General features: G+C 36.4%; 4 protein-coding genes, 1 long non-coding RNA gene and 1 other non-coding gene across 10 annotated transcripts; 4 read left to right on the forward strand and 2 right to left on the reverse strand.

The window, feature by feature from the left end:
* Positions 1-494: 494 nt before the first annotated feature.
* On the reverse strand, positions 495-108,304 carry IFT74 (intraflagellar transport 74). Of its 4 annotated transcripts, none has more exons than XR_005988827.1 (22): positions 108,183-108,304; positions 103,680-103,818; positions 99,128-99,263; positions 96,666-96,714; positions 95,070-95,168; positions 94,852-94,912; positions 90,380-90,439; positions 88,778-88,839; positions 76,242-76,380; positions 74,638-74,700; positions 70,639-70,782; positions 68,947-68,987; positions 59,333-59,412; positions 36,700-36,753; positions 34,866-34,963; positions 33,968-34,094; positions 24,695-24,858; positions 24,002-24,127; positions 20,490-20,550; positions 16,851-18,879; positions 4,597-4,677; positions 495-2,653 (listed from the first exon to the last, which is right to left on the reverse strand). XR_005988827.1 is itself a non-coding variant. In XM_041761193.1 (20 exons), the coding sequence occupies exons 2-20, from the start codon at positions 103,797-103,799 to the stop codon at positions 18,761-18,763; spliced, it is 1,803 nt and encodes a 600-aa protein (XP_041617127.1). In that variant the 5' UTR covers positions 103,800-103,818; positions 106,182-106,351; the 3' UTR covers positions 16,469-18,760. The 4 variants fall into 4 exon arrangements, 1 of the variants encoding a protein (XP_041617127.1); XR_005988826.1 differs by lacking the exon at positions 108,183-108,304 and adding an exon at positions 106,182-106,351 and having other exon boundaries at positions 496-2,653; XM_041761193.1 differs by lacking the exons at positions 495-2,653; positions 4,597-4,677; positions 108,183-108,304 and adding an exon at positions 106,182-106,351 and having other exon boundaries at positions 16,469-18,879.
* Positions 78,895-86,018, forward strand: LRRC19 (leucine rich repeat containing 19). The gene is made up of 5 exons (XM_041761194.1): positions 78,895-79,005; positions 79,909-79,998; positions 81,612-82,125; positions 82,767-82,952; positions 83,528-86,018. The coding sequence occupies exons 1-5, from the start codon at positions 78,913-78,915 to the stop codon at positions 83,854-83,856; spliced, it is 1,212 nt and encodes a 403-aa protein (XP_041617128.1). The 5' UTR covers positions 78,895-78,912; the 3' UTR covers positions 83,857-86,018.
* Positions 108,295-144,783, forward strand: PLAA (phospholipase A2 activating protein). 2 transcript variants are annotated; one of them, XM_041761191.1, is made up of 14 exons: positions 108,297-108,612; positions 115,151-115,344; positions 124,080-124,180; positions 124,271-124,391; positions 126,687-126,854; positions 127,303-127,438; positions 129,120-129,289; positions 131,052-131,209; positions 131,870-132,089; positions 134,250-134,321; positions 137,935-138,003; positions 141,102-141,203; positions 142,509-142,673; positions 144,059-144,783. In XM_041761191.1, exons 1-14 carry the CDS (start codon positions 108,464-108,466, stop codon positions 144,622-144,624), a joined length of 2,391 nt encoding a protein of 796 aa, XP_041617125.1. In that variant the 5' UTR covers positions 108,297-108,463; the 3' UTR covers positions 144,625-144,783. The 2 variants fall into 2 exon arrangements, with proteins under 2 accessions (XP_041617126.1, XP_041617125.1); XM_041761192.1 differs by lacking the exon at positions 134,250-134,321 and having other exon boundaries at positions 108,295-108,612.
* An 11,385-nt stretch (positions 144,784-156,168) lies between these two features.
* CAAP1 (caspase activity and apoptosis inhibitor 1) lies at positions 156,169-205,660 on the forward strand. Its single transcript, XM_041764116.1, has 6 exons — positions 156,169-156,584; positions 161,556-161,756; positions 162,511-162,595; positions 163,645-163,720; positions 182,909-182,982; positions 201,691-205,660. The coding sequence occupies exons 1-6, from the start codon at positions 156,279-156,281 to the stop codon at positions 202,035-202,037; spliced, it is 1,089 nt and encodes a 362-aa protein (XP_041620050.1). The 5' UTR covers positions 156,169-156,278; the 3' UTR covers positions 202,038-205,660.
* Positions 205,661-226,633: 20,973 nt separating this feature from the next.
* Positions 226,634-226,706, reverse strand: TRNAK-CUU. The gene has a single exon. It is a non-coding gene; the product is annotated as a tRNA-Lys (tRNA).
* Positions 226,707-237,997: 11,291 nt separating this feature from the next.
* Positions 237,998-242,738, forward strand: LOC121495698. The gene is made up of 3 exons (XR_005989035.1): positions 237,998-238,116; positions 238,923-239,049; positions 241,852-242,738. It is a non-coding gene; the product is annotated as an uncharacterized LOC121495698 (long non-coding RNA).
* Positions 242,739-288,358: the final 45,620 nt, after the last annotated feature.

A 288,358-nucleotide genomic window follows, 5' to 3' on the forward strand; every position in this document is an offset into this window, starting at 1 on the left:
TTGTGAATCATACCTTTGACAGTTAGGAATTAAGTGTGTGCATTTCTTTGGCTTGATAGTTTAAATTGCCCTTTAATCATTACTCTCTTTGAAGATATAGACTTAAAAGAAGAGATACAGTACACTGGAAGATATGCCTGGTCTGTAGCTTCACCCCCTTCTTTCAGTTCAGTGAAAACCTAATAAGGACCAGGCCTCGAGCTTGTCCAAACCTAGAGCTGATGAAGAAAAACAATTCCAATGTTATTGTAAAAGAATGTTATATATTCTACCCCTTTTTCTAGGAATTGAGGAAGAATCTTTTTTGGAACATATTACCCACTTAATTTAAAGTTTAAAAAAGCAATAAAATTGAGCCTGTTTAATCTTTTAAAAAGATGACAAATTCTCAGTGAAAAAATTATACATACATACTATATATGTACATATATGTTTTCCAGAATGTTCTCATCTGAAGCACAGAATGTGTGATGCAAAGAGCAAGAAAATGAAATATTAAGGAAGTACTACCATCACCTAGATTTCTTGATATTTTGTTTAATTAAATATATTTGTAGAAGAGTTTGATTTATTCTTGAAATAATGTAATATTTTATATCTACTTTGTTTCAAATGTCATCTTCCTGTTGTCTTCTTTAAGTAGTTCACTTGGCCATGAATAAATCAGGCTCTTTTCCTGTTGGTTTGCAGGAGAAAGGTCTTACAAGATTTTTACCATTTTGAACAGTTTCCTTTTAGCCAATTTTCATCTATCATATTTTTAAATGTGCAAATTCAGTATGTCAAACCTTATTATATAACACAAAACTCCTATTTCCTAATAGAAATTACTAATGGAGAAATATTTAAAATGCTCACTAGCCTCTATTAGTATTCTATTAATAGGAATAGACTGATAACTTTGTTTTATGAAGATTTTTTTCATTCCAACTTGCAAATCATGTATTTTATTCTGCTCCCTACAAAGATACACTGTAAACTTGAACTGAGCAATTAACTCTGCTAAGACTTCACTTGCATTTGCTGAAGGACTTGATAACATGTCTGTACTTTCTTTCACAAGGCAACCTTTGTTCTTGGAACTGTCTCTTTTCTCCACTCCTTACTACAGAAAATTAATGAAAAATGTTCAAGTAGTAAAAATTAGTATGCTGGACACCACAAAACATGTAGCCAAAAGAATATGCCAATGAACTTGCAAAAAAAAAGTGTGTAACAGCCACATGATTGTGTATTACCAGGATGCTCAGACATCCTGTTTTAGAACAGCACACTTATGGAGGGGAAAGTCACCTATTGATGAAAGTAAACTTGGAAAGATTTCTATTTCAGTATCCTTTCTTTTTAAAGTCTCCTCTCCCCTGCCCCCATCTCCTACTCAAATCCACTTCCCAATTACAGTAATTAAAAAGGAGAACATATCCCAATGGAATGCATCTTTGTTTTAAACTTCCTTACCAGAAGTTTATTGTTTTTTCAAAAGTATTGCACATTTATTGTTACATAACTGTTATATATAAGTGGCATTTTTGGTAAAAGTGACATAAAATGTTTCTACATTTCTTGCTTCTAGTGGAAAACACTTATCAATATATATTAAAATTTAAAACGCACATTTCCTTCAACCTAGCAATCCTACTCCTGGGAATATATCCCAATGAAATAATCACATCAGTAGATAAAGACACTTAAGGATGTTAATTGTAGCATAATTTGTAGCGACAAGAAATGAAAACAAAATGATCGCTCAATAATTGGGGAAATGCTAGATAGATATTGTTATATCTGAACTGTGGAATATTGTGCTGCTATTAAAGTATGAATTCATGTTATACCCCAATGAATTGAAGGTATTTATATAAATCAAGAGAAAAAATGGATGGGTACATATTAGGCTGTTAACATGCACTACCATGGAAGTGGGGAATAAACGGCTGAAGTGGGGGAAGAGAGAGATTTTTAAAAACTATCACTAAAGATACGTATGTATTCACATTTATGTATTATCTAAAATTTTATACATATATGTATTAATAAAGAAATGAACATTTTTTATACAAAGGCTTAGGCAATATATTTGAAATTTGCACAAATCTGTAATGATTCATCAATGGAAACCAGAAGTAAAGATAGGAAGTAAATCACCTGAAGCAATTTGTTCTCATAATGAAAAAGTATTCCTTAGCATATTATAACTACTATAATCTTAAAATGCCATTACAACTTAAAATCTCTGTATTTTTATGTATCTGGAAATACAGAATAACTTCAATTTGATGATATTAACTGCTACCATTTATTGAACAATTTGGTGGCAGGCACTGTGCAGATGCTTTCCCTTATTAATTCATTTCATCTATATGCTAGATGGGAGACATTATATTCCTTATTTTGTGGTTGCTAAAAATGAGAATTAGAAAAGGCAGGTGATACAGGATTACCCAGCTAGCAAGTGGCAGACAGGATTAAAACTCTTATTTGTCTGGCTCCAGAACCCATACTCTTAACCACTATTCTATATTAGTTCCCCATTGTTCTGAAACCAGATTTCCTCTGTATTGTTAACCCTTTCTTCTCTTGGAAGGGTTGTTGTAGTGATATTCCCAATCTTCTTAGCTGATGTAAGTCTGAGCTTCTTTGATATGTGGTGTATCTATAAAGAAGAAAAGCCTATCAAGAAAAAAATTCTATGATGAGTGCTACTTATCTGGTTTTGTTGACTATCCAACATTTTTTTGGCCATCCAATACTATGTATAAGTTTCTCAATACAGGATTTTATGGCAATGATAAAAATAATCATTAATTTGTTTTAAAATATTTGTTGAGTATCTACCAGATACCTAACTACCAAGCATTATTCCAGGCATTACTGAAAATGAATGGGTCCACATTCTATTATATACTGATATATACTACAAATAACACAGGATTTATATAGTAAGGTCATTGTTTCATTTTTTGTTAACAACAACAACAAAAAACACAAGCCTACTAAAATTGCTCGAGGCACTGCTGGATACTATAGTAAAAAGGACAGTCTCTTCTGTTATGGAGCTCAATTTCTAGGCTGGTTGGAGGGTGGATGCAACATTAATCAAACACTTAAGAATATACCAGAAAGAGATAGAAATATAAGTACGAAGAAGAGCAATAGAGGGGGACAAAGTCAGATTGCGTGGTCAGAACAGCCTTCCCCAAGATCATAAAGAACACGTTGCAAAGTATTTAGCAGTGAGAAGTCATTTGAGATTTTAAGCTGGGGAGGATTATGATCTAATTAGTGTTTTTAAAACATCACTTAGAGAGCAGCCCGGGTGGCTCAGCGGTTTAGCGCCACCTTTGGCCCTCCATGATCCTGGAGATCCAGGATTAAGTGCCATGTCAGGCTCCCTGCATGGAGCCTGCTTCTCCCTCTGCCTGTGTCTCTGCCTCTCTCTCTCTATGTGTCTCTCATGAATAAATAAATAAAATCTTAAAAAAAAAATCACTTTGACTAAAAATTTTGAATGACAAATAACATCCAATACAAAGTGAAAGATAAGGTATATAAAACATAATTAGGCTCCAAAACAGTAATAGGCAACAGATATAAACAGGTAATTCGTAAAAGAAAAATTAATATCCAACAGGATATTTACATCATGGAAATTCCATTAAATCATGGAAATTCCATTAAAACAACAATCAAAATTTCAACTTTAAAAATACCACGTTTAAGAGATCAGGAGAGGGATCCCTGGGTGGCGCAGCGGTTTGGCGCCTGCCTTTGGCCCAGGGCGCGATCCTGGAGACCCGGGATCGAATCCCACGTCGGGCTCCCAGTGCATGGAGCCTGCTTGTGTCTCTGCCTCCCTCTCTCTCTCTCTCTTTCTCTTTCTCTCTCTCTCTCTCTGTGACTATCATAAATAAATTAAAAAAAAAAAAAAAAAGAGATCAGGAGAACCACTTTGGGGAAGTAATTGAAAATGTGCATACCCTATGATCTAGCAATTTTACAAAAATCCAGGTAATGAAAGTCATTTACATTCATACAAAGAGTCACATATCAGGATGTTCACTAGGGCATTGTAATAGAGAAAACTGTAGAGCAACCTAAATGTAAATCAGTAAGAAATGAAAATCAGTAAGAAAAAAGCCAACTGTAGTATATTTATAGAGTAGAATAAAATACACAGCAATTCAAATAAACAAACAAAATTTGTAAGAATCAACAGGGATAGCTTTCAACGAAGTAATTAGCAGAAAAAAGAAGGTCCAGAATGATTCTTTTGTGTAAAATTTTTAATCATATGAAACTATCCTATTTATTTGTTCATAAACATAAATATGGGATAAAAATGTAAAAACTGCCCCAAAATATAAACAACAAATTTAACAGGGTGATTCATTCTGGGCTACAGAACTGACAAAATGAATGAGAAAGACATCACTATTCTTAAAGCATCTATTTCTATCATATTTCAAATGCCATTCATATCTGTAATGACAACATATTAACTTGCTAATTCTGGGTGTTGAGTATACAGACATTTGTTATAAAACTCTTTGTATTTACTCAACTTATAATATTTTTCAAAAAAATATAAAGTATTACCATAGCTGCTCTTAAAGAATGGATTGTAGAGAAGTAAGAGATCAGTTAAGGTTCAAGAAAAAAATCCAATGGCGACTTGACCTAGCATTATAATAAAAGAAATGGAAAAAAAATAGATTAATCAAGTAATATTTTAGAAGCTGTTGCTGAATTGAAGTGTAAGGGAAAGAAAGGAATTAAGGCTGTCTCTTAAATCTGTTTTTGCACGTAGACTATCTACTTGGAGTTTTATCTTATTGGGCAAAAACAGGATAGGATGAAATTCCCTGTGCAGTTCCACTAAATGTCACTTACAGTCATTTAGAACAATTACTGCTTAATGACTTCAGGCATAAAGGTAAGAATATTACACATTCACATGTTGTAGGAGGTGCTCTACTTCCATGTAACACAAAGGCAGAACATTAACAGAGATTGGTTGGTGCCTACTATATTCCTAGTTAACGGTGCTTTTAGTTAATGGTTCCCTTGATCCCAACTTTCTCATTTGATTCAGACCTTCTCTCAAGTTGCCCGTGGAGTAACTAGATCTTCTTTAACTGACTGCCCATCTTACAGTGGCAGTAGCAATGCATGGCTTAGGGGAAGCTTTTGAATTCCACCCCCAAACCTACATTACTATTCCCCAAATAAATGGTCTGCTTTCTATTCAAACAGAACTTTAAGACCTCAATGTTTCCTAGCCACACTCTCAATGAAATTACTATCCCTAAAATACTCTTATACAAAGATTTTGGAGCCAACTTGAGACTCACAGTCCTGGGTTATTCTGGGATTTGGCCAGAACATGGCATTAAGGCTAGAGGTGGATTATCAGGACAGAGGCTGTAATATTCATTTATGTCTTCTTTAGAAAGTGATTATCCCATAAAATTTGAGAAAATTGGTATGAAACAGATGGGATGCTATGTCTAGAGGAACTAACTCCTAGAGGTTTTACTTGAATGCTTCAGGAAAAACATCTTATGGTAGTAAAGGATTCATGGCAGTTGGGTTTACAAAGAGACACTTGGTTTACTTTTCCAAAACCAGTCAGTATTTGCATTTACAAAGAGAAGTTATCATATGAAATAGCACTGTTATTACCTGTCTCTTGCATTAGAATGTAGGTTCTATCTGGGCAGGAATTTTGTTGATCTTAGGTCACTTTTTTATTCAGTATCTGTTAGTTGAATGAGTTTGATAAATGTAAATAGGCACCCTTATTTGCTAGTATGGTTCCCTTTATATGTACAGGTATGATTTGGTTTCACCATGATGGATTTTACACCATTAGTAGTTCCTGTTATTGGCAGTGAAATTGTGACAATTAAATGCGAAGACAGAAACTATAGTTGATAAAAATTGCAAAGGGTTGAGGCTTATGTTGCACATACTGCTGCTATAATAAATCACCATAAACTTGGTGGCTTAAAGCAACATAAATTTTTTATCCTTACAGTTTTGTAGGTCACAAGTCTGAGAGGTCTGAGGCTAAAATCTTCTTGAAGGCTCTAGGGGAGATTCTGTTTCTTTTCCCAGCTTTTAGAAGCTGCCCTGCTTTTAGAAGGGCTCATATCCCTTCCTCCATTTTCAAATTACATCATTCCAATTTTTGCTTCTATTCTTCACATTTTATCTCCCTGACTTTGACCCTCTTGCTTCCTTTTTAAAGGGATGTTTGTGATGACACTGAGCACACACAGTTAATCCAGAATAATCCTCCCATCCCAAGATCCTTAATTTAATCACAATTATAATGTCTCTTTTAACATGTAAGGTACATATTCACAGGTTGTGGGATTTAGGATGTGAACATCTTTGGGAAGTAATATTCTGTACACCACAGCTATTAAAAAATCTTACTTGCATTGAAATTTTCACTTTGTTCATTCGCCATGTTGCTTTAATGTAAAAAATTTGAAAAATTTAGAGGCACACAGCAGTTTTACTCTGAATCAACAGAACTGGAAACTTATTTCTATCTCAACCAAGAAGTCCTGATTATTTTTAAAAACAGATGGGAACAGGAGGAACACTACTTCTTTTGTCAATTCTTTCAAAAGATTGTACTGCATTTATAAATAATGGTTTTCAAGTAGTAAAACCGACTTCACCTCACTCCCATTCCTCATCTTCCAAATACTAAAATCTGCTTTTCAGTTACATTCAAAAGTGTGATAAACTTCATTGTAGCAAACTTGGTAGGGCAGGCTCTTAGCCCAAGGATGTTGTCTTTATTCTAAACATTTTTATAGCTTCTTTTTTGGAATTGTCTTTAGAGACAGTTTACCAGACACACAGGAAAACACAGCTCGTTATTTTAAGGTCACAAGATACTTTGCCTACTCTGTCTTCTTCCCTTCCCCATTGTTTTAATCCACTTGCCTTCATCCCCACTCCTTCCTCTGCAGATACTAGTGCCAGAGATCTGTGAGGTTGAGAGGAAGGCCTGGGGAGAGGGAGTGTGGCTGAAAAGGGGGCAGGGAGAGTTTCATGCAGAGCTCAAGAGGGAGGAGAATGCAATTTATTTCTGTGACCCAGCCTTCTTTAAACATTGTAAAATAACAATATTTGATCATTCACTAAGTGTCAAAAGTCATGTTAAAATAAATCTCTATTGAGAACTGTCTGTAGCTGCATCTAAACTTCTATTAGTTCCCATTGTAAGTTTTGTTCCCCTACCCTCTTTCTCCTCCCTTTCCCTTTCAAGTAGGCCCCACGCCCAACATGGAATATAATGAATGCGGGGCTTGAACTCACAACCCTGAGATCAAAACCTGAGGTGAGATCAAGAAGTGGATGCTCAACTGAATGAGCTATCCAGGTGCCCCCCCCCCCTAGTGTAAGTATTATTTTAAATAAAAGGTATAGTATACTTAATCAAATAGACTTTTCAATATGCAATTTTTGACAGGGAAAATGGGGGCACAGGAGGAGAGACTAGAAAAAACTCTTTCCCGTATTGATTTTCTTCCAAAGGTTGTCTCAGATGAGAGGCTTTCTTAGAGCAGCTCTGTAACTCAAAGCTTTTCAATTCAGGCAATAGAAGTTTGCTATTTAGATACACAGATATATGAGGAAAATATTATTGATAATGGCATTACATAAAATAATATAAAATACTATATAGTTATATATTATTAATATATTATATAAATAATGTATTGTACTAATTATTAATTATACTAATTAACATATTATATATAATATAGGCTATACAATGTTTTTAAATTTTGGAGTTATTAAATGTAAGCACAAGTCACAAATCCTCTGATACTTTCAATTCCTGAAGTTAAGAAGATCTGGCCAGTCAGATTCCTTCAGAGGTCCCATTCAGAAGAAAGTATCTAAAATTTTCCTAACTTCTAAATAATTTTTTTTCTTCATTGGACCTGATTAAGATTACTTTTCAAATAGGCCTGTAAAAGTATTAAGACTAATCAAAAAGAATGCAGAAAGTCCTACTTTAGATTGTAAACTCACATAGGAAAAGTTTTTTCCCCCTTATGAAACAGTTTTCCATTATTTAACAAAACTGTCATTTGGCTTCCTCCCATGGCTCATCCCTTTGCTATACTCAGAATAAAAATTTATAAATTCTAAATCTATGCCGTCCAATTTGTAGCCACTATCAATATGTTGTTATTGAGCACTTGAAATGTGGCCTGTCGAAAATGAGACCAGCTATAAGGTGTAAAATACGTAATAAAAACTCAAAAATTGGGATCCCTGGGTGGCTCAGCAGTTTAGTGCCTGCCTTCGGCCCAGGGCGTGATCCTGGAATCCCAGGATCGAGTCCCACGTCGGGCTCCCTGCATGGAGCCTGCTTCTCTCTCTGTCTGTCTCTGACTCTCTCTCTCTCTCTCTCTGTGTCTCTCAAGAATAAATAAATAACGGTAGCCTGGGTGGCTCAGCGGTTTAGCGCTGCCTTGGGCCCAGGGTGTGATCCTGGAGACCCGGGATCAAGTCCCATGTTAGGCTCCCCACATGGGGCCTGCTTCTCCCTCTGCCTGTGTCTCTGCCCCTCTCTCTCTCTCATGAATAAATAAAATCTTAAAAAAAAAAAAAGAATAAATAAAATCTTAAAAAAAAAAACTCACAAATTTAGAACAGAAAAAAACCCATAAAATATCTCAATAATTGTTTTGTTGATTACATGTTGACATGGTACTTTGAATATATTGAATTAAATATATTAAAATGAATTTCATTTTTTTAAAAGATTTTATTTATTCATGAGAAACAGAGAGAAAGGCAGAGACAGAGGCAGAGGGAAAAGCAGGCTCCATGCAGGGAGCCTGATGCGGAACTTGATCCCAGGACCCCGGGATCACACCCTGAGCCAAAGGCAGATGCTCAACCACTGAGCTACCCAGGCATCCCTCACTTGTTTCCTTTTCCCTTTAAATGTAGGTACTAGAAAATTAAACACATATCTAGAACACATTTGTACTTCATATTATATTTCTACTGGACAGCACTGTTCTAAATCAGCAGAGAAGTATTTCCTCCTACAAGATTAGAGAGCTTCACCTCTGAATAGACGTGTGAATGAATTATAGTATATGAATGTATTAAAATACCTTTAATTCAAAATATTTTTAAAGCATTATCTATTTAATCATTAGCGCTTTCTCAAAAAGTAGACAGATTTGTGCTTCATTTTCCAAATGCAGCTCCACAGACATAAAATGACTAACATGATGATAAAATGTACAAATTGTACAGGGGCTCTAAGTCTGCACCCAGACTAAGTTACAGTGCCTTCACGTTTACTTTTCTTTGTATACATTCTTAGAGAAAAAAACAGTCGAACCATTGAAATAAAAGTCCTGCTTAAAAATAACCAAATCATTGACCTTCAAAATACGGCTAGGGAACAAATGGGAGCTTAAATGATGAATTTCAACAGATGGTGCCTCAACAACAGAAAAAACAAGGGAAAACTGAAACAATTTCTGCAAATGTCAAAAATATTATAGTAGAAAAGCTATCAAAATTCTCACCCATCCCAATACTCCACAAAAAAGAACTCTTCCTGAATTATATTTACAAAAGGGCAAGTTTGAACTTGTTTTTTCTCCAACAAGTATAATCACCTCTCCATGTATGTATGTATGTATGTATCTATCTATCTATCTATCTTTCTAAACATCCTTAGAGGAATAGAAAACTGGCCTATCTTTGAATAAGCTTCAAAAAGTTCCCTTTGGATTACAGTAGTGATGCTAGGGAAGAAAAATAGAGTTTTAGACACTTCTGTTTCTGAGCAGAATCCAAGAGAATGTTGAAAGGGCTCTTAAGTAACTGTATCCCTTAACCTCTATGCCCTTTCCTTTTTTAAAAAAAATAATGAATAATTTTATGAAAAGTCTCTTCCACAATAACCAAAGTGTAGATTTATTATTTATATGTAGTTCCCTTAACTTTTTTTAGTGTTCTTATTTATTTTTAAAAATTTATTTGAGAGACAGCAAGTGAGTACGAGTGAGGGAAGGGGCAGAGGAAGAGAGAGAGAGAGACAAGCAGACTCCCCACTGCGCAGGGAGCCTGATGCAGGGCTCTATCCCACAACCCAAGATTATGACTTGAGCCCAAGTCAGATGCTTAACCAACTGAGCCACCCAGGTACCCCCTTAGTATTCTTTTTAAAAAGTGAGATGTAATTCACATGTCATAAAATCCCTTATCATAAAGTATATACTTAAAAATTTTTTAAATATCCAGAGTTGTACAAGCATCACTTCAATCAATTTTAGAACATTTTCAATACCCTCAAATAAACATTGCAACTTCATTATCATCCCCTCAACTCTTATCTCTAAGCAATCACTGACCTACTTTCTATTAATCTGTCTATTCTGGATATTTCATATAAACAAAACAATACAATATTTTGTAGGCTTTTATGATTAGCTTTACTTAGCATGTTTTAAAGCTTATAATGTTCTAGCATATATTGGTACTTCACTCCTTTTTATGGCTGAATGATGTTCCTTCCAGTGTGTGTCTATGTGTATGTGTATGTGTATGTGTATACACATACCACATTTTATTTATCCACTCGTTGATGGACATTTGGACTGTTTCTATTTTTAGGTTACTATAAATAATGCTGCTGTGAACATTTACATTTAAGTTTTGGTGTGAATATGTTTCATTTCTCTGGTACGTATTTATAAGTAGAATTTTTAAGTCATATAGTAATCTAGGTTTAACTTTTTAAGGAACTTCCAAACTGCTTTCCAAAGCATCTCCCATGCCATTTTTTTTTTTTTTTTTTTTTATGATAGTCACAGAGAGATAGAGAGAGAGGCAGAGACACAGGCAGAGGGAGAAGCAGGCTCCATGCACCGGGAGCCCGACGTGGGATTCGATCCCGGGTCTCCAGGATCGCGCCCTGGGCCAAAGGCAGGCGCCAAACCGCTGCGCCACCCAGGGATCCCTCCCATGCCATTTTAATTTGGTTTAGTCTATCACAACCAAACTAATTCACTTCAATAAGCATTCGCTGTGAACTTAACATGTCAAGTGGTCTGCTTGGCAGAAAGGACACAGATGACTAAGACATCATCCCTGTCCTCAGGAGCCCACACTGATGAAATACCTCATAGTTTAGTAGAAACAAGGAATTCTTTTTACTAACCTGTCTTAAAGAGGAAGGAGAAAATACCTGCAGTCTAGTAGTACCAGATAAGGACAAGATGCTCAAATGACCCTGGTACTTGATAATTATAAAACTAGCATTCAAGAAATGTTTAATAATGGAGTCTTTTTTTTTTAAAGATTTTGTTTATTCATTTGAGAGCAAGCTAGAGAGCATGAGCTGGGGGGAGGGGCAAAAGGAGAAGGAGCAGGAGATTCCCTGCTGAGCAGGGAGCCCAATGTGGGCTCCATCCCAGGACCTGGGAATCATAACCTAACCCGAAGGTGGACATTTAACTGACTGAGCCACATAGGCACCATTTATGTAGTTTTTATTGTTTATATTTCTGCTACTGTAGCTTTACATATCTTTAGATGAGGCTTAAACTGAATTCTTGTTAGTTGTTACTAAAAATTATCTACATCTAGTGACACTTTAGAGGTCTCTGGAAAATAAGCAGTCATGACCCAGTTTTCATTATATAGTTATCCCAACCACAAACTCACTATCACAGTATGAAATTAGCCTAACACATAGGGATCTTTGAAATGATTCCAATAGCCAAGGGGAAAGAATTTATTTAATTTGGCAAGCTAAAATTCCCTAAGCCTCTTACAGGAGCAGAAAAGAAGAGATGCCTAGGAAAACTGAACAGTGGACAAAAAGGTAGAAGAATTATGATGTCATAAAGTGCAAGTAAAGACAAAGTTTCAAGGAGGGAGTGGTTAATCATTTTAAAACCTACACAGAAATTTTACTGGAATACAACCCAAAGGAGTCCATTGACTTTGGTAATTAAAATACCATTGGTTAACAAAGTAGTCTAATGCAATAGACAGCAGTTTTTGGAAGACTTTGGAGTATAATAGACAAGTCTTTTACAATGAATGTGAAAGTAATGGGAAGAAGATGAATGTATTTCTATACTGAAAGTATAAAATCAATGGAGCGAAGGCTAAAGCCACAGGGAAAAAGGGGGTGGTAAGGGATTAAGAAAGATTTGTAAGGAATCTGCAGTGGTATGATACACACCAGGGTAAGAAACAGCCTTGGACAGAGAGGGGTCTTCTTGTAGAAGGACTTAGAAACCATGCTTCTATGACATTTGCTTCTGAGATGGGACATGTATGTTCTGAGAGAGAAGAATGGGTACCGATGAAGATGTTTGTATGCAGGCAGTGGGGATGGGAACAAATTAAAGAAATATAGCAACTACTACTTTATTTACATGTTACTTTATACATTAAAGCAATTCCACATATGCCTTAACTGCAAAGGAAACTTATTAATAACCCTACAAATAGGCTCGAGGAGACTGGAATGAGTTGCCCAAAGGCCTTTAGCTGGTAAGTTGCACAGAAGAACTTCTTCAAACTCAAAAGGTCCTATGCCTTTTCAGTTGTTTCAATAATTATGTACAAGCAGAGGAGCAAGATGGTGAAGGAAAGAGCCATGGGCAGTATGTGACTAGTTTGGGTCTTATGAAGTGATGTATCTTTTCTGTTAAGTGAGGGAATCTTGGCAGTGATTAGATAGAAGATAGCTCTTTCAATGAAGAAAGTTTAAAGAAATGTCTAATCATATTTATGTCATCAATGCTTTCATCACAATGAATTAAACAGAAATAAAGTCTGATTCTTACAAGACATGGCAAAGGATCTAACCCATGTGGTAGGTGAAATCCAGGGACTTTTCCTTAGTGGGGTGTAATGTGTTAGGGCCAAGTCTCCTCTCACCATCATCTGGATATGTCCTTTTTGTTTACATTAAAATTTCTGAGACTGTGATCACAATGTCAAAGCATTAGCTTGGTAAGGAATTTCAGACAATCAAGCCAATAAACTCTTTTAAAAACTATTTTCATCAGACCATACCCGAAGTCTTACTAAGAAGATAATTAAGCAAATATACCATCAATACCTGCCATGCTTATTGAGGTTACTGTTGAGGGAAGGATGGGAGTACACAGGAGTATCGTGAAGTAATTCAAGAATCACAAGTCTGGACAAATCAGAGAGGTTGTGGTAAGGAAATCCAATCTATGCTTAATGAAAATATAGAACCTCTGAATGTTTATTTTGTGGGGGTCTTTTTTTTCTGGCTGAGGTGGGGGCACCTTGAGAGATAATACAGTTGTGAGTGGTTCTGCAAGAAGAGCCTTGCTTAGCTCTTACTACTTGATACTTCTTTCAATCAGCTGCCTCTTAAGGTCTCCTACGAATACCTCTTAAGGTCTAAACAGATATCTCAAGCATGCCCTTGGAAAAGGAAACAAGACAACCAGACTTTTACAGCTTTACCAGACCCTTTTTACTGCTTTGATATTTCTGGCAGGAAAAGGAACTGAGCCAAGGAACATCTTCAAAGGTAGTGACTCCCAGGAGGGTAGCACCAATTGGTAGTAAACGTTCATTTGGCCTTCTGATAATCACAAGCAAGGGACATTATAAAGGCAAGAGTTCTAGTACACTGTAGGGACGCAGGTTTCATCCATCCATCTACTGTTTAGCACTTTTGTTATTTCCTCCCAAGGGATATCTGCTTTTCTCTGGTTACACGGGAAGTTAAAGAAGCTGGAAAAGCAATTTTCTTTTCCTCTCCTTCTTAACCATTTCCCCTAATCTTGAGATACGGGTCTCTGCTTTGTCCTTGGCAGGGGGGATAAGGTCGGGCTGGTCAATCCCTAAGGCAGCCCTTCCCATCTCCAGTAAACTAAGGGAAAGTTCACTTTAACAAGAAGCAAATTAAAGATAGAGGCTTTTAAAAAATGAACTATAGTATCCTTTGATAAAAAAAATTCAGGTTGAACTTATGGACTATATCAAATTTTTTCACTTTCATGTCAGTCTGGACTTCCTCTAATAGGGTGAGTTTATCTGCTGAAAATGAAAACACAGAAAATGAGATAATATTTCAGTTTGGTTAACAGTAGTTCTTCCCTGACTTTGTGCCAAACAGAATTTTAATTGATTAAAAGTCTGCCTTTCATCCATGGTATCCCATGTTGTTATCATGGTAAGAATTATGGTTTTCCAGAAAGATGTGGATATAAAACAAAAGTTAACTTTGAAAACCTCATTTTTATATTTCTCTTGTGAAAGACCTACCTAGTGTGTGTCTAAGCCTTTATTAGCAGACCATAAATTCTTTGGACTCATGCTTCCTCCAAACTCTCTTGTATACCAAAACTCTCTAATAGATATTACTGTCCTTCCTCTAACACAGCTTGTTTTTATGTGTAATCGCTCTGACTTGGAGGAAGACCAAACAGAACACCTCTGGTTATTATCAGATAAATTAATTCTACACAGATTGTTCCTATTTCCCTTAGGGTTATACAGTCAGTTAACTTTTTCAGAGCAATTATTCATTACAATGTATTATGAGAGAAGATACTGAGGCAGCAAAGTATAATCTACTATCTTTTAAAAGTAACTTTTTTTTAAAAGATTTTATTTATTTATTCATGAAAGTGTGTACACAGAGAGAAAGACAGGAAGAGACACAGGCAGAGGGAGAAGCAAGCTCCTCACAGGGTGCCCAATGTGGGACTAGATCCTGGGTCTCCAGGGTCACGCCCTGGGCTGAAGGCAGCACTAAACCTTGGAGCTACCCGGGCTGCCCTAAAAGTAACTATTAAGCATTAAACTTTCATTATTATAAAGTTATAACGAATAAATATTTTTAAAATTCTATTTTTATTAATAGATTTTAAAAAATATTTTATTTATTTATTCGTGAGAGACAGAGAGGCAGAGACATAGGCAGAGGGAAAAGCAGGCTCCGTGCAGGGAGCCAGATGTGGGACTCGATCCTGGGACTCTGGCATCACGCCTTGAGCCAAAAGCAGATACTCAACCTCTGAGCCACCCAGGCGTCCCAATAGATTTATTTTTTAGTATGAAACAGCATATCCTGCATAACACAATAAAGTTTCTAATTAAACTAATGGAGGCAATTTGATTTAAAAAAACTAAAACAAATGAAGTAGTGCCCTATCAACCTGGATTAACACCTGTGTTGGTCAGAGTACAGGGAAACAAGCACTCTTTTTTTCTTTTTTTTTTTTAACAAGCACTCTTATACACTGCTAATATCATGCTACCTTTCTAAAGCCATTTGGATTCTGCATACTCTGACCCAAACTTATGAGCTAGGCCCTATTATTTTATTTTATAGATGAAGAAACTAAAATTCAGAGACTAAGTAACTTCCCAAGGTCATATAATAAGTTAGTAGGGCAGTTGTGATTCCAACTCAATTACCTAATCCAAAACTTATGCTTAATTGCTACACCATAAACCTCATTCAGTAATATGGGATTTGTTTTTAGAGAATATCTGTAGAACAGAATAATATGCATCAATTTAACATGTTGTACAAGAATATATGATGACATGGACAAATGTTTGCAAAACTATAAAGCAAAAGTAAATTTAAGAATATGATCTTAGGGATCCCTGGGTGGCGCAGCGGTTTAGCGCCTGCCTTTGGCCCAGGGCGCGATCCTGGAGACCCGGGATCGAATCCCACGTCGGGCTCCCAGTGCATGGAGCCTGCTTCTCCCTCTGCCTGTGTCTCTGCCTCTCTCTCTCTCTCTCTCTCTGTATGACTATCATAAATAAATAAAAATTAAAAAAAAAGAATATGATCTTAATTTCAATAAAAAATATATTTACATAAATAAGAAATATGTATTACAGATATACAGAGGAGCAATCTAAAGAGACTGGGGACATGACAAATCTATTTTCTTCATTTTGTTATCAGTTTCCTAAATTTTCTACCTTTGCAATAAAAATTATCTTTTTGGGGGGATCCCTGGGTGGCGCAGTGGTTTGGCGCCTGCCTTTGGCCCAGGGCGCGATCCTGGAGACCCGGGATCGAATCCCACGTCGGGCTCCCAGTGCATGGAGCCTGCTTCTCCCTCTGCCTGTGTCTCTGCCTCTCTCTCTCTCTCTCTCTGTGACTATCATAAATTTAAAAAAAAAAAAAATTATCTTTGTGGGGCACCTGGCTGGCTCAGTTGGTGGAACATGTGAATCCTGACGTCGGACATTGCAGTCATGAATTTGAGTCCCATTTTGGGCAGAGAACTTAATTTTAAAAATTAAACTGTCCTTTTAAAGATGCTTAATATCTGTTCTCAAATGGTGAATCTGCAATTTCAAGACATAACCTACTTTTATTTAGAGAGGTGTATGAAAATGAAAGATACATCAATATTAAAATACATGGCAATAGTGCTCCAGTGGTCCATCTTTATTTCTTCTTACTTTAAGTCTGTTCGAATTTCTGGCAGGGAGATAGCAAGAACCCTGGGAGCTTCTATTAATTCGTCTTTTATCTCTAGTGTGAATGGCATTACTCCATGCTCTAATCCTCTAACCCTGCACTGAATTTCACAGGTTTAAATGTGGTCCAAATCAAGGACTCCCCAGTTAGTGAAAATGAGATTCAAGAACTCATGTTTATTTATTGATAAAAGATAAGGATGGGAAAAACAAGGAGTTGCTAATTTTCCCATGCTGACTTTCATTAGTAAAACTACTCAGCATGTTTGTTCAGTCTGCAGCTTCTTTCCCTATGACTTACAAGATGTTGTTTTAACAGGAATGGAACTCACTGAGCAATGTGACGGACTGAGGAAGAGCCGGTTCATGCAGATAGTAGCCTCCAGTCCTATCCTAGCAGAGAAATATTCTTGTTGGATTTGTTGAAAAGCTCTGAGAGGAAGGAAGAGACATTAGTGAGAATTTCCCTCAGATAACACGTTTTAGTTTAAAGAAATCCTGCTCTATTATTGTTCCACAAATATCATATATGAGTAATTTAAAACAGAGGTTGGAAACTTTGCTTTTTTAAAGAAATTTTCTTTCTTTTTTCTGCCAAGCTTCTCATTCTTATAATGCAAACACATATGTTTATTAGATAGGTCACTCTTCCTCCTACCTTCTTTCTTGGTGAAGACTGGGTCAGATTTAGTTCAATAACAGCAGAGTTGTCTATCACACTTCCTTCCCACAGGTTAGAAGTACTAACTGTATACAGAAGTGTATTTGAATTTTTGTTGTACTTCTACATATTTTATGTACATGATAAATGATTTTGAACCCTAAAAATTTCAGACCAAAAAGTCTGAAGAAGATTTAAACAACTGCAATCCCACCACTCAGGGGGAAAAAATCCCCAAAACCTTAAACATATATACTCCTCCTGATCTTATTGCACATTAGCATATTAAAGGCTCCTAGCAATCAAGAAGAAAGAAAATTATTTACCTTTGTTTAAAACCATGTTTCCCAAACTTCTTTGATCATGAATCCTTTGGTGGCATAACACCTATTAATAACCTGAAGAACTCAAGATCTGAGGAGCCCATTTTCAGAATGCCACCTTAATGACTCTATCACTTTCCAGGATCTTTAGCCATATTAGTAATCCAGAGTTAACCAAAATCAACAATGTTCACCCTTTCTCCCAATCTCACACACACTAAAGTTGAAGAGTTAATGATAAATGTTTACTTCAGGAAAGCAACATGTATGGGTAATTTACAGTATGTAAATTATATCTCAGTAAAGCCCTCCACTTTTCAAAGAAATATGCTTGTCTTTCAGGATTACTGAGATGTGGAGTTACTTGATGAACATGAAATCAGAGCAAAAGGAGTATAGTTTTAAGAAATATTTTATGCTGGCCAAGATGACTCATTCCTGCCCAAAGACATCTTTAGTTATTACAACATCTCCTAGATTTACACAATATAATTCTACCTCTTCTAGTTTTTCTTTTCAAATGTTCTGGCAATGCTCACAAATTAACCTACTTACAGTCCATAAGAGTGAATATATACTCCAGAGTGACAATGAACAGCAACAGCCATTGTCTAAAACAGACTACCATAGGTGCAGCATTTCTTTTAAACTTCATGTTTTTCCTAGCACATACACGTAAGAAAATATTTGTAAAATACAAAGGTCAAAGTTTTTAATTCTGAATCTTTAGGGATAACTGATATGCAAAGAATATGAGTTAATATACTTACCTGCAACTTTATATTCCTTAGAATACATCAAATATACCCTATTTGAGAAATAAACCTCAAAACTAAACATCTGCCTTCCATTCTTTTTCTAGAAGCAAAACTTGACAAGATTGATGTAAGTGCTAAGTCAGAATCTCACTCCGTATATCCCTTCTAGAGTTGACACATTTAAAAAATGATCTCATTTGCTGCCATAGGTGGATTATACCAACTAAATCAATCTCAACGGCCACTTTTAGTTTATCTCTTGGTGGTCTGAGACATTTTTATCACTCACACAAAAAAAATACAAAAGGTGCTTTTCTGTATGCAAACTTTTTATTGAACTATTATGCTGTTTAAAGTAGTATACCTCTTCAAAGAGGTCACAAAAATTATAGTAGTTAAAAATTTTAGGTAAAACTCTTCAAGGGTATGAGATTCTTTTTCAGTCAACATACAGTTTAGCAGAAAGCATACTATTATAGAGACTTGCAGTTGGTTCAGACTCAGTTTCTGCTCATGCTATGTAGAGCGTCCACAATGCTTTTATTGTACTCTGCAATCTGCTTGGTCACATTCTTCATAATTGACTGGTAATCACTCTCTTGACTCTTGGTTGCTATGACTAATTACATGAGTTAAGGGGGAACAGTGATCAACAAAAACAGTAATCCACTTTGGCTTAGGAAGGGACCAAATCATACTGGCATTTTTCTTATGGAAAACTGAAAATGGCCAGAAAAAGAACAATTAGAATATATTTAAAAATATATATTAACAGATTAAGATTAACTGAAATCTAAAAGGCTAAGGAAAATGTGTTTCAAAAAAAGTTCACCTACAGTATGACCTGAGCCAAAACAGAGTTAGACACTTAACTGACTGAGCTACCAACGCACCCATAAGAGCTTTTTATACTTAATGTTGTACATTTCAATCTAATTCTGGTCTGAGAACAACGGAATGTTCAGAAGAACCATGTTCTCTAGAGTACTGCACTGAGTTACAGAAGTCTCTAGAATTCACTCTATTTCAAAATCCCCTACTTTGTGTTGCATAAACTAGACTGCTGGACTAAAGCATACTGAGTGAGAGTCTTTTGCTTTTAAAATGAGTAGCAACAACTGCTAGGAATAGAGCACCTGATGCATTTGATCTGGAAGTAAGCTGGGATCCATGCTGCCCTGAGCTGAAGTTCAGCAGTTTCCTGGAGGAGAATCTAAACTACCAATGAGTCAGGAACTACTTCTCCAAGCAGAGATGTCCTTAAAGGGTCAAAGAAAGGAACAGAAAATAACTTTCAAAGAAGTGTTTCTTACAATTTCAAAACATATGTCCTCAAATAGGTGCTTCCTCCTATATAATCACACAAAAAGATAAAGCAAGAAGGTGGGATATAAGTGCCATCTTGGTAAAAATGTGAAGTTGAATTGGCTGAAACAGATGAGCTTGAAGGTCAAATTTCTCAGGATACTAATGTGTTTACTTCCCTTTGCTGCCCAGATATCCAAGGTACAGCACTATAAGCAACAGCAAACAATTATGCACATACATATTTCTGTAGGTATACATAATTCTCCCAGTAACTCTATGAGAAAGAAATATTAAGTATATTTGAGATGATAAAGTTAAGGCTTAAACAAACTTTAACAATAATAAATTGTCCAACGTCCATAAACTACAAGTAGTAGAGTCAACACTGAAAATTAGATCTCCTTGCTCCAAAAACTGTGCACTCAGTCACTATGCCACACTAACTTTGTATAGTCTGCTTTCTATTGTTACTTTGGTTGTGAGTGTGCATGTACACACACACATGCGCGCACGTGCACACACACACACACACACCCTAATTATTGTAGATTGGAAACAAAGTCTCATTCATTTATTCCCCACATAGTTTAGATTGAGGCTTTATACATATTAGGTATTTGATAAGTGTATATTAAATTTCATTTCATTTCCGTCTTTAAAACATTCTTAGGAAAAAAATCACTCTGGGTGCCTGTGTGGCTCAGTCAGTTGGGTGTCAGACTCTTAGTTTGGGCTCAGGCTGTGATCTCTGGGTTGCGAGATCAAGCCTTGCATCAGGCTCCCCACTCAGCGGGGAGTCTGCTTGAGATGCTCTCTCCCTCCCCTGCCCCCTGACAGATCTCTCTCTCTCTCTCTCAAATAAGTGAATACATTTTTAAAAAACAAAAATCACTCAGTCATTTGTTTCTTTTTAAAGGATACATTCTTTCATCACAAAATTATTTTGCTCATGGTGTTGCCACTTCCTCTCCAAATTTGTAAGCTAAAATCACAAAATAGAAATGTTAAACAGTACCCATATTCAAAACAATTATACATGCTTTTAAAGGATAAGAAAAAAAACATTCAAAATTTTAAATCTTATCAATTCACTGCATTTTAGTTGAGATAAAGCCATGGCAGACAAAAAGGAAAATTAGAAAGGATTAAACAATAGTAAATACATTAATAAATACAATGTTGAATTTGACAACAAGTTTTACTCTATGTGTTTATCTTAATTGGAAAATACTTAACAATATTTATTATGCCGATGAACAAGCCAACTGAAAGACACTTTATGATTTTTCCCTTTCTTAAAAGAATTTGAAAGAAAAGAACGGGACATGATGGGAATCTCTCCTTGAAATCTGGAAGTCTAATGCCACAAACGTGATATATATTCTAACACTGTCAAAGGTTCAACTATATAGGAGTAACTTCCTTATTTCCAGGGCTAAATTTCCTGTCTAATTCCACAAGCTGTGATAAGAGCAGAGCTGCAGTGTGAAGATTATAAGAGGGCTGGTAAAAAGCTGGCAGTGTTACAATAATTTCTGCATCAACAGGAAGCTAATGTGGATATTATATTGATGGTTGCTTCCTCAGAAGACAATTTTACTGTTATAGAATTAAATTGTTTTTCTGATTTAATTAACCTTGTAACTCTGGGTTATGGTCTTTCTTTTTTAAGATGCACATAGAATTTTTCCTAGGGAAAGGACTGTCTGAAAAACGAAACATTAAAATAATGTTCTGTGTGGACATTTCTAAGAGGTAATGATCATTTTTAAGAATTTGATAACTGAAGTAGCATTAATAATATTTCTTTCTACTCTTATGTTAAAATTATTTTCAGGGCATACATTCAGTATTAATGTAGCAACCAGCCCATTGTTTCCTCTAAAGAGATATATCTAGATATTAGGATAAATCCTAACTAATTAATTATGTAAACTGTATGTGCTGTGAGTTAACACTAGTAAATCAGATCTGGCTCCCTAGATAGGAACTCAAAGTTAAGATGGACTTAAGGAAGCAGTCAGCACTTTTTGGCAATAAATCTCTAATAACCTTTTGCAAAGTCAAGTACCAAACTTTTCCCCTTTGTTTCATACACAGAGAGAGGAGGCCTTCTTAGAATGCAGACCTCTTAAGTACTAAATGAATAATGCTATAAAAGCAACACTGTGTTAGATGGTCAACTTCCTTCCATATTATACATCTATATTAGTGACCTGCCTTTAAACCTCCAAGAATATCTTGAAGCATGAATCTGTTTTTTCCCTACAACTTAGTCTGTTGTGTGTTCTTTATATATTAATCCCTTACCAGATAATGATTTGAAAATATTTTCTCCCATTCAGTTTTCATTCTGTTGATTATTTCTTTTGCTGTGCAGAAGCTTTCTAGTTTGATGTAGGCATACTTGTTTATTTTTGCCTTGTTGCTCATGCAATTGTGTCATAAGCAAAAAACTGTTGCCACGTTGATGTCAAGGAACTTTATTCCTTGTTTTCTTCTAGGAGCTTTATAGTTTGTTCCAATATAAATATGTTTAAATGATATCAAATAAATAACAGCCATTCATCAAAAAGTCTGTTATGAAAATTATTCGTAGATGTCAAAAAACAGTTTTCAAGAAAATAGTTGCAAAAACGAAAGAGACTAGATTTTATTTGATCAGTGGGGATTCCCAAAAAGCAACAAATAATACAGAGAAGGACTGTAGATTGTGAGTTATGTTATGAGTTCCTCTTACCTGTGTACGGTGTTAAGTATATGATTAGCACTTGATGTATGGTGTTAAGTATATGATTAGCACTTGATGTGTGAATAAACAAGGTAACCATTACCTGGCTCTAAGAAATTGTGTTTGTCAAGTGTTTTCCTCCTTAAGTAATCTATTCAGTGAAAGAAGAGGGGTGATATTCCATAAGCAATATCAGCATTTTTTCCTAAGAACCACTTAAGACAATGGCCTCATAAACTTTTTCTTAGATTTCTTCTCCAGCATCCATCCCAACTCTCAACAGCATAGGATAATTTTGTCACTCCCAAATCTAGACCTGTATATTATGAAGTATAGATAGAATAAATGATAAATTTGGAACTGTAAATTAATGATTTCTAAGCTTTTAGTAGCTTTGACAAACTCTGATGAAACTCTACCTCTTTCAAAAAGAATATAAGGTATATCTCTGCCATGGTATGGTATGGTAAATCCATACAATAAAATAGCAGTCATAAAATATCAAAAAAGGAGTTTGCAAATACTTAAGTGACAAAATGAATCTTTAAAGACTATATGCATAGAATTTCAGTTTTTATAAAATAATATAACTAATATGGGTGTATAACGGCAAAGGAAAAAAGTTTACAAGGATATTATACCAAAATATTAACAGTGATTGTCTATCATGATCATATTACCATATAAAGAAAAGGAAGAATGCATTAATTATAAGTTGCAAATAGTTAACATATATACTAATTAGATGAGAATGATCAATTTTATCAGACCCTAATTACTGATTTTATACATGTCACACATGCTCATTTAATCCTCCAACAAATACTTATTGAACAGCTATTATATCCCAACCATTGGCACAGGGTGGGGAGAAAATGAATAAGACAGATATCAACGCTATCCTCTTAGAGTACTCAATCTAGATCTCCAACACTGTTTAGGTAATTCTATCAGATAAATGATATGAAAAGGGGGCTTGTCTGTGCATCCTGTATAAAATAATCAGAAATGTAAGTCAAGAAGTTCAAGGACAAGTCTGCTTTTGACAGCATTAAACAGCTTTAAAACTAAAAGTAACCTAAATGTCCAATAATATGAAATTGGTTCAGTAAATTATACTAAATCCAAATATTATACATAATCATATTTTTAACAAATTTACTGACAAAGTAGTTATTAGGTATCATTAATAATGAAAAGCAAGCTTCCAAATATGTACAATATGATACCATTTCTATAAATACATAGAAACAATGTATACATACATATATATAAAGTATGTGTACATATAACATATACATACAGACTAGAAGGACCCACACAAAAATGACAAGAATTATGTCTTCTATGGGATATTAGTCATTAAGGTTTATTCTATTTGTGGTTTTTGTGAGTTAGCAAAGTTTCTCAATCAAAAATGCTTTATTTTTGAAATATTTAAAAGCTATTATTTTAACAGCTGTGCCCAGAACAAGGCCTAGCACAGAGTAGTCCTTCAATATAGGTTCATAAAAGAAGAGCAAAAGTAAATTCATTCTGAGTGGAGATTGTATATAATCTGGCTACCTTCAAATCCAGAAAGTCTGGAAGGATAAATAAAGCAAGTTAAAAAAATTGTTTTGGGATAGAAATATACATTAAGAACACAAGACAGATAGTCTAAAAACAGAAATAAATTTCAGTCTTTGTTTTTTCTTTTTACCTGAGAATGTGTCTCATTTTCTTGCAACTGTGTTTTTAATGTCTCATATTCTATGTTTAGCTTCTCTGTTATTTTCTTAAAGGCATTTCTGCGGGTTGTTAATACTGTTCTCTCCTGATGTAATTTCTAGATAGGTCCAAATAGAAGTAAATAACAGAGCTTAGCAAATATCTAGTTAGCCAATATAAATCATTTTTAACTTAAATAATTTCAACATTATTCTGGTAAAATTCTACCAAGACTATACTCCAAAGCCTGTTTGTAAAAATTATCTTTTGAGTTATAATAAGATAAATTAGCATTAGCTGAATTAATAACACTATTCAGGCTAAATTAGTATTAATTGTGTTAATAATTCTATTAAGGTGCTATATATGTGTTCCTGTCCAAACAGATTTACTTTAAATTAATCTAAATGGCAATGAAAAACCACTGATGAATAAGTATTAAGGAGGGAAATTTCATAATCAAACCTGCATTTAAGTTCAGATTTGTTGAAATGCTCTTGCTTTTCCTTTCTTTTTACCTTTTGTTTAAAACTTACATCTCTCTAAATTCCTCCTACATACATAAACATCTTAGCTTATATATAAAATAATCAACTGAAAATAAATTCTATGAACTACATATATATTAAATTTGAACAAGAAAATACAATTCGAATTATAATTCTGTAAGACTGTTATCATTTACCTTTTTCTTTTCTTCACCTGCTGATTTTAAAGCTGGCAAATCATTGTATGTCTCCAGGTCAGTTGTCATTTGTTTAATTTTGTTTTTCAGAGAATGCTGTTCCTCAGTCATCTTACTTTCCAGAAGTTCCATTTTCTGTAGATCCAACTGTAGACGTTGACTATCTGAAACACAAGAAAATTCAAGAAGTCAAAACTTTATTCCTTTCACAAATAGAAACGTGATGCAACCATTAAAAATCATGTTTTATAAGAGTACCTGCAAAAGAAACAAGTTTCATTGAAACCAGCGAGACAATACAAAGATAAATTAAGAAAAAAAAAATTCATCCTCTAGGTAATCAATATAACCTGATATATATCAGCCAAATTTGTCTCCATGCTCATACAAACATTTAAGAACACACAGGTATATTTTTCTTACTTAATAATATGTATTATGAGATAAAGAGCCACTATTTTTAATAGGGGTATGAAAGCAAATTATGAAACATATATATATTTTTTGAGCAAAACCGTATAACTATATATGTAGTCAAATCTCATTATTCACAGTAGTTATATTCTATAAAGTCACTGTAAATACTGAGTTAGCAAATACTAAATTAAACTATTGCTACTAGAGGAGATATGGGGTTAGGTTCCTAAAAGCCTCTGGTCACAATATTTTCATCAATCAACTAACACATAATCTTGTTTTATGTGGGTTTCTGTTTAAACACACCATATTTAATATATATTTTTCAGTCATTAACCCTGAACTCAAGGCCAACTTATGCCTGAATGAAACTAATCTAACACACATTTTCTCTGCAAGGAACACTGCAGCCTTCTTGGGCCTAGGAACACAAGCCAACACTTCAATATGCTTGGGAGCCTTTTTTTTTTAAGATTTTATTTATTCACTCATGAGAGACACTGAAAGAGAAGCAGAGACATAGGAGAGGGAGAAGCAGGCTCCCCGTAGCGAGCATGATGCAGAACCCGATCCCAGGACCCCGGGGATCATGACCTGAGCCAAAGGCAGATGCTCAACAACTAAGCCACCCAGGTGCCTCTGTTTGGGAGCCATTTTATACAGCAAAATCACCAAAAAAAGTACAAAAATGTGGGAAAAACTAGCATTAAATATGCCACAGAAAGGATACTTGTTAATAGTATGAGGACTAAAACAAGAAGACAGAGTTGCCTTATGTGATCTCTGCTGCAAATGCATGTCAGGCAATTCACCTTTTTGACTCTGCACATATCCACAAATGACTGTGAAAGTGCTACAAATACTGATTTTGGGATTACAAATTAATTATGGTGAGTAGGCAAATTTACAAATAGTAATCCATGAATAGGGCAGCCCCGGTGGCGCAGAGGTTTAGTGCCGCCTGCAGCCCAGGGCGTGATCCTGGAGACCTGGGATCGAGTCCCACGTCGGGCTCTCTGCATGGTGCCTGCTTCTCCCTCTGCCTGTGTCTCTGCCTCTCTCTCTAGCTGTGTTCCTATGAATAAATAAATAAAATCTTTAAAAAGAAAAAAAGAATCCATGAATAACAAGGACTAACTACATATATGTGTGTGTATGTGTAGGAGGGAGTGTGCGCGTCTCATACTTTGTTTTAAAAGTGTTGAGCATTTACTATGTGCTAAGTGCCTAGAATATAATGGAAATCAACAGAGACATTGTTTTTGCTCAAGTAGCTATATTCTAGAGGTAGAACCAGAAAATTAAATATGCATTTACAATAAATTGGATAACTACTATGAAAATAGTGATAAAGGGTGCTATGAGAACATGTGGTACTGGTCAAGAGAGCTCCCTAAAGACATGCCTTTTAACTGAGTAAGGCCTTAATTAAAGATTAGGAATCAACCAAACCAAGGAGAAAGTAATTGTGTTCCAGAGAACACAATCAACATGTGCAAAGTCTAGAGGTAAGAAAGCATGATACATCTGTGCAAATAACAGAAGTTCAGTATGACTAGAACCCAAAGGTCAATGTAGGGAGAATTTCAGTTTATGGAGGGCTTTTGTAATGAAAATGGGGAGTTGGAACTTTATCCTAAGGGCTATATTAAGTAATTGATGTAAAATCCATTAGTGTGGCATAATTAAATTTTAGAAAGTTCACCCTGGTTTCAATGAGGGCAACTAATTGGAAAAGCATTACTACATGCAGGAAGACCAGTTAAATGTTGATTCAGCGATCTACATAAGAAATTGTAGACTGGTACATAAAAAAATTTGGGTTTTTTTTTTTCATTAACATTATTTATTAAGTGCTTTCCATGTGCTAGGCATAGGGGATACAGCAATGAACAAAGCATATGAGATCCCTATCATTACAGAACCTATACTCCAATGGAAGACAACTATATATATGAAATCTAAAGTTATATCACACAGAAATAAATGAGGGAAAAAATGCAGGAGATGTGGAGGGACTCAGGAGATATCAGGGATTTGGGGTTAACTAAATAGGCAATTGACCAGATACAGTAGTTGAGCAGAAAGAGTCAATGCAGAGTCCCATTTCCAACTTGAGTAAAAGAGTAGATGACGCGGAGGCAGAGGGAGGTACCAACTTTTGTTTGTAGGAGGGAATGATATGAAGGGTTCAAGTCAACTTAGGATATGTTCTCTGAATTACCTCAGAAGCACCCAAATAGTAAACAGGCCCATGTATAGATATATGGGTCTGAAGTCCTGAGAGAAATTTGAAGATACAGATTTTGAAATCATCAACATAGAGACAGAACGTGAAACTATGGGGGTGGCTGAAATCATCAAGAGAAAAGAATTAATGATAGAACCTATAAGAATAACAAAAATTTAAAGAATAAACTGACATGGAGGATCCCATAAAGGAGAATAAGAAATGACTACAGAAATAAAAGAAAAATCAGAAACGATGGTGAAAAGTCATTTTAAGAACAAAGGAGTGATGTGTAAAGCAGACTACTACTTAGGGATTTAAAAAAAAGTATTGCAAAATACAAGTTGGACCTACTGTCCAGAAAAACCTTGATATATTTCTTAAGAACAGATTTCATAGGGAAAAAAATGAGAGCAAGAGTGAGAGGAAGGCTTATGAAAATTTGGATGTGAAACCCCTGAAAAGGAGGGATGATAGCTGGGAAGACAATACTTGGAAGAGGCTTTTAGGATTTTTTTTTTTAAAGATTGATTGATTGATTGATTCATGAAAGACAGAGAGAGAGGCAGAGGCAGAGACACAGGCAGAGGGAGAAGCAGGCTCCATGCAGGGAGCCTGACATGGGACTCGATCCCAGGTCTCTAGGATCACGCCCTGGGCTGAAAGCGGTGCTAAACCGCTGAGCCACCCAGGCTGCCCTAGGATTTTTTTTCCAAGATGACATATAAAAAAAAGATTGGTGAAGATATTGGCAAATGAATGTATCTGCTAAAGGGTTAGTATCCAAAATAAATAAACAACTGATACAACTCAACACCAAAACCCCTCAAATAATCCAATAAAAATGGCCAGAAGACATGAACAGACATTTCTTGAAAGAAGACATATGATAATCAACAGACACATGAAAAGATGTTCAACATCACTCACCATCAGAGAAATGCAAAAACTACAATGACAGAATGGCTAAAATAAAAAACATAAGAAACAAGTGTTGGTGGGGATGTGGAGGAAAAAGAACCCTTGTGCACTATGTGTGGGAATGCAAACTGGTGCAGCCACCGTAGAAAACAGTATGAAAGTTCCTCAGAAAGTTAAAAATAGGACTATCCTATAATCCATTAATCGCACTACTGTGTACTTATAAAAAAAATACCAAACAAACCAGTAATCCAAAGAGATACATGCATTCTTATGGATAGATACTAAAATTGAACTGAAATATATGTATCATGCACATCCAGGTGAAGATATCTGAATTTAAACCTGCCTAAGCTAGTTTCCTATGTTCCCAGGGCTAGGTATGGTGATAATCCTAAACATCCTGTAGTTACTTATTTATAGACAGAAGCATGTAGTGATACATTTTCATCTTTGAACATGTTGCCTTCACTTTACTTCTATTTTAAAGTAGGGATATGAATAGCCTCAGAAAAATGTGGTGTTTCATTAAAAGACAAACAATGAAGATTTTCCTTTTATAACTTAGAGATTTAGGGGTAACATAAAAAAATTTAATCTTATAGTAGGATATATTATTCCCTGTATATATATTTTTTCTCTGGTATTTTTCATTGTTTATTCTTTATGTTGCATTTTAGCAATTTAACTAGGATTTGCTTAGGTAAGGGATTTTTATATCAATCCTGTTTGGAGTTCAAGAGCTTCTTATATCTGTCAAATCTGGTTTTTCATCAACTTTGGGAAATTTTCAGCCATTATTATTTCATCAACTATCTTTTCTCCCTCATTCTATGTGCCTCCACTCCTTCTGGGACTCCAATTATATGTATGTCAGATTGCCTGAAACTGTCCCACAGAACATTTAGGTTCTGTTCATTTTTATTTATTCTCCAGATTATATCATTTTTATTGATCTTCAAGTTCATGGACCCTTTATCTGCTGTCTTCAATCTTCTATTAAGGTTATTCTGTGAATTTTTCATTTTAGGTATATTTTCAATGCTAGGATTTCTACCTGATTCTCTTTTGTAATTTTTATTTTTCTGTGAGATTCTCCATCTGTTCATTTGTTATTTTATTTTCCTTTAATCTCTTAAATATGTTTTTATATATTTAAAGTCTTCTGTTCATTTCAACTTCTGGATTATCTCAGGTCAATGTTTATTGACTGCTTTTCAGCTTGACTCACATTTTCCTATTTCCTCACATGGCTAATGAATTTTTATATTATAATTAACACTTTAAATGATATGCTGTAGAGATTCTGGATAATATTGTATTCCTTTAAAAACTGTTGATTTATATTAAGTAAGCAATAAACTTTACTGAACTAAAACTCTAAAACTTTTCTCCTTTGGAGTAGGCAGTATGCAAAATCTCTGTACTCAGCTTTTTCAATTTTTAATTGCTGCTTTTTCCTAGGTTCCCTAAAGTTACCTAATGCTTACATAGTTCACTGGTCAGATTAGGATCTAAATAGAGTTTATGCATGGATTTTGGCATTTAGTTGCCCTCTTACCAGGAATGTCTCCCTCTATGTGGGCAGGCAATAACTTGGCTGCTGCTTATAAAATTTAGCAAAATTTACTTGGAATTGAGTTTTATTATTTATACAGATTCTCTACAGGAAAAATCAAATATAAAGCTATTAAATGCTTCCATCTATGAAACCAGAATTATGGATTAAAATATAGGTAGAAGGTGAGATATAGTAAAAATAAAACGTTCAAAAACTGAATGACTTCTTAGGTATAACAATTATCATAAAGATTAAAATATCAAAGTTTTTTTTAAGGATTCAAAGGATAGTGATTTAAGAAAGAAAGTTTTTACCAACCAAATTGAAATTGGTATGATTAAACTTGAACATTTCCTTTTGTCCCTTTAAGAGTATTAAAATCCAACCATATTGACATATATGTTCTAAAGAATATTATGGATATCTGGATTTAAATGTTGTTGAGTGGGTTTTGTTTTGTTGGATTCATATCTCAACTAGGGTTGGAAACCATTAAAATGAAAATCAAAGTGCTAAATCAAAGTCACTGAGGCTTATGGTGTTTCAATGCTCCAAAAAGGAAATGTACATAGCTTGTATAAATTTTGACCGTTCTGTGAAAATGCTACTGAACTCTAAGTTTAATTTGAAGATATATTTGGGACATACATTTAGGAGTCATACAAAATGTTTTTCCTAGAGAAAGGGAGAAAACGGTTGGTTGGTATAGGGTAAAGTTTATCTTCCTTTAACAGCAGGTCCCCTTGAAAAGCTAAAAACTTCTCCAAGGGAAGAGACAGGAAGAGGATGCAGACAAGTTCCTTCTGATATGCTATGAAGTTGCAAAGTTTACTAAGCAGTGTGTACATAGTAGCAAAATCTCAGAAGGAACCACTTTGACATGGGGAAATGTTTCTGAAATATTCTGCCATCAGTGCATTTGTTTATTCCCTGGAGTTTCCTTTCCAAAAATATAAATAAAAACTATTGCTGACAGATTCCTTGCCTCTTTACTCATGCAGTACACTAGTGTTTCACAATCTTTTTTCCCCCATTACTGTCGCCCTAAGGAGCCTTTTGTAGACTATGTTTTTCCTAATCACCACCCTCCTATGAAACTTTTATATTACAGATATAATATATATCTATGTATAGTGATCATTGGGGGGCGCCACAAACCATTATAATCAAGATATTTTTACTCTCCGCCCAAGAAATAATTTTGTTCCATTAAGAAACAGAGTACACTAAGAAAAGCAGGTGATTTACAATTAGAACCCCAAAAGCCAAAAGGGAGGCAAAATTCACAAGTGGAAATGTAAAATTCATTGTCCCTGAAAGGTGAACAAGAATATTATAGACTTCTTATGGTGATTTCTAGATACAAGAAATTTTTGATGGTGGATGGTGTTAAGAAAGAGAGAAAAAATAATTTATATGCTTAGTTTAAATTAAAATTTAAAAATAATTGAGAAAATGAAATTAATTGTAGGGGCCAGAAAATTCAGACCTTAATAAGGAATATTTTCAGTAAAATCTTTATCATAGTAATAAACTTGAATAAAATTAAGTCAGTTCTCAGTCTTTTTCAACCCTACGTCACTGTAGAAATATAATGAGTAGCTTTTAAAATGAAACATTAAACACAAAATATAAAAATATGAAAGGAATTCAAAGTCCTTATAATTGAATTCATTTCCTGGTATTGATATTTACCTCTTAAAAAAATATGTTTTTCAACAGCCATTATATAAAGACAGCTTAGAGGAGGCAAAAACATTCTAAATTAAAATTGACTTTAGATAAATGAAAACCTTAAAACTATCTAAAACACAAAACAGAGATTTCCTAGATGGAATAATTAAAGATAAAATGCTTTAGCTTTATAGAAAGAAGAAAATAAAGATGTAAAAATACTCATATTTGAAGAGGTCTCAAAGAAATATTTGCACACCCATTTCATTCCAGTGTGAATCACAATAACGGAGAAGTAAAAACATCCTAAATGTCCATCAACAAATGAATTAAAAAATGTAGTACATATATACTATAGAATATTATAAATATAGAATATAGAATATTATATAATATAGAATATTATATAATATAGAATATTATAAATATAGAATATTATATATTCTAGAATATTATAAATTCTAAATTTATACTTCTATATTATATTATATTAAATTATATTATATTAAAAAAAATAAAATAAATTATTATGTCAAAATTCTATATTTATATATTTACACTTAAGAAAAAAAAATACTGTCACATATTACACCACTGATGAACCTCAAGGACATTATGGTAAATAAAATATCCATTCACAAGAAGACAGATATTGCATGATTCCACTTATGAAGTATTTAGAGTAGTCAAACTCATAGAAACAGAAAGTAGAATGTGGTTAGCAGAAGAGAGAAGTGAGAGGGAAATGGATAGTTCTTCAATAGTATAAGTTTCAGTTTTGCAAGATGAAAAAGTTCTAGACATCTGCTGCCCAACATTGTGTGTATAGTTAATGGCTAAGATGATAAATTTTGTTATGTGTTTTTTATCACAATTTAAAAAATTCTGATAGTCAAATCAGTAGTAGATATAAAACAAATTTAGAATGTACTTTTTCTAGTTGTTTAGCAGAGAACTCAGATATATATATAAAACTACAGCAAACTCTAAATAAATCTGGGCAGATAAAATATACTTAAATGTATAAAATAACCATTAGCCACTTGTACCATCAACCTGAATTCAACTGTATATCAATAACATTTAGCATGGATTTATAGGTCTACAAATGTATAAATATAAAATGCCTAGGTAATTGTTTTAGAATGCAGAATTCTTCAGATTTTACAAAAGTAATATAGCACATATATTGATTATAATATAACTCCCACAGCAGGGTCTAAGGAAGCATCCTGTCATCAAGTAAATGACTATTTCTTCAGCAAAAATTAGGAACAGTCACATTAGGAAAGATAATTAAAACATCATGTCAGTTCAGGTCAGGTTTTGGGATTTCAGATAAATGAATATTATTGGACCCATTATTCTATTTCAAGAATCTCAACATTTTTAAGTTAGCAAGTATTCTTATTCCTCATAATTTCACTAATTGCCAGTTTAATTCCAAGTAGACAAAACAACAACAACAAAAAAAAACAGCTGATTTGATACCACCATACACAAGCATTAAAAAAAGACCGAAAGGTAGAAACCATCAGTTCAAGAACCAAAGCTTCTATACAAATTTTGACTTTATCCTAAACTTTTTTCCTCTTGAGTCTAGCTTTTTAAGCTCTATTTTGTGTATTTGTTTTTAATCTCTATTTATACTGTCCAAATGGCAGCCATTAGCCACTTAAGGCTTTTGAACACCTAACTAGGTCTAGATCCAAGCTGAGATGGACTGTAACTGCAAAATCTCATCGATCATTTTTGTACTGATTACATGTTTAAATAATAATCTTTTGGATAAACTGGGTTAAGTAAAATATATTATTAAAATTCACCTGTTTGTTTACTTTTATAACACACCATGAGAAAATTAAAAATTATGTGTGGGGCTGTCATTACATTTCTATTGAAGAGTGTTGCTCTAGTATCATGTAGTCATAACAGCTCAAACTAATTATAATTAAAATATTTCTTTCTCAAGGATATCTCTCCTAACTACTCAAGACTGGGGTGGATATAAACTCAGTGTAATTCTGTTGCTCTTAATGCTTCTATCCTAGTACTGTTTGATTATATTTTAATTGTTTGTCATTATTCCACCAAGTTGAAAGTTCCTTGAGGAAAGAGACTATTTTTCTTTTATCTCTGTGTACCAATGTTATAGTACAGGCACAAAGCAAGCATCCAGTAAGTATTAAAAATGAATCAGAATGTCCAATGAAATAGTATTAAGTTAAAAAAATACTATTAAGTTGATGTGAAAGGTCACACAAAATTCTGAGGCTATTAATGACTGGACTAATAAGCAATCCTAAATTATATTCTTAGCCTTTCAAAAAAAATCAAATAAAATGACATTAAAATTTTAAACTTTCAATTTGTTACAGAAAAAAAAAAGGATATTAAAATCTGTTTTCTAAAAAAATATAAATAAATAAATAAATAAATAAATAAATAAATAAAAAATCTGTATTCTCACCTGAAGTCAAATTCCTAGCCGTACTTTGTGATTTCTGCATTTCAGTAGATTTAAAATTGAGATCATCCTGCATCATCTTCAGCTCTTGATTGGTGATAGAAGAGATCTGTTTCATACGATTTATATTCTGTATTTGTAAAGAAATAAAAATGGAAAAAATTCCACTGATTTAACTCTCCAAAATAACTCTTGGAAAACACTGCTAAGAACTAGAAGTTTTAAATTGGTATTCTTTTTTGAAATACATCATTTATTATATAGGTTTTATGTATGTTTAGAAGAGTATAGTGAGACTCAATGAAAGTCAGATTTTCTCAAAGGGGGACTAAATTAAAGCTAATGTAAAAGAAATAATTCTGAATTTTATCTCACTGTAGAAAAAATTCAAATACATTACATTAAGAACTGCTTGGGAATCTTAAGACACTTAGAATATTTAAAAGAGACTGCACATTTTTCCTTCAATGTACCACTCATTAGTAGCTGCTCAATAAGCATTTGTCAATGAATCAAAAGATACTCCTTGATAACTTATTTTTTTGTAGGTTCTTACTAGGAAAGAATACCTTGTGTTTATATGCAAATGACTGTGTAAAAATGTATCAACATTTTCCATTATAACATCTAGATTTTTAAGTTAGCTGGGCAAATGTTACTTCTCCAAATTCAGATACATTAACATGGAAGAAAATCCTAATAAAAACTCTGAGTTAGTCTTACTTATTGCTAAATATTGACATTATACATATTTCATCCTTTCCTTCTATTGTCCTTAGCTGAATTTTGCTAGAAATACACAAATTAATAGCTTAAAGAAATAAAATAATAAGTAAGGGAATTTAAAGGAAACATTAAATGAGCAGATGCAATAGTGGACCACTGCATTTTCTGTACTTACTCTACTACAGTGTTCCAAAAGTGCAACTATGTTGGCTTCTATCTGTGCCTTTCTTTCCAGTTCCTGATTCTTAGTTTCCTCAAAGGTCTCAATAAAAGCTGCAGATTCAAAATATGATGAGAAGCTACTGTTAATATAGTTAACAGTAGATAAATACTAATTTGCAGGTCTTAACAGTACTTTTTAGAAATTCAAAGCAAATGTGAAATTATCATTATTTAATCTTTTATTAACCCAAGGGTAATTAAATTAATAAGAACATTTCTACATACTCTCAAGCTTTTAAAGCTTAATGGTTATGATTTTAAGACAAATAAACTAAAGATTATAAATATGGACTCAGAAGTAACAAATGATAAAAAGGAGAAAAGAAAAAAAAATCTGTTTTTACATAGGATCGTCTTGATACATCTATAATTATTCCTATTTATAACTAGCCACTAATTTTAATACTGAAAAGTTATTACCAGTTTTATCTGAAAATGAATATTCTCTTTAAAATGTTGCATTAATCTCAACTAAATAAATTTAATAATTCATATTATATTCTAAGAAATTCTCCTTTCTCCTAATACAGAATCAGTACATAATTTACTTTTTTATATTCTTAAGGCATTTCTAGGACTCTTCCAAAAATAAAAACTTACAGTTAAAAATCACTTTACTGTTAGCATGAAACAACAAATTAATTCTGAGGTAATTTTTGGTACTTGCTGAGATTTTAAAGAAATCTTGGGATATTGTTGTATCAGTTGGCAATTAAACTTTATGGCCTGCTTCTATAAAGGTAACAATTGACACCACACCCACAGATTCTGGCAAAATGATTATTAAAACAGGAAACCAGGGGATCCCTGGGTGGCGCTGCGGTTTGGCGCCTGCCTTTGGCCCAGGGCGCGATCCTGGAGACCCGGGATCGAATCCCGCGTCAGGCTCCCGGTGCATGGAGCCTGCTTCTCCCTCTGCCTGTGTCTCTGCCTCTCTCTCACTGTGTTCCTATCATAAATAAATAAAAAAGTTTAAAAAAAAAAAAAAAAAAAAAAAAACAGGAAACCAGTAACAGGTAATATAGCTCAATTTTGAAAAATTTCTGAATGTACAATCCAATTAAGTTTAAGTGAAGACCTAGTTACAAAGTTAAGACTTTTAAAAAGTAAATGAGAAGCTGCAACAGAAAGCTACTAAAGCTACAGTCAGTGATAGAACCAAGTAACAAGGTCTGAGGAGAAAGCTGATAAATAATAAGAGGAAGTACTATGAAAAGCTAAAAAAAAAAAAAAGGCAAAAGATACTAAAGATGAATACAGTGAAGCATGTAAAACAGAACACTCAATATTCAATCAGTAAGTCATCTCTATACAGACAGTAAATAGAAGTACTAGCTTTACAATCTATCTTTACCACAAAAGTACTAATACACAAACACAAAACCTTTTTCAATTTTTCTACCCATCCCTAAGTCATACTACATATTTATTAATTTTTCAAGGGATGCCTGGGTGGCTCAGTGGTTGAGCATCTGCCTTTGGCCCAGGGCATGATTCTGGGATCCAGGATCGAGTCCCATATCCGGCTCCTTGCAGGGAGCCTGCTTCTCCCTCTGCCTGTGTCTCTGCCTCTCTCTGTGTGTCTCTCATGAGTAAATAAATAAAACCTTTAAAAAAAAAAAAAAAAAAAGAAAGAAAAGAAAATAATTTTTCAAGGCAAATGCTTGTAATGTCTACACTTCTACATTTATTACAAGCCATTGTATCTTCCCAAGATAAGATCTCTGATTTGGTATATATGAATAGACATCTGAGAATATTTTCGTATCAATAAGATAATCACTTACTGTCCATATTTTCCTCTCGTTTTTTAAGTTCCTTATACTTCTGATTCATTTCACCTGTAAGAGATACAAAATATAACATTGATTTAAAAAACTTCAAACAGTGCTCTAAATGTAAAATATGTCTTAGGTTTTCTACATACCATTATATTAATATGTTTGATATATATATGTTTGATAACTTGGAAAAAACAACATATATATATGTATATATATGTTTGATAACTTGGAAAAAACAATCTCCTGACTGGAAAGGACTTAAAGGCTTTCCAGTGGTTCTCCGTTTCAGTCCCAACTTGGACCTATTTAACCCGTACATGAACACTACTGGTGATGGATTTTGGTGGAAGCACAAATTTATTCTGCTTTCTCTACCTGGGTCTTTGAGAATACAGGGCTGCAGCGGTCTCATTAGTCCAGGAAAATACTGGAATGCTGAAAAACTGCATGACTCAGATAAAGAAATTATAGATTGATTGATGCAAGTGCAAATTTATTCTGCTTTCTCTATCTGGCCCTGAGAACACAGGCTGCAGCTGTTTCACTAGTTAAGGGAAATAGTGGTGTCCTTCCAAAACTCAGTTTTTGTTACTCTGAAAATCCTTTTATTATAACATAATCATGATCCATCTTTTTTAAAAGATTTTATTTATTTATTCATGAGAGACACAAACAGAGAGAGAGGCAAAGACACAGGCAGAGGGAGAAGCAGGCTCCCCACAGGGAGCCCGATGTGGAACTCCATACCCGGACTTGGGATCACGCCCTGAGCCAAAGGCAGACACTCAACTGCTAAGCCACTCAGGCGTCCCTTGATCCGCCTCTGTTAATGGCCCCTTTATATCACTAAAGTGTCCAGTTTCATCCATTTGTCAGGGTCTTAGATTTTTACTCTTTTAAACATGTCTTTCACATGTATTAAGTGTAACATGTCCAAAGCTATTGTGAGCAACCTCTTCCTAAACTTGCTTCTCTTTTCAGTTAATAACACCACCAACTCTTCACAGTTGCCGAAGTCAGAAGCCTAGAGTCATATAAAATCCATTTTACTCTGGCTCTTAAGTATCTGGATAAAAAATCTACTTTCCATCCTAATTGCCTACTGCTCTACTCCAAGAAACCTTCATCTTTTACCTGGATTACTGTGACTACCTCCTAACTGGTCATATTGCCTCTAATATTACTTGCCTTTTCATTAACCAGAAATATTTTTCAAAAATGCAAATTGTTTTCTCCTTAAAATTCTTCAATACTTTTACCATCGTCCCCAGGTGGAAGACCAAACCTTTATGTGTTTTATAAGGTCTCTCATGATTGCCTCCCCTTTGTGCCATTTTTTTACTTCACATTCCCTGCCTCTGCCATACCACTCTTCCAGTTCCTTGAGTTACTATATTAATCCTCACTTTATTTATTTATTTATTTATTTTTATTTATTTTTTTATTTTTTCATCCTTACTTTCAAGGTTCTCTACTTGCAGTGCTTTGAACTTCTTCACTGTTCCGACCAGGTACATTTATTTATTCTTTATAATGCAGCTTAAATATTATTCTTTAGAGAAAATTTCTGGAAATCTCTTTTTTTTAAATTAATTTATTTATTCATGAGCAATAGAGACAGAGACACAGGCAGAGGGAGAAGCAGGCTCCATGCAGGGAGTCCGACGTGGGACTCGATCCTGGGTCTCCAGGATCACACCCTGTGCTGCAGGCTGTGCTAAACCGCTGGGCTACCGGGGCTGCCCTGGAAATCTCTTAACTAGATAAGTTGTCTTTCGCTCTGTGCTCTTATGTACCCCTTTTCATACGGTAGCATTGGGTATATTCTAATTGCTTGTTCAGATTTTAAGGTCTGTGAGGGAGGTTACTTTGCTATTTTGCCTGCTGTTGTGAGTTATTCAAAGATGGAATGAAATTTTTTGGGAGCAGCATAAAGGGGCCATTAACAGAGGTGGATGGTGATTATTTTATAACAAAAGGATTTTCAGTGTAACAAAAACTGAGTTTTGGAAAAACACCACTATTTCCCTGGACTAGTGAGATAGCTGCAGCCTGTGTTCTCTGGGCCAAGTAGAGAAAGCAGAGTAAATCTGCACTTGCATCAATCTACAATTTCTTTATCTGAGTCAGTTTTTAGCATTCTAGAAAAGCTAAGGAAACTTAATAAGATGATGCCCAGTAAGGATGGAGAGAATAATAGACTAGACATTCTTAAGGGCATTCCTGATAAGAAGCTTGTATTCTGAAGAACATTAACAGTTCAAAGAAAATGGAAGCCAAAAGTTACAGTGCAGAGGTTAAAATGCAATGGTCAGCCTGTGTTCTGTATAAACTCCTATGCAGTTTTTCAAGTAGTGGCTAGAGTAAAGGTAGGAAGTAGAGGATGTCAGTTGGGGTAAAGTCTCAAATTAAAGAGGCATGAACTTCTACTTGTATATGTATTTACTTGGGTAAGAAGTGAGCTACAAGTACATAAAGGTGATGGCACGGAAACTTGGGCCCCCAGTTTTATTGCTTTCTGGTCTAAATATTTTCCCTAAACTCACTGAGAAGGGCACTGATACATAGAAAATCTTGTCATGGGCCCCAAAACAGTACTGGCAGTAAAAACTTGAGTGTGAAATCTACTGCTTAAGAAGAGTAAATACCCAGTGGTCATGAATTCCCAGCCAGCAAATACCCAAAACCGATGGGAAACATTGGGTTCATTCTGAATGGATGCATTAAGGGGAAGGGAAGAGATAGTTTGTTATTAATAATAAATTTGTATGATTAAGTTTTTTAAAAAATAGATTATAGACAAATTAAAATTATAATGTCACCCCTCACTCACCTTATGGCAAAAGTTTTTGAATGGGAAACAAAGAATTAGAGCTGAAATACCATGGGAGAGAAATATGCAAGGAACTCTTATACAACATATGTGAAGTAGCAGAAAACCTAGTGTCTGCTGAACCTGCCATAGCCCAGGTTTCTAAGAAAGTTCTGGTTGTCTGAGAAGTCCCATTCTTCAGAGACTGGTCAGACATTTAGGAGGAAGGCCTGCATCTTAGGCTTTACAAAAATTAAACTACCATCTTATCTTTCTTCTTATAAACCTAAAAGAATCTCCTATTCATGCTGTTTCTTGTTCTTCATCTTGCTATGAGACCTCAAGACATGGTAATGAGGCTTCTCTTTCTGCCATTCCAATGAAATTTCTCTCAATAAGATTATGTGACTCTTTAATTATCAAATCCAAAGAGCAGTTTCCAATTCTTATTTTACTCTGCAATATCTGACAGTTTTGATACATTCTTTCTTCAAATTTTTTTATGTTTTTGTCATTGGGGTGGGAACTTCTATGGTTTTTCTTCCTCTCAGATCATTCCTTCTGTCCTCTCTTCATGGCTTTCCCTTTCTTCTACGTTTAAATTCTACTCTCTGCCTTTAGATGACTTCTAATGCTACATTACATCCAAGAAAATCCCATTCATTCTTGTGGTTTAAGAACTCTCAAATTTGACCTTTTCCTTACTTCTCTGATTGTTTTATCCAACTCCTTACTAGATACATTCATGTGGGTATCTTTTAGAACATCCTAATAGTATATTAATAATTAAACTCATCATTCTTCCCTCTCAAAGTCCGCACCTCTTGTACTCCCTATTATGTTTGGAAGTCTTTCGCCACACATTATCCAAGTCAGAAACCTAAGGGAATATTTCTTTCTTCTCTTCTTAAACCCATGTTCTTAACTGTCATCAAATTGAGCTAGAAGACATATCTGGTCAATGTCTCCAGCTACACAGCTGGCCAGCAGGATTAGATAGAACAGAGCTCTCATATATCTTAGATTCCCAAGTTTCACAAAACCTTCTCTCTTATCACTGATGCTAAGAAGAAAAGAAATAAGGGTGCTAGTGAACTCCTCTATTTTACGATTTCTCAGTTGGAAGATTCATATCTGAGCTGCCCATGAGAGTCAATGTAGATGAGGACAGTCCTAAGATAAGGTAAAATACAAGAGTTATTACCAAATCTATTCTTAGACTATCGTAGGAGAGGAGATCATATATTGGAGAAGCTAAGTAATATGTCACAAGGTGCAAAAGCAGGCAAGCAAAAGGTCTAAAGATTAAGGAAACCAAAAGAGAAGGAAAACGGCACAATGATAAAAGCTATTTTAGAGCTGTCCTCAAATTCTTAACATTTAATGTAATTATAGTTCTACATAATTTAGTTATTCCAAATTTACTGAATGTCTGCTATGTGCCAGATACTGTTAGCAGGTGCTGGGGAAATCAAAATGAACTACAGTTACAACTCTCCTAGAAGGGAGACCAAAAGTTATAATCAAACAAGAGTGCTCTAACTGAGGTACATATGAAGTCCTGTAGATAGATGAAAGGGTTCAGAAGCTTCTTACATAGTATCGTTATCAGCCAGGCACTCGAACAGGTAATGTAGAATTATAGCGATGATGAGGACTTTTGCCTTTAAAACATTTATACTCTACCAATACAAGTACCCCAAAATTATAAATTCAGGTTTTTCCCTTGCATGGAGGAAAAAAGAAATGGGTATGAACTATTACAAAAGACTTGGGGGGCAGCCCAGGTGGCTCAGCACTGCCTTCAGCCCAGGGTGTGATCCTGGAGACCCAGGATCGAGTCCTACGTCAGACTCCCTGCATGGAGCCTGCTCCTCCTCTGCCTTTGTCTCTGCTTCTCTCTCTCTCTCTCTCTCTCTCTCTCTCTCTCTGTGTGTGTGTGTGGCTCTCATGAATAAATAAATAAAATCTTAAAAAAAAAAAAAAGACCTGGGATACTGTAGAGGATATCATTGTTTTTTGATGCTGCCTGCCATAGAAAGCTAGTGGAGGAAGGGAAATATGCTCTTATTGTGCTATAAAGGGGCTGAATAGCACCACAGTCTCCTTTGTCCTTATTGCCAGTACATCTGACTCTTCTCCACCAACAAATGTTCTACTGACTCTACGCTTACAGAGCTATCTTGACTTTTATATTCTGAGAAGTAGTTCTGCCCCTGGAGAAGGTGTGAGTACCACTCCCCCCCATTGCATCTTTTCTCTTGATCAATATATAACAAGGCATATGCTAATGACTCTTTTGGCCTCAAGCCCCGCAAATAGGCAGGCCTAATGATTTTGGAGGTGAAAGAGCAGCAAGAAGAAAATAAAATTAGAGAAGTGGGCCAAGAATAAAACCTCAAAAGACTTTTGCATATCCAAATTCTTTCCTATCCAGCACTTGCGGTACTTCTGAGGCAAGGTAAGTCTCCCCAGTGTCTTTGAGTATTCAATACCTTTGAATGTTCCTTATGTGGCATGGCTTTAGTTTCTACCATTCTGCTCATTCTACTTTTAGTGAGTTCCAGGTCTTTTTTGTCCCTTTTAAAGTATAATGCCATGGGGCGCCTGGGTGGTTAGTCGGTTAAGTGTCCAACTCTTGATTTTGGCTTAGATCAAGATGGCAAGGTCCTTAGATCTGGCTCTGCAGTAGGTGTGGATCCTGCTTAAGATTCTCTCTCTCCCTCTGCCCTCCCCACACCTTAAATCAATCAATCAATCAATCAATCAATCAATCCAGCCAGTCAGCCAGCTAGCCAGCCAAGAAATAGGATTCAAAGCTATCACTTCCCATAGTTTATATACTCATCTTTTTGTTAATGATCCCTAGGATTTCAGCTGTGCATTAATGTATACTGAGTTTTTTTTTTAAATTAATTTATTTATTTATGATAGTCACACACAGAGAGAGAGAGGCAGAGACACAGGCAGAGGGAGAAACAGACACTCCATGCACGGGGAGCCCCACGTGGGATTCGATCCCGGGTCTCCAGGATCACGCCCTGGGCCAAAGGCAGGCGCTAAACCGCTGCGCCACCCAGGGATTCCCTGTATACTGAGTTGTTTAGTTGTTGTTTAAGTCTCTGCTAACATTTTCACATATTTTGTAAGCCAAGATACTTTCTCCTCCCCTTTCCTACTTTGATTTTAATTAGTTTGGGGGTCCTGTCAAATTGCACCTTTTTATATTCAGTCTCTCTCTCCCGTCTACTTTTCACCTATCATTATAGAAGTAATAAACTAGCATATCAAAACTACCAAACTAGTATGTTAATGAGTCCATATAAGTTTATTTTTTTTTAATTAACTTTTAGCTTCAGGCTTCATCCAACTTACCAATCATACATTCTCTGCAAAATGTTTTAAATTTAGGCAGGCAAGTTTCTTTACAGCCATGCAGACCAAGTCTGATAATTCTATTTCTACACCCTCGAGGGACTTTAAAAGTAAATAATAAAAATTCTCTAAATATGTAAGAGTTAAATTAGTACTAAAAGCTTCACCATATAAAGAAAAGGAGGAGGACCATGAAGATAGTCTGTTTTAACAGAGTAATGTCAATTAAACCGGAATGGTAATAATGAGTGGTTCTTTTTATGTACTAAACACAACATGACTTCTTAATTATTTCCTAAAGCAGTAGTTATAAACTTTACCATGCATCATAATCATCAGGAGGGGTTGGTGAAACACAAACTGCTAAACCCTACCCCCAGCATTCACACTGAGTAGGTCTGAGGTAGAGCTCAAGAATTTGTTTCAGATGGTACTCATGCACCTGATCTGGAAATAATACAATAATAATCATTCTAGCAAAAAGTATAAAATGTTGTTTAACCAATCTCCAAATTGAACAATAAGCAAAGATCCATTTTTCTTCATTGAATCTATATTAAGTCTCTATAGATGGCAATGTATAAATACCATTTGATAGCTCAGAAATCAGAAAATAAACCACTCTGAAACTATTATTTCAGAATCAATTATTTTATATATCCTGGGGAAAATATGTTTTGGGAAAATATCTAGGAAAGTTATTCAAGTTTCAGTTTATAAATTAAGAGCATTAATAATAACAGCCAATAACTAACCCTATATGCACTTTTGTAATTGTATGCTATTCTCAGTCTCCCTCTCACACACACACACAAACAACCCCATTCATCTAATCTGCACAGTGACCTAAGTAGTTGGAAGGTACTGTTATCACCTTCATTTTAAAAAATGAAGAAACTAGGGATGTCTGGATGGCTTAGTAGGTTGAGCACTTGGCTCTTGATTTTGGCTCAGATTATGATCTTTGGATCTTGAAACTGAGCCCCAAGTCAGGCTCTGTGCTGAGCATGGAGCCTATTTGAGATTCTTTCTCTCCTTCTCCCCTGCTCGCACATATTCTCTTTCTCTCTCTCTCTCAAATAAATAAATAAATCTTTAAAAAATAACAATAAAAAATAAAAATGAAGAAAATAAAAAAATAATAGAAAATTTAAAAATAAAAATGAGTAAACTAAGGTATAAAAAAAAGTCAAAAAGTATTCCAAGATCAGCCAGTAATATAGAACAGCTCAGATTTGAATCTAGTCATCCTGGTTGCAGACATGTGCTCTTAAATAAAATTATCCTGTCCTTAAAAATTCCGTATTACCTGACATAAGCAAAGAATAAAAACTTCTAAACTAGACCCTGGAACCCAGAGTATGAAAAAGTATCCTATAAACAAACCAAAGAAAAATGTTTTATATTTTTATTACTCTTTAAAGAAGCATATAATTATGGAGTAAACTGACAAAAGTTGGGATGGTAATCCAATGATTCTATTGCACTCTACATATATTTCTATCATAATACGTATTTATCACATTCTAGTGGTTAGATATTTAGATGTCTGTGACCGGCTGTATCAATAACCACATATTTAGTTTTACAACTTAAGCCATCTTTGGAAAGATACTGTACTCTAAAAATGAAGGAATAATTTGTAGTAATGATGCCCCAAAATCCTTCCTGTAGAGATAAGTGCTTAAAAAAAAGATACTTTTTAAAAAATGTGACTGTATTTTTTCAACTGTATTCCTCAAGCCTGGTATTTTAAGTACACATCCAGAAAATTAGCCCCACCTTGTGGATCATGGTAGTACTACAAATTCAGGCCTTTACGAACTGTGAACTGTCAAAGTGTGTATTCTTTTGACAGACAAAACTAAGAAATTTATAAATAATTAACATTGGTGAGGAAGCACTTTCACATACTGTTGTTGGTTGTATAAAATGACATTACCTTTCCTGGAGAAATTTGCAAAAACAATAAAAATTGTAAACATAGGTAATATTATATTCATTAATTTCACTTCTAGAAGTTTATCCTATAGAAATATGCAAGTTAGTAAACGTATGCAACAAGGTTATCTACTACAGCATTATTCTTGGTAGTGAAAAATTAGAAGCCACCTAAATGTCAATGTGGATACAGTAAACACTAACCATAATAACAAAGATGATGATGGCAGCTGACAGCTGTTGGGAGTAATAAATAAGTGCCAGGCCCCATTCTTGGTCTGGCTTTAAAACCCTGACAGTGACCTCTATGCTATGTTTCTTAGAATAAAGAATACATCCTCATATGGAAGAATATACATTAAATGTAGTTAAATAAAAAACTCAATCTCAGAGGAACTATATAATATTACTCCATCTTAAAATACATATGCTTATAAATGTACCCAAAAAAGTACAAAAGGCTAGAAACACATCAAGTTGTAAATAATGATTACCTCTAAAGACTGGGAGGACTATGAGGAGAAAGGAGATGACTTTTTATACATTTTGTATTGCTTGAATTTTTCACATTAAGTACATACTAGATTTACATATTAAAAATGTACAATTTTTAAAAACAAATTAACTGGAGTCTTTAAGATAACTAGTTTAAGGAACAATTTTTTTAAAAAACAGGAAGGATAACCTTATACATGCTAAGGTTAACTGCACAGTTAATGGAAGCATGAGAATGGGCATTTGAGGGAACACACAAACACACACACACTCATAAAATGAAGTACATTCGGGTGATTAAAACTCTAGAAATTCTAAGTGAGGTTTATATCTGGTAATTTCTTGATAAAGATGGCAAGTTGAATATGCACAGCTAACTCTAATCCTCCTTGAAACTCAACTAAAAATATAGTAAAAAGAATTTTTAAAGGTAAAACTCCCAGCAATAAGGAATATTAAAAAGGAAATAATATAAATAAAATTTTGGAAGCTGTAAATAGATGGACAAGTGGTAACTGAGCAAAAGCCTAAACCTAAGCCAGCATTGGGTAAAGCTGAGAACCAACCCAACTTCAAAAGGTTTTGGAATTTTGCATAGAAGACTGATCACTTGTTCTGTGTTCCTACTTCATGAAAAGTTTTGTCACATCTGAAAATATTAACACTCTTCTTTCTAGAATTTAATGTAATATAGTGAAGAATAAAGTAAGGAGATCTGATTTAAGTGGACCAAGAAACATTATTTACTTTGGGGAAACTTCAATATGAGATATATAAACTTTTAAGTATTAATTTGAGAGAGAGATGAGAATAAAAAATTTCTCAGTCAACAATTACAAAAACAAATTACTCAGCTATATGTTAGAAGTAAACCCTGAGGTAAATGGATGCTTATTTGAAAGGGTATTCTGTGTTAAGTGAGAATATAGGCTACTATTACCTATTTTTTGTTCTTTTCTTTATCCAGAACAGTCCTTTTTCCATTACCTTCTCATTCAGAAGGAATATTTTTAAGAGTTTTTATTTAAATTCCAGTTAGCATACAGTGTAATATCAGATTCAGGGATACAATTTAATGATTCATCACTTACATAAAACACCCAGTGCTCATCTTAACAAGTTATCTCCTTAATACCCATCACCCATTTAACAAATCCCCCCACCCACTTTGCCTCCAGCAAACCTTAGTTTACTCGCTACAGTAAAGAATCTGTTTTGTGGTTTGCCTCTCTTTTTTCCCCTATGTTCACCTGTTGTTTCTTAAATTCCACATGAGTGAAATCATATGGTGTTTGTCTTTCTCCAACTTATTTCATTTTGCATAACACTCTCTAGTTCCATCCACATTGTTGCAAATGGAAGATTTCATTTCATTTTTATGGCTGAGTGGTATTTCACTGCATATAAATATATCACATCTTTTTTTACTCATTCATCAGTTGACGGACATTTGGGCTCTTTCTCGTTCTGAAGGTTGACTTTTAGTTATGTTGATTGCTTCCTTTGTTATGCATAATCTTTTTATCTTGATGAAGTCCCAAGAGTTAATTTTTGCTTTTGCTTCCCTTGCCTCAGGAGATACATCCATCCAGTAAGAACTTGCTACAGCTCATGTCCAAAAGGTTACTGCCTGTGTTCTCTAGAATTTTGACGGTTTCCTGTCTCATATTTAGGTCTTTCATCCATTTTGAATTTACTTTTTGTGTATGATGTAAGAAGTGGTACAGTGTCATTCTTCTGCATACTGCTTTTTTTCCCCAACACCACTGAAAAGACTGTCGTCTTTCCTGCTATGTCAAAGATTAGTTGACCATATAGTTGTGGGTCCATTTCTGGGTTCTCTGTTGTGTTCCACTGATCTATGTGTCTGTTTTTGTGACAAAACCATACTGTCTTCATCACTACAGCTTTGTAATATCGCTTGAAGTCCAGAACTATGATGCCTCCAACTTTGCTTTTCTTTTTCAGGCATGGCCCTGCACAAAGATGACACATAAATTCCGTGATGCTTTTATTTTTCTAGATTGCTTCAGCTATTTGAGGTCTTTTCTGATTCCACAGAAATTTTAGGATTGTTTATTCTAGCTCTGTGAAAAACAGTGGTGGTATTTTGATAGGGATTGCATTAAATGTGTAGATTGCTTTGGGTAGTGTAGGCATTTTAAAAGTATTTTTCTTCCAATTCTTGAGCATGGAATGTTTTTTGATTTCTTTGTGTCATCGTCAATTTATTTTATATATAAGTCTGTTATAGTTTTCAGAGAACAGATCTCCTACCTCTTTGGTTAGGTTTATTCCTAGACATCTTATGGTTTCTGGTGCAATTGTAAATGGGAGTGATTCCTTGATTTATTGTTTCTGCTGCTTCATTATTTCTGTACATTGATTTCGTATCTTGTGACTTTACTGAATTCATGTATCAATTCTAGCATTTTTTTGGTGTAGTCTTTTTTTTTTTCCCCTAAGATTTTATTTAAGTAATATCAACATCCAACATAGGGCTCAAACTCACAACCCCAAGATCAAGGGTCCTATGCTCTTCAGACTGAGCCAGCCAGGCATCCCTTCTGAGTTTTCTACATAGAGTGTTAGGTCTTCTTTCTTGCCAATTTGGATGACTTTTATTTCTTTCTGTTGTCTGATGGCTGAGGCTAGAACTTCCAGTACTATGTTAAATAACAATGGTAAGAGTAGACGTCCCTGTCTTGTTCCTAACTAAGGAGGAAAAGCTCTCAGTTTTTCCCCATTGAGGATGATATTACTTTTCAGTCTTTCATACATGGCTTTTAGGATGTTGAGATATGTTCCATCTATCTTTACTTTGTTGAGGGGTTTTTATTAAAAAGGATGCTATACTTTGTCAAATGCTTTTCTGTGTGTACTGAAAGGATCATATAGTTCTTATCCTTTCTTTTATTAATGTGGTATATCATGTTGATTGATTTGCAAATATTGAACCACCCTTGCAAACCAGGTATAAATCCCACTTAATCGTGATGAATGATTCTTTTAATGTACTGTTGGATATGATTTGTTAGTATTTTGTTGAGAATTTTTGCATCTATGTTCATTAGAGATAATGGCCTGTAGTACTCTTTTTTTTTTTAAGTGGAGTCTTCATCTGGTTTTAGAATCAGGGTAATTCTGGCCTTATAAGATGAGTTTCAAAGTTTTCCATCTATTTCTATTTTTTGGAATAGTCTGAGAAGAATAGGTATTAACTCTTTAAATGTTTGGTAGAACTCCCTAGGAAACCGTCTGGTCCTAGACTTCTGTTTGTTGGGAGATTTTTGATTACTGATTCAATTTCTTTGTTAGTTGTTGGTCTGTTCAATTTTTCTATTTTTCTACTTTTTTCAGTTTTGGTACTTTATGTTTCTAGGAACTTAATCATTTCTTCCAGATTGCCCAATTGGTTAGCATATAATTTTTTGTAATATTCTCTTATGATTGTTTGTATTTTCTATAGTGTTGGTTACTTTTCTTCTTTCATTTGTGATTTGGATAATTTTTCTTTTCTTTTTGATAAGTCTGGCTAGAGGTTTATCAATTGTATTGATATTTTCAAAGAACCAGTTCCTGGTTTCAATGATCTGCTCTACTGCTCTATTGTTTTGTTGTTATTGTTGTTTCTATATAATTTATTTCTGCTCTAATCTTTATTATTTCCCTGCTTCGGCTGGCTTTAGGCAGAAACAGTATTTTAAAAAGCAACAATTAAGCAAATTTTTAATGGCTGGCATTTAGCTGAGAAAGGAGAAATCTGGATGGACTCTGCCTCTTCTGAAAAATAGCACAACATCTGATGATAATGCTCTGCTTTAGCAATGATGCAGTTTATACCCAAATTCCGACCATTTTAGTAACTTTCAGTAGAACTGTTTCTCATTACTTCTAGTTTGCATAAATAATAACAAGTTACTCACAGGACAGTATACATATTTCAACCTAAAGCCTTTTAGAACCCATGTAACAAAATTACCTCATCAATCAATAAGGTAAAACTATTATCTGACTGAGGGAGGTCTAACAAGTACTTAAGATGATAAAATTAAATCCTCAGCAGTTTGAAAAGAGTAATGCTATCTTATTATATTGAAATCTTTGAAAGGAGATTTTTTTTTTTAGTTACTTACGAAGCCAATGTAAATATCTGAGAGCAAAGAAGTCCATCCAGAATTGGTCAAAAGTACAAGTGTATTATGAGCATTGTTCAGCATCTGAACAATGAAGATTTTCATAGAATAGTCACTTAACTGTTAATTGGATTTACTTAGTTAGCTTTGGGAAATAGTTCTTCAATGTAACTTTTGGCAAATTATAACATTAGGGACTTACCGAAATGAGTAAATATAATGCACTTTAGGAAGATAATTGGACTATACAGCCACCATTAATACCTAGCACAGAACACAACTGTACCTAACCCAGTATCCAGGGATGCCTTTGAGTTTAAACTGAATTATGCAAAACTGAAAGGATGAAGCAACTACTAACAAAGTGAGACATAAAAATCATTTACAGTTTATATAACCAAGCAAAAGGTGGCATTAGTTGGATTATACATAAACAACAGAAGCTAAGGTAGCATGTATAAAATTAGTAAAATGGGCCAGTGGGAATAAAGCCTGGGGCAGGAAGAAGTATGAATTAGAAAGCTAAAATAACTTGATTATCCTCCACATCTTAAGGAGCAGGTTTTTTACAACCTTGTGTCAAGAGACTGCTGAGAATCCAGATATAGGAGAGAACACACACTTTACTGGAAATCATGTATCAGGGTAGGAATCCTCTAGAAAATAATGAAACCTTTGCTGGCAATCAAGCTGTCTCTGAAAAAGTGCATATGTACATCCTAGGAACTAGAGGGCCCAAAGAAGTGATAGAGCCTGTCACCTTCTGTTCATTCTAAAAATCCTTCCTTGCTAAAATATAGCAACTGTTTCATTCATTCCACAAACATTTATTGAGTATTTATTTTCCCAGACACAGTGTTGCTGAAAGAGGTTACCAGAGTGAACAGACACAGTCCAGGACCTTTGAGGATGTATGGTCTCAGAGGAAAGACGAACATCCAAGCAGATACTGGTAATATAGTGTGGCCAATACAGTATTGAGCGCGAAACCAACACAGGCCAATACAGGGCCAATATACAATACAATATATTTATGCACAATCTACTCTGATAACGGAGGAGGTCACTCACTTAGCTCAGCCCAGAAAGAGGTCAGGGAAGGAAGTCAGGGTTACTATGCTGGATTAAAGCATAGCTGAAGTAGATTTTAAAAGATAAGAAACTAGTAAAATAAATAACAAGGAAAAGAACATTCAAGACAAGGGAATAAACAGTAGGAGCAGAGGACTGAGAATGAAACAGATTTAGAGTAAAGGGGGTGAGGTGTGGGGCACCACAAGGAGATTATTAGAATGGTAGGATAGGGGAGCCCAGGTGGCTCAGCGGTTTAGCACCACCTTCAGCCCAGGGCCTGATCCTGGACACCCAGGATTGAGTCCCGTGTCAGGCTCCCTGCATGGAGCCTGCTTCTCCCTCTGCCTGTGTCTCTGCCTCCCTCTCTCTCTCTCTGTGTGTCTCTCATGAATAAATAAAATCTTTAAAAAAAAACACAAAACGCTAGGATAGAGATAATGATGAGTAGGAGATTGACAACATTCAGGCCAGATTGCAGAGGGACTATGAAGCCATGCAAAGATTCTTAAACTTTATCTCCTAGGTCAGGGGGAGCCACTGTTAAACAGGAGAATCACACAGAATCAATTTCACATTAAGTCACTCTAGCAACATTGTGGTGGATGAATCTGAGAGGGGGCAAGACTGGAGGTGGGATAACCGTTAGAAGCCTACTTCAATAGGTCAGGCAGGAAATAATGAAGTCTTGAGCTAACACATAACCTTCTAACAAAACCCCCTGTGCTGTTATATCCATAATTCAGGATGTTCACACTATAGCGAAAGAACAAAAAATGAATGTATTTATACATACATACAGAAGTGTACATATATATATATGAACATATATATAAACATAATAGCTACATACCATATGTATTTCATATATATTTATATATATAAACACTTTCTCACTACTACTATATTATAGATGGTCTTTTCCCACATTAATCAAAAAGTCCAAAGAAGGTTAGAAAACGAAAAGGAAAACAGAGGCTAAAATTCAAAACATTCTATTTATTTTAGAACTAGCAAATTAATAATAATTTATAACCCTCAAAATGAGTTACTTTACTGGAAAAATAAATCAAATGTCATTAGAAATTTAAATTTATGAAGAAGAAAACTTTAGAAAGTTTCATATTAATATAAAGCATCTAAAATTAAGAACATGTACAGGAGGAGGGGCAAGAAGGCGGAAGAGTAGGGTTTCCAAATCACCTGTCCCCACCATATCACCTAGATAACCTTCAAATCATCCTGAAAATCTACGAATTAGGCCTGAGATTTAAAGAGAGACCAGCTGGAATGCTACAGTGAGAAGAGTTCGCGCTTCTATCAAGGTAGTTAGACGGGGGAAAAAGAAATAAAGAAACAAAAGGCCTCCAAGGGGGAGGGGCCCCCGGGGAGCCGGGCTGAAGCCAGGGCGAGTGTCCCCAGGACAGGAGAGCCCCATCCCGGAGAAGCAGGAGCTGCACCAGCCTTCCCAGGAGGAAAGGGGCCCGCAGGGAGTTAGAGCAGGACCCAGGAGGGCGGGGATGCCCTCGGGCTCCCTGGGACACTAACAGACACCTGCGGCACGTGCAGGAGAGTGAGCCGAGCTCCCTAAGGGCTGCAGCGCACATGGCGGGACCCGGAGCAGCTTGGAGAGGATCGGGCGGCGGCTCCGCAGAGGGGGCTGCACGGCTCCGGGAGCAGCTCAGAGGGGCTCCGGCGGCGGCTCCGCGGAGGGGGCTGCAGGGCGGGAGCGCGAATCCAACAGCACAGGCTCCGGAGCACAGGGCGCCGGGACACAGCCCAGGATCCGGCCTCTCCCCGGGACAGGCAGAGGCCAGGAGGGCCCAGGACAGCAAGGACGGTCCTGCCTGGAGCTGAGCAGATCAGCGGCCCCGCCCCGGAGCCCCCAGGCCCTGCAGACGGAGAGCCCCGGAGTTACTGCGGGAGCTGAATCCAGGTTTCCAGAGTCCCCCCCGCCCCGCCACTGTGGCTTCCTCCTGGGGCTTCACGGGGTAAACAACCCCCACTGAGCCCTGCACCAGGCAGGGGGCGGAGCAGCTCCCCCAAGTGCTAACACCTGAAAATCAGCACAGCAGGCCCCTCCCCCAGAAGACCACCTAGACGGACCAGTTCCACGGGAAGTCAAGGGACTTAAAGTATACAGAATCAGAAGATACCCCCAAGTGTTTTTTGTTTTGTTTTGTTTTGTGTTTTTTTTTCTTTCTTTCTTTTTGATTTCTGATTGCTTCCCCCACCCCCCCTTTTTCTCACCTTTCTTTCTTTTTTCTTTCTCTTTTTCTTCTCTTTTTCCCCTTTTTTCTTCTTTCTCTTTTTTCTTTTTCTCTTTTCTTTCCTTCTCTCTCTTTTTCTCCTTTTCCCAATACAACTTGTTTTTGGCCACTCTGCACTGAGCAAAATGACTAGAAGGAAAACCTCACCTCAAAAAAAAGAATCAGAAACAGTCCTCTCTCCCACAGAGTTACAAAATCTGGATTACAATTCAATGTCAGAAAGCCAATTCAGAAGCACTATTATACAGCTACTGGTGGCTCTAGAAAAAACCATAAAGGACTCAAGAGACTTCATGACTGCAGAATTTAGATCCAATCAGGCAGAAATTAAAAATCAATTAAATGAGATGCAATCCAAGCTAGAAGTCCTAACGACGAGGCTTAACGAGGTGGAAGAACAAGTGACATAGAAGACAAGTTGATGGCAAAGAGGGAAACTGAGGAAAAAAGAGACAGACAATTAAAAGACCATGAAGACAGATTAAGGGAAATAAACGACAGCTTGAGGAAGAAAAACCTACGTTTAATTGGGATTCCCGAGGGCACCGAAAGGGCCAGAGGGCCAGAATATGTATTTGAACAAATCATAGCTGAAAACTTTCTGAATCTGGGAAGGGAAACAGGCATTCAGATCCAGGAAATAGAGAGATCCCCCCCCTAAAATCAACAAAAACCATTCAACACCTAGACATTTAATAGTGAAGCTTGCAAATTCCAAAGACAAGGAGAAGATCCTTAAAGCAGCAAGAGAAAAGAAGTCCCTGACTTTTATGGGGCAGAATATTAGGGTAACAGCAGACCTCTCCACAGAGACCTGGCAGGCCAGAAAGGGCTGGCAGGATATATTCAGGATCCTAAATGAGAAGAACATGCAACCAAGAATACTTTATCCAGCAAGGCTCTCATTCAAAATGGAAGGAGAGATAAAGAGCTTCCAAGACAGACAGGAACTGAAAGAATATGTGACCTCCAAACCAGCTCTGCAAGAAATTTTAAGGGGGACTCTTAAAATTCCCCTTTAAGAAGAAGTTCAGGGGAACAATCCACAAAAACAAGGACTGAATAGATACCATGATGACACTAAACTCATATCTGTCAATAGTAACTCTGAACGTGAACGGGCTTAATGACCCCATCAAAAGGCGCAGGGTTTCAGACTGGATAAAAAAGCAGGACCCATCTATTTGCTGTCTACAAGAGACTCATTATAGACAGAAGGACACCTACAACCTGAAAATAAAAGGTTGGAGAACCATTTACCATTCAAATGGTCCTCAAAAGAAAGCAGGGGTAGCCATCCTCATATCAGATAAACTAAAATTTACCCCAAAGACTATAGTCAGAGATGAAGAGGGACACTATCTCATACTCAAAGGATCTATCCAACAAGAGGACTTAACAATCCTCAATATATATGCCCGAATGTGGGAGCTGCCAAATATTTAAACGAATTAATAACCAAACTCAAGAAATACTTTGATAATAATACACTTATACTTGGTGACTTCAATCTAGCTTTCTACCCTCGATAGGTCTTCTAAGCACAACATCTCCAAAGAAACGAGAGCTTTAAATGATACACTGGACCAGATGGATTTCACAGATATCTACAGAACTTTACATCCAAACTCAACTGAATACACATTCTTCTCAAGTGCACATGGAACTTTCTACAGAATAGACCACATACTGGGTCACAACTCGGGTCTGAACCGATACCAAAAGATCAGGATAGTCCCCTGTATATTCTCAGACCATAATGCCTTGAAATTAGAACTTAATCACAAGAAGAAGTTTGGAAGGACTACAAACACGTGGAGGTTAAGGACCATCCTGCTAAAAGATGAAACGGTCAACCAGGAAATTAAGGAAGAATTAAAAAGATTCATGGAAACTAATGAAAATGAAGATACAACCGTTCAAAATCTTTGGGATGCAGCAAAAGCAGTCCTAAGGGGGAAATACATCACAATACAAGCATCCATTCAAAAACTGGAAAGAACTCAAGTACAAAAGCTCACCTTACACATAAAGGAGCTAGAGAAAAAGCAGCAAATAGACCCCACCCCCAGCAGAAGAAGAGAGTTAATTAAAATTCGAGGAGTTGGTTCTTTGAAAGAATTAATAAGATAGATAAACCATTAGCCAACCTTATTAAAAAGAAGAGAGAGAAGACTCAAATTAATAAAATCATGAATGAGAAAGGAGAGATCACTACCAACACCAAGGAAATACAAACGATTTTAAAAACATAGTATGAACAGCTCTACGCCAAAAAATTAGGCAGTCTAGAAGAAATGGACACATTCCTGGAAAGCCACAAACTACCAAAACTGGAGCAGGAAGAAATAGAAAACCTGAATAGGCCAATAACCAGGGAGGAAATACACAAGAGTCCAGGGCCAGATGGCTTCCCAGGGGAATTCTATCAAACGTTTAAAGAAGAAACCATACCTATTCTACTAAAGCTGTTTGGAAAGATAGAAAGAGATGGAGTACTTCCAAATTCGTTCTATGAGGCCAGCATCACCTTAATTCCGAAACCAGACAAAGACCCCACCAAAAAGGAGAATTACAGACCAATATATCCCTGATGAACATGGATGCAAAAATTCTCAACAAGATACTAGCCAATAGGATCCAACAACACATTAAGAAAATTATTCACCATGACCAAGTAGGATTTATCCCCGGGACACAAGGCTGGTTCAACACTTGTAAAACAATCGATGTGATTCATCATATCAGCAAGAGAAAAACCAAGAACCATATGATCCTCTCATTAGATGCAGAGAAAGCATTTGACAAAATACAGCATCCATTCCTGATCAAAACACTTCAGAGTGTTGGGATAGAGGGAACTTTCCTTGACATCTTAAAAGCCATCTACGAAAAGCCCACAGCAACTATCATTCTCAATGGGGAAGCACTGGAAGCCTTTCCCCTAAGATCAGGAACAAGACAGGGATGTCCACTCTCACCACTGCTGTTCAACATAGTACTGGAAGTCCTCGCCTCAGCAATCAGGCAACAAAAATACATTAAAGGCATTCAAATTGGCAAAGAAGAAGTCAAACTCTCCCTCTTCGCAGATGACATGATACTCTACATAGAAAACCCAAAAGCCTCCACCCCAAGATTGCTAGAACTCATACAGCAATTTGGTAGCGTGGCAGGACACAAAATCAATGCCCAGAAATCAGTGGCATTTCTATACACTAACAATGAGACTGAAGAAAGAGAAATTTAAGGAGTCAATCCCATTTACAACTGCACCCAAAAGCATAAGATACCTAGGAATAAACCTAACCAAAGAGGTAAAGGATCTATACCCTAAAAACTATAGAACACTTCTGAAAGAAATTGAGGAAGACACAAAGAGATGGAAAAATATTCCATGCTCATGGATTGGCAGAATTAATATTGTGAAAATGTCAATGTTACCCAGGGCAATTTACACGTTTAATGCAATCCCTATCAAAATACCATGGACTTTCTTCAGAGAGTTAGAACAAATTATTTTAAGATTTGTGTGGAATCAAAAAAGACCCCAAATAGCCAGGGGAATTTTAAAAAAGAAAACCATAGCTGGGGGCATCACAATGCCAGATTTCAGGTTGTACTACAAAGCTGTGGTCATCAAGACAGTGTGGTACTGGCACAAAAACAGACACATAGATCAATGGAACAGAATAGAGAACCCAGAAGTGGACCCTGAACTTTATGGTCAACTAATATTCGATAGAGGAGGAAAGACTATCCATTGGAAGAAAGACAGTCTCTTCAATAAATGGTGCTGGGAAAATTGGACATCCACATGCAGAAGAATGAAACTGGACCACTCTCTTTCACCATACACAAAGATAAACTCAAAATGGATGAGAGATCTAAATGTGAGACAAGAGTCCATCAAAATCATAGAAGAGAACACAGGCAACACCCTCTTTGAACTCGGCCACAGTAACTTCTTGCAAGATACATCCACAAAGGCAAAAGAAACAAAAGCAAAAATGAACTATTGGGACTTCTCCAAGATAAGAAGCTTTTGCACAGCAAAGGATACAGTCAACAAAACTAAAAGACAACCTACAGAATGGGAGAAGATATTTGCAAACGACATATCAGATAAAGGGCTAGTTTCCAAAATCTATAAAGAACTTATTAAACTCAACACCAAAGAAACAAACAATCCAATCATGAAATGGGCAAAAGACATGAAGAGAAATCTCACAGAGGAAGACATGGACATGGCCAACATGCACATGAGAAAATGCTCTGCATCACTTGCCATCAGGGAAATACAAATCAAAACCACAATGAGATACCACCTCACACCAGTGAGAATGGGGAAAATTAACAAGGCAGGAAACCACAAATGTTGGAGAGGATGCGGAGAAAAGGGAACCCTCTTACACTGTTGGTGGGAATGTGAACTGGTGCAGCCACTCTGGAAAACTGTGTGGAGGTTCCTCAAAGAGTTAAAAATAGACCTGCCCTACGACCCAGCAATTGCACTGTTGGGGATTTACCCCAAAGATTCAGATGCAATGAAACGTCGGGACACCTGCACCCCGATGTTTCTATCAGCAATGGCCACAATAGCCAAACTGTGGAAGGAGCCTCGGTGTCCATCGAAAGATGAATGGATAAAGAAGATGTGGTTTATGTATACAATGGAATATTACTCAGCCATTAGAAACGACAAATACCCACCATTTGCTTCAACGTGGATGGAACTGGAGGGTATTATGCAGTAAGTCAATTGGAGAAGGACAAACAGTGTATGTTCTCATTCATTTGGGGAATATAAATAATAGTGAAAGGGAATATAAAGGAAGGGAGAAGAAATGTGTGGGAAATATCAGGAAGGGAGACAGAACATAAAGACTCCTAACTCTGGGAACCGAACTAGGGGTGGTGGAAGGGGAGGAGGGCGGGGGGTGGGGGGGGAATGGGTGACGGGCACTGAGGGGGACACTTGACGGGATGAGCACTGGGTGTTTTTTTGTATGTTGGTAAATTGAACACCAATAAAAATTAATTTATTAAAAAAAAAGAACATGATCAGATTTCTCAGAATACTTTAAGCTATTAATAAAATCTAGAATACTAGATCTATATAAAGTAATAAAATAATTTAATGAAGAAATAATATGACCTTAGTCTTAAAAATTCATTTTGAGCCTACCCTGCCATATATATATATCACTTAATATTCATAAACTGTAATGAGGAAGGATCATTATATTCATTTTGCAGATGAGAAAATGAACGCTCAGGTAAGTTTATTTACCTAATAAACAGGACTTAAAGTTTGCCTGCCTTATATGCCTAATATACCTAAATATGTCTTACCTAAAGCCATTACAAGCTACATATAAATAAAACTATATAAATATTTCATAAGAATATTTTTATTTCACAAATGTAGCACTTCATATCAGAAAGCCAACATTAGGCTTGGAAATAGAATAAAACTCTGGGATCAAAGAGAACTTGGTCTAAATAGAGACTTTATCTCTTACTAGCTGTGGAAATTGAGTAACTTCTCTGAGCTTCATGTATAAAAGAGCTTACAAGACTTCAAAAAAGTTCTTGCAAAGAACACACAGTGCTCAGTCCAGTAATTAAATAATTAATCAATAGTAGCTAATGTTATACATCAAGAAAAAAATATAAATAAAACTAATATACTACCTTAAAAACTGGAATAAAAAAATAATTTAGGAATAGACCACCCCTCTTCCCTGCTATGAATGTTTCTTTAGCCATAATAGATATACACATGTATGTATACTGTTTACAATACCATGCATAACTCCTAAGAATATAGTCAATTCTTACTAATCCAAAAGCACATAAATACTGGTTTTCAGTTAATTTGTGATTACAGTGCCATGAGGAACACATCTCGCTCTTCTTCATTAGAAAGAAACTAGTAAGCAAACGATAATGCCCCATCTCACCCTCCAACCACACATACACTATAGCTCTCAAATCACCACCACAAACATTTCCATTTCACACCTCAGGTTCCCATATAAGTGTTCTAGTCCCTTTGGCTCTTCAAATCCCACAAGTGAGGAAAGTTGGGAAAGAATCAGAATAATCAGTAACTGCTACCTCATTACTGGACCCCTACATAATTAATTCTTTCTGTTTGTGACTTGATCCTCTCTCAATTCTTACCCCAGCTGATCGATAGTTGGGAGGTATTAAGGAGATATAAATTAGAAAATCATAATAACTTTCGACCTTTTTACATCAGTTTTTAAAAAACTGCTTTACAAACAAAAATAAATTATTATTAAACCATTTTAAGTCATTTCAAGTTTTTAGTCAGCTTAAATACTTTAACATTAATTATAGTATTTACTATTATAGTACAGTTATGCATTTTTGTAATTAAAGCCCGGGATATCAGTAAGAATTAAATAATAAATCCCAGTTAAATAGTCCCTGAGGCCCAAGTTAATACTAAATCAATACTGCTATGTATCTGTTACTATACATTATAAAAATACCAGAAAAGTTACCTTGGTGTTCTTCTAAATCCATGTCTAGTTGTCTAATTTCTTCACTAAATTGATTTATTTTTTCTTTTATATCTGTTAACCTGTTGAAAAAATTATTTAATACATTTATGACAGATAATTTATATATTCTCAGTAAAAACTTTTTTTTCAGTAAAAACATTAAATGATGATGTTATGAAATCTTTTCTAAGTTGCAAAAATAGTATCTATGTGTAATATGCCCCATTCTGAAGACAATACAATAAATTTAGAGAGAAAACTCTTTTCTAGATTCTTTTCCTTAGGATAAAAATTTAAAGTATATATTCAGAAAATGTTAGGTTGCCTGATTTCAAAAGCAGACCTTTCCCCCATGCCTCTTTTGAGCTTAACTTGTGATATTAAAGTAAAAAATCTATAGCAACATTCTTTTTTGTTGGTTTGTACAAATTGAACTAAGCTGGCAAATTAGTCTCAAAAATTAGAAAATAAGAGAAAATTTATCATTGACTGAGGTATAAAATTTTAACAAACAGGGCAGCCCAGGTGGCTCAGCGGTTTAGTGCCACCTTCAGCCTAGGGCGTGATTGTGGAGACCCACGATCGAGTCCCGTGTCAGGCTTCCTGCATGGAGCCTGTTTCTCCCTCTGCCTGTCTCTCTGTCTCTCTCTTTCTCTCTCTGTGTCTCTCATGAATAAATAAATAAAATCTTTTTTCTTATTTATTTATTTATTTATTTATAAAGGTTTTATTTATTCATGACAGAGAGAGAGAGAGAGAGAGAGGCAGGCAGAGACAAGGCAGAGGGAGAAACAGGCTCCATGCAGGGAACCTGACATGGGACTTGATCCTGGGTCTCCAGGAGCAGGCCCTGGGCTGAAGGCGGCGCTAAACCGCTGAGCAACCGGGCTGCCCAAATAAATAAAATCTTAAAAAAAATTTAACAAATAGCATTTGTACTTATAAAGCTACAGTAATTAAGATAGTGTGGTACTGGAATATACATATATAAAATATATATATATATAGCAATGAAATAAAATTGAGAATCTAGAAATGAAACCCTTTACCTATATATAACTGATTTTTGACAAAGGTGTCAAAATAATTAAGTGAGGAAAGAATACTAAATAATGTTTGTTGAAAGAATATTTCTACAAACGTTGCTGGGACAATTAGATATGCAAAAACAAAAGAATAAAACTGGACTCCTATCTCACACCATATACAAAAGTTTATTTAAAATGGATCATAGATCTACACTTAAGAGCAAAACTATAAAATTCTAAGGTAAATCATAGGCATAAATCTTCCCAACTTTGGATTAGGCACTGGTTTCAAAACCATAATCAACAAAAGAGAAAATAAACTATCAAAATTTAAAACTTTTGTGCTTCAAAAAACACCACTAAGAAAATGAAAAGACAACCCACAGGAGAGAAACTTTGGAAATCATTTATCTGTTAAGAGACATGTCTCTGAAACATAAAAATATTTCTTATAATAGTAAGAGATAAATAGCCCAATTAAAAAATGGGCAAAGTGGGCAGCCTTGGGTGGCTCACAGGTTTAATGCCACCTTCAGCCCAGGGTGTGATCCTGGAGACCCAGGATCAAGTCCCACATCAGGCTCCCCACATGGAGCCTGCTTCTCCGTCTGCCTGTGTCTCTGCCTCTCTATCTTTCTGTGTCTCAAATAAATAAATAAATAAATAAATAAATAAATAAATAAATAAATAAAATCTTTAAAAAAAAAATGGGCAAAGGAGGGGTGCCTGGGTGGCTCAGTCAGTTAAATGTCTGACTCTTGATTTCAGCTCACGTCATGATCCCAGGGTGGTGAGACTGAGCCCCATATTGGCTCCCAGCTGCTCAGCATGGAGGCTGCCTGAGATTCTTTCTCTGGCTCTGCTCCTGCCTCCGCTCACATGCACACACTTGCTTTCTCTCTTCCTTTCTCAATCTCTCTCTCCCAAATAAATATATAAATTGGGAAGAGTTAACATGGCAGAGGAGTAAGGGGCCCTAAGTTCGTCTGGTTCCTGGAATTCAGCTACGTAGTTATCAAATCAATCTGAACATCTGAGAAATCAATCAGAGATGTAAGAAAAGAAATGTTGCCATTTTAGCAATAGAAAAGCACTACTTTTTGGAAGGTAGGAGGTGTGAATCTGGGGCAATATATATTGGAGGATATTGTGAGGGGAGGGAGCCTTCTTAAGGAGGCTACTGCAAAGTATTAAAGCAATGGAGCAGAAAATTGGAACTTAGAGAAGTCAGCTATGGTGGGGGAAGTCAGCTATGGTGGGGGCAGTCAGGTGACAAAATGGGGCAAAAATCTCAGGTGGGACAGCAAGTCTCAGGATCCCTGGGGTCACCAAAAGAACGAGAGTGCCTGAGTACAACAGAGTTCCCAGGCATCAGAAAGGGGAAACTGGCCGAAAACAATGAGTCTAGGTGCCAGCTTTCAGCTCAGTGTTGCCATAAACAGAACCGCTGCATAGTCTCACAACTGCTCTCTGGACAGGGACCCAGCAATAGAAAGAAGCACGGCCAGAACCCCCTCCCTCCCCTGGGAGGAATGGCACATTCCTGGGAGGAATCCTCCCCTGTGGATCCATGCCACAGGAGTTAGAAAAGTTTGGAGACTCAAAACTGGGTCATGTGCCTGAGATAAAAGCATTCAGGTATAGACTGGGTGAACACACAGTTCAGACCGAAATCAGAAAGACAAGAGTGAATGACTGCCTTTCAGTGAGGGCTCTCTGAAGAGTGAAGGGGGCAAACTTCAGCTTCAGGATTAGAGATTGCAGTGCTGTCATCTCCCCCACCCCGCCCCCATTAGTCTTTAGGGAGCAAAACAGCACCACATAGTGCAATCTTGAGTTTTTTTACACTGAGCCTGACCCTCTTGGCAGCAGTGGCACATTTCTACCAGTCTAAGGACATTGGAGAATCAGCACAACAGGCCCCTCCTCAAGAAGAATAGCAGGAATGACTGGCTAGCACAAAGTTTACTGATCATAGAGAACAGAAAATAGGTATTCAAGTCCATGATATATAGAGAGCCCTCCTTGAAATCAATAAAAATAGGTCAATACTGGTGCACCTGATCGGCTCAATTGGTTAAAAGTCTGCCTTGGGCTCAGGTCATGATCCCAGAGTCCTGGGATCAAGTCCCACTCAGGCTCCCTGCTCAGTAGTGAGTCTCCCTCTTCCTCCACTCCTCTGCCCTGTTCATGTTCTCAATCTCTCTCTCTCTCAAATAAATAAATAAAATCTTACAAAAAAACCCAAACAGGTCAAAATCTTGACATATAAGAGTGAAACTTGCAAATTTCAAAGATAAAGAGAAAATCCTAAAAGCAGCTTGGGACAAGAGGTTCTTAATCTACAAGGGTTAGAAACATAAGGCTGGCAGCAGATCTGTAAACTTAGACATGGCAGTCCAGAAAGAACTAGCATGATATATTCAATATGTTAAATGGGAAAAATATGCAGCCAAGAAAATTTTACCCAGCAAGGCTGTCATTCAGAATAGAAGGAGAGATAAAAAGTTTCTAGGACAAAAAAAAAAAAAAAAAAAAAAAAAAAAGCTAAAGGAATTTGTGAGCACTAAACCACCCCTGCAAAAAATATTAAAGTGGATCCTCTGAGCAAAGAGAGAGCCTAAAAGTAACAATGGCCAGAAAAGAATTAAGACAGCCTTCTGAGACAGTGACTTTACAGGTAATACAATGTTACTAAATTTATATCTTTCAATAATTACTCTAAATGTAAACAGACTAAATGCTCCAATCAAAAGGCACAGTGTATCAGATTGGATAAAAAAAAAATAAGAATGATCGATATGCTATCTACAAGAGCCTCATTTTAGACCCAAAGACACCTCCAGACTGAAAGTGAGGGGGTGGAGAACCATTTACCATGCTAATGGACATCAAAAGAAAGTTGGAATAGCAATCCTTATACCAAACAAATTTGATTTAAACCAAAGACTGTAATAATAAGAGATGAAGAACACTATATCATAATAAAAGGGTCTATCTAACAAGAAGATCTAACAATTGTAAATATCTATGCCCCAAAGCTGGGAGCAGCCAACTAAACAAGCCAATTAGTAACAAAATTAGAGAAACACATTGATAATAATACAATAATAATAGGGGACTTTAACATACCACTCACACCAATGGACAGATAATCTAAGAGAAGATCAACAAGGAAATAAGGGCTTTGAATGACACACTGGACCAGACGGACTTCACAGATATATTCAGAGCATTTCATCCTAAAGCAACAGAATGTACATTCTTCTTGAGTGCTCATGGGACATTCTCCAGAACAGATAACATACTGGGTCACAAATCAGGTCTCAACTGGTACCAAAAGACTGAGATTATACCATTGTAGTTTCAGACCACAATGCTTTAAAACTTGAACTCAACCACATGAGAAAATTTGGAAGGAACACAAATAAATACATGGAGGTTAAAGAGCATCCTACTAAAGAATGAATGGGCCAATCAGGAAATGAAAGGATTTTTAAAATACATGGAAACAAATAAATATGAAAACATGACAGTTCAAAACCTTTGGGACACAACAAAGGTGGTCCTAAGAAGGAAGTATTTAGCAATACAGGCTTCTCTCAAGAGACACAAAAAAATCTCAAATACACTACCTAACCTTAGACCTAAAGGAGCTGGAAAAAGAATAGCAAATAAAGCCTAAAACTATCAGAAGAGAAATAATAAAGATTAGAAATCAATGATATAGAAATAAAAAAAAAAAAACAGTAAAATAGATCAATGAAACTAGGTGCTGGTACTTTGAAAGAATTACTAAGGTCAATAAACCTTTACTAGCCAGACTTATCAAAATGAAAAGACCCAAATAAACAAAATCCTAAATGAAAGAGGAGAGATCACAACCAACATCAAAGAAATACAAACAATTATAAGAGCATAGGATGAGCAATTATATGCCTACAAGTTAGGCAATCTGGAAGAAATAAATGCATTCCAAGAAGCATATAAACTACCAAAACTGAAACAGGAAGAAATAGAAAACCTGAACATATCCATAACCAGCAAAGAAACTGAAGCAGTAATCAAAAATCTCCCAACAGGGACGCCTAGGTGACTCAGTGGTTGAGCATTTGCCTTTGGCTCAGGTCATGATCCCAGAGTCCTGAGAGGGGAGTCCTGAATTAGGCTCCCCGCAGGGAGCCTTTTTCTCCTGCTGCCTGTGTCTCTGTCTCTCTGTCTCTCATGAATGAATAAATAAAATCTTAAAAAAAAAAAAAAATCTCCCAACAAGAGTCAAGGGCTGGATGGCCTTCCAGCAGAATTCTACCAAACATTTTAAGAAGAATTAATGCTTATTTTTTGAAGCTGTTTCAAAGAATAGAAATAGAAGGAAAACTTCCAAACTCATTCTATGAGGCCAGCATTACCTTGATCCCAAAACCAAAGATCCCACCAAAACTGAGAATTACAGACCAACATCCCTAATGAACATGGATGCAAAAATTCTCACCAAGATACTAGCTAATAGGAGCCAACAGTACATTAAAAGGATTATTTATCATGACCAAGTAGAATTTATTCCTCGGCTGCATGGGCAGTTCACAACATTCTCTAATCAACTCATGTGATACACCACATTAATAAAAGGAAAAACAAAACCATACAATTCTCTCAATAGATGCAGAAAAAAGCATTTGACAGAACAGAGCATTATTTCTTAATAAAAGCTCTCTGCAGTGTAAGGATAAAGGGAACATATATCAATATCATAAAAGTCATGTATGAAAAACCCACAAATATCATCCTCAATGGGGGAAAACTGAGAGCTTTACCTCTAAGGTCACAAACATGACAGGGATGTCCGCTCTCACCTTTGCTGTTCAACACAGTACTACTGAAGCCTTAGCCTCAGCAATCAGACAGCAAAAAATAAATAAATCAAGGATCTGAAGCAAAAAAAGAAGTCAAACTTTCACTCTTCACAGATGACATGATACTCTATGTACAAAACCTAAAAGACTCCAACTAAAAACTGCTAGAACTGATACAGGAATTCAGCAAAGTTGTAGGATATAAAATCAATGCACAGAAGTCAGTTGCATTTCTATACCCTAACAATGAGCCAGAAGAAAGAGAAATCAAGGAATTGATCCCATTTACATTTGCATCAAAAACCATAAGATACCTAGGAATAAATCTGACCAAAGACGTAAAGGATCTATACTCTAAAAACTATAAAACACTTATGAAAGAAATTGAGGAAGACACAAAGAAATTGAAAACCATTTCATGCTCATGCATTGGAACAACAAATATTGTTAAAATGTATAGCTTCCCAGAGCAATCAATATATTCACTGCAATCCCTATCAAAATACCACCAGCATTTTTCACAGAGCTGGAACAATCCTAAAATTTATATGGAACCAGAAAAGACCCTGAATAGCCACAGAAATGTTGAAAAAGAAAACCAAAGCTGGAGGCATCAGAATTCTGGACTTCAAGCTGGTTACAAAGTTGTAATCATTAAGAAGATACTGGCACAAAAACAGACACAAGATCAGTAGAACAGAACACAGAACCCAGAAATAGACCCTCAACTCTATGGTCAACTAATCTTCCATAAAGCAGGATAGACTATCCAATAGAAAAAAAAGACAGTCTCTTCATTATATGGTATTGGGAAAATTGGACAGCCACATGCAGAAGAATGAAACTGACCACTTTCTTATACCATATACAAAAATAAATTCAAAATGGATCAAAGACCTAAATGTGAGAAAGGAACCCATCAAAATCTTAGAGGAGAACAGAAGTAGCAAGCTCTGCGGCCTATGCTGTAGCAAATTCTTGCTAGACATGTCTCCAAAGGCAAGGGAAACAAAAGCAAAAATGAACTACTGTGACTTCATCAAGACCAAAAGCTTTTATCCAGCAAAAGAAAGAGTTGACAAAACTAAAAGACAACCCACAGAATGGGAGAAGACACTTGCAAATGTCTTATCAGATAAAAGGCTAGTACCCAAAATCTATAAAGAACTTATCAAACTCAAACACCCAGAAAACAAAAAAAAAATCCAGTCAAGAAATGGGTAGAAAACATGAACAGTCATTTCTCCGAAGAAGACATACAAATGGCCAAAAGACACATGAAAATATGCTCAACATCACTCATCATCAGGAAAATACATATCAAAATCACGTATCACCTCACATCTGTCAGAATGGCTAAAATTAACAGCTCAGGAATCAACAGATGTTGGCGAGGATGTAAAGAAAGGGGAACCCTCTTACGCTGCTGGTGGGAATGCAAACTGGTACAGCCACTCTGGAAAACAGTATGGAGGTTCCTCAAAAAGTTAAAAATAGAACTACCCTACGACCCAACAATTGAAGTACTAGGTATTTACCCAAAGGATACAAACATAGTGATCTGAAGGGACACCTGCACCACAATGTTTATAGGAGCAATGCCCATAAAAGTGAAACTATGGAAAGAGCCCAGATGTCCATTGACAGATGACTGGACATGGATGGGGACACACACACACACACACACACACACACACACACAGGAATATTACTAGCCCATCAAAAAGAATGGAATCTTGCCATTTGCAATGACATAGATGGAACTAGAGGGTATTATACAAAGTGAAATATGTCAGAGAGAAAAACAGCATACAATTTCCATTAAATGTAAATTTAAGAAACAAAACAGGGGAAGGGAAGGAAAAATAAGATGAAAACAGAGAGGGAAACAAACTGTAAGAGACTCTTAACTATAGGAAACAAACCGAGAGTTGCTAGAGGGGAGGTGGGTTGTGGGGTGGGATAACTCGGTGATAGGCATTAAAGAGGACACTTGATGTAATGAGCACTGGGTATATGCCACTGACGAATCACTAAATTCTATCTCTGAAACTAATAATATGCTATATGTTAATTAAATTGAATTTAAAGAAAACAATTTTTTAAATAAAAAATTTTTTTAAATAGTTTTTAAAAAATGGGCAAAGGATATGAATAGTCATTTCTCTAAAGAAAATATAGATATGGTCAATAAGCATAGGAAAAAAGGCTCAACACCAGTCACTAGGGAACTGCAAATCCAAACCATAATATATCACTTCACACCCATTAGGATGACTCTAATCTAAAAAGACAGGGTATCCCTGGGTGGCTCGGCAGTTTACAGCCTGCCTTCAACCGAGGGCGTGATCCTGGAGACCCGGGATCGAGTCCCATGTTGGGCTCCCTGCATGGAGCCTGCTTCTCTCACTGCCTGTGTCTCTGCCCCTCTCATTCTCTCTCTCTCTCTCTCTCTCTCTCTCTCTCTCTGTGTCTCTCATGAATAAATAAAAAAATCTTTAAAAAATAAAAAAAATAAAAAGACAGGTAATAAGTATTGGTGAGGATATGGAGAAACTGGAATATCATACAAGGCTGGTGCAAATGTAAAATGAATGCAGGTGCTTGGAAAATAGTCTGCCAGGTCCTCAAAGAGTTATATATAGAATCAGCAATTTTACTCCTTGGTATATACCTAAGAGAAGTAAAAGCATATGTTCACATAAAACTCACACATCAATGTTCATACCACCATTATCCATCATAGGCAAAATGGAAACAATCCAAATGCCATCAATTGATAAATACCTAACTGTGGCATAACCACACAATGGATTATTATTTGGCAAAAAAAGGGAAATTAAATACTGATGCATACTACAACACATATGAACCTTGAAAATATTATGCTGAGTGAAAGAATCCAGCCACAAAAGACCACATATTGTATGATTCTATGTATATAAAATATCCAGGATAGGCCAATTTACAAGGACATAGAGTAGAGTGGTTACCTAGAGCTAGGAGTGGTGGATGAGGGGGGCGAGGGAAGGGATACTGGGTTTTACTGGGGAGATTAAAATGTTCTAAAAGTTACTAAGATGATAGTTGCACAACTCTGAATACACTAAAAACAATTCTGAGTTGTACACTTTAAATATACGAATTGTATGGTATGTATTATATCTTAATAAAGGTATTTTTAAAAAATAAGAGCACGTGGATGGCTTAGTCAGTTAAACTTCTGGCTCTTTGATTTCAGCTCGGGTCATAATTTCAGGGTCATGAGATCAAGCTCCACATGGGCCTCTGCACTGGATATAGAGCCTGCTTAAGATTCTCTGTCACCCTATGCCCTCCCTCTCACTCAGCAGAAGCTCTCTCTCAAAAATAATAATGATAATAATAATAACAATACTATGCAATGGCTCTTAACATTAAAAAGGGATGCCTGGAATGGCTTAGTGTTTGAGCATCTGCCTTCAGCTCAGGGCGTGATCCCAGAGTCCCACAGGGAGCCTGCTTCTCCCTCTGCCTCTCTCATGAATGAATAAAACCTTAAAACAAAAAACAAAAAACCCCCCAAAACTAAACATTAAAAGAAATATTTAAAGCTATAAATAAGATTGAAAGCTGAATCAATAATATGCCATAGGAAGAAAATAACTACAACAATATGTACCTATTGTATATTTAGAATGTAATTTAAAAGAAGTGAAATGGATGTAATATGTCCTATTATAAATGTACTTACTGTCGCTCCATGCTGGCTATTTCCTGATTATCTTCTTTAACCTATAAAGGCATAAAAAGAAAATAGTACTTAAAGAATTACTCATTGTTAGGGTACCCTAAACACAATTTCCTTCTAAGGTATGCTGTATCAAAATGTCAAATGTAGTCTCTTTCTTGAAACCTAGTTCTTAAAACTCAACCTTTCAAGTTAAAAAACATATCATTAAGGAACTATTCACTGATTTTTTTTTCCTTTTTTCTCAAAGGAAGGGTGATGACTTATACAGCTATACCTATCCACATGGCACCATGAGGTTAACATATCTTCAGGCCTAGATCGGTTTACATAACTATCCAGAATTTCCAAGATTTCTAAGACTGTTACCCCTCACCCCAACCCACACACATAAGGCAGAGGGTGCCAGGTTTAGTAATTGCCATTACAACTGAATTTCAGATAAACAATGAGCAACTCTTAGGGCATGTATATACCATGCCCTAATACACCATGCATACACATATACACACACACTACTCTAAACAATTATTCACTGACTTCTGAAATTAAAACTTAACTAGTTGTTTTGTATTTTATCTGGCAATCCTATCTCAAGACCACACTTTCTCTCCCCTGCCTCCAACAATCTCTTTCCAAGGAACTTCAGAGATTCTAGATTATAATACCTTTCTGGAATGACTCTAATACTTAAATAGCTCCCAAGTTGATCCCTAAGGTTCTTCCAAACCATTTGGGTTCAACCTAAGACCACAAAGGAGTCTCATTTGTAGGTTCCTGATGGGTGCTATTCCCAAATATATATATGCATTTATCCTAAGGGCCCTTTAGTTAAGAGGTCTCATTATAAACAGGCTAATTATAACAGTGCTAAATTAAAGCTAACCTTGGGTAGTAATAAAGGTACTGAATACACGTGACACAATCAGGTGACATACCGTGACTTCACAGGACATTTTAGTTCCATTCACTTTCATGGAGACATGGATGATAATAACCACAAAAACTTATTAACCTTGGAATACTTCATTTTTTAAATATGAAGCCCCAAACACATAATGGAATAGATCTTCAATAAGATCATCAAACTGGGGGCACCTGGGTGGCCAAAATTGAAACAGGAAGAAATAGAAAACCTGAACATATCCACAACCAGCAAAGAAACTGAAACAGTAACCAAAAATCTCCCAACAGGGATGCCTAGGTAGCTCAGTGGTTGAGCATCTGCCTTTGGCTCAGGACGTGATCCCAGGGTCCTGGGATTGAGTCTCACATCAGGGAGACTGCTTTTCCCTCTGTCTATGTCTCTGCCTATGTCTCTGCCTTTCTTTATATATCTCTCATGAATAAATAAATAAATAGTCTAAAAAAAAATAAGTGACCAATAAAGAGGGCTTTCAGTGTCCTTTCATGGATCCAAAACATGAAAAAAAATGGCCAAAATGTGCACAAAGACCATATAAAATTACGACTTAAATCAAGAAACAGTTTATACGAGAAATGACTTTCACCTAGATTTTCTTTGTCAAATAGTTCATCTTAATTTAGATGAAACTCACTTTTCGCTGTTTTTTTTTAAGACAATAAATGTACTGGATTTCTGTTCAATTCATATGCCTTAAATCAAATAAATCAATACATTTACCATATCTTGATATAGTAAAATAAGTATTTTTGTTTTTTGTTTTTTTCTACCTGCTTAAGTAATCTCTCTCTCTCTTCCATTGGAGATCCCATGCTTTTGTCTTCAGCAATCATTTGGTCTCGATGGGACTCCAACTCATAAAGTTTCTCATGCAGCAATACAGCCTCCTGTTTTACTTGGGAGTGTGCTATTTCCTGAAGGGCACAAAAAGCATAAAAATTTAATTAGGATTTTATCAAAACCTATTCTCAACTAGGTTTCAGTTTATAAGAATAAGGACAAATTTAAACCATCAGCATCCTTAAATAGAGGTATCAATATCTACAGTACTCAATAATGCTCCAAAGCACATTTGTAAATTAGAAGAATAAAAATAAACCCCTTTTCCTTCATAAGTTATTTTCAGTCTAAGATTCACGAGAAAATGGGAGTTTATCTTATCTTCTAAATATAAGACCTGAACAAGGATAAGGCAACTCTACCAGTGGGAAGATAATAAAGAAAACGTCACAATGTATGTACAACTTTAATCACAATATTAAAGTCCAAATAACTGATCTCTAGAGGGAATATATTCTTATATATATATGAAATACACACACATATATGTGTGTGTGTGTATATATAGAGAGAGAAAGAGAGAAAGAGTCATATACATACTCTACTACAATGTTATTGGTTGAATTGTGTCACCCAAAAAGATACGCTGAAGTCCTGGTAATCTCTAGTACCTGTGAATATTATATAACTTAGAAATAGGGTCTTTGCTGATTTAGTCATGTTAAGACGAGGTCATTAGGGTAGACCTTAATCCAGTATGACTGATGTCTTTAGAAGACATGCAGACAGAGACACAGAAGGAGAGTGTCATTCAATGACACAGGGAGAAAATGGGGTGATGCACCTAAAATAAAGCAACGAATACCCAGGACCGACAGGTACCACCAGAAGCTGGAAAGAGGCCAGGAAGGAGTCTAAAAGTCTTAGCAGAAGCATGGCTCTGCTGACACCCTGATTTTAGACTTCTAGGCTCTAGAAAATTTGTTGTTTAAGCCACACAGTTAGTGTTATCTTATTATAGCAGTACTAGGAAATTAATACACATAAGCAGAATAGTTATTGTGTATTCACCACTGTTCTACTGTTTATGAAGAAAAAATGAAGGCTGTGGTAACTTTATGAGATAACTAAAAAAGCTAGGGTTGTTCATAGTGTAGAGGAGGGAGAAAATGGCATTTGAAGCTGTTCTTTATTGATCATTCGTTCTGTGTCAGGCACTGTATTCTGTGTTCTCTATACACTATCTCTAATAGTCAAGGCAACTGTAATCATATAGTTATCACCTCTGTTTTACAGATGAAGAAACTAAGGATCTGAGATCTAAATAATTTTCTAAGTTAACAAAAATAAAAGCTAATGATGATATCTGAAACTAGGTCCACAGTATGAACAAGGTCAAATTTTTAAGAGACAAGACCTCCTCTTTTTTGAAAGCCAAAGAGAAGGAATCTTAAAAGGAAAAAGTGAATTAGACGAAGTCTGAAAGCCTATTTAAAAAACACAATATAGGAGCACCTGGCAGCCTCAGTTGGTGGAGAGTGGGTCTCTTGATGTTAGGGGTTGTAGGTTTGAGCCCCATGTTGACTATAGAGATTACTTAAAAATAAAACCTTTTAAAAAAAAGAAAGCATCGTATATATAGCTCAATAATGGATTAGCTTCAAGTCAAAAAGTGTGATAATAAAATATAGACAGAAGAAATGCACATATTTTGGGGTATCCCTTTTCATAATTATCTCCCCTTTCCTTTTGCTTAATCATCCTAACTAGCTGATCGATATTTGACATGTTTTCTTGAAGAACAAGTCCAAAAAAAATATAAGGAATCTGGCAAAAGTTAAATAGAATTAATGACATATATTCTTTATATATATATATATATATATATATATATACACACACACACACACACATATACACAATATATATTATATATGATAAAAATATATATTTTATTTATTTAAGAGATTATATATTTTATTTATTTAAGAGAAAGAGAGCGTGCGAGCAGAGGGAAGAGAAAAGGGAGAGGGACAGACTCCAAGATGAGTGAAGAGCCCAATTTGGGGCTTAATCTCGGAACTATGAGATCATGACCCGAGCCAAAATCAGGAGTCAGATGTTTAACCAACTGAGCCACCCTGTCACCCCACAACTTATATATTCTTAGAGAATACTGTAAGTTTTTGTAAAATTTCATGTTATTTTAGGCACACATGTGTGTACTGATGCCAAAATGTGGTATCGATACAAACACTAAATCCAAGGATATAGTTTACACCTCTTCCCGAAGATACTAAATTTGCCAACTGAAGTAAGACTTGACATTCCCCACACACCCTAAAACAGATAATGAAGAATTCTGTAGGCCAGCTGTGTTAATACTGAATATGGTCCTTATTCTTCAAAGCATAATTCTATTACCAGAGAGATCCAAAAATATTAAAATTATATATACTCACATGTAGACAATAAGTAAAGAAAGCCATCTTAACTTTTTTAAGCAAACTACTCTTTCAACAGCAAATTTCTAAAAGAATTCCAAAATACTCATGCTAATTTCTTTTGCAAGAGAGATGACAGCAATTCTGTCAATCTACAATTGTTACTAATCCTATCATCATGATACCTACCTGAATCCATAGGAAATCAGGAAAAGCAGGTAAGGTTTGAGGTATAGACAGTATACTGAAGTGTAAAGGACATGAAAAGGTAGTTTGCAGAAAAAGAAATCATTGGCCAACAAATATATAAAGAAATACTTAATTTCATTCATAAATAACTGAAAATTAAAACAAGATAGAAATGTTTACCTATCAAACTAGCAAAAATGGAAAAAGTGAATAATGTTTGCTATTAATGAGTGGATAGGATAACAGGCCCTCCCTTAAACTGAGTCTAGAAGTAGAAAATGGAACCACCTTTTTGGAAGGCAATTTGACAACTTTACATGTTAGAAGTGTGTAATTTATCTTTTGACCCACTGCAAAAAATTCATCTGAAGACCTACTCATTTAACTTTGCATAAAATGCATGTTTTCACTGCAGCATTGTTTATAACCCCAAAAAACTATAAACAACCTGCTCATCTACAAGGCTGTACTATAGTCATGCAATGTAACACAATGCAGTAATTTAAAATAATGAGGGAGATCTCTGAGAGCTTATGTGAATAAATATTCAAAAGAGAATGTTAGGTGAAAACAAAACCATGCTGCAGACAGTACATTATATGGGCATTCCACTTGAAGTTTTCCCAATAAAACCAAGATAAGGGGATCCTTGGGTGGCTCAGCGGTTTGGCGCCTGCCTTTGGCCCAGGGTGTGATCCTGGAGTCCCGGGATCGAGTCCCATGTCGGGCTCCTGGCATGGAGCTTGCTTCTCCCTCTGCCTGTGTCTCTGCTCCTCTCTCTCTCTCTCTCTATCATGAATAATTAAATAAAATCTTTAAAAAAAGTTAAAAACCAAGATAAGACCATAAAATTGTTATAAAGACTAAATAATACTGGCAATCTATGTAAAGAGCTCAAAAAGCACAGACTAAGCTCTCAAAAAATACAAAGTAGTTCTCTCTGGAAAGAGGAAAACAAAATAGGCATTTTCACTTTTCATCTTATTTAATTTTTTAACATAAACACGTTTTTTTAAATTAAACTGCTTTAAATAAACAACATGTAAGCATTTACACCTTTAAAATGATGAACTGATCTCTTCACTCGTTTTTAATTTCTTGTGCATGTCTTTAAATTACCATTAGATTTTGCATGTCTTAGCATGGCAGAATGATTTTGCATACAGTAGGTACTCAATAACTGAAACTAATTTCTCACCAAAGTAGGATATTTGTGGTGCTAAATGGGAAAAAAAATCATACCTCTCTTAGAAAATTACTAAGTAATACTTGAATGAGTTCCATTAATATATGTAATATGTAGCTGAATTATCTTTTGTAGCTAATAGAAGAACCCTTATTTGATTTTATACTTACAGCTTCCAAGCTCTCTTTTTTCATGTTCAGTGAATCTAATTGTTGTTGAAGTGTGTCTAACTCCTAAAAAAGGGAAAAAAAGCAAATACATATACAAGTTATATTTAAAATGTGTTTCTCAACATTTCAGATATAGATATGACAAAGTAAACGTTATAAACATATTCAACTCATATCTTGCTACTTGATTAAAATTTAACATTATTCTATTTTTGATCATTTCATAATGTATAAAAATACTGAATCACTATAATGTACACCTGAAACTAATAAAATATTGCATATTAATTACACTTCAATTAAGAAAATAAGTTCGTGTTACTCAATCATAGGTTGAAACGTACCCATTCACAATCCTAAATTTTGAGTTTATAATTTGCCTGTTCTACTGCAAGCTTTTCCTAATTTCATCCAAAACAAAATTAAGTTTTTCAGTTTTTGAAAAAAAAAACACCCAAAACACATTATTTCTATTTTTGCCAATTTAACTATTCCTAAAAACTTTGCCAAGATCTACCTTGAAAAATACTTTGAGCTTGTCAAAGGTAGCCAGATCTTTTCACAGTGAATCATCTCAATCAGAGAAGGACAAACATTGTCAATCGGAGAAGCACAGTGCATCATCACTGTGTTTTGAAAATATTAAATATCAGCAGCTTTCAAATTCATGATGTTCTTGTTTAAAGTTATGATTTTTAATTTTTATTTTTTAAACCATGTTTCCACATCCTTTGCCTAATTTCTTTTAGGGCCAAGACATATAGTAATTTATGTGGCTCACTCCTAAGGAGAAGATTTTTTAATCTGATTACTTATTATTCAAAAATAGCTGTGCAAGATTAGCTACATTTTGATGGTATTTTGGCATTTATATTATACTCTTTCTTCAGTGTTTTATTCTAGTTTATAAATCCTGACTAAAATAAAAAGTTAAATTGTCCATGAAGTAGTATCTGAGAAACCAAAACCACATTCACTTTTGGCATTTGTGCGGACTCATTCTCTATTAACTGTTTGGTTAAGGGACATCTGGGTATGTAAGGCCACTAACTTGCAAATCTGAGTCACCACCATGACTGTATGTTGGGAGAATTCTCAATAACCCCTCAGCAGATTCCCAGATTGCTTATTTAAACACCATGATTAGGAGGCAAGAGCTGTTCAAATCAAGGACACAGAGGTAAACGATGTGCTGCTTATTAGGCAGGAAAGAAAGTAAGCATCCCTATTGCTTTAGTATATGAGGTTCTTTATTATTTCCATCAACAGTTCATTTATTTCTTTATTTATTTATTTTTATTTTTTTTTTAACAGTTCATTTAAAATAAAGTGTTTTCATGTATCTTTATGACATGCAAAAGTGAAAGATGCATAGGAATGAATAATACAGTAAGATTAGGTCATTATGCAGCATAAAAAAAATAAGTTTTCTATATCAGTGCTTCTTAAATTTAAATGTCCATCCTTAAAATTATCTGGGGACTTTAAGATTCTAATCAGTAAGTAGGTCTAGTCAAGTTCTCAGGGATGCCAATGCTGCTCATCTTTAGATCATATAGTATTAAGACTTCTAAATGCTTGGACCAAGTAGTGATTAGTATTACCTGCAACAATTTCTCATTTGTGGTTTTCATTTCTATATACTTGACTTGTTTTTCAGGAGACATGTTTTTGATAATGCCATCTGCTGCTTGCTTTTCCTGTTCAACTTCTTCTTCTACACTTCTAATTTGTTTTTCCTTCCTGAAATCAAAAGTATCCAGTATTCCTCTTACTACATTGAGGGGAAAAACATCAATAAATTTTACTTAGGGTAAAATCATTCAACATAGTTTGTAATCCTTATAGATGTACAAAAAATTCTATTTGGAGAACTAGTGGTAGGTTGCCAGAGGGGAGAGGGTGAGAGATGGGCAAAAATGAAGGGGAGAGGTCCTTATAACTAGTACAGGCTTCCAATTATGGAATGAATAAGTCACAGGGATGAAAAGTACAGCATGGTAATAGTCAGTGGTATTGTGATAGTGCTGTATGATGATAACTTGTGGTGAGCATTGACTAACATATAGAACTGTTGAATCACTATGTTGTACACCTCAAACTTAACATTACGTGTCAACTATACTTCAATTAAAAATTAAGAAAACAGGAGAATCCCTTATACTTCTGAAAAAAAATGTTGCCCTCATCAGCAGACTTATTTCACATCTTTCTCTTTTCAATCCCCAAATCCTTCTATTTCCTTACTGTTCATTTTCCTTTACTTTCTTTTTCTTTTTTTTTAAAGATTTTATTTATTCATGAGACACACACACACACACACACACACACACGGAGAGAGAGAGAGAGAGAGAGAGAGAGAGAGAGAGAGAGAGAGGCAGAGATACAGGCAGAGGGAGAAGCAGGCTCCATGTAGGGAACCTGATGTGGGACTCGATCTCAGGACTCCAGGATCACGCCCTGGGCTGAAGGCAGGTGCTAAACGGCTGAGTCACTCAGGGATCCCCTTCCTTTACTTTCTTGCCAAAAAAAAAAAGAAAGAAAGAAAAGAAGAAAAGAAAAGAAAAGAAGGAAAAGAAAAGAAAAGAAAAGAAAAGAAAAGAAAAGAAAAGAGAAAAGAAAAAGGAAAAAAAAGAAAAGAAAAGATTATCACAGAAAATCCTTAAAGCATTGTATACTTGAAGATGTATTTACACTTTGTCATACCTTCAAGACAAGTAAGACAATTAAATTTTAGAATAGTGGTTTCAAAACATCTTTTATCTACAGAATTTTGACCAAATGAAATCTTGCATGGTAGTTCGTTATATAAATGATATAAAGTAACACAACTCTGACTGATCTCTGAGTAGGGAAACCTACAGTGCAATTTGATTTAAAAAAATCATAACTTTAATATATTTTGCCTACCTACTACTTTAATTAAAATTGGTATTCCAAAAGCTATATATTTAGTGTTACAAAATAGTAAGTTAATTTCCCAAAAAATGTAACAGAGACATCACAGGCATAATCATATAAAAGTAAGAATCAATTACAAACAAAAACCATGTTTATCATATAATCACAAGAAATACCAGTGACGTGCCATTTACTACCTAAGCAAGGTCAATTATCAATAGGGCATAGAAAAAAATCTGAAAAAAATAGGAAGATGCTAGTTATCATATAAATACTTCAAGATTTACTTATAAAGACTATTTGAAGATAAATGTTTAGTCTCAGTATCAAAATTTCTATTTTGAGTTTCAAAATAGGAGTAATATTCTACTATTTATTCTTTCACATGTAGTTACCAACTTCTACAATTTTTACATTCTCTAAGCCCTACAGATCCACCTATTTCCCACACAATTTTTACATACTCATATCCCACTGCCAGAATAAAGAATCTAAACTCAGAAATTTTCCTACAAACATCTCATAATAATCCAATAAAGGATGAACAAATCAACCTGGAATTTCTATTTATTTTTGTCTCACTATTGGACAAGGAGTGATAGCTTCACTTTGAACTTCAATTACTATAGTATAACAAATGTGTTTGCTGCTGAATTTATATGGGCTTATGGGCTCATAGTACCTTCAAGCAAAAAAGGTAATCAATTTCAATCTCTTTGTTTCACAGATTAAGGATACTAATGATCATGGGAGTTAATCTAGAACTAACTCATTCTGCACTCCATGATTATTCACTATCAACAATGAATCTTAATCATGTTTTGGCCGATACATCTGTCTACTCTACTTACATGAGAACTAGTGTTATATAAAATTCCATTTTACAGAGGGGAAGCTGCAGCACAAGGAAGATAATTCGTTTTTTGAAGGCCACCTATGGCCAGAGTCAGGTCTTTTGAGGCTTTGAGCACTTTGCTCCTCTTATAACTTGGCAGTAAAACCACCAATGACAGTGTCATAAAAATGAGTAAACAACAAAGCTGAAACTTAGGGGAATACAAAACTCGGGGGTTTCTTTTCAACTTGAATCTCTCTAAATACAAAATACCTTTAGGACTAACTTTAAATCACTTTAACAATTTATCTTTCAACGTATGCTTGCATTTTCAATATTATATACGCTAATTCACAAAGTACATTTGCTAATACATTTTTCAAGAGTAAGAAACACAAAGGTTAAGCAAAGCACTTGTTATGCTAAAAAAGTCAAAGATGACTAAGAAATTATACTTCTAGTCAATCTTTTGCTAAGGAAGTCTAGCTTCTTTTTTTTTATCACATGTTCATTGGGTACAAAGGTTAAAACATAGTGAAATGCGATCATATGACACTTTTTTTTTAATGGTGCTAGAAGAAACAGTAGATTCCTTAGGACACGAGTCTCAGAGACAAAAGAAAAAAGTAAAGGTAAGATCCTATATATATTTACAGGTTTGATTGGTGCTGAGTTTTTAGAGAAAAAAAGAAACTATAGGTTTGTTAATCTATATAAAAATCTTTAATAGGCGATGAAAGAGCAGAAAATATGATTATATCTTCTCAAGATCTACCTTAGAAATATAAACCTGGGAGCTGAAAAAATCTTTCCCAAATAAATTTATCATGTAATACAAAGTAATTACTTTTCTTTTGGGGAAAAAAAGGTTTCATATACCTAATCAAATTTATAAGATCTTTTTATTCAGAGCATTCTGAAACACTGAGGATTCTTAAAGTGACATTAACTTAAAAAAAAATTTACAAGATGAAAAAAGACCAAAATTATGAATAACTATGTTTGGGGAATGAAAAGATAGAAAGCATACATTTGATAGACTGAAGATGAAGGTAGGAAGTATATGAGAAAGCTGAAGCCTCTTGTCTCCCACAGTTTTAAGTCAATAGGTTATACCAATAGACAATGCCTAAATTAAAAAACCAAGAGATAGCAATATAAATATATACTTAAACATGTACATATACATAAGTATAGAGTCTTGACTTTCTTTTATGCACATATACTAAAATTTTAAAATATACAACCACTTCACTTGTCTTACAAGTTCTTTTCAATTGATCTAGAAACTACTGAGACATTCTAAAAATACTTTCATTTGCCAGGGGCTTTCCAGTTTGTTAAGATTACAATGTTGGAAAAAAAAGAAAAAAAGATTACAATGTTGGGAGGGTGTGGGAACATGTACTCGTTTCACATTTCATATATTTTAAGAAAAAAACAGATTTAAAAGGAGAAAAAAGGAAATCAAAATATCCTCAATGATCTCTAAAGTCCTTCTCCTACTAAGATGAAAATACTCTCTTTTCTATCAGGCCTGCGATATGAAAGCTACATGCATCACAATCTTGTTTTGGCCCCTCTTCATGCTATTATTATCAGAGGAAAGGCAGTCTTCTAAAACAGTAAGTTTTTACAGTCACGGTAGTGAAAATATTTCCAAAGGCATACTTTGTGTACAGTTAATAAAATATCCCAAGGCAATTCAAGCAAAAAAAAAAAAAATCTAAGCTATCAAAACTAATTGGTTAGCTATGTATATTCAAAATCTGTGATGTGTGAGCTAGATTCTAATTTGACAAAACCGGTTTTCATTTTATTTAAACTAAGTTTTTTTTTTTTTTTTTAACAGTTGGTTAAAGAAGTCTGTAAGTTTACACCATAAAATCTGAGATTAGTTGCAGGATATAAACACCATTTTTATTTTATTTTTTATTTTTTTTTAAAAATAATCTCCATGCTCAACGTGGAACTCAAACTCAGGACCCTGATGTCAAGAGTCACACATTCTACTGACCAAGCCAGCCAGGCACCCCTAAACACCACTCTTTAAAATGTAGGAAATATTTTGAAAAAAATCACATATTTATGAGGAAAATTACTGTTGTTGCATTATTATAACTAGGGAAATACTTCAATTGCAAAAACAGTCAAAGTAAGAACTATATTTCTGGATCTACAGCCACATAAGGGAAGAACTTCATGTTGCCTGGCTCTTAAATTCAATAAATGGTTCAATTTGTTAATAAAATAAATATGTTCTGGGGGCACCCGGCTGGCTCAGTCAGTACAGCATCTGATTCTTGATCTTGGGTTCATGAGTTCAAGCCCCCCACATTGGCTGAAGAGTTCACTTTAAAAAATATTAATAAAATAAATATTTTCTTTTAAAACACCAAGCTTTGGGCAGCCTGGGTGGCTCAGTTGTTTAGCGCCGCCTTCAGCCCAGGGACTGACCCTGGCATGGAGTCTCATGTCAGGCTCCCTGCATTGAGCCTGCTTCTCCCCTTGCCTGTGTCTCTGCCTCTCTCTCTCTCTCTCTCATATTAATAAATAAATAATCTTAAAAACAAAAACAGAAACAAACAAACAAAAAAACAAGCTTTAAGCTGTTAACCCTATATAGAGTTATATCCTGAGTATTATTTCTTATTTAATAGCCCTAGGTGTAGTGTTGGTAGCTCTGATTTTTAAAAACAAAAAATTTTAAAATAATTTAATTATAAATCACACACAAGTGATACACTATATACGTTAAGAGAATTATTTGCCATTTATTTCCATATATATATAATAGAATTATACCCATATTTTCTGTAAAAGTATAACAGAAGATATCTATATGATTAACTAGAATCTCTTTGCTCAGTTATATATAACAGAATTTCTTTAATCTTCAGTATTTCATCCCAGTGAGGAAATAAAAGTATTTGCTTTACTTTTTACACACTATAACATCAAAATATTAAAAAAGGAAATGTTTTTCTAAAACTATTTTCTTAAAAAAAAATAATAAAACTATTTTCTTCCAGGATTGCCTGGGTGGTTATACGTCCAACTCTTGATTTTAGCTCAAGTCATGATCTCAGGATTGTGAGATTCCCTTCTCCCTCTGCCCCTCCCCTCTAAAAACAAAACAAAACAATCTTCCAATGTCTAATTTCCTGCATATGAAAATTTGGCAGATTCTGTTAATATTTTTCCTGATTAATGCATTTCTCATTTTTTTCTTTTTTAGGAAGTCAAATATAATTTCACTGAAAAGAATTATTCTTTGATTCCAGCGGATATCAATAAAAATGTAACTATACTTGATCTCAGTTATAACCAAATTACTTTGAATATTATAGACACAGGGGTTCTACAGACATATATTTTACTCACTGAACTCTATTTGACTGAGAACAATGTCACTATGTTATATAATAATAGCTTTGGTAACCTCTCCAATCTAGAAATTTTAAATATCTGTAGAAATTCCATCCACATAATCCAACAGGGTGCATTCATGGGCTTAAATAAACTAAAACAGTTACATCTCTGTCAAAACAAAATATCTCAGCTGAGTCCTGACATATTTGTGCCTCTAAAAAACCTGATACTTCTGAATTTGCAAGGCAATTTCATAAGCTATTTTGATGTACCACAATTGTTTCATCTGGAATTAATAATTTTATATGGAAATCCATGGAACTGCTCTTGTAGTCTACTGAATTTACAAAACTGGTTGAACACATCAAATGTGACACTAGGTAAGTTTTTATTATTTAAATTAATCAAAACCAAAATGTGATTGATTATATCATTCTACCTCAGGAAAGTCTCTCACTTCATGTTTTAAAGAGAAAGAAACTATTCCTGTATAAGGGAAGCAGACAGAAACCCTGAAAAATACTTGTTGAACAGATATCCTTCCTCTGCCTTTTAGGGGGAAAAAAAGAAGAAAAGAAATTTAAATGTTCTGTATAATGAGATGATACTGTCACTTCATGTATTAAGCTTACAGTTTAAATATGAATTCATAAGAGAATTTTTTAAGGCATTTCTTTTTCTTAGGATAAAAACAGATGTCCTATTTTCTTAACTGCAACCATGCACTGCCTGAGATCAATTTCTACCACAATCTTAATCATAGCATCTTTATTAACACAAACCAAACAATAGATACTGCACTTAAACTATATTTGTAAAATAACTTAATAAACAAGAAGGTGAATCTTTCCCTTCCTGTGTTGCTAGGCAAATACAAGAGTTTCTTACTAATAATCTTTAATAATGACAGGTAGATATACCAAAAAATTCTAGGTAAAAATAATTATTAAATGCTAGCCATTAGAACTTATTAATAATAACAATCCTATTTTCCATAATAAATCTTATTCTGATTTACTAGAAAATGAAAACGTCACCACGTGCATCCACCCAGGTATCCTGAATCACTACAGTATCAAAACAGTACCTTATAATGCTGAATGCTACTCAAAATTTCCTCCACCTATAAATGAAGATCTTTATAACCACTTTCACTTCATTAGCAACTCAACATTCAATAGCTCTTTGAACAACTTAAAAAATTCAGGTAATGTACTGGCTTTGAATATTAATATTGCTGAAGGTAGTATACTAAATTAACTGAAGTAGTTCTGATTATTTTCTGAATTTTAAATTCCTAGAAACAATGTAAAAGAAAAATTCCTTAACAAAAGATTTACAAAATACTAAGTTTCCAAACTAGGCTTTCCTAGTTTTCCATCCAAAGATTTACAAAATACTAAGTTTCCAAACTAGGCTTTCCTAGTTTTCCATCCAAATGCCATTATGCAACTTATTTAACTTCTTTGGGCCTTATTTTTGACTAGTTAAGTCACAATTCTATTTAATAGGTATAAATGAATAATATTCTTTGGTAAAATGATAAACAATACCTGCAAAGACAAATAGTTATTTCAGGAAAAAAAAAAGGTATTTTTTAACCACACTATTTAACACCTTTATTATAGTTTTAGTAACTTTTGCTTAAAGAAAATTATATGTTTATTTCTAATACCATCATTATGGAGTTATTAGGACATATGATTAATGATTATTTTATTTTTGTCAATTTAACATAATCAATCTCTCTTGCTTTTTCTCTCTCTTGGTGTTCCAATTCAGAACGTAAACTTCTTGGAAAAAGTTGGGCTCTTCTTGTTGGTGTGGTAGTTACTGTACTGATGACTTCACTCCTCATTTTTGTTGCTATCAAATGCCCAATATGGTACAATTTTCTGCTTAGTTACAATCATCATCGCCTGGAAGAGCATGAAGCAGAAACCTATGAAGATGGTTTTACTGGAAATTCAAGTTCTCTTTCACAGGTTCCAGATACAAACTCTGAGGATACTACAGTAATATTTGAACAACTACATTCATTTGTGGTAGATGATGATGGGTTTATTGAAGACAAATACATAGATACTCATGAATTACATGAAGAAAATTAATTCCGTTCAATGTTTGATTTTTTAAAAATGTTATAAGTTCACTCACAGTTTAGACATAAACGGAGATTAAGCATGTGACATACCAAACTGTAGCTAGATTTTTTTTTTTTTGCTAGTAGACTTTTATATTAATTGTAACACATGAGTATCATAAAATGATGTTTTTATCATTGGTATTGAGTAAGGAGGTCCAAATACAGTAACAGTGATAATACTAGCATTACTATTTTCAGCAGTATTCAGACCATATATCCTAATAAGGAAAAGACCTAAACTATTCATTAATTAAAATGAACTGATTCTAATATTAGCCCAGATATTTTATGTAATACATATTAAATTATATTAAAAGTTTTACTGATTGGAATCAGTAAATAATAAAGGTTTGGGGGGGTGCCTGGGTAGCTCAGATGGTTGAGTATCTGACTCCTGGTTTCAGCTTAGGTCATGATCTCAGGGGCCCAGGATCAAGCCCCATGTTGGGCTCTGTGTTAGGTGCAGAGTCTACTTGGTCCTGTCCCTCTCCCTCTATTTCTCCCCCTGCTCATATTCTCTGTCTCCATCTCTCCCTCAAATAAAATCTTAAAAAATTTTTTTTTAAATAAAGGTTTTGAATTTGTCAAAGTGAAAAAGCTTAAACATACAACACACTAAGACTGATTTTTTGCTCGCAGAATGAATTTATGGAATTGGAAAATATTTAAATGCTTCCTGAATTAGCACAATAAATTTTCTGAAAATTTAGTACTAACTTAAGGTATAGGTACAATGTCCAAGCACAATCTTAATAAGTTACTACTTCTTTCAAATATAGGGATCCCTGGGTGGCGCAGCGGTTTGGCGCCTGCCTTTGGCCCAGGGCGCGATCCTGGAGACCCGGGATCGAATCCCACATCAGGCTCCCGGTGCATGGAGCCTCCTTCTCCCTCTGCCTGTATCTCTGCCTCTCTCTCTCTCTCTCTGTGACTATCATAAATAAAATAAAATAAAAAGTTTAAAAAAAAAATATAAAAAAAAAGACTGTGACCATAAAGGAAGACCATCACAACTGAATAGTATGGTAGCTTCCAAAGTGGGTATTCCAAGTCTCCATGAATCTTGTTTTTAAAAAGCTATATTTCTGCCTCTCTTTGGGAGAGTTCTATTCAAATGAGTCTGTGCTGGAGTTGAGGAATCTTCAGTTGGTCCATGGACAGCTGTTTGGGATCCTGTAGATAGAGCAGTGTTTCCCAAATTGTTTATTCTAGAATATTAGTTTCCAGGGAAATGCTCAAAAATATTGAGAGAGAGAAAACAGTACACGGTCAAAGTACTATAGAATTACTATAGGAAATACTGAGTTTAAACACGATTTATTCAAGATTCTAACAAACTAAAATGCTCTCTGCCCTTCAACAACTAAGCACTAAGAATTTTTCAAACATACTGGACAACAAAACCCTTTCTTCGAGGTATGCCTACAAAGAGTCCATAGCACAATAATAGTCCAAAAAACGTAGTTTGGACAACAATGATCTTGGGACTATAACAGGAAGAGTCTAAAGTTAATTATTTTGCTAATTCCTTATAATCAATTGGCTGTAGTCATAATTTTAAAAACTTAATGCAGAGTGGCATTAAAAATTGTAACAAAATCCATCATTTTTACCTTCCATGGTGTGAAAATTAAGTGTATTTACACCTTTTAGAGACTTCTAAAACACTATAATAAAATACATTTATAAATGAAATAATACAATGTCATATTTTCTTCATCACCATCATACAGGAAAGGGCATAGTGCCTAAAGGTCCATTGATTCAAATATAAAATAAAGACTGTAGGATTGAACCTGAGCTGAGGAGCGGGGAGATAGATATTTAAGTGTATAAAAACACTATTTTTGTGTATGTTGAAATTTCACTATAATAAAGTTTTTAAAATGCATATGTACTTGAGAGTTTCTCAGACTAAAAATAATGTATATGTATGTTATATTCTGCAGAATAGTTATTTTAAAGGTTACCTCAATAGTAAATTCAGTTCAAATGTCTATTTAGGAAAATAAAAACTGTTTAGGATGACATACTGTCTGTGAAATAAGAAGACTCACTTATTTACAATGCATATTTGTGTTTATGGAAACATGTTTTCAATAAAGGATATAAGTGTTTTACATGTAATAGTTCCTACTAGAAGTGAGATAATTACGGAAACAAAATACATCTTTCTCTATCTGTTATTTTACCAAACTACCATTTCCTAATATGAGGCAAATATTAATATCTGAAAAATCTAGTAAAATGAAATATAATTATGAATGAACAAAGACTACATCTAATCTCTTAGGCCCCTTAAAATTGAACGTTAGCATGTGAAATTGAATTAAAGCTGAGTGTAATGTTATAGTAATATTTTAAAGGCTGTACTCTATAACTAACTTATTTTGAATAAATGTTCCATAATAAACCTGACAGTTTATCCATACTACACTAAATGGAAGTTTCCTTAGACCTGCCTTCTCAGGGTATGGCATTACCTGCTCCCGTTGAATGTGTAGCCAAGGAAGATCCTTGTCTCACTGAGATGTTGGCCCTCTGATTAACACATGAAATAAATCTATTCAGCTGGTGCATATAAAAGTAAATTTCATGAAAACAACTTGTGTTCTTAAATTTCTGCTTATGTCAGGAGAACCAATTATGTCCAGCCTCAATTACCAACTACAGATATTAAGAAACTGCTCACATTTCAGGACAAACTATCATATTTTAAGAACTCTTCCCTTAACTAAATGAACCAAATAGACATAAAAGCCTATGATAGTCTTAAATTTATAATCTGTGATCTATCTTTCTGGATGAAATATCTATAAAACAGGTTCATATATTTTTAAATCTGACCTAAGTATTATATAACTGTAGATAAATGATGAAATAAAAATTAGGACCTTAATCTGGAATGTGTTCAACAGACTAAGTTCATTATTTACTTTATAGGTACCTAGGGGAGTTATTTTATGCATGATAAATGATAAACACTTGCTGAGTGGTTTAAACAGAACAAACACAGCAGTAAAAAGTTTTCAGGTGAAAGCTTGGTCACCACGAATATAGAATTTTCTTTGTAAATAGAAGAGTTTTCCAGTATTTATAATTTTTAAGGTAGCACTTTATAGCATCAAATGATAGATAAAGAAGAGGTTCCTTTGTTTTTAATCAACAGAAAAAATTGTATTATCTTTCAAATGTTTTATCATTACATATTAACAATTCAATTCTTCACCAATTGTTTTCCCTATATGCATAAGTAAAAGGACAGTATATTTGGTGTTACAGAATGTCAGTAATTTGGGTTATTACCCTTGCTCTCAGAGATTAATACTGATAAAATTCTGAGACAAAATATGTACAGGGTGAATGTATACAAAATAGTATATTTGGTGTTACAGAATGTCAGTAATTTGGGTTATTACCCTTGCTCTCAGAGATTAATACTGATAAAATTCTGAGACAAAATATGTACAGGGTGGGTGTGTACAAAATAGCTTATGTTTGCACTGCCTAGACAATATTTAATTAAGGCCAAAAATCAATGAATAATCATGTTAACTACCATTATTATCTGAATATTTACGTCCCTCCAAAATTTGTATTGAAATCCTAGCCCCCAAAGGTAAATGGTATTAGTAGGTGGTCTCTGGAAGGTGATTAGGTAAGGAGAATGGAGGCCTCATGAATAGAATTAGTGCCTTTATAAAAGAGATCCCACAGACCTCCTTCTACCATGGGAGTATACAGGAGGGGATACCTAATATGAACAGAAAGAGGGACCTCACTAGAATGGGGACCATGTTGGTGCCTTGAGCCCAGCCTCCAGAACTGTTAGCAATAAATTCCTGTTGTTTATAAGTTACCCAGTATGTGGTATTTTGTTATAGCAGCCCAAATGGACTAAGATAACTATATCACATCTACCTATTACCTTTGTAGGCCTTTGTCACTGCCACATTGCCACTTATTACCAGAGTCAAAATTATTTGCTATCTGGTCTTTATATAAAAAGATACCTTTATGTGTATATATATGCATTAATATAACAATTAATTATAAATTAATAATTGAATACTGAAATAATGTAAATAGCTCACTAATAAAGTGACTTTTATTAGACTGGGACTTGAATTCCAGAATTCAAACTAGTTAAAAGCTCTGGTTAAAATTATAAATGGTAGAGATGAACATATTCTTATTCATCTTAAAATTTAATATTACTCGAAATAGAAATGTTATTTATCTAATCTATGTAATAATCTTATTTATCCAGGATTTGGGTACTTAATGGCAAATGATAGTAATTTTATTTATATAAGACTTGGGTACTTAATGGTAAAATAAAAATAATAGATGTGTAACCAATAACATTTGTATTCCACATATTCAACTTTTTAAAATAAAATGCAAGGGAAGGGGTGCCTGAGTGGCTCAGTTGGTTGAGCATTCATTCAGTTTTTTTTTTAAAGATTTATTTATTTATTTATTTATTTATTTATTTATTTATTTATCTATCTATTTATTTATTTATTTATGATAGACAGAGAGAGAGAGAGAGAGAGGCAGAGACACAGGAGGAGGGAGAAGCAGGCTCCATGCCGGGAGCCCGACGTGGGACTTGATCCCGGGACTCCAGGATCGCGCCCTGGGCCAAAGGCAGGCGCTAAACCGCTGAGCCACCCAGGGATCCCCTCATTCAGCTCTTGATCTTAGCTCAAGGCTTGATCTCATGGTCATAAGTTTGGGCCTGCATTTGCCTCCATGCTGTGTGCAGAGTCTACTTGAAAAAAAAAAAAAATGCAAGGAAAAAAAAGAGAAGATTTATAAAGAAATAAATGACTTCAAAATTAAACTAAGAAATGTTTGATTTCTAAATGGATTGTACTTACGCTTGTCTTTCAGTAAATATGATATCCATACTTTGTGTTTCTCGATCATTTTGAGCTTTAAGCTGAATAAAGATTTAATACAGAAGTTAGTGATAAAAAATTACCACTTAACTTTAAAAGTTATTGTGATCATGAACTAATTGAAAGATTATTGTAATAATCCTAATGCCACATGCAAAATTTTTTTAAAAATACAGTATCTATTTCATTTGACAAACTACTACCCTGAAACAGGAAGTCTTTCATAGGTAATATAATCTCACATCAAAGATATTCATTATTCTTCAGTGATCAAATAATCCAATATAAACTTAATTTATATAAATAGAATTTCTAAAATTTATTGGGTGTCCAATAGTTCATTAGTAATACGTTGGTTTTAGACCCAATACAAAGTTTTATCCTTAAACAGAATTTTACCTGAGTACTCCTACTTGACTCTACTGTTCATACTCAGCCTAGAATTTGGTTCTTCCCCAAATAATTGACAGAACACATAAAGAAGTTTCCACATTTTACATGCAGCATTAAAACTTTTTTTTTTCTTAAAGATTTTATTTATTTATCCATGAGAGATACAGAGAGAGAGGGAGGCAGAGACACAGGCAGAGGGAGAAGCAGGCTCCATACAGGGAGCCCGATGTGGGACTCAATCCCCAGACTCCAGGATCACACCCCAGGCCGAAGGCAGGCGCCAAACCGTGGAGCCACCCTGGGATCCCCAAAACTGTTTTTTTAAATTGGGAATTCTCATGTGTTCTAAAGTTAAGACTAATTTAACTTAGTCTAAAGTTAAGTTAAATTGGGGTTTAGAAAAAAGTCTAATTTAGAAAAAAGTCATTGTAGAAATTCTAGTCTGATTATGTAAGTTAGAAGCTATATAAGTTATATAAAAGTTGTATAAATAAGTTATAGAAACTATAAACTCTATGTAGGTTATTTTCTTCCAAATGTTTATAATCAAAAGAAGTTAGCTCCTAACATTTTTTCATCTACCAAAGACTCAAAGAACATTAAACACCAATTCTCATTTATCAGTCAAGAAGTAGGGTTATATATGGCATCATAAGGTAAACATTCATTATTCTCTCTCACTTAAAAAATGTTATAAAGGTTACCTTATATTTCCAGTGAGTACTTAGCTGCTTTTGTGCAAATGTTAAACCAAAAGTATTCCATAAGTTGGAATACTTAATCTGTATACAAGGAATATAGATGAGACTCCCTAACACTGTGGTGTGAGACCAGTTCAACCTAGCCTTGTAGAAAGACACTAAAGTATCCATTAGGGAGATCTGACAAACAGGAAGAAATTTAAAAAGAGCAACCTAAGGGGCATCTGGCTGGCTAAGTAGTAGAGCATGCAACTCTTGATCAGGATGTGAGTTTGAGCCCCACACTGGATATAAAGATCACTTAAAAACAAAATCATTAATGAAAAAAAAGCAACTGAAGGAACTCAATTATAATAGTGGCATTTAAGATCAGAGTAATACCTATCTGTAAGGTGTGCAAAGTTTTATCAAACTATTTCTAGATACAACTTTGTAGTGGAGGACATGATCTACTTGGTCTATTGCTTATACTTATAAATTTTCTTACCATGTTGTAATCATTCATCACTTCTTCCATTTCAGTATTGGTATTAAGTTTATCTACCAACTAAAAACAAAGATACAAAAAAAAACCACTCTGTTAGTCTTTATAAATTTTCTCTATAATTCATAAGGGGTATCTAATCTTACAAACAATGAGTAGTCATTTAAGTATTAATACAAATATTTTATCTTCTAAGATAAAAACAAATATTGAGCTAAGTATATACTATGCATTTGGCCAATCAATAAATCACATTTTTAGGGGGCAAAGTGAGCAGTAATAAACTATTCTTCCCTCAGACTGTACATTGAAGAGCTCTGCCTGCTTTGAAAAGATGTCTGGACTTAAAAGAAGTGTCTAAAGAATACAAAAGTTTGGGGAACATGTGTCTGTCTGTCTTTTCCTCAGCAGAGAGGGTACTAACAGAATTATAAACAGAATTATATTATTTTTTTTTTTTTAATTTTTTTTATTTATTTATGATAATCATACAGAGAGAGAGAGAGAGAGAGGCAGAGACACAGGCAGAGGGAGAAGCAGGCTCCATGCACCGGGAGCCCGACGTGGGATTCGATCCCGGGTCTCCAGGATCGCGCCCTGGGCCAAAGGCAGGCGCCAAACCGCTGCGCCACCCAGGGATCCCCAGAATTATATTATAATTATATAATATTATGATTATAAATATATTCATAACTATAGTAATATGATTGTAATATAAAAGTTTGGGGAACGTGTATCTGTCTTTTCCTCAGCAGAGAGGGTATTAACAGAATTATAAACAGAACTATAATTATATAATATATAATAATTAATATTATATTAACATATAATTGTAATATAATATATAATAACACAATATAATTATATAATTATAACATAATTATATTTTTAACAGAATTATATTATACCAGTAAAAATGCAAAATTATTTTCTTGGTCTTCCAAAAAAAAAACCAAAATACAAAAAAACAACAGGGTAAGGCACCATCAGCTTACTTATACCAGTAAGCTTATTTCAAAAAATTAGGCAATGATAGAAATAGCTAACATATTTACCTGTGACAAACATTATTCTGGCCTGTTGACTATATTCACTTAATTTTAATAATTACTCTACAAAGTAGATACTATCCACATTTTGCATAAAGAAATTTAGCAAGCTGAAGAGCCAGAATTTAAACAGGAAGGCTACTAAAAGCAAACTATTTGGATATAACTGCACCTAAAAAACTAAGCTTTATTAATGTACTATGTATTAGTATATATCCTATTTCACTTGATAAGAATAGTAAGTGCCACTAAAACCTAACATTCTCAAATGTTTTTCTATGTGTTAGATATGGGCTAAATGTTCTCCTTATATTAGTTCATCATCCTACAAACAACATATTTTACACATTATTATATTATCATACTAAGTAATTTACCTAATGCATTCCACTACAACTAAAAAATGGCTTTTATCTAGTATCATTTCATATAATACAAAAAGCTTTCTCGAATTTAAGACAAAACATTTACTAAAAAAATTGCACTGAATACTAGGCTCTACAAATTGTTCATTATGGATTATACAGTCCAACGTATTTGAGAATTACAATATATTCCATTATCAGCAAAATTTGTTTATGAGTACAATATAACAATATCAAGTAGGTACAGCATAATTTACCTAGCCATTATGGTAGAATGTTTTGTACTTTATGTAACACTATAAAGTGCACTAACATTCTTATCATAGAAGTCCCAGAAGAAGAGAGAAAGGGCTGAAAACTTCCCTAATCTGGAAGGAAACAAATATTCATATAAAAGGTGTAGAGAACATCCATAAAAAAAATCAACAAAAGCAGGTCAACACCAAGATTATCATAGTAAAATCTGCAAAATACAGAGATAAGGGAAAAAAATCCTAAAAGCAACAAGGAAAAAGAAATCCCTAACTTAAAGGGGAAGACAAATAAGGTTAAAGCAGATCTACCCACAGAAACTTGGCAAGCCAGAAAAAAAGTGGCATGATAAATTTAAGTGCTGAATGGGAACAACATGCAGCCAAGAATACTTTATCCAGCAAGACTGTCATTCAGAGTTGAAGATACAGTGTCCCAGATAAACATAAAACAAGTTTGTGACCACTACACCACCCCTGTAAGAAATATTAAAGGAGACTCTTTGAGTGGGGAAAAAAGACCAAAGGCAACAAAGACTAGAAAGGAATAGAGAAGATCTTCAGAAATAACAATTTAACAGGTAATAAAATGGCACCAAGTGTCATATAACCATTCTGAATAAAAGTGGAGTAAATGATCAATCAAAAGACAAAGGGCATCAGAATGGGAAAAAAAAAAAAAAAGACTCACCTATATTCTGCCTATAAGAGACTCATTTTAGACTTAAAGACCCCTGCAAATTCAAAGTGGAGGGATGGAGAACAATTTACCATGCAAGCAGATATCAAAAAAGAGCTAGAGTAGCCATACCGAAACTAGATTTTAAACAAAAGACTGTAACAAGAGATGACAGAGGGTAGTATATCATAATTGAGCAGTCTACCCAATAAGAAGATCTAACAATTGTAAATATTTATGCTCCCGACTTGGAAGCTCCCAAATGGACAGAACAATAACAAACATAAAAAAAATTGATAACACCACAATAATAGTAGGGGACTTTAACACCCTACTTGCAGCAATGTACAGATAATCCAAGCAGAAAAGCAGTAAGGAAACAACGGCTTTAATGACACACTGGCCCAGATAGACTTAACAAATATATTCAGAACATTCTATCCAAATGCATCAGAATTCACATTCTTTTTTCAAGTGCATGTGAGACACTCTCCAGAATAGATCACATATTGGGTCACAAATCAGGCCTCAACAACTACAAAAAGATTGAGATAATACCATGCATATTATCTGACCACAGTGCTATAAAACTGGAAGTCAACCACAAGACCATTAAGAAAAACTTTGGAGGGGGGCCGCCGGAGTGGCTCAGTAGTTGGGCATCTGCCTTTGGCTCAGGGCATGATCCAAAGGTCCTGGGATCGAGTCCTGCATCGGGCTCCCCTCAAGGAGCCTGCTTCTCCCTCTGCCTATGTCTCTGCCTCTCTCTGTCTCTCATGAATAAATAAAATCTTTGAAAAAAGAAAAAATTTGGAAAGACCCCAAATAAATGGAAGTTAAAGAACATCCTACTAAAAAATGAATGGAAAAAAAAAAAAAGAATGAATGGGTTAACCCGGAAATGAAAGAAAAAACTTTAAAAATACATAGAAACAAATGACAATGAAAATTTGATAGTCTAAGACCTTACAGATGCAGCAAAAGTAGTCATAAGAAGGAAGTATATAGCAAGATAGGCCTACCTCAAAAAGCAAAAAAAAATCTCAAATATACAATCTAATACACATGTAAATACATACATAAGGAGTTAGAAAAAATAAGGCAAATGTGAAGCCTAAAGCCAGCAGAGAAAGGGAAATAATAAAGATCAGAGTAGAAATAAATGATACAGGAAACAATATAGGTTGGTGAGGATGCGGAGAAAGGAGAACGCACTGCTGGTGGGAATGCAAATAGGTACAGCCACTCTGGAAAACAGTATAGAGGTTCTTCAAAAAGTTAAAATAGAAACTACCATATGACCCAGCAACTGCACTACTAGATATTCACCCAAAGGATACAAAAGCACTGATTCAAAGGGCACATGCACCCAGGTGTTTATAGCAGCTTTAGCAACAGCACCGAAACTATGGAAAGAGCACTAATGCCCATTGACTAATGAATGGATAAAAAAGATGTGACAAAGACACACATAAAATGCAATATTACTCAGCCATAAAAAAATAATGAAATCTTACCATTTGCAATGACATGTATGGAGCTAGAGTGTATTACTGCTATGCAAAATAAGTCGGTCAAGAAAGATAAATACTGTATGATTTTACTCACATATAGAACTTATGAAACAAAACAGATGAACATAGGGGAAAGAAAAGAAAAGAGAGAGAGGGAAGCAAACCATAAAGGAGACCCTTAACTATAGAGAACAAACTGAGGGTTGCTGGAGGGGAGGGGGGTGGAGGGCAGGTTAAATGGGTGATGAGTATTAAGGAGAGGACTTGTTGTGATGACCACTGGGTGTTATATATAAGTGATGAATCACTAAATTCTACTCTTGAAACTGATACATTACACTGTATGTTAACTAACTAGAATGTAAATAAAAATTGAAACATAAAAAAAAAAAAAAGACGACGATGACTGGCAGAATACATATTGATCTGTTAAACCAAATTATCTCTGGGGAGGGCAATGAGGGAAAAAGCAAAATGGTATTTTAATCTCTAACTTTTTCTGTTTTCAATCTTTTACAGTAAGCATGTATTTGTGTATTATTTGGTATTTAAAATAACACATTTTTAAAGCAGCAAAAACCAAAAAAAAATGTTCAAAAAAATTTTAGAACAAATACCATGTTGTAGTCTGCTAGTTGTCCTTGAAACTCTTTGATTTCAACAGCTAAAGTTTCAGCTCTGTAAGCATAAAATACATTTATAAACACATAAATAAGAAGTGAATTATAAACATTATTTAACTATGAATTCAGTATTAAATTTCTGAAATATATTACATTAAATGTTGCTTGTAATAGGAAAGATCTTGTATAATTTTATCTCCAAAATCACTTACCTCTTTTCATATGACAAATATACTGAATTCTCTTGATTGTACATTTCTATTTCTTTCTGAAGTTTATTAATTTCCATTGTAAGTTCACTTATTTTACTTCTAAATGAAAAGAAATTAGAAAGTCAGTAATACTTCTAATCCAGAAAAGAGCCTTTCTAGACACACAAAACAAACTTCTCATACATGTGTAACATTATAAATGGTTTTATGAAATTTCCCTAAAGGAAAAACAATTTATGTGGCTTATTTGACTAAGAATGAGGAATATCCCAACTTTGATAAGAAACTAAAAGAGATTCTCTAATCATTAAGATGAAATATGACCAGAATATAAGGCTGGTCAAACTAACAATCTTTAGACAGAAGCAGATGCCTTAATTGTCACTCTTAAACCACCGGCCATCCTCTAGGACAGGGCTTCTCAAAAGCAGCACTATTGACATTTTAGGTCATTAAAGAATACTCTGAAGTATTCTGAAGAATACTCTGAAGAATACTTCTTTACTTCAGGGGAAGGGTCTATCCTGTGCACTCTACGAAGTTTAACTATATCTGTAAAAGTTGTCAGTAGCACAACCCGTCAATCCCAAGTGTGACAACCAAATTATTTGTCTAAAAATTGCCAAATATTCTCTAGAGAGCAAAATCAGTGCCAGTTGAGAACCACTGCTATAGTCAAACAATTACATAAATAGCTAGAACTATTTTTTTATGCAGAAACACAAATCATAGAAAAGCAAGGAAATGATGAAAAATAGTGCTATTTCTTTTCCTTCTTTTGATTTAAAAGTGGCTGGATATCAAGAGATGCTATACAACTAACATCCTATCTTTTTTGCTGATATTAGTTTAGCTTAATGCTAAACTTAATGGACTGATGGGGAAAATGTACACTTCTCTTTACTGCCTTCTAGAAGTTTGAGAATCATAAAGGATCCTGATATCAGAGAAATGAAAGGATCCAGAACTGAGAAAGAAAACAGTACTTTTAGGATATGATAGAAGAATGGATTACATGAAATGGAAGTAAGAGAGAAAGAAGATACTGATAATGAGCCAAGAAAAAAACAAAGTAAAATGGGAAAATTGAGATAGGACAGTAAGACATCTGAGCAAGAAAAAGGTAGGTTGAGAATAGGAAAAAAGTTCTTAATTTAGAGCTTCATACTTTGAGACACATAATAAACCTTATTAATTAAAATAGCTCACATTTGTAGCAGTTGACCAAACATACATTTATGTAAAACCTTGCACTGATTAACATGTCATAAATAACTTTTCCCTTTCTTATTAGATGCAACTAGTGACAAGTCAGTGGTATAAATAATATACTTCACAGTAATTTGTGAAAGAAGCATAAAAGATTATTCTTATCATTATATGAAAAACAGTGAACTTGACATATAGAGTTCATATATATGCAAATATACACAATTTAAAATCTCAGCCTAATTGTATTATCACATATATTTTGTAACATAGCCAAATTAACAAATTATATTAGAACACAAAATAATTCTTAGAAATCGAAAGATAATTATCTTAATAAAAGTACCAGAGTTAAAACCTCACGACCATGCATAGGAAAAAACATACCGAAGAAGCCCAAGATAATAAGATTTGTCTAAAATTTGCCTCTGAGGACCTAAAAAAAAAAAAAAAAGTTTTTAATTATTACTGTACAGTTTGGAAATGCTGCCAAAACACCAAAGCCAAAGCACAATAAAGTTACACTCCATAATTCTGACAGTCCTTATTTATGCTCCAATAAATCTGATGATAATCAAGACAAATCATTAAAATGGAAAAGAACACTGGGGCACCAGGCTGGCTTAATCAGTAGAGCATGGGACTCTTCATCTCAGGGTGAAATGAAAGGAGAATTAATATCCTGGCATTATGACATAATGGAAACTTGAATTAAGACCATGAAAATGGGACTAGAGGTAGGGCTGTTAAGACAGTAGACTCTACGGGTCAGGTTGACTGAATGCACACTAAGAAGTCTAGAACAGGGTTATCCAAGAAAACCTTCTGCAACAATCAAAATATTCTATATCAGAACTGTCCAGTGAAGTAGCTACCTGGGATTATTGAGCACTTGAAATATGGCTGATGCTACTGGAGAGCTAAATATTTATTTTACTTAATTTTATTCAATTTAATTTTAAATAGCTACATGTAGCTATTGATTATCATAAAGTACAGTACAGATTTTGGACTGAATTTCTCAGTGCAAGAGATTATGATTTTTCAGAATTTGTCTCAGAGACTTTTTTAGAAACATGATCTTATTTCAGTAGGAATAAGAAAGTATTCCTAAGGGGAAAAAAAAAAAAGTATTCCTAGGTTAAATGTCCCAAACCTTGAGAAATGAAGTGCTCTGCAAGGTGGGAGAGGTAAGGGTAGAGAGTACTGACTGTGAGCTCTATGCTCAGAAGAGGGAGAGAATGTGTTAGAAAGGGAAATGGGGCACTGGAGCAGGTAAAAACAAGTCACAGCAGATAGTAGTACATAGTGCTAATAATCAGAACTTTCATGTAAGACTCTGAAATATACTGGTAGAAACTATCTTAACTGATATTGGTTCTGTTCTAAGGAGAAATCAATACAGTAATAAATATTTGATAAATTATTTATAGGATTATTTAATAAAATAAAATGTGCAAATATTTCTGTGAATATATTTTCAAAGACTAATTATATAATTTTGACACTTTTTCACAGTACTCATTATTATTAAGCAAGATTTCTAAATAACCGTTTATTAGTATTTAGTGAGCTAAGTGGTATTACAATAAAGAAAGAAAATTTGTCTTCTCAAAGGCATGGCATGCTATATTATACAAAGTAGTGTATCTTATAATTAATTTTTCTCAATAGAATATCTTCATCCCTGATAAGTCATTTGTCATAAATACAGAAAATAAAACTCATTATAAAGCAGTTCATCATGCTTTGATTTGTATATGTTACAGACCAATTTTTTGAATCCTAACATACTATTATGTCTCTTTAAACACAGAGGCATAAGGAAAGATGCAGCAAAAATCTATACATTAGTCTCATTTCCTTACTTAAAGAGTTACATATTACAATGGTGCATTTAACACTCAACTAATTTCTCATAAAAATATAAGTATCTTAATAGTGTCACTTTTATATCAAAAAGTATTTCAGAGTATTTCTACATAGTACTAGAAATCTCATTTTCATTCCTAAGCTTTTCTTCAAATTATTTCAAATTTCTTCAAGTTATAACAAGTTTCATGTTCAGAAAAATAAAGATTAAAATACCTCACATATGTATTTATTCTCTATTCCACAATGTATTTTCACATTCATTCTTTTAATTATTTAACCCTAACCACAATTTTGTGAATCAACAAATAAAAATGGAGTAAAATAGCCTTCTTATAATTCTCATTTAGTAATAAGGTACTGTAATATATTTTTTTTAAGATTTTATTTATTTATTTCTGAGAATACACAGAGAGGAGAGAGAGAAGCAGAGACACGGGCAGAGGGAGAAGCAGGCGCCGCGAAGGAGCCTGACGTGGAACTCGATCCCGGGCCTCCGGGATCAGGCCCTGGGCCGAAGGCGGCGCTAAACCACTTGAGCCACCCGGGCTGACCGTAGTATTTTTTTTAAAAGATTTTATTTATTTATTCATGAGAGACCCAGAGAGAGGCAGAGACACAGGCAGAGGGAGAGGCAGGTTCCTCACAGGGAGCTCGATGTGGGACTTGATCCCGGGACTCTAGGATCACGACCTGAGCCCAAGGCAGACGCTCAACCGCTGAGCCACCCAGGCGTCCCTACTTTTTTTTTTTTTTAGGTTTATTTGAGAGAAAAAAGATTTGAGAGAAAGAAAGAGAGAGCATGAGTAGGGAGAGGGGCAGAGGAAGAGAGAGAAGCAGACTCCCCACTGAGCAGGGGGCCTTATCCTTGCTTGATCATGACCTGAGGCAATGGCAGATGCTCAACTAACTGAGCCACCCAGGTGCCCCTGTTTAACACTTTATACAAAATATACCCATTTTCTTAAAATAGATACCTTTCATTCCAGTTTTCATTCCACTCAAACCTTGCTGTGTTACAGGACGATCAGCAACTTTGATTTGAGAAGACAGAACACCTCCTGTCCCTATGGGACCACCACGAGAGCCTGGTCTTGCTGTTCCAGGTGGCATCTAAATGAAAAATATGATTTCAGTTTTAGTAAACTAGAAAAATACTGTACCTTCTACTACTGTTAAGACTGCAAAGAGAATATTTTATGAATTAAAATTCTATTTAATTTGTGAAATATTCTTTATACTTTTGAATTTCTGAAATATTAAATATTAATAAAATTCTTTAACATTTAAAATTCCATGAACATTAAATAGTACACTTCCTTAAAATTTAAAATTCTAAAATAAAATTTTATTTTTTTTGTCACCTGTATTTTAAGAAAAATAAGATTACATAAACATATAAATAAAATTCTATGTGTAGACACTATTTATAACACCCCTAAATTGGAAAGGAACTAACTGTGCACATATTTGTCCTTATTTTAACCATAGGAAATGGTTGAATAAGTTGTAGTATATTAAAAAAGTTGACACAACAGTATTTTTTAATTATTTTAGATTTTATTTTATTATTATTTTTTTTTATTTATTCATAGAGACAGAGAGAGAGAGAGGCAGAGACACAGGCAGAGGGAGAAGCAGGCATCATACAGAGAGTCTGATGTGGGACTCGATCCAGGGTCTCCAGGATCATGCCCTGGGCTGCAGGTGGCGCTAAACCGCTAAGCCACCGGGGCTGCCCTATTTATTTACCTTTTTTAACAGTATTTATAATTCCATTTTGTAAAACAAAAAGTCTGGAGAATTTTATAAAAAACGGTAACAATGGTTATCCTAATAATGCTGTAGTTCATTTTTATGTTATCTTTTCACAGCTTGATGTTTTCAGCATTATTACAGTAAATATATATTACCTTCAAAATTAGAAAAAAAAAAAAAATGGGGCAGCCCTGGTGGCGCAGCGGTTTAATGCTGCCTGCAGCCCGGGGTGTGATCCTGGAGACCCGGGATCAAGTCCCACATGGGGCTCCCTGCATGGAGCCTGCTTCTCCCTCTGCCTGTGTCTCTGCCTCTCTCTCTCTCTCTGTGTGTGTCTTTCATGAATAAAAAAAAAAAAAAAAAAATCTTTAAAAAAATTAGAAAAAATGTGAAAATTTTTCTTTTTCCTTTTTTCTTTTTTAAAGATTTTATTTATTTATTCATGAGAGACACAGGGATAAGGGAGTTCCGGGATCACGCCCTGAGCCCAAGGCAAACGCCCAATGGCTGGACCACCCAGGTGTCCCTGAAATTTTCATTTTTAAATTGAAATTATATATAATTCCATCACAAGATAGTCAAATAAGTGTTAAATGGCTTACATCATTCAGCAAGCATACAGATTATTACTCTACATGATTTTCTATTTCAGTTCTGTAAAATCCAATAGAATATTATACCCTCTGAGGAAAGAATAAAAGACTCCCTTCTTGGGGTGCCTAGGTAGCTCAGTTGGTTAAGCGTGTGCCTTTAGGCCCTGGAATTGAGCCCCATGTGGTGGGGCTCCCTGCTCAGCAGGAAGCCTGCTTCTCCCTCTCCCTCTGTCCTCTACCCCCTGACCCCTGCTTGTGCTCTCTCTCTCCAATAAATAAGTAAAATCTTTGGGAGAAAAAGATTCCCTCTTTGCCAGTTCATACAGCATGGAGAGGTTGGAAAGGTATGAGACAATCCAAAGCCGTTCCACGTTATCCTTCTGTTATCTTCCATTCTTTCTTTCCTTTTTTCCTCACTCTCTGCCAAAGAGTAAAGCAGTGGTCTCTGGAAGAGAATGCTAAATCTCTTCCTGGGTAAACTTCACCAAATGAAAATACAGAGAAATATAAATTAAAATCAAACACATCTAAAAGAATGAATAGACATGTATGTATTCACATAAAAATATGCTTACAATATAGTATTAAAAATAATGGATAAGGTAGACAACAATGTATACCATTGTTTTAGAAAATATTAAAATCATACAATCTTATATGCATGTGTCTTAGTGTTTGTAAATAAACAGAATAAAGTTTGGAGGGATACATATCACACTGTTGACTATCATTATAGCTGGGGTAGGAAGGAACTCTGGCACTATTCCTTTGTATATTTAATGACAAGCACCAATAGTTTAAAAACTACTAACATTAAATAGGTGAAGCAGGGGCAGCCTGGGTGGCTCAGCAGTTTAGTGCCACCTTCAGCTCAGGGCCTGATCCTGGAGAACCAGGATCGAGTCCCATGTCAGGCTCCCTGCATGGAGCCTGCTTCTTCTTCCTCTGCCTGTGTCTCTGCCTCTCTCCCTCTCTCTCTCTCTGTGTGTCTCTCATGAAGAAATAAATAAAATCTTTAAAAAAGAATAAATAAACAAATAAATAAATAAATAAATAGGTGAAGCACCTGGCACTGAGTAGGTGGCCAGTAAGTGTCCAGATTCTTTTATAAATATTTCATTAGCAAGCATAAATTCTTACTAAAATAAAAATTCTTACTAGCTCAGTACCATGCATATGAAGACTTTAGAAAAATCATTTTAGTATAAGTTGATGTTGATAACATTACATAAAACTCTAGAAACCTCTGAAAACATTAAGAAAAACTGACTTTAACAAAATCATTCCCTCCAAAAATTACTGTTCTTCGTATGAATTAAACACAGGACCAAGGGGCACTTGGGTGGTTCAGCCAGTTAAGCAGCTGCCCTCAGCTCAGGTCACCATTCCAGAGTCCTAGGACTGAGCCCTGCAGCAGGCTCCCTGCTCAATGAGGAGTGTTTCTCCCTCTCCCTCTGCTCTTCTACCCACTTGTGTGCTCTCTCTCAAATAAATAAATCTTTAAAAAAATAAAAATAAAAAATTAAACACAGGACCTAGCATTATCTCTAGTTTGCAGTTAACCTACTGTATAAGCTTGACATACAAAGAGTCAAAACCATCTGTTGCAAGCATCAGAATAATTAATATGAATATTTTGGTGTATTCCTTTCTTTCTATGTATGTATAAATATGCTTTTATGTTCAACGGGCACCACACTGCTTTTTTCACTTAACACTTTATTATAAAGATATACAATTTCTTCAAATATTCTTTGAAAATAATTTTTAATGACTACTTCATAGCTTATTATAGGAAGAGATGAATCACATTTTAAGATTCACTTGTTGTAAGGTAATTTAAGTTGCTTTCAAATTTTCACTGTTATAATTCTAATGAAACTAATAATCATCTTTACAGGATATTATTTTGCTTAGAATTATCAGTTTATAAAGTTTATCCAATTTTTTCTAATGTGGTACATGTTTGATGACACTCTCCACTTCACATTAAGCTATTAAATTTTTCTATTCTGTTTCTAGGCTGTTGTGGCAACCAAAATATCGTTTTACTTATTACTTATAATGTATTTATAATGGAGTACTATACTTTTCCTTATTTTTGCTTTATTACTTTAGATGAATTTTAGAATAGTTTTAGAATGGTATCTCATATAATTTTGATTGAACATCGGGTTCATAGCCTTAGTATAGCAAGAGCTCTTATAAGTTTGTTTTTCATTTTAAGATTCTGAACTCTATGACATCTATGTTACAAATAATTTTTACCCATTTGTCATTTTTAACTTTTTTAATGGTGTTTTCAATTTTTAAGAATTCAAATATATAAATATAAAGATACTTTCCTTTTCAGCATTTGGTGTTTGTTTTACAAAGGCCTAGTCTACACCAAGTTTATATGAAATACTTGCCTATATTTTCTTCCAATACATTTACAGCTTCATTTTTTAAAAGTAAAATTTCGGTGGGTGCACGGGGGGAAAAATAAATAATAAATAAATAAATAAATAAATAAATAAATAAATAAATATAAAGTTTCTAAAATATCTAGAATTGGGGCACCTGGGTGAGTCAGTCAGTTAGGCATCTGCCTTCAGCTCAGATCATGGTCCCAGGGTCCTGGGATCCAGCCCCGCATTACGCTCCCTGCTCAGCAGGGGAGCCTGCTTCTCCCTCTCCCTCTGCCACTCCCCTTGCTTGTGTGCTCTGTCTTAAAAATAATAATAAAAATAAGAATAAAATATGTAGAATTCTACGTGAGGGGTCAATTTTTAATAATCAATGGTTTACCCATTATTTGAACGCACTACTGAATGTTCTATGCTTTTCCCACTATTTTGAAATGTCACTTTAATCATTAAGTTCTTACATGTGTCTGATTCTGTTTCTTGTCTATTCCATTTCATTTGATCCAGCCACCAATAAACTATACCACTTAAATTACTGTACCTTTAAACTAAATTTGAATATCAGTATGAGCAGGCATTTTCTCTCAATAATGTCTTTCAGACATCCTTCCACATTTATACTTCTAGGTATTCCCTCCCACAATACAAAATCATATATAACACTATCCGGACAGAATAAAGCAAGAACAAAGAAGAATTATAATAGGCAGGCTCTCCAACTTCTACCAGGACATATGCATAAGAATTCAACAGAACTGTTTGAAACTTACTCCAGTTGCCACTCGAGTATTTCCTGACGGGGGTCGTATTCCAGAAGGAGGTCTTCCAGGTAACCCAATTCCACCTCTCGAAACAGGGCGAGCTGCTGAAGGCTTGTGATTACTGGCCATTGTTTGTACACTTTAACCACTATTTGGAAAACAAGAAACAGTTCAATTCTCCTTTGGTGCCTTCTATAGTAAGACACTGGGGATCTACATAGCTTTCCTTCAAACATTTAAACCACAATAACTTTTCTTGCAAATGGCCATTCCAAGTACCACTATGAGGCCAAACCTGCTTCATTTTGTTCAAATTTGACATTAATGTTACATCTACAATGGAATCATTGAAGTCAATGAAGTCATTTATTACAGTATGCCTTCTTCTTTTGTCTGTTTTCTTACCAAAATGCAAGCCTCTCTATCTGTCTTGAGCTCTTCCTATACTCTAATAAAATTTCTTTTTTGACATATCCAGCATCTTTCTTCCGTTTAGACTTTTTCTCTGTGCTCTATGATTCACTTCCTTATATTCTCTGTTATCAAATGCTTCATTTTACTCTTAACCCCAGCTTCCCCGCAAAACACTTTTAGTAGTAAAAGCTATTTTAGCTTCTTAATCCACAAGTCAAAGCAAAGGGAGTACACAACACTCCCCTTGCTTCTCGGTGTCACTCTCAAAACACTATTCTTCCAAATCTTAAAAAAACAAAAACAAAAACAAGACTCTCTTCTTTGACAACCAGGGAACGCAACCTTATTGCCTTGGATCTTGCCTGGTTGCTTTTATCTAAGGACCACCTAATCTCTAACCCCATCTTCACTAAAGTCTTTTAGTGACACCTAGTTCAGTGTCTCTATTCCAGTCCCACCAAAGCCCTGGATGACTTCCACAGGGATACTGGATTCAATACCTAACATTCGAGGTCACGGTTCCCTGACCTAAATTTCAGTTACCATCTCAACTCCATTTCAGTCATCTATAGCTGTGGGTTGACCTAGAGCTTGTCATCATCTGGAATTGTTTCACCTCAGTATCAATTGAAATACTTCATTTTACGACCTTAATCTCCACATGCCTGTCTCATCTTTATTCTAACTACATCTCCCTTTAAACCAGTTCCTTAATTCACTCATTCTCTTCCAGTTTATCAGCCCTCTCCTTTACTCATCAGAATACATTACTTAAAGTTTGGCTGATAATTCAGAACAGCATTTTTCAGATTACGGGCCACGACCTATTAGTGCGTTGTGAAAAAAATTTGGCAGATTCTAACCAATATACTTTAAATGTGAAATAAAAATTATAAGAATTTACTGCACATAAGAAGGGTGTTGTTTCATTAAGTTTTGTTTCAGTTATGTTTACATAAACAACGGTTTGAAGTATCACCAGAATTACCAAAATGTGACTGACATGAAGTGGGTGAATGCTGCTGGGAAAATGGTGCTAGTAGACTTGCTTCGTGCAGGTTTGCTACAAACCTTCAATTTGTAAAAACAAAAAACAAACACAAAACACCCCGTAGTATATGCGAAGCTCAAGAACATGAGGTATGACTGTTGTCAATGTAAAATTTAAGTCTATTAACTCTAGCTTCCTTGACAACTTTAAAAAAATGTACAGTATATAGAATTTCTACTTGATTGCCACTGCTTTACTGTCTTGGTAAAAGCTTAGCATTAGATCAGTCCCAGAGGGTAAAATATAAAGGGTCACTAGTAACAAAACACGCCAGGAACTCCTGGGGTATTCATCACGCAAACATTCACACCATCTCCACCATTATTCACACGGAGAAGCAGCCTCGCCTTTGGTTCCAGAAAGATGAGTGATACAAACTTTAGTTCTGCCGGAACAGTTATCCAGGGCAGCCCCGGTGGCTCAGCGGTTCAGCGCCGCCTTCAGCCCGGGGTGCGATCCTGGGGATCCCGGATCGAGTCCTATCGGGCTCCCTGCGTGGAGCCTGCTTCTCACCCTGCCTGCTCTCTCTCTCTGTCTGTCATGAATAAATAACTAAAATCTTAAAAAAACAAACAAACAAAAAAACAGTTACCTAATCCCCGCTGGAAGTTTCCTCATCTGTGGGACCCAAGTGTGGCAATGAGGTAGATCTTGCAAAGCCTTTGTGATACTACATATGAAACCTCTAATTATTACTACCATTATGCTCCCCGAGGCAGCCATTTTAACAAGGAAAGTTGCTAACACGAGAGAGAAATCTATTACTTTGAGTAAAATCCCTCAAAGAGAATTTTCTCTCTGAGGCCCTGGAATCCTTTCCTCCGGTCTCGCCTTGTCAGGTTTCCTCAGGGCCCTCTGAGGAGGTCTCTCCACACGCTTTGCGGGACTGGAGTCGGACTCCCCGAGCCTGGCGACAGGCTGAGGAGAACAGCCAAGAGCCGAAAAGATCGGATTTGTTTTCTTTGGAGCGGATCAGCTTCTCCAACGTGAGAAAACCGGATCCGGAGGGCCTGAAGGAGGGACAGAGGAGACCTGGGATTTCTCACCTCCTCCGTCGCGTCAGGAGGGAGGTCGCGAGGTCGGGGGAGGGCTCCGACTTCTTTCCGAGGCGGGCGCCTCGGCGGAGCCCACCAGCCTGTCTCGTACCGGTTGGCTCACTCGCGACTCCTCGCTCACCCTCGCGCAGCTTTCGAGGGCTCTCAGACCTAACCACGGACTGCCCCGCGCGACTGCGTATCCCGGCAACGAGGGCGGGGCGGGGAGAGGGCCGTCGTCCTGATTGGCCAATCTTCGGCCTCGGCCCTGGCAACTACAAGGGAGGCGAGAGTAAACCGCTCTCGCGAGATTGGAGGGCTAAATTTTTGTTGTTGTCTGGATACGTCCGTGCTTTTCTGGAAAAATTAGAAAACAGCGTCTTGGCTGGGAAGGAACACCTTATTGGAAAACCTTAGTTTGCTTTCTAGCTACAGCAACCTCTCTGTGTGCCCGACCTGAATTCACGCCTAGCGAGTTTTATTATAGCGCTATGCCACCTCACGTGCTATCGTTTTGATTTTTATTTTTTAGTCGTTTTTAAGAGACGCTGTTTAAAGTTATTTGTGATAGGAAGGCATGTACGTTCTTTTCACTTATTAAAGGTCGTTTTCCTTCCTTTTAGAACCGCAAAACCTACACAACATTAAGTATAGATGCGTTTCCGGGACCGTCTATTCCTCAATTGCTTGGAAGATCCCTTTCAGAATTCTTTTGATCCAAGTTCGTGAGGAAGGATGAATTAAATGGACAATGGTTTTAAAATAACTATGTTAGTATCGTTGTTTTAAAAACAAAAACAAAAAGCACGATGTTAAGAACTGCTACATCTCATATCCCACCTCTCTAATAAAGTAACTTGCAGTTTGTTTTCTTCCAGTCTTCCTACAGGTGCGATTGCAGCTATGTTTTACTTTTAGCGTGTTTTTTTTTTTTTTTACATTATTTCCAACTCCCGTTTGAGTTGGAAAAACTCAACATCAAGATGTCACCCAACATCTTTGCAGCGATCATTTGTTATCCTTTTGTTCACTGTAGTGAATGGGAGCGGCATTTACCACTCCAAAATATGCCACTTTGCAATAAGGATTATTTTGAGCTAAATGCAACTGGAAAGAAGGAGATACAAGAAAAGCTACCATTTCCCGACTTGCCTTAAAAGCAGGACATAAATTTTCAAAGGAAAGACAATAGTCACGGGACACAACTTTAGACCCGTTGTCAGCCTAGAGACTACATGAAAGAAGCTACATAACAAACTTTACCAACTGGCCTTTATTTGCCATTAGTTCCCCATGTTTGCCTGTACATAATCGGCTGCCTCTAAAGACTTAAGAACCTTTTCTTTTCTTCCGTAAATACTGTTCCTTTGTTAAGATATTATATAAGCCCAGACTCTAGCCACCTCTTCTATTTATTATACATGTTAATAAATTTGTTTTTCTCTTGTTAATCTATCTTTTGTTGCAGCGCCCACGGATAGCCTAGAAGGGTAGTAAGAAAAAAGATTCTTTCCTTCCCAATAACCTCTGTCCAAGCACTCCGTACACAGAATCGTCGGAGAGAAGCTGCTGACATTACGCAGATTTCTCCCTGAGTACCTCCAGACGCATGGGAAGGGGGCCCAGCATTGGATACTTTTATGTTTAAAAACAACGTTTAGCTTCGGAAAATCTCAGGAGACCACAGAGTAAGTTAGAAGGGGTCGGGACTGGGCTGCCCCCACGCAGCGTCCGAGGCAACCTCCCGCAACCACAAGGGAGCGCGCAGCCTCTCGGATCAGGATTTAAAACATCCGGATTCGGCGCGCCGGCCGCTCAGGTCCCGCTGGCGCGTGGCATTGTGGGACTTGTAGTCCCGGCCCGCATCTCGGACTACAATAAATAGTTCCCCCAGGACACAGAGAGGGGACTGGGGCTCGCAGAGGATCTGGATTGGGGCGACCGGGCCCAACGTCCGGCCGTTAGCTCTGCCTTGGCAGGCGGCCCAGGGCGCTCTAGGGAAGCGAGGCTCACCTCGGCGGCGGCCTCGGCAGCCGGGACGCACACGCTTTGCGTCACGGCGGGCTGAGACGGATGATGAATTCCGGTGTGCATGTCAGGGTTGCTGTGTCACTCGGCCCGCTCGGCGCTCCCCCTTCGCGTCGCCCTTCCGCACCGGCTGTCGGGCTCTTCCGGTGCGCAGCCGCCCCTCACCTGCAGGCCCTGCGCCCGCCGCGCTTCGGCGCACCCCCGGCGTCTCCCGCGGACTGATCTCGCGCGGTGCCTGGGCCCCGGGCGCCCGACACACCAGGGCCATGGCGAGCAGCGCTGCCAGGTACCGGCTGAGCTGCTCGCTCGCGGGCCACGAGCTGGACGTGCGGGGCCTAGTTTGCAGCCTCTACCCGCCGGGGGCCTTTGTGTCCGTGTCCCGAGACCGCACCACCCGCCTCTGGGTCCCAGACAGGTGAGCGCTGCGAGTCCGGGGGCTTCCGCCACCCACCCCCGCCCGGGTCGCAAGCTTCCTACTGTTGCTGGGAGAAGAGGGACGCTTCCCTGCTGTTTCCTGCGCTCTTCCCGGCCCGGGCTCCATCCCGTTGGCGCTGCCTCCCGATTCTGCGCGCACAGTGTAAGAAACCTGTGAGATTTAGGTGGAAGGAGCACAGCTTTCGGGTAACAGAGACGTAAATTCTTGTCCTTAACTTGACCACAATCGAGTAGGTGACCTTGGACGAACCTCTTATGTTTTGGGCTATGATTTCCCATGTTTCTTTTAGATTTGAAAATTTACTGATGCCGGGTGCAACACACCTCCCCCCCACCCGCCGCCCCCAAATGAGACGTTGTGAGACATCTGACGTGTAATTGAAGTAAATCCTTTTCTTTCCCTAGAATTTGCTCTGTAGTCAGCCTCCCCTCAAGTTTAATTTTTGAACTAGGGTTCTCAAAAATTGCATGGCAGAAAGTTGCATTGGCTCCTCTCCTCGTTGTCCAAATCCGAGTTTCTTAGTCTGGGGTCTGTGGTGGGCCTGGATGGCGGGGATGAAACTTTTCACATATTTTATGGATGTTTAGGGATGTGCTGTTTCCTTGAGAGAAAGCCCATTGCCTTCAAAGGATTGTCACAGAGATTGAACAAAAAGAGAAATTAAGGAACGGAAGGTTGAGCTCAGGTTCAAATCAAGATCAAGGGGTCAGTCCTGATTTGGTTGGTTGTAACAAGAAATTTACAACCTGGGAGACGGATTTTAGTTCAGAAAGAAAATTTAAGGTGATTTGCTTTGTTATGTAGGACATCTCCCATTAGTATAGTTTTCACTCAGAGTTTGGGTAACCATGCATAAATTCAGATAGATGGTAACTATTGGTTGTGTGCCCCCTATTTGTTTACAGTTCTAAAGAAGAATAAGACAACAGACAAGTTCCCTGTTTTAACGGATCTTTCTTACAGTCTGGGAGGGAAGGTGGATCAGAAAAAATGTAAATATATAATTGTCCCTTGGCATGTATACTATGAAAACAAATATAGGTAGAGAATTGAGTGGAGGAATGTTAAGGAAGGAAGCCCCTCCCAGGAGGGTTTCAGTTTGTTTTTTTTTTTGTTTTGTTTTATTTTTTTGTTGTTTTTTTAAAGCTCACACCCAAGATGAACCTGGTCACGGGAGCAAGGAATGAGAAGTGTTGAATTCAAAGAGCTCTGTAGAAAGTAGTAGGATCAAGCACAGAGACCCTGTTAAGCAGGAGGCAAGTCCCTTTGTGCAGGAGGGAATGCTCTGTGAGGTGAGGGCCAGAGCCAGATGCCATGATATGAGTGCTGTGAGAAAGAGTAAGCAGAAACCTTCAGTGAGTTTCACACAGGGAGGAGCGTGATTTGATTGACCTGTGGAGAGGTTCTGCTAGCTGGTGGTGGAGATTGGATTGCAAAGGAATAAATGTGGAAGTAGATCTGTTGGGAGGCTTTTGCTGTAGTACAGCCAATACAGGATGATAAACAGACTAGAAATATTGTAGAGCAAACTCCCGTATTGAATTGGAGGAGATGCTCTCTAACGTCTCTTTTAAGATTCTGTGATATTCCAAATAACTTCGTAACACTAATAATACATAACGTTTTGTGTTTTGGAGTGTAATTACTGATTAACTTTGTATCCTTAAATTTTAGGGCGGTAGGGATGCCTGCTTGGCTCAGCAGTTGAGTATCTGCCTTCGGCCCAGGGCATGATCCCACAGTCCTGGGATCGAGCCCCACACAGCCCAGGGCGTGATCCCACAGTCCTGGGATTGAGTCCCACATGGGGCTCCCTGCATGGAGCCTGCTTCTCTCTCTGTCTCTGTCTCTGCCTCTCTCTCTCTCTCTCTCTCTCATAAATAAATAAATAAATAAATAAATAATAATAATAAATAAAATCTTTTAAAAAAAATTGAGTGTGGTAGAAGCATATACCCAGTAGGATAAACATTACGGTAAGGATGCGTGCTGTAGTAGTTGAGTACCTGTCATTAAACTTCACAGGTTTTGTAGGACTCTGCTAAGATTGTCAAGAACTTAGATCATTGAACATTTGCATTTATCAGGAGCTTCAGGAATTTAGGGCTGACATCATCTATTTGAAAAGTGGTGTGTTTTATTTTAAACTCATGTTGTTTTTGGTTTGGTTTTATTTTTTAAAGATTTTATTTATTTATTTGAGGGCAGCCCAGGTGGCTCAGCGGTTTAGCGCCGCCTTCAGCCCAGGGCGTGATCCTGGAGACCTGGGATCGAGTCCCACGTCAGGCTCCCTGCATGGAGCCTGCTTCTCCCTCTGCCTGTGTCTCTGCCTCTCTCTCTGTCTCTCTCTCTCTCTCTCTCTCTCTCTCTGTGTGTCTCTCCTGAATAAATAAATTAATTAATTTAAAAAAAGATTTTATTTATTTATTTGAGAGAGAGTGAGAGCGATCATAGAGAGGGAGAAGGACAAGCAGGCTCTATGCTGAGCACATGGCCCAATGGAAAGCTCAGTCCCAAGACCCTGGGACCAGGACCTGAGCTGAAAGCAGATGCTCAACTGACTGCGCCACCCAGGTGCCCCTTAGTTTTGTTTTCAAAATCATTAATGAATTTATTCAACTAACACTGATTGAGAGCCTGCGTTGTGCCACACACACACAGGAGTGAATAACCAGTGATTAGTTAGATAAGATTGTTTTATTTCTCACTTCCAAATGCTCAGGGTAGGATATCTCATAGTCACTGGTTCTCTCATGGTCATGAATCTCTTCTACATCCATATCGAAAGCGTCCTCAAGGCTGATGTCCTGACAATTTCTATTTCATGGTGTATTAATAAAGTTAATGTGCTGTAAATGTTTGTAGCCAAATAATAAATGAAAATTGTTTTCTCATGTACATTGTTGATAGAGTTCTGGATCAAAGTAGTTAGTGTACAGATAGATTGGGAATGTTGAGGGGGATTTAATTTAGCTTTAGTGCATCCCTTCATTCTGGGATGCTCTAAACCAGATACTATCTTTCGCAAAAGACCATTGAAAATCCAGGAATTCTCTGGGCCTTCTGAAGACCCCTCAGAATGACGATGTTATTTTTTGAGTGTACATGAAACTGAAACAGTCAATATGCCATTGTTTCAGACTGCTTCAAACCTCCATAAGCCCACTTCAAATTAAACTGAATTTCTCAAGTCTGTTACCAACTATTGTGTTGCCTTTTGAAAACGACCTGTAAATGAAAGATGCAACTTCAAATTTAAGATTGTGGGCAGCCCCCGTGGCCCAGAGGTTTAGCGTTGCCTTCAGCCCAGGGTGTGATCCTGGAGACCGGGGATCGAGTCCCACGTCAGGCTCCCTGCATGGAGCCTGCTTCTCCCTCTGCCTGTGTCTCTGCCCCTCTCTCTCTCTCTCTGTGTGTGTCTGTCATGAATAAATAAATAAAAATTTAAAAAAAAATTTAAGATTGTGTGCCCATCTTCCCTGACCATGCTGAGGTTGAAATGACTTCTCCCTCATGTAAACTCTCAACACTTTGGGTCTTAAGTCAAATAGTTCCTTGGAGTTTGTTAAGAAATTAGAGCCATTCACTTCCTAACCTCCATTTCCCTTTCTTGGAGACAAAATTTTAATCTTTTTTACCTGCTTATTTTTACTTTACTTCCACGTGTATGTATAAAGTGCTTTATTGTGTCTTTTTATTTTTTAAATATTTTAGGCATTTTCTATTCCTTCTATGCAGTATTAGAATTTAGTTCTTTCTACCCCCTATTAACCCTCATCACATATGCATTTTTTCTATACTCTGACCCTTATAGTTAAACTTAATTTAGATAAAATCAGTATTTTATAACAGAACAGAGTCTATTTACACCAGAGCTGTGGAATAAACTATAACTTCCTCAACCATTTTATTATCTCCCTGTAGCTAGAAAGTGCCCTGTTTTGGGGTTTTCGTTTGTTTCATTTTCTGTGTATTTATCTCTAATTCATATTCTTTGCTAGTTGTCTAAATCTCTTTTAAGACCTTTAGACACACTGGATATTTTACAGTTTCATCTTCCTGGCAATGAAAACCTTCTGACCCTGGTCTCTACTCCTGGTGCACAACCAATCCTGAGATCTCCTTTCATTGTACTCTCCACAGTTCCTTCTTTGGGGCCTTTTTTTTTGGATTTCTATTATCTCTATCTTTTTACTTTCTTAGCTTGCTTTCTTTCTTTCTTTCTTTCTTTCTTTCTTTCTTTCTTTCTTTCTTTTTTTTAAGATTTTATTTACTTATATGATGGGAGTGGAGAGGCAGGGAGCCCACACACAAGCAGGGAGAGTGACAGGCAGAGGGAGAACGAGAAGCAGGCTCAGGGAGTCTTTGGGGCTATGACCTGAGTTGACAGCAGACGCTTCACCACTTAACCACCACCCAGGTGCCTCCCTAGTTTATTTCCTTGATGCCTAATTGGAGCATATCTTCTAGGAGCTTCCTGTGAAATACAGTGCACTGATAATAAATGTATTAAGACCTTGCAAGTTTAAGAATGATTTTATTCTGCCTTGCTACTTGAGTAATAATTTAAATGTTTGTAGCATTCTAATGCCCAAATAATTTTTCTTCAGTATTAAGGAGCCATTGATCCTTTGTATTTTAGCCTCTAGTGTTACAATTGAGAAGTCTGAAGCCATTGTGATTCTTGAGCTGTTATTTTTTTCTCTCTGGCAGGCTGTGTATATTCAAGCATAGTTAAGGGCCATTAGTGGGACCTTTATTTTATTTTATTTTTTTTCATTAGTGGGATCTTTAATGTGAAAACTCGTGTCTGTAAATTCTGGGACATTTTCTTAAGTCAGTTCTTAGGTTTCTTTCTCTTGATTTCCTCTGTCCTATTTTCAGGAGCTTGAACTTGTTTCTAAATTTATTTTCTCTCTCTCTCTCTCATTCTCTCCCTGCTGTGTTCTCTCAGAAATTGCTTTGACTTTTGTGAAATTATGCTCCTATTCCATGGTTGAAATATCTTCTATCTCTAAGAATGATAGTGATTTTTTTTTTTAAGTTATTTTCTTCTTAGTGATCTGCTTTCTTTAAATAGGTTTTTCCCAGGATGCCTGGGTGGTTCAGCAGTGGAGTGTCTGCCTTTGGCCCAGGACATGATCTGGGATCAATTCCCACATCGGCCTTCCTGCATGGAGCCTGCTTCTCCCTCAGCCTTTGTCTCTGCCTCTCTCTCTCTCTCTCTCTGTCTCTCATGGATAAATAAATAAAATCTTTTAAAAATAAATAAATAAAATAAATAAATAGGTTTTTCCCCCTTCCTATTTTTTTTTTTTTTTAATGATAGTCACAGAGAGAGAGAGAGAGAGAGAGAGAGGCAGAGACATAGGCAGAGGGAGAAGCAGGCTCCATGCACCGGGAGCCCGACGTGGGATTCGATCCTGGGTCTCCAGGATCGCGCCCTGGGCCAAAGGCAGGCGCTAAACCGCTGCGCCACCCAGGGATCCCCCTCTTCCTATTCTTTTTGATCACTGTATTTCATGCTGGAGAGGGCTTTCCCCAGACCTGGTAATCCTTATTTTGTGCTCATTGTTAAAGAGTAGAGAACTTAAAGCTCCTGGGAGGCTCTGCTCACAGTTGAGGCTGCTGGCTGTGAGCTTCACTGTGGGGTTATCTGGCTCGACCATTTCACTGGACTGATCTACCTAAAGGAATGTGAACGTACATGCTCCTCATACCCCAAGGCTCAACTATGCCTTGTGTCCTCCTAGTCAAAGATTTTCAATTTTCCTAAAGAAGAAAACTTCAGGCTTTTGCTTTGTGCAAGAGGGGCTATTTAGATATACATACTGTACTAATGGGTAGTAAGTTAATGTTTTATAGTGTGAAAATATCCTAATAGTCGTAAGGCTTATCAATAGCAGATTCTATTCTATTATCCAATTGCATGAATATTTCACTTCACTAGGTATTTCTGAAGGTAACAGTCACGGATAAATAGAAATAAAGATGGAATATGAGAAAAAGCCGCTTGTTTCCCTCCCTTTCCTTGCTTATTCTTTCTGTTAATTGACATACTCTTCCCAATGAAATACAAATTAAACTTCAAATCTGATGTGACTCTCAATAGTAGCTAATAAAATTAAATATTTAATGTTTAATTTTAAAACAATAGATTCTTGGGGCAGCCCCGGTGGCGCAGTGGTTTAGCGCCGCCTGCAGCCCAGGGCGTGATCTGGAGACCCTGGATGGAGTCCCACGTCGGGCTCCCTGCAAGGAGCCTGCTTCTCCCTCTGCCTGTGTCTCTGCCTCTCTCTCTCTCTCTCTCTCTCTGCATCTCTATGAATAAATAAATAAAATCTTTAAAAATAATTAAATCAATCAATCAATCAATCAATCAATAGATTCTTAAGTAGTACGTACCGTAAAGTTCAACCTAGATACTAAAGGAAAGTAAATACTTTGACAACTCATGTCCTATGCTAAGTAAGGGGAGAATGTATATCTTATTAATTACCATGTCATGTCTTTCTAGTCCTAACAGGGGCTTTACAGAAATGCACTGTATGAGTGGCCACTCCAATTTTGTATCTTGTGTATGTATCATACCTTCAAGTGACATGTACCCTCATGGACTAATTGCCACTGGAGGAAATGACCACAATATTTGCATTTTCTCACTGGAAAGTCCAGCACCACTTTATGTACTAAAAGGTCACAAAAATACTGGTGAGTAGAATGCTTTGGGTTTTTACTATTTGAAGTTTTATCCTTTTGAAAAGAAAATTCACATATTTGCATTCCGTACAATTTATTATATTTGTTTTACCTATGGCTATAGCTTGGTGGTGAAAACCTTTTTGGACCATCATCATTCTGTAAATTCTGTGTTGCAGATTTATTGTCATTGGTAAGGTTGACGTGCTTATATGTAGAAAGTAAAGTGTTCCATTAAGCAGCTGTATAATTTTAATACCATTTCATTTGTAAATACTTTATTATGTAGCTCTAAAATAGGGTTTGCACACTTTTTCTGTAAAGGGCCAGATACTAAATATTTTAGTCTTTGCAGGCCATATGGTCATTTATACAACTATTTAACTCTGCTGTTGTATACAAAAGCAGCCATTGACAATAAGGTAATGAATGGGCATGTCTGTATTTCAATAAACCTCTATTTATGGACAGTGAAATTTAAGTGTCATAATTTTCGCATATCAGAAAATCGCCTTTTTTTCCCTCAATCACTTAAAAATGTAAAAACCATTCCTAGTTTGTGCATTGTACAAAAATAGGTGGCCCATAGGCCGTAGTTTGCTGATCCCTCTAAAGGATAAGAATTATCTCTCTTCTTTTTTTTTTTTTTTTGAATCATCATTACATCTAAAACAAAATCTAATTTCTTATCAAATATCCTGTGAAGGCTCAAATTACACTCTGTTATCTCATAAATTTTTTTTACAGTTTGTTTGAACTGTGACCCAAGTAAGGTCCACATGTCTTTTAATCTATGGATTTCTTTCCCTTTTTTCCCCCCCTCTCTATTTGGAACCAGCTTATTTAACTTGCAGGATTTCCTACATTCTGAATTTTGTTGATTAAAGTCTCACTGTTTCCTTTTAACATGTTTGTCAATCCCCTGTATGTTTCATAAGCTATTAGATCTAGAAACTTAATCAGATTCAGATTCAAGTTTTTGGCAAATATTTAGGTACTATTATGTATTTTCTGTTGTAGCACATTAAGAGGCACTTAATATCTCTGTGATGTTAAGGTTAATTAGTAGATTCAAGTGTTGCATCATTCATTTTAAATTTCCATCAGTCTTTTATGTAATAGTTTTTAGCATGTATTGATCACACACGGGTCTAGTATGTCATTAAGATTTGTGAAATCATTGTATTCTAATTCTACCATTATTTTTGCATTTAATAGCTAGCATTTTTTTAAGATGTAGAATTTCCTCATATTAATTCTTTGGTTACATGTGAGACTTTTATACAGGAAGAACAGGATAAATACTCTTTTACTGAGTTTCAGGATGAGTAGTTTCCTAGCATCTTTTTTTTTTTTTTTCATTCTCAAATTTTCCCGTGTTTGGATTGGAAACCTCAATTGCCCCTGTGAGCTTTTGACAAGATCTTTAGCAGTCTTCCTTGCTTTTGGTAGTACAGAATGTTCTAGGTTCACTGTATGCATTTTTCGTTCTAACCCGAAATCAGCTGTTTTGCCAAGAAGCCCTGTGTTTTTTGCCTTTTTTTTTTTTTTAGTGAGAATAAAAAGTGGAAACCTCAGTTCAGACAGTAATGGTACTCAACAGGATTTTTTAAAACTTAATCTTGTTTTATAATTCTATAAAACATATATATAGTTTCAAAGAAAAAAGAATTCAAGGTATATTCAAAAAAGTCTATATTTAGTCTGTATTGCCTTCTTGTACCACCCCTTTCCTTATACTTTATTAACTGTGTTAACAGATATGTATGTATATTTATATTGCTCCTTTATATGTAAGATAAAAGATAAAAAGATAACATACCCTATGCAATTTTCTGCCCCTCCTCTTTTTGCTTAGTAATATTATTACCTTGGAGATCTCTTTATTACACTGTATAGAAATCTTATTCATTCGTTTTTACAGTGGCATTATAATTTACTGTTTAGTTAGCTTTACCATGGCTATTCTAGCTTATTCAGCCAGTCCCCCATTAATGGACATTTGAATTTTCAATCTTTTGCTAGTATAGATAATGCATTATAAATGGTTCTGTGCATGTGTCATTTCATTCTTTTGGAAGTGTCATTTAGATTTAATATCCATTTCTGGATCAGAAGGTAAGTGCAGGGCAGTCCAGGTGGCTCAGTGATTTAGCACCACCTTCAGCCCAGGGTGTGATCCTGGAGTCCCGGGATTGAGTCCCACATAGGGCTCCCTGCAGGGAGCCTGCTTCTCCCTCTGCCTGTGTCTCTGCCTCTCTGTCTCTGTGTCTCTCATGAATAAATAAATAAAATATTTAAAAAAAAAAAAAGGTAAGTGCATACTTAAAGCTGAGTGTTCCCTATACTTATTGAAAGAGATTTATTTTGTTATTCATTCTTTCTGCCTGATCTTGAAAGAAATTTTAAGAAAGAAATTTTCTGAGTGCTCTAAAATAATGTTTCTCTTGAATTATGTTACATTGATCTCTGGGAGAATATAAAAAGCATTCCTACTTACAACTATCAAGATATGCTTATGGTTCTCTGTTTTTAGGCATTAATAATGTATTCATATAAGAATCAGATGATTAAATTTACTGCCCTTCTGGATATTTGAATTTAAAGAGCAACTGATGATACATACACTTTAAGTTGATTTTTTAAAAAAATTTAACTATTTGAAAAGCAACTTTTCATATAAATGGAAAAATTTACTTTGATTTCAATATTCAAATACAGTAATCGTATTTTTATGTGTATAGTAATCTCTTTTCAGTCTTTGTCCCTGTGGCTAAGCATGGGTAATACTTTACAGATCCACAGAAGATATTTTCTGTTCCAATCACCAAGTCTATTTCTCGACTATCTAACTTTTTAAATTTAATTTTTAATTTTATAATGTGCAAATATATTACATGTATATCTATTTAGTCTCCAAGGAGGAGATATATATATCTCCTTATATATAATAAATAATATAAGTGACTTTCTGGAGTAGAGTAAGGTAACAAAATTTGGGAAATGTTTATTCAATAAATATATATATATATATATATAATTCTTAAATTATATCCAGTAAGAAATATCTTGTTTTTTTTTTAAGGTTTTATATATTAATTCATGAGAGACACAGAAGCAGAGACATAGGCAGAGGGAGAAGCAGGCTCCTTGCGGGGAGCCCAATGTGGGACTGGATCCCTGCCCGGGATCACACCCTGAGCCAAAGGCAGACACTCACCTGCTGAGCCACCCAGGTGTCCCTGTCTTATTGACATTTTACAAGAGTTTCAGGAAGTCTCCTAGATGCAATTATGTTTTTCAAATAGTCTAACATATAATGAGTCAAAATAGGCTAAGTTATGGTATAGTAACAGACACTTCCATGATCTCAGTGTTCTCGCACAACAGTTTTTCTCACTCACCATATACATTCATCATGGATTAGTGAGGGGAATCTGCTCATCAGAGTTTCTCAGGGGCCCAGGCTGATGGAGGCTCTCTCTATATGTGCTTCAGAAGTTTGTTGTAGCAGTGAAAGAGCAATGTGATTCATAATGCATTGACTCTTAAAAGCATGTACCTAAAAGTGTCAGCTACCGTTCATACTGTTGACTAATGTAAATACAATTGTCTGTGCCTAATGTCATGCACAAAAAGGGCAAGCTACCACAGTCTGCCTCTGTTTATCAGTTATTCAGCTTGTTCTCTGTCCTTTGTGCAGGCAGAAAATACCCACCATTCCCTCAATGTCAGAAAAGCTGAAATTCCCCTCCAATTACAGCATCAATCCCAAAGTTAAGAATCTCTGGGTGATAGTGTTTTAAGCATCAAGGAGATGAGGCTTAGGTGTTTTGACATCAGGTCCAGATATAATTCCTCTTAAAGTCAGAGATCTGTGGGCTAAAAACACATGTTCTCTGTCATCCTTTCACCCAGTCAGGATACAATTGTAGAACTGTAGGGTAAACACTACCATTCAGAAAAGGGGATGATGCAAGACAGCAGTTCCTAATCTGTAGTCATTCTGACATCTAGATGGGCGGCTGTTTCCAGGACTTGGCTACTATGAGAGTGAAGAGATTTTTGTGATCTGGTCCCTCGGGTCTCTAAAAGGGGTTTGCTAGTCCATTGTCCTTTACAGCTCTACTTTGGCCCTTCACGGTATTCTTTCTTTTCTGTTATTCTCCTTGGTCATCTTGATGTATACCCTTCTTGGAGACTAAACTCAGCTTGCCTTCTGCCTGTGAGGTTTGGTGCTTAGGGGTCATTTTAAGTTTTGAACAGTCACAGACTTAGTTCTTGGCAGTGCAACTCTCTTGTTGGCATCTTGCCCATTTGGTTCTAGTCAGACCTCTGTGTCAATAGCTGTACCCTCAGTTGTAGTCTGATTTGTTGTATTTCTCCCTCTCTCTCCTTTCCTCTTTCCGTACATGCCTTTCCGGATTTTACTCTTGAGGCCATGAGCCTGTCAGACCTCAGTGGGAAGCTGCACGCTCAAGTTCTTTTCCCTGAGCCATTTGTTCAGCTGAAGGCAATTATTTTCATGGTGACAACCTAATTTTCTTTGCTTTGGGTATACTTAAAATCCATTTAGAAATTTTGGCACTGTACATGCTGGTCATGTTTTTTATTTGTTCCTCTTGCATGACTCAGTTTCAGTTGTCCTTTGCTGCTAAAAGGCCTTCTCAGGTTGGTATTTTATCATTTGGGGTTGAGAAGCAATTGGTTCTTCTAACCCCTGCAAGTCCTTAAGTTTCTGACTCCATTCCTGCTTGAGAACTAGCCACGTCTTGTTCTCATTCCATTATTTTAGTACTTAGATGTAGCTGATACTGACACCTATCACTGAAGTCCCATTTTCCAACCTCTTTCTTTAGAGCTGCTGGTTTATCATGTCTTGTGTTCTCGCGAGCAGCAGTTTTACCAGATATTCCTCACTGCAAAAAGATTACCACACTTCCACTCTCTGATTAGTGTCCTCCTCACCACCTGCCCACTAAGCTAATGCCATTTGTGGGTTCTTGTTTCATCAGGGCCTGGCTTGTGCTACCAATTTCTAAATCAGGCTAGATGACATTGTGGTAGCAGACAACTCCAGAATTGCTGGAGCTTAACACAATGAGAGTTTGCTAGTTACACATCTAGTGCAGAGCAGCAGGGGGCTCTGCTTTGTAGAACTATGCAGGGATCTTAGGATGACAGATGCTTCATCTCAGTATGTACTTTCACAGACATTGGAGAGGCAGAGAGGGAACATGGCTCAATCATGTACCTGTCCTTTAAGCTTTCACCGGCCAAATAAGATTTCTGCTTATCTGGGCAGCTCTGGTGGCTCAGCGGTTTAGCGCCACCTTTGGCCCAGGGCGTGATCCTGGAAACCCGGGATCAAGTCCCATGTCAGGCTGCCTGCATGCAGCCTGCTTCTCCCTCTGCCTGTGTCTCTGCCTCTCTCCCTCTCTCTGACTCTCATGAATAAATAAATAAAATCTTAAAAAAAAAAAAAAGACCATTTCTGCTCATCTTTCAATGTCAGAATAAGTCACAAGGCATGCCTAAAGCCAAAACAACTGGGCAAGTTCAATATTACCATTTGTTTGGAAGGTAAAGAGCACAAAATATTTGATGAATATCACTAATGGCTACCAGACACATCACAATATTTATCTGTTCTCTGTTTTTCCTGGAAACTTAACCTCTTCAGGCCTAGTGTTGGATTGATGTTCTGGGCTGATGTCAACCCTGGATTTCCCTTTGCCAGTGTACTTCCTAGAAAAAGTTCTCATATTTTTCTCATTCTTAACTTACACTTTTGTTTTGGTGTAATACAGCTATCACAGCTTAAGAAAGCTGTGACATAGGGGCTAAATATATTTGTATATTAGAAAACGACTGTATTCTATCCTTACATTTGATTGTTAATTTGGCTAGATGTAAAATCCTATGTTAAAACTATTTAATCTCAGAATTTTTTTTTTAATGATTTTACTTATTTATTCATGAGAGACAGAGAGAGGCAGAGACACAGGCAGAGGAAGAAGCAGACTCCACACAGGGAGCCCAATGTGGGACTCGATCCCGGAACTCCAGGATCACGCCCTGGGCCGAAGGCAGGCACTGAACCACTGAGCCACCCAGGAATCCCAAATCTCAGAATTTTGAAGGCATTGCTCTATTGGCCTTTAGTGTAAGGTATTAACTGAAAAGTTTGGTGCTGTTCTAATTTCCCATCTTCTCTGTAGAACAAACTTCTGGTCTCTTTGTAAGCTTTTAGATCTTGTCTATTTCTGATGATACAAATTTTCACAATGTATCTCTGTCTCTGAAAGTGCCTTTCATTTGGCACCTTGTGGGTTCATTGAATCTAGACATTCATGTCCTTCACTTTTGAGAATCTTTCTTTTGTACTGTTTCTTTGTCCTCTCTACACTCTCCCTATTATCTATTTCTAGAATCCCTATTTATTGGATATTGAACATTCTGAAATTATTTTCTGACTGTTTAAACTTTTTCATTTTTTGTTTCTTTTTAGTCTAATTCTCTGGGAGACTTTGTTTTTCCTAGTGCCATTTAATTTTGGCTTGGGTTCTTCTACTTTTAGCTTTTATTTTTCGTGTTCTCTCATTTCTTTTCTTATATAACATCTATTTGCAAATATTATAGTATTCACTTTTTTGTTTTTTGCTTCCTTTTTTTAAAAAAAGATTATTTTTATTTTTTTTAATTTTTTTATATCTGAGAGAGAGTCTCACGCAGACTCCACACTAAGTGTGGGGCTCAGTCTCAGGATCCTGAGATCACAACCTGAGCCAAAACCACGTGTCAGATGCTTTAACTGACTGCATCACTCAGGTGCCCTCCCTGCCTCCTTTGCTTTCTGAAGTTGGATTTGTCTCTTCTGGATTGCTTACCCCTTTCCCCCTTATTTTTATGTTTGGATTTTTCTCTTTCATGTTGGAGACTTTGATTAAATGGTTGTTGATGTTAAATTGGCTGTTCATGTTTAAGAATGAGGTATAAAGAAGTTGAAATTTTTTTAGCTTGTGTAGATGAAGCTTGGTGATTGCTGGGCTTCATTAGAAGGCAATTTGATGGTCGTCTGACCTTTAGATGGGACGCCCTTTTACATGTCTTTATCTGAAGTTCGTTAGCATTATTCAGTCTTCTAGAGCAGAATTCTCCTGCCTCTTGCCTGGCTGCTGGTATTGGAGAAGGAATGAAGATTTTCCATTTATTTCCCTGTGTTTCATGGGGCTTCTTATTCCAGACCTTTATTTTACCTGACTTCTTGAATCTGCAAACTGTGCTTCAGTTCCTCCAGTGAATAAACCTTGAGTTTCCTGCAGTAGATGAGGATGTACTTTCCCAACACAGTAGACTGAAAGGAGAGATCTAGCATTTTAAGTCCTCTGCCTAGCCCCATTCTCCATCAAACCTAGTAGCTGGAACTTGAGTTTCATGAGAATTCCCTAGGGGAGTCACTTGATTTTGGTCTTTTTCTGTGGGTGTTTAAATTATAACCTCCACCATTTTGCTAAGTCAATTATGTTGTTTTCTGTTTTCTTTGTCCTTATAGATTAACACCATTGATAGCTTTACTCTGAACAATCTACCTTTTTTTTTGAGAGATTTACTTATTTGAGAGAGAGCGAGTGAGCAAGCATATGACTGGGGGTAGGGAGAGAGAATCTCAAGCAGACACCTCATTGAGCATGGAACCTGACACATGGCTCAATCCCAGGACCTGAGAAAATGACTTGAGCCAAAATCAAGAGTCAGACGCTCAACCAACCGAGCCATCCAGTCACCCCAACAATCGGCCATTTTTAACCAGAACTGTCTTTTGTTTCTGTATTTTTAGATAATTTTTCAAATGTTTAATTTTTAGCTTATATAATTTTACATTAAGATAATAAGACATTTAATTACCGTTACTGTTGAATATTTAGCTGGGCTGAAGTGTTTTGTGGGTTTTTTGTTATGTTAACTAAATATCGGGTCACCTGGGTGGCGCCTGGGTGGCTCAGCAGTTTGGCGCCTGCCATCGGCCCAGGGCATGATCCTGGAGTCCTGGGATCAAGTCCCACATTGGGCTCCCTGAGGGGAGCCTACTTCTCCCTCTGCCTATGTCTCTGCCTCTCTCTTTCTCTATGTCTCTCATGAATAAATAAATAAAATCTTTTAAAAAAAAAAACTAGACTAAATATCTGTATAAACAGCATTTCAAAATTATTTACATTATCTTTCTGTGTAGTTTTTTATAACCAGAAGGCACTGTGCAACCCCTTTGATCCTGCTTCTCATTTTACAGATGAGGAATCTGAGTTTGTCCCTTGGTCAGACAGTCCATAAGTTGTACAGCCTCAACTTGTACCCAGACATTCTGGTGCAGAGTCTACTCTTGATCACTACACTCTTTTTCATCTCCATTCAGTAAGCTTAATTAGCCAAGGTACTCTCATTTCAGAAAGTGTTTTTAAAATGCAGTGCTTTGGGAGCTCCAGGGTGGCACAGTCAATTAGGTGTCTAACTCTTGGTTTCAGCTCAGGTCGTGTTCTCAGGCTCGTGAAATTGAGCCCTGTGTCGGGCTTCATACTCAGTATGGAGTCTGCTTGAGATTTTCTCTCCCTCTCTCTTTGCAGAAGTGTTTTCTCTCTCAAATAAATCTTAAAAAAATTTAAAAATAAAATTGCAATGCCTTAATAACCAGCAAGGTTGAACATTTTTCTATATAACACTGTATTAACTAATGCCTTTTCCCCCTTCAGTTTGTAGTCTTTCATCTGGGAAATTTGGGACATTACTGAGTGGCTCATGGGACACCACTGCTAAAGTCTGGCTGAATGACAAGTGCATGATGACCTTACAGGTATAATAGTAGTTCCTTGTGAATGTTCTACATGATAACTAAGTGTGATGATTCTGTGGCAACCTATATTAATTCCCGTTTCACTCACAGGGTCATACAGCTGCAGTATGGGCAGTAAAGATCTTACCTGAGCAGGGCTTAATGTTAACTGGATCAGCAGACAAGACTATTAAACTGTGGAAAGCTGGAAGGTGTGAGAGGACTTTTTCAGGTAAGATCAGAGTAGACAACTTTTATAGTCTTATCATTTCATATTCACTCCAGTCGTGTTTTCTCAAAAGTTTAGAAGCATGAAAATAGCATTTGAGAAACATCAGTGTATTTGAATCATTTAATTTCGGTAAATGTAATTTTTCTGACAATATTTAAAATCTTGTAAAAGATATGAGACCTCCCGTAAAACAACTAGATGTGTACTAATAAATGGCTACTTGATGAGATTATAATATGGTATACAATTTTTGATTTAACAAGTTCAGCCTGAAACTTCCAAACATAATAATATATAACATAATCTTCTTTTTTGAGGATTTTATTTATTTGAGAGAGTGGAGAGAGAGAGCATGTATATAAGCAGGCAATGGGGCAGAGGGAGAAGCAGGAGCAGACAGCCTGATGTGGAACTCAATCCCAGGACTCTGGGATCATGGCCTGAGCTGAAGGCAGACATTTAACTGACTGAGCCACCCAGGTGCCCCAAGTATAAGCTTTATGAATAGTGGGTCACTATTGTTAATTTCATATATAGAGGAAGACATCATTAGTTTTTTTGTGAGTTTTGAAGTACATTATTTAGTAATAACAAATTTCAGACTCACGTTGGGATTTTAGGTGGATAGTCTTTTTGAACCTCACCTATTAAATAACTCCTACACGGAGGCATCTGCTTACTGATACTGGTATTGCTGATTTATCTATGGAGCAATTAAATTTTTGTTGTGAATTTTTTATTTATTCATGAGAAACAGAGGGACAGAGAGGTAGAGATACTGGCAGAAGGAGAAGTAGACCCCATGCAGGGAGCCCAACGTGGGACTCGACCCCGGGTCTCCAGGATCATGCCCTGGGCTAAAGGCAGTGGTAAACTGCTGAGCCACCGTGGCTACCCCTTTTGTTGTTTTTCTTCTCTTTTATTTTTCCTTGAAAGTTGATCACTAGTCTGGATAATACTTTCAAGAAGTCCCCTTGTGCAGATAAAAATATTTGTAGATGGACAAGTTATAACTAAGCATCACTGTGTTCCTGCTTCTGTACATACAACATATGTTATCAAGTTGTCATTAATCTTCAGTAACTTGGTTGAACAGCAAATACTGAGCATGGGAAATATTTTTGATTCCTGATCTCTTTTATTAGATCATAAGCTTCAGAGAATTTTCTGTCCCTTGAAAAATAAAAAAAATAATATCTTCTGTACTTCCTCAATTAACATTAAGAGAAATTGAGTTTTATGAAGTTTTAAAAATATTTTAAATCTTCTGATTAATGGAATATATGTATTTTTCTAGTTACATAATTAAGAATATAATGAACTTTATTCCATAAAATATTGCCTTTAAAAAACTTGATCATTAGTTTTTATTGTATCATTTTAATGCTTGTATTTGTATACATTATGAAATGTTTTTGTTAATAAAGCAGCGATGTTTGGTTTTATATTTGTGTTTTGTTGAATCAAAAGAAGTGGGATTATAAGGCAGGAAACTTGGATTCTTGTTTTAGCTTTTCCACTAGTATGGTTTCAGAAAAGTTAATTTCTCTCAACCTATTCTTTTTTTTTTTTTAAAGACTTTATTTATTTATTCATGAGAGACACAGAGGGAGAGAGAGAGAAAGGGAGAGACAGAGGCAGAGGCACAGGCAGAGGAAGAAACAGGCACTATGCAGGGAGCCTGACGTAGGACTTGATCCCAGATCTCCAGGATCCGGCCCTGGACTGAAGGTGGCGCTAAACCGCTAAGCCACCTGGGCTGCCCTCTCAACCTATTCTTTCATAATTTAATAAAGTTTACCTTTTTTGATAGTTTTTATTTCAAATTCTTAAATAATTGAGATCTTTTTTATGATTTAATTCTTAATTTTCATTAGTGCCTTATAAATGTTAATTTTAGTATTATGTGGTGAGAAATTTACAGGCTATTTGTCATGTTTGAATGTTTTGTTTGTTATAGATTACTGTTGTTTTGGGGGATGAAAAGTTGAAAATGAATTGTCAGGTAAAAAAAGAATTATTGGGATCAGAGTCTTCTTTCTGGAGAGCTTTAAGAAGTAATTTACAGAAGATAAAATAAATGTAAATAACTCCAAAGACTGGTAATAAAAAATATTGTAAACCTAAAATAACCAATTTTGATTACCAGGCTTTCCTACAGAAAAAAATGAATTTCTCTGCCTTGAGAATTGGTTTTTACTACTCACTGATTATGTTCTATAATGTTAGTTTAACACATAGATCCATCAACCAAATTATCTATCTTAACTGGTTTATATTATTCTTTTAATATAGGGCATGAAGACTGTGTAAGAGGTTTAGCAATTTTGAGTGAAGCAGAATTTCTTTCCTGTGCAAATGATGCTAGTATTAGAAGGTGGCAAATCACTGGCGAGTGTCTTGAAGTATATTATGGACATACCAATTATATTTATAGCATATCTGTCTTTCCAAATTGTAGAGGTAAGATTATCACATAATATGCATTTCAAATTTTGTAGTGAGCATTGTTCCATTCTTGAGGTGGGGGTAAGAGGGCTAATTACTTAAATCAGTTTACTGTGATTTGAATAATTTAGTAGCTTTATCTCATGAGCATCTTCTCATGAAGGAGAAAATTATGTGATCATGTTTATATTAGTTCACATTTGGTGGTTATGTCAAAGTTTTTTGAGTATTTAAGGAAAGACTGTATAATTTATTGGTGCAAAGTACATAGTATGTAAGGTATGAAATGTAGAAAATGTGATTTTTGAAGTTGTATGTGTATAAGTGATAAATACATAAAATGTAAAACTAAAATAGCGTGGGGTTAAAAAGTATTCTTAGGCCTTCCTAGAAAAATGGTATGTAATACATATATTTAATTTTATTTACTCAAGCTAATTTTACCTATATTCATTAATTTTAGATTTTGTGACAACAGCAGAAGACAGATCTCTAAGAATCTGGAAACATGGGGAATGTGCTCAAACAATCCGACTTCCAGCTCAGTCTATATGGTGCTGCTGTGTTCTAGACAATGGTGACATTGTGGTTGGTGCGAGGTATTTATATTCTAGTCAGTCAATAAATACCATGTATCTAGGCCTCTGGTGGACTCTCTAGTGCACAGAGATAAACTGAGGGAGCTTCAGGTGAATCGGAAAATCATATGTGTGTATCTGGACTGAGAAAACAGTACTAGGCAGGACAACTTTTACATCAGTGATAAATGTTACATTACACTGGTCTTATACTGCAGGTTGTGCAGTCAAAACATTGAAAACAAAAGAAATTGGAGAAGATAGAGATTAGTGTGGAAAAACTTTATGAAGAAAGAAGAAAAAATTTGAATTTAGTATTGAAAGATCCTGAGTTAGAAGGGAAATGAGAATTTCTCTCAAAACAAATGGTATGAATAAAGGTGTAGCATGGGCCCAAGAGTCAGATGTGTGTGGAAAATGAAGGAAAATAGTAGAGGACTCATGCTGGGAAATAGTAGGGATTACTGATAAGGTGGTAAGGCAGTAAAGTGGAGAACCTTGAATGCTGGGCATTTTTTAGATTCCGTGCTTGGGGTAAAGAGTTCTAGCTTTTGAAGAAGTGACGTGATTAAAGCATAACCTGTGAATTATTACATAGGTCGGCTGAATTTAACTAGTGGTGACAGTGGACAGGAAAGCAATTTAGAAAGCAGTTATAGTAGTAGGGATGTGTCATTATGAAATAATATCCTCCCAGTGGTAATAGATAAAAGGCCAAAATACAAGATATTGCAGAGGAAGAATGATCAGAAGAAGGATGAACGAAAAAGGTTCTAACTTTGGTGATTGCATTAATAAATTGGGGCAGTGGGAGAATTGGTGTGGTCCAGAAGGTGAGGACCTCAGTTGTAGACTTCTGAGGTCTGAGTGGGGATGAGCCACACTCATGCCAGATCTGCCATGGAAGGCAAAGGAAAAAAGCAGCAACTGTAAGGGATGGAGGTCCTAATAGAATCAAGGTAACTTACTTTTTGGCTGGGTGAAGGATAGATTTGTTGGCTTAGTCATTTTCTCCCTAAGCATATTTAAAGTTGAAGAAAAATGAACAAACTGAAAGGGTGAAGTTCCTGTTAGTAGAAGGTTAAGTACAAAACCAAGTTCTCTGTAGAATTGAGCAGGATTAGTGAATTTGAAAGTGGCTAACTTGCCTTTCCTACCCAAACATAGGGGTTGTCTAGTCCAAGGCAAGGCTGGTATTTTCCTGATTAGGATTACATTACTAGTTAATCAGAGTAAAGATGGACTCCATGTTTCCCGAATGGACAGATAATGAGCATCTACTATTTTCTAAGCTTTGTATTCAATATTTGAACCCTTTGTACAAAGCAAACCAACACATTGTCCTTCTTTATAGTCTTGTACTTATATAATATTGACTTGAAGTATATATGAATGTCTCTAGATTTTTATGATGCTCAATACTGAACTTGGAATTCAAAATTTTGTCTAATATATATTTCTCTGTTCTTTGCCAGTGATTTTTCCCTTAAATTACATATTTTTTTACCCTAAACATGGCTTTAGAAAGCAACAGAGGATAATATGTGAAGTCAGCATAGTGCTCTATTCAGCCATAAATACATAATAATGTTTTTCATGTTCATAAAATACAGATTATTTTTTTGCTTTGGATCATTCAGGTGTGATAATGTTCATGCACTATGGCAATGACTTCAGATGTGTTTGTTTTTTTTCCTTATAGCGATGGTATTATTAGAGTGTTTACAGAATCAGAGGATCGGATAGCAAGTGCTGAAGAAATCAAGGCTTTTGAAAAAGAACTCTCTCAGGCAACCATTGATTCCAAAACTGGTGATTTAGGGGACATTAATGCCGAGCAGCTTCCTGGGAGGGAACATCTGAATGAACCTGGTAAATACTTCAGCGTATATAGTAATAAAAAATGCTAACACGTTCGCCTTTCAGAATAATTAGAATGATAAGAAAAAAAGAGGTTCTTTTGCTGGCATTAAAGTGTTATTCTCATTGCTAGATGGGGATTTTTTTAGAATTTTTACTGTTAACCACTGTGAGAAACCATATTCTTGCCTCTGTCTCATAGTTTTAAAATTTTGAGCTAATAAACTCCTCATAAACAGGAATCCTTCAAATAAATCTCCTAGTACTTAGCTCATACACAGTAGGTACTCAAAAGTCACTCATTTAATACCTTTCCGTTGATTGGATTCTCTGAGAGAGGTTATATAGATTAAAAATGAGTTCAAATAAAGCAATGTCTGCTTAAGTACCATGGGAAGTAAAGCAAGAATTGGGTGTTTTGTAATTTTAAATACAGTAATCAGGAAATATGTAATACTTAGGATAGCATTAGTTGCTGTAACAGATAAACTCTTAAAATCTCAGTGACTTAATACAAGAGGAGTTTATTTGTTGCACATTCAAAGCTCAGTTGATGGCAAGGTATGTAAGCATGTTTGTAGAGCAGTTTTGCTCCTGTGGCCATTCAGGGACCCAGGTTGATTGAAACCACCATCCTCAGCATGAAGCTTCCAATGTTCTCTTTTGTAGAAACATTCAGCCATCAGACAGAATGGAAGAAAATGGTAGAGAATGATGGCCTAGGCCTAGAACTGGCTCAGATCATAGCCACTCAGATTCCACTGATCACTTCTCAGTGTGTGACATCTAGGAACTTCACCTTGCTATAGCTACAGCTATAGCTCTATCCTATGGAATAGGAGCATGAATCTCTGGAGGACACCTGGCTATCTCTGCCACTAAAGGCTTTGCTGCGAAGGTGACATTCAAGTTGTTAAGGAGGCAGGGGAGCAAATCTTGCCAACATCTGTGTGAAAGGTGTCATGGGCTGAATTAATAGCCAGTGTAGAGACTCTATGGCTGAAGTGGGAAGATGGGTTGAGAGGAGCAGTAGTAGAAGGTGAAATCAGAGAGAATGATGTATTTGGCCTTGTACCTCATTCCAAAGAATTAGGCTTTAACCGAGAGAGATGGGACGTTACTGAAGGGTCTCCAGCAGAGGAGTGGCAGGAGCACTTTCAACTTTTGAAAGAATTTTTGTGGTTGCTGGGTTGAATGTAGATTGTAGGAAGCCCCAGGGCAAGAGTAGGAGGCCATTTAATCAGTCCAGCTGAGAAATGATGATGGCTTTTACCATTGGGTAGAAATGAAGATGGTGAGAAGAGATAATTTTTTAGATCTTTTTTAAAGATAGAACAGATAGGATTTGCTGAAGGATGGCTATGAGGGACCCTGCAAGGCAGTGCTTGTAATGCCAGGAAAAGGAATCAGACTCTTCTCTACTTTTTGGCCTGAGAAGCTAGAAGAGTGGAGAGTCATTTACTAAAATGAAAATGTTGTCAGAAGATATTCAATAATAAAACTTGTTTTATTTTTAGTGGGCTCCTTTCTAGTAGAAACATACTTTTTTAACCTTGCTGTATTTAATACAGGTTCCTTTTAACCATTAAGTTTGTTTTGGGCCACTTTCTGGTAGAGGAACATTTTTAAATCTTTTAATAAAATTTTCATTAAACCAAATACATATTCTCTTTTCTGTGTAAATTTTAAAGTTAACTTTTTTTTTTTTTAATCTAAATGGCTTTGAATTTCACTTTGCTATTCTACCTTTGATTCTTAAATGTTTTATTCTTAGGCACTAGAGAAGGACAGACTCGTTTAATCAGAGATGGGGAGAAAGTCGAAGCCTATCAATGGAGTGTTAGTGAAGGGAGGTGGATAAAAATTGGTGATGTTGTTGGCTCATCTGGTGCTAATCAGCAAACATCTGGAAAAGTCTTATATGAAGGGAAAGTATGTCAACTTCTACTTTCTAATTACCATTATCTTAAAGCATATGGTTTTCTTTTTCACTTTTGCCCATTAATTAAATTTAACATTAAAATCTATTTCTTTGGAGATTATTTTCTCTTCCTGCCTTGAACTTGACTTTTAGAAAAGCTCTTTCCATGTAGGAGCTGTATTTGATAGATTAACTACTATTTGTCTTTGGTACTTACCATGAATAAACTGTTCCCAATCATTTTGAATTAGAAGCTTCTATGCCATCTCTTACCTAATGCTTTGTGCCTAGCTATATTTAACTTAGCAAGATATACGGACTCTGCAGGGCAGTGCTTGTAATGCCAGCATGTTTTGCTGAGTGGGGCATGGTAACATTTAATACTTTTGGCATTTAGATCAACCAATTGGAAACCCTTCTTTAGCCTTAGAATTAATGTGTAGTTGTAATACATCCCCTGCCTCCACCCCTAGTGAAATGCTAATCTTGGAGCACATTCAGATGGTTGCTATCAATCATCATATGCCAAGTGGAAGATTTTAACTTTGCACTTGGAGAAAGTTTATTATAATAATTATCTTAAAAAGGACACATAACACCCGTGATATATGTTATTAATATGAACAGATAAGTTAGTAATCATTTATCTCCTTTTTGTATTCCTATTGAAGGAATTTGATTATGTTTTCTCAATTGATGTCAATGAAGGAGGACCATCATATAAATTGCCATATAACATCAGTGATGATCCATGGTTAACTGCATACAACTTCTTACAGAAGAATGATTTGAATCCCATGTTTTTGGATCAAGTGGCTAAATTTATTATTGATAACACAAAAGGTCAAATGTTAGGACTTGGGAATACCAGTTTTTCAGATCCTTTTACAGGTAAGTTAGGGTTTATATTAAGTCTTCTGTACTTTCATCAGCATTGGTTGATTTTTTTGTTTGTTGTTTTTAATGTGTTTAAACATGCATTATGATTAGCTGTTGAAGTAAAAACCAAGACCTAAGATCTGTAGCAGGCTTTTACTTTAAATTCATATATTTAAACCTCAAATTACATAGTAATTCTGTATTTATAGAAACAGTTGTATGTTGTTTCAAGATTCTTCTTTACTCATTTATTGTAGAGCAGATGGGGAGAGACTGTGCATGTGCAGAGTGAGGGAGGGGGTGAGAGAAAGGGAGGTGGGGGAGAGAAAGAATCCCAAGCCAACTCCATACTGAGCACGGAACCTGATGCAGGACCTATCTGGAAATCCTAAGATCATAATCTGAGCTGAAATCAAGACTGAGCCACCCAGGTGCCCCTTTTCCCTTTCAAAAATACAGCTACACTGTAAACTAAACAAAATTATGAAATTTAATTTAGTCATTTGAAATGAAAAGAAACTTAGAAGTCCCTTTAGATAGTTACTCCTTTTAAAAATACAAATTTTGGTGGATTTTACTAAACAAATTCTTTTTTCATGTGAGGCTAAGTTGGTTAGTTGGGCATCAAATCTAGGCCTGGACTATGAGTAGTTTTACTTTACATGTGATTTGTATTCCACATAATGATTTTAAAGTCAGTTATTTATAACAGTATACAGTGTCTAGAATGTTATAAATGGAGACTTGAGGGGAGACAGGAAAGGGAAAAGATATTATAAATGTCCCTGGATATAATCCTAGCAGTATTAGTCTGGCTCTTGATTCCTAGGAAATGGATTATAAGACTAGTTGTACTAGCCTGAGTTTTGGGGCCTGGGAATTGAGGCCATGGTACAGGAGGAAATAAAATGCTTCCTTTTTTCTTAGGTACAGAGCGAGCTCTAAATAAAATTCTAAAATTAGCACGTTATTGTCAATGTTTTCCTACTGTCATTTCTCACTCCATTTTTCACGTGCTAGTACGCTTCCTTGTTTTACAAGGATTCCATATCCCTTCCTATGTAAGTACTTACGTAGATCTTTTTTTTTTCTTCTTCCCTCACAGGTACTTTATGCTCCTAAGTTATATCCTCCTCCTCTAGTTCAGAATTCCATTGCCCATTCACCTAATAAAGTTAATGTCCCCTGCATGTTGACTTAAACAGAATTACCAGACTGACTCACTACTGAATATAAGTGATGTAACCCCTCCCAGTAGTTGCACTTGACAGGGAAAAAAAAATATGTTTAATATCTGGGTATTCTGTTGATGGAATTTCAGACTACAGTACAAAAGAGTGAACACATGAGTATAGTCTTGTGTAAGCTATTTTGTGGAGAAGACAGATATTAGAGCAGCTGGCTCCATATGGAAATCTTAACCCTGGTTTTTTTTTTTTTTTTCCTCTTCTGAATCTCATGCTGCATAATCTCATGAAGCATAACTTTATATGCATCCTTTCATATATATCTTTTACATATATCTTACTGTAGATGCCTCTGATTATTTCCCTAGAGGTACTAACAACATATACTCACACATACCACACATTTATAAGAGTAAAAATGGAAATCTCTTTCCTTTGTGACACTCATTGCCTTTGTAATTCTCTTCTCCAGTAGGTTGTAAGCTTCAGTGGATACAAGTAATCTTGTTCCCTGCTGGATCCCTAGCACTGAATGCACTATTTGACAGATGAGTTAATGAACTCAGGGGTTCTTTAAAAGATTAACATTTGATGCCTGTGGTTTTGATAGCAACAGCAGGAATTCTAGTGAATTTGTATAGGAACAGGAACTGATTATATATGTATATTATTGAGGTCAGAGACCACTTGTAATTTCTCCTTTTATATTTGAATTTTTAGTTATTTTAATATTTAAGGGCAGTGGCTAACACTTAATAAAGTAGTAAAGGTGAGAAAAAGAAAGTTGGAGAATCACTGAAGTTTTAGTTTCTTAGTAGTCTTTCCTATTGTAAGACTGCTGACTAATTTCTGTTATTCTCTCATGTGACAGCGTTGCTCTTCTGTTTTTTTCTCCAAGTTTGGAGTCTTCTAATATAAGCATTGTGTTATTTATGAAATTCAAAATTTTGGCATACTTCAGCTTTTCCTTTGTTCGCATGCATAGGTGGTGGTCGGTATGTTCCAGGGTCTTCATCAGGATCTTCTAACATGCTTCCTGCAGCAGATCCTTTTACAGGTGGGATGAAGTTTTGATAAATACATCTTTCTTCACTTAATGAATAGCATTTTGCAGTATATGGCTTTACATTTTGGAGACATCACCCAATAATTAATAATTTCCTTATCTATATTTCTAATTTTGATGCATCTCCTTTTCTTTAACTTCTAATTTTTGCTTTTTCCTGGAGTGTTTTGTAGTTCTTCTTATGACTTACATAGCATATTGTTAGAACTCACCGTTTTCTCCAGTGGTCCTTCCTGCAAGGAGAGCAAGAGTCATTAAGGGCATAGTTTTTAGAGTCGATAGACCTTGATTCAAAATCTGGCTCTACTGCTTCTCCCTCTGCCTGTGTCTCTGCCTCTCTCTCTCTCTCTCTCTGTGACTATCATAAATAAATAAAAATTTAAAAAAAATTAAAAAAAAAAAAAAAGGGATCCCTGGGTGGCGCAGCGGTTTGGCGCCTGCCTTTGGCCCAGGGCGCGATCCTGGAGACCCGGGATCGAATCCCACATCAGGCTCCCAGTGCATGGAGCCTGCTTCTCCCTCTGCCTGTGTCTCTGCCTCTCTCTCTCTCTCTCTCTGTGACTATCATAAATAAATAAAAATTTTTAAAAAAAAATTTAAAAAAAAAAACAAAAAAACAAAATCTGGCTCTACCACTTACTTGCTATGAGAAGTTGGCAAGTTGCTTAACCTGTCTGAGCCTAATTTTTTTATCTGTGAAATTAGATAATAGGGGAACCCAGCAACCAAGACACAGCATGAGTGCTATTACTGGCAAGATTCTACTGATCACAAGCAAAGAAGGAGCCATGTGAGTCCCTACTACTGGATGATGCAGTGCAGTCAAGAAGCCTGTTCAGGTGTATTTTGCATTAACGTGGGAGGACACAAGTCCACCCAGGATTAGTCTTCTAACCTTTGTTATTAATGGCCTTCGTGAAGCCCTGGAAGTGTTGGTGTATCTCTTCACAGTGGCTTTATTTATCAAGGTATGCATGCCTCGACATCAACGGTACTGGAAAAAAATTGCCAAGCTTGGACTTGAATGCAGCTGAAGAAGTCTCTGTTTTCAGAATAGCTTTTGATGTATTTTATGATGCTATTGTTGGATCAGCAGCCAGAGTTTCTAGACAATATACCCAATTTGAGAAGAGATTTTTGGCACTTAATGGTATCCACTGGCCTTGCCAATATAGATACCTGTCTAAACCATAACTGGGAGCAACACACAACCTTCAGTCAGTCTCATGAAGTTGTGAATCGTTCTCAGTGAGCTGCTTCTCTCCTGTGAATGAATTGGTGGCCTTGATGCACGTAGCTGTACCTTGTGCACTGGTAACCAGTATGCTATAATAACCAACCATCAAGATCAAGCTAAATGTTATGATAGCACAATGGCTATTAAGGAAATCTTTGATGACATAATGCAACTTGAAAAGGTAGTAAGGATCTGAAAAGTAAATAAAGTGATGATTTACTCAGACATAGTGATGCCCTGAAACGTAGAACAACAGAGTTCTTAGATCTCATTAGCACCTTTTTCTTGGAACAGAAGAAACATACCAAGCTTCAAACAATACTAACAAAATTAAGAGAACTCCTGGGGCCATCATCACTGGAACATGTCTTACTGTTGTGCAATGTCAGTAACACAGAAGATTCAGTGATAATGGAGATATGCAAGATAGCATGCCAAATATCCAAGAGAATTATGGAATTATTAGGATAACTGAACAATTATCAAAAATAGATAACAGACCTGATATTGAGCTGTTAGGAAAATTAAATGGTACAGTACATGTGAAGTGTTTAACAAAACGCCTGAACTATATTTAAGCAGGCCCTCAGTATATTTTAGTATATTTTCCCCCAATTTAACCAGTAGCCCTGGGACAAAGAGTTTTTCCCATTTACTTTAAGACTTAAGGTCAGTCTTAATTCTCTTTTCTCTTCCTTATTTATGTGGTTCTCAAATTTCTAATGTCAATTCAAATCATCTAGGATGCTTGTTTATCTCATCACAAGGTCCTTCTCACAGAGATAATCTGATACACTGGGTTGTTGAGGAGGTTAAAATCACTCATGCCCTGATCCCTCACCCATGGATTCTGATTAAATGTTCTTTTGTTGTTTGGTGTGCTGTTAGGTAATTTTAAAAGCTCCCTATGAGTTTTTAAAGTGAAGGGATACCTGGGTGGCTCAGTGTTTAAGCATCTGCCTTTGGCTCAGGGCGTGATCCCACATCAGACTCCCTGCGAAGAGCCTGCTTCTCTCTTTGCCTATGTCTCTGCCTCCTCACTCTCTGTGTCTCTCATGAATAAATAAATAAAATCTTAAAAAAAAAAAAAAGGTTTCTAAAGTGAAGCCAATTTGGAGAGCTACTAGGTTGTTATGGGTGGGCCCTGGGAATCTGCATATTGAACAGGTGACTCATTCAGGTGGTTGGAGAGCCACATGTAGAAAAGTGTAGGATTGTACTGTGTCTCATAATTAATGCCTTGGGCAAATTTTTCAGCCTTCTAAAATATTGTTAATAATCATGGTATCTAACTAATACTTAAATGAGTATATAAATATAGGATGCTTAGCATTGCAGGGCACTTGGGTGGTGTAGTCAGTTAAGCAACTGGCTCTTGGTTTCAGCTAAGGTCAGGATCTCCGGGTCATCGGGCTCCACCTCGGGCTCCACTCTCAGCATGGAGTCAGCTTGGGTTTCTCAATCTTTCCTCCACCTCTCCCCACTGCGCATGAATGCTCACGCTCTCTCTCTAAATAATAAATCTTAAAGATGCTTAGCATGCTACCTAGCATATTAGTTAAAAACTCAACAAAGCCTCTTACTCTGTGTTCTTCATTATTTTAATTTATTTACATCTGCAGTTTTTGTGAGGTTTTTTTTAGTATTATATATGTTAAACTGGTTATATCAGCTCCTAGATATTAAATTCAGAGAGGCTAGAAAAGTAGCTCATCTTTCTTTTCCCGCAAAGTCTCATCCAGGACTCGAACATCTCCAAATCATAATTCTTTCTCTACACCTGTTTTTCATGTTCCTTTCTTTCCATTTTCAATTAGGATCTTAAATATGAGACTGCTATTACAGCATCCCTAAATCTTATTAATCTCTTGTTTGCTTATGTGTCAGCTAATCCTCTCTATTTCAATAGAATAATCACATTTATTTTTTGTTTTTAATTTTTTAAGGTTTTCTTCTTATGTAATCTCTGTATCCAATGTGAGATTGGAACTTAAAATCCTAAGATCAAGAGTTGCATGCTCTACCGACTGCCAACCAGTCACTCCATGTTCACATTGCATTATGAAAACCTTTTTCTTCTCTCCAATCCACTAATGCTTTTTTAATTCATTAGCATCTGTAATTATAATGTTTAAGGCATCTAATGTTTATTTTGTAATCTGAGAATTACTTTTAAGGCTAACATTTATTGGTCACCAACTATATGCCAGGTACTATTCTAAACAAATGTATAGCCCACTTATTATGTATATAAAGATGCCATTCTGAATTGTGACTCATGAAAATAAGTTATTCTGTGTGGAGAGGAGCCTTTTGAACTTTAATTTGCAGTTACCTTTACTTAGTAGATGTGTTACTGCATTTTAGGTGGTGGTCGTTATGTGCCAGGGTCTGCCAATATGGGAACTACCATGGCTGGAGTTGATCCATTTACAGGTACACACTTTTCATTTCTTTTTCTTCTCCTCCTCCTCCTCCTCTTCTTCCCTATTTTTTTTTTATATTTTTAAAATTCATTAAAATTTTAATGAAAGACTGAGAAAACTAGTAAATTCTCCTTGCTAGAGAACTTTTCATATGGTAGATCAAGGACAAACTTCTTGACCTGGCATTTAGAGTGTTCTCAGAATTATGTCATACTGCACATTAGACTCATGTAGGAAGCTTAAAAAAGTACTTCAATCTCATCTCGAGAGATGCTCATTTGGTGTATTATTGCTCTGGTTTGGGGCCTTGGCAAAGTTAGTTCTGATAATTTTCCAATGTGATTCTAATATGTAGCCAGGATTGAAAATTGCTATTCTGTCATAGGTCTGGTTTTCTCACAACTCTTATAAAAACTGAGTTTTTTCGCATCACGCCTTTGTTCATTTTTAATATATTGAGAATTTTATTCACTATGCTACATATTGTTCTATTTAAGAGGACCCAGAAAAAAATTACTTTATGATTTAGGCCTATACTATCTGGCCTTCTCCTTAGCAATTAATTTTTCTTTTTTATTCGTAGTATCTTGCCTAGAGTCTAACACATCTTACTTGTTCATCATTGTTGAGCATAGGCAAAGAAGCTTTCCTCTGTATTTACTGCTAGTAAAATGCAGAACTAAATTTGTGGTTAATCTTTTACAAGTTTGACAGCTGTCTTGCTATATGTTTTCCCCTACTTGTTATTTTCTACAAAAGTCTAATAGGTGTGAAACATAAATGTTCTTGACCGAAATAAGATTGATACTTACAAACCCAGCAGTCTACTTAAGAACTAACTTGGTATGTGATTTTTGTAAGCTATTTTTTCACTGCAAAAGTAACATTGACTGGCATATTGAAGTATAAACATAATGATTAAGATTGGGGACTCTGGAGTGAGAATGCTTAGATTGAAATCTCAGTTCCACTATTTTTTACCTGTTTTGCCTTGAGCCAGTTATTCTGTTACTGTGCCTCTGTTTTTCTCATTTGTAAAGTGGAAGTAATATCTACCTCTTGGAGTTGTTAAGAGTTGTAATTTAAAATTGTTCAAGTTGGAATTTAAAATTACAAAATGTATACAGCACTTTATACAGAATAACTGCTTAGTAATTTTTGGCTGTACTTGTATTATAAAGTGTAAAGTTAATAGTGCTTCCTACCATTTTTCAGAAGTTACAGTTTTTAACTGTTTGGTGTATATACTGAACCTTATATAGTATACCTTGGTCCAACTTATTGTCATCTCTTACTTAGACAAATGAAGTAATATCCTCCAAATTGGTCTCTCCGTGGTCCATACTTCAGCCAGTGATCTTTTTATAGTCGAACTTTATTTATACTGCTCCCTTGATTAAAACCCTTTAATGATTTCTCATTCAATATTTTTTCTTCGCTGTATCACCTTCCTCTCTGCATTTTTTCTGCCCAGCCATACTGGCCTGTGTCTGTTTCTTGAGCATCTCATGCTGTTTTCTACCTCAGAAGTTTGGTACATGCTGTTCTGTTTTAGAATACTTGAGCCCTTTGCTTTGTTATTTAGATCACAAATTATTATTTGTTTTTTTTTCTCCTTTTTCTTTATTTTGCACATAGTATTTTTTAAATGAACATTCTCAGACACTCATATATGGCCCTTGCTAGATCACTTACTCTATCATAGGCTCTGTTACACCCTGTACTTTTCCTTCTCATTTTACTCAATTGTTTGGACAGTGTTTGATTTGCATTCTCCTAGTCTCTAATGACCAGGACTCCAGGCAATGTCTGTTAGCTCATCTTTGATTGTACCAATAAATATTTTATGCTTTATAAGCAATGAAAATTAATTTCGTGTATTTATTTCATAACTTCATCTTTACCTACCCTATTCCCCTTTCTGATATATATTCAGAAAATTAAAATGTTTTATACATATTTTTGCAAAATGCCTTACTTTTTGCATTGGAACAAAAGTAAATAAGATTTGAAATGCAGGCAAAATACAAATTAGGTTTAAATTATGCTTTAATTGAAGTAACTTTAGATATTATGTATTGTGATAAATTTTTATCCTATGCCAGTTGTTTGTCAGACACTGCATTTTGGTTACTATAATAGGGACTTAGGAAGTAAAAATGTATAAAAGACTAGGGCCCTTTCACTTTTCAGGAACCTACATCATTTATTAAAATTATGGAAATCATAAGTTGTTATTCTTTCTCTGACTGGCTGACTTCATTTAGCATAATACACTCTGGCTCCATCCACGTCGTTCCAAATGGCAAGATTTCATTCTTTTTTATGGTTGAATAATATTCCAGTGTGTGTGTGTGTGTGTGTGTGTGTGTGTGCGCGGCGCGCGTGCGCGCCGCATGTTCCTTATGATTTTACTCATAATGTGGAATTTAAGAAACAAATGAGCAAAAGGGGAAAAAGAGAGGCAAACCAAGACACAGGGTCATAACTCTAGAGAACAAACCGACGGTCTCTAGAGGGGAGATTGGTGGGGGAGGGGTTAAACATGTACTGGGGTTTAGGGGAGAGTACTTGTGATGAGCACCAGGGGATGTATGGAAGTGATGAATCACTATATTGTACACCTGAAAGTAATATTACACTATGTTTAAACTGACTGGAATTTGAATAAAAACTTAAAAATAAATAAAATGATGGAGAAAATGACAATGTGGACTATATATCCTTTGGAATAAGCAGTAAAAGACATGAGAAGAAAGAGATCAATATGCCTTAAGATGGGAATGGCAAGTTTTGTAATTGTTATATATTCTTTGATCTTTTAAAAATTTGTGATTTAGATTGAATCTTAAAGGTATGAGAGATGTAGAGAATACGAAATGGAAAGGCTTTTGTTTTAAATTTTAAGTTTACATTAAGAACTAAAATTTATTATCTCAACAAATATATACAGTATATAAAATTTTATGATTTTTCTTTTTTCCATAGTTGTTTTATTGCATGCACTGAGTAGTTCTATATATCAATAATCGTGAAAACAAAGTCATACAATTAGAAAAATCTCAGTTTTGACTATTACTAATAATTTTCATCGCCTTTTTTAAATAGGGAATAGTGCCTACCGATCAGCTGCATCTAAGACAGTGAATATTTATTTTCCCAAAAAAGAGGCTGTCACTTTTGACCAGGCAAATCCTACACAAATATTAGGTAAGTACATTTTAATTAAATAGTTTTCTCACATATCTATAGACTCTTTGCAGTGCACTCAAGACTGTTTCTCCTCCTCACATGAGCTAGGAACTGGGTGCTTACATGATAGAGACTTCTGTTGTGGGATTACACAATGGCGTCGACTACAAATACACAGTCTGATAATGGACCCTTAATACTTGCAAGAAGCCTTATACAAATATAAGGTAAATGCTTTATGATGATTTTAATGAGAAAAAAAACTAAAGGGAAAAATATAAATCCCATTCCCTGAGATCTTAATGTTTTCAGGAAAAAAAATAATGAAAACGAATGATTAAAGCACTTAAAATTTTTTTTTTCTCTTAAAAAAATTAATGGCCCTTAGAAGTAGTAAAAATTACATTAAAAAATGAAACTGCTCAGTTGACTTTGCTTTGTCTGTTAACTTGTTTCTCTGAAACAAAATGACTTATGTGTTTGCCACTCTTACTTCATGAGAATTAATTGAGATAGCATATATACCTCAATATAAGACAAGGGTTTTTTGGTCAGAATTGACCTTTATACCATCTTTATGAAAATCATAAGGGGCACCTGGGTAGCTCAGTCAGTTAAGCATCTGACTCTTGGTTTCAGCTCAGGTCATGATTTCAGGGTCATAAGGTCAAGCCTTGCATTTGGCTCTGCGCTCAGCGGGGAATCTGCTTGAGATTTTCTACCCTCCACCCCCACCCCTGAGTACTCTCTCTCCCTAAAATAAATAAATCTTTTTAAAAAATTGCTTCATGAAATGTGAATATGGTGACAAAAGGCAATATTTCCATTAAATATGTTTTTAAAGCCGGGTGATGTCAAATGTACATATGGAACTAAGTAAATTAAATATTAGGCATTTAACTCTTCAGTTAATTCATTGACAATTGAAGAAGTTAGGCAAAGTTGGCTAAAGGTTGTTACAATTTTTTTCTTTGAGGAAAATAGAGCATTGACTTATACTTGGGTATAATGACATGATACTGCTTCAAAAACCAAAATGATTACAAATATGATCTACTTTAAAACTTACTTGAAGCAGAAAGTTTCATAAGATCTTAGACAATAACAGGTAAAATCACCACAGTTACCTTTTTCTCTGCTGTGTTCGAATGAAAAATATTAACAGGCCTTATCCTTATTTTACTGTCTTTGATAATTGCCATGAAATGTCTTACCTTCCCCATGGTGTATAGTGGAATACTCTTAGTGAAAGTTTAGACATCTTTATATTATATCTGGCTAAATACAGTTAGAGAATTTTGAAAGTTTGGGTTTGGGTTCTAGGTAAACTGAAGGAACTTAATGGAACTGCACCTGAAGAGAAAAAGTTAACTGAGGATGACTTGATACTTCTTGAAAAAATACTGTCTCTCATATGTAATAGCTCTTCAGAAAAACCCACAGCCCAGCAACTTCAGATTTTGTGGAAAGCTATTAACTGGCCTGAAGGTATGGAAACTGTTTTTAAAATGTAATCCAGAAAGTAGTAAGTATGTCTTTTCATTTCTATCAGTATTACTGATGTTTCTAGATTGTTTTACCCAGAGTAAAAGTTACCCTGGGTAGTTGTAACTCACATTGTGTGAAACTTAACAAAAAAAGTACTCACCATGCCCCTGTAATTCAGTCTTGATTTGGTCCATGCTTTATGAGAATCTGAAGGGAAGGTAATGATCCCCATACCATTTCATGTACCATTTCAGAGCATTTGTGGGTCCCCGGCAAACCACCCAAGAACATCTTGTGCATTATTAACCCCAGTCTACAAATGGTTGCTATAATTATTTTTTTGACTCACTTGATTCCCTTTAAATTCCAAAAGTGTCCTCTCTCATTACTTTTTCATGCTATTGATTAGAGAAGAAAAGTCATTTGTCCTGCTTAATATCCCATATTGTGATTTTGGCAGCTCACTTAATGTGTTCCATGATCTCTGTAGCTCCTGCTAGACATAATTAGATTCTGGTTCAATAGATTTTTTTTTTTTAGGTGAATATCCTTTATAAATGATGCTACATACTACCTTTATATCACAGGGCACATAATTTCTGGATTCCTTACTTTTAGTGGTGCTAAGATTATAGAGTGGATTCATTCAAATGGTGTCTGCCCAATCTTTTGAATGTAAAGCCCTCCACCAACCTGTAAGCATCGTATTATCATTTGTCAACTGGAATTCTATTTTAAAAAAACTTTCTCTCATGGAGCACCTGGGTGACTCAGTCAGTGAAGCATCCAACTCTTGATTTTGCCTCTGGTCATGATCTCAGGGTTCTGAGATTGAGCCATGAGTCAGGCTGTACACTAGGCATAGAGCCTACTTAATATTCTCTCCTCCCTCTCTAACCCTCCAACCCCAATCACACGTGCATGTACTCTCTCTCTTAAAAAACAAAGAAAAGATATACTTAAAAAAAAAAAAAACTTTCCTCTTAAACTCTTTGGTCTTAGAGGATTTTATTTTATTTTATTTTATTTTATTTTATTTTATTTTATTTTATTTTATTTATTTTTTTTTTTTTTGGTCTTAGAGGATTTTAAAAGCAAGGTCCCCATCCCATTCATTCCACAGGGATTTACTGAATACTCAATATATATATCAGGCCAGTTGATAACCCATTTACATCTCATAGCAATAAATCGTTTCTATAAATATGAAAAATCAATTAACAAAAGTTTTAGAAATATATATATTTTGTAAAGCAAGCACATGGCACATGGTTTTTTAAAATTTTCTGAAATGGTCATGTGTTAATAAAATTCATAAAACCAAATGATGGTCATAGGAATTTTATGGGTTTTTGTAAACATTAATGAATTTTTCTTTTTAATAGATATTGTCTTTCCTGCACTTGACATTCTTCGGTTGTCAATTAAACATCCCAGTGTGAATGAAAACTTCTGCAATGAAAAGGAAGGGGCTCAGTTCAGCAGTCATCTTATCAGTCTTCTAAACCCTAAAGGAAAGCCAGCAAACCAGCTGCTTGCTCTGAGGACTTTTTGCAATTGTTTTGTTGGCCAGGCAGGACAAAAACTCATGATGTCCCAGAGGGAATCACTAATGTCGCATGCAATAGAACTGAAATCAGGGAGCAATAAAAACATTCACATTGCTCTCGCTACATTGACCCTGAACTATTCTGTTTGTTTTCATAAAGACCATAACATTGAAGGGAAAGCTCAATGCTTGTCAGTAATTAGCACAGTCTTGGAAGTTGTACAAGACCTAGAAGCTACTTTTAGACTCCTTGTGGCTCTTGGGACACTTATCAGTGACGATTTAAATGCTGTACAGTTAGCCAAGTCTTTAGGTGTTGATTCTCAAATAAAAAAATATGCCTCAGTATCAGAACCAGCTAAAGTAAGTGAATGCTGTAGACTTATCCTAAATTTACTGTAACAGTAGGGATGGGCTGAGATTTTAAATTGATTAGTGTTTTTTCTCACATTTTACATGACTGATTACAGATGGTTTAAAAAAAAATGCTGTGGATTAAGTAAAATTTCAGATCTTGTAAAGTGGGGGGTAAGAAGAGACAAATAAAATTTTTGCACTGATGAACTGTGAGATTTTCCTGTGTGATGTGGGTAAGTTTTCAGGAGTTTAGAAAGAGTGAGATAAAAAGAAAAACAATGCAACTGCTACAATGGCATAATTTCCATACCTTTGCCACATAAGATAACTTTTATTTATATACTCTGCTTTTACGTTACTTGTTGGTGGTTGTCTTTTATTTAATTTCTGCTCTACTCATTTTCATTGCTGATTCTTTGAACAGCACCAGCACATTTCAAGATCTTATTTTAGGATAAGTACTTTAGAATTTTCAAAAATTAAGTTTGTTGTAAATTATTCCATATATAGAAAACATATAAAATAATTTCATCATTTAAGTTACTTGTATATAGAAAATTACATTTGATGGCTCATTTTTAGATGAAGGGAAAGCAATTTACTAAGCTGCATTAGGTTATGTATCATTTCAGACAAATGAGACCCCTAATTAATCCAGGTTTATAATCCAGTTTCTTTTGCCCCTCCCTATTTGAGGTAACTTCATTATTCATTCCAATTTTGATATTAGTTTATTTTTGGTCATTTCTATTGTCTCAAAGGGAATTTGCAATGTGTTGACTTTTATCAAGCAACTATGCAAGCAAAAACTGTTACTGGCAAGTCCAGAGCCTATCATGTAGAACTAGTATTTTTGAGCTCCTAACATGGTCCAGGCACTGTGCTAACCACTTTGAGATTTGATCCCCAAAACCCCTTAAATGAAGAATGATGGTGTCTCTATTTTCAGAAGTAAAGAAAATGGGATAAATCATGGTAGGAGAAAAAAAAAAAAGTGCATACCATACCATACTTCCTAGAGAGAGGCATCACAAATTTGTTTCTGAATATCCTAACAACTAACACGAAGGAACTACCACTTTAATTATATAATTTAATATGTTTAAGAGAACTTCAGTTTCTTAAGAGAAACATAACTATTCCTATTTTTGAGTGGGAAAGATCTTTTCACAAAGAGGACTTTGCCTAAAATAATGAGCAGCATTCTCAACATTTATGGTATACAGAACCATCAGTTTACTGGCTTAATGAAAAATTGTAGTCAAAGAACAGTTCTTCCCCAATAAGGGAGGGAAGATTTTCCATCATCCGGATTAATTCAAAGAAAAACTTTTGGAATATCAAGAGAGAATGGGTAAAGTATAAATAGAGGAATGTGTATTTTGTTGAGTATTAAATTGCAGCATTCTGACATATGCTCAGATTTAAAAATTCTGTTGGCTGGGCTGGTTAGGAACCTTTGCTTTACTTTTTGTTGAATCAGGTTTTAGGTGGTTACGTCAAAGTTAAATGGCAAAGTCAAGAGTTTAACCCAGGTCAGCCTAGTTCCATTATAATACACTTCTTTCTTATTAACATGTCCAGTCTAGCATGCAGTTCTGAGTACAAAGAATTTATCTACAATATGTTTTGAAATACCAGGTAGAACCTTTGGATGATGGGAGGACATTAAGAACATAAGCTGACTCTTCAAAATGTAAGGGGTGGCAAATTGTAAACATTGTTTGCTTCTTGTAGAGTACAAGTCTTTACAACAACTTTTATAGTATCAGTATTTCATGTTTATTGAAGAAAAATTATAAAATACAGTTTAGCTAAAGAACTAAGATAATTCACCCGAAAAATAAGTGTTACATGATGGTTTTGTGAATTTTGAAGTCTTTTTCTGTTAAACTTTTTTCCATGGTTCCCTTAATATATTTTTGTGAATATAAGAACATAACATTCATCTAATAAAACACAGACACACATCAAATAAAAATTGTAATCCCACTACCCACAGAGAACCATTCTTAACATCTTGTGGTATATTAGTACGTATGTAAATGTGTTTTTTTTTTCTTAAAGGACTGTGTGATACACATTGTTCAACAACCTGATTTTTGAACTTGACAATATATAGTATGCATACCTCTACCTTAATAAACATATATCCATTACATGGATATATCCATTTCCTATTATCTGATATTGCTTTCAGTTTTCAGCTATCAAGCATTGCTCAGACAAATATCCTGTGTCTTACTAGCTACTTAGGCTACATTTTATACATGGATTTGGTGAGCCAAGTTAATGCACATTTTTTAGGTGACACATACTGTCAAGTCACTTCCAGTGGTAAAAGTCTTGGAGTTAATATCCTTCATATTGCAAATTCTGGGGATGAAACTTGGACATTCGCTTCCTTAGCAGTTATCAATGTTATAAATGGTTACTTTGTTGAGAAATGATAAAATGTAAAGAGAATCATTTGTGATATACTTACAGTCTTGAGATATAAATTACTTGAGATTAGGAAATGTTATTCAGTCTTTTTAAAAAATGATTTATAATCTAAAAAAATAAAATAATTTATAATCTAACTTCTAATATATTTTTCTATAGAAGATTACACACAGGGTGTTAGTTTATTTGGGCTGCTGCAACAAAAATCCAATAGATTGGGTGGCTTAAAAACAAACATTTTCACCATTCTGGAGACGAGGAAACCCAAGGTGAATGTGCCGGCATATTTGGTGTTTGATAAGGGTTCTTTCATGGTAGGAGGAAGAAGCTCTCTGTGGTCTCCCCATTCCTGAGGATTCCACCCTTATAACCAAATTATCTCCCAGAGGCCCCATCATATTGGGAATTAGGTTTCAAAATAATTTTCGGGGTGACACATTCAATCTATAGTATAGTGTAGTTGTGATTATAAATACAATTTTTGAAGATTTTTTTCATTTACCATTATGATTCCATGTGTTTTTCTTAAAATTTTTAATGAAAATGTTCATACATCAAAGTTCAAAGAGTACAGTGAACACTCGTGAACTTGCCAACCAAGTTCTACAGTTGTTAACATTTTGCCATATTGGTTTTATCTCTACTCTTGAGATTACAGATATCACCTTTATCAACTAAATCTTAAATATGTATCTTCTAAGAATAAGGACATTTTAAAGAATGTTCTTTATAACCATATCATTGTATTACCATTCAGTAATTTCATAGTATCTAATATGTATTCCATACTCAAATTTCCTTGTTTCATAGTAACTATTATCACTTTACTTAAAGGATCTAAATAATCAAGGTTTGTGTATTTATTTGATTATATGTTTCTTTGGTCTCTTACTCTAGAACAGTTCTATTTTTATTTTTTAGTATCGTTGACTTTGAAGCATCTCTGCATTACAGAATGCAAGGTTCCCCAATTTTATATTTGTAAAATATTTCTGTAACTCTTCTGTATTAATTACCTATTGCTGCTTAATAAATTACCCCAAAACTAAAGTGGCTTAGAACAGCACACATTTACTATCTGAAGTTTTTTGCAAATGAAGAATCCTGGCCCAGCTTAGGATCTTCTGTTTCTTTGTTTCACATGAGGCTGCTATGAAGAGTATCAGCCATGGCTGAGGACTCATCTGAGGGCTTGATTGGAGAAGGAAGCATTTTTGAGCTCATTTACATGGTTAGTGTTCAGTTCTTCTCCAGGTGTTGGATTGAGGACTTAAAATCCTAGCTGGCTGTTGGCCAAAGGCTGTCCTCGGTTTTTTGGGTGTTTTGTCTTTTTAAGAATGTTTTCCACGGGCGCCTGGGTAGCTCAGTCTGCCTTTAGCTCAGGTCATGATTCCAGGGTTCTGGGCTTGGGCCCTGCATTGGGCTCCTTGCTCAACAGGCCCTCCACCCTTTCCTTTGTGCTGCTCTCTCTCTCTCTCTGAAATAAATAAAAATTTTTAAATGAATGTTTTCCCTTTTTTTCCCCCAGAGGAGGTGGGGGGAGGGGCAGAAGAAGAGAGAGAAAGAGAATCTTATGTAGGTTCCATGCCTGCATGAGGCTCGATCTCAAGACGCTGAGATCATGACCTGAACTGAAATCAAGAGTCACTTAACCAACTGACCTACCCAGGCTCCCCTGCCCTCAGTTTTATGTTTTATGGGCTTCTCCATCATGTCAAGTGCTTTCATTAAAACCAGCAAGGGAGAGAGTCTGCTAGCAAAATCAAAGTCAGAACATTTACATTTACAAACTACAAATATGCCACCCTCTCAACATCAAGGCTGGAAGCAAGTTACTCAAGGAGAGTGGATTACACAGGCTGTATCAGAAAAGAGATCACTGGGAGCCTTCTTAGAATGTGCCTGCCATACCTATTTCCTAAAATAAACTAAAAGGTAAACCCAAAGGCTTGGTAGATTAAGATTAAAATACTGTAGCAAGAATACTTCATAGGTGTGTGTACTTTTTTTTTTTTTAACTTGATGGCATCATACCTGTGCTTCCTTAAAGTTTATGTTCCCCTTACCATAACTAAAGGAGGCTGAGAGAACAGAACAGGGTGTAATTGGCTTATTGACCATCTTCACAGAGATGGGTGACTATTTTTAAAAATTTTTTTCATTCTATATTTTTCTAAGTGATTATCAGGTTTTGCTTGTTTAATAATTGAAATCAGGGTGCTTGTTTTCTGGAGGTACTAAGGCAGAATCTTGATTTTGAGGGCAACAAGTAAAAACCACTTTGGTGCTTCTCATGGAGGAAAAAGAGTCTTTAGAATACAGTGAATAAGGAAGCTTTAAAGAGGAGAACACCAACTAATGCCCTTCTGTAAAGCAGGTAGGCTGATACTTAGGCCTAAAATGAGGTCCTGGGACTTCAACTTGATCTTGGGGCTCCTGGGCACATTGTAATAAGTCAGAAAAGTAAAATGTCCAAATGGCAATACTTTCATTGTACATACATCACTTAGATGTAAAGGCATATGATATAGCAATACTTATACAATGGTTTGTAACTGAATTTAAAGCAAACTAGTTAAGTACCTTTGCAAAAAAAAAGACAAGTTTAAGTAAATTAGGTAGCATGTATTAAGCAATTACTTTATACTAGTTTCAGGTTTATCCTCATTATCCCTATGGGGTAAGTACTGTTAGTAATCTTACAAGTGAAGAAGCTGAAAGAGGTAACAAGTCACTAGTAACAAAACAATGGAGAATAGTATTTAATAAATGATGTCGGCAAAGCTGGATATCAAGATGAAGAATATCGGTTTGTGGTAGCCACTTCATCATAATAGCAACTATGGTGGGTGGTAGTGAAATGTATGCTTGATACATATAGAGCAGAAGGTCGCTTGAAATAAGCTCTCCCACGTTTCTTTCATGTGTCTTCAAAGGAACTAATAAATTCAAGAAATGTGGGACACCTGGGCGGCTCAGCGGTTGAGCATCTGCCTTTGGCTCAGAGCGTGATCCCAGAGTTCCTGGATCCAGTCTCACATCAGGCTCCCTGCAGGGGGCCTGCTTTTGTCTCTGCCTCTCTCTGTCTCTCATGAATTTAAAATAAAAAATAAAAAAAATTTTAAAAATCAAGAAATGTTTTGCTTATTTCTATGCCTTTTAAAATTTGTCAGTAGTAAAAACAACCAGGGGTACAGTACAATATGGTGAAAGAATACTAGCTTTGAGGTTAAAAAGGCATACATTTCAATGACATTTCCACCACTTGCTATTCAATTAAGTTGCTTGATCTCAGCCCCAGTTTAAGCAAAGATATATTAGGATTTTATAAAATAGAAGAATAAAATATGTAAAATGTCTACCACATGAGTACTTATCAAGCATTGCTTTCACAGATAACACAAAGCTACAGTCCTCTTTAACAATAAAAGTGCTGTATACAAGGAACATTTAGAAGACAAGTATTTTATTGCTACTGGAAAAAAAAATGCTCATGAGCAGGGGTATCCTGTTATTTTGCAAAATTGGTTATTTGGAACTCTGAACACAAATATCCTTACACTTCATTTAAATTTCCTATAATGCCACAGAACCTCACTATGAAATATAGTTTGTTTCTGTTGGAACATAAGAATTATATCTACCCGTATTACAGCACTGACATTGAATGACTTAGGCAGTATAAAGCTAGTTTTGAAGACCCTTCTAATTCCTAACAGAAATACAGAAAAGGAGGCTTTAGAAAGTGTGTATCTGTTAACTGTAGCCACCATAATACTACTGTTCAACAACTAACAACCAAAACAATAGCATTTATTGACCTAAGAAGTTAATCTTAGAGGTGGCTGATCCTGACTGGGCTCATTCATGTCTACAGGCTGGAGGAGGACTCTGTTCTAAGCTAGGCTTGACTCAATAGTTTAGCTGGGCAGCTCAGCATTATTTGTCTCTCATCTTTCTCCTGGGACGAGTGTGCTGAGTATATCATTTTCATGGTGATGGTGGAAACATAAGAGTGAACCATCACAATTACAAGATTTTTGTTTGTCTTGTTTTTGTTGTGTTTTATTTTTTATGTAGGCTCCAAACACAAAGTAGGGCTTGAACTCACAACCCTGAGATTAAGAGTTGTATGCTCTACCAACTAAGCCAGTCAGGGGTCCGGTTTTTGTTTTTTTAACATATGCTTGCTACATCTGCTAGCATCTCGTTGGCCAAATGAAGTCAACTTCAAAGCAGGTAGGAATTACATGTTTTGCCTCAAGTGGAAGGACACTGCCAAATAACATGGCAAAGAACATGAATACAGGAAGAGATGAAGAAATGGTGCCCTTAATGCGATTTACCTAAGTGGTGTTTAGAATGAAGCTCTGAATGGATCCTGAACTTCTCAGCTCAAAAATTAACATTGCATTCCTAGTGCATGCCGGGCACTGTATTAGGTGGTGACAGTACAAAGATATATAACACACAGCCTCTATTCATGAGAACTAACAGTATATTGGAGAAGATATGTAACAAATACCTGCAGGCAAGAGTTTTGGATGCTCTGTAGGGAAGACAATGCCTTACAAAGGAAAAAGCATTTCAACAAGATTAAAAAAGGTGATTTGGAAAGGTTTTAAGTATGAAGTGACACTTAAAAAGAATTTTAGATTTAACCAGATGAGTGGAACTCTGAAGACAAATATCCTTACAGTTCATTTAAATTTCCTATAATGCCACAGAACCTCACTATGAAATATAAAGTTGAATAGGATTATTGAATAGGCCCAGAGGGCATATTTCTAAAAAAGACATAGGGCTACAGAGAAAAATGCTGTCCAGATCATGCCAGGTCTTACATATTGTATGTTGAATTCATCAAGAACCTAGACTGCAAGTGGCAGAAACCAACTCAGATCAGCTTAATAAAAAGGAGAGAATTATTGGCTCATTTTTTTTTTTAATTATTGGCTCATTGATATGAAAATGACAGTATTGGGACTTCTAGGTCTTGTTTCATAAGTGTCTTTTGTTGACCTTCCACAAGATAGATAATGTGACATCTAGAGGTAATTTCCTTACAGTTTATTTAAGTGGAAGACTGAATTTCTCAACTAGTGTCTCTTTATAAATTCCAGTTAAGTACTGAGTGGCCCTAGCATTAATACATGCATATTCCAGGTGGATCATTGTGACTAATGCTCAGTGAGTTGCTGGAGAGCAGTTATAAAAAAGGGCATGTAAATTCCAATCTCTGCCCACCCTCCCATGTATTTGTTCTAGGAAAAGCAGGAAAAAAACAGAAAAACAGTCCTGCATTAGTTTGCTGAGCTTTAAATCTGTTCAGTGCTGGGTCTCTTCAGCTCTATAATATACTGAACATATGAAACTATACACATCAATCAGTTTTGGCCTCCAAAAAAGGCAATTTCCTATAGTTCAACCTAAAAAGAAAATGGCGTCTCTGTAGCTTCAAGCCAACTAACCTTGTGATGTGTCTATGTCATGTTCACACCAAAAGTCAGTTCTTTCCCTGTTCTCTGAAGAACTCCATGTAGAATTATCCAGTTTCTGTTAGAAAGCTGTTTGTACCTACTCTTCCAAACCCTGAATGATTGTCAGTGTCACCGTGGCAGCTAAGGCCCTGTAGCTAAGTGTCTCTGCCATGTGATGAAGGAGCACTGAACTATTCCCAGCAAAGTTCCTACTGACCTCCTTTAATAAAGGAATTTCCCACCATTAATTTCACTAAGTACTTCTACGCTCATAATTTAGTGAGTTCATTTAATCCTGCACAAATCTGGTTCTTGTTCTCCATATGAAATTGTTTCATTCACTCACTTATGCAACAATTTTTTTAATTAATTAATTTATTTATGATAGTCACACACAGAGAGAGAGAGAGGCAGAGACATAGGCAGAGGGAGAAGCAGGCTCCATGCACCGGGGAGCCAGACGTGGAATTCGATCCCGGGTCTCCAGGATCGCGCCCTGGACCAAAGGCAGGCGCTAAACCGCTGCGCCACCCAGGGATCCCTGCAACAAATTTTTATTAAGAAACTACTATATGGGAAATTTTTCTATGAAAGGCATTTGGGTAATGGGAATACAGACGTGAATAACACCAAGTCAAGACTTTCATGGAGCTTACATTCAAGAGAAAGGAGACAAATAAATGCATGTGCAGTGGTTAAGAGCACTGAAGAAAAATAAAGCAGAGTAAAAAGAATGCAGAATGCCAGAGCAAGTGATGATGGAGGCACTTCCTGTTGCGTATGTTTTTTGGTTTGCTTCTCCCTGCTAGAAGCTAATGAAGACATGGATTTTGTCTATTTTTTAGTCTATCACCAGTGGTCAAACAATGCTTTTGCATTCTAGAACAAGAATATGGAAGAGTGGACAAAGACTGGAATTCAGCTGCCAAATTGATAAATTCTTTAGCCATCTAGTTGGCAGTGCCCTGTGTTCTTGCTCCAGCCAAATAAATATGGGAACTCTTTGACAAGCTGCTATAAAATGAGGTAGAAACTGAGAAGCTTCTCAACTGATTTTATAAGGGGATAATTTGCAGGCAGTAATTAATAAGCAACTATTTTTATCTAGTACTTTGTTATGGCAACTTGAGATGACTGATATAAACCTAAAATGGTATAGTTTGCCTTAGAGGGCAAAACTAAGGGTGGAATCAGGGGGTAGAGACGGCTGTTTCCCCGGGGCTGGAATTACCCCTGTATCTGGTTTGTTTTACACACTAATTAAATAGTTGTTGAATGGCTAAGACAGGAAATGAGGTCAAAAGGAAGTCTCTTTTTAAAATTGCTTTCTATACCTCAGATGAAAGACATAGGATTACTATCACTCAGTGTTGCCCCAGGCCCTGTCTTTTTTCTTCTGTGGCTAAAGTCCCCGATGAGACCACTCCTGCCAAATGATAACGCATTTTTGAAGTATGTATTCTTGATCCTGGTTATAGAACCTGGCTTGTGTTTCCAAAATCCTACACATTAGTCCACAAAATCTAACACTGATAAACCTATGACACATACTCAGTTTTGAAAAACTCACTCAAGTCCTTTACTTGTCCCTCATGTACTCTATGCATGAAATAAATAATCTCCAGAAATACCCCCTAAATTCTCTTCAGTTGTCTTCTATTTGTTGCCCTTATGCACTGTTTTTCTTTTGCATTTCTTGCCTCAAATTCTTTCTAAAAATGGCCTGGGACTTCATTACCAATTCTGTGCACTCCTAAACTCTTCTTGTTTTCCTCTCCTTTGAAAATTAAGAACTAGTCTGAAAAGGCAATTTGGGGGGAAGGAAGGGAGAGAGACAAGATAGGAACACTGATATGCCAATAATATTTTATCCCTGCTCCCCTCTCTGTCTCACCAACATAAAAAACTTATGTACATTTCAAAGATCAAAACACTAACTTCAATAGAAAAATGGTTAAACTTATTTGCACTTGATGAGGAAATAGTGTTCCGACCAATGGTAAAGTATTCAAAATTACAAGTCAAAGGATATATGCATCCCAATGTTTACTTTGGCATTATCTACAATAGCCACGATACAGAAGCAACCCAAATGTCCATTGATAGATGAATGGATAAGAAGATGTGATACTATATATATAATGGAATATTATTCAGCCATTAAAAAAGAATGAAATCTTGCCATTTGTAGCAATAAGGATGGATGTAGAGGGCATAATGCTAAGTGAAACAAGGCAGTCAGAGAAAGACAAGTATTATGACTTCACTCATCTGTAGGATGTAAGAAACAAAGCAAATGAGCAAACAAATGGAAAAACAGAGACAAACAAAAAGACATTTTATTTTATTTTTTATTTTTATTTTTGATAGTCACAGAGAGAGAGAAAGAGAGAGAGAGGCAGAGACACAGGCAGAGGGAGAAGCAGGCTCCATGCACCGGGAGCCCAACGTGGGATTCGATCCTGGGTCTCCAGGATCGCGCCCTGGGCCAAAGGCAGGCACCAAACCGCTGCGCCACCCAGGGATCCCAAAAAGACATATTTTAAATGCAGAGAACAAACTGGTGGCTACCAGAAGTGGTTGCTGGATAGGTGGGGGTATAGTTGAAATAAATAAAGGGAATTAAGAGTACACTATCTTAATGAGCACTGGGAAACGTATACGATTGTTGAATCATATACAGCTGAAACTAATAGAAGTGAAATAAAACTAAAGTAAAATTGAAGTAAAATTAAAAATGCAAGTTAAAACCCTTTATACTAGAAAAAAACTGTAAGGTTTCAGTCTATGGGTGACATTTTAAGTTAGCTTACTCTTTCTTCAAAGGAATCTGATTAAATAGGACAAGGAAAATAAGGTGTAAATCAATTTGTTTTGGGGGGACAAAAATGCCATAAGGAAAATAATGTAAATTTTTTTTCGTAAGCTGTTCATAGCTGCATTATTGTAAAATATAACAGATTGACAACAACTTAAATGCCAGCATTCGAATATTAGTTAAATAAACTGAGAAAGTATACGATAAAATAGTAGATCCAAATGGCTTGAGAAGTGAAAGGCAAACGTGCCTAAAAACTAGTGTGAAGGGGGAAAAACAAGGAAGCCCAAAATCCTATTCCAGGATAATTCCCTAAAATATATTTTTTTAAAAAATGTGCTCCGGTGATAATAATGAGATTTCCCCTTAAGTTCTCTTTGTTGTTGAAACATTTTAGGGGGACGCCTGGGTCGCTCAGTGGTTGAGCGTCGCCTTTGGCTCAGGGCGTGACCCTGGAGACCCGGGTTCGAGTCCCACGTCGGGCTCCTTGTGGGGAGCCTGCTTCTCCCTCTGCCTGTGTCTCTCGTGAATAAACGAATAATAAATAAATAAATAAATAAATAAATAAATAAATACATAAATAAAACATTTTAGTGTCACGTACTTATGACACTAAACATTGGAAAACAAAACAAAAGCTACCCCATACCTTACTGTGTCGGTGTGTACGACAGAATCTGAAAAGAGGCATCAATCAATGGAGCAAAGAGCTACCGTAAAGCTCCACCTTCTGTCCTTCGTAGAGAGGCTCAGAGACCTGAACGCGAGCCGCCCCCGCCTCCTGCCGGAAGCGCTGCAGCCACGCCTCCCGGGCTCTGCGACGAGGCCGGAAGTGACGCACGAGCTGCGACGCCGGCGCTGGCGGTCCGCAGCCGCCGCCGCCGCCGCCGCCGCCGCCGGGTTTCGGTAGCTTCGGAGACGGTGGGCTCGCCCCGGATGGTTGCAGCAGCGGGATCATGACGGGGAAGAAGTCTTCCCGGGAGAAGCGGCGCAAACGAAGCGGTCAGGAGGCGGCCGCAGCGCTCGCGGCGCCGGACCTGGTGCCCGCCTTAGCCAGCAGCGGCAGTGGAAGCACCAGCGGCTGCGGGAGCGCCAGCGGCTGCGGCAGCGTCACCTGCTGTGGAAACACCAGCCTCAGTGGAAGCGTCACCGGCGGCGGGAGCGCCGGCAGCTGCTGGGGCGGGAGCAGCGTGGAGCGCAGCGAGCGCCGGAAGCGGAGGAGCACTGACTCATCCTCCAGCGTCTCGGGGTCCCTGCAGCAGGTGCGTGCGCGCCCTTCTCGCCGCGCTCGGAGCTGCTGCGCCTCTGACCGACACAGGCGGGAGCCGAGGCTGGCGACCGCGGGGCTCTTGTGGGAGCGCCCGCCGCGCCGACGTCTCGAGGTTCCGCCCCTGAGTACCGGTGAACCGCACACTCCCGGGCCTGAACGGGGAGTTCCTGGATGAGCTGATCATCTAGCTCTGCCTTGTGGCCCTCTCACTCTAGGAGCAGCCCGCCCGGAGAGTATGGGTCGGGAGCGCGCCCTCCGCGCCCTTGGAAGCCACGGTTTACTTCTCTTCCCCTCTTCACCTTTTAGATCGTCTCCGCGTTACAGGATGAGAAAATTGAGGCTCAGAGAGATTAGTGAAGTTTACCCACAGTCACAGTTTGTTACTAGCAGATTTGTTACTAACTAGATTTGGATCCAGTCCCCGATTATAAAAGCCATGAGCTTTCTACTCCATCGATCCACCAAGATACCGCCGTTAAAAAAAAAATCAGTTTGCTTTTATTATAAAACGAAAGCATGAAAACATAAAAGTTATACAACACAGAAATAAAAAACGTGAGAGTCTGTTTAAGCCTCCCCATTATTTGCTACGCAGCCGCATAACTTGTTACGTGTGTATTTAAGTTCTTACACGTAAGCTTTATGGTGCTATTACCCCCATCGATTTAGATGTTGCCTTATTTTTCAGTGACTGTGGGATATTCCATTTTATCTTTATTGATGAATACTCAGATTTTTAGTTTTCTTGCCGTTAAAAGAGTTGATGTGAGAATGAACCCTTGTTCATACGTATTGTGCAACAGTTACTTTAGGATAGAATCTTAGTGAAATTTTTGGGTCAAAGTTTATGCATTGAAACAGATTTGTGAGGTACCACCAAATACTTTTCAAAAAAGATTTTATTGATTTATAGTATAAACATTACAAAAGAAATGGGGATTCTTTTCCCCATTTCTGCAAATAGTCACTATACCCATTTTTGAAAAAAAAATTGTCAGCTCAGTGCGTGAAATCTATATTTCATTTGTTTTATGTTCTCCTGATTAAGAGTCAGATCGAACATTTTAACATTTTTATTTGCCATTTGATTCCTTCTTATGTAAATTGCATGTATACATTCTCTGGTCATTTTCTTTTTGATTATTTTGAGCTTTTTACTGATAAGTTCTGAATGTCTACAAAAAGTCTTGGTTCTGATCCTCTCTGTTTCAAATGTCACTGTAACTTTATCTGTGGGGTACTGAAGTTTTTTATTTCTTTGTGGTCAAGACTAACAATATTTTCCTTTGCCTTCCAGATTTCGTGTGTTGAGAAAGATCTTTCTATACTCTCGACCTATCCTAAAACTATTCTTTGTTTTCTTACAATATTTTTAAACGTTACATCTTTAAATTGGAAGCTGTAGAAACACAGAAAACCATTTATTCTTATGTATTTCTTATATTTAGCCACTCTATTATTAGTTTAAAATTGACTCAGAAAAATTTGTGTGAACAGGGGATTTTTGTCTCTTTTTTTTCAGCACTAATATTTGTTTTTGTACTTTCACATTTAGGCTTTTAGTGTGGTGCTGAACAGAAGCAGTGATAATAGGCATTTTTTTTCTCATTTAGTTTTTAGCGGGAACACTTTTTATGTTCCATCCAAAAGTGTATTTGCCAAAAGTAATGAAAGATACTTTTGATCAAGTTAAAGAGATTTTTTTCAGTTCCTAGTTCACTGAAGGTTGTAGAGTTTTATCAGATGCTTTTTTGGCATTCTGTGGAGATGATCGCATAGCTTTCCTTCTTTGATCTGGTAATGCAATTTTTTAAAAAGATTTATTTTTTTGAGAGAGTGAGTAAGAGAGATCACAAGCAGGGGGTGGGTGGGGGAGGCATAGAGGGAGAAGCAAACTTTCTGCTGAATGGGGAGCCTGACATGGGGCTTATCATGGGATTGTGACCTGAACCGAAGGCAGACACTTAACTCACTGAGCCACCCATTCACCCCTGAGAATGTAATTTTTAATAAATTGGTAAATTAACTCGGGTTGAACTGACTTGTCATCCTGGGATAGATCCAATTTGGTTTGTCGGTTTGGTTTTTATACTCAGAATTCAGTATTGTTACTTTTGTGTCTATGTCCCTAAGTTAAATCAGCTTATGGTTTTTATTTTTGTAATTATCCTTTTGGTTTTGGCATCAAGACTATGCTAGCCTTATGGATTGATTTGGGAAGCTTTGCATTTTTGGTATGTGTTCGAGAATAGTTTATGGCTTTTTCTTGAAGATTTATTAGAACTGGCCTATTGGACCGTCTATCTGTGTGGGTCTGGTGGGTTTTTTTTAGAGTAGTATTTTTGTCCCTACCTTCTCCCCACTCCTAATTCTTTAATAGTTATAGATCTATTCAGTTTTTCCACCCCTTCTAGATTCTATTTTGGATATCATCATTCTTATCTTTTTTTTTTTTTTAAGATTTTATTTATTTATTCATAGAGAGAGAGGGGCAGAGACACAGACAGAGGGAGAAGCAGGCTCCACGCAGGGAGCCCGATGTGGGACTAGATCCCGGGTCTCCAGGATCACACCCCAGGCTGCAGGCGGCGCCACCAGGGGCTGCCCTCCTCATTCTTATCTTAAATGGTTTCTGTATCTTTTGTACTCTTTATCCTGATGGAGAGACCAATAAATTAAATATTATAAACATTTCCATACAGAACTAAACCCTACTTCTTATTTGTGAAGAAAAAAAGAAATCATTATATATTAGGCATGTAGATAATATCTCACAATTCTGAGAGTGCCATTATGTCTGTTGTATATTGTGTTCCCTATTGTTTTTGGTAACAGCTTTATAGATATGTAATTCATATACCATACAATTAATCTATTTCAAGTATACAGTTCACTGGTTTTGAGCATATTAATGGAGTTGTGCAACCATCGCTTTAGTCAGTTTTATTTTCATCACCCCCAAAAGAAACTCCATGTGTACCTTTCAGCTATCATCCCTAATACTCACCTCCACCATGTTTCATCCCTAGGCAGTCACTACCTCTTGTCTCCATAGACTTTGCCTGTTAGGGACATTTTATATGAATGGAATAATATTTCATTGTATGGCTATACCACAGTTGGTTTTTCCATTTGTTACTTGATGGGAATTTGGATTGTTGCCATCTTTTGGCTATTATGAATAATGCTGCTATGAATACTTGTGTACAAGTTTTTGTGCAGGTGTGTAGTTACATTTCTCATGGATATATATCTAGGAATGGAATTTTGGGGTCATATAACTTTTCAAGAAGCTGCCAAACATTTTTCAGAGCAGCTGTACCACTTTCTATTCCTACTAGCAGTGTGTAAGAGCTCCAGTTTCTCTACATCCTCACTACTTAAATTACTTTATGAACCATTAAAATGAGAACTGACCTTTATTTTTTCAGTCTAATTATTACAGTATTCTTTAAAATTGGTGTGTTTTTAAACTACTTTTAAAACAACTCTATTAGAAAATATAATTTAAAAAAGCCCTAAACTATATAGTCAGGGAAGATTTTCTTGAAGAGATGACTTTAGAATTGATATCTAAATTTGTTAATTTTAGTATAATGTTAATTTAGAAGTATAGCATTGGGGGGAAATGAAGAAGAAAGACTCTCTTAGGCAGAGTGGTACATACAAAAGCCCTGCCTGAATGAGGTGAAGGGAGAACAGGTTATATTTGAGTAATTCTTTGAATTACTTTGTATTACTTTGTGCTTGTAGCACTATCAGTGAACATGTAGGCCAAGCTAGGCTTCATTACCCTAAGATCAGTGTGAAGTCATTGAAAGGTTATAAATAAAGAGGATGAGTATATATATATTTCATAGAATCTATTCTAGTAACAGATTGGAGACACCTCAAGTTAGATTCAAGACCTCCAGTTAAGTAGCTGTTGAGGTGATGATCTAGGCAGAAGATGATGGTACTTTGGACCAGGATTATGGGGGTAGATTTGAGAGATAGGAGGTGAAATTGACAGAGATGTCTTTTTTTTTTTTATTATTTTATTTATTTATGATAGTCACACAGAGAGAGAGAGAGAGGCAGAGACACAGGCAGAGGGAGAAGCAGGCTCCATGCACCGGGAGCCTGACGTGGGATTTGATCCTGGGTCTCCAGGATCGCGCCCTGGGCCAAAAGCAGGCGCCAAACCGCTGCGCCACCCAGGGATCCCTGACAGAGATGTCTTAAATAACTTGGCTACTTTGAATATGATTAATTTATATAGCAGTTTTAAAAATGAGTGTAAAAAAAAAAAATGAGTGTAGCTCCTGGGAAGCAATAATACTTTATAATTCTGATGTTTAACATTTTTGCTGTCATCTCACTTTTTATGAATTTAAGAAGAATAACCATGGGGGCACCTGGGTAGCTCAGTTGGTTAACTGTCTGCCTTTGGCTCAGGTCATGATCCCAGAGTCCTGGGATTGAGCCCCAGATTGGGCTCCCTGCTTGGTGGGGAGCCTGTTTCTCTCTCTCCATTTGCTGTTTCCTCTGCTTGTGCTCTCTCTCTCTCTCTCTCTGTCAAATAAATAAACGAAATCTTTAAAAAAAAGAAGAAGAAGAAGAATTCATACTTAAAATTTTGGGTTGAGTCGCATGCTAGAGGAATATCCTAATTCTTCAGAAGTCTAAAATTGTAGGAGATCACTCAATATTTCTTTTATTTATTTTTTAATATTTAGTATATTTTCACTTGTGTGTCCTGAGATAATATTTCTTCACTTTATATCAGCTCATCGAGTTAATTGTAGTTTGGACAGTAAGACAAAAGTATACTGAACAATTAAATATGCTTTTTAATGGTTTTAGGTAAATATCCCAACAAAGAATTTGGAAATATTAGTGAAGAAGTAGTTGTTAAATGTAAATATATGACATCATATACATCCTCCTTTATTTTATGGTTCTTTGTCTCTTTTAATTTTAGGATACCAAATACCTTTTGCCAACTTTGGAAAAAGAATTATTCTTGGCAGAGCACAGTGACCTTGAAGAAGGTGGACTGGACCTGACTGTGTCATTAAAACCAGTTAGTTTCTATATATCAGACAAAAAAGAAATGCTTCAGCAGTGTTTCTGTATCATAGGCGAGAAAAAGTTACAGAAGATGCTTCCTGATGTGTTAAAGGTATTTCATTACATATATCATTGAATCACACACATATATAGAAAAATACAAACACATCTTCTGTAGCAATCATTTTACTTCATGTAAATTATAATTGGATGTTTTCAAATCAAGCTACTTCAAAAAGATTTAAAAAAGGAATTTTAGAGAATTAGTATAAATGGCCTTGTATATTTAAAAGTTTGCCAAGAAAAAAATGGAGCCGTATACTGTGTTTTGGTAAGGAATTTATTAACCTTTTAGAAATAATTCTACTAAATGCAGGTAATTTTAGTGACTAAATTAGAGATATGACTCTGGTGCCTTAAGAAGTAATACTCTGCTATGTAACAATACACATTATTGGTTGGTAAAAGCTTACATTTCATTAAATTCACAAATGTTTTATATATTTATTTATGGTATTCGAATTTTACAGTTATGGAAATAGGGCTTGGAAGATCCAAGATGTATAGAGCCAGCACTTGCGTATTTAAATCTTTAGAGGAATTACCTAACATATAGGCTGCTGTTAGTTATGACTTACTCTTTAATTTGTTCTTTCATAGTAAATGTGACTTTATTCTCATCAAATGTCTATAAATTATAACAGTTACATATTAAGTGACAGTTTTCAGATTTCATGTCATGAAAAGATTTATGTAACTTTTATTGTAAGATTTTGCTAACCAGACTTTTTTTTTTGATTGCTATATTCTAGTTTACATTGGCACTATATTACATAAATGTATATTTTTAATGTTATTTTCTTTAGAACTGTTCAATAGAAGAAATTAAAAAACTATGCCAGGAACAGTTAGAGCTCCTGTCTGAAAAAAAAATCTTGAAGATTCTTGAGGGTAAGAATACATATTTTTATGCTCTGTTAACTCATTACTTAATATATCTAGCATAAATCCTAAGTTACTCTTTTTTTTAACCTGATTATTAGTTTAATTTCATTACTGGGTAACCATTGAGTAATTTTACTTCTGTTTGTACTTTGAAATATAGTTTACATAGCAGAACAGCATTTCAAGAGTAGACTTTTTGATGTATGTATCATTTTCTCAAATCAAATGTAATCAAAGGTAAGAGCATGTTTGTATACAATAATAAAATGAAATAAAAAATTTTACCCAAAGTGTCCTAAAAAGTATCAATTATTGAGATGGCTTTTCTTGAAATAATTTTTTATTTTCTGCTTTACACTCCTATTGCTTGTAATTGCCTGTTGCATACTGCTTTTGCTCTAATAAGACCTGGCTGCAGAGTTGGAAGGATTTTTGCAATTTGCCTACATTTATTTCTCTGCCTAAAGTATGACTCTTCTTTGTGATACTCTTACCTGTCAAATTTTAGATTTTCAGGCTTTATTTTTTTCTTTTGGAACTGTACATTAGCATTACAAGAGAAGAAGCCAGAAAATGGAGACTTTAAATTTCCAGAGATAATATATTTTTTTTAAATATAAAATGCCCTAATGGACACCCTTGGCTCTTTCACTTGGTAGAGCATGCTTCTCTTGAACTCAGGGTTGTGAATTTGAGCCCCATGTTCAGTGTAGTGGTTACTTCAAAATAAAATCTTAAAAAAAATGGTTTAATGGAATTTACAACTTTGCTAATAGATGTATAAATCTGGGTATAGCCTGTAAATATATATATACACACACGTTTTTTGTGTTTCTGTGTGTGTGTGTGTTTAAAATAGATAACAGGAAGGCAGTGAAAAATACCTAATAAGCCACAGAAAAATCTCATTTTAAATATAAGCAATTAAAAAATGTCATCTTTCAACAACTATAAGTTTCTTTAATCTGTATAGTTTATAGATGGCACTTTGTGTAATGCTTAAATTGTTCTGATATGTTATAAGCATGCTTTCAATAGTTTATTTTATTTATAAGGTGACAATGGTATGGACTCTGATATGGAAGAGGAGGCAGATGATGGCCCTAAGATGGGATCTGATTTAGTCAGTCAGTAAGTTAACTTTCATTTCCATTTCAAAATTTCTTTGTTGTTCCTTCCATGATATCTTACCTCAGGAATGTGATTGTTTTTCTGTTGTATTTATATAAAATGATTCAACAGGTTGGAATTGATTTGTTTACTTATGATGATTGGTCTTTTTGGTATATATGAGAATATAGTTCATTGCTTTCAGGGTTAAGATGATTTTCTTAAACTACTACTTATACATATAAGACAACAGTGATGCCAGCCTGAAGCAGAATCACATCTCTCATTTGGAATTGGAATTTGCTACTAGTGATACTCATAAGTGCTTACTCTATCAAGTTATTATAGTAGTGGTTTAGAACACTTAAAATTCTTCTAGTACTCATTAATGTCAGATGATAATTGTCTCATTTCACAGATGAGATAGTAAGGTGGTTCATTTTACATAGGTACATAAAACTTTTCTATTGTGATGGTAAAAATGCCCAGAGTTTTGGGATACTAATATAAACCTTTTTATTTTGGAAAATTTCAAACTTAGATAAAAATTGAAAGAATCATAGAATGAAATTAATAACATTAATGTTTTGCTATTTTTTTGCTTTCTCTCTTTGTATTTACTGTTTTTCTGCCAGAGCCATTTGCATTAGCTTGCTAGGGCTGCCATAGCAAAATACCATAGACTGATTGACTTAAAGAACAGAAATACATTTTCTCACAGTTCTGGAGGCTGGAAGTTCAAGATCAAGGTACCAGCAAGGTTAGTTTCCTCTGAGGCCTCTCTTCTTGGCTTGTAGATGGCCACTTTGTTGCTGCTGCTGCTTTTTTTTTTTTTTTTTTTTTTTTTAATATTTATTTGAGAGAGAGAGGGTGGGCGGGGGGGAAGGGCAGAGCTAGAGAATCCTCAAACAGACTCTTCTCTCTGAGCAGGAAGCCTAATGTGGGGGATGTGGGCTTGATGCCAGGACCCTGAGATCATGCATGACCTGAGCCAAAACCAAGAGTTGGATGCTTATCTGACTAAGCCACCCAGGTGCCCCTTGCTGCTGCCTCTTGAGTTGGTTGCCCTTATGTGTGTGTGCCCCCTGTGTTCTAATCTCTTTTGATAAGAACACCAGTCAGACACCAAGGTCCACCATGATGGCCTCATTTTAACTTAGTTACCTCTTTAAAGGTCCTGTCTCCAAAATAGCCATATTCTGGGGTTTGGGCTTCAGCCTTCAAATTTTTTAGAGGGGAGACACAGTTCAGCCCACAAATCATTTAAAAATTCAGATGTCATATATTTCATGCCTAAACAGTTTAGTAATGCCTTTCCTAAAAATAAGGACAGTCTACATAGCAACAATATAACATGAGTTTTTTTTTTTTTTTTAATTTTTTTTATTTATTTATGATAGTCACAGAGAGAGAGAGAGAGAGAGAGGCAGAGACACAGGCAGAGGGAGAAGCAGGCTCCATGCACCGGGAGCCTGATGTGGGATTCGATCCTGGGTCTCAAGGATCGCGCCCTGGGCCAAAGGCAGGCGCCAAACCGCTGCGCCACCCAGGGATCCCTATAACATGACTTTTAAGAAAATAAGCAATGATTCAATAATGTTTTCTAGTATATTGCCCATATAAAATTTCCCTGATTACTAAAAAAATTTTTAGAGTATGTTTATTCATTTTAATTAACAAACTGATTCTGATCCAGGATTCAGTTAGAGTTCATGTGTTTCATTTGATTGTTAGCATCACAAAGCTGAGTTTAAAGGGAAGGGTTAGATATGAGAAATAATAAGCTTAATGACTAGCCCAGGAACCTAGTGCACATTTTAAAGGAATTTAAAAAATAACAAAGTAAACCAAAAGAAAGTTAGAAAAATGAAACAATGAATGTAAACATTAAAACAAAGAAATAGAAAACAAATAAGCAAATGAATAAGTCCAAAAACTTGGTCTTTGTAAAGAAAGTCCAGATTGTAAACTCCTCCTGGATCTGATAAGGAGGTAAGGGGAGAACCATTATAATTGAGATTGAGAAGAAAGGAGATATAATCACATAATCATAGGCTGGTTGTGAATCCACATACAGCATTGTATGAACAAACTTGAAACTAGCAAATGGATGTTTTTTTTTTTATCAAAATACAAATAAACCAAATTGACTTTCTGCAAAAGTAGAAAACTTGAAGATTAACACAGAAGAAATTAGAAAGGTGAAGATATCTACTATTGAAAAAAACACCAAGATAAGGTGGATTCATAGCTGAATTATTACTTAATGTGGGTCAATACATGTAATGTGTTTACCTCTAATAAAATATTCAATAATGCTCTCTGTTGTTATTTTCGAACATATTATACCTGTTATTTAAATTATTCCAGGCCCTAGGAAAAGATGAAAAGTTCTTAATTTACTTTAAGCCTTCTATATAGCTTTACTACCCCAAATCTCCTAAATAGTGACAAAGCATATGGGGGATTCAGGCATTCTCACTTGTGAATATAGATGTAAAAATTATAAGTACATATTAGCATGTAGAATCCAGCAGTGTATCATCTGAGTCGTTATACCACTAACCAAATAGAATTTATTACAGGAATTTACAGGAAATTTAATTAGAAAAGCCTCCTAGAGTAATTCATATCAGCACATTAAAGGAGAAAAATGATGTAGTCAGATAAGTATATACTAAAAAGACCTTTGGTAATATTCGGCAGTCATTTCTAATATAAGCTATAGGTAAAAAAGGTACAGGAGAAAACTGCTAAGATATAATGAAGACAGTTGACTAAACTTAACTACCCACTTAGTGAATTAAAATGAGAGACTAGACAGGAAGTCTGTGTGGTCATTTATTTTAAATATTTTCTTAGAGGTTCTAGCAAATGTAATTAGACCAAAAGAAAGATGGGTGGTGGAGATGAATTAACTTTGACATAAAAAACTTTGGAAAAGAAGAAATAAAATTACTTCCCTTTCAGTTTATAAGATTATAAACCTTGAATAGTGAGAGATTCTAGGTTTTTTAAAAAAGTAGAATTTGATAACATGGATCGTATATAAACATAAGAAAATCAACAGCTGTTCTTTCTTATAGCAGAAACATCTGTAAAGGGAATGTGTTAGGATTTTCCAGAGAGACAGAACTTTTTTTTTTTTTTTTTTTTTTTTAATAATAGTTGTTTTAGAAATACAGGAGTACTTGTTCCCAGGGGGTGGGGTTGCTGGGACCAGCCTGAGACCAGTGAGGGTGTGAGGGGATCCCAGGGGGCCACAGACGTAGGGGGGACATTGGAACATCTTTTCTGTTGTTTCACACGTTCTAGAATAATAAAAAGATTCCTTCTGGCCCAACTGTTTGCCAGAAGGGTAAACAGAGACTGCAGATGGGTCAGAGCAGCACAGGGTCAGTCACCTGCGGGCAGCAAGGACCCCGCCCTCCACCATCATTACTCACACCTGAGGCCAGGAGCCTCAGTACCTGCCCAGGAACCCAGGGAGCAAATAAATAAACAATAAATACACATAAATAGGAGGGGCCCTCTTTGGCAAGACCCCTGATGTATAGACATGTAAAATTTTTAAAGGAATTGGCTCCTGTACTTATGGATGCCAAGGAGTCCCAAGATTTGCTAATTTGTTGTCTGTAAGCTGGAGAACCAGGAAAGCCATTGGCAAAACACAGTCTTAGACTGAAGGCTAGGGAATGTGGTATAAGTCCCAGTCTAACCCCAGAAGCCCAGAATCCAGGAGTGCTCCTGTTCCAGGGCAGATGGATTTCTGAACTCTAGCAGACAGAACTAATTTGCCTTTCTGCCTTTTTTTTTTTTTTTTACCTGAGAGAGAAAGCACAGGGAGGAGCAGAGACAGAGGAACAAGCAGGCTCTGCCCTGAGCTCAGGACCCTGAACTCTGTACCTGAGCCAAAACCAAGAATTGGTGGCTTTTAAAAAAATTTGTATTTAAATTCAACTAACATAAAATATATTATTGGTTTCAGAGGTAGAGGTCAGTGATTCATCAGTCTTATATAACACTCAGCGCTCATTATATCATGTGTTCCTTAATATCCATCACCCAGTTACTCCAACCACTCCCCTCCCCTCGTGACCCTCAATTTGTTTCTTATGATTAAGAATTTCTTATGGTTAAGAATTTGTGGCTTAACTGACTGAGCCACCCAGGTGCCCTGCCCTTCTGCCTTTTTAATTCCAACCCTCAAGGGATTGGATGTTGCCTACCCAGGGCTACCTGCATTACTCAATTTACCAATTCAGATGCTAATCTCTTCAGGTAACATCCTCAAAGACACAGAGAAATAATGCTTTACCAGTTATTGGGCATTCTTCAGCCCGGTGATGGGGAACTAAAAGAAAAATATTCCATTAATACTAGTTACAAAAACTCTGATATACTTTCAGATATATTTAACAGAAAACTTATGAAGAAAACAATAACATTTTACTAGAAGACAAAATCATGATCTGAAAAAAATAGCATACTAGTTGTATAATCTGTGGGGTGGTAGGTGAAGTTCTTAAATAATTTAAGACTAAAAACCCAGAAGCCATAAAAGAAAAAAAAATTTTGAAAAAATTTTAAGTTTGGGTGTTGTCATAAATAAAATCAGTAACCAAACAAAAGATCTGGAAGAAATAATTGCAAGCAATGTATAATAATCCTAATGTTAGTGAAGGCTGAATTCAGGGCCAATTTATAATAATGTGAAATACACAAAGAATATCCACAGGAATATATGCCTTACATATGAATCTATCTGTATTTCCTTTATAGCTTTTTTAAGGCAAAAACTACGGGAATCATGATGTGAAACAAGAAGTGCATGAGTAGTAGAAAAATAAGTAGGGATATTGAAGACCTACATGAATTGATTGCTATAGATCACATTCTGTGTTCTGAAAACATATCTCCTGTGGAGTATCCACACACATTGATAATAAATTTGGTCATAAAATGTCAGTAAAGTTCTCTAAGAACTATTGTCCTGATTTTAGAGCAGTAAAGAAAAAGCCTATGGAACTTCACCATATACATATTGTAAAACTCAACAGCTTTTAGATTAAAGAGGAATTATAAACCATCTAAAAACTAACAAATAAAAAAAAAGCCTTAATGAGCTCTAGGAGATACAGCTAAAGTAGTATCAGAGGAAAATTTTAGCCTTAAATATGTATTACTAATCCCCAAATATCTAAAATAAGTTAACTAAGTATTCAATTCAAGAAGTTAGAAAAAAAAACAAACAAACTTAAAAACAAATGCATACAAATATGGCATACTTAAATAAAATCTGCATGGTTTCCAAGATAGAACCAAGCAAAAATATCTTCTCTTATTATTCCTATTCAGCAATGTGCTGGAAGTCCTAACAGGTTTAACCAAGCATGAAAAAGAAATAAAAGTCACAGATTAGAAGGAAAAGTAAAACTCTAACTGCAGAAGACTTAATGTGTTAATCCGTTGGGGCTGCTATCACAAAATACCACAGGCTGGATAGTTTATAAACAACAGAAATTTATTTTTTAGTTCTGTAGGCTGGAAGTCTGAGATCAGGGTGTCAGCATGATTGAGTGAGGGCTCTTCTGGATTACAGATTTGTATTCTTACATGGTGGAAAGGCCTGTGAGATCTATGGAAAATCTTGTGAGAAGTGTAATTTGTTCCTGGCTGGCTCAGTCGAATAGCATGAAACTCTTGATCCTTAGGAACATGCGTTCAGGACCTATGTTGGGCGTAGAGATTACTTAAAAAAAGAAAAAAGAGATAATCCCATTCACAAAATCTGCAGTCTCATGATTTAACCACTTCTCAAGGTTTCACCTACTAGTACCATCACTTTTGAGAATTAGGATTTCAGTATATGAACTTTGTCATGGACACAAACCTTCAGACCATGGCACAAAACTATCTACACAGAAAATCCCAAGAATCTATCAGAAAACTCCTAGAAACACCTATGCAGTAGACAGAATAATGACTTCCCTCCAGAGATGTCTGTGTTCTAATATCCAGATGAACATATTAATTTACATGCACAAAGAACTTTGCTGATCTGATTAAATTAGCAATCATTAGATTATCCTGAATTAGCCAATTGGGACCAGTATAATCACAATCCTTACAAGACGGAAGTAAGAAGGTCAAAGACAGCCAAAAGAGATGGGATGATAGAAGCAGAGGTTCCAGTAATATGTTTAGAAAGGAGTCAGAAGCTGAAGAATGCAGGGTGGCCTGTTAGAAACTGGAAAAGACAAAGAAATGGATTCTTCCCTAGAACCTCCAGAAGGAGGCAGCACTGCCTACACCTTGATTCTAGTGTCCTAAAAACTCATAAACTCCTATTGTAAGCCACTAGATTGATGGTAAGTTGTTGCAGTGGAAATAGAAAACTAATGCAAGATACTTGATTAAAATGTAGATGGAAGCCAGAGTTACAGGTTGGTTACTTCCAGCTATAGAGAGGTTTTGTTTGATTTTAAACATTTAAAACTTTTAAATGGTTTCTAGCATTTAAAAATTAAGTGATATCATACCAAAAACCTGGATTTCCTAGGAAGGCAAAAAATTATTTGAAGCTGAGTGTAGCTACTATCTTTCTTTATGGTATATGTGTATGTCAGTGTGCTGCATAGTACTTCATTTGCCTGTGTGTTAATATACAAAATATCTATAAAATGAAACTATAAAACAATTGATTAAAGGAAAAATACAAAAGGGCCAAAGGTTGGCCTTGGAACCAATAATGTCAGTTTGTCAGTTTCTTATCAACTGAGATGTACCTTTTCTACCTTTTTATCACAATTTTGATGAGTAAAACTAATTTCAAAAATAGGTCTAGCTAAAGCAATCTGTCATTAAAACATGAAAATTTGATACTTTATTTTAATGGGCAACCTATGTACTTTTGTTTCCATTTTTATTGGAAAGCACATAACATTAATATCTTCTTGGACAATTGTAAGTTACACCTTTCAGTGTAAGGTGTGTGTATGGGTGTGTGTATGTCTATGGTGTTGAATATGCCCTATGTAAATCAATCTTGTTTTAACTACCAAAAATAACAAAAGAACAGAAGCAGTAGTTATAAGAAATTTTTGATAGTGCACTACTTTAAAAGTTGAAATTAATGAGTGTTGACTTAAAACAATTATTATAGGAATGAGATTTAGGAACTATTAAGGTAAAACATCCATAGTTTCTAAATACCTTCATTTTCAAAAGGGTGAGGGATGGGATTGTCATTTAAGTTCTAAGTAAACAAATGAATGAATTTATATTATGTTAAAGTCTAAAAACCTCAGTATCTATGATTTTGCAGTGTTTTAAAACTGTTAGATATTGTACAAGATTTGCAAATATTACAGATCATGACAATTGCTTAAGAAGGACAGCAATTTCAAGTAAATAAGTTACATAAAGACCTGGAATTAGAGTGCTGTCTCCATTTGGAAATGTACTGGAAAAGAAGCTTTATATCTAAAATAGCACTAAAAATGAGAAGTATTAGCTTGGCCTATAATGTAAGATGATTATGCTCTAGGGAATATGTTTGTAATATTTAAATTTTGAATAGTGCAGTAAATTAATCAGGATTGGGGTTTTATATATAAAGAATAAAAATACAAATACTTTAGGGAGATCTTAGCAACATTTTAGAATTGCTAAGATCTAATAAATATCTTTTCATGAATTTTAAATTAATGTGCTTTTAGTGAGCGATATTGAGAGAGAATTTGGTGGAAATGAAACTGTGATTCCCTATAGTTAATAAGCATTGTTGAGATAATATCACAGTTCTAGAAGATAAAGAAAGTTAAAAATCCAGGTTCTTAAAATAAGGTATACTGCAAAGTAGTTTCTATATTAGTGTTTTGGAGGTACTCTTCCTAGTCATTGCTACTTTCTTAGCAGAGGATGAACATGTTCTAAAGTAGTTATTAGATTCCAATTTAATTTATTTATTTTTAACAAATTGTTTTTTTTTTTTCTTTTAAGATTTTATTTATTCATGAGAGAGAGGCAGAGACATAGGCAGGGGGAGAAGCAGGCTTCTCACAGGGAGCCTGATGTGGGACTCGATCCCGGGTCTCCAGGATCATGCCCTGGGCCGAAGGCAGGAGCTTAGCCACCAAGCCACCCAGGCGTCCCTGGATTCCAATTTTAGATATTAACTTTTTTTAAAAAAAAATAAGAGATTCCTGAATAGACTTTAGAGATTTTAGGTGACACATAAATTGAACCATTTTATATTCACTAGAATGTTAAACTAGTGAATAAAATACACAGGAAATTGCTTTGCAAAGTGAATAATTCTTTGGCAGGAATTATTTTTAAATCTTCATTCTTCATTTAAGATGATTACATCTGTTTTATGAATTTCAGATGTGAATATATTTGTTCAAAATGAAATACTTGGGTATTAAATATAAACGGTTGAAAGAGAAGTTGGTGTCATCTACTACTAGTTACTTCTTACAGAGTGCTGGTTACTAGTTACAATGTACTAGGCTTTAGGAACACCTGAGTGTCTCAGCGGTTGAGTGTTGGAATCTTGATTTTGGCTCAGGTATGATCGCAGGTTAATGGAATTGAGCCCCACTTCAGGTTCTAGGCTCTACCCTAGACTGAGAGTCTGCCTATCCCTCTCCCTCCCCCCTCTTGCACTCTCTCTCTCTCAAATAAATAAATCTTAAAAAGAAAAAAATAAATTCACTGATGTTTATAGTATGCTAAACAGGTTGTTAATGACTATTCTCTAATAACCCATGTGAACTTGTCCCACCATTTAAAGTGTTTGCTTACCAAGAATCATTTATGTTTGTTTCCAATTCAGTTTTTGTAGTAGCATAATTAGCTAAATGTATAAACAGATGAAATATCAATATGAAAAGAGTGGTTGATTAAGTTGATTGCTTTGAAAAACTCAAAGTAGAGTTATTAAAAAGTCAGTTAGCTGTGGAATAATAATAAAAGTTTGGAGAAACTTCTATAAGGGGTCATTTTTTTTTGCACTCAAATGTTTGCATTTTAAGTAAGGCAAAAGTAGAAATGGTTGATAGTAGGATGAAACTGAACTATTTTCCGTAGATTCATAATAAAGGCAAGGCTGTGGCATCAGTTCTAAAGATTTGTAAAGGAAGGTAACATTTCTGTTTTATGTTAACCTAAAATGCTTAAATTATATATAACTTTTAAAGATATTTCGCTATGTTAGTAAGAACTTTTTTTCAGGTAAATGACATTACTTGTCTGAGTTAAGTAAAAAGGAATTTCACTGTATTATGTTTTTGTTTCTGTTTACTTTTATAAAAAATGACAAGGGTATAGGTAGGTAGAATAATAGTGTAATGACACTCCCATATACCTATTGGCTAAATCTAACGATTATAGCAGTTTTTCATTTTTTTCACTTTTGTTTCATCTTTTTTCTTAAAGTATTATAAAATGAATTATAGATATCTTAATTCTGACTATTTGAATTTCCATAAAATAAGGACATTTTCCCACATAACCATATATCTTGTGTCTGTTTTTTAAGAGTTATTTATTTGAGGGTAAATGCATGCACATAGTATAAAAATTTTTCAAGTATGTAGTGAAAATAAAGCTTTTTCCTATTCCCCATTCTACTTTTCTATAGGCAACCACGGTAAACTAGCTTCCTGTGAATCCTTCTAGAGATATTCTATAGTTTATAAATATGTGTGTGTATATTTTTTCTTTTCATACATAATGGCAGCATACCTGCAAACTATTCCATACCTTTTCCATTTAATTTTTTCTATATAATAGTATGTCTTTTCTTGGATTTTCTTTTTTTCTAATAAATACAAGGCTTTCTATATATACCTGTCTACTATTCCATTGTTGGATTTAGCAAAACATAAAGTTTGTTGATGCACATTTAAATTTTTAATCTTTTGTTAACCATAAATGGTATAAGTATTTCTGTATATAAGTAATCTTGTTCCTCCGTGATTATGTGTAGCATAAATATCTACAAATTAATTGTTGAGTCAGATGTTTGCACACTTGAAATTTTAAGATTTTGTCATAATTGACTTAACAGTCATAATCGACTTAATTTATACCTCTAAATGTGGAGTACATGTGTTCATACACTTTACTGAATGTAGTGTTATCTAAGATTTTGATCTTTGTTCATCCAATAGATAATAGTATATCCTTGGAATTTTTATTTGTAGTCTCTTATTTTGAGTGAAATTAACCATCTTTCTATATATTATAGAGCTATGAGAGTCTTCTGTGAACTTTGGCATTTATTTACCCTTTGCGTATATGTAGTTGGAGGACTTCTTTTTTTTTAATCCATTTTTGGTGATATGGGTTGCAGTTATTTTTGCTTGTTGCTCTTTTTTTTATACTTTTATACTTTGTTCAAGGCTTTTACTTTTTTTGCATGCATAAATATTTCATGTTTATGTAGTCTAATATGGCAATCTTTTATGTTTTCTGAGTTTTATATTTAGATAAGGCATTCTCTATTCTGAAGTTAGAAAGTATTCTTCATATTCTCTTCTAGTACTTTATGGATTTTTTTAGATGTTTAATCTTTGATTCATTTGAAATTTATTTTGGTCTAAGTTTTAAAGTAGGGCTCTAAGATCCCCTTTTAATTTTCATTTTGCCATATTCCTCTTGACATTCATGAAGAATTCACTTAGAATATTAAATTCTGGGGATCCCTGGGTGGCGCAGCGGTTTGGCGCCTGCCTTTGGCCCAGGGCACGATCCTGGAGACCCGGGATTGAATCCCACATCGGGCTCCCGGTGCATGGAGCCTGCTTCTCCCTTTGCCGTGTCTCTGCCTCTCTCTCTCTCTCTCTCTCTCTCTCTGTGACTATCATAAATAAATAAAATAAATGTTTAAAAAAAAATAATAAATTCTAAGAGCTGGGGAAATTATTGGGAACCTCATAGGCAAATTAAACAAGCATGGAGTGATAGCCCCCAGATTTGATATACAACTCAAAGATCTATAAAAATGAAATAATCTGCTCCCATCCCACAAGTTTGGCTTCATTGTACTGAATGAAAACCTCAACTGGCATCATGGACCATGGAGAAGCATGACAAAAACACACAGGAGGAAGAATTCTGGGATTCTTTTTCTAGGGGTATAATACATATGTACAAATAAAATGCCTCAGTGGTGGTGGTGGTGAATCAAACAGTGCTATTTGTACAAAATAGTATAAAAAGGTATACAGTTTTAAATGTTTCCTTCTTCCATTTTCATTCCTATCCCTCTCAGGCCCTTTCTTGAGGGTTTGGGTCTTTCGTTGTTGTTACTTATGTCTGTCATTTCATTAAAATTTTCAACATTTAAAATAATTCTATCTTGAAGTTTTAATAGCTTATCTTAGTTTACCCAGTAAGAAGGAATTTTCCGATGCCTGGGTGGCTCAGCAGTTGAACGTGAATGTCTGCCTTTGGCTCAGGGCATCTGGGATTGAGTCCCACATCAGGCTCCTTGCAGGGAGCTTCTCTCTCTGCCTGTGTCTCTGCCTCTCTCTGTGTGTCTCTCATGAATAAATAAATAAAATCTTAAAAAAAAATTTTTTCTTCCTCTGGAGCCTTGAGGTCAAATTCTGAGTAAAAACTGACTTTATGCTTTGAGATATATATAGCCATATGGATATGTATATAGCTATGGCTACATGTAATTTTTTTTTTTTTTTGGTGGGCAGCAAAGCAAAGTTTATTGAATAGTAGTACAAAGTTCCTGAAGAGGGAGGAGACCTGAGAGGGTTGCCTGGCTACATGTAATTTTTAGGTATTACTACTTGGAATAGTATTTCTGTAGGTAATAGGAAGTCTAAATAAATGTAAAGAGTGAAGTTTCTAGAAATAAACTGCCTGAATTTTAAATTTAACTTAAATTTAATGCTCGCCAGCGTAACTCCACAGCTTGCTTTCTCTCTGATGTTTGTCAAGTTACTTAAACCCTCCTGGGCCTCAGTTTCCTCATCTGGAGAATAGGGGTAGTACCAGTACATACCCTATAGGATTGTGATGATGATTGAGAAAAAGATTGTAAAGTGCTTACAATAGTACCTTTCACATGGTAAGCATTGGAAAAAAATATATTACTGTATTTGTTATGGGATTTTTACCCTGAATCTGTAATAATAGCTATTCCTAAAATTGCACTTTCTGCTGATAAGTATTGGGGATTTTCCCCACAATTTTTTTTTTTTATGAAAGCTTGAAGAAAGTGAAATAATTCATTGTGTTTTTTTATTATTATTCCTTACTGTTACTGCTTTTTAAAAAATTCATTGCTTACAAGTATCTAATTTTTTCATTTATTACAAAAATAGTTTAAAACTATTATATATATTTAAGCATAAAAAGATTTTTCTCACAAATGAGATCAATTTGTTATGTTGACATTACTTTTTATAAACTCATTTCTCTTAGATATATCTGAATTATAAAGAGCTGACTATGCTTTTAGGCTGGTAAAGGATAATAAATTGGTTATCTGTACTCCACTTATGTTCTCGTGTCCTTTATAAATTGCTGTTTCGCTATAATACTTAGATGTAGACTATTCAACATAATATGGTAAATTTATCAGAAATGAGAGGATAGGTTTTTCAGAAACCCTTCATGGAAAGTATTAATAATCATTGACAAGATTGTGACCTAATGCTTAGACTCCACACAATAGTAGCATGTTTGTACATCCTATGTGTTGGTACCTTTCAATGCACTTATAAACTGATCTCATGCTAATTCCTTAAAAACATAGGGATATACAGATAAAACAAAGAGAAAATCCTCCTTGATTTCCTTTAGTCACTTTTATATAGAAAAGAGCTCCCTATTTAAGGAGTTAGCTAGCTATTCATGAAAACAGAGTTACAGGGCTGCAGTTTACACAGTAAACACAAGTTCTTAGGGAATCATGGATTAGAGAAAAAGGAGTGTGGTAATTGTGATTCTTTGCATATTCAGGGAGAGGAATGGAGGTAAGAGTTACATTTTGCCATCCTTTGCTGAAGGAAGTTTCTGACCCGTGGAGATGTGGATTTATTTGATCTTTGGAAAAGCCCTTTGAGAAAAATTAAAAATAAGATTGTTTTGCCTCATTTCTTAGTTTGAAGATTACAGTTTACCAGTATATGATTTAATTTTTTGAGTCCACTTTAAGATTTTTGTGGTGTTTCAATTTAAAAAAATTAAAGTATCATTTAGATACAGTACAATTCATCTTTACTATATAGCTTTGTAAATTTGGACAAATGATGGTTTTTTATATACTACCATAATCATAATATAGAATAAGAATAGTTCCATCACAGTAAACATTTCCCCCATGACTCTTTGTAGTCCACTTCTCCCATCCCTAGTCTCTGACAACCACTGATCTGATTTCTGTCCATATATCTTTTCTTTTTCTAGAGTGTCATGTAGAGTAGTAATACAGTATATAACCTTTTGAGTCTGGCTTCTTTCACTTAGCATAATGCATTTGAGATTCATTCATATTGGTGTGTATATCAGTAGTTCATTTTATTGCTAAGTAGTTAGTATTGTGTGGGCCTATTATAGTTTATCCACTCCCCACTTGAGGTAATCTTATAAGCAAAGTAATGACCTTTCACAGGTGTTTAGTCTGATCTTCAGAACCTGAGAGTATGTTACTTTATTTGACAAAAGGGACTTTGCAGATTTGTTTAAGGTTAAGGACTTTGATATGGGAAGATTATCCTGGATTATCTAGGTTATCCCAGTTTAATTCCATGAGTTCCTTAAAATTGAAGAGGAAGGCAGAAGAAGTCAGAGAGATCTAACCTGAACTTGACTAGAATCTGGGAGTGTTCCTCAGTTTATAGCCAGTAAGGAGTCAGGGACTTGGTCCAACAAACTCCATGAACTGAATTCTGCCAGCAGCCCAGATGAACGTAAAATGAATTTTCCCCTAGAGCCTCCAGAAAGCAATGCAGCCTGTGGACACTTTGATTTTGCTCCAGTGAGACTCATACCAGACTTAGGACTTACAAAACTGTAATATGTTTATGTTGTTTTAAGCTACCAAGTTTGTGGTCATTTGTTATGGCAGCAATAGAAAATTAATAATAGGACATTTTAGTTGTTTACAGTTTATGGTAGTTTCAAATATTGCCACTATGAATGTTCACATACAGGTTTTCCGTAGGAACACAAGTTTTCGGTTGGAACTTAAGTTTTCATTGTTCTTGGTCTAGTACCTAAGAGTGGGCGTTGCTAGGGCATGTCTGCATCCTCACTGATACTGTATATGAAAGTTCAGTTTGTCTGTTGTTTTGATTTTAGCCATTTTAATATATGTGTAGTGGTATGGCATTGTGGTTCCAAATTTGCATTTCCTTAATAACCAATGGCATTGACCATATTTGTTATATTTATTTGCATCTGTGCATCTTCCTTGGTCAAGTGCATTAATATTTTTTTTTAAGGTTTACTTGTTTATTTGACAGAGAGAGAGTACAAGCTGGGGAGGGGCAGGCAGAAGGAGAGGCAGAAACTGGCTCCTTGCTGAGCAGAGAGCCCAACACTGCAGTAGGAGGAGAGGCTTGATCCCAGCACCGGGAGCGGAGATCATGACCTCCATTAAAATGAAGAGTCAGATGTTTAACTGACTGAGCCACCAAATCACCCTTGAGTGACTTAATTGTTTAACCAGTTTTTTTTAAGTTGGGTTCTTTGTTTTTTTGAGGTTTTTTTGTGTGTGTGATTTCAGAGTTCTTTATTTACTCTGAATACAAGTCCTTTTTTATCAGATATGTGGCTTGCAAGTATTTTCTCCCAGTCTTGCTAGTTTTTTATTCTCTCAACATTTCCTTAGAAGAGCAGATGTTTTTTATTTGGGGAAAATCCAAGTTGATCAATTATTTTTATTTATAGGCCATGCTTTGGTGATACCTTTGCTTATTAATAAAGTCACAAAGGATTTTTTCCTGCATAATCATCTAGAGGTTTTATAGGTTTACATTTTTTATGTCTGTTATTTTGAGTTAGTATTTATATATAGTGTAAGATATGGTTGTAAAATTATATACATATGGATATCTAGTTGTACCCATACCATTTGTTCAGTTCCAGTGAATTGCCTTTGTACTTTTGTTGCAACTCAATTGATCACATAAATGTGGGTTTATTTCTGGACTCTCTTTTGTTCCATCAATATATATGTTTAATCTTTCTCCAATATCTTAGTGTCCTGATTACTGTAGCTTTATAGTCTTGAAATCTGATCATGTGCATCCTTCTTTTTCCAAATATTTTGGCTACCCTCGTTTCTTTGTTTCTTATTTTTAATAGAAAGCTCATAGAATGATAGGTTGGCTTCTTTTAGCCTCTGTTTTTATTCTCAGGAGACCGAGGAGAATTAAGAGTTCTACTTTTTGTTATGCCAGTTTGCCCGATTGTCAGCTTACTTTTGGCAAATTAGGAAAATGCTGGCGTCTCCTTTATCCTGCCATTGAGATATCTTCTCTATGTTTTTTTTTTATTTGTATAAGAAATTGGCTTTTTTCCCTCTTTAAATATATATTTTAAACTTTTAGTAATTCACATATGTAATTGTTCTTAAGTTCCACAGATCTCCCCAGTGTATGTATTACTCTGACTTAAACAACGAATCCATTGAGTTCTGGAAAACAAATAAAATTCATTGGGTTTTGAGTTTTATAAGTTCTTTATATATTTTGGATACTGACCCTTTATCAGATAATGTCATTTGCAAATATCTTCTTCCATTTTGTAGGTTGCCTTTTAGTTTTGTTGATTATTTCCTTCGCTGTGCAGAGGATTTTTATTTTGCTGTAGTCCCAATAGTTAATTTTTTAATTTTGTTGTAAGGAAGGATCAAGAGTGTAATTGTGTATGGGTTAAAAGAAGGAAAGTCAGATTGCTATTGGTTTGAGGACTTAAATCCCAGAGATGGTATATGGCTCTCTTATAATTCAAAGCCAAGATTGTAAATTAAGCTGCTTTAAGGAGGAGCACTGTGGATGGGAGAAGGGAATTAGAAAAATAAAAAACGTGTGTCCCCCCACCCTCAAAGGAAAGAAATACAAAAAGCCATTGCGAGATTCTTAAACCAAAGCAGATTTAACAGTGTGTTCTCTCCCTCCTCTACTTTTCTGTGTTGCCTTCTCTCTCTCTTTCTCCCAATTGTTATAAAATTCTTTTTTATAAAAAGATTTGTTTATCTGAGAAAGGCGTGTGCACACATGAGCAGGGGGAGGGGCTGAGTTGGGTGATGGGAAGAATCTCAACCCTGAGCCTGAGTGGAGCCCTAAGCAGGGCTGGATTTCCCAACCCTGAGATCCTGACCTGAGTCAAAATCAAGAATTGGATGCTTAACCAAAATGAGTCGCCCAGGCACCCCTACAGTTGTTATAAAATTGTTACATAAAGTATTTGATAGAAATATTTAAATGCCATTTAAATATAAATTAGAATTACTTTAGTTTTCCTGACTCTAACACCTAGTATGTCTTATCTGAGAGTAGACATTTTTTATTTTCATGAAACTAGAAATAAAAAGACATCATATGTACTTAAATGGTTTTCTTACACTTTAAAACATTTCCTTTTTTTGTGTATATCATCTCTTTCATGCTCTTTGGTAAAAATCTTTAAATTGTCTTAGCTCTGGAAGTAGTTGCAAAGCCTACATCTTGGAAAAATTAGTTGGTATAGATTTTAAAATTCCAAGCTATTTTCTCTAATATTTTTTCCAACTTCAGATAGTACTGGTGGAAAATCAGCTAGCATTTCATTTTTCAGCCACAAGATGGTGGACTTGTACTGCATCCACTGTCTGAAATTCTGTTTGGTGACTTTCTTCAACAACACGTTCAGACCTAACTAAAGATAAAACAGAATGTTACAAAAGTTCACTTTGGGTACGAAAAGAAATTCTTTATAGCAGCAGGTAATCTTTATAGAGATGTCCAGTTTTATTAGAAGGGGAACCAACAGGTTTTCACAAAAAATAAAATAATGCATACAGTAACGCATCTTACTACATTATTTTTAAAAATGTTTATTTAGCAATAACTTCAGTTATTAAAATGTTAGAAGAATAAGAGCAGTATAAGAAACATCCATATATCTTTTACCTAGATTTACCTATTATTAACATTTATTTATTTATTAACTTATTTGCACACCCTCTTTTTATAGATGTGTATTTATTTTAAAACAGTTGAAGCTATAAGTTACATACATTATGACACTTTACCCCTAAAGACTATATTGTGCTTTTTTTTTTTTTAAGGATATGATACTCTATGTATATAGCCACAACACCCTGTCTATTTCAGTAAACTTAACATTGGTGTGATTCTTTTATCAAATCTACCTTCAGTATTTCAGTTTGTCATTTGACTCAGTAATGTCCTTTATCACGTTTTTCCCCCTTTAGTTTACCAGTGTCATGTCAAGTATAACATTTAGTTGTCATGGCTCTTTTTAACTTCCTTTAACTTGAAATATTTTCACAACCTTTATTTGCCTTTTATAAAACATTGGCATTTAACTCCCCAACCTCTTTTAATAGAACAGTACTTCTTTTTTTTCCATTTGAGGTTTGACTGATGATTCCTTCATGATATAGGTCATACATTCTCAGCTTTAATATTGCATAGGTGATGTTGTATCCTTTGGGTATTACATATACCCATGGCCCTTCTCCCCACTTTTTAAGTTTACTTATTTAAGTAATCTGTCCACCCAACATGGGGCTCAACCTTATGCCTTGAGATCAAGAGACCCAGGCTCTTCCCACTGAGACATCCAGGCATCCTGCCCATGGCCTTTTTAATGGTGATGTCTTATCTGGGAGTAAACATTTTTTTTTTTTTTACATTATATTTCTTTTTACATTATGTTTTTGTTCAAGTCATTTAGATATATTGCTTAGAAGAATAATTAGGTGCCCATTCAAGGATGTGTAAGAGCAAACAAACATTTTCTCTAAAGGAAGATACTTAGGAATAGATTAATGCTCCCAGTAGGTAAAAATCTAATTTGACTGTAAGGCTTGAGGTAACACATTTTAACTTTATTCCTTGCAAAGCTCTTAATGCACTATATTGACATTTTATCTGTCCCTGGATTGCCAAAGAATATTTGTTCATTTCTTCGTTGGGATCTGCCAGTCATTCTGGTGAAAGAATAAAGTCTGAGTAGGTGATATTAGACAGAAATATAAAACAGGTATCTCAATTTTAAATTTTTTATGTATTCTAATAACAGATCCAAATAATTTTGTAGTCTCTATTTGAGTTTGTGCTTGCGTTACTAAACACGTTGAGTGCCAAATAAGTTGCCAGGAAAGAATATTGTAAATTCAAGGAAGTGATCATAAGTCTTTATCCTTTGGTTATTTGAAAGATTTGTTATTAAGTGGATAGAAATAGTTTTGTGAGTAGGAAAATTCCCAAAATACTTTTTGTATGTTAGTTTTAGGATATGTATAGAAATTCTCTAGAGGGTGAAATATGTATTTATAAAGAAAATAGTCATTTTGAATATTTGCACCTAATTAATTTCTTTGGCTGAAAAGTATTTGTAACATTAATATTTAGATGGTATAATGCCCTCTAAGAAAGAATATTAATTTGGGGTTCTGTTGGAGAACATGGTGAATCAAAACTTTTTTATGATCTTATACTTTAATCCGTTTACTTTGATTACATATGTATATTACATATAAAATATGTATTTCCCACATATGTATTTCCCACATACTGTAGACATCAAAGCATTTGAGATATGAAATTAGATGAATATAAAATAATTTGAATTCCAAAGTGCCCATTAAATTTAACAGTTGAAGTTGAAAAATTACTGGATTCCTCTGTAAGTTATGATTTCTCCTACCAGCTATCCTGCAGGGTTTGGGAAAGGAGAAAGTTACCTCCCTGTTCCTTCCAGTTTTGTCCCTTGATTTTTACAAAGACATATACTGCTTAAATTGGTGATGGTTTATAGCTACTGCTTTTGACATGTATACATGTTTCTGAGTTTCCGAAGTGCACTGAATGGTGTCCTGGGGGCTCAGAAGAATTCAGTGTGTCTTCTTCCCAAGTGTATGACTTAATTCTGGGAACCTGAGCAGTAAGTATTATTTGATTGAATATAGTTTTAAAAATGGTTTTTATTTTTATTCCTCAGACAAGACACCTCTGTAGATTCTACTTCAGCTGTGAGAGAGAACAAGCAACCTGAAGGTTTGGAATTAAAACAAGGTATGAATCAAGTAGTTAATTTTTATATAACGTTTTCTTGAAGATTATGAACATTTTACCAGTAATGAATTTTCACTGCTGCAGGTCACGTCCATTTTACAGATAAGGAAACAGAATAATTTATTTGGTCTAAGATCAAAAGAGTAAAGAACATTTCCTTTATTTCATGACTCCTTTAGCTACTGGAGTAGTTCTACCATAGTGATATGTGGCTACAGTATCACCAAAAAGCTGTCATCTTGAATAGTTTTAATTTTGTAATCTCTGCTATATATCATCAGCTGCAGTATGTATATTGGAGATTTGGAGATTTGTTAACTGGATAGTTTTGGGTTATATAAGGAAAAACAAAAAAACTTTATGGGGTGACCTTTTTGGTCTTTTCTGTGGAAATACTTTGTTATTACTCTCTTCCTTATTTGTTTTCTATAAGTCCGTAGTTTTTGACATTATCAGCCAGCAGAGGTGAAGTGGTAGTTTGTAATTTATTCAAGCCAAGTAGATCAATAGGGTTGATCTTTCACATGTCTTTTTTGTTTCTCTCATTCTTGTAGGGAAAATTGAAAGTAAAATAAATTTTTATTAGTTACTCAAAGACCACCTCACATTTTTGCTCTGTTCTGATAAAATTACTTCAGAGCAATGAGAATCTCCTGTAGCCAAAATGATTGTTTTACATATTATGTAAGCAACTAATCTTTGATTGGCTTGAAATAGTTTCTCTGAAACTTGAGTTATAAGAACTTATTTGGTAAAGGGAAGTAGGTCATCAGTTTATTTAGGCAGAATTTCTTTTTTTACTTGTGGCCTGGGTTATTGATGCTTAATTGACAAAGTGAAAAATAATTGATAACTTATTTTGTGACTCATTAAATTTATAGATAGAACAAAATTAAGATTTTCTGTAATTCTAATTTATGTATTCTGGGTTTTTTTATAAATACTTCTGATGGTTTCAAGAATTCCATTGTTTTTCAGAAGTCCTCTTGTGTTGTTAACCTCTTAGATAGACCAAAATATATATATATCATTATGTTCTGACTACTTCTGAGCACCCACCAAAGACATAAACTCAAATTCATAGTTTCATTTACATTTATTTGTCATATATAAATGCTAAGCACACATTATTTTCATGTAACTCTTATACCCCATGGGTAATTGGACAGGTCTGCTGTTCTTACTGTCTTTGTTTCTATTCTTTGCATCTAATGAGCAGGCAGTGTGGAGGGTATGCTGTTAGATCATCTACAGAGAGAAGAATGTCATGTAATTGACTTGGTTGATTCCAATTCCTAGGGAAAAAGGAATGGAGACTTCAAAGTACAAATTAGCCAGTGCTGCCTTCTTCCTCTTCTTCTTCCTTTTTCCTTCTTCCTTCTTCCTTCTTCTTCTTTCTTCTTCTTCTTTCTTCCTTCTTCCTTCTTCCTCTTCATTTATTTATCCATGAGGGACACAGAGAGAGAAAGGCAGAGACACAGGCAGAGAGAGAAGCAGGCTCCATGCAGGGAGCCTGATATGGGACTCCATTCCGGATCACGCCCTGGGCCGAAGGCAGGCGCTCAACCACTGAGCCACCCAGGCATCCCGCCAGCACTGCCTTCTAAGGGTAGATGTTTACTCTCATGTTCAGGTACTTGGAGTTCTTTAGAATTCGCTTCCTACTGTCAAAAGCCTATTTTGCTTTGATTTTATGTTAACTTCAGTCATTTAAAAAACAGCCATAGAGGCAAAGAGGGAGAGAAAAATTGCTCAGAGTAGCCAGAACCTATGTAGACCACTCTCAGGTTCACATAGGCTTCATAAACATCAAGAACACACTGTCATCAGTAAGTGATAGCAAGCAGAGATGAGTAAACATAAGATCAAAGCACAGCAGTACCATCTTGCTTTTTTTTTTTTTTAAGAAAAGAGGGAAATAATGACGTCTTCTAGAAAAATGTCTATAACAATAGTTAAAATATAAAATGTTTTGTTGCATAATGGAACAAACATAAGTTATTTAGAATATTCAATTACTTAGAACATCCAGGTAAATATTAGTATAGCAAAAATCTGAACCAGATAGTAAGTAACTTGATTGGAGTTTCCCCAGGAAGCTGAGGTATACCAGGAAATAGAAATCCTAGTAGTCTCAATAAAGATTGTTGCCTTTTTCCCTAAATTAACTAATATTGTTTATTTTTAATATGCAAAACTTGCAGAGTTTATTTAATATTATCTCTAACTTTTCTTGCATAGCTAGCTGTTCGTGCTCACAGTGAGCTCAATAAAAACAGAATATAATACTCCTTGTGAATGTATTGTTGTTTTGTTTAATGGCTTGACCATTCAAGAAAATTCATGGAAGCTTAATTAGAATTACAGTAACCCTTTGTTCAGTAGACCAAAATATAAAGCAGCATTGAATTTTCTTTGCTCTTTCTGAATAAAATAAGTCTTATTATATGACCTGTTACATAGTGTGTGATACTGACACGTTATTTAAATTACACTTTGAATTTTTTTTGGTTTCTTAGCTTCTAAAATACTCAAATATTGAGAAATATTAACTATGAATTAGTTAATTGAAATTGGCATTTTTTGTTTAGTTTTTGTTTCATCTGTCTTGTTGATAAATATCATAAACAAGTTGTGCTGAAGATGAGTATCAAATAACGTGCTAACTTCTCCCATACTTTAATGGTGGACTAATAGCCGAAGATATACCTTCACTGTGCAAAAATTATTTAAATGTAAATTCAATCTACTGGTTTATTGGTACTATAGTAAAATAGGAACTCTTCCGTTGGGATTAGTTTCCTAACTCATTTTTAGCAAGAGGGCAGCTGTATAAGAAAATCAGTTACAGTTTTGCTCTTTATCTTTGGCACAGCTGTGTTTGTGTACATGAGCACATATACATGTAGAAGCCTGAGATCTTTGATTAATTTCCTGGAGGATCTTAGGGTTTGTATTATTGAAAAAGTTTAGCTAAGTTTTAAAAATAATAATTATTTGATTTTATTTTTATAGATTTCTTTATTTGAGAGAGTGCTTGAGAGCAAGGTGGGTGTGGCAAAGGGAGAGAAGGAGAGAGAATCTCACACAGACTCCCCACTGAGGGTAGAGCTTGATACATGGCAGGATGCCCCAACCCCAAGATCACTGGCCAAAGCTAAAATCAAGAGTCAGTCGCTCAACCAACTGAGCCACCCAGATGCCCCTGAAATTTATGTAAATTTTCTAAATTGGTCTAAATAGCACACTATTTTTAAAAAAATGAAAACTGATATTTGTTGGAGGTATTTAATTTGTAGAAAATATTTTTAAAATATCAAATCTCTGCTAATATTCTCTTTATATATTATATATAGATATATAGATCTTATATATATTATTTATAGATATATATCTATAAATAAATTTGCTTAAGACCTTCAGTAGTATTAAAATAATGGTCTATATTTAAATTATTGCTTTAAGCTTTACAACCAGGTCTATGTATAATTTTGCAAATTATTCTCCTTTGTAACGTAAGAATTTAGCTCCCAGTTTTGCATTTCTTCTTGGAAGTGGTCATGAGAAATATTTTTAACTATACATGAGAAATAGCTAAGTCAAGTTTGGATATTTAGGTTGAAGAGGAGGTGAGGTTTTTAACACTCATTTTAAAATATTTGAAGGGCTGTCAAGTGGAAGAGTGATTAGGCTTATTCTATATTGCCTATGAAAATAAAAATAGGAATTGAACACCAATAAAAATTAATTAAAAAAAAAAAAAAGAAACTTGAAAAAAAAATAAATAAAAATAGGGCCAGTAGGTCGACTTATCATTAGATAGATTTAGGTTCAACCTACTTATCTCAAATAAAAGTATCAGAAAATGCATAGGCGGTCTTCCTCATTGCTGATGGGTGTTTGAACACAAGTTACATAAACTACCACTTGGTGGCTCTGTTGTAGAGCAGATTGAAGCAGTGGTTGGATCTTTAACCTTAATCTTGAAGTTTCTTTCTGGTTAGATTTTGTAAAGACTAGTGCCTAGTGCAGTGTCTGTACTTTTTCTTTCTCTATATTTTTTATTCTATTAGGAAATTATTCTTCCTATTAGAGAAAGACATGCAAATATACACACCAAATTTTGCTGTGGTTAGGCTCAAATTCTCCCACTGTTGTTGTGTTTTTAAAAACTAATGTAGTTGCCTCATGTAATTAAATTTTGACCTTGCAGTTCATGAATTAGTGTATGATGGACAGCTTTAAGAATTCTTGTGTTAACAAGAGCTTCAAAAAGTTGAAAGGTAGACTTTAGGGGAAAAATGTTTATCAGTGGTTGAACTGTGTGGTGGAAGTTTAGATATTTTCTTTGGGCTTTTTTCAGCCTTCTAGACTGTGGTCACCAAAGTATAATTATACACTTCAGAGATTGCAGGAAAAAGAATACCAGTACTTTTTAAAATATATACATATTTTTTAAAATTTTATTTAAATTCAATTAACATAATGTATTATTGGTTTCAGAGGTCAAGGTCAGTGATTTATCAGTCTTATATAACACTCAGTGCTCATTACATCACGTGCCCTCCTTAATGCTTATCACCCAGTTACCCGTCTCCCCTACTGTCCTCCCCTCCAGCAACCCTTAGTTTGTTTCCTATGATTAGGAGTCTCTTATGGTTTGTCTTCCTCTCTGATTTCATCTTATTTATTTTTTCATGCCTTCCCCTATGCTCCTCTGTTTTGTTTCTTAAATTCCACGAGTAAGATCATATGAAAATTGTCTTTCTCTGATCAACTTATTTCACTTAGCATAATATCTTCTAGTTCTATCCATGTTGTTGCAAATGGCAAGATTTTTTTTTAATGGCTGAGTAATAGTCCATTGTATATATTTATATATATATGTATATATACATATATAAAAATATACACACACCAATCTTCTTTATCCATTCATCTGTTTTTGGATGTCTGGGCTCTTTCCATAGTTTGGCTATTGTGGACATTGCTGCTATAAACATTGGGGTGTGGGTGCCCCTTTGGATAACTACATTTAATACCAGTACTTCTGAAGTGAATAAATACATATAAGCATATATGTTTTTCTCTCCATTTAAAAATTTCTGATTCCATATATCATTATATTAGTACATATTAATTTATTATGATCTTATTTTATAAGTAAGTAAAAATATATACTGGAGCAGGTACTTAAAAACATTTTCACTGACGTGTTTATATAAGTAATGAAATTGAGAGACTCCTTTTAGACTATCAAAGAATTGATGATGGTCACAGCTTACTTATTACTTGTAAAAATTAGATGTGATGGAAGAGATTTTTGCCAATATTTAGCAAAGGTATTAAATATAAAACTGTATGAGGCCATTTGAATCCTTAAGGTGAGGGATAAATGGAAAAGTTCAACTGATCTTTGCTCTTATTGCTGTTATTGTTACTGCTGTTGTTCTAACGTAGTCCTGCATCAGGAAGAGCAAAAGTGAGTAAGTAGACTAGAATGAAGAAATTTGCAGTTAAAATTGAGTTTTGCTGGAAAGAATTTCATAACCATAGCTGAAGGAATATATATAAGTTATAAGAAGTTAAAAAGATAATGAGAAGATAGTATTAAAGATAATCAGAATGCCCTTAGAGACTTCTGTTGCTTTGTGAAGAAAGAGAGAATGAAGATCATCAGTTAATTAAGCAGCTTTTGGAGGAGTTTTATATGTATGTGTTGCTGTCAAAGCCTCTGGATTGGCAAGTGAGCTCAGTGCTGTGTCTTCCTTTGAAGACCTAAATCGCAGGCATGAGTGTGTGAGAGTGTGGGAAGACTGATAAAAAGTGTTTCAGGCCGTTTGGAGCTGGAAGCAGAGAAGCAGATGGACAACTGATTTGTTCTCCAAGTTTTTAGTCTAATTTCTTTTTTGTTAGTCCTTGATTATTTCCTTGACTGGCTCTAACCAATAAGTATTCATAAAATGCAGCTTCTTAACATAAGTTAACTTCTTAAAAGGATTTTTAGAAACTCATTCTGGGGAAATGACGTCCAGTTCAGCAGTTGGTGAAGTAAAAAGAGATTTATGGTATAACCGTCGGTGCGATTTAAGAATTTACATTTCTCTTCTCAATTCCTTTGAGCTTTTTCACAAGTTATTACTAGCAGTGACACCAAACAGGATCTTCCCGCCTTTTCATCTGTCCCCTTCTGTGTAGTAGTTTCACAAAAGGGTGAGAATTACGTTTTGTGTGGCAGATTAGCCCATACTGTTTCTTTTTTCCTTTTGAAGATCCCTGTGTTACATTTAATTGTGCAACTTCTCTGGATTTAAAAAAAAAAAAAAAAGTCAACTGGCAAGGTTTTTGGGTGCATAATGGTTTGTGTGTGTGTGTGTTATTAAAAATCACATTTTGAAGAGTTTGATTTAGTATATGAAGAAAATGTTTGTTTCCATGTTTCTTTAAATTCTACCCATTCTATCTTGTGATGTATTTCAAAGGATCCTAGACATAGTCTTAGGGCAGCTGGTTTGGAGGTTACACAGTTCAAACCTTTGACAGATGTTTGAATCCCCTTTGGATCCACTCTGGTTTTTAGTAATTATGTTCTTATCCAATGGATTATCAAAAGTGCCTCCTTATATGGAAATATTCCTACCAAAGGAAAGATAGTAAACATTAGGCTTGCAATTATATGTTGCCAGTTTCTGAACTTTTTGCATGTCCTCTACCACAGTCTATAATTTACTTAGAAGTTTTAGTTGAGATATCATATGTAGTATATGGTCTTTTCAAGTTAATTCCTTTCACTGAACAGTATGCATTTGACATTCTTCCATGTCTTTTTGTGGCTTGATAGCTCATTTCTTTTTATTGCTGAATGATCTTCCATTGTATATATTTATTGTAGTTTGCTTATCCATTCACCTATTAAAGGGCATCTTTGTTGCTTTCAGATTTTGGCAATCATGAGTGAAGCTGCTATAATTATTTGTATACAAGTTTTTGTATGGATACAAGTTCAGCTCTGGGTAAACACCAAGTTCAGTTTTGTAAGAAATTGCCATGCTGCCCTTCAAAATGCTGTACCATTTTGTATCCTGCCATGAGTGAATAAGACTTTGCTTTGTTCCACATCCTTGCTAGCATTTGGTGCTGTCAGTGATTTGGATTTTGACTATTCTAATAGGGGTGTAAATGGTATCTTTTTGTTTTACTTTGCAATACCTTAAGGACATATGATGTTGAGCATCTTTTCAGGTATTTCTTTGCCATATATGCATCTTCTTTGGTGACTTGTCTCTTTACATCTTTTGCCTGTTTTTTATTTGGGTTGTTTGTTTACTAATTGTTGAGTTTTATGAGTTCTTTATATATTTCAGATACCAGTCCTTTAACCAGGTGTGTTTTGTGAATATTGTCTCCCAGTCTGTGTCTTGTCTTTTCCTTCTCTTAATAATTTTTCATATTTAATACATTTTTTTAGCTCTTTGTCTCCTACATATTTTATTTATTCAGGTGCGCTTAAGGGACCTACAAGAAGAAGATAAATTCAGTCTGAACCAGCATTTTCATTTGTGATGCTTCAGTGGGCATTCTGATTCTGTTAAGATCTGGGAGGCACTATCGAATATTTAAATTGCATAGATTTTTTTTTGAAATATATTTGGGTTTGGAGTTTGGTTCTGCCACTTCAGTTTTGTGAACAATAGGGCAAGTTACTTGAACTCTGTTCCTCAGTTTCATCATTTGTAAAATGGAGATAATAAAGATGAGTGCCTATTCCAATATGTTGGCAGAAGGATTAAATGAGTTAAGACATGTAAAGTGCTTTAGAGAAGTGATCAGTACATAGTAGATGCTTAGGAAGTATCAACTCTTGTTATAAATATTTCTGCCATCATTATTATTATCATTAGAATTTTCTGCTACATCCCCTCAATATTATCCTTGCTGTCTCTAATTGGTAAAAGGGTCTCTGTGTTGAAATATAGGCTGCTATTATGTAACTCCTGCTCATTTGCCCTTATGTGTCCTTTGGGTTATAGAAAATGAACTTAATATTTTTTTCTTTTTTCTTTTTTCTTTATTTTTTAAAATATTTTTTGTAAATGATGTTTGTTCAGATTTTGAAGCTGATCCCTTCTTCCAACAAACAAATTATGGTTTTGTGTTAGGCACCAGAAAGATAAAATATGGCCTGGCTTGGAGAGAACTTCTCTAATAAAGGAAAACAAAGGTGTAAATTAATTTTTTCTATGTACCTGTGTCTGAAAATAAATTATATAGTCCCCGTCTCTTCTCTTAAAATGGGTGAACTCTTTTTGTTCCTGAGACCAGCCCCTCTGTGTAGTGAACACATTCTCTTTTGGTACCTACAGGTGTTTTTTCTGTTCCAATGATTGCCCCTCTCTCTAGTGAACTATTATTGCCAGCAGCTATTTGACTGGTATTGCTGAGTCCTTATCTTGACGTATCAGCCATGTGTGATACCTATTGATTATTCCTCCTTCCCTGATACTCTCTTCTCAGTCTGCTTTTTGTCATGTTCTCCTCTACCTGACTTCTAAAGGGTTAGTGTCCCACCACCTTCTCTTTGGACTTTTGTTTTTAAAAACACTTTTTAAAAAATTCTTAAAGGATTTTTGTTAGAGAGAAAGCTCAAGCCACGGGGGAGGGGCAGAAGGACAAGCAGACTGCCCCCTGAGCACAGAGTCTGACATGGTGCTCAATCCCAGGACCCTGAGATCATGATCTGAGCCAAGACTGAGTCACCCCGGTGCCTCTGGACTTTTTCATTTTCCTACATCTTATGTAATTCTAAGATTGGCAGCTACAAATTTATTTCTCCAATTCATACTTCTTCCCAGCCTTTTATATCTAGCTTACTTATTAGATGTTCAGTAAGTATCTTAAAAGTTAATATGTTCCAGAGTAAATTCTAGATTGTTCCCTGACCTCTCTCCCCCCACCCAAAGCAACAAAGAAGAAAACAATACCACTCCCCCTCCAAATCTTGCTTCTCCTACAGTCTTCTCCATCTCAATGAATAGCAGTAACATTCCTTTGAGTGTCTAGTTCAAGAATCTCTGTTTCATTCTTGAGTGCTTTCTTTCATCTCTGTCAACAAATCATGTCCAGCTCTACTTTTATAATATTCAGAATCCAACCATTTGTCACCTCTTCTTAGACATATTTTTGTGGTGTTGATTCTTTCAACATGCTGATTCCTCTATTTCTACCTGTGCTCCCCTGTAGTCTCTTCCATTTCTGAATGACTATAAAAATTAAAAACTCAAAATGGTCATGTCACCGTTCTTATCAAAGCCTTCCCATATCTTCCTATCTCCAACAAAATCTGAAATCCTTCCTTCCTGTGGCCAGTACAAGCCATATGTGATATGGCCTGTCACGCTCCCCCTTACTCATTCTCCTCCTCCCTTTTCAGTTTCCTCTGGCACTACAAGTACTGTTTTGTCAGGGACTTTGCTTTTGCTGTTCACTCTACCTTTATGCTCCTCCCCAAGATAACCATGAGTCTTCCACATGTCATTTTGATCCTGGTCAAATGTTACCTTCTCTGTCTAAACTATTTAGCACTACTTTTTTTCAGAATTCATTAACCTCTTAATAAACCTAGAATTTTGCTGAGCATTGGTGTCAGATATACTGTATTATAGTTTTGTAGAAGTTACCTTTTCTTGAACATAGAACTATGATGCTCAGGCACTTGGGTGGCTTAGTGGTTGAGTGTCTGCCTTTGGCTCACGTTGTGATCTCAAGGTGCTGGAATCAAGTCTCGCATTGGGCTTCCCATAGGGAGCCTGATTCTCCCTCTGCCTATGTCTCTGCCCCTCTCTGTGTCTCTCATGAATAAATAAATAAAATCTTAAAAAAAAAAAAACTATGATGCTTTATCATGTGTCTAGTTCGCAGCATATCTCAGAGTATAAATGTGAATCTGTCGTTTGTGAGTACAGGTTTTAGTGCTTGTTATTCAATTTGTCCAAATCTGAGAAACTCATACACCAGGATGTACTCTTATTTAGGTCAACTAGTTGTTCTTTAAGATGCGACATCTCCAGATCAGCTGTGGCCTTCCCTACCTACTTGTACTTTTCCACTTCTCTTACTAAATATCACCTAGTTCCTACTGCTGTTGCCTATTTAATTACTTATCTGATCCTTTATAAAGACTGGCAAGAGGTCACTGTTGTGCTTTTTCTGCTAGAATGGTGATGTCTTCAGAGGCAATAATATTGATACTAGCCTTTTATATATTCTCACTTGTGTATTTTATTCTGTTAGGCTCACATATTTCTGAACTAACTTTATCTCTAGCACCTGTCTTTCCATTCTGTCCCTTACACTTGGAGTTGTTTCTTCTGTCAATATCACCTAATAGATTCTAAGACCTACTTCATATCACATGTTTATGAAGATCTCCTTGACTTTTCCCTATTGTCTTTAACACTCTGAAATTCTGGCATACTTTATATTTGTACAGTTTAGTACTTGAAGGTATCCATCCTGTCCATATTTTAAGCAAACATAAATACCACAAAGGCAAAATCTATGCCTTAATCATGCTACAAATACTGAGTTTACCTTACCTGTAGCATTTTGTAAGGCCTGTCTCTTCTCTGGCCTCTCTAGCATTATTGTGGCATTAATAGACATTGAATGAATATTTATTGATTCTTGGAGTAATCTCTGAATTTATCATTTACAAAAGTTAGGTTTATAGGCTAGAGGGCACTTAGTTATCCAGAAGTTCATTGTGGGTTTGGTAGAATTCTAGATAGTTGTTCTGTATTAAGTTGTTTACATTTTCTTCTGTATCTTAGTAACAGTGTCATGATTAAATTTTTAATATGGTGGTTAACATGATACACTTAAATTTAAATCAGTAGTTTAAAACATGAAGGAATAACCCAAGTTCTGCCTGTTTTGCTGAGAGGAAGATTAAAAGTCCTCTACAAAAATTATTTTTATATACTAAAAAAAAACCAATTGTTTCTTTTCTTTTCTTTTCTTTTCTTTTTTTTTAAGATTTTATTTATTCATGAGAGACACACAAAGAGAGAGAGAGAGAGAGAGGCAGAGACACAGGCAGAGGGAAAAGCAGGCTCCATGCAGGGAACCTGATGTGGGACTCATTTCTGGTCTCCAGGATCAGGCCCTGGGCTGAAGACAGCGCTAAACCACTGAGCCACTGGGCTGCCCCAATTGTTTCTTTTTCAGAAAATAAAGTTTTGGTTTCTTGAAAAGGCTAGAACTCACTAGAACTGTTGCAAGTTGACTTTCTACTAGAATACAGTAAAGTTGTGTTCCTTGTAAGTTAAAATTTAGTAAAACCAAACTTTTTTGTTGTCTCAGAAAAGAAATCCATGGAAGCATAGCATTGCTGTCCAATAAGCTATGGACTTTGTTACTAATGAGATTCTAGCAGGTTGATAATACTAGAAGCCTTGGAGAGTTAAGAGATTCTACAGAGAAGGACCTAGAGGGGAGGATGGTAAAATGTGCTGTTCTAAATGGCATAACCACTGAATGTGATTAACTTAAAATTAGAGGAGAAAAACTAAAAGAGAAAACAAAAGACTTTAACTCTTTTGATAACCAGCTCTATGATTGCCTAGTAGGAATATAGGATTTTGATTTTCTTGTATTCTCCTCCAAGATATATATATTTTTAGATATTGCCAAAAATGTTACTTATTTAGGGTTTCTGAATAACAATCAACTTAAAAAAGAACTTTTTATCTTGGAAATTTTTAAGCAAAAATAAGAAAAAATAGCATTAACTTCCATGTACTCTCTCCTACTTCAGTTATCCACCTGTGACTAATTTTTTCATCCATACCACTGCCTGCTTCATATTGCTAGATTATTTTAAAGCATATTCTAAACATCTTTTCAGTTGGTTTGTAAATATCTCAGTGTTTGTATCTCAAAGATTAGAGATCTCTTTTTAAGCATGATCATAATGCCTTAAAAAGTTAACATTTCTTAATATTAGATATTCAGAGAGTTTTCACATTTAACCTACTATTCATTGGTTAGTATTGTGATATTAAGATTGATTGGTATAAGTTGTCACCCTACCACCTAACGGCTTTAATAGCTACTAATTATTGTTGAAATCCATCATTAAAGGTTACAGAATATTTTTAAACCTTAGGTATCCAGGCTCAAATTTCTTTGGTTATCTTTATATATATATTTTTTTTAACTTTTTTTTTTCTTTTTAAGAGAGAGAGGGATGGGAGGGGGGAGGGACAGAGGGAGAGGATCCCAAGTAGGCTCCATGCCTAGCATGTAGCTTGACATGGGTCTTCATCCAACTCAGAACTCTGAGATCATGACCTGAGCTGAAATCCAGAGTCAAATGCTTAACTTACTGAGCCACCCAGGCACCCCGTCTTAGAATATTTTGTAAACTATATTCGTATGAATGGAGATCCAGATAAGCTCCCTACATTATAATTGGTTGATACTGAGTTTCTTTTTAATGTGTATGCTTGTCCTTTCCATCCCACCCTCCTTTACCTCCCTCTCTGTGCAGTTTATTTCTTGAAGAAACCAGGTTGTCCAGAGTTGCTCAGTTTAAATTTTGCTGATTGCATCCCATTGTGTTATTTAATATTATTTTTCTTTAACTTGGTAGTTAGATATAGAGGCTTGATCAGATTAATGTTCAGTTTTTTGACAATATTTTAGAAGCAATGTCGTGTCCTTGAGGCACATAATATACCACAACTTCTCTTTTTGTGATCATGTTCATAGCCATTTTGATATCTTGTCCACAGTGGCTGATAGGAAAGCTCTTGATTTCTTGAGTCTAGCTGTTGTTGGTAATCTAGCTTTTTCTTCTGGGGATTTTTAGGAATTTCTTTTTACCCTTGAGTTCTGATTTTTTACAGGATGTATCTTAGATATGATACACTGCAGTTGGCAAGCCTTTTCAGTGTGAAGAACTTCTTTACCTCAGATCACTTTTTTTTCTCATATTTCTTTATTTTCCCTCTCCACTGTCTCTTTTTTTGTCTTTTGACTTTATCACTTTAGTCAATTCTCTGCTCAAATATTACCTTACCAAATCACATTGATCACTCTCTGAAAGCATCCTACTACTGTCTTCTTATCTTGGCTTTATTTTTCTTTATAAAACCTGATACGAATTTATAGAGTTTCCCATGACTTAAATTTAATGCAGAGACTTTTTTTTTTTAATTCACTGATGTTTCCTTAACTTTTAAAACAGTGTCTTCTACATAGTAGGTGCTCAGTAATATTTGCTAAATTAATTATATTAGGTTTTTGGACTCATAGGTCATTCATCTTCATCTCTTTTATAGCATATTTTAAACATATTTTTATTTCTTTTCTACGTTTAGAGCATCCCCCCCCCCATTTTTTCCAGTGTCTTCCAGCAACCACTGAATGTTTGCTCTTGATAACTATATTTTAAATTCTAACATTTCTTATTCTCAGGTCTTCTTTCACTACACCCTGTACTTTATGTCTGTAGGGTCCACTTCTGTCTCTCTCTAAATATTAAATAGACTCCTCCACCCTTCCTTCTCCCCCATTGGATTATTATCTTTGGTCCCTAAATTTTCTTTATTCATCCTTTGTTTGTCTTGTTTCTTCATTTATTGTAGCTGGGTTTTTTCTGGAAGCTGGTTTGGGTTTCATCAGTAACTGTTTAGATATGTTTTTCTAGGAGAGCTCTTTAAGTGGATGAAGTGGCCTCCCAGTAGAGTGCTTGAGCTTATGGCATGGAGAGGGAGGGAAAGTAGGAAGGGTTCAGTTGGCCCAACCATTCTGAATCAATTTAATTTAATTATCTCATTGTGTGTTTCACAGCCAACTCTTCCTTGGTTCTAAGACTAAGAATTATACTTATCTGTGATGTCTTTGGCTATGGTTTTGCTTTGCTTTTATTTTTTCTGTTAATTTTATCCTGCCTGCTTACATTTTGTAAAACTCTTGCAAAATGTCTTTTTAGATGATATCCTTTTTTGTTATCTAGTATTATGGTTTCATTTCTTCTTTTTTAACTTTTCACAAGGTTATATTCTTAGAAATGGTTGAAGAAATACGTATGTTCATAGAGCAAAATTGAAAAATTCATTTTCTTCTCTTCCCCTACAACTTTAACTTCCTTCACTAGAAGTAACCTCTATTAATAATTTACATGTTATTTTTAACATAAATATGATTATCACTCATTAGCTTACTTTGTTGACTTAATCATGTCTTGATCATTTTTCCATCTTATGAATTTATTAAATTTTTCCAGATGTATAAAATTCCTCTTTTTACTAATGAATTAATAATATCTTGTTCTTTTAATTTGCATTTCTTGATTAGAAATTACATTGAGCATTTTTAAATATATTTTCTGATGGTTTGTATTTCAGATTTTGTGAAATGCTTGACTTTTTTCTACCCTTTGCCCATGTCTTTAGTTGTTTCTTAATGATACCTAGACATTGTATTCTTATATTTGCCATGAAAAAATGTATTTCATTAATATTTTCTTATAGAGTACCTCTGATTTTGCCCTCCACCCCCGAGGTCTTACTATTTATTTAGGTAAATTTGCTATTTGGTAAATAGGTAAATTTGTTGAATTTTTTTCCCCCTTTATGGATTCTCCATTTTGTGTTTTACTTAGGTGGGACTGTTGTTAGTTTTATCCTCAATTATTTTACAGTTTTTATGCTATTATTGTATTTTTAGTATCTGTCTTCTGTCACTCAGTGGGTTCTTGGTAGGGAAGGGAATTAGATAGGTGTGCTCAATTTGCCATCTTCCAAAGGAATTCGGATAGATATTTAATTATTTCATGTTCTAGGGTTTGTCTCCTAGATTAATTTAATAATTTACTATTAAGTTTCACAAGCATGCAGTGACTCATTAGATATGCTTCCATTTTATGCATTAAAACTATTCTAAGTTGAATTATTAGCAAGTAGAATGTAGGCTCTATTGAGGTTTAAATATGCTAGCATAACTTAAAAATTCTTTTAAAATTTTATCCCTCAAAATCTTTGTGATTAATAATTCTTGTACATTTGTGTACTTCCAATTGGATATTTAAAACTTTTATTTTTAACAAATAGCAAACCTAAGATAATGCACACACACATACCCTTAAAGTTTTAATTTTAACCAAAAACAAACCTAAGACACATGCACACACATGCATACATGCATGCAGAATGGGGGTGTGGAAGGACAGAATATGACAAGACTGATAATTTTAAGGATTTTGAATGAGGCATTTTGATATTCTTTCTAAAAGAATGTACAAGTTTCCCCTCTTCTACCTTGAAGATTATAATTGATAAGAAAAAATTTTATAATTCCTAATACTAAGGATGAGGTAAATAAATTATCTTTGGAAGTGTAGTCATGTATTTGCCAATGATGCTTTAAAAAACAAGTCAATAAAATGATGAAAATTAAGGAATAGTGAAAAGACTTGAAGTATGATCCTAGATCACATTTCAAATAATTTGTCCTGTTACATTGTACAAGTCACTTGACTTGTTTTCACATTGTGAAATGAAGTGCTTATGCTAAGTTACTTCAGATACAAATTGTACAAAGCTTTGGCATCTATGTGCAGGTATCATAGGCAAATGGAATCTGTGAATGCATTCACTGGTACTGTGTTACAGAGAATCCATAAAGGGAAAAAAATAAATCTTTTTTCAGAGTTTGTTTATTAATTAAGGTTTTGTTTATTTATGAGAGACACAGAGAGAGGCAGGGACACAGGCAGAGGAAGAAGCAGGATCCATGCAGGGAGCCCAATGCGGGACTTGATCCTGGGACCCCAGGATCATGCCCTGAGCTGAAGGCAGACGCTCAACCACTAAGCCACCCAGGTGTCCCTAAGAGCTTATTTTTAAGTAATCTCTACATCCAACATGGGGCTCGAATTTACAACTCCGAGATAAGGGTTGTGTGCTCTACTGACAGAGCCAACCAAGCACCCCAACTTTGAATAATTTTAAATGTAAACAGAACACCAAATTTATGGAGGACCATTTCTTCAGTTATAGGATATCCATAGCTGTTTAAACTAAAGAAATAAAGTAAAGCCCACCTTCTGCCCACTAATAACTTTGAAACCCATAGAATATATAAATGAAAAAAAAAACCATGGAGAGTATATATAAACATTTCGATCCTGAATCTCTGGTGCCAGTAACTTTATAAAATAAGGATTTTATTATTATAAACTCAGAGCAGAACTCTTTAGCTGTGGTTGCTTCTTAAGCTTATATAAAGAGGCTTAAAAATATCTGAATTAGTTGAGAATGTATGTAGCTCAGTGGTTCTTAGCCGTTTGAAGTATTTGGAAAAACACGCAAAAATAAGATGAACATAATGTACATCCCATTAAAAAAATATTTATACACACTCATATATTCTTACAGTCTTTTGGTAAGAAATATAGACTGATATCTGACAGTGATATTTAGCTACAAGATTTGCCATGTGTGTCTAAAGGATGGACTAATGTGGATTCTCCACTTAATGAAAATATCTCTAAGATTTGCTGTTATTTATATACTTACAGATAAATTCAAAGCAAATTAATTTCATAAAAGTACAGCTACTTCAAAATTTGTGATTTAGCATATAAGGGATTCCATAATTATATCATTACACATTGAACCCTGGACCCAAGATGATAAGTGAGCTTCAGTTATATTGCCTGGACGTTGTAAATGTACTTCTTTTTTCTAGAATATCTATTGTCAAGAAGGTGGGAGGTTCCTGGCTGGCTCAGTAGAGCATATGACTCTTGATCTCAGAGTTGTGAGTTTGAACCCATGTTGGGCATAGAAATTGCTTAAAATAAAATCTTAAAAAAAAAAAAAAAACGGGTGAAAAAATTAAGTAGAGCATAATTTATTGACATGTTACTTATCTTTCACTGGCTACTACTGTCAATAGGAAATTCTTTTGGATTATTATCCAAGTGATAAATGTTTTAAGTGAAAGGTAAGTGGTAACCATATCTTGGGAGAAAAGGAAAATAAAGTACTGCCATTTTATATAGACTTACTGTATTACTAGGCTTGTATTTTAGAGATGTCCTAGGACAATTTGCCTTAACTTTTATAGCAGAGAAAGTTGGGATGGTAAGTGATTTGCCCAAAATCACCTACTTAATAGCAAAGTAAGATTTAGAATTCAGGTATTCCAACTTTCAGACCTCCTTCCTCCCCACCCACCATTATATTCTTCTGCTCTTAATTCATTATCAGGCAGTGACTCCTAGTTTGAAAAACAAGTTACTGTTTTTCAAAAAGTTATGTTTTAAAATCTTTTGAACAGACTACAGATTTCCCCTAGGATCAGAGAGTACAGATTTAGAATTTTAGATTAAAGACTGCTAAGCATGAAAATGAACTTTTTGAAACTGAACAACTTAGCTCTTCACTTAATTTGTTTTTGTCTCAAATTGCCAATACTTCTATAAAGCATTATTCCTTTATGCAAAGGGCTATATTCCTTTTTTTTTTTTTAAGGCTGTTTGGAGATATTTGTCGCTTTGGGGGAGATATGTAAAATCTTCTTTGGTATCAAATAATTAAAATTTCAACCTTTTTTTTTTTACAAGTTCTATTTGTAGGCACAAATATAATTTATTGATTCATTTTTCCATATTAATTATGATATAGGGAGTAGTTTTTTAATTATTAGGATGTAGGAGGATCAGTCAGGGTCAGTAAATTGTTATTACAAAACCAGTGGAGTAGAATTGTTTATTACCTTCCCTAAACATTGTATGATGAGAATTTTCCATATGTCAGTAAGTTTTTTCTTGTATAAGACTAGCAGAGCTAACATTTGGGGGATCATGACTTAAAACATGTTAGAGATTTAAAAGATAAATAAATTGGAGATATAAATGTTTAAAGATGGAGATGTCAAAGTTTAAATGACAAGCTGGACTTAATGTCCAAAGCCAGGGTAATTGAGGGCTGTAAATTTATGTCTAGATTCAAGGTTTTAGCATCAGTTATAGAAGTTTTATAACAAATGCATTTTTAAAAATTATAGTGTACTAACTTTATTAATTAAAATCCTCTTGATGAAAACTTATTTCATCTTAGAAAATGGCCTTAGGCATTCTCCTTTAATTTATTGATTTAGAACAAAGTGTTTGAAAAAGCATATGAAAAGATTTAGGATAATTGCAGTGCACATGGTGTCCAGCTTGCCAATGATATTTTTCCTTTTTTGTAGTTTATAAAAAGCAAAGTATTTTAAACAACTCCTAGAATGGAATTTTACTTTTTCATTAATAAACAGTGCTTTACTCAGGGGTTCTAACATCAGCTTTCATTTTGTATTGTAGAAGGTTCCCTGTGGTATAAAGTGTTGGGAAAAATAATAATAAATATAATTAGGAAAAGAGATCATGGAACTCCGTATGGTGGTATAAATCTTCCAGTGCTTCCATGTTCTACTAAATTGGAATGAAAAATACATTAAAATTTATATTAAATTATATCTGTTTTCAAAGTTGAGGAATCAGGGGAAAAGAGGATGGGATAGAGATTATGGAATGTGTTTGGGACTCCATGGTGGGAGGTGGGATCAAAGTAGCCTTTTAATCACAAATAGAAAGGAAATTTTGACCAGGGCATTTAGGTTACATGGTTCTTTCCCCTTTTTTGTTTGTTACAGGCAAAGGGGAAGATAGTGATGTACTCAGTATAAATGCAGATGCTTATGACAGCGACATAGAAGGCCCATGCAACGAAGAAGCTGCTGCTCCTGAGGTCCCAGAAAATACAGTCCAAAGTGAAGCTGGTCAGATAGATGACCTGGAGAAAGACATTGAGAAAAGTGTGAATGAGATTCTGGGACTGGCAGAGTCTAGCCCAAAGGAACCCAAAGCAGCCACCCTGACTGTTCCTCCACCAGAAGATGTTCAGCCTTCCGCACAGCAGCTGGAGCTGCTAGAACTTGAGATGAGGGCGAGAGCTATTAAAGCCCTAATGAAAGCTGGTGATATAAAAAAGCCAGCCTAGTTATTTGACTTGAATCTGAATTCTAGGTGTGTTTGAGCAAAGTCACATCATATAATTTTGTATATGAAGTTTATTTTGGGTCTTATGTGATATTTCTCATGTAATCCTTATTAGATAAACTCATCTTAACCCTAAAATACCTGTGGTTTTTTTGGTTGTTGTTACTTTTATATATATGTTACTGCTTTATGAACATGGCAAATATCATTGGATAACCTGGATACTTTGTTAGTTGAGCATTTAGCTATATCTGCAAATTAATATCTGAAAAGCCATTAGCAAAGAGTCACTGTAATTTTTTTCCTTCATTTTTAAATGTTTTGGCATCCAGCCTAAAAGCTTAAGAAAGATTGACCAAGCATGTTGCTCCTAAGGCTACCTATATTTTGTGGTAGAATATTAAATTATTGCTCCTAGATTTGTTAACAATTTAAGAAATTTAGTCATGCTTATATTCACTTCTAAAATAAGTCTGTCTTAAGGACCCCTTCTGTGGGTGTGGATTTACTAGTAAAAACTGATAACATTTTTTGTGGTAAGGCTTAGAGGTCTGAAATGGCTGAGAAAAACGTTTTTTATAAAGGAAAAAAAAAGGACTTAATTTAAGGCCATTTTTAAAAATGTAGAAGTAATCGCCCTACTTTAATTCTAGCAGACAAGCCATTCTAACAGGTATTTGATATTATTGGACACTTCGTTCAAGTTCTTTTCTTCAGTAAAAAGGGAACATATTTTAATTTACATTCCAAGCTATCAGGAAAATAATACTTTATTGTACAGGCTTTTATTTCATGTTTTGCTTGAAGATCTGATGTGCTATAATTCCATGAATTAAAAATAATAAAGACTGTCATTCTGGATCTGAAGACTTTTGATACATTTCCAAAAGCAAAATTAATTTCAGGAAGCTTTGATAAGTCAATGTTATAATTAATCTAATTTTGTATAGTTTTTGTAAATAAATTAACATCTTGCACAGTAATGGATGATTTTTGCCCCATCACTAATTGTAGTTGTTTGATACTGAAATAAATTTAGGTAGAGACTCTTAAAATAAAGTAATTTTTTTCCTAAAATATAAATCTGAAACCACCTTTTTTATACTTGCTAACAAATATAGTATATTTTATTTGTAAACCATGCTCTGCTAATGTATGAAAATTTTCCTCATACATAAAACTTGCTAGGATTGTGTTTTATGAGCTGGCTTAATTATATATAACTTTTAGAGTTTCTTGTGGAAATAGAAAGTGCTTATGAAACATTAGAGTTGCAAAGTTACAAATTTATTTTTTTGTTTCTGAACCTGCCTTTAAATAATCCTATCTTTTTTTTTTTTTCTTTTTTTTCCTGGAACCTTCCTAATGTAGCACAGGCCTATATCATTTGAAGTACTTCTCTTAGGCTGATAAATGCAGGTATGATTTGAATAATGAATTCTCATAGTTACTGCTTCAGGATGAAAAAGCATTGATTATGGCAAAATAATTTTTTATTCCAACCAAAAGTTAAAATAATAACAAAGTAGTATGGAACAAACTATTGCTGCTTACTAATTATAAAATGCAGTGGGTGGTATTTGTGTGATTAAATATACAGTAGTAAACAAGGATCTGAGTGCTTTGTAGCTGCCCAGTTACCACTTTCATGAAGCATTGTGTCTGCTCTGTTCAGTTGCAGAATGGTCTAGAGGCCATTTGACTAGAGTAGTATGTGTGATGTAGAATGAGCTGAACAAATTAGAAGCCACTTAGTTTCCTATCTTGGAAAATCAGCTCTTCCTTTTACTCTTTTTTTTTTTTTCAATATTGAAAGACACAAGAGCTTTTTGAAAAATGAATAGCTTTAGAGAATAGGAATATGTTTATTTTAGGAAAGCCTAATAGGAAAATACTATATATTGATCTAATGCCACTTAAATCAACAGCTTACAGGTGTTTATTAGATACCTCTGAGGTGTTTAGTCTTATTGAGAATCTCAAACTCAGGAATGTTATAGTATAGATTTTAGCACAGAATAGACTAATCATGACGATTTTGGTGCTACTAATTTTTATGCTCCTCCCTTTTGCCAAGGTAAGGAGAATTTTTATGTAATGTGTAATTAGTAAATTAGAAGAGCAAAAAATATTTTGACAGCCTTATTTTTTATCCAAATTGAAGTTCCTCCTGATATTTGATGAGGAACTTGACCCAAACTTGAATGATAGGTAGTAACTGATAATAATGGGTCCTCTGCATTAGCTTTGGGCCACTTTTTGATATTCCTGCTAATTCACACACTCAGATATATCTTAAAAACCTATTACACCAAGTATCCAGTGTAACATACTATTTATCAAAAATCTACTGAATCCCTCCCCTAATCCTTTTGTTGAATCAGTTCTTTTAAACTATCAGGCACTGTATTTTTTCCTTATGAAATTGTTGCCAAAACCCACTTTCAGCAAATTATAGATTCTAGAGCATGACTAGCTATTTGGGGTGTTCTGAATCATTTGAACAGTAATACAAATTGCAGGAAAATACACATTTCAAGGTACGTAAAGAAGGAATGAACCCACAGCTTAGGCCAAATAAAGTTGACAGCCTAAAAATTTCAAAAATTCTCAGTTCCTTCCATTCCATCCTATGAGAAGTAGGAAAAGAGTTTAGTTACAGATATTTTTCCTTTATTGTACTTGTTTAATGCTTAAGTAAAACACCAATGTGCTTTAACTTAAAACTTAGGTTTTTACATGTTTTGTGGTGAGGGGCAAGTTATTTTTTTTTTTAAGATTTTATTTATTTATTCATGAGGGACACAGAGAGAGGCAGAGACATAGAGGGAGAAGTAGGCTCCCTGGGGGAGCCTGATGTGGGACTTGATCCCAGGACCTGGGGATCATGCCCTGAGCCAAAGGCAGATGCTCAACCACTGAGCCACCCAGGTGCCCCTATTTGCTTGTTTTAATGTTACTCTTTTCCCTATCAAATGCCTTTCTTGAACATTTCCAGTCAATGAAACAAGGCATAATGACATATGTAGCCTGGCTATGTGATACCTTTGTTGGATCTACAATCACCTCTCTCTATATATTTTCTTTCAAGTAGACTCCGTTTTTAAAACAAAAAAAGTACTAATGAATATGTAACTAGGAACACAAATATATTTGTTTCATAATCATTATTTAAAAATGCATTGTGATGAAATGAAAAGCATGTGAGAGTTAAGAGCAGAGGGTCTGATTCTGCACAAACCATCTGTGTAACCCTGGACAAGTAACTGTAAAATGAGGGAAATAAATTGTTAGCCAATATAGAAGATTTCTTTCGCTATAATACTCTGTGATTTTACTACAGAACACTATACAATTTGGTAAGCTTATTTCTTACCTCTTCCCTTCCCCTTTCCCCTGATTCAAAAATGAAGTAGTCTGTTTAATCATTTTTTTGTACTCCAGTGTTGCTGGATATGAACTACAATCCAGTTTTTGAGTTTTTGAGTTTTGCCTGTTAGAGTCTTTATTGTCAGGATCATTTGGTAAGTATACTGTATAGAATTATTTGCATTAGCCCATAAATGTAACTTATCTTTCATTTATTGTTTTATTTAATTTCATGATAATAAGTAGATAATTTTAAGTTAATAAAGTTTTCCCCCAAGACTTAAAGTGAAAAACAGAACTCTCCTCTGTTCCTTTTATTTTTTAAAGATTTTATGTATTCATGAGAGACACAAAAAGAGAGGCAGAGACACAGGCAGAGAGAGGAGAAGCAGGCTCCTTGCAAGGAGTCCGATGTGGGACTTGATCCCAGGAATCCAGGATCAAGCCCTGAGCCAAAGGCAGGTGTTCAATGGCTGAGCCACACAGGCGTCTCTTTCCCTATTCTTTTTATACCTGCTCTTGCTAAAGAGATAACCACTTTCAAATCTTTTAGTGATTTTTCTATTTATCTCTGTAATATGACTTATCTCTATAACATGATTCTAAGTAACATGATTATTAGGCTATTTCTTGATATTTCACTTTTAGGCTTTATTGATCTATTTTGGAAGATGAAGATGAAGATGTATTCCTTTTACCTCTTCCCTAAACACATAGCTTCCTTCTCCATCATCCCAGTACAGTGCAATCACATCACAGTTTTGGATAACATTCAATATTTATACTATTTTGACTATGTAAATACTATTCACAACTGGGTTGTGTGGTATCTGTAATTACATTTTTTTGGGGGGGTGTCCAATTCCTGTTTTAAGTTTTTTGGAGTTAATAACGTAATTGCTTTACTGTTTCATTTGCTCAGTGTTCTGTGTAGCACACATTAACTTAGACCCTAACTGTCCTCCAGGAATATAAGTCTCTTCTTAGTGGGTTCAAAGACATCATGTAATCTAAATTTTTTTTCCCCTCTAAAGACATTGTCTCCTGGAAATCTCTGCTATAATAATCTGGGTTGGTTGCTCTTCACCTCTCTCATGTTGAGTATTCCAGTTTCCTGAATCTTCTGTCTTAAATGAGTTTATTCCCTCATTTTGGTGATGTACCTCTTCCAACAGCTTCCTGTGAAAGAATACATGAACAATAAATTGTTTTGATTCATTGGTATAATTCTGCATGGCTCAGTTCTATCCATTCACTCAACTGGAAGATTACGTATGTTGATGTCTAGGCCTGGAATCATCCCGAACTTTACAGCATTACTCCTCCCTTCCAGCTTCCACTGAAGCTGTTGAGAAGTCATTTGTCTTTTTGATTCTTCATACTCTCCTCTGTTTATTTCTTTTCAGAAGCTTCAGGATTCTTATTCCCAGTATTCTGAAATTTCTTGATGCTGTGTCAGAGAATGGATTCTTTTTCATCCATTTGAGTCAATCACTGGTGAACTTTTGTAATGGGGAAATTCAATGTTATTCGGTTCTGGGAAATATTTAGATATCACTTCTTGGATAACTTCTTTCCCTATATTTTTTTTCTAATCTCTATTTTTGGAACTCCTTTTTTTAAGATACTGGTACCTAGCCTGATTATTTCATTTTTTATTTCTTATTTTGTGTTTTTCATCTTTTTCTTCTACTTTCTCATATATTGTCTCAGTATTCTCTTCCAGTTTCTCCACTTATTTTTTTAAAAGATTCTATCATATTTTATCTCAAAGATCCTGTTTTTTATTCTCTGAGTATTCCCCTTTATTTAAAGATTTATTTATTTATTTATTTGTTTGTTTGTTTGTTTATTTGTTTATTTATTTATTTATGAGAGACCTAGAGAAAGAGGCAGAGACAGGAAGAGGGAGAAGCAGGCTCCCCACAAAGAGCCTGATGCAGGACTCGATCCTGGAACCCCACCCGGATCATGCCCTGAGCTGAAGTCAGATGCTCAACTGCTGAGCCACCCAGGCATCCCTAAATATTCCATTTTAAAACTAGCATTCTGCTCTTGTGTCTGTAGGGCAGTGACTCCACCCTTATGTCCAGGTGATGACCCTGTACGTATCCTACAAGCAGAGCTCAAACCTTTGACCAGCCTACGTCTTGGTGTAACAACCTGCAAGCCTCCTAGGAACATGGCCAGACAGGTAGTCTTGTGAAGAGTCTCACAAGAACATTTTATTTGGGCAGCCAGAGTGGCTCAGCGGTTTAGCACCTGCCTTCAGCCCAGGGTGTGATCCTGGAGACCTGGGATCGAGTCCCATGCTGGGCTCCCTGCATGGAGCCTGCTTCTGTCTCTCTCTCTCTCTCTCTCTCTCTCTCATGAATAAATAAATAAAATCTTAAAAAAAAAAAACACATTTTTTTTTTTGCCTTTCTGAAAGACAGGAAGGCTCCCTGTCTTGCAGGAGGATGTCCTTAAGCAGTTTTCCCATCCTCCTCCCTGGTTTCTATCCTCCTCCCTGAAATCTGAGACTTGAGACTTGTTACCATGCCCCACTTAGGGCACAGCTGCGTGCTATAAAATTGTTTAGCTTCAGCATAGTATTAGCTCCTCAGGAATAGGGTGTCCCATCAATCCTCTTCCATCTCGTCCCTTTTACTTCGGTGTCTCCCCACACAAGGGCCATGAGGACTTGGCACCTTTGACTACTGTTTTCTCACTGTTTATGTAATAACGTACCTGAATCTAAAAAGAGCTTATTGTTTTCCTTAAATTGGCTAAATTGGCCAGGCCTTGCTTGGCTCTTGGGCGCTGGCCCTTGGAGGTAAAATGTAACATTTTACCTCTCTGAGGATGTTAATTTTAGTGATTGTTTTCAAGTTTCCTTCTGCCTGTTGTCTTCTATTTTCTTCAATTTAATGTTTTTCATTTGTTCTCTAACGTTTTCATAGATTTCCTTAAATCTTTGGTAGTATTTGGCTGATTCATATATTAGAGTAAGACCCTAAAAAGTTGATGGGAAGTTCTGTTTATGAATGAGGCTCTTTAATGGGTGTAATTCACATTTCTCTGTTGACTAAGGATATCCACAGTTCACTCTCAATACTTTTTACTTAGGGCAGCCGGGGTAGCTCAGCAGTTTAGTGCCACCTTCAGCCCAGGACGTGATCCTGGAGACCCGGGATCGAGTCCCACGTCAGGCTCCCTGCATGGAGCCTGCTTCTCCCTCTGCCTGTGTCTCTGCATCTCTCTCTCTCTCTCTGTTTCTCATGAATAAATAAATAAAATCTAAAAAAAAAAAAAACTTTGTACTTAATCCCCCAATTTCTATAGGCTAACCCTGTTCTTAACCACTTGGTGTGCCTGAGTTTATAATATCATGCTTCAACTTTGCTCAGATCTTCTGGGAAGTTAGTGAACAAATGGTTGCCTTTAGTGAGGAGACCAACTTTCTTTTCTTTTTTTAAAGATTTATTTGCTTATTTTAGAGACAGAGCATGTGAGTGGGAGGAGGAGCAGAGGGAGAGAATTTTTTTTTTTAAAGATTTTATTTATTTATTCATGAGATCCACAGAGAGAGAGAGGCAGAGACACAGGCAGAGGGAGAAGCAGGCTCTATGCAGGGAGCCCGACCTGGGACTCGATCCCGGGTCTCCAGGGTCAGGCCCTGGGCCAAAGGCAGCGCTAAACTGCTGAGCCACCCGGGCTGCCCAGAGGGAGAGAATCTTAAAGCAAATTCCCCACGGAGTGTGGAGCCTGATGGTGAAGCTCAAATCCTTGACCCATGAGATCATGACCTGGGCAGAAACCAAGTCAGATGCCGAACTGACAGACTCCTGGACACCCCAAGGATACTAACTTTTATGTTTCATCCATTGATCTCTGTCTTTGGGTCTTTGTTACTGAGCTTGTTTTCGTGTTTAGAATCAAGGGGCTTCTTAGTTTCATCATTCTATTGGCCCTTAGGTTGCAACCTTCACTGGCTAAATTGCTCATACTCATTTATTTGTATTTCAGCTTCCCAAATATTCTTGACCCATCACTGTCTTCTCTGCTACTGTGTATCTGAATAGGTTAGTGCTTTTAATTTCTTGTCATTTTACTGGACTTTCATAAAGGAGCAATAACAAATATGTTTTTAAGCAGATACTACTTGGTTTTTTAATCTTTTTATTTTTGTCAGTTGTAAATATTTTTTTTCTAAAATCCATGTTTAGATTAATGTAGAATCTTAATTACAAGTGGAAAGGTGAAAGAAAGAGAATAGACAAGAATGACAGCTGATTAGAATCAATGATAACTGGGGTGCCTGAGTGGCTCAGTTGGCTAGGTGTCTGCCTTCCACTCTGGTCATTATTTCAGGGTCCTGGAATCGAGCCCCAAGTCAGGCTCTCTGCTAAGCAGGGAGCCTGCTTTCTCCTTCTCCCTCTGTGTTCTCTCCTGTGCTCTTTCTCTCTCTCAAATAAATAAAATCTTTAAAATAAGTCAGTGATAACCTGAGGCTAGCAAGAGCATTGTTGCTTAAAGTGACCATATTTACTTCTTTCTTTTTTACCAGAATATGTGTTGGTATTATTCAGTGTTCATGTTCTCAGACATGTAATGCACTCTTCCATTATGTAATTTCACATCCCTTTTTTCCTTTCTTCTTCTTCTTTTTTTTTTAAAGATTTATTTATTTGAGAGAGGAGTAGGGAGAGAGGAGCAGAGGGAAAGGGAGAGAATCTTGAGTAGACTCCCTGCTGTGTGTGGAGCCTGATGCAGAGTTCGATCTAACAACCCTGAGATCATGACCTGAGCCAAAAACAAGTTGGACACTTAGCGGACTGAACAACCTAGGTGCCTCACCCCGCTTTTTTTTAATTTGAAGAACATTTACTTGAATTATTGTTATATTTGTTCTTTTGCCTTGCTTTGGTTTTCTTCTGAATTTCCTATTATTTGCATTGGGTCTTCTTGTCTATCTTCAATATATTTCACTTTTTGTGAGTTGTTTTTCATTTTGAGTTAAAAAAATTTTCCCTTTTCACCTATTTAAGGCATTATCTGTTGTGTTTATTCACTCCTATGCTTCTAGTTTAGTTTTCATGTCCAAAATGTTTTTTTTTTTTTTTAATTTCTAATTCTTCCTGAATTCTGTCATCTTATATCTAATTCTGATTCATGGTTATTTTTTTATGGCTTTTATCTTTTTTTCACATGACTGTCATTTTAAATACAAGTAATAGTTTTGAGACATTCTGTGTATCTGTCTTTCTGGTGAACTCTTATTGTCTATAAGGGTGTTACCCTGCTCCTTACTCTCTTTTAATTTTTAACAGTATTGCATAGGATTTGATGTTGATATTCTTGTCTCCCATTTTTTATGTGAAGCTCATTTTTCAGAAGGAACCTGATTCAGATTAGCTTTCCAAATTCATGGCCCCTTGACTTTTCTTATTCCCTAATGTTCAAATTATGGTGGCTTGATTTCTGAGATTTCCTGACTCTGTTCCCCTCCTCCACATTATCTGGACTTCTCTTTCCATCTGTTATTTTTCTCTGTCCTGCTCATTTTGATTGCACGATCAGTTGATTCATTCTCCTTAGTGTGGATCTCTGTCCTAGAAGGGAGTCCTGGCTGATTAGTTTTAAGAGTTCTTAGGGGTGAGATTTTCCTAGGTTCTTTAGACCTTATACCTTACATTCATCTGGTATTTTCACCTTCCAGTTTCAGTTGCTGTCTCCAGTTGATTTGCCATGATTTCTACTTATTTTGAGTTTCTCCTCTTATCATATCTGTTAGGTTCCCAAAGGGCTTCCCTTCTCTTTCTCCCACAGAAGTGCAATATTGATATTATGGTTTTATGACTTGTTAGTGGTTTGTTCTAACCTGCTTGTATTTTGGTGGTGTAAGGATACCTATAACCTATACTTTTGTTTTCCATGGCTTTTGGTTTTCTTTCTATTGGTCAGCCTGGTATTATGTAGGGACTTGAAGAGATTTAGAAACTATATTTCATATTAAGGAGAAGTAATTTATAGGTAAAATAGCTTACTGAATTATTTATGAAGTACTTTTAAAATTATGTGGTAAACTTTGACATCTTTTTTTAAAATATAAAGTGATATGAGAGCTTTTATTTAAATTCCAATTAGTTAACATATGTGTCATATTAGTTTCAGGTGTACAATACAGTGAATAAAAACTTTAGAAAATGAATTGTTTGACAAGTCTTTATTATTAAGTTTTTAGTTATTCTAAAACCAAAGCCTGTTTATCTTACTGGGTAGAAACAATTGTTAGGCCAAAGGAAAAATAAGTTAATATTATTCCTCAATAGCAAAGGAATTTGGCTTTATTAGGTATATTTTTTAAATTGATAGTTATTGTCAATTGAAAGATTTTTTAATCTGTTAAGATTGAAAGTCAGTTATATGAAAATAAAAAGAAAACATGATAGAGTCAAAGGACCAATATGTCAATGTTTTAAAATTTGAGGAATAGAATTGAATTCACTGTGTCACTTTAAAAAAAGTGACAATTTTTTGAACAATTTATATTTATTCTTTGAACAATTTATATTTATTCTTTGAACAATTTCTTCTTTGAACAATTTATATTTATTCATTACTCTTCAGTTTTAATATATTTTCTCTACCTGGAACATATTTTCTCAAAGTCCAGAAGAGAAGAATTTTGGCAACTGATTTTTTTTCCCCTTCCAAATACATTTGATGTAAGATTTTTAATAAGATTCTATCTATAAGTATGATATTTAGAATCACCAGATTAATGGAAATTTGGTATTATTGCCTATCATGTTTATCAGTCTGTCATAACATATATTGTCAGAAATAAACAAAAAACAAACGAGAAACACTGCCTGAGACAAGATTCACAAAGTATCAGTACCCACTTTCCTATAAAGTTTTTTTCTGTTTTCTTAGTGAAAACAATTGCTTGATGTAATTGATAGCCATAAAACAATTTCGGTCTTGAACACTTGTGTGATAAATAGCTTATTTATTATGGGATTTTTTTTCTACTAGGAAATATGGAAGAGGACAGTATAATATCAAGAACACTAAGATACCTAATTAAAATCTGATTATGAAACCTTTTGGCTTATTCATGATTATCTCAACCTTCATGTTTATCTCTAGGACAAATCTGCAGTATGTAAAAAGAGAAAAAAGTGTGTTACACTTATTTATAGCCAAACTTAAACATTAAAATACCACATTTTCTTTTCTGGTCAAGTTTCATGTTTTATAGTTCTTTCTTGCCATTAACATTAAAATATGTAAATGGAATACTTTTGCATCCTGAAGCCTGGAAAAAGGTTTTTGCTTCACACTAGTTAATCAGACTGCTGCTGTAGTCACAGGAGAAGGAACCGAGATGACCACTATATACAGCACAGTTGAAACTGGAGGACAAATAATTACCCCTGTTTTTTTCTTTTTTAAGTATATTACTACTACCAGCTATTCTCTTTTTTAAAAAGATTTATTTATTTGAGAGAGTGTGGGAATTGCCGAGGGAGAGCAAGAGGGAGAAAGTGAATCTCAAGCAACCTGCTTGAGTGTGGGGCCAGGATCTCAGACCTGAGATCATGACCTGAGCCTAAATCAAGAGTCAGTTGCTCAACCAACTAAGCCGCACAGGCACTCTGGTATTCTCTTTTAAATATACCCTAAGATATCCTTTTCCACCTAATCTGTAGACTCATTAGTTGAAACTTAATGTGAATTTTAACTTACAGCAAGAATCAGTCTCATATAACTTAGTATTTTCCATGTTGAGTAAGTGAAATCAATTCCACTTGTAGAACACGTTTATATTATCAACATGAGACAACCAAGAACTTGATTTTCATATTTCTCCTTCTATATTAATATTAATTTATTTTTTAAAAGAAAAGCCTGCCAGCCTTTAGTGAAGGAATTTAATTGATAGTTATTTTTTTAATACCCAAAATGAACCTTTATTAGGTGCATTAATTTGAAATTCAGGAACCTTTGAATTGTGGCTCCTCCTTGAAGTATTTAAACATTTGTGAGTTTTCGATCTTAAGCACATTTCATTATGAAATTGGGTGCCTTTCATAGCTAGACGGTAACAGAAAACAGAGTTTTGGTTGGTAGAAAAATGAAGTTGACCAGCTTAAGGAGAGGAAGTAAGGTGATGCAGTTACCCACATTAGCCTGGTTGATGTGCCTGCCTCGAACCAACCTACCTGACCAACCTTCTTATTTGATCTTTTTTTTTTTTTTGTCTTTTTTTTTTCCCCCTTTGCTCTTCCACTTCACTGTTAACTCTTTCCTTTGCTCTTCTGCTATTTCCTATCCTCCACTTTCTTCCTTATTTGAGACAAGAGCTTTTTTCTTTGTTGTATACTCAACCTATACACTTTTTTTTTTCAACCTATACACTTTAAAAAATAAAAATACAGGTCAAAAAACTTTAACAACCTGACTTTCATTTTTAAAGTAGATAATTGAGAGTTTTATAATTGTAGAAAACCAGAGAAACAATTTCCAATTGGATGGGATATTAAAGATCTAGTTCAAATACGAAGAAATTTAGAGGCACCTGGGTGGATCTGTTGATTAAGAGCCTGACTCTTGGTTTCAGCTCAGGTCATGATCTTAGGGTCCTGGGATTGAGCCCCACTTCAGTCTCCACACTTAGTGGGGAGTCTGCTTAAGGATTCTCTCTCTCCCTCCCCACTCATGTGCATGCATGTGTGCTCTCTTGCTCTCTAAAATAAATAATCTTTTTGGGGGGGATGCCTGGATGACTCAGCGTGGTTGAACATCTGCCTTTGGCTTAGGGCATGATCCTGGAGTCCTGGGATCGAGTCCCACATAGGGCTTCCTGCATGGAGCCTGCTTCTCCCTCTATGTCTCTGCCTCTCTCTGTGTCTCTCATGAATAAATAAATTCTAAAAATCTTTTAAAAATAATTTAAAAATAATCTTTTAAAAAATACCAAGAAATGTAATGTTTATTACATATTGTCAAAATTTATTTTTTTTATTGTTTTTCTGTTACAATAAGAGATTAAAGTTTTTGGTCATGCCACTTTCCCCATTTCCCACAATAATTTCAATGCATATGTCATTCAAATATTTTCTTCCTCCTGCTTTTCTCTCACAACTGTTTAAATCATCAAAAGTACATAACACTTGAGATGCCTAGCTGGCTCAGTCATAGAGCCAGCTATGAGTCGTAGAGCATATGACTCTTGATCTTGAGGTTGTAAGTTCCAGCCCCACACTGGGTGTAGAGATTACTTAAAAATAAAATCTTAAAAAAAAAGAAAGTACCTGAAGACCAGGAGATTTTAAGTTCAAAGGTTTTTTTCCTAATTTCTTATTTCTCATTTTCAAGTTTATTACATTTGTAGATTTATTGCAAATATCTTATGCAAAAGAGGAAAGTATAGAGACGAATTCCACTATCTAGATGTAACCTATAATACTCTGGTTTCTTTTCAGATCCCATAAATTTTCTAGATGTAATCTGTTAGCTGTTTTGCTTTGTTCTCCAACATTTAAAACCCTTTGTTGATCAAATTAGCAGTAAACACGCACATACACAGACTACAGGAGATACTCAGTGTTGGCGGGAGCATAAGGAGTTAAAAGGTAAAAGGCACACAACCTGGAGGAAAAGCATTTACACAGATATGAAAGCCTTAGGTTTGATATCCTTCAGATATCAAGATCTAATGCATAATAATCAAGAAATCACAAAGTGTCAGCATCCTAGAATTGTGTATCAGCTATGGTTGCTGATTGTCGAGCTCAGAGAAGGTAGAGGTAAGTGCTAGACGGTGTGGAGAGGAAGCACATAAAAACAGGGGAAAGTGACACACAACGAAGGAAGGGAAAACTGGGTATGTGGTCTTTGGAGACCATTTAGTGCAGGAGCAGATAGTCACCCACTCAGCTTTTGTGTAAGTATTGCATTATATGATAATCGATGTTTCTAATGACTCTGAGTCTGCAAGATGTAGGGTTCCTGTGCAATTATGTGCAAATAAAGTTTTTTGTAAAAATGTATAAAAATATTTTGGTGCAAGAACACTAGATAAGCAACTTCTTTCCTTGATTTCCTGGATAAATGAGGTGTCATCTTCAGGCAATAGTTGAAAATACCCTATAATATCCACATACATTTGCTTTGAGTCCTCTCTGTAGTCAGACTTTTTAAGATTGCTGGAAAATATATAATTTCTGTTCACTGAAACAATAGAGTAAAGAAAATGTACTTGTGTATTTTGTGGTGGATGGCCAGTTAATGTCATTTGAAGCATAAGATATGTTTATCACTGAAAGCTGAAATTAGCCCCAGAACTAGTGGGCTGTGTTTGACACTTTAAAGATATAAACTCAATGAGGAACATAATTAGGGATAACAGGCTTTTATGCTTGACGGGGGTAGGCGGCACACTTACTTAACATACTTTGCCTAATATTACTGTCTTGACAGACTCTCCAAATAGCATCCCCCCCCCCCCCCCGCCCCCATGGCAACATGTGCCTCTGTATGTCTGGTACTTAATATGAACAAGATTTTTTTTTTAATGGTTGATTGCAGTTAAATGATGAGACTCTGGTGGTACAGTGAAAGTGACATATGCTTTGTACGTAACAAGTATGAATATTATAACTTATCTGAAACAGTTCACTTACACCTCAGTCAAAAAAAAAAATCAAAATTTTTATTAGCTGGGAGTTCACCGTCTTGAGCTTCCTCACAATTCAGTGCAGTGTTGTGATGAATACTTTCTCTGAGTGCCTTGTTTTAAAATTTTGTGTTTGCAGTATCCTGAAAGGAGAGCTTCCAAATTATATTTTCGTATCTCATCCCTGTAAAATTTTAAATTTAGCCAAAGAGATGAATAAGCTTTGTTGCAGAATGTTTAATAAACAAAGCCTAAGTAAAATGATAGAAACACAATAAACTTGAAATGTTCTTTTAATGTTTTAAATTTGTGTCATTTCTTTCTTTCTTTCTTTTTTTTTTTTTTAAAGAAAGGGGTGGGGAAGAAAAGAGAACTTCAGATTTTATATTTAATTGAACTAACAGCATGTGCTGACAAGTAATAAATAACAGCCGTTCGAAGTGACTAAATAAATTGGTTTCCACAAGCAATGATTCATCTTCTGTCTTTCATTGCCATCAGGCTAAGAGACAGCTTTTTTTTGTCAGCTTATAGGAAAAATATTTGATAGTATAACAATCCTGTTTCTATTTCTGCAATAGAAGCTCTTTGGTTTCTATAGTAGTTGCATTTTAAAGTATTTAAATACGATAATTAAGTTTACATTTGGTTGTTCATTTACTTAAAACTTTGTGATGCTAATATTGCTCAGTCTTTGTGATGATTAACAATATTCTGGTAGGTTTATTTCCCTCTTAATTTTTTCTTTGATTCATGGGTAATTTAGAAATGTGTGACTTAGTTTGCTAATATTGAGGATTTTCTAAAGATCTTTCTATTATTGATTTTTGACTTCATTCTGTTGTGGTCATTGGACATATTTTGTGTGATTTGAATCCTGTGATACTTATTGAGGTTTGTATTATGGCCTAATATATGGTCTATGTTGATAAGTATTCCTTGCACAGTTTAAATGCATTTTCTGCTTGTTGTATAAATGTCAGTTAGGCCAAGTTGGTTAATAGTGTTGTTCAAACTTTCTATAATCTTTTTTTTCCCAAGTTTTAATTTAAATTCCAATTAGTTACCATACAGTGTAATATTAGTTGCAGATGTAGAATTTAGTGAATCACAATACAACACCTGGTGCTAAACCTTCTATATTCTTACTGATTTTTCACCTATGTCTTCTTTACTTGTTGAGGGAGGGCACATTAGTGTTGTAGTGCTGCATAAGAAATTAGATATTGGGCATTTATTACCTCACAGTTTTCCGTGAGTCAGAAATATGGAGATAGCTTACCTGGATTCTTTGCTCAGGGTTTTAGGAGATAGCCATCAAAGTGTCAGCTGCAGATGTGGTGTCATCTGAGGCTTGGGGTACTGTTCCAGCTCATGTAATTGTTGACAAAATTCATTTCCTTGCAGCTGTAGAGCTTATGGTAGCCTTTTTCTTTTTTTAAAAAATCCAGTAGTAGAGATCTCTGATTTCCATCTCTAATCTTTAGGCTCTACTTTAAAGGTCCCACCTGATTAGGTCACACCCACCCAGGATAATCTCTTCTCTAATAAACTCAAAGTTAATTGATAAGTGACCTTAATTACCTCTCTAAAATATCATCACTGGTGCTGTATAACATAACTTAATCATGGGAGTGAAATTGCATTTTATTTACAAGTCTTTGCCAGGGATTATATAGGGCATGTATAGCATGGGATGGGATTCTTGTGGATGCACGTAGAATTCTGTCTACCACAGAGGGATATTAAAATCTCCAACAGTACTGTGGATTTGTCTATTTCTCCTTGTAATTCTGTAATTTTTGCTTTAAATATTTTGAAGCTCTGTTAATTAGGTAGATAAATGTTTGGGATTATTACATCCTCTTTAAAAATTCATCTCTTTATCATTGTGAAATAACATTATTGTCCCTGATAATGTTCTTTGCTCTGAAAGCTATTTTTTCTGTTAGCAATATAACTACTTCTGCTTTCTTTTGATTAGTGTTAGTATTGTGTATCTTTCCCAGCCTTTTAATCTAGTAGTTCCTTATATTCAAATTGGAGGCAGCACATGGTTGGGTCTTTTTCCAATGTTGTAGTCTCTACTTCTTAATTGGGTTATTTTGACCATTTACATTTTTAAAAGTTTGTTTATAATTTATTTTTAATCATATTTGTACATAGCATATCATTTGCAGCATTCTCACCTTTTAGGTATCTTCCACAGAATATCTGGCATTTATTTTGACAGCTTTGTTGATATATCATTCACATACTCTATAAAGCTCACCCTTTTTATTTTTGTTATTTTTATATTTTATATTTTGTTATTTTTATTTTTTTTAGAGAGAGAGAGTGCTCTAGTGGGAGGGGCAGAGAGTAGGGAGAAAGAACCTTAGGCAAGCTCCACACACAGGGCAGAGCCTGATGCAGGGCTCAATCCCATGACCCTGAGATCATGACCTGAGCTGAAATTAGGAATTGGACACTCAACCACCCAGGCACCCTAAAGCTTGCCCTTTTAAAGTATAAAATTCAGAAGTTTTAAGAATTATACATCCATCAACTCTTTCTTAATTCCAGAACATTTTCATAGCTTCAAAAAGAAACTTCAACAAAAAAAAAAGAAAAGAAAAGAAAAGAAAAGAAAGGAAAAGAAGAAAGAAAGAAAGAAAGAAAGAAAGAAAGAAAGAAAGAAAGAAAGAAAGAAAGAAAGAAACTTCATACCCATTAGCAGTACTCCCCATGCCCACCTTTCCTTGGCCCCTGGCAACCACTAATACACTTTTTGTTTAGGGATTTGTCTATTCTAGACATTTCATATAAATGGAATCATACAATAGATAAATTTTGTATCTAGCTTCTTTGTTTTCAAGATTCATCCATGTTGTAGCATAGGTCAGTATTTATTTCCTTTTTATAGACAAATAATTTTTTTTTTGTATGGATATATCACACTTTGTTTATCTGTTCTTCAACTGGTTGACAGTTGGGTTGTTTCTGCTTTGGGATATTGTGAATAATGTTGCTATAAACATTAATGTGTAAGTTTTTGTGTGGACATATGTTTTCATTTCTCTTGGATATATATCAGGAATGGAATTACAAGGTCATATGGGAATTTTATGTTCAACTTTTTGAGGAACTTGCAAACTTTTTTCCAGATGACTGCACCATTTGGCATTCCTAGGAGCAATGTATGCGGTTTCTAGTTACCTTCCCAACACTTGTTATTGTTTGGCTTTTTTCTTTGACTATTTTAAGTATGTTGCTTCACTGCGTTATTTGCTTATTTTCTGCTCTAGTATCTCCTATCATTACTGCACCTCTATAAGTTCTTTCTCTGCTTTTATTACTAGTTTTGGACTTAATGTAGTTTTCTTCATGTTTTCTTGTGTGTGGGGTTCATGTTATTAGATTTGTGAGTTTATAGATTTAGAAAATTGTAAGCCATCATTTGTTCAAGTATTTTTTATTCTTTTCTTCCTTTGAGGATTCTAGTTACACATAACAGTGTACTTCGAGTTTTTACCCTAGCTCACCAAGCCTCTATTCACTTTTTTTAATTCTCTTTTTTCTTTTTCAAGCTCATTGTTCCTTTATTCTCCAAAATCTAACCTGCTGTTAATCCCACCTAATATATTTCTCATATTATACATCATATTTTTCAATTTAAGAAATTTGATTTGCATCATTTTGTCTTTCATGTCTTTGCCTAACATTTTGAACATACAGAAAATAGTTATACTAATTTTTTAAAGTCCTTGTCTACTCATTCTCTGTCAGTTCTGGGTCTCACTTGATGAGTTTTTTTCCCTAATGATGGGTTTGTATTTTTCAGGGTTTTCTTTATAGGCCTAGCAGTTTTTGTTTTAATGCCAGACACATTGTGAATTCTGCTTTGTTGGGGTCAGATTTTTTTTTTTTATAAAATTTTATTTATTTATTTGACAGAGAGAGCCAAAGACCACAAGCAAAGGGGAGGGGCTGAGGGAGAGGGAGAAGTAGATTCCCTGCTGAACAGGGAGCTGGATGCAATGTGGGGCTCCATCCTGGGATCCAGGGATCATGACCTGAGCCAAAGGCAGACATTTAACCTACTGAGCCACCCAGTTGCCCCAAGGCTGGATATTTTTATTCGTATAAATAATTTTGAGCCTTTTTTACTGAGACAGAGTTAAGTCACTTGCAACCAGTTTGACCCTTTCCATTTTGGCTTTTAAGATTTATTAGATCCCAATGGAACATGCTCATTGTAGGGCTGATTAGTCCCCAAAACAGATAAAACTTCTTTGGTTTGCTTAATGACCTGAAAATCATGAAGTTTTCCATTCTATTTGTTGTGAATAGGCACTACTCCTAGCCTCACGTGGGTGCTAGGCACTGTCACCTCCTGTCCTTACGGTGATTCTTTCCTGCCCAGTGATTCTTTCCTGGCCATGGTAGTTGTCTCACATGCCTGCCTTGTTCACTCCTCGGCTGAAGACTTGAGGGGCGGTTGGCAGCTCCCCAGAGTTCTCTCCCTCTGTTGCTTCCTCATCTCTGGTTTAAAGTGTACATTAGAGTTTGTCTTCACTGCAGACTTTCCTTTGGCTGGTTTATTTTGACTTTTGTGCTTTTTCTAATCTTAGTAAGTTTGGTTCAAAACATACTCTGTTCAGGAGATCTAAGCCTCTCCACCTCCACTTATTCTTCTTTTCTCTCTTCCCTGCCTAAATAGGAAAGAACTGTCTTTCTATATATCTTATATAGTATATTGTCTGGCTCTGGAGACATCCACATCTCTGTGCTTTGAAGAAGTAGAGAAGTGAAATGTTAATTTGTTTATCCACGTTCTGTTCTTCTGCAAGAGGATACTTGCCTGGGTGAGAGCTTGGTTCGTAGAACTGGCAACTGGTAGCTGTTCACGCCACCCTTATTTCCCTTAAAGTGTCAACTGTGATTTAGATTGTCATCTTTCCCTTGTAACTGTTTCCTCAAAAGGCAGTGATGGATGCTGCTAGTAAATTTAAAAAAAAACTCTTTAAGACCTTCTTCATTTATAATGAAATACTGTATTTTCATCTGTTTTTCTTAATATTGCAGGTAATGAATTTTAAAAAGAGTTGAAATGATGGTAACTTTAGGTCCTTATTAACGTGGCAAGGAAGAATTATTGGGGAATAAATGTACAATTCTATGAATCATTGCTTTCTGGTTGTAAAACAATGTTTATTTGTATGATGTTTAAATAATACAAAGGCAGGTGGTTAATAACTCCTATCTGAAGCCATAAAAGTAAAATAAGTTTGTTTAAAAATTTTTTTTTATCAAATGGCATGTGGGCAATTAATCTGTTGCTATCTTTCATTGGGAACAAATTTAAAATGGTATAAAATATTTAGAAATTTCTCAGTTGTGGAACATAATTTCCTGTTTTGCTTCTCATTGATTCCTCTTTGTTCTTGCTGGAAATGCTCAAGCATTGAAGTACCTGTTTTCTGTAGGGGATGGTCTTCCCTTTTATCCAGGGATAGGTTTTGTGGCAAATCATTGAGTCAGCAATTACTTGGACTCTAACTGAAAGAGATAAAGTTCCTAAGAATTTATTATATATGTGTCTTGCCACTGAGTGAGCAAGAAAAATACATACCCATCAGTGCTGACTGGTTGGTAATTTCTGAAACACGATGCCACAGCTCCTCATAAATAATAGAGTAACAGAATCACGGAGAATTTGGCAGAGATCAATCTCTAGATGGATGAGTTGGTCTATAAGCAAATAGCTACTCAACTTCTTTTGACTTTTAAGAATGTTCTATGCACTTTCTGATCCAGAGCCTTGGATTTCACTGAGTCCCCAGAGATCAAGTAATTTTTATAGAAACCAACAGACTAACGAGTCAGCAACTGTGCATTGGTGTATGGAGGCACGTTTTTATCTCAGTGGGAGACCCCCACATGCTGCTTTTAGAAACTCTACTCCTTAACTTGATATTATGGACATCTGCCATGACTGGTCAGTGAGTTGATTTGACCCTGATGTCATGGGATGAGAGATTTCATCAGTGTTCAGCAAAAACCTTCCAATAAAATATTTGTGCTGCCAACTTGTTTTACTTTTGGCATATTTGTGAGACTGAGTTATACGTTGTATCTATCATTTTGTCAAATGTCAATTAACTCCTTTTTTTTTCCTCTAAGATTTTACTTATTTATTTGAAAGAGCAAGAGCACGTGAGCATGTGGGGAGGGGAAGAGGGAGAAGCAGGCTCCTCGCGGAGCAGGGAGCCTGATGCAGGACTTGATCCCAGGACCCTGAGATCATGACCTGAGCTAAAGGCAGACATTTAACCGACTGAGCCACCTATGTGCCCCTCAAATGTCAATTAACTTTTATAGAAGCACAACCTTGGAAGCCAAAGACACTCCCAGCCCTTGCTACCTTTCTTTAGTACCTGAGCCCAGGGAGGATAAACTTGTAGCTGTCTGATAGGTATGTTGCTTAGTAACCCCTGCTTCCCTGTTGTGAACCTGCCAACACTCTCGACTCTATAAATGAACAAGGAGATGATCTAAAAGTAAGCGAATGTGATTTGAATGTTCAAATGAGATATGAACCCAAGCAGTCCTTTATCCATCTGCAGACAAGGAAAGAGGTGGCAGGAGATGTCTGGAAATGTGCCCTGAGGTGCCATCAGCTATCATCTCAGGTGTATGGTAGGTGTGGGCAGGCTGGGTGCTTAGAAATTGAAAAAACGTTTAAAAAATTATGTCACATTTTACATAGTCTTTATACAGTGTTTGCTTCATTGTAATGCTTCTCATAGCTTTTTTACATTAGAACAAATGGAGGTATTTTTTAAAAGGGGTTTTATTCCAGTAGGTCACTTCATAGGGACAAAACTATTGTCTGGGGATTGTTAACTAATTTGGGGATGAATGACCTTGGAAATAAGCCAGGTGCCTTCCAGGCAACCCTGCCTCTTCCAATGTGTCCTTTCTGCTGAAGGGACTTGCACTATCTCTACTGGCTCCGTAGAGGGAAGAAACTCATTTACACAAAGGTAGTAGGGACTTTGTGTGTTGCTCACATAAGCAGTGTCATTTTAACAGACAACCAAGGGAAATGGCAATGCTAGCAATAAAGGTTACCTACTGTGTGTGAAGCACTGTGCAAGAACTTTATATACATTGCCTTCCCTCATGAAAGCCAGCTTATGAGAAGCGATCGTTATCCCACGTAATAGATGCCGTGCCCATAGTCACAGGAAAATAGAAGAGCAAGGTTCATCTGAGATGCCAAAGCCAGGCTCCTGCCTTTGGGTTCTGATTTTCTATTATGAATGGCTGATAACTGGAATTTTGGATATCCCAAGAGGATTTAATTTTAGAGTAGGAACTCTTTTCAGCTTCCTTAAATTATGGAGCGACAGAGTTCATTCTGGAACCAGAGACTCTTTCACAAACCATACAAATGTTTTCCTGGCTCTGAGACCATGGATAGGTTCCAATGTGTAATAGAGCTATGAGCCAATGATAGAAAATAAAACAAACTAAATACCTTGGTAGTGATAGGAGATTTTGTCTGCTTACTAGAAAAACACCCTGGAAAGCATGGTACCCATGGGCCATGGATGATTTTGTCCATTTGTACCTGATGCCCGTAAGGCCTCTCTACGGATATCAAGGGAGCAATGTTTCTGTACTTGAGTAGCTTCAAAAAGGGGTAAGAGGACCTTCAATCATTGACAGAGGCAGTGTTTTCTAGCTGTTGTGGTCCAACAGCATAGAGGTCAGTAACCAAAGACTGACTTGAGAGAATTCCAAGTGGATCTTCTCGCTTAATTGGGAAGTAAAGCAAGGGCAGGGAATTGATGGCTACAGGTCTCTTTTTAGTCACTTATTAATTTTTATGGGAAGGATGGCAAGTTTCTCACATGTCAATTCCAAATAATGGTAAGGCCTGTTCTGAGCACATTAAAATGGATTCTGAGATGCAAACCTGGAGAGCCGTGATCCATTAGTGATTCTGACAAACATGCAAAAAGGAGTGAGTTTGCCACCTCTTGTTAGGTCATTAAAATACATTCCAGAAAGACCCTCAGATACCAGGGTTTTTTCCTCAGAATATTAATTCTGAGAACTGAGAAACCAAATACTAATAACCAAGTACTGATTGTGTTCTGACTGCTTGAGTTATAATCTAATCCTGGCTGTGCTATTTTTGTGATATTGGACTAAAATTTTTCTGTGCCTCGGTTCTCTCAGCTGTAAAATGAGGAATAATAATAGTATTTACCTCAAAGAGTTGTTAGTTTAAATAAGCTAATACACATTAAGTTCTTAAAACAGTGCTTGGCAGGCAGCCCGGGTGGCCCAGCGGTTTAGCTCTGCCTTCAGCGCAGGGTGTGATCCTGGAGACCCAGGATCGAGTCCCACATCGGGCTCCTTGCATGGAGCCTGCTTCTCCCTCTGCCTGTGTCTCTGCCTCTCTGTGTCTCTCATGAATAGATAAATAAAATCTTTAAATAAATAAATAAATAAATAAATAAATAAATAAATAAATAAAAAATAAATGCAGCACGAGAGAACTAAAGCCCCAACAGTCACTTCAGCAGTCCAGGATGGCAGTAGCAAGGGTTGACCTTGACCAGAAATTCTTTGTCTAGGCAGGTAACAGTGTGCCTAAGATGTGTATTAACAGTCAAGTACTGAAGACTATTATTTTTTTGTAAGAGGAAAAAGCAGTATTCAGTTTGGAACATTCATTTGGAGAACTCTGAAGATCTGAAATCATGAAGTACAGCAGTCTAGGTATAGAAAGTATCAGGGAACAAAAGATCTAGAGCTCTCTCTGTCTCTGTCTCCATCTCTGTCTCTGTCTCTCTTTCTCGCCATCATAAAATTTCCCAGAAACGTTTCCCCTTATTTTTTGTGAAAAGGTTTGTGGTAGTGTGACGGCTTTGTAGATCCGTCTGCCTTTAAATCTTGGTTGCTCTCCAGTAAACTATAACGAATTTGGACAAAGTCACTTACTGTTGCCTGGTCTTGATTTACCAAACTGTAAAGTAGAGTTTATAATACTCACCTGGAAGAGTTGTTATGCAACCTAAATGGGATAGCATGAACAAAACCTGGTGTGTAAAAGAAGCAGAATAAGGGGATCTCTGGGTGGCTCAGCGGTTTAGCACCTGTCTTCGGCCTAGGGCATGATCCTGGAGTCCTGGGATCTAGTCCCTCATCGGCTCCCTGCATGGAGCCTGCTTGTGTCTCTGCCTCTCTCTCTCTCTCTCTCTCTCTCTCTCTCCCTCCCCCCTCTCTCTCTGTGTCTCTCATGAATAAATAAATAAAATCTTTTAAAAAAAGAAGCAGAATAAAAGATATTCCCTTGCCATCTTTTTGGAATATCTGTTTGAAGTAGTTGAAAGATATGAACAGGATTATGGAATGTCAAATGTAGGTTTGCTCTGAAATTATGTGAGAACCTTTTTGAAAACTACTGAATCACTGAATCAGAATCCCTGAAGTGTAGCCAAGAAACCTGTATTTTTTAGGAAACTCCTAGGTAATTCTGATGCCCAACTGAGTTTTAGATCAGTAGACAACATGAACACTCATTCTTTTCTGTTGCTAGTTGCATTGCTCACCACGTTATCTCTTCCCCAATTGTTGGACACTGGGACTGTTTCTAGCTTGAGCTATAGGAATAAAGCATCTATGAACATCACAAGTCTTGTGGATGTGTTTTCTTTTATATGCATAAATACTGGTGTGGGGGACAGCTGGCCATAAGGTAGAAGAAACCTCCAGGCCTTGTCCCAGTGTGGTTGTGTCATCTTATCCTGCCATCAACCATGTTGTGCCAGATCTGTTACCTCATCCTTGATTGGCAGAGTCAGTCTCTTTATAGCCATGTGGGGGGTGGGTATAGTGGCATCTCCTTCTGGTTTTAATTAGCATTTCCTTGATGACAAATGACATTGAGTATTTTTTTCATGTGCTTGTTGGCCATTCATGTATATATACTTTTTGACTCTTTAAGTCCTTTACCCATTTTTAATTCGTGTGTTTGTCTTTCTGTTGTTAAATTGTTACAGTTCTTTGTAGATCCTGGATAATAGTCCTTTTGTCAGATGCAGATTTTGCCAATGCTTCTTCCAGGTCTACAGCTCGCCTGTTTATTTTCCTAATGGTGTCATTTGATGAGTAGAAGTTTTTAATTTTTTGATGAAGCCTAATTTTTTTATGATTATTGCTTTCTATGACCTAAGAAATCTTGGCTATCTTTAAGTCATGAATACATTCTCCTTATACATTCTTTTTAGAAAGCCTTAGGGTTTCACCTTTTATGTTTGAGATATTTATTTTGCCTTTTCACAAGTTTTCAAGGCTAGATCTTCTAAAAAAATAATATCTAGTTAATGTTACTTTTATACATGAACAAATAAATGAAGCTGAATCATGTTATGAGAAACCTATTACAATGGCTTTCCTGAGAAAATAGGCACAAATGTGGAATTACTGAAAAGATCAGACCATCTTCCATGTTCATGTTTTCTTTTTTTAAATAAAATTTTATTTTTAAGCTATCTCTACACCCAGCATGGGGCTTGAACCCACAACCCTGAGATCAAGAGTCCCATGGTCTACCAACTGAGCCAGCTAGGCATCCCTTCATGTTTTGTTTTCAAACATATAATTTAAGAAGAATGGCTTCTCTGATTATAGAGCAGCCTTGAATTAAGGAGGTGTTCTAAACATACGTTTGTTGAGCTAAAAGAAATTGACTATTTATGCATTTGTACATGATGGTGAATGGTGGGGAGAGAGGAGTAGTCCTACACCCTATGTATGGAATCCAAGAAGAAGAGGAGCAGAAACCATATCCTCCTTGATTACATGGGAGAGAGAACCATATCCACATGTTCCCAGTTGTCTCCATACTTGTTTTCTTCTGTTGCACACGTTGAGATCTGAGAGTCAGAAGATGACTCTGGCCACACTGCTTGAGGCAGAGAGTCACATGTGTTCCTTTGCAGGCTTGGCTCCCAGCTGTTACATCGGTAGAGGACTCTGACACAGTGATAAGTGAACAGGCCATCTGATATTCTATCCAACACGGGGTAGTGGCTCATTTCAACTCTCACATAACACATAACATTTGCTCCAGAAATGGATTTTTTGAAACTTTCCACTTAAATAAGTGTGGATTAACTTTTAGTGAGGCCAACATAGTGGGAACTAAGCAGAGCATGTAACCCCAGACTGTTGGGCAGGAGCACATTGTCACGGTTCTGACTTAATTCACTGCATATTACTTCCTTTGAAATTTGCAGCCAGATTTTACACTATTCACCTTTTAATGTCTGGAAATGCATAAAGCATTTGGCCATTGGTTCACCTTGTTTAAGTTGTACACCTAGATAGGATAAGACTATATTTGCCAAAGCATAGTGTACTTTTCTAAAAGATTAGAATTGTTCTTCTACCTTAGATAAGCCATAGAATGTTAGTGATCGTGTTTTTAAGCAATCCTATGAGTGATAACATTACATATTATCATGCCTCCCCCCAAACTTTTTTTATACGAACTTAGAAAAGTTTCTAATATAAAGGTTATATTATCAACAAATGCTAGTTTGAAAGAACCAAATAGGATTTTGAAGATTACCCTTCTTTAACAATGCCTTAAATTTTTATCTCCTTATCCATTCCTCATTGCTTTCTTTCTCAAGACATTATGGTTTATTGTGTCTCCACTAGGTACCTTGCATGTGATTTACACAGTGAATGGCCCTGCTTTCGGAGCAAGTTAATGATATAATATCCCCATTTATATTCAGAGCAGTCAACACTTTCTAGCTCTCAGAATAATAAAAGCACCTGCATTTAATATACATGGAAGAATGGGAAGGCAGATAGCAGATAAGGCACAATCAGGGAAGTGTAATCAGATAAAATATCACAATATTATAGTAGATCAGCATCTGGTAATGACTCGAATTTTGAAAGACTGACAAACAGCATGGCCTAAAGCAGCCAGGCATACCTCATTCAGAGCAACTCTTCCCAGAACTGATTGCTCCTCTCATGTGTTTTCTGGCAGATTAAGCAGGTAGGGTTTCTTATTTTAACTCTTCTGGAACTGCTTTGTGCCACTGGAAAAACACTGGCAATCTTCCTTTTGAGCCCAGATCAGAAACAAAAACAAATGACGTAGCCGAAAGTAAAGCCTTGCATCTCCCAGCAGTTATCTCAAATTGATCCAAATCAGTTTTATTAAAAATAAAAATAAAGCCTGCAGTGATAGACAGAGCTTTCATTTCCCTCTCCGTACTTGCCTGCGTGGCATTGACATTTTACTCTAATTTTTTTTTTTTTAAAGCAGGGGAAAACAGTTTATTAGAAACTGATTTGTCTCTGAGAACTTCCTCACTTTTGGCCACTGGCAGCTGGTAAACCTAGCTGTGTATCTTAGCCTTGTGTGAGCCCTAATATAATACAACCATATGGAGTCATATAGAAAGCTTCAGATTCGCAAGTCAGAACTGAACAAATCTGTGGTCTGTACAGTGGGGTTTAGGACTTTTCCTCTCCTTTTAAGTTTTTCTTTGTTGGAGGCCAGTCATCTTCAGTGAACTCCCTTAAGTTTATCAGATACCACTGAGGAAATGGGGAGTGCAAGATACAAGGCGTGGGCAGGGCCCAGGTACAGAAGGACCGTTTAGCAAACATAACCTGGCCCACACTCTGCCCTGATGTTGACCCCTTCCATGGCAGGGTTCCGGCTCCTTCACAGAGGGATCACAAAGCACCTTTGCTCTTATCTGCTGCAACTGGAGTAGGATACCTTGTGTAGAAAATGGAATTGCCTCATCTTCTGAGAAGAGCTGTATTCACTCTCTTGTTCCCCAGTTCTGATGCTTTTGTTTGCTTTTCTAGAGTGGCAGCCCTGGGCACTAGTCAAAAGGTGTGTGTTTATTTTAATTATTTATTTATTTGTTGAGAGTGTGTGTATGTGTGAGAGAGAGAGAGGAGGGAGAGAGAGCACAAGTAGTAGGGGAGAGGGAGAGGAAGAAGCAGACTCCCCTCTGAGCAGGGAACCCCATGTGATGCGGGGCTCTATCCCAGGATCCTGAGATCATGACCTGAGCAAAAGGCAGTAACTTAAGTGACTAAGCCACCCAGGTACCTCAAAAAGTGTGTGTTTAAATGAAAATTTCATAAGTATGGACATGAAGGAGGTGAAATAAATGTCCATTGAGTTTAGAGCAACTCTATTTTTTGGAAATGACTCTTCCCAAAATATCTCTGTCTCTTTGGCTGGTTTAGTCAGCTCAGACTGTGATAACAAAATACTGTAGACTGGGTGACCTAAAGAGCAGAAATTTATTTTCTCACAGTTCTGAAGGCTATAAGTCTAAGACCAGGGTGCCAGGGTGGTTGGGTTCTGGTGAGAATTCTCTACCTGGTTTGCAGACAGTGGCCATCTCAGCGTGTGCTCATATGATCTTTTCTTTGGAAAGAGAGGAAGAGAACAAGCTTTCTGGTGTGCCTTCTTATAATGACACTTATCCCACAAGCCCCTCCCTATGACCTTGTCTAAACATGTATAACCTCCCAAAGGCCCTATCTCCAAACACCATCACATTGTGGGTTAGGGCTTCACCATAGGAACCAGGAGGTGGGGGACACAAGTCAGTCCATAGTATTACCCACTAGTTTTATCGTGGCAGTGTTAGTAAGGCTGGGACAAAGAGAGCCAGTGTCTGGCCAAAAAGGTTGACTTTGAAGAGTGTTAGTAGTTTAATCCAAGATGGAGCAAAAAAGGGAGTTATCCCTCTTTTCACACACGCCCACACCCTGCCATACCCACGTTAGACTTGAGAGAAAAAGGAGTAAGTGCTGTGTCAGGGATGAAGTAGAAAAGTAATAACTTTCTGGATGTTTATGGTGTCAACATTCTCTTATCTTTTCTACTATACTTTCCACCTTTACAGTTAATAGGGACTAATTGCTGATTTCAGAATGATGAATTAACCCACAAGGGAGCTTCATTCACCAAGAAGTTTTCAATATATTATAAATACCAAAAAGGGAACTAATTTTCAAGAGTTCTGATGACCTGAGTGGAAGTAAGGAGTTGGTGGGGAATCATGGGTTAGTTACAACCCCCTCTTTTCAGAGCATCCTGTTTTGTATAATGTTTTCTTATACAGAATTATTCATTATTGAATGCTTTTGGGAGATGGGCTGAGATTTACATTTTACAATTGAAAAACTGTAAACTCCTTCAAGGTCATTAGAAGAGATCTGGATTATCAACTGAAGCATGAACTGCACAATACTGAAAATTGAAAACACCTCCCCCAGAGGTTTGTTTATTTGTTTTGTTTTTTTGCTTTTATTATTTGCTTTGTTTTGCATTTTAGTTGTGGCCTAAGAGGAACAAGCAAAGCAGCCTATTGTTTTAACTTGTCATTTGGTGAGTCTGGGCCATGAAAAGCCATGCTAGTCACATTAAAAAGAGATGTATCACTATCTGATTTGTGATTAGAGATGGCCTTAGATAAAGCACAATTGGAGCTATTTCAGCCTCTAAATTGAAAACATTTCTGCTTCTTCTTGAAGCTCCATTAAGAGGTATTTAATAAATAGTAAAGATGATCATGCAACCAGTCAAATTATTTTCTGGTTCCATTTGCATTCCTCACCCTTTCCTCAGTCTTCTTCCTGGAGGGGGAAAACAGTACAGTAAGTAAGTAGTAACACAGTTATCTGAAGGATGGCATGAGCATTGATTCATCTCAAGCGTTTAGGTAGAGATTATGCTGTATGTAATGGGGTATGATGCATAAGCTTTTCTAACTTAAGACTGTGGTTTATACATTTTGCCACCATCATCCCATTTTGGGGCAGGTGAAGTACTGATCTGTAGAAAAGATAGTGGGAATAGATTAAGGAGAATAAAAAGATGTATGTGTGATGGCATTGACTATAAAGTGGGATAAGAATCATTTCCTGAAGACAGAATTTGGGATTACTTCTTAAGGACTGAGTGATTTGTTCTTTTCCTCTGTACATAATTTGTGTTGAAGGTTTTGGGTGACAAGAAAAAGATACTTCTCAGTTACTTCTGCAATTATATTTGACTCATATTTTCTAAGGGAAGTACCTGAGTCTGCCTTTGTTAAATGCACACCCCAAATCTAAATCTCAAGCTTCAGGAATGAGAAAAGATTAGATCTTCATGCATCTTAGTTGTTAGAAAGTCATTTAACTTTTTGCTTTAGCTTTCCTATTTCGATAGCAGGAACATATTATTTTCTGCCAGATTTAATAATCCCCTCATTTTTTAGCTGAATTCTCTAGGTATTTGTCAGAAGATTTTGTCATTACGTGATGGGGCACAACAATTGTTTAATAAATTGTTGCTATAAAGACATTATAAAAATACATATATGAATACTTCTAAGAAACGAGCGTGCATAGTTGGAGATGACAAATTGTTTAATATTGGAAATGATTAGTGGAGAAAAACCATCTGAAAAAAGTAACTTAGCTGAGTAATGAGTGCTACGGATTAACATATTCTACAAATCTATCAATACTAGGGCTTAGCATGTCCTTGTTACTCTCTAAAATTAATAATGACAGATACCAAGACCCCATTAATATTTTAATAGTCTAAGAAGCACAGGCAAGCATGCAGCAGGGAAGAATGTCAGTCAGTGGTCAGGGGTGCACGGCCATCTTGAGAGAGTCTGTCAGGCAGGAGAGTGAAGTCCTCGTACGACTTTCTTCTTCCTGGGTTCATTCACACATCAGCACCCAGTTTCAGAAAATGTACTAATTTTGAACAGAGGGATGTGCTGGCACAGGGCAAACCCCACAGAGTACTTAGCATTCTTTATGCCCACTATGTGTTTTAAGAAATACTAATGTTCGTGTCAGTGTGTATCCTTCAATGTCCTGTCCTCTGAAAAATAGTAGGAACTCTTACAAAGAATATATATCCTGGGAGTCTGAAGAAGTAGGTTTTTCCTCTGATTCTGGCACTGACAGTCTCCTTGCTCGAATCATCTCCAAGATCCTCCTTAGTAGAAATGATATAATGTGTGCAAACTACTGTGAGATACTTGGAAGAATAAATCTGAGTGAAATAAGGAGAGAAGGGAAGAAAACCGTTAAATAACACATGTAAAGGACTTCTGGTGGTGCCTCACTCAAAGGAGGTCCACAAGCAACACTGGCTTCCCGCTCTTTTTGCTTCCAAGGGGCCCCTTTCTACAACGACCTTTCCTTGACCTTCCTATGTGGCTCACAACATGTTTTGCAGCACTCATAAAAGTTTCCTCAGAGTCAACCTTGGATTTGAAGCTGTAATGATAGTTCCCTCTTGTAATAATATGTTCCTATAATTTGACACCCACAGAGGTGGTTCTGTAGAGAAGGAGGGTCTGCTTCTCGAAGGCTGTCAGTCAGCACTTCATTACTGGACGGGTTTGAATGATCATTTGTTAGAGGCTCTACAGGACCAGAGACCACATCACAAAGACTGAGTATTTTTCAGTTGATATTTCTAATCTAAATACCACAACTGGTTTCTACCGCAAGAAAGTAGAAGCCAAAAGAAAAGAGGCAGGATTCCAAAGAAAAAGGAGAGAAAAAGCAGTGTTTTGCCAGGAACTGGTATGCTCACCCCAGGACTAACACCATCAGACATAGGTTTGGTAGCAGCTGCCAGGATCTGTACAAGGCCAGTATTAGTTCTGTTCTTGGAGTTTCCTTATACTTCCACTGGTAATGATTCGCCTTTTTTTTTTTTTTTTTAAAGATTCCCTTTTAATCGCTGGATTATAGTTAAGAGCTCAGAGACAAGATATACATTTCTTCACTCTCTTTTTAAAAATATTTCCTTACGACTTAAAAGAGGTCGGTTTTTACTTTGGCCTTGTCTCTGCTGCCGGGTTGCCTGATGGATTTTTCTCTGCACAAGCCCAACCCGGCTCCCACCCCTGTGTTTACTTGCCATGTTTTCTGGTAATTCTCGTGATTTCAGTCCTTTCCCTGTGCTATTGTGCTGGGCACCTACTGGAAACAGCCACCTTCTTGTCCCTACCTGTTGATCCACTCTTCTGTCTCGGGGTTTCCTCCAGGATCAGCCATCAGGGAGGTTTTCTTTTCCTTCTGCCTCTCTCTCGAAGTCTGATGAGTTCTATTCTCTTTCATTCCACAGTGTATTGAGCATTACAAAGCATACTTGTAGGATTAAGCTTATTTGTTGGCAAACTTGTCTTCTTCACTGGCCTGTTGGCTCCTTGACCACCGGCCTGAACCACATTTTTTTTTTTTTAAGATTTTGTTTGTTTATTCATGAGAGACACAGACATAGGCAGAAGGAAAAGCAGACTCCCTGCGGGGAGCCTGATGCAGGACTCCATCCTAGGACCTCGAGATCATGACCTGAGCCAAAGGCAGACGCTCAACCACTGAGCCACCTAGGCGCCCCTGAGGCACTCATTTTTATAGGCCTGGCCATAGTAGTGCTGATGGAACATTTATTGAACAAATGTTCAGTACATTCTCTTTTGTTATATACAACAAAATAATTCAAAGTTAGCAGGGAGCATTTGATGTAAAAGAGATTTGTGAAATGAATGAGAGCTTATGTTTTATTGTTTGTTCTGAGACAGGGAGAGCAACATATATTTATGAAATATGGGTAAAAATAATTGACTTGGTGATTATGGGGCAAACCATCTTGGAAGATGGCATAGTGAGGTATAGCAAGTTCACAGAAGAGTTCTAGGCAGAATTTTGCCACAGAGCCTAGCCACAGTCTGTGGAAGCTCCCCCTTCTGGCCTTAATATTCTCATCTTGTAGAACAGAGAGAAAGGACAAAATAGTCTTACATGAATTTCAGGTCATTCAAGCTCTGGAGCCCTATTATCCATCATAACAATTGCCATTAGGGGTCGTCTGTCACTGCCAAGGAGGCCTGGCCCTAGCCCTATATAAGGGTACGTACCCATTTTTTGTACCTTATGCAGATTTGGGGTCCTCTAGGTTCTTTTTCTTAGTTTCCTCTAGTCATGCTCTTCTTCCCCCTTCCTTTAGACTTGTAAGTTTTGCCCTGGAGCTGCTGAATAGTTGAACATCATATTACATGGCCCTCCCATCCTCCTGTAGGGTGACCTCATTGCCTCCCCACTGCCTGCCTCTGCCTCATTGCACCAGACAGGCTTTAGCACCTCTCCAGCTAGTCCTTACACTGCAACTGGCCCAGGTGGGATTTTAGGGCCTCATGGCAAAACGCCCTGTCTTCAATTTTGTGCTAAAGCTGTATTGCCATTGGGACGCCTGAGTAGCTCAGCCGTTGAGCATCTGCCTCCGACTCACAGTGTGACCCAGAATCCCGGGATCAAGTCCCAAATCAAGCTCTCCATGTGGAGCCTGCTTCTCCCTCTGCCTTTGTTCTCTGCTTCTCTCTCTCTCTCTCTCTCTCTCTGTCTCTCATGAACAAATAAATAAAATCTTAAAAAAACAACTGTTTTGCCATAAACGTCTCCAGTTGCTTCACCATCAGCACACCTCCTTTTCTTCTCTTTTCCAGAATCCACCTCCCTTAATATGACAGTTAGTAAATAGTTCTGATCACAGAAAGTTTACTGCAGGTGATAGATATTTACTTACACTGTTGATCCTTGCAGTGTCCCCGAGGGTAGATATTTTATATTAATTTTAGAGATGAGGAAACTGAGTCTCAGATTGTTTAAATAACTTGCCCACATTGCCCAACTCCAAAGCTGGTGCTGTTTCTGCTGCACTATGTTACATTTCAGCATATGGAGGCCCAGGTCAATTTTTGTTGTTTTGTTCATGTCAGCTCTTTATGTGTTTCAGAAACAGTGTTGTCTCACCAAAGAGAAAGACATTCCACTGCATTTTATAATACATCAACTTGCTATTTTATTTTTTCTTTCACAGTCTTCTGCTCTGTGTATCTTTACCCATATTTTAAAGAGTTAAGATCATAATATGGATATAGTCCTTATTCTAAAAATAATTCCATAAGCACTTTCTTTGTTGCTCTTTTCTCTATTGTCATCTTAATGGCGCATAATTTTTGTCAGATTGGTTTATCATACTTTTAAAGATCTTTTTCCTGCTGCAGAACTTTAAGGTTATTTCCATTTTGTGCTGTGATAAATTATGTTATAATAATGATATTTATGTACTTTTTAAGATTAATGGTAATACATTGGCTTTTAAAACCTTTTTTATCATGGAAATTGTGAAATATTCACAAGAGATTAGAAGGGACCTGCATCTACCTGTCACTCTGCTTCAACAAAAATTAACATTTTGCTCATGTTGTCTCAGCTACAATACCAATTTTTTTTTTTTTTGGAGAACATTAAAGAAAATTTCCAAGTATCTTGTCATTGCACTTCAGGATAGACTTGTAACTGATAAGGACTTTCCCCAGTGTCATCTAATAGTCTGTGTTTAAATTTCCTTGATTATCTCCAGAATGACTTTTCACATTAGTTTTGTGCAAGGTAGGATCCAAATACAGTCTACATGTTGCAATTGGTTGTTAACATCATTAAAGTTTCATTTATTCTAAATGGTACACACACACACACACACACACACTCTCACTCACTCATTTTTTAATGCCATCAATTTGTTGGAGAAGCTATGTCAGAATTTCTGTAGAATGTCCAACATTCTAAGATTAGTGGTTTCTTCAAGGTAGCCTCAACTGCTATCCTTATCTGTTCTATTTGTTTTAACTGATAGATGTGAGTGCTTTCAATAAGATGGTGGTTCAATTTCTTAAGAAAAATATTTTGTAAGTGCTGTCCATTTCACTTTGAGGTCAAACTTCTTAGAACATTTTACCAGGTCACAAGCTTCTTTTCTTTCTTGTTCTGCCCCAAAGCCTCTTGTATAGGCAATTTATTAATATACAAGCCCATTCACGTCAGGCAAATGTAACTAGATCCCTGCTAATCCCAGCCTCTTCTGTCCCACCTACTGGACCCAGTGTTAACATTAACCAATTTCCTTGTAGCCCAGTCAACCTTATTAGAAAACTAGGAATTGCCTGAAATACTTTTGAAAGCAGTTAGTGGCCCAAGAAACCCTGGATTTGAAAAAGAAATAATTGAGAATTGAGGAAGGATGCCTCAATTGTAGACATTGAATGTTCTGGTTCATAGGTTAAGTTCAAGTATATGGGGCATGACTGTTATATTGATGACTTCACATGTCAGAGAAGGCCTGAGACCCACATCTGTTTTTATGCTTCTACACTCTTTAAGCTTAGGGTAGTTTGAGGTTTCTCTTTCTTAGAGTATTAAGGCCATTATCATGAACCACTAAGTTCTAATGGGTCTGCTTCCATCATACTGAATCTCTGGGCACCACGAGGGAGCCCTGGCTAAAGCAGGAGAGTAAGACACTTTCTTTTCTTCCTAGGACACATCCCACCTTGAATTTTAGATACAGCATTTCAGGGCCTCTTCAGGGCCACACATGATACCCAAAGTCCCACCAGACAGAACAAAGAGATGTCCAAGACTTGAGATTCCCAGAATTGTCCAGAAATTGGGAGAGGCAGAGTGAGTCTCTCCTATCTTCCTGGTCCCAGAAAACTATAAGGCATGTGTGGCTTTCCCTTTAGGTCATTAGGCACAGTGAGATCGTCCACCTGGTTTGCCTGACTATTCCAACCTCCTATATTTTACACTCTGGATAAATCCTTAGCATTAGTGGACAAGTACCAAAAATGCACAATCAATTTCTGCCTTGAGATCTGGTATGGACTTAACTCTTTGCTAGAAAAGAAAAGCAACCCTTCCATTCTTCTTCTGTGAGCTTATCCAAATTTTGTCTTTTTCTTTCAGTATCTTCTATTTATTTAATTCTTCTGTTTGCTTGTGTTGGTAAAAACCACTTTACTGAGGTATAATTGACATACGAAAACTGTACATACCTACTGTACACAACTTGAGTTTGGAGAGGAGTATACACTGTAAAACCATCACCACAATCTATGCCAAAAATCTGTTCATTACCCAAAAGATTTTTGCTGCCCTCTTATTTTTTCTCATTTATTTAATTCTTACCTTGAAAAGAACCTTTCTATAATCCATGGATACCTTTTGCTCTTTGTTTATAATGTTAACTTGCTGTATCCTCATCATTCCCTGTGAATATATACAATTGGTAATCTGGGGAATTGGGTACTCCCCAGAAGTGTTCAGTCTATACTCATTTCCTTCTATTGCATAAGCAGTTCTGGCTTTTAAGCAAACAAAGGAGTAAATTTTGGAGTCAACTAAAATAAAAAAGCTTGACTATCAGACATGAATCAAATGTGCTCTACAGACTAATCCATTATTCGAGTATATCTAGGACTACATGAATTAATCTTAATCATGTTTATTCTTTTAAAAACATCAACAGTTAAAAATTGCATATCTCATTATTAAAAATGGTTTTGGAGCTGAGATGTAATCTCCTAAATTAAGGAATAAAAATAAGAGCAGGATGATCCAGCTAACCATTTTTCTTCTTAAAACTTGAAATAAATGGAGATCAAGAATGTTAGACATCTTTAAATAAATCAGAGGTCTTATGACATTTCTAATATTTTATTAACAAAGTTTTGATTTGATTTATCTATGTAAAATAACTAGCAAGGTATTCTCTAAGTGCTGAGACATAAATTACAAACACGAAACCTTGATTTATGTTAATGGTGGATAATATGTGGGACATGGCAAGTTATCACGGATTTTACAATATTCCCCAAGTTGGGGATGGAATCATAGAAAAGTACTGGAGAAACTGCTGCCTTAGGCTCCATTTGTTGATATATAGATGATGGCTGTCTTCTAAGAAATGATATAATCCTGATGATGTGAACTTGCACTTCTATTCCAGGCACCTCCAGATTTTAGCGAAATCTGCTCGACATTTCCGAGTCCCTATGATGGATCAGAGGCATTCAGATCTCTGCAGGGATGGCAGAAGAGGAAAAACAAAAAACTGTCGGCATTGGTAAATATTGGGTCTCTCCAATCTCTTGCAGAATGTTAACATTTTCATATTTCTAAAGTACCTTCATCTCTCCCATCTCCTAGACGCTCAGTGACACCCAATGCCCAGAATTTCCAATTCTGTGTCAATCCAACGTAGGCCTCCTGTATTGTTTACCTGAGCTGCTGAGTATTACTGGGGAGAAATTGTATGGCCTGCAGATCAGCAGCAGGGCACATTTTCACTTGTCAACCTCAAGAGCTGTTGGCCTCATGCACCATCTCCCTGTTCTTTGCCTGGCCGACCTCTCCCCAGCCTTTAGGGCTTAGCCTAAACTTAAAGCTTCAGAGAAACCTTCCCTGATTGCCCTCCCTGATTAGACTCCCTCCTTGCCTAGTATCCCATTCATTTTTTTTCAAGACACTTGGCACTCTATAATTCTTTATTTAAGTCTCTGCCTGACTTATTGTTTGTCTCCACAACTAATTTCTTGTGAATGGGGATAGCATCTGTTTTATTAATTACTGTAATATAGTTCTTCTTGGCACACAGTAGGCACTCAGGGAGAATTTTTGTATAAATGAATAAATTGTAAGATTGTGTTTGGAAAAAAATTATCTAATTTAAAAAATGTTTAAAAAGCATCACTTTCAGTGAATATGGCCATAGCACAAGAGATATCCTTACAGATGTCAGGTTACATATACCTGTCAAATAAACATCTTGTATGTGGTGAAATAGTTTAAGACTCTTGGGTTCTGAATTCGGAACATACAGCAGTTGCTAAGCCTTTATAACAGCAGTTCTCAACCTCCTTTTGTCTGCAGCTGCACACAGGCTGATGCTCTGTTGACCTGTGCCATGTGAACAAGCCAGCATTGTGCATGGCTCCCAGAGCCCTGGCTCTTCCTGCACTTCTTTCTCCCTGACTCAAGAAACCATTTGAGGATGCAAGTGAGTGAGTGAGTGTGAATGTAAGGCTACTAGAAGGATTAGCTCAAATCTGTTCTGATATACATTAAAAAGCAAAGGATAAACCAGTTATAAATTTGGGGGTTTGAAAAAAATAGTAGTGAGTTACTTGCTGCTACCTATTTCACAACTGATCAAGATATATCAGTGTGTCGTGATGTGATTTTTGAATTGGTGGGGTTTTTTAAAGATTTTATTTATTTATTTATTTATTTATTTATTTATTTATTTACTTTTAGAGAGAGCAAGAGTAGGAGAGAGGGCAGGGCGAGAGGGAGAAGCAGACTCCCTGCTGACCAGTGAGCCCACTACAGGGCTTGATCCCAGGACCCTGGAATCATGAGCTGAGACAAAGGCAGAAGCTTAACTGACTGAGCCTCCCAGGTGCCCCTGGAATGGTATTTTAAAAATTAATCCCAAACCACTGGGGAGAATTTTATTGCTCATGTAACCTCTGGGGAAGAAGAAAGTGCATGAGTTGAGAGTGCAAAATAGCAAGCCCTGTAGGAGAGGAACTCATGGAAATGATAATTGCATTAAAGTGTACACTGTGGCTTGTAAGATATTACCTGTGATGGCCTCCCTCAGTGACTAATGTAAAATACTTATTATTTAAGTTGAACTATATGAATGCAGATATGAGACATTTTTATTTAAAAATGCAATTTCATAGGAGTCAAACTAACTAGTTTATTAATATTTTCTGTTGTTCATCAAAAATGAGCTTGGAACTGAGCTTTCAGCACTTGCAAAAATGAGAAAAAGCAGCGTAACAGTGAATTTTAGGGTGTCCCTTTTAGTGCCTTTTTTTTCTCAGAACAAGTTAACTAATCGATGAACCTGTTGATCTTGGTTGCACATCCTTAGCCCAGCGCTGGTCTAAGTGCTATCTGGGGGATAGATACAGAGGAGCCCAGGGTAGCACTGGCTGTAAAAAGTTACAATCTAGGTGGCAAAACAAGATACATCTGGAAAATAAAACATTTTATACATACTAAATTATGCAGTCCTAACAAATAAAGACAAATGGCTTATCTGTCACTGTTGTTCCTCTTGTCTTGCCATATATGTATTTTTAAAAGCTTTTTACTTTGAAAAATAGTTTTATATTTATAAAAGAGTTGCAGTGATAGCACAGAGATATATTTAGCTCTCCATAGTGTTAACATCTTACTTAACAATGGTACAGTTATCGAAGTAAGATATTGCCACTGGTATGTAACTATTCACTAAGGTACAGACTACTCAGATTTCACACGTTTTTCCATTAATATACTTTTTCTGTTCCAGGATCCAATCTGCTGACAATACCACATTACATTTAGCATATATGTATTTTAATAATGATACTATATAAAAGTAGGAAGGAAAGCATTTTACCCATACTCAGATATGACTGCTGTTAATATTTTGGTGTATTTCTTCCTGAGTCACTCACGTAAACACACACCATGCATGTCAGGATCAAACTGCATACCTGTTTTTGTACTCTGATTTTTATAATTTAACAAATCATAAATATTACCCTATGTTATTAGTGTTTGAAAATATGCTTAATGTGTATATAATTTTTACCATATGGATATGATAACAAAAGCTATGTTAACATTACCAGATTCTTGAATACTCGTATCCATTTTCCCTCTTATGAATGTCACTGTGATGATATTCAGTACACATGAGCCCTGGGCAGCTTTCATATTTCTGCAGGTTGATGACAAGGAAGACTATATAAGGTGAAGATCTATGGATTTTTCCCCTTTTATTATTTTTTATTGAGACATCTTTTATTATATTTTTAAATTCAAGAGCTACACATTTAAACTATACTGAAATCTCTAAAATGGAAAATGAAAATCTTCTACTCTGGTAGACTTACTTCCCCGAGGAAAAGAACAGTGTCATGAGGTCTCTGGCTCTCACTTGAACCTGTGCTCCTGAAATTATTAGGGGTGTTTCCAGCAATGGTATAAAAATGTAACTTCAAACCTGAGCTTTTTATAAGTGTGCAAAGTTCCCAAGGGTTCTCAGGGAGAATATCCTAGCCCCGTTATCTTTTGATTTGTGGCCAAAGAGGCCATTCCTTGTACATTTCCTATAGTTGCGAATGACCATTTTTATTTTCAGGATTTAGCTGCTCATTTGTTACTGAGAGATTCGTTATTAGGTAACAGAGCAACACAGGGGGAAAAGGGATCCTCTGATTGTCCCTACCTTTTAGAATAGATAATTCATCTGTTCCCAAGACACTAAGGCCCACAGGTGCAAGGCCCGGAGCTGCCATCCACTGACACTGTTGTTGGCCATGAAAGTATGAGGGGAGCATCTCAGGCCCTTGGCTCCTACATTCCGTAGCCACAGTGGCTGGACGCTTAGCACACTGTTGATGTTGGGGCTTACTCCAACCAGGCAACAGAGCATGGGTAGCGAAGATGGCAGAGTGTAGCCTCTGAAGTTAGGCCTGGGCTCAAATTGATAGGATCCAATGCCTACTAAGAATTCTTTGACTTTAAGCAAGTAACTGAGCCCCTCTAAACCCTTCTCAACTGTAAAGATGAGATTGTTATACCGGCTGTGATATAATTTGAAGAAGATGTGAAAATGTTTGGTACTGGGCACCTGGCACATAGTGTGCCATCAAATAAAAGTGTGTTAAATGAAGGGATGGATGAATGACTCATGGAGCCAGTTGAACAGTTTAAAAGAGGAGTGTGGCCATTTGTGATTCAACGTGTCAGAAATCTCAATGCCATGAGTAAATTGTCAATTTCATTTCTTCCCCAGGATTGCAGAAAACAGAAACCCAACTCCAGCTAGCTAGCATGAGAGGAATATATTGATGGGACACTCAGATCCTGAAATATAAAAGTTAAAATAACCAGTCTTTGGATCAACTAGATCCAGGCAACTCCGGGGACATCAGAAAAAGAAAATCATGGACCTCTTCTCCAGGACACTGACATTCGAATTTCTCATTTTTAGTGACCTGCAGCATCAGATGGACCAGCTCTGGCTAGGAAGATGGGTTGTGTGGTATATACATGGTTGGTGGAGGCTTCTCCTCTGTATCAGGGGCAACAAGGCAAGGGGAATATTGGGAGCTAAGAAATTTTTAAGGCTTTAATGAGATGTAATTGTCATATAATAAACTACACATATTTAGAATGTACAAATTGATGCATTTTGATATATACATAAAATTATATACAATTATATTTATGTTATATGTATATTAATCTGGAAAACAATGACTGATGAAAATAATGACTATATTCATCATTGCTGAAAGTTTCTTTGTGCTCTCTTGTATTCCCTCCCTCCTACCTCTCCATGACCCTCTACTTGTTCCCAGGCAATCACTGATCTGCCTCTTACTATAGATTAATTTGCATTTTCTAGAATTGGGTATAAATGGGATTGTGTAATATGTACTCTTTTTTTGTCTGGCTTTTTGCACTTGGCATTATTATTTTGAGATTCATTCATGTTATAGCATGTATCAGTACTTCACTCCTTTTTATGAATGTGTAATATTCCATGGTATGGATACACACCACAGTTTGTCCTTTCAATTCTTCATGGACTTTTAGGTTGCTTCTGGTTTGGAGCTATTACCAATAAACCTGCTATGAAAATTCATGCACAAGGCTTTGTTTAGACATATGCTTGCATTTTTCTTGGTTAAAAACCTAGGACTAGAATGGCTGGGTCATATTGTAGGTGTATATTTAATTTTTTTTCAGAACCAGCCAAGCAGTTTTCCAAAGAGACTGTAGCATTTTACATTCCCACCAGCAATATATGAGAGTTCTAATTGTTCCATATCCTCACTTCTACTTGGTATTTATCCAGAATTTATTTTTAGAAAATTCTCAAAACTTAATTCTAAGAAGACCAACAACCTAATTTTTAAAAATGAGTAAAAGATTTCAATAGATAATTTCCAAAGAAGATACACGGTGGCAAATATGCACATGAAAAGATACTTAACATCATTAGTCAGTAGAAAAATGAGAATTAAAAGTGCAATGGCATGCTTATTCAAAAAATAACATCAAAAGAAGGCTAATAATTTGACATTATGGTGCCCATTTTATAGATAAGAAAACTGAGGCTTTAGGAATTATGTGCCAACCAAGGTTGACCAGCTATGAAGTGGTAAAAGTTGAATTTGAACCTGGGTCTGCTAATCCCTGCTTAATATTTTAAAAATATTTTTTATTTTTATTTTTTGAGACAGAGAGAGCACAAGCAGGGGGAGTGGTGGAGGGAGAGGGTGAAGTAGACGCCCTGCTGAGCACAGAGCCAAATGGGGGGCTCGATCCATCCCAAGGCCCTGCCAAGATCAAGACCTGAGCAGAAGTTGGATGGGTAACTGACTGAGCCACCCAGGTGCCCTCCGCCCCCCGCCCCCAACCTGGCTGCATAATCTTGATGCTAGGCCAGCAACAGTCCTTTGAAGTAGGCTTTACAAGCAAGATTGAAAACAGAGAAACTCACTTATTATTCAGGAATACATCCATTTCCTCTCCTGATGAGACAGGCTATCACCATTCACAGGGGACATTATGCAACTTTAAGTTTTGGTGTCTATTTTGCCTAAAGGATAAATTCTGTTTTTCCAACATCCAGCTTGTCTAGATGCCTCTGAGAGAGGTATTCAAAGTGTAGAATGCCCACCAAAGCTTCATTGGGTCCAACAAAGACTGTTTAACCACAATAATTACAAATATGAGGGGTTTTTTTTTTTTACTCGTCTTCATTTGAATCACAGATCTACTGTTTCTTAAATATGTGATCTTGGAAAAGTTACAAGTTTGATATCTTTGCCCGTAGATTGAATGATACTGACCTTATGGTGTTTTAAGGGTTAGAGCTGATGTACATATAGATTTTACCACAATGTCCTATACTTAATGTATTCCCAAAACACTGTTTACCACATCACAAATAATAATATATAACCACCCTAATAATAGGTGTGTTAAGCTTCTTACTCACTATGAAACCTGAATAAAACACAAATTCATCACTAGCTGATGTCTTACTCCCTCCTTTAGGAAATACTAATCCACCGACAGCCAGTGTTTTGTTCTGTTTTTGTTTTTTTTTAGATTCTATTTATTTATTTATTTATGAGACACACACACACACACACACACACACACACACACACAGAGGCAGAGACACAGGCAGAGGGAGAAGCAGGCTCCATGCAGGGAGCCTGACGTGGGACTCGATCCCTGGTCTCCAGGATTAGGCCTTGGGCTGAAGGTGGCGCTAAACCGCTAAGCCACCCGGTCTGCCCAGTGGTCTTTAATTCTATAGAAACTACTAAGCCAGTGAAACATTTACTCTTTAGTTGTAAATTTATCCTTTAGTTAGAAATATTCTTTGAAGGGAGTGTCTGTGGTTGCTGTTGGACCACATCAGCTGAGCACCCGCATGGAGTTTCTAAGAGTTCTGTGATCGGATATGCAGGAATCACATGGTGTAAAGAAATCAAAGTAAGTGTGAGAAAGAGCTCTGCAGGGGCGCCTGGGGGTCTCAGAGGTTGAGCATCTGCTTCACTCCAGGTCTGGTAGGTGGTGATCTTCGGGTCCTGGGATCGAGTCCTAAGTCTGGCTCCCTTCTCAGCAGGGAGTCTGCTTCTCCCTCTCCTTCTGCCCTCCCCCTGCTTGGGCTCTCTTCTATCTCTCTCTCAAATGAATAAAAAAATCTTAAAAAAAAAAAAAAAAAAAGAAAAGAAAAGAGCTCTGCAGAATACCATTGCTCATGTTAAGGCGACTGCAGCCCGGCTGTAGTTTTGTGTGGCTTTTAAACCTTAGCAGGCACTCTCACTCCTTTTACTTCCTTCCCCCTCTTCCTGCTCTCCTGCCACCAGCTCTCTTTCCAGGCCCCTGGGGGTGCTGCTTTAGCCACCAATGATCTGTTTTCTTCTGCCCTATTGTTTCTGAAATACAATCAGGGTTTTCAGTAGATACCTGGGGAGTAGAGTGAACTTCTCTAAACACTGGGATGTAAGATTACGAGGAGAGAAACTGGTTTTTCTCTCCTTGAAACAAGCCGGTTTCTCTCCTGGATGCCTCCAGCAGCTTTCTCTCAGGTGGCCCAGTAATGGGCTGGTCCTGCAGGGAGAGCCAGCAGTTCTATGGGTCGGCACCAATGTTCATAACCCAAACTTTGCAGAAGATAGCCACTGAGAGTAGAATGATTTTCACACTGGCAAGGTTGGGCTTTGTTTTCAGAGTACCTGGGTCAGGTGATCTCCATCACCTTCTGGCTATTACTGTGTGAGGTGACTGGAGCTCTGCAGGGTGGGGTGGAGGGGTCCTTCTCCTAGAACATGACTGAAATTGTCTCCAGGCGAACCAGTCGAAGCTGGACACACTTAGCTTAGCTCTTGGGATGGCCGGAGACTAGGAGACTGCTTCCATCCTGTTTCTTGAGCCCAAATGTTGACATTTTCATCATTAGGTGTCATTGTGGTGTTTGACCCCATCTCTTTTGCAACAGGAAAATACTACTTGTTTTTTTTTTCATAGTTTGATTTAAAAACAAGCACATAACACTTTAGAGTGGTGATACCTAAATTCAACCCCAAGATCTGCAAGATATGCTTGAAACTCATCTGATGGATCCATTTATTCCTTTAAAAAAAATGTGGTAAAATACACATAACATAAAATTTACATCTTTCCCATTTTTAAATGTATGGTTCAATGGTGTTAAGGACATTCATACTGTTGTGCAACCATCACCACCATCCATCTCCAGAATTATTTTTTTGTCTTGGAAAACCAAGAGTCTATATACCCACTAAAGAATAACTCCCCATTCCCTCTCCTCAGACACTGGCAACCACCATTCTACTTTCTGTGGCTATAAATTTGACTACTCTAGGTACCTCATGTCTGTGGAATCACATACTATTTGTCTCTGTATTCCATTCATTCTTTGATAGAATCATAAGTTAGTCAGAAGATGTTCTAGACCCCTTAGTAAGGAAATCCATGTGAAGGGGCACCTGGCTGGCTCAGTCAGTGGAGCATGTGACTCTTAATCTCAGGGTCATGAGTTTGAGCCCCACATTGATTACAAAAAAACAAAAAACAAAAAACAAATTAAAAACCAACAAACTTTAATTTAAAAAAAATGGAAATCCATGTAGAAAGTTGGGTGAGTCTTACTACTTACCTTGATACCATTAAGCACTTGTGTATCTGTTTTTCTTCATTCTGATTCCATGTCACAAAGCAACCCTTTGATTATGGTATGGCTTCTTACAGTAAGACAAATACAATAAGTTGCCCCCCAAGCAACCATCTCATTCCGTATATCCTGTACAGCATTGTTTCACAGTTTGGGTGGTATTGCTATCCTTTAACTCCAGAGATCAACCATAAACCAATTCTTCTAAGCCCATATTCTCTGTCATAGTGATTGGCTCAGGGTAGACACTGACTTAGGCCTAAACCAATGCTCTGGCTACAGTGATTAATTCAGGGTTAAGTTGACCCAATCAAAGTGAAGTCTAGGACCTTTGTTTGTTAGCTTGACAGAGAGAAGCCATCTTTCTTTGACTGAAGTTGAATTGTTAAAAATGTGCATACATCTTATTGCTGCAAGCAATCATTTTGTAGCCATGAAAAGAAGTAATCCTAAAAGTGTGCCAATATGATGAAAAATAGAGTGAATAGATGGAAAGAAATTTAATCCTTGGTGATAGTCTAAAACTGCTGGATCAGGCCTTACCTGCAATACTCCCTACCACAGACTTTTTGAGCTCTTGAGTCAACAAACTCTATTTATTGCTTAACCAAACTTGAGCTGGGTTTTCTATTACTTGTTTCTTTTCGGGGGGGAGGAAGAGAGAGCTTGAGTGGAGGAGGTTGACAAGGAAGGCAGAGAGAGAGGGAAAGAGAGAATTCTAAGCAGACTCCACACTCAGCACAGAGCCCAATGCAAGGCTCAATCTTATGACCCTGAGATCATGACCTGAGCTGAAACCAAAAGTCAGATTCTTAACCAACTGAGCCACTCAGGTGCCCCACTATTACTTGTTTTTAGGTACATTTTAATAGATTATTCATAAATATCTCCGTACAGAGTCAGAAAACAATGACAAATTTTAATTTCCGACTTTGTCCTGCAAGGGACCACAGCAATACAGTCAAGGTAAGGAATAATATGGTAAGGAGGTGTCTTGGGAGAAGACCTTAGTGACCATGCATGTCTGCCTTGAAAGTTCTCCTTGAACTTGAGCTTTCATTTCATCTCTTTGAATTTCTGTAGCCTTTGGAAATTCTTCTGAATATCAGTGCTCTATCAATTGCTCTAAATTAGCAGCCAATGCTAGCTGTACTGTTGGCTTCCCTGGTCTCTGACACTTGGCCTCTCAATCCTGATAGTCTCTTACTTTAGGTCCTGTTGCATTCTCTGGTTAGCAAAGGGCAGCCAAATCTTTCTACAAAGGTGTAGGCCCTTTGCCTGTGGCTATGATGGAAGTGATCACATCTAGCACAGTGCCTAGTAGATAGTGCATCGACTTTGAATCTGAGAGCCCCCTCTGCTTCTGTCATTGGCAACCCTGAGAAGTTTAGAAGAGTTCAGTGAATGAAGGTTCCAACTTCTTCCCCATCTTGTTATAGAAACTCTTCCCAGCTATCTACAGGTACTAGTTGAGAATTTTTTTTTTTTTACAGTAAAATTGTGTGTTCTCAGTGTCTCCCTCTTTCCTACTCCCCTTAAGGAGACCTGTGCATCATTTCTTCTTTTGTTCACCATGGGTAAAAATATATTACACACGGAATAGAAACAATACATTAACAGTAGGTTCATTTCCACATCGTGTGCTCATGAAACATTTCTTTCTAAAGGGACTCAAGATGCAAACGGAAAAAAAGGTATTTCGTTATTGCTAACAAAATACTGTAATTATAAAGAAAATCTGAGTGTTTATTGCTTTTAATTTTACTCTAGAAGTTAAGGGCTCCTTGAATGAAGGGAAAATTGTGGATGAAATTCTGTTCATCCTTTCTTTAAGAAATGTTTGTGGACACATACTCCATCAGTTGTGGCTAAATGCAGAGTATTTGCCCTGTCAGCATCTAAACAAGATGCACTTGGAATTCCAGTCCACAAACCTTTAAATGTGGTCACTCTAAACCTAGTGTGGCCCTGACTTGTATTTTCTCATTCCCAGTGATGGGACCATTTTTTAAGAGAACGTGTTGTATGAACTGGTTGAATGGAGTGCTATGAAGGTTTTTAAATAAATTATAGGTAGATTTATTGGTTCTTTTCAGGGCCAAGGTAGGTTGGCTGAGTTGAAATGGGAAATATTCATCCAGAAGGTCCAGTGGGTCCTAGGAATTAGGGAAAAGAGATTCATGAATGGATGCTGTGTTTTTCACTTCACGGCCTTCCTATTCTACACGGGCAATTGTCTCTAGGACTGAATAATTCCATACATTAATGTGACACATTGTCTAGTTGGTTACTTAGGACAATTTCTTCAGAATAACCCAACTTACCTTCTGTAAAATCATAGAAGTGAGCAAAGTCTCAAAACCAGCCTCATGGTTAAAACAGGAAAGCATCAAAGCAATCCAAGATGGATGGGCCTCTTTATATTCTCACCATCTCTAAGGACAGATGTGTCACAACCTCTCTTGTGACTAGTGTTTCACAGCATGTATTACATTTTCTACCTCCTGTGCTCTCATTAGGAGGAAGAGGTGACTAGAGATGACAGGTCAGAGCTTCTGCTGAGCTTGGCCACTTGTAGGGATGTTGCTGGCTTTGTCAGTCCATTGTGACTTTCCATACTCATTTATAAGTAAGTCTCTGTGAATTATGCTCATGAGAAAAACGTGAAGATGAGAAGGACCAGGATTCTAAATTAGATAGCAGTGTTTTCCTAAACTGGGATCAAAGTGTTGACAGAAGCTGTTTGGAAATTACTGCTGAAGTAATTGGGATTTTTTTTTAAGATTTTATTTTATTTATTCATGAGAAAGAGAAGGAGAAGCAGGGAGCCCGATATGGGACCTGATCCCAGGACCCGAGGATCATGCCCTAAGCCGAAGGCGGATGCTCAATGGCTGAGCCACCCAGGCGCCCAAATACCTGGGATTCTTGAAGGAAAGGTCAGGAATCCTGAAGATCATGTATGTTGACTATGCATATTGAAAGAGAGAAAGCTGTTCTATCTCCCACTGAAAGCAGTTACATGGATCTAATTCGTTCCTGGGTGATAATGATATGCATTGTGCCTCTCCTTTCCTTGACTCGAGTTTCTCTTCAGCTCTCTCTTTGGGATGGTTGAGAGTTAACATTGGTGTTTGCTGTCTGTCTTCATTCAACTTGCGTGGTCAGTTTATGCTGCTCAGGCCAGTGATCTAGCCAGGGACACCATTCTGCTCATGACGAGTGTTTCTGAAGCAAAACAAGGACAATTTTATCTAAAAGAAAATTTTCTTCTCTTACTTTCCTCTTTCAGAAGATGGCTAGAATGTATATGTTGTGTGTGCTCTAGAAGAGCTCCTGGTAGGTAATGCAAAGGGCAAGGGAAAAATGAAGGGATGATAATGAGCTAAATCTCTTTGTTGGCAAAAATATTTGCTGTTTTTCTGTCTCCAAAGTTTTCCATAATGTTTCTGTTGACCTAGAAGCTTGAGTGTGTTCTGGTGGGTATCTGTGAAGATCCTACTCCATGGAGAAAGGCCAACCAAAAAGCAGTTCCTGATGCATGGGATTGGAATTGTCTCTCTTTGCTATAAAATCAAGTTGTAAAACAAATCTGGACATTTGCCAGTGTCTCAACACTGGAAGCAGTTTCATGCAAGTAAGAAAGAAATGAAATTAGTGATCAAAGTGCATCGATATTTTTAGACTCTTGATACATATTGCCAGTTTATGTCCAAGAGACTTATACCAATTTATACACATGCTAGCTGTATCGGAGCACGCTCACCAGCAGTATTATTACCTTTCACACCTTTACAAATGTGATAGACTAAAGAAGACATTGAGCCAGACTCAAAAGGCCGCTTACTGTATGGTTCTATTTATGTGACATCGCAGAGAAGGAAAAACTATTGGGGGGAAAAATGTTGGACAGGGTTTGGGTGTGAGAAGGATTGACAGGAGAGAGATCTGAGGGAATTTCTTGGGGGTGATGGAAATGTTCTATATCTCGATTTTGCTGGTGCTTTCATGACTGTATATATTTGTCAAAACTCACTGAACTATACACTTGAAAAGGGTGAATTTTACTGTACATAAATTATACTTCAATAAACCTGACTTTTAAAAAATGACATTGCCTTGTGGTTTTAAGTCACAGTTCTTTTGCTTTGGAGTGCAATTGAAGAGTTTTATATTTATTTGCCATTTATATTCCTTCTTTGGAAAATTGTCTTTTTATTCCTTTGCAGAATTGTCTAGGGAGTTTTGCACTTTTTTCCCATTAATCGGGGTGATTTTTTAATACTGTCTATCAAACTTGCTAAAAATATTTCTCTAGATTTCCTTTCACTTTGTGAATACTTTACATCTTTATCTGACCTAGCCACATTTATTGAGTTCTACTCTAATGGTTGCTTTATGTTTCTAGCAGAACTTCCTGATAAAAACCTTTGGAACACTGAAATGTTTCAGTAGATGCTACTCTGGGAATTCATCAGGTACAGTGTGGGTAGACATCTCACACTGAAATAAGAAAAAAACCCCTCTGTGCATCAGTGTAGCTGTCGACCTCCCTAAAAGATGCTCACTGGACTCATCCTCTCTTCCTGCTCATTGGGGGTCCACTGGGCTGAGAACTGAGCCACACATGGTGGCTTCACTGACTCAATTTCTGTGGACAGTGGCAGCAACAATAGTTTAGGCCCAGGGTCCCCACGAAGTGATATATAACAGATGTCAACGAAAGCCTCAATCAGTCGAAAATCTCATTTAACATTTCCCTCTGCTCTCCAGTTTCTGGAAGTCCTGTCTTGTCTTGATTTACTCTGCAATAAGATTTGGGGAAAAAAGTATTACCTTACTAGTACATTTCAGTAATTAATTATTTAGCTAGTTATTTTAACTACTTTATTTGTTTATTTAGAGAAAAAGAGAGAGGGAGCATGAGCAGGGGGAGGAGCAGAGGGAGAGGGAGAGAGGATCTCCAGCAGACTACACACCCAACTCAGAGCCTGATGCAAGGCTTGATCCCAAGACCCTGAGATCACGACCTGAGATGAAACCAAGAGTCAGATGTTTAACTGACTGCATTACCTAGGCGCCCCTCAGTAGTTATTTACTGAATGCTTGCCATGTGCCTGGAGCGTGGCCGGGTGCTACAATGGCAGGTACGATAGACTTAGTTTTTGTCCTCACAGCCCTTACAGGCTTGTTATGCCAATAGTCAGTGAATAAGTATCACATTGTGACATAAAATAATTGGAAATTATGATAAGTGCTGTGACAGGAACAAAGAGGATGTTGGTCCTCTGTTGCAAGTGGGGGTGCAGAGAGTGGCAGGGCTCCCCCTTCTCTTGCTCCAAACGGAAAAGTTTTATTTGGCCCCAAGCTTCCTATAAATTTTCACCTCTAGGAAGACTTCAGCAGAAGAAAAATGTCTGCAAAGCCAGTGCCCTGTGGAATTACAAACAAATATGAGAAGCTGAGTGAGCTTGGGCAAGGTCAGTTGTCTTCACTCTGTATAATCTAGATGGTGTTACCAGTCCTGGGGGTTGCTGTGAGAATTAGCAAAAATAGATGGGTAAGAGGCAGAAGGGATGTTGGCTAAAGACTCTGGAGGCAGATAACTGGGGTTCAAATCCTGGCTCCTCCTTGTAAGAGCTACTCTTGTCTCAAAGAAGATATGTATCCTCGCTATGCCTCAGTTTTCTCATGTAGGGAATGGAGGTAACAATAGTTTCTAACTCTTAGGGTTGATTTGAGAATTAAATGAGAGAGAAAATATATGGCTTTTGCAGTAGTGCTTGGTGTGTGGGAAGTGTTCATCCCAAGCCTGCTTCTACCATTTCCACCATATCATCACTGGGTTCAGATCCTAACATAAGAATGAACAAATCCTCTCATGGACTAGAACCATGTAGTTAGATTGCTCTGGAACAGCCAAGCCCTGGGACTGTGAGCCACAGATACATGGAATAAAGAGAGTGAGCAGCACATTTCTGTGGCTATAGACTCTGTGTGAAAGGGGTCAGGGATCTCATCTCAGTTCCAATCCTATTTCCCTTACTCTGCTTTACTGGGGAAATGACCTTGAAAGAGGAACAACTGCACTCTGAGTCGATAGAACAGCATTGGCTACAGCCCAGCTCCACCACCCAGGCACAGAGGAGGGCTCTCTGATGTCTCTGGAATGATTTAGCTTTATTGGCTATTGTCTCTCTCTCCAAATTGCCTTCAGGATGAATGTCATGGTCAGAACCCATAGAGGACATCAGCTTCCCAAGGAGCTCACGGGAGGCAGATATTCTCTCCGTTTATGAAACAGGCTTCAAATTGACCATTAGTGGAGGCTGTATTTTGCACCTTACAAAGAGGAAATTACAGTGCATTAGAAGTTCTGCACTGTGGCTTAGGCAGTGCATTAGAGGCGGGATACAGACTGGGGTGCTTTCTTGCTGGGCATAATATCCAATTTATTTTCATTTACATTACTTTCTCTACATCACTGACTGCACGAGGCATGAAACTGTTAAATGCAAGCAATTCCCAATTGCTTGGCACAAATAGAAATGTTTAATGAATAATAATAAAAAAGGAGCCTATGGATGAAGCCGATATGCAAAAATTGTGAGAGCGTGTTAATCAATTTTTCTCATTGCATACAGCTCAACAAGTCTTTCTCTCTTTCTCCCTCCCTTTCTCCCCCCACCCCCCTTCTTCATTTCTAAGTTCTTTTTGAAAAGACAAAGCAAGTAATTTAGGTGGAACAAAACAGAGTAGTACAGTATTGTTTACACAGTAGATAAAATGCATGAATGTGAAAGGCTTTATCTGGAGGATTTCAAGAGAAAGGAAGGAAGGAAGAAAGGAAAGGTGGAAGGAAGGAAGGAAGGAAGGAAGGAAGGAAGGAAGGAAGGAAGGATGAAAGAGAAAGGAAGAAAGAAAGAAAGAAAGAAAGAAAGAAAGAAAAGAAAGAAAGAAAGAAGAAAGAAAGAAAGAAAGAAAGAAAGAAAAGAAAGAAAGAAAGAAGAAAGAAGAAAGAAAGAAAGAAAGAAAAGAAAGAAAGAAAGAAAGAAAGAAAGAAAGAAAGAAAAGAAAGAAAGAAAGAAAGAAAGAAAGAAGAAAGAAAGAAAGAAAAAGAAAGAAAGAAAGAGGAAGAAAGAAAGAAAGACAGCTGGGCAACTCAGTCAACCGTCTGATTCTTGCTTTTGGCTCAGGCCACGGGTCATGATTGCAGGGCTGTGAGATTAAGCCCTGCCTCTGGCTCTGTGCTCAGCAGGGAGTCTGCTTAAGATTCTTTCTCTCTCCCCCTTTACTGCTCTCCCTCATCTCTAAAAGAGAAAAATACTCTATTTCCCTTCTGCTCTATGGATGAGAGCAGTTTGCCTGCTTTATGAAAGGGGGTTTTAACTTAATTTGTGCATCTCATCTCAGTATCAGTGACATCTAACTAATGTTTTCCCAGCCTCGTTGGCTTGTTAGGAAAGTCAACTTAGGAAAAAGGAAGACTGGCTCTCCAGGGGAGGTTCCTCAGCACCACATTCCAAGCTTCTGGTTCTCTTGTGGGTTACCTTGAGCAGTAGTGGATTTTTTTAAGAAGATTTTATTTGTTTATTCATGAGAGACACAGAGAGAGGCAGAGACACAGGCAGAGGGAGAAGCAGGCTCCATGGAGGGAGGCTGATGTGGGACTCGATCCCAGGACCCCCCCCCCCCATCATGCCCTGAGCCACCCAGGGATTCCAGCAGTAGAGGATTTTAAAAGTCTCCATCAAAATTGATGGATTCCCCCCTCTGCCCACCTGTAGTTTTACTCCCACTTTGGAACTTCACAGCGTGCTTGGGGTAGAAGAGGTGTGTTGATAACCAAGATCTCTGTTGGAATCCAGACTGTCTTTCATGAGCAGTGTGACTGGGCCACCAGTCTGAATAACCTCTCTCGTCCTCAAATTTCTCATTTACAAAGTGAGCAACAGAAACCTGTCTCTCTGTCACATTCTGATAATAGAAGCTCAAGTATATAAAAATATACATAATAGTTTATGTATATAAATATACATGAAAAAGGATGGAATGTCACCAATGGCTGTTTATTTTTCCTCTTTGTATTTTCCAACTTCCTGTATAGGCAAGCATTATCTTTCAATAGGAACATTATAGTTTACAGAACACATATTTCCTAGTTTGAGCAAACATAGATGATAATAATATTGATTATAGAGTTTCCTTTTCCTTTTCCTTTGTTCCATACAATCTGCCCTTCTTGCTTGCTTTTTGGAGAGGAAAGCAGTTAAGGGCTGTATTGGTTTCCAGCTGCTGCTGTAACAAGTGACAAATTTAGTGGCTTAAAACAACACAAATATATTCTCTTACTGTTCTAGAGATGAGCAATCTTGAAATGAGTCTTAGAGAGCTAGACTCAAGGTGTGGGAAGGGCTGTTTCTTTGGAGGATATGAAGGAAGATTCCATTTCTTTGCTTCTTTCAGCTTTTTGTGGCTGCCTATATTCCTTGGCTCGTGGCTCCTTCTCTGTCTTCAAAGCCCATGGTTTCAGTCTGCGCTTGGCATTGCCTTCACCTTCTCTCCATAGAAGGAGACGTGCCTGGATAATCTGCCATTATCTCCCCATCTCAAGATCCTTATTCATACCTGCAAAGTCCTTTTTGCCATCTAAGGAAACGTACGGACATCTTTAAGTGCGATGTTGTCATTCAGCTGAACAGCCAGGGTTTATTAAAAGGTGAAGGATTAAGCAAAGACTGAGCAAGAAAAAAAAAAGCAACAAAGTTTCTGGTAATGTGAAATAACAAACTAAGTACTTTATAAGAATATCTGTTCAGTTCTTACAGAGTTTCACTGTACCGGATCAAGTGCCCTGGAAATACAAGGCACTTGGGTCTGGTGAGAACACAGGAGCTGATGTATTTTATTTTAAAAAAACAAAATCATAGGGTGTCTGCATGGCTTAGTCAGTTGACCGTCTGACTCTTGATTTTGGCTCAGGTCATAATTTGGGGTTGTGGGATTGAGCCCCACATCCAGCTCCACACTCAGTGAGGAGTCTGCTCTAGATTCTTTCTCCATCTCCATCCCCCGCCATCCCAACCCCGCTCATGCTCTCAATCCCTCCCTCTCTAAAATAAAAAACAAATCTCAAAAAAAGAAATCATGACAGACAACAGTGAAAAATGATCAAGTCCCTTCTCCCCAAATCTCTAGGCGTCAGAAATTCAGTCTAAAATTATTATTATTGTTATTATTTCTTTGAAATGTCAATTTTTATTGTTGAAAGGCCCCACAAAGTCCCATCTCAGGGATTATTCCTTGAATCAAAAGCAGCCTATTTTCTCCAGCTTGGTACTAAGATGTGCCAAGAATGATTTTTTTTAAGAAAGCAAAAAAGTTCAAATTATTATTTGTTGTTGCAAAAATGCCACAGGTTATTAAACTAACATCAGGAGTGGATATAATCAGATCTCATCTATTATTAATGAGGTTCTGCCTAATGTGATCATTATAGGTATGTGCCTCGTACCTAGAAGCTACCATCTAACATAATAACAACCTGGAATAATGAGTTGCCAGCATGATATTTTTCTTTTGTGAAGGGTTATACCTATAGGGTTGCCTTTTTCTTTTCTTAGAACAACAACAATAATAATAAACTGTAACATTTTAGACAGAGACAGGTGTAAGTTTTATTTGTAATATAATGGTTACTGCTTAACATCTTTACAGTTAAGATTTGTTACACAGCCAACACAAAAATGTTTTGGAAACCATATTATTACTGCTTAAAATGATGATCCAAGAGCCAGAAAAACTCGTGTAACTTTTATAACATCTGCTATGTGTTTTCCTGGGTGTGAAAGAGACAGAGAGAGACAGAGACAGAGAGACACACGTACAACCCACACACAGACCTTCCCCCCACACATACACACATCAGAGTTTTAAGATATGACTATACTTATAGATCAATTTACTAAGAAATTTTAAAATATTTTTTTTCTCATGGCACAAGCCTTTTAACTGCAATCCCTTCCTTCCTCTAAGGCATAGGCTCAGAAAAGACATAAATTAAGCCTTTGTGAACATAAGCAGAGCCAGACCACGTCCTGAATAGTTTAGCTTCCTTTGGAGCAGGTTATTACAAATAGTTGTGCTGAGGCTTGCTCACAAAATCCTATTTAATCCTTAATGCAGTTGAATTCTATGGGGTACAGTTACCTAGAGACCAGATTAGGCAAATTTAAGTGTCAGTAATGAGAGTGAATGCAGAACTAAGGGGATGAGACCCAAGAATCTGAGCACCTGAAAACAGTAGAATCCATTGAGAAAAACTCAAGGTTGGCCAGCTATAGCCTTCATCTCTCCAATGGGTATTCCACCACTACCCCCCCCCCCCTTCACTGCTGGGCTCTGCTTCCTCACAACCTACTTGCTTCAAGCTCGGGGTATGACTTTTGCTCTTCTGGCCTGGGTTTGGAGCTGCCTCCAACTTCTCTCCAAATTATTCCTCAGACTTGAGGTCTCTGTAGCATCAGCACTATTGCCCAATTATGGCAATCTAGAAGCTCTCTTCTCTTCTGGCTTCTTCAGCATGAGGCAGGAAATCGGTTCTTTCCTTGTCTTTCTCCCCTCTGTGCTCTGCTGGCTCCTGTGCCTCCATCTGCCCTGTGAACATTGTCGTTCCCCAGGCTCCCTTCCCTGTCCAGCTTCCATGGTCACATCTGTATTCATAACTTCGAAGCCTGTTATCTCTAGCCCTGTCTCTGCTAATGAGATCTGACTTGAATTTTCACGCACTCACCACATGGCTCCACACCAACGTTCCCATAGCCTCACAAACCACGAAGTCCAGTTTTGCTCATTAGCTACTGTTCTCTCTCATTTTCTGTCCTCATCTACTCAGTTCTTACTGATCCTCTTGATTAAAGGCCTCACCTTCCTCTGACTCCTTCAATCTGGCAACACCTTTTTCTTCCTTTGCTAGATTCCCTAATTCCTGAATTCTGCACGTTCTTGTTTGATAAGGAGACATGTCTCCCCTCACTCCCGGTTCCTGCTATCATTGCCTGGATGATTATTGTAACCACTTAACTGATCTCTCTACTCCCAAACCAGCCTTCATTCAGGTTCTAGAACTAACTTCTACTGGTGGACTCATGATACTGCTAGTAACACTACTTTATATAGTAGTTGCTCAATACATGCTACTTCATTACTTCCTTGGCTTCAGTGACTTTATCTGGTAAACTGAAAGGTTTAGACTAAATAGCTTTAAAATCAAGCTTTCATCTGATACTGCATACAACTTCAGAAATAAAGGAGGGGATTGCATCTGTTTCTGCTTGAACACCTTATCTTGATGAATCTGGGCCCATGCCTAAAGAGTGGTCCCAACATTTGAGGGCCACTTTTCACTCTGAACCTCCTTGTCTCTGTTCATGGATTTAGCCATATGAGAATATCCCAAGCTCTAAAATCAGTGATACATAGAATAGAAGATAATCTACTGAGAAGTAGGACATTGGGCCATTTTCTATAGGGTGAACTATTTGAAATACCTTCTTCATACCTATAAAATAAGGAGGTTGAATTAGTGAGCTCTCATTCTGTTTCCAAAAAGAAAGTGTCTCTTTGGAACCTCATTTATATGCCGAACTGGGTTGTTTTTGTTTTTTGTTTTTTTGTTTTTGGTTTTTTAAATGATCTATCTTGGGGCACCTAGGCATGGAGCCTACTTAAAGAAAAATAATAAAAAAAGTAAAATGACTTATAGCATCACCACTTTTGTGCATGTGTTCTTTACAGTTTTCTTTAGGGTTACCATGATGACACATCTATCTCTGAGTGTAAGGTGTGCAATGATTCAAGGCCCCCTCGTCTGGCCTTGGAAATCAATCCCTACATTTTCTCGTGGCCACGCTATCTCCTGCTCAGCCACCCTGCCTCCTGTTCCCAGTCAGTGACTGTGAATGGCTAGGAAACAAAGCATGCTCATTACTGGGAAATGTGATGGCTCTGCTCATGAGTAACTGGCTCAAGAAGTTCCTCCTCCACCTTGCTGAACTTTTAGAACTGCACTGCATTCCCAAATGCTTCCATCCATTTCTCCTTTCTTCCTTTTCCTCTTCTACTTAGGGTCAGACTTGTAGAACAAATCTCACCCAGCCTTTCTTTATTTTCTCTCCTAAGCATGACCCACATCTTGGATACTGCTTCTTGATGACCTGCATTGATACACAACCTATATTTGGTATAAAAAATTCACCTCTCTCCATGGAAGAAAATAGAAAATTGGGTCTGGTTTTAATATCACGTATGTAACTACAACCGGTCTCTCAGATTGTTTTCTCCATAGCAAGAGCATCCATTCATTTTTCTCTTTAAAAAAGTTTCTCTCCTTGTTTTGTGTTTACAGAAAACACATAGCGTTTGCAGAAAATACACATATCTAAAAGAAAGGAAAAATAATTATCCATAATTCTTCCATCCCCCAAATAACCACTGCTTTCCGGTCTTTTCTGCAAGATGCAAGTAATTCTTACATAACAATAACATAACAGTTGATACAAACAATGGTTTAGTGGAGGAGTCGGCAAACCTTTCCTGTAAAGGGCCAGATTAGTGAACGTTTTCAGTTTAATTGGACACAGAGACTCTGTTGCAACCTTTTGGCTCTGTCAGATTGTGTGAAAGTAGCCATAGACAATATGTGAATGAGAATGTGGCTGTATTCCAATAAAACTTTATTTAAAAGTCAGATGGGGGAAAAAAAAAGTCAGATGGGGCGGGGCTGAATTTGGCCTGGGAACCATAGTTGGCTGAACCATGATTTTGTAAAAAAAAAAAAAAAAAAAAATCTTGTAGGGAGACAGTATCTGTGGCTCAATGAGGATTTTCGGGCTTTACTTAAAATGACTCATGGGAGCCTGTAGAAATCAGCCTGTGACTTTCGTAAAGGGGCAGCTGCAGCAGAGGCCCTAGTGGTGCCTTGATAGGAGGGTACGGCCACAGGCATGGCTAGCTTACCTCTGTCGGGGGATCCCAGGCTGCAGGTGGCAGGCCAGAGGACGTGTGAGAGGCTCCTATCTGTGTGGAACTTTCCCAGAAGGACTAGTCGTGACTTCAAGTGGGGAGAAGTACTAAGCTGGCAGCTGCCTTGTGGTCTTCTGCTGTTGTCAGGCATGAGTTAAGGAGGTTTCCAACCTTTCCTAACGCGCTTTTCCCGTTTAATTTTGTGACTGCATAAACTTTCATAGCAAATAATGAGTCGGGGCTGCAGCCCAAATGTTATGGACTCTTTATGTATCTGGAGAGCCTGCAAAGTGTGGCTCTGCATTCTAATGACATGCTTAACCCACCGGCTGGGCCTGCAAGCTGGTTTTGGCTGGAAGAAAGATTCTGTAGTATGTGAGGGGAGCCCACCAGAGAGCTCCTCGGCCTCACTGTCTCTGTCTCCTCTCCACAGGAGCGCTTTCCCCAGGACTTGACAGCTGTTCCTCTTGGGTCCCAGTGAATCTGTCCCTCAGCTAGAATTCTGACTCTGTCTGTCTTGATTTGAGTGTTGAAGGATAAATTCCTACCTAGGAGTCCTGTTTTCAACATCCACACTTGATACTCCTATTTGTCCACGGAAATCCACATTGACTACCTATTCTGCAGTCCATCTGCTGGGATGGCACGGTGCCTAATTCTTGGCAGGGCGGGCATGCTCCAAAGGCCTGGGGTTTCAGTGCTCTGTGTTTGGAGGGATGACTGGGAGGGTAGAGGCGGTTGGGGGTGTGGGAGGAGACATGCTGCAGGAAGCTGCTTTTGCTTGCTTTGCCTGGCCCCTTGCATCAGCAGACCTTGGTTTACCCTTTAGGGGTCAAGCCCTTTGGAGAAGCTCAGCAGGAACTGCAGGTCTGCATGGGGGATGGTGAATGTTGGAATCTGGCTTCAATGCTCTCCCCAACCACAAACATCTAGAGGAGTCATCACCTAAGATAAAACATAGTGAAGGGGAAAAGGCAGATGACAATGCAATAGCAGAGTGCCACCCTAAGAAGTGTGTGCGTGTGCGTGTGTGGGTGAGTATGTGCACCCATACATGCACACGTAGTGTTTCTGCAGGTAAGTGGTAGGATTATAGGTCATTTTTATTTTTCATTTCTTTTTTATTTACTTTTACATTTTTCTATGATAGATATATATCGATGACAACAAAAAAAGCAAAGCAAAACAAAATAGCTTCAGAATATTAGGTATAAAGAAAAGAGTTCACTACAAGGCCGAACTGCTCACTGATGAACTTTTTTGTTGTTTTACTGCTTTAATTTATTTTTATTTTACTTTGTGGTAAGATATCTATAAGATAAAATTTACCATCTTTCTTTTTTTAAAAAAAGTTTATTTATTTAGGCAATATCTACACCCAACATGGGGCTTGAACTCACAATCCAGAGATCAAGAGCCACATGCTCTACCACAGCAAATTCGTACCCCTAAAATTTACCATCTTAATCATTTTTTAAATGTATGGTTTAGTGTATTAAGTACATTAACTTTGTTGTGCGACCATCACAATCATCAATATCCAGAACTTGTTCATCTTTCTCAACTGAAACTTCATACTCATTAAGGAATAATCTTCCATTCCTCTTCCTAAGTCCCTGGCGTTCTATTTTCTGTTTCTATGACTCTGAATATTCTAGATGACTCATATAATTGAAACTTCACAATATTTGTCTTTTCGTGACTAGTTTACTTCACTTATTTTAACATCCTCAAGGCTCATCCATGTTTTTAGTATGTGTCAGAATTTCCATCCATTTTAAGGCTGAATCATATTCCATTGTAGTATATACTCCATTTGGTTTATCCCTTCGTCTGTCGATGGACACTCGAGTTGCTTCCACCCTTTGGCTATTGCAAATGATTGCTGCTATGAACATGAATGCACAAATATCTGTTCAGGTGACTGCTTGCACTTTTGGGGGGTATATACTTAGAAGTGTAAATGCTCAGAAAGCTACTTTTTAAAGTATAGCTGTAGCCTATCATGAGATAGAAGCAAGATGTAAGAGGGTTAGAGCCCAAATTTAGTTGGAGAACTGCCTATCAAATAAGAATCTTTCAAGAACTGGGCTAGCAAATTGTAATTTTATAAGTACCCTGAGTAATTCTGGTGACCAGCTAGGCTTGGGGATCATAGAACTCCATGATTTTCAAGATCTTTTCCCACTTTACAATTGTATAAAACTCTGTTACCCCTGCTACTTATGGGCATCTGTGAAATCCTTAGATATTTCCCTGGTAGATGGAAAACAGAATCCTAAGAGTGGCTCACTATCTAATTCTCACAAAAGGAGTCAGAATGGTAAACCAAACTGTGCCTACTTATGGGTTATTTTTGTCCATGAGGGGAAACAGAAGTCCCCAAATTACACCTTAGGTACTTTGCTACATCACTATCTTTGTTGTTGATTTGTTCAATATACCATGCAGACCTATATAGTAAGACCAGCTGCCACTAATTATAGAAAGAATATTCTTGGCATTTTTAGAAATATTGCATCCAATTTCCACCAAGTCTTGGAAGGCAGGTATTCTATTTTACAAATGAGGTCACTAAGGCATCAAGAGCTGATGCAACTTGCCTTTGGTCACATGATAATATTCATTTGTTTGTATGTATGTAATGACATATCAGAAATTTAGTTTGAAGGAAATCTAATCCAGTGCCCTCATTTTCCACAGTGGTTGAGGGATAAAGTGTCTAACGGAGAACCCGTGGTGGACAGCGCAGGGATCATAATTCATATATCCTTATTGACTTTCTATGTGTCTGTAGAGACTCACTCCTTTGAAATTTTTTTTAAAGATTTTATTTGAGAGAGAATGTGCATGCGTGAGCATGCAGAAGTGGGGATGGGGGCAGAGGAAGAGGGAGAGGGAATCTTAAGTAGACTTTGTGCTTGAGTGGGTCGCTTGACGTGGGGCTTCAGCATAGGAACCTGAGATCACGACCTGAGCCCATATCAAGACTTGGATGCTTAACTGGCTTAGCCGCCTAGGGAACCTCCCCTTGAAATTTTTTTGTTTCTTCCCAGGTAGGCTGTAAGTTTCTTATAGGAATGACCTCATCTTGTACCTCAGCATCCCACTGTGCCAACAAAGGGGCTAGGCATGTAATGGGGTGATTCAGTGAGAGGGAGTGGCAGTGCAGTGAGAGGAAGCCACATCTGGTATGCAGAATGACACCCCCGCCCCCACAAATGATATAATTTGTATCTACAAATGCTGTTCCTATTTACTATTTATGTAGTGGGAAGGTGCATGGGATTTAGAGCCCAAAAGATTTGGATTTTAATCTCATTTCACTGTTTACTACTGAAGAGACTTACAACATGTCACCCCCAAATATGTCATTTTTGCATGAAGGTTATTTTGAGTTGTCAAGCATCGGCAGATGCAGGAAGGGTTCTCTGCCCTCTCCTTAAGTTGTCTAAAAGCAGGATATAGATTTCCCTTTGTGAGAGTGTCCGCCTTCTACCAGGAAGAGGAGGGCACTCTTATGACCAGAGGTCATACGCCGAGAGAAGCTTGTGTAAACAGACCTTACTAAAATAACCTGTATCTTCCTTTATTTCCTCCATATATTTCCTCATCACTTCCCCACAATTTATGTCTCTTGAAGCCCCCTTCCTTCCCTAGAGGCTGACCACTTCTTTGAGTTTCACTTCTGTAGAGTCCTGTGCACGTACATATCAATAAAAGTTGTGTGCTTGTTCTTGTCAGTGTATCTTATGTTTAATTTGTAGTCCCTCATAGATTGAACCTCAGAGGATAGAGGAAAAGTTTTTCTTCCCTCCTTCTTTGAGATCTTGAGCAAATTATTAAACTCTAAGCCTCAGTTTCTGCATCTGTAAAATGGAGAGGTCAATATCTATTTGAAAGATTTTTTAGAAATAGAAGCAAAAGGCCACCTCCAGAGTCTGATACGGACTGGACATAGTAAACATTCGATCTTTCCCCATCTGTCTCCTAGGAGAAAGCTCGTCAATCTCAAGGAGAAGGCTGGTGTGTAATCACAGGGGTGTGCATTGCCAGTGCAATGGAAGCAATCAGAAGTTGAAATAAGGATCAAGTTTTTGACCCAGAAAATGTGTCTGTTTACAACAAATCAACAGAGAAGTACATGTTTGTAGAGTAGTATTCACATAACCGAAAGGTGGAAACAACTCAGGTGTCCATTGACAGATGAATAGATAAAGAAAATGGGGAACATGCCTACAATGGAATATTTTTTTCAGACATAAAAAGGAAGGAAATTCTGATACACCCTACAACATGGATGAACCTTGGGAACATTATGCTAAGTGAAATAAACTAGGAACACAACACAAATACTATGCAGTTCTACTCATATAGGGTAAGTAGACAAGTGGAAACCACAGAGACAGGAAGTAGAATGATTGACCAGTGGCTGGGGCAGGAGGAATAAATAATTGTTGTTTAATGAAGACAGACTTTCTTCTTTGCAAGGTGAAGAAATTCTGGAGATTGGTTGCACAATGAGTATGCTTGACACCACTGCACTGTATACTGAAAAATGGTTCACATGGTAAATTTCAAATGTATGTTATCACAACTAAAAATAAAGAGAAGAGTCCAGGAACAATAAATATTATTTTATTCCAGCAGCACGTGAAACCACATCTTATCTTTCTGAATCCAACCTGAGAATCTGAAGCCATTTCTGTGGTGGCAGAGCTCCATCCATGATGCAACAGGTGAGAAATAGCTTCATAATTTTCAGATTAGCAGACTTTCTCTGCTAATGTCTCACTAATTACCGTGTAGACTTAGCATTGAACCATAATTATTATCAGTTAATTAGACCTTAAAATGTATCTTTGATAACACCTCTGGCATTTAATTATGTAACTGGTAACTTATGAATGCTATTAAGTGGATATATGACTACAGTAAAGTGTAATTAGATCTCGTTTTTGTTTCTTGATATCATATTGATTATGATAATAGTGTTGTAGTTTTTACAGCTTATATGGAAATGGTCATATTAAATTGATAGTCTATAAAGCAAATGCATTTTGGCAAATATTTTAAAACCATATTAAAAAAAGAGTCTGTGGAAAAGGAAAAAAGTGAATATTATTCATGATACTGTTTAAAAAAGTTCACAGTAAATACATAGCCTGCTTTCAAGACCACTTTTTATCTAAAAACAAAAAATACTCAAGAATTTATGTAATAAGAAATTATTTCCTACTGTTTTATACTCAAGAATTTATGTAATAAAAATTACTTCCTACTGTTGGAAAACAGAAAATAACTACTAAACTGTTTCCAATATTGTGAGAGTAACAAATATGGTTTCCCAATAGTTGTATGCACATCAACTCATTTTTTAAATGTCTATTGTCATTTAGGAAATGTATAGCAAATTTTTTTATAAGATTAAGAATCCCTTTTTTTTAAATTTTTATTTATTTATGATAGGCACACAGTGTGAGAGAGAGAGAGAGGCAGAGACACAGGCAGAGGGAGAAGCAGGCTCCATGCACCGGGAGCCCGATGTGGGATTCGATCCCGGGTCTCCAGGATCGCGCCCTGGGCCAAAGGCAGGCGCCAAACCGCTGCGCCACCCAAGGATCCCAAGAATCCCTTTTTAAAACAATGTGGTTAATTTCCTCTCTTTGTAGGAGAATTAAAGTCAGCTAGAAATCAGATTGTCTAGTTAGATTGCCTGATAGATTCTAAGCCGTTTGAGGGCAATGTTCTGTCCCTTTTGCATATTATCATCATTTACAATGGTGGTTCACTAGTAGGCATTTTTTTTCAGCTTTATTGAAGTATAATTGACAAAATTGTTAGATATGTAAAGTGTACCTCATCATGATTTGAGATACATATACATCAAGAAAAGATTCCTCTCATCTACCTAATCAACACATCCATTTCCTCACATATTTAGTTTGTATGTGAGAACATTTAAGTTTTAGTTTCATAGAAAATTTCAATTATATGATACAATGTTATGAACTATTGTCATCATGCTATCCATTAGATCTTCAAAGATTTTATTCATCTTATAACTGAAAGCTTTTACCCTTTCACCAACCTCTTCCTATATCCCCATTCCCAGCCCCTGGCAACCACTTTTTTACTCTATGTTTCATCTCTTTTTCTTTTCTTTTTTTTTTTTTTAAGATTTTATTTATTTATTTATTAGAGAGAGAGAGAGAGAGAATGAGTGTGGGGAGGGGCCAAGGGAAAGAGAAAGGGAGAGAGAAATAGACTTTCCTTCTGAGCAGGAAGCCTGATGTGGGGCTCAAACCCAGGACCCAGAGATCATGACCTGAGCCAAAGGCAAATACTTAACCAACTGAGCCACCCAGGTCCCCCTCTACTCTGTTTCTATGGGCTTGACTCCATGTATGAGTTTGATTCTACATGTAAATGATAATATACAGTATTTGTCTTTGTCTTGTGTCACTTAGCATAATGTTCTCAAGGTCCATTCAGGTTGTCATAAATGGCAGGATATCCTTTCTCATGGCTGAATAATATCCCATTATATATATATATCTATATCTGTATCTATATCCATATCCATATCTATATCTATATCTATCTATATATATCACACCTACTTTTTCCATTCATCTATTGACAGACACTTAGGTTGCTTCCATATCTTGGCTATTGTGAATAGTGTTTCAGTGAACATGAGAGTGCAGATATCTCAATATTCTGTTCTCGTTTCCTTTGAATATATACCCAGAAGTGGGATTGATGGATCGTCTGATATGAATATTCATTGCCTATTGAGTGAGAGAGCTTTGAGGAAATTAAAGAAATTCTGCTTTATGTGCTTTCTTTTTTTTTCTTTTATTTTTTATTATTTTTTATTTTTTTAATAAATTAATTTTTTATTGGTGTTCAATTTACCAACATACAGAATAACACCCAGTGCTCATCCCGTCAAGTGTCCCCCTCAGTGCCCGTCACCCACTCACCCCCCCCCCCCACCCTCCTCCCCTTCCACCACTCCTAGTTCGTTTCCCAGAGTTAGGAGTCTCTCATGTTCTGTCTCCCTTTCTGATATTTCCCACACATTTCTTCTCCTTTCCCTTATATTCCCTTTCACTATTATTTATATTCCCCAAATGAATGAGAACATACACTGTTTGTCCTTCTCCGATTGACTTACTTCACTCAGCATAATACCCTCCAGTTCCATCCACGTTGAAGCAAATGGTGGGTATTTGTCGTTTCTAATGGCTGAGTAATATTCCATTGTATACATAGACCACAGCTTCTTTATCCATTCATCTTTCGATGGACACCAAGGCTCCTTCCACAGTTTGGCTATTGTGGCCATTGCTGCTAGAAACATCGGGGTGCAGGTGTCCCGGCATTTCATTGCATCTGAATCTTTGGGGTAAATCCCCAACAGTGCAATTGCTGGGTCGTAGGGAAGGTCTATTTTTAACTCTTTGAGGAACCTCCACACAGTTTTCCAGAGTGGCTGCACCAGTTCACATTCCCACTAACAGTGTAAGAGGGTTCCCTTTTCTCCGCATCCTCTCCAACATTTGTGGTTTCCTGCCTTGTTAATTTTCCCCATTCTCACTGGTGTGAGGTGGTATCTCATTGTGGTTTTGATTTGTATTTCCCTGATGGCAAGTGATGCAGAGCATTTTCTCCTGTGCTTGTTGGCCATGTCTATGTCTTCCTCTGTGAGATTTCTCTTCATGTCTTTTACCCATTTCATGATTGGATTGTTTGTTTCTTTGGTGTTGAGTTTAAGAAGTTCTTTATAGATCTTGGAAACTAGCCCTTTATCTGATACATCATTTGCAAATATCTTCTCCCATTCTGTAGGTTGTCTTTTAGTTTTGTTGACTGTATCCTTTGCTGTGCAAAAGCTTCTTCTGAAAGAAATTGAGGAAGACACAAAGAGATGGAAAAATATTCCATGTTCATGAATTGGCAGAATTAATGTTGTGAAAATGTCAATGTTACCCAGGGCAATTTACACGTTTAATGCAATCCCTATCAAAATACCATGGACTTTCTTCAGAGAGTTAGAACAAATTATTTTAAGATTTGTGTGGAATCAGAAAAGACCCCGAATAGCCAGGGGAATTTTATTTTATTTTATTATTTTTTTTTCCAGCAAGATGGACTTAATTTTATTTTTTTTAATTAATTTTTATTGGTGTTCAATTTACCAACATGCAGAAAAACACCCAGTGCTCATCCCATCAAGTGTCCACCTCAGTGCCCGTCACCCATTCCCCTCCAACACCCGCCCTCCTCCCCTTCCACCACCCCTAGTTCGTTTCACCAGGGGAATTTTAAAAAAGAAAACCATAGCTGGGGGCATCACAATGCCAGATTTCAGGTTGTACTACAAAGCTGTGGTCATCAAGACAGTGTGGTACTGGCACAAAAACAGACACATAGATCAATGGAACAGAATAGAGAACCCAGAAGTGGACCCTGAACTTTATGGTCAACTAATATTCGATAAAGGAGGAAAGACTATCCACTGGAAGAAAGACAGTCTCTTCAATAAATGGTGCTGGGAAAATTGGACATCCACATGCAGAGGAATGAAACTAGACCACTCTCTTTCACCATACACAAAGATAAACTCAAAATGGATGAAAGATCTAAATGTGAGACAAGATTCCATCAAAATCCCAGAGGAGAACACAGGCAACACCCTTTTTGAACTTGGCCACAGTAACTTCTTATGTGCTTTCTCTCCAAAATGAGGATGATGAAACATGCCTTGGAAAACAAGTAAAGATTCTTATGTGGAGAGGAGGTTCAGAGCCTTGTAAACTGAAAGATATGTAGTCACAGAGGAGATTATGGGATATATAATAAATCTAAGACAAATAGATGGATTGGTTTATATAGTTTTAACTTCATATCCTGATTTGTAATAAAAATGTAATAAATTAGCTGTAATTTTGGGTACTACTTGAAAAGTAACATAGAGTAAAAGTTATTATTGGAGATAAATTTTATCTGAGTGATCTGCATGGACAGACAGACATGTAATTATCAAATATTTGTTCCTCTGATCATTCTGTGAATTGCCTTCCTCTTTTTTTGAGGTCCTGGGTCTCTATCTCATTCCTTAGCTCAGGATTGCATATATACCTCCTTTGATCTTCCTGTCTTTGAATCTCTCATTTATGTGGGGTTCCCATACATACAAAATTAAATTTGTTTTTCTCCTGTTAATCTGTCTTATGTTAATCTGATTATTAAACCAAACAATCATGAAGGGTAAGGAAAAATTTTTCCTTCCCAATATCTCCAAACCAAACATCCATGTGCACCATGGAGAGGAAATGTATAGTTACAATGTAGAAACCCTCTGAACATACTAATGTGTAGCAGAATGACTTTACCTTTTAATAGCAAGTAATCCGTTTCTGAGAAACTATCTCAGGCAATTGGTACAATTGAACTTCGTCTTTAACCTTCTATTATGATTTATGTGATTAGGCCACTGGAGGAAGTGGTTTTCAACAGCATGATTAAAGCACTTTAAGGAAATAATTTCTATCTTCAAGCACCTTGCGTACATTTTTGTTTTCAAGTGTTTGTCCTTTATCATTAAGAAAGAGAAGCAGGAAATGGAGAAATATTGGCTTTTAAACGTTGTCTTGGATGGAAAAGAAAGATCTCAAAATAGTAGAGTCAAAGTCAGGATATCGGTCTTTAGCAGCCCTGTGCAACATGGTTTTTCACCTGGTGAATCTTGGAAATTGGGGTACAGCTAATTCAGCATTCTGCAGGTTTGAGAATTTCATCCATCCACCAGGGATTTTTCTTCTTCTTCTTTCTTCTCCCCCTTCCCCTCCCCCATCCCCTCCCCCTTCCCCTCCCACTTCCCCTCCCCTCCTCCTCCTCCTCCTCCTCCTCTCCTCCTCCTCCTCCTCCTCTCCCTCCTCCTCCTCCTCCTCTTCCTCCTCCTCCTCCTCCTCCTCCTTCTTCTTCTTCTTCTTCTTCTTCTCTCCCTACTCTTCTTCCTCCTCTTCCTCCTCCTTCTTTTTTAATTCAAGAGACCTACCAACTTTTAAATTTACTAAGCAAGGACATATTAAAATACAAATAAACATGACTATCACCTACTAAAAACAAATCTTATAAAAGAGACATTTTAATACCAGAAAAATAGGAAGGAGATAATTTTATAATAATGTACTGTTTTATCCAAGAAAATACAATTGTTGCATTAGTATCATTTTGCCAGGAGATGAAATTGGCAAATTGAGCTAGGTTTAGGGTTCCCAGTTCAGATGACTTGCTCACATACAGTTCAGACTAATTTTCGGCCAAAAATATTTGACCCTGTTTCCATATGTGCCACTGTGCCCGAAATTATGTCCAGAGGTCCCCAAATAGTGTTCAAAATCAACAAAACTTATAGGCAATATGGATTGTTCCACATTTTGGGGAGGAAGGAGGAAGTTATAAGACTGTAGCTGAAAGTGGTGAGATTTGCTAACCTCAGTCATCATTCTGAACTCTTCCTGTCCTTTGCCATTTTCTTTTGAGAAACAGAATCTTGTGCCACTGCCCCACAGTACTTTACATCTCAACAAAAAGAAAAAGAGAATATGTTCTTTATGGAGAGAGTAGGTTGTGGGTGACCTATCTGAGTTCACCGGCTCACTGAACAGTGATTAACATTTAAAATGTATGCAAACTAGACTCCTAATTAAAGTCCAATAATGTAAGACTTTGAACCTATTCACTGCCTTTGGAAATAATCACAGATGCCGGCTGCTTATCATGAAAAAGTCATTATGGTAAATGACCAACTCCCCCACCTTCTCCTTTCCATCAAGTGCAAAAGTGATTCTCCATTGCAGGGATTTGCAAATGGTGCATGTTGCAGAGTCAAATGTCTCCTGGTAGCTGTAATTGTTATGCAAATTATCTTGGTTATAGGAAGAATGAAATTTATAGAGCTCCTGTCATATGTGAATTTGCAAGTAGGTACCAAATTCGAGGAGGGTGGACACTCATGTTGATGTGAGGGGTCGTCAAGAACTCTTGATAGCAATTTGGACATGGCAGTGATGAAGGATGAGTGACCTTCCTCCCATTCTTCATTCTTCCTCCCTTGCTTTGCAACTCTTGTGGGAGGGTGGATATGAGACACAGAGAGGGGATTGAAATAAAGTAATGAGATCCATAATAGGTCAGAGGACAGAGATATTCAGGAGCCAAATATTACTTGCAGATTGAAGAACTAAATTCAATTTGTTTGTCAAAGATAGCAAATCCAGATAAGAATCATACTCAGCTTCAGAAGAGAAAAAAGGGAAAAGTGAGAACCAACATTTATTGTGCACTTGCTACGTGCCAAAGATTTCAGTGGGTGTGTTACCCATTTTTTCATTTGACCTGTAAGATAGCCTGATGAACTAGGTCATATTATTTTACAGGTGAGGAATCTGAGGTTCAGAAAGTTGGTGTACATGACAAATAAGGTTCTAATGACTCAGAGCTAAATCTCAACTCTCTATCCAATTTGAAAATTCATGGCCTTCCGTATGTCTAAATTGCTTCTCAAAAATAATAAAAAATGTACCTTGAGAAATGAACTTCCAGGAAATGTGGTTTCAGGGCTGAGATTTCACTCTCTTATTCACCTGGACTTCAATACCACAGAGATAATGTGGCTCACATAGCTGTTCGTAGCAGAAGCAGTCGCTGGTGTGACCAGTGCACCATGGTCCTGGAATGGAATGTGATGGAATGTATAACTACCTAAGGGGCTCTGGGGAGATCTTCAGTATGGCTCATCAAGCCCTCTTACCATACTCTGTGGGTAGATGTGGAATGGGTAATTTAATGTTTACTTGCTCTAAGCAAATTTTGAAATGTAGTCAGCAATGAAATAATTTTCACCTTTAGGAAATCATTTATTTGATGGAGACATTTAGAGAATGCAAGTTGTTTATTTGAAGATTTACTAGCAGAAAAAGTGATGATGAACTGTGAGAGAATAAATTTTTCCTTCTATTCTTGTCTTTTTCTTTTGTCTGGCAGGCTTTCCCAGATTTTTGTGAGGCTCAGGACCAAGTATAAATAGAGGCCTAGATATCATATGTCTAAATATTTAAAGTTGTAAGTCTAGTTAGCAAATGCCTTCATAATGACATGGAAGACAGGTTTGCATTCAGACTTCTTGGACTCCATGGAGCTCCACTGTAGAATGGGTGAGTACAAGGAGGGCAGGCCCAATTCTTGGAAGGCAGTCCACCTCCTTCCCTCCTTCACATATTCCTATATTGTAAGAGGCCTCAGAGGCACTCACGAGTACCTCCCAAGCTATCTGTGCAAGCTCTTCCCCAAGCTCCACAAATAAGTACCTTCTCTGCATTCACCCCTTAGGCCTAGACCTGTGCATCCTGGTGGTGTAGTAAGAGGGAAGGTATTGGTTTTTGGTAGGCATGTCTTCTTGGCCATGTAGATTTCTTAGCTCATGGGAAGGGGAGTGGCTGAAGAAGCATTCTGGAGTGGTGCCTTTTTTTCTTTTCTTTTCAGAGCTTATTTAGTAGAGAGAGAGAGAGAGAGAGCGAGCATGCATGCAAGGAGGAAGAGTAGAAGAGGGAGAAGGAGAAGTGGTCTCTTCGCTGAGCAGGGAGCTTGATGTGGGGCTCGATCCTAAGACCTGGGATCATGACCTGAGCTGAATGCAGACACTTAATAGACTGAACACCCAGGGACCCCTAGAGTGGTATCTTTTTAAAAAATTTTATTTATTTATTCATCAGACACACACACACACACACACACACAGAGAGAGAGAGAGAGAGAGAGAGAGAGAGAGAGAGAGAGAGATGCAGAGACACAGGCAGGGAGAAAAGCAGGCTCCATGCAGGGAGCCTGATGTGGGACTCGATCCCAGGATTCCAGGATCACACCCTAGGCCAAAGGCAGGTGCCCAAACGCTGAGCCACCCAGGTGTCCCTAGAGTGGTGTCTTTTAAGTCCGGGATCCAGAGCATGCACCTCTTCCTGGGTCCAAGAGTGGCACTCCTGTCCATGATATGTGGTACAGAGGGGCAGCCTACAAATGGGAGACAGGAGTTGTAATTTGTTACAGGGAAAATATTCTTCAAAGTTAAAATAGATTTTCATGTATTATTATTGTACCAATTCCTCAATACTAAAATCATTTCCATTCAGCAGGGTCTTTTTTTTTTTTTTTAAATGAAACTAACCAGCTAGTATTACGCTAATACAACTGTAGAGTTCTTTGCAGTCACAAGAAGTGGAAAGGTCACCAACTAGCTTTTTCCAGACCTTATAACTTGCTTGTAGAAGAATCTGTCAGGGAAAAAATTGTTGATGTGTGTACCCAACAACTTTAATCTTGAAGTTATTGGAAGAAAATGAGCACAGAATCCATAAAGGCCATTTTCAGAGAGTCACTTTTCTGAATCCAGTTGCATTCTAATTAATATCACGGAGCGTCAGCAAACTAAGTAAGGAGCAATTATTAGCTATCAGATTCTGGGTTTGGGAGAGAAATGATGGCATATTGTGCATAATTTTTGCATCATTAAAAATTAAATCCCATAAGCATAATGACTCAAACATCAGGCTCTGACAGTATCTGCAGATGATAAACTGTGGTATGCAAAAAAAAAAAAACAATTTACTAGGTAATGGTGCAATATTTTCTGTATTTAGACAGACTATCCCCCCATCAAAAAAGAGGCAAATGATATTTTATATCAAATTATTTCTAAACAGAAGTTAGCAAAAGAGTAAGGATGGTTACCTAACAGTATTTTCTTTTACATATAAGTCCATGGATGTTAAGGATAGGCTGTTGTATAGATTACATTCACAGTTTTTCTCTTTTATAGAAGGTAATTTAATGAAAAGAGCATGGATTTCTTTTTTTTTTTTTTAAGATTATTTATTTACCTATTCATGAGAGACACACAGAGAGAGGCAGAGACACAGGCAGAGGGAGAAGCAGGCTCCATGCAGGGAGTCCGACGTGGGACTCAATCCCGGGTCTCCAGGATCACACCCTGGGTTGAAGGCGGTGCTAAACCCCTGAGCCACCCAGGCTGCCTGAACATGGATTTCATTGTCAAATAGACCCATGTCTGAATCTCAGGTTCACAACCTTACCATTAACTTGAGTAGGTTTCTTAGCCTCACATGTCTTCAGTTTCACCACCTGCCAAAAATGAGACACTCAACCTTACCTTATGGGGGTTTTGAACCAATTAAATGAGATAAAATAATGAAAGCACTTCATATTGCACAGTCCAGTCCTTAGTAGACATTTAATAAATGTTAGTTCATTTCTTCCTTCTTTTTTTCCATGTTGTTGAACTCTTTCTCTGAGAAGAGTATTTTAAAATAAGAATCTGTTGCTACAGCAGAAAGTCAAACTAATGGGATGAATCACAACAGGGAAAAATGTTTATTGAAGTCTGTCAGGAGTTCCTGAGGATCCACCTGTGAGATCTCTGAGCTCGAAGTCAGAGACTGAGGCACACATGATCAACCTCTGTGAAGGCTGCTGAGATTTCCAGGAGGTGGGAGAATGACTGGCATTGGTGCCTCTTGGTTTGCTTTTCTTGTGGGACTTGTCAGAGTTACCTCAGTGATGATTTTAAGTCTTCAAGGAAATAAAATGTAGTTTATGTCTGAGAGCACCCATAGTGTTAGGGCATGTGCTAATGAGAGCAAGACCATGGACTTGGACTTGATCTTGATTCAGTCCCAGAGCCATAGCTCACCATTCTAATCTCTGATTGGTCATCTGATAAATGTGCACTCTAGGTCCAAGCTGGGACTAGAAGAGAGACTGTGGGTAGTGACTATAGTAAGTGGTGATGAGATGACTTCCATTCTTGAATGGCTTTTGTGACTTCTGTGACCCAAGGAATTGATATGTCCCCTACATTCTTCAGGGTTTCTTACTATGAACCAGATTAGCCATCTTTGTCTTACTCAAATTCTTCCTGGAAATTCCTGACTCAAACCAAACCACCTGCATAGTGCAGTGTCATTAATAATTTTGCACCTGGTCCCATGCCTGCTGTATGGTAGTGTGTAAAAAGTGCTTGTCTTCCCATTATGTGGGGGGATGACTTGGTGTAATGGAAATTACTCAGGCTTTAGAGCCAGAAACACCTGTATTCCCATTCCCATTCTGTAACTTATTAGCTCTGAGGACTCTAACTTCTCTGGAACACAATTTCTTCAACTGCAAAGTAGGAACAATAACACCAAATTTATAGTTATTTTGAGGATTAAATGAAAAAATGTATAAATATTATTTCCTTTCTCATTCCTTTTAGCTCCAAGCTAAAGGTCAAATAATATAATGGAGAGTGGTGTGGTTTAGTCATGAGGTAATTAATGAAGTATTGTAGTGGGCATACAGAATTGCTCTGTAGCTTCGAAGAAACTTTATATATTTGAAGGATTTCCTACATTGTTTGTGGTCTGTTGAAAGTTCCTCTTTTCATTTCTAGCCATCTATATATATCCATTCTATGTTTATTTTCTTTCTTTAAAAGATTTTATTTATTTATTTGAGAGAGAGAGCACAGAGGGAGAGTGAAAGGGAGAAACAGACTCCCTGCTGAGCACAGAGCCTGACTCAGGGCTCTGACGCAGGGCTTGATCCCAGGACCTTGAGATCATGACCAGAGTCAAAGGTACAGTCTTAACTGCTTGAGTCACCCAGGCACCCTGCTGTGTTTATTGTAAAAACACTTATTCTTTTGATACATAAGGGGAAATGTGCCCAGTCCATATCATCTTGAAACTGGAAGTCCCAGGCTTACATGTTTTTAACATCTTAGTTTTTTTGCTTTGCCTCAGGTTCCCTCTCAATTAAGAAGGCTGTGCATAGTGACAGTGGCGGGCAGTGTGGTGCTGAGAGTCATGGGTATATTTAAATTATGAGGTAGAAAGAAATATAGAAAAATTATACAACAAAGTGGAATGAAGAGAGATCAGAAATAATAAAATAGTTCCCTCCAGATATTCAAGATTTGAAAGAAGCCTTGGAGATTTCCAAAGAAGTTACAGGAGAAAGGTGAAGAGAAAGAACATTGGCTTGTCTTTCAGGGGAACTAAACTTCTCAGTTTTGCCATTCCTGCTTTGTAAATTGGCCAACTTGTATCAGCCCTCTCAGCCTTGGTTCCATTTTCTTTCTTTTTTTTAGATTTATTTATCTGAGAGAGAGAGAGAGAGAGAGAGAGAGCAAGCAAGAACAACAGGGTCAGAGAAAGAGAGAATCTTAAGCAGATTCCATGCTGAGCAGAAGCCCATTTGAGGCTCGATCTCACAACCCTGAGATCATGACCTGAGCCAAAACCAAGAGTTGAATGCCCAACTGACTGCACCATCCAGGCCCTCCCCCCTGCCCCCCCACTTTCATTTTCTTAGAATGGTGGTGTAGGAAGGCCATTACACAAATGGTTTCCATTGTCTCAGTTGGGTCTTGAAACAATTAAAATCAACACCCAATTCATTAAGTCTCTGGGGAATTCATTGCTAAAGATTTAAAAACAGAGTTCTGTGGAAAAACCGGATAATAAATCCATGATATGAGGATTCTATTTTAAGATGAGACAGTGAGGGTGAAAATTAGGAACCAAAGGTGCCATAACATTTTAGTAGGAATATTAATATGGAGATATTAAACTGTGAATCTTTAGGTTCAGTGTGACCTAACTAACCATAGGAAAAGAGATCTGTCACATTGAACAATTTAAAAAAATATATATATATATATTTGAAGATTTAATTTATTTGAAAGAAAATATATATATATATATTTGAAGATTTATTTTATTGAAAGAAAGATTTTAATTTATTTGCACAGACCTACGTGCTTTCGTAGGGGAGGGTGTTGGGAAGGGCAGAGGGAGAGAGAGAGAGATTCTCAAGCAGATTCCATACTGACCATGGAGCCTGACATGGGGCTTGACTCTAGGACCCTGAGATCATGACCTGATCTGAAATCAAGCATTGGACACTCAACTGACTAAGCCACTCACATGTCCCTAAAAAATAGTCTTAAGGAAAGTGTGTCCATTTCATCAGTGTCTGCTTGTGTTGCAACCTACAACAAGGTAGATATAAGTAAACAAATAGATTTTTGAAAAATGAACTCACCAAATATTTTATATATATAAACACAAGCACATGGCTACAGAAGCTATCATTAGATATCAATAACCAAATATGGCTTGTCCATGCAGAGACTGTGCCTAAATGCCTTACCAAACAATAGATTATACAAAAAATAAATAGTGTTTTTGAGTGAAAGAAGATCAGACATAAGGACACACTGCCTCAGATCTTGAAATATCTCATATCCTTTTGCATCTTTGAAGTTTTGTTTTTGTGTTATAATATTAATGGAGAGTAGAACAGAATGGGGAATGTGACCCATGTTTATTCTTCCTTGCTCTGAGTGAGAAAACAGCAGCTTTCAAAAGGTAAAAGCCAAGGCATTTGGAGAGGGTTTAGAACATAAAACATTGATGACTGGGATACATGGAGATTTCATTAATTTTTTCACACAGTGGATATTTATCGAGAGCCTGTTATGAACCATAGTCTAAAAGCTTCACAAAGGAAAAGTGATGGGCAAAGAGGAATTTCATATCGATAAAAGATAGGTATGACCTGAGGTGCAGTTATTTTACCAACATGTCAAGTTTCTAGGGAGCAAGGGGATAAGTGTGGGGTCTGAGGGGCGAAGGGAGGTTGCATGGCAGGCTAAGACAAGGAAAAGGACAGCTCCAGAAACCATATAGGGAGAGAACAAGAGATGCAGGAGTGTCTGAAAGAAACATGTCAGGAGCATTGGCAAAATAACTCGAAGACAGGCTGACAGAAGACAATGGAAAAGAATATGGTTAACATAAAAAAGTATTGACAGGATCGGGGGAGTTATTGTGATGATTGCACCTGGAATTAAGGCGTTGTGGAGGAGCTAACAGGGGTGATTTGAGAAATACAATTGCACAATATAAGTTGTCAAGAGGGATAAAGAATGAATTTATTCTCAGGGAGGAAAGAGCATAATTTTTATCTGTTGGAAATGGGAGAATCTGAAACTATAGAAGGGGAGGGGGAGGAGGTAGGGAATTGCCTTTTTTGCCCCTTCTTATGTATGTCACTTGGCATGAATTATCTCCTGAATCCTAACAATTCCAGGATATTACACCCATTTTGAATAATGAGGAAGACTTAGGGAGGGTTTAAGTAACGTGCCAATGTGCTACAGGTCATTTAAGTGGTCTCTCTGATTTGAAAAGAAACAAGGCATTAGACAAGACAAATACCCACCATTTGCATCGACGTGGACAGAACTGGAGGGTATTATGCTGAGTGAAGTAAGTCAATCAGAGAAGGACAAACAGTGTATGTTCTCATTCATTTGGGGAATATAAATAATAGTGAAAGGGAATATAAAGGAAGGGAGAAGAAATGTGTGGGAAATATCAGGAAGGGAGACAGAACATGAAGACTCCTAACTCTGGGAAATGAACTAGGGGTGGTGGAAGGGGAGGAGGGCGGGGGGTGGGGGTGAATGGGTGACGGGCACTGAGGGGGGCACTTGATGGGATGAGCGCTGGGTGTTATTCTGTATGTTGGCAAATTGAACACCAATAAAAAGTAAAAAAATTTAAAAAAAATGAAAAGAAACAAAGCACATCCAGTATGGTGCCGCCAGGAGCCTGAAAGCACACCGATTAATTTTCAGAAGTCAATATTAAAAATTATAGAAAAGGGGCACCTGGGTTCGCTCAATGGTTGAGCGTCTGCCTTCGGCTCAGGGCGGGGTCCCGGGGTCCCGGGATCGAGTCCCACTTGGGGCTCCCCGCAGGCCGCCTGCTTCTCCCTCTGCCTGTGTCTCTGCCTCTGTGTGCGTCTCTCATGAATAAATATATTTAAAAAAAAATATTGTATGAAAGGTATTAAAGAACTGAAAATGCAAAACGTGGACAGGAAGGTATTAGAGAACTAGCAGCTGCAGGGGGCGGCGATCCGGAGCCCCTGGGCTGGGAGAACAAAGGAAAGAGGACGGACCCGTGAGAGCTGGAGGCTTGGAGGAAGGGCGGCAGGTGCGGGCCTGGCCTGCGGGGCTGCAGCGCGTGACCGAGGGAGGCGAGCCTGCTCCTGCGAGCGCGGCAGGAGCGGCAGGCGGGGTCGGGCTGCCCCCAGCAGGGTGCGCTGCGGGGAAGCGCGGGGCTGGGGTGGCGACGGGGGCGGGGGCAGCCGCCTTCCTCCCCGGGTGGCCCCTAGCGCCCCCTGTTGGCGGAGTCGCCCTGGCGGCCAAGCGGAGAGGGGCTGCGACCCAGGTCCCGACGCCCAGGCACCAGGATGGGTCTGGGGCAGGAGCCGGGGCTTGATGCCTGGAACAAAGGTGAGGGGTGCAGAGACGCAGCCTCAACATTTCACCCCCAGGAACAGTTCGGAGGTGTTTCAGGACCGATTTTCAATACTGGTTTTGTTGAAAGGGGGCGTGAATAGCCACGTCTCACTAATTTCTGCAAATTAATGCAAAATCTAAACTGGAGAGTAGGTTTGGAAGAAAACATAGCTTTAGAATTTTCACATATATACAGAGCTGCTTTAATTGGGTCTTAAACAATAAAAATGTATATTAATTGCCCTGAGCAGTGAGGTAGGAAAAGACGATTAATTGTTTAGCTATTAAAGATTCTCTGTTATTAGGACAGAAGGACAATTGGCTTTAAAAGCATTGCTCAGAACTTGTGCTTTCTCCTACCCCGCCCCCCCCCCCATGTTTCTATTTTCCAAAAGAGAAAAGAACAAATCCAAAGCCTTTTCCACGAGAACTATGCTTGTGAAGAAGCAAATGCTAAACAGGAATTAGGAAAGAGAAAACATCTCCCAAAGCCCCATGGGGATGACAATTCTTGGTTAACTGTAAAAAATGGAGAACATAATTGAGACAGATGACCAGATTTAGGAAAAATAAACCTCACCATTAAAATCTAATTAAATATTTGCATTTCAGCATTAAGTTTCTTCTCAAAAGTTTTGTGAGCAGCAGGGTGACAGTGAAGATTATTGACTATAATTTGCTGAAGTTTTTTAAACTAAATTACTTTCGTGCAATGTATGGAAGGTTTACTCAGCTGCGCTTATCCAGTGGCTGCTTTATTATTCTTTTAAAGTGAATCATTTATAACTGTTCTCAGAGATCTTTTATCAGCCACTTATCTCCTTCAACTGGACTTGTGATGCCAAGGGATAAAATGAATTGCTGGCTAATATTGTGAGAATTAATCAGACCACAACAGCGGGAGAGTAATGACTTACTTACACTTAGATATTTGCATTTGGCAGTAAAATCACAACAAACATATAAGGATGTTTAATCTTTGGCTTCGACTTGAACACTGGAACATGTTGGCAATACAAAAAAACTAAATATGAGAACCGTGTGTTTTAATTTTAGGTGATTAACGAATCTGAGGCATTTATTCTGGGAAGAAAGCTCTTATTTGATGCAAAGTGTTTTGTTTTTCATTTTGCAGTACCTTTGAATCAAACTGGCCTAGTTTTCTTAGATTTTTTTTTTTCTCTTAGAGGCCTTTGGATTGACGAAGTGGGGTCCTGTCCCTCACCTTGCATCCTCCAAAGTCTGCTGGTTCCATTCAGTTCTCTTTGTTTCTTCTCTGCCTTTCCCACTTCCACTTGCAGTCCCTAGGCTTCACAATAACTTAGACAAAGCCATGACCAAGGTGGCAGAAATATGCTTGCTGCTGTGCTGGTGAAAGGGTTTCTTTCATACACTGCTTGCTCTCAGAGATCTTCAAATAATAGGATTAGGTTCTTGGTTGCTGTATAAGCAGTGGAGAAGGTGTACAATGAGAAATTTCCTGATTTGAGTCCATTGAATCAAACGCTTTGGAGAGCATTTCCTATGATCAGAAGCTGCTTTCTTTAATTTCTATGTCTGCAATCAGTGTGTTGATGGCATCTATTCCTGTTCAGTGGTAATTTGTTGAAATGCAGATTCCTCCTCAGTAATTGTGTGGTGTTTGGCCTTTACTGGGTACATGCGCATGTATGTACCATATATATGTGTGTGTACTTGTGAGCATACCTGTTCACACAAACTCATATGCATATTTTTTCCCTTTTCAGAGATGGGCTGCCCTGCTGTAATTAGCACCTGGACCCAGAAAGACCTAAGTTTAAATTCCATTTCTACCTCATAAAGACAATTTCCTGGTCTTCATACTTCAGGCTCTTGGAACTTTATTTTCTCATGACTAAAATGAGGATGATAATATCTACCTTGCAGAGCTGTTGTGAGGATTAGAGTTTGTAAATGAAAATATTGGATACTTGCACAGCAAATGACATTGCTGACTATTTCTATAGTTAGGAGAGAGTCAGCATCTTTGGATTCTCTGCATTCCTCACATTTTTGGGGTATAGCAAAGAACAAAGCATGTACGTTAACTGCAACAGCCCCTGGGTTGTAGTTCTTGGAAATCTAAGCTCTGAGTTTACCTTTTGAAGAGTGTAGCTCTAGCCAAGGAAAAGGAGCCCTCCATAGAATCTTGTGCATCTTGTTTTTTGGTCTTTCTCAAATCTAACTTCCTAATTTCTAAACTAATTTGCTCTTTTTATGAACTCTTTAAGGCCAGAGACTGTGTCTTAGTTTTCTGTGTATTGCCAGGGATGGCACACAGTAGGTGCTTAGTAGGTGCTAAATAAAATATATGACTATTATCATTCTTTTTCTTAGATTTCCCTCACTTCTCCTTTGGTGTTTTGCCAGCAAACTGCTCCTTTTGCCTTTGGTCAGAATTTGTTCCAGAATAGGACCTAAAGATGGCAAATACCTTTCAGGTCATGAATCAACTCTGTAGGGAGCAGACCCCTGCCAAATTGTCATCTAGTCTCCAGTCTGAATGACTGCCATGGTCAATTATGATGACTTTCACAGACCTGGGAGTAGGGAGCAAGTACACCATGCATTTGCTCTCTATCCTAGAGTTACTTCTTTTACCCACTGGAATTTAACCCCCTTTGGATGTTTCCCTTGTGTTCCCAAGGCTTGGCTGACTGGAGCAGAGGGAGGTTAGAAGGATGAGAATCTCTTCCTGAATCTCATTACTTCTCTAGCATAACTTGAACGTCAGTGTAGCAAAGGATTACCTCTTGATACATGGGGAGGGAACACTGGTCTTGAGATCCTGTTACAGCCAGGGGCTGGTAAATGTTCTACCTATCAGGTAGGATAGTATCTGGTGATGTCTGAATGGAGTCAAACTTCCTAGAGCCTCTTGCTGATAGAAGGAAATGTCTAAGGTAATGGCTGAAAATGATACTTCGCTTTTTGCAAACTCTGGGCTTAATTTGGAATTTTGATCCAAAATTCTTAGTGACATTAGGAATGGTTATTTCCCTGACCCTCCATTTTCTTTAAAATAAAAATAGAAATCTCAGATTCATCACAGGCACTGTAATAATGGTGAACAGGGGAGAGCGTGAAGAAGGAAATATTTGTTATGGGGTAAAGAAGGAAATTTTTGTTATGGTGTAATTTTAAGGGGACACTGTTACTATTATTACTATTACTATTTTTGTTGAAAATAGCTTATGTTTAAAAATAAAAATCAATCATCCTTAATGTTAAAAAATCTCAACAATAGATTTCTTCAAAACATGAAGAAATCAACTCAAATAATACTACCTAGAAATAACGAACATCTTAATAAACATTCTTCTGGGAATCTCTCTTTAGGATAAATCAAAAGATACCAGCATGTTTGGTGACCTATTTTATTCTACTCAGCCATATGTTTATATATCTTTCCACATTGATAAATATGTAAATCTACATAGTATTTCTTTTTACCTTTCATTATGGGAAATTCAAATATATACAACGCATTCAGAATATTGTATAAGTCCCATGTATTATTATCAATTTGTCTCATCTTTACCTCTCTCCAACTCCAACCACCCATCACTGGATCATTTTTAAACCAATCCCAACATTGTATCTGGGTTTGTTTCCTAGAGTTGCCTTAACAAATGACCACAAACCGAGTGGCTTAAAATAACAGAAATTGATTTTCTCATATTCAGGAGACCAGAAGTCTGAAATCAAGGTGTTGACAGGGCGAGTTCCTTCTGGAGACTTTGAGGGAAGATCTGTTCTGTGTCTCTCTCTTATTTTTTATTTTTATTTTTTAAAGATTTTATTTATTTATTCATGAGAGACACACAGAGAGAGGCAGAGACACAGGCAGAGGGAGAAGCAGGCTCTTCACAAGGAGCTGGACACGGGACTCGATCCACGCCCTGAGCCAAAGGCAGAGGCTCAACCACTGAGCCACCCAGGCATCTCTTTTTTTTTTTTCTCTCTCTCTCTTAGCTTCCTGTGGTAGCTGGTAATGCTTGGCATTCTTTAGTATAGACCTACAACGCTCCCATCTCTGTCTCTGTCACCACATGGCCTTCTTCCCTGTGTGTGTGTCTGTATGTCTCTCAATATCTTCTTCTTTTCTTATAAGGATACCAGTCACTGGATTTAGAGCCCACCCAAAAACTCAGGATAATTTCATATTGAGACCTTTAACTACATCTGCAGATATTCTATTTCCAAATAACATTACATTCTGAAGTTTGAGGTAGATATATATTTTTGGAGGATGCTATTCCATCCACTATAGTATCCTTTTGTTAACTAACTCAGAACACATGTTCTATTGTCTGATTATTCCAGTTTTTAAACCTGTTCTGTACTAATAACAGAACAAGTTATATATAGTTTTTCATGAAGCATACATCTTTTCACTCTTGTGGGAGATAGCTGGGTCAAAAGGATTCACATTTTCCATCTTTTTAAATAATAAATTTATTTTTTATTGGTGTTCAGTTTGCCAACATACAGAATAACACCCAGTGCTCATCCCGTCAAGTGCCCCCCTCAGTGCCCATCACCCATTCACCCCCACTCCCCGCCCTCCTCCCCTTCTACAACCCCTAGTTCGTTTACTAGAGTTAGGAGTCTTCATGTTCTGTCTCCCTTTCTGATATTTCCTATCCATTTCTTCTCCCTTCCCTTCTATTCCCTTTCACTATTATTTATATTCCCCAAATGAATGAGACCATATAATGTTTGTCCTTCTACGATTGACTTATTTCACTCAGCATAATACATTTTCCATTTTGATACACATTACCAAACTATCTCCTGGGAAAAGTATATTGATTTACATTCCCAAGATGGTGCCTGAGTATGCACTCACCAACCCTGAATTTTGCCCATTCTTCAATCTTTGTCAATACGGTAGGTGGAAAATATTTTTTATTTGCATTTTTAAGTGAGTTGGATGATTTTTTTTAAAGAATATGCAATAGTGGTGGAAATAAGAGGGCAAAACTGCTAGGAATGCTTGAATGCTGTGGCTCAAAAGTGATTCAGATCAAATCATTTTCACGAGCACCACTTGTATTGAGAAGTTCAGGGGAAAAGCACTAAAGAAATGCTATTAATCTTCTATATGTAGGGTATATACATTACACTGTGGGATGCTTATAGTAGAAAATGAATGCCCTGCAGATCAAGGAAATAACCTCTTTAAGTTTCTGTGGACAATTGTAACAAAATGTTCAATCTAGAGGAATTATTGCCCATTGGAGGTCACTTTTTTAACCAAGGGGCAATACTTTTTCCAATTACATATTTCACAGCCAGGTTGTATATTAGGCTTTTGTTCATTTTGAAAAAAAAAAGAAAGAAAAAAAGACCATTCTAGGGAGTCTCCTGTCCCATTTACCATCAGCCAGACCTATCAGGTTAGCTAACAGAGTTATAGGGCATGGCCAGTTTTCTGGCTCAAGGTTAGAGGGCTTTGGGGACAAGAATCATCAAAAAGGATAGTTGAAAATTTTTAACAAAGTCATTCTTTGTTCCGTATTTTACCGTCCTTCCCATTAATAACTGGGATTTTAAAAATAACATTTTTTGTTTTTTAATCACCAAAATAATTAATGCATGTTCATTTATAATATCTAATGATAAGGTACTGCATAGAGTAGAAAGTGAAAGCACCTGATAGCACCCTAAAATAGAATAATTTTGAATACATTTTCCAGGTTTTTTCTATGTAAATACAAAGGTTATTATTACCTTTTTTTTTTCAAAATTGGGCTCCTATTGCCCCGCAATTTGCTTTTGTCACTTATTCATACATCTGGCACATTTTTATCATGGAAATATACAGAGATCAATTTCATTCTAACAGCTGCAGTATATACCACTGGAGGGATGTATCATAATTTATTTAGCCATTTCCCTATTGATTTGGGTTGTTGCTAGTTTTTCACTCCTACAGTGTTTCACACTATTCATCTATAACTGCAAATTTGTGTGGGTATTTTTATAGGATAAACTCTTAGATGAACAATTACTGAATCAAAGTATAATGCATATACTACATGTTGATAAACACTGTCAGTTTGCCCCTCTCCCTCCCCCAAGAAAAGTTTTTCAAGGTTCTTCTTCCATTAGTACTGTATCTGAGTCCCTAATATTTTCACTTTTGTTTGCTTGTTTGTTTTGTAAATCAGAAAATTTCTTTGATTACATGAAACTAAGAGGTTACCAAAGACATCAACTTTCAGTTTTTGGGACACACACTACATCTGTGTCATTTTTCTTGACCAAGAGCCAAAACAGTCTAGTAGACGCCTTTCAAGGCAGATTACCCAGGAGATCCATCTGACCACTTGGAGGATATGGGTTCATTACTGTTATAGGCACTGACTGGTGTTAGATCTGAAGTGAATTATCAGCAGCTTACGAACAATCCTTAATTTTGCACTTTCATGCTCCTGTAAGCCACTTATAGCATACTAACTCTTCACTTAATAGGCTGTGTGATAATGGTGACAGCGAATATTTATTGAATGTCTGCTATGTGCCAGGCATATTGCATATTTTATCTAATTTTGTCCTCAAACGTCAGTATTATCCTATCAGTTTTACAGATGGTGAATCTAAAACTCAGATGAAGAGACTTTCTCACAAAACCTCTAGGTAGAAAATCCAGGTTTTACATCCATTGCCTATCCCCAGATTCATGACCCAGGACTCTCTCTTTACAGCAGCACCTTTAGCTTGGGCTTTGATTAATTGATTCACAATACTATAGTTATGTGATGGTGACTTTGAATGTCACCAGCGTTTTGAAGTTAAACATCATCCATGAACCATTGGTTATTTAGTTCCTTCCTTTCCTCCTTCTTTCCCTTCTTCCCTCACTCATTCATCAGAGGATCTCAGAGTCAAGTGAGGGTGACAGACATGTAACCTAAATGTTTACAACAGTAAGATAACTAACTTATTAGGAGGATTGTACTCAGGATATCCCAGAAGCCCAAAGAAGAAGCATCTATTTCTGCCTCCAGTGGTCAGGGAAGACTTTGCAAATTAGATTTGCACATCTGAATAAAGACAAATCCTTCATCTCTAACAAATATCCCTTGATGTCACTGTCAAAAGCTGGGCAGGATTGTAGCAGGACTTTGACTTTTGAGGGAAAAAGAGCAGGGAACTTAGTGTTTCAAACAGAGAAATTTTATCTTTTTTTCTGATACTATAGTTGTTTAACAATTTGAAGAGAATGAAACCACTGGTGAGTTTGCTCTGTGTCTTTCTCCCCTAACACACACACATATAACATATACATATACATATGCATATTTCTATTATAATTTTCTTCTATAATTTGCTTCTTTCATCTCAAAATAAATAGGAGTTATATATCAATATATACCTTACTTGAAACTTTCTTTCTTTCTTTCTTTCTTTCTTTCTTTCTTTCTCTTTCTTTCTTTCTTTCTCTCTCTCTCTCTCTCTTTCTTTCTTTCTTTCTTTTTTCTTAAGACAGAGAGTGAGAGAGAGTACACACACATATATGAGTGAGCACACACATACATGAGTGAGCACACACTTATATGAGTGAGCGAAGCGGCAGAGGGAAAGAGCATCTCAAGCAGACTCCTTGCTGAGCAAGGAGTCCCCTATAGGGCCGAATCTCAGAATCCTGAAATCATGACCTGAGCCGAATTTGAGAGTTGCATGCTTAACCTACTGAGCCACATGGGCACCCCACCTTAAACCTTTTAAACAGATATACATCATCTCGGTATGCGGATTTATAAAAATCAGTTTTTTCAGTCTCAGGGGACACTTTGGTGGTTGCCAATTTTTTTATATCATAAACAACGTTGCAATAGATTTCTTTGTGTATATTGCTTTGGAATCTTGTTCAACTGTCCTAAAAAGGATTATTGCAACTCCTGTCATTTATGAAAACTCCAGAAAAGACTTTGGAATCAGAAAGAACCAAGGACAAATGCTCAATCAGCCACTTTTCTATCTCAAGTTACTTATACCTGAATTTCAGCTTCCTGGTCTCTGAAATCTATTAGCAACACTTATCTCAAAGGGTTATATAAATTAAGTGAGATAATCTTTGTATCCTTTGAAGGATCTAGTAGAGTGCTTGGTACAAAACAATCACTTAATATATGATAGCTACTGGATCTATAGAAAGCTACAGCTCCAGGAAAGCAACAAGAACAATTTTTCACCCTCATAATAATGAAGCTATTTCAGGCTTCTGGTATGATGAACTATCTAATGCTCTTTTCTACAAGGAGATCTTAGAAATTGCCTTCCCACAAAGGGCTAAGACCTGTCCACACATGCCCTTCTATTATGTATCCTTGCATGGTGGTTCCCTCAAACATTGCCTTCCTTCCATCTTATTTATCAGATTTAATGTGTCCAGGACACCACCCTGTGTGCCTTAATGACCAGGCTTAAGAATGCTTTTTCTTTTTACAACATAAGGCTTTAACGGGTATTGGTGATCTGTAAGCTGGAGCTGTTTCATGAAGTCCTAGATCACTTGCAGTGAGATAAATTGGCCCCACATAGTAGCAAGTTAAAAACAGGGACATCTGCACAGCTTCCCCCTAGTGCTTTATAACTGGTCTCTTCCTTTTAAATCCACATCTGTTATATAGCTCCCAAGTAAATGGAACGCATTTTGCTTAAAGACAGGACAGACTGCAAGGACTAAATTTTATTTTTTCTGACCATTAGTGCCTGCCATCAAACAGATTGTGAAAACGCACACATTTTTGAGCTGTAAGCAGGCATTTTGTATGCATCCCCACAAGGGAAACAATTCATTCTCCTTAAAAATATGTGTGTATGTATAAGTTTATTTGTTAATATACATATTTGCTTCCTTATTTAAAAAATATTTTGAGTTTTGCCGTGGGGAACTCTGAATTTATACATTGTTACATGAGTCAAGACTTTTTTAAAACTACTTTTCCCCCAAGAATGGCAAAGATCTCCATAATTGTTGAAGCTGGGTGATTGGTACGTGTGGGATCATTATACTCTCTGCCTTATGCATGCTTAAAATTTTGCTTAATAAAAATTAGATTAAAAGATGATATTTTTCTGAGCCAAAATATGGCCTGTTTCACTGTGCTCTGTCCATTGCAGAATATATAAAATTCCACTTTAGACTAGAAAAGATCCTTAGAGCTTTGTGTAAAATCAAATGACTGAGAACAACCAGTGTTCTGTTGGCCTTTGATTAGAGTCAAGTGTTTTTGTGGTATTACAGTCTGACCGTGCTATGGAGAGTCAGGGCAATTTACTTTGAATTGTAAATGTCCAACATAAGAATTTTTTAATCCCATTCTGTGCTCTCATCTTTTGATTATTTGAGATTTCAATCTCAGTCCCATTTACCCTCTTTTTTTTTTTCCCCCTTTCTTTCTTTTAAGGGCTATTTAACTTTTCAAGTGATACAAGCCAGACTGAAAACATGAGAATTAGCATTAGAAAATCTGGTGTTGAATCTCAGCTCTGTGTAACCTTGAGAAAGAGACTTAATTTCTCTGAAAATCCATTTTTTTCATATAAGAAATTGGTATAAAAGTAATCCTTACGGGA

The sequence above is a fragment of the Vulpes lagopus genome, chromosome 7, assembly GCF_018345385.1.
Source record: "Vulpes lagopus strain Blue_001 chromosome 7, ASM1834538v1, whole genome shotgun sequence".
Taxonomy (NCBI): Eukaryota; Metazoa; Chordata; class Mammalia; order Carnivora; family Canidae; genus Vulpes; species Vulpes lagopus.

Coding starts and splice junctions, on each gene's coding strand:
- CAAP1 (XM_041764116.1), top strand. CDS start 156,279: ATGACGGGGAAGAAGTCTTCCCGGGAGAAGCGGCGCAAACGAAGCGGT. Junction 162,596..163,644: donor AATCTTGAAGATTCTTGAGG/GTAAGAATACAT, acceptor TTTATTTATAAG/GTGACAATGGTATGGACTCT. Junction 182,983..201,690: donor AGGTTTGGAATTAAAACAAG/GTATGAATCAAG, acceptor TGTTTGTTACAG/GCAAAGGGGAAGATAGTGAT.
- LRRC19 (XM_041761194.1), top strand. CDS start 78,913: ATGCGATCATATGACACTTTTTTTTTAATGGTGCTAGAAGAAACAGTA. Junction 79,999..81,611: donor AAAGGCAGTCTTCTAAAACA/GTAAGTTTTTAC, acceptor TTTCTTTTTTAG/GAAGTCAAATATAATTTCAC. Junction 82,953..83,527: donor GAACAACTTAAAAAATTCAG/GTAATGTACTGG, acceptor GTTCCAATTCAG/AACGTAAACTTCTTGGAAAA.
- IFT74 (XM_041761193.1), bottom strand. CDS start 103,799: ATGGCCAGTAATCACAAGCCTTCAGCAGCTCGCCCTGTTTCGAGAGGT. Junction 96,715..99,127: donor AATGAAAACTGGAATGAAAG/GTATCTATTTTA, acceptor TTTTTTTTTTAG/GTCCTCAGAGGCAAATTTTA. Junction 24,859..33,967: donor GGCTAGGAATTTGACTTCAG/GTGAGAATACAG, acceptor CTTGTGTTTCAG/ATAGTCAACGTCTACAGTTG.
- PLAA (XM_041761191.1), top strand. CDS start 108,464: ATGGCGAGCAGCGCTGCCAGGTACCGGCTGAGCTGCTCGCTCGCGGGC. Junction 127,439..129,119: donor GACATTGTGGTTGGTGCGAG/GTATTTATATTC, acceptor TTTTCCTTATAG/CGATGGTATTATTAGAGTGT. Junction 138,004..141,101: donor TGGAGTTGATCCATTTACAG/GTACACACTTTT, acceptor TTTTTTAAATAG/GGAATAGTGCCTACCGATCA.